At 47.2% G+C, this 238,075-nt stretch overlaps 12 protein-coding genes across 15 annotated transcripts; 5 read left to right on the top strand and 7 right to left on the bottom strand.

The window, feature by feature from the left end:
* Positions 1–287: 287 nt before the first annotated feature.
* Clpp (caseinolytic mitochondrial matrix peptidase proteolytic subunit) lies at positions 288–6,525 on the top strand. Its single transcript, XM_051177646.1, has 6 exons — positions 288–496; positions 594–665; positions 1,609–1,705; positions 2,893–3,080; positions 3,633–3,738; positions 6,166–6,525. Exons 1-6 carry the CDS (start codon positions 311–313, stop codon positions 6,333–6,335), a joined length of 819 nt encoding a protein of 272 aa, XP_051033603.1. The 5' UTR covers positions 288–310; the 3' UTR covers positions 6,336–6,525.
* A 1,181-nt stretch (positions 6,526–7,706) lies between these two features.
* Positions 7,707–9,464, top strand: Alkbh7 (alkB homolog 7). Its single transcript, XM_051177647.1, has 4 exons — positions 7,707–7,946; positions 8,690–8,863; positions 8,964–9,088; positions 9,256–9,464. Exons 1-4 carry the CDS (start codon positions 7,743–7,745, stop codon positions 9,416–9,418), a joined length of 666 nt encoding a protein of 221 aa, XP_051033604.1. The 5' UTR covers positions 7,707–7,742; the 3' UTR covers positions 9,419–9,464.
* A 173-nt stretch (positions 9,465–9,637) lies between these two features.
* Pspn (persephin) lies at positions 9,638–10,283 on the bottom strand. Its single transcript, XM_051177648.1, has 2 exons — positions 10,127–10,283; positions 9,638–10,036 (listed from the first exon to the last, which is right to left on the bottom strand). The coding sequence occupies exons 1-2, from the start codon at positions 10,281–10,283 to the stop codon at positions 9,720–9,722; spliced, it is 474 nt and encodes a 157-aa protein (XP_051033605.1). The 3' UTR covers positions 9,638–9,719.
* A 2,315-nt stretch (positions 10,284–12,598) lies between these two features.
* On the bottom strand, positions 12,599–20,167 carry Gtf2f1 (general transcription factor IIF subunit 1). 2 transcript variants are annotated; one of them, XM_051177650.1, is made up of 13 exons: positions 19,896–20,167; positions 19,758–19,804; positions 18,596–18,668; positions 16,735–16,928; positions 16,026–16,196; positions 14,738–14,922; positions 13,853–14,006; positions 13,706–13,764; positions 13,512–13,631; positions 13,335–13,408; positions 13,115–13,253; positions 12,921–13,011; positions 12,599–12,829 (listed from the first exon to the last, which is right to left on the bottom strand). In XM_051177650.1, exons 1-13 carry the CDS (start codon positions 19,905–19,907, stop codon positions 12,625–12,627), a joined length of 1,524 nt encoding a protein of 507 aa, XP_051033607.1. In that variant the 5' UTR covers positions 19,908–20,167; the 3' UTR covers positions 12,599–12,624. The 2 variants fall into 2 exon arrangements, with proteins under 2 accessions (XP_051033607.1, XP_051033606.1); XM_051177649.1 differs by having other exon boundaries at positions 13,706–13,767.
* A 173-nt stretch (positions 20,168–20,340) lies between these two features.
* Positions 20,341–27,692, top strand: LOC127216794 (adenylate kinase isoenzyme 1). Its single transcript, XM_051177651.1, has 5 exons — positions 20,341–20,607; positions 21,284–21,483; positions 22,746–22,859; positions 26,803–26,997; positions 27,519–27,692. Exons 1-5 carry the CDS (start codon positions 20,493–20,495, stop codon positions 27,585–27,587), a joined length of 693 nt encoding a protein of 230 aa, XP_051033608.1. The 5' UTR covers positions 20,341–20,492; the 3' UTR covers positions 27,588–27,692.
* Positions 27,693–28,393: 701 nt separating this feature from the next.
* Khsrp (KH-type splicing regulatory protein) lies at positions 28,394–38,816 on the bottom strand. Of its 2 annotated transcripts, XM_051177654.1 has the most exons (19): positions 38,416–38,816; positions 36,445–36,541; positions 35,902–35,940; positions 35,543–35,582; positions 34,378–34,427; positions 34,197–34,268; positions 33,194–33,251; positions 32,812–32,986; positions 32,631–32,729; positions 32,330–32,428; positions 32,138–32,240; positions 31,578–31,823; positions 31,342–31,502; positions 31,155–31,264; positions 30,808–30,896; positions 30,526–30,726; positions 30,377–30,454; positions 30,137–30,297; positions 28,394–29,144 (listed from the first exon to the last, which is right to left on the bottom strand). In XM_051177654.1, exons 1-19 carry the CDS (start codon positions 38,665–38,667, stop codon positions 29,109–29,111), a joined length of 2,166 nt encoding a protein of 721 aa, XP_051033611.1. In that variant the 5' UTR covers positions 38,668–38,816; the 3' UTR covers positions 28,394–29,108. The 2 variants fall into 2 exon arrangements, with proteins under 2 accessions (XP_051033611.1, XP_051033610.1); XM_051177653.1 differs by having other exon boundaries at positions 28,394–30,297; positions 38,416–38,815.
* A 1,159-nt stretch (positions 38,817–39,975) lies between these two features.
* Positions 39,976–46,609, bottom strand: Slc25a41 (solute carrier family 25 member 41). The gene is made up of 6 exons (XM_051177655.1): positions 46,437–46,609; positions 45,109–45,261; positions 44,890–44,997; positions 41,816–41,983; positions 41,014–41,161; positions 39,976–40,427 (listed from the first exon to the last, which is right to left on the bottom strand). The coding sequence occupies exons 1-6, from the start codon at positions 46,602–46,604 to the stop codon at positions 40,240–40,242; spliced, it is 933 nt and encodes a 310-aa protein (XP_051033612.1). The 5' UTR covers positions 46,605–46,609; the 3' UTR covers positions 39,976–40,239.
* A 3,043-nt stretch (positions 46,610–49,652) lies between these two features.
* Slc25a23 (solute carrier family 25 member 23) lies at positions 49,653–65,561 on the bottom strand. Its single transcript, XM_051177656.1, has 10 exons — positions 65,197–65,561; positions 63,770–63,896; positions 62,834–62,921; positions 60,967–61,078; positions 58,340–58,498; positions 58,102–58,254; positions 57,812–57,919; positions 57,226–57,393; positions 53,256–53,406; positions 49,653–51,604 (listed from the first exon to the last, which is right to left on the bottom strand). The coding sequence occupies exons 1-10, from the start codon at positions 65,347–65,349 to the stop codon at positions 51,420–51,422; spliced, it is 1,404 nt and encodes a 467-aa protein (XP_051033613.1). The 5' UTR covers positions 65,350–65,561; the 3' UTR covers positions 49,653–51,419.
* Positions 65,562–67,846: 2,285 nt separating this feature from the next.
* On the top strand, positions 67,847–71,611 carry Crb3 (crumbs cell polarity complex component 3). Its single transcript, XM_051177659.1, has 5 exons — positions 67,847–67,960; positions 68,171–68,352; positions 69,347–69,408; positions 70,785–70,928; positions 71,305–71,611. The coding sequence occupies exons 2-5, from the start codon at positions 68,277–68,279 to the stop codon at positions 71,377–71,379; spliced, it is 357 nt and encodes a 118-aa protein (XP_051033616.1). The 5' UTR covers positions 67,847–67,960; positions 68,171–68,276; the 3' UTR covers positions 71,380–71,611.
* Positions 71,612–71,791: 180 nt separating this feature from the next.
* Positions 71,792–85,087, bottom strand: Dennd1c (DENN domain containing 1C). Of its 2 annotated transcripts, none has more exons than XM_051177657.1 (23): positions 84,989–85,085; positions 83,730–83,794; positions 83,598–83,641; positions 83,428–83,477; positions 82,021–82,140; positions 80,969–81,038; positions 80,742–80,822; positions 80,592–80,657; positions 80,449–80,502; positions 80,242–80,352; positions 78,558–78,658; positions 78,219–78,264; positions 77,997–78,098; positions 77,790–77,915; positions 77,300–77,404; positions 76,731–76,824; positions 76,611–76,651; positions 76,320–76,391; positions 73,705–73,749; positions 73,509–73,616; positions 72,796–72,863; positions 72,474–72,681; positions 71,792–72,389 (listed from the first exon to the last, which is right to left on the bottom strand). In XM_051177657.1, the coding sequence occupies exons 1-23, from the start codon at positions 85,003–85,005 to the stop codon at positions 71,850–71,852; spliced, it is 2,334 nt and encodes a 777-aa protein (XP_051033614.1). In that variant the 5' UTR covers positions 85,006–85,085; the 3' UTR covers positions 71,792–71,849. The 2 variants fall into 2 exon arrangements, with proteins under 2 accessions (XP_051033614.1, XP_051033615.1); XM_051177658.1 differs by having other exon boundaries at positions 71,830–72,055; positions 84,989–85,087.
* Positions 85,088–87,876: 2,789 nt separating this feature from the next.
* On the bottom strand, positions 87,877–94,105 carry Tubb4a (tubulin beta 4A class IVa). Its single transcript, XM_051177660.1, has 4 exons — positions 93,887–94,105; positions 92,716–92,824; positions 92,477–92,587; positions 87,877–89,103 (listed from the first exon to the last, which is right to left on the bottom strand). Exons 1-4 carry the CDS (start codon positions 93,941–93,943, stop codon positions 88,046–88,048), a joined length of 1,335 nt encoding a protein of 444 aa, XP_051033617.1. The 5' UTR covers positions 93,944–94,105; the 3' UTR covers positions 87,877–88,045.
* Positions 94,106–110,065: 15,960 nt separating this feature from the next.
* Tnfsf9 (TNF superfamily member 9) lies at positions 110,066–112,314 on the top strand. Its single transcript, XM_051177683.1, has 3 exons — positions 110,066–110,513; positions 110,863–110,899; positions 111,536–112,314. The coding sequence occupies exons 1-3, from the start codon at positions 110,094–110,096 to the stop codon at positions 112,015–112,017; spliced, it is 939 nt and encodes a 312-aa protein (XP_051033640.1). The 5' UTR covers positions 110,066–110,093; the 3' UTR covers positions 112,018–112,314.
* The last annotated feature ends 125,761 nt before the right edge of the window (positions 112,315–238,075 follow it).

Here is a 238,075-nt window from a genome sequence, read left to right on the forward strand (position 1 = left end):
AAGATTGTTGCAGGAGCAATGGTGGCGGGCAGGTGCCTCACATTAGGCCTCGCCTCACCCCGCGGTGCGCTGCTTCCCGCATGGACACCGGGGAACAGCGAGGCCCGGTGCAGGAACCTGCATGCAAGGGAGAAGCGAGATTCCCCTATTCATTTGAACGCCTACTTCCGTCGAAGACCCCGCCTACAGACTTACCCACCCGCCTTCTGCGGCCCCGCCCACTCCGTTCCCGGAAGTGGACGAGCGAGCGACTTCCGCAAAGCACGCTGGGAGTTGTAGTTCCGGAAGCCAAGCCGGGGCGCGCGGCGACATGTGGCCCCGAGTGCTGCTGGGGGAGGCCCGGGTGGCTGCGGGCGGATACGGTTCTGTCTTGTCTCGCTTCGCCGTGCGTTCCTCCCCACTATGGACTTCTGGGAGCGGCTCACCCCTACGGAGGAGCCTGCATGGAACTGCTACGCGAGCTTTCCCGCTCATCCCCATCGTGGTGGAACAGACTGTACGGGGGCCTGGTGGGGACAAAGCGTGGAGGCTTGAGGGGAGAGGGCGGCGTGCGAGGATCGCTGACCTTTCACCTCTGTTTCTTTTCCCACCAGGGTCGAGGCGAGCGTGCTTATGACATATACTCGAGGCTCTTGAGGGAACGCATCGTGTGCGTCATGGGCCCGGTGAGCGAACCCGGTGCGCTCTGGGGACACCTAGCTGTCTCGCCAACATTTCTCCCCTTGTCAAACTATGTGCCCCACCCCCGTTTTCCTCATCCCTGACCTGAAACATTCTTTTTTATTTGAGCCAAACTCCTGTTATGTAGTCCAAGCTAGCTTCCACCTTGCTGTCCCCCTACCTCAGCTTCCCAAATATTGGGTGTCAGTGTGCATCACCACCATAATCTGTCTTGCCAGCTTTTGTTTTGTGGTCTTCTGAGACAGAGTCCCAGGCTGGCCTTGAAGTCCCCATGTAGCTGATGATGACATTTAGGGCTGGGATGAAGGTGTACCACCACACCAGGTTTGTAGTACTGGGTGGGGATAGAACTCAGAGCTAGCATTCTACCCAATGAACCCCAGCTCTGGTCAGGTGGTTCGTGTTTTTGAGACAGGGTCTTAAGTAGCTCAAGCTGGCTTTTTCTCTCTCTCTTCTTAAAATTTATTTTTATTTTATGTAATTGGTGTATTACCCTGCATGTATGTCTGTGTGATATTGGAGTTACAGATAGTTGTGAGATGTCATGTGGGTGCTGGGAATTGAACCCAGGTCCTCTGGAAGAGCAGTCAGTGCTCTTGACCACAGAGCCATCTCTCCAGCTCCCACCCCCACCTCAGGCTGGCTTTGAACCCATATCCTCTTGCCTCCAATTCCCAAGTGGTGGGATGACTGATATGTACCACCACACCAGGTTTAGGCAATGCTTGAAACCAGGACCTTGAGCATGCTAGGCAAGCACTCTACCCACTAAACTATATCCCAGCCATGTCCTCAGTTTATTGTCTTCCAGTGTTTGCGGCTCCCAGACCATCCCCTTCCTATACTCAAATTCCTGGTTCCTGGCTCCTTAAGCCTTCATCCAGCCCACCTTTAACCTGGGGACAACTCTGCCCTCCACACCTACAGATTGATGACAGTGTCGCCAGCCTGGTCATTGCCCAGCTGCTATTCTTACAGTCTGAAAGCAACAAGAAACCCATTCACATGTACATCAACAGCCCAGGTGAGCAGGGCCTGACCTGGTTGTAGGGTTGGGAATATCCCCTCTGGAGAATAGGTGTGAAGCAGCTTTCTGCAGAACCTAAAATTTAAAATCACTCCAAGCATGGCATGATGGCACATACCTTTAATTCCTGCACTTGGGAGGCAGAGACAGGTGGATCTCTGAGTTCTAGGACAGCCTGGGCTACACAAAAATTGAGGATTTTTAGCCAGGTATGGTGGTGCATGCCTTTAATCCCAGCATTCAGGAGACAGAGGCAGGCAGATCTCTAGAGGCCTGCCTAGTTTACAAAGTAAGTTCTAGGATAGTCAGGACTACACAGAGAAACCCTGTCTTGGAAAAAAAAAAAAAAAAAAAAACAAAAACAAAAACCTAATGAACTAATTAATTATTTAAAATCATTCCAAAAGGACTTGGAACTTCCCCAAGTATGCTAGTCTAGCTGGTCAGTAAGCCCCAAGGATACACCTGTCTACACCTCTCCAGCACTGGGATTACAGGGCAAGCATGTGCTACTCTGTCTGTTTTGTGGGTGCTTGGGATCTGAACTCATGTTCATATGCTTGTATAGCAAGAACTTTACCAGCTGATAAAGTTCCACTCTACCCAGATTCTCTGAAGTCCTTTCACTTTAACTAGGACGGCAGGTATGAACCACCACACTCTTCAGAAATAGTTGATTTTTAAGAAATATATTAGGATTACATTTGTTTATATGAGTGTGTGTTTATGGGTAGATGGATGCATGTATGTCACTGTGTGCATGTATAGAAGTCAGGAGGTCCCAGGAATTGAACTCAGGTTGTCAGGCTTGGTAGGGAGTGTCTTTACCCAAGAATGGGCAGTGTTGTTTGGGCCCTTGTCAGGCCAGGCACCTCTCACAGAATGTTCTAGATGGCACACTCATTTCTCTTCTCAATAAAGCTTCTGATCTGGGCAAGTGTGCCTTAGAGAGTGGGAGTGGCTGGCCCTTCCTGGTGACATATGGCCTGACCAGGGTTCATAGCTAAGAGGTGCCTGGCAGAGCCTTTTGACTTGTGCATATGTGCATGTGTGTTGTCCTATTGTACATGTCTAACCATACCTGATTCTGAAGGAAGGACTGTCCTTGTGACTTCTTGCTGGAACAGTACCTACCAGGGTAGAGGAGGATCCCACTGGGCCCTGACTTACTCCACTGCCTGCAGGTGGTGTGGTGACTGCGGGCCTGGCCATCTATGACACAATGCAGTATATTCTGAACCCCATCTGCACATGGTGTGTTGGACAGGCTGCCAGCATGGGCTCCCTGCTACTCGCCGCTGGCAGCCCAGGCATGCGCCACTCACTGCCTAATTCCAGAATCATGATCCACCAGCCCTCTGGAGGTGCCAGGGTGAGTGCAAGTTCTGCAGGGATGTGGGAGGAAATGTAGGCTACTGTTCTTTCTTTGTTGGAGACAGGGTCTCACCATGTAGCCTTAGCTGTGCTGGAGCTCACTCTGTAGACCAAGACTGCTTCTAACGCGCTGAGATCTGCCTGCCTCTGCCTCCTGACTGCCACTGTTTTAAGATAGGTGTTTCCATGGCTGGGAAGGTGCTCCTCGAAGGTAGAATGCTTGCTTAGCACAGGCAAGACTCTGGGTTCCATCTCTACCAGAGGAAAGGATAAAAAACAAAAACTGAGCCGGGAGTGATGGGCGAATGCCTTTAATCCCAGTACTTGGGTGGCAGAAGCAGGCGGATCTCTTGAGTTTGAGGCCAGCCTGGTCTACAGAGCAAGTTTCAGGAGAGCCAGAGCTATGTAGAGATATCCTGTCTCAAAACAAAAGTAAAATAAAGTAAAAATAGATCAACGTGCAATAGAAACTGCAGGACTCCCTCACTCTAGCGTCCCATGGGATGCTCTCGGCTTCATCTTCCTCCTCCATCTACTGCTCTTTCCTCAGGGCCAAGCCACAGACATTGCCATCCAGGCAGAGGAGATTATGAAGCTGAAGAAGCAGCTATACAACATCTACGCCAAACACACCAAGCAGAGCCTGCAGGTGATTGGTGAGTGCATCAGCATTGTCCCAAACCAGGGCTTCCCCACCTGGACGTTCAGAGCCACATTACTATAGTGGGGTCACCCTGGGCCTTTTGGGTGTTCAGTAGGATCATTAACCTACAAATGCTGTGCCTGTAGCCTGTAGCCCCTTTCAATGCTGATAACTAAGTGCCTCTAAAGGCTGGGGGTGTGGCTTAGTGGTGGAGCCCTGCCTAGAATCCCCCAGTGAGGGCTGGGAGTGTGCCTTAAGTATAGATTTCTTGCTAAGTGATAGTGGTACACACCTATAATCCCAGCAATTGGGAGGCAGAGGCAGGACAGTCTGATCTACAAACAAGTTCTAGGACAGCCAGAGCTACACAGAGAGGCTTGCTTTCAAAAAGCAAAACAAATATACATTTCTTTCCTTTTTAAAAAAATTCATTTAATTTTTATTATATGTATATGGATGGGGTTTTTTGTTTGTTTGTTTTTGAGACAGGGTTTCCATGTATAGCTTTGGAATTAGCTCTTGTAGACCAGGGTGGTCTAAAACTCACAGAGATTCACCTACCTCCCAAGTGCTCTGATTAAAGGTGTGTGCCACCACTGCCCGGTGTATATGGGTGTAAGTCTGTAAATTGCATATGTGCCTGGTGCCAGTGGAGGTCAGACGAGGGTGTCAGATCCCCTCAAACCAGAGTAATAAACAGTTGTGAGCCACCTTATGGGTGCTGAGGATTGAACCTGAGTCCTCTGCCAGAACAAGTTCTCAACCTCCAAGCCAGTTCTCCAGCCCCAGGAATGCATTTCTGGCTTGGCAAAGTTCCTAGCCTAATGGGCAGAATCCCTGCTGGTTAAAACCCCCTGCTCTGCCATTTAGATCAACTTTGCAAGCTGGATGTGGTGGCACCTACCTGTTATCCCAGGACTGGGAGGTGGAGGCAGGAGAATCAGGAGTTCTAGACTGACCTAGAGAATATTGCAAGATTCAGTCTCAGACTAAAATAAATATATCAGCCTTGAGAACTGGCTCAGCTGATCTGTGTATTTTTCCTAAAGGATATTTTGGGTGGGGGGAAGGTAACAAGGGTTATAGGTACCATTGGGTGCTGGTGGGTGCCAGCAGGGTTTCCCTGGTGTTTGACATTTTGGTTTTGTTTTGTTTTAAATAGTTGATTTGGGGAACATGTGCCTGCCACAGCAGATGTGCGGAGGTCAGAGGACAATTCATAGAAATTGGTTTTCTGACACCTTGAGCATTGTGGTGATTGAACTCCAGTTCATCAGAATTGGTGGCAAGCTCCTCTTTCTGCCAAGTCATCTTGCTGGCCCTCATGCTATTCTTTGATCTATCTTGTTGTTGGTCACATATGTTAAATCTAAGATTCACCACATAGCAGCACATGACCTGGGTGTATTTTATTGGTGTGATAGGCATGTGTGTACTCTGACATGTAGAGGTCAGAGGACAGTGTTCAGGAGGACCTGACTATATTTGAGTAGTCAGTAAAAATTAAACCAATGTGGCATGCTGTCGGACACCTATCTTCCCAGCACTTGGCAGGTGCAGACAGAAGAATCCCCTTGAGGCCAGCCTGCCTGATTTTTTTTTTTTTTTTTTTTTTTCAGGGTTTCTCTCTGAAACAGCCCTGGCTATCCTAGAACTCACTCTGTAGACCAGGCTTTATAGAGTTGGTCACTCTGTAGACCAACTCACAGAGATCCACTTGCCTCTGTCTCCCGAGTGCTGGGATTAAAGGTGTGTGCCACCACCATCAGGCAAGAAATGTATTTCTTACTGCTGGGGAAACTAAGACTCAGAAGTTCTGAGCCCCACAGGGAAGAATTATCAGAATGAGCGTGTGTCTTCTGTAACTCAGGGAGCTGGAACAAATCATGGGCTGAAAGCAAAAATTCAGGAATGTGTATTTGAGTCCTGGAAGCAGGAAGGTCAGAAATACCTGGTACCTGGAAGGTTGACCATTGACCTTCAGCTCCTGATCCTAATGGCTATACCTTTGCTTTGCCAGAATTACAGGTGGTTCTGGGATTTGAACCAAGGTTCGGTGCAGGCTAGACCAGTGCTTTACCAATTGATTCTCTGTAGCTTTGGAGCCTGTTCGGGAACTGGCTCAGTAGACCAGGCTGGGAGATCCCCCTGTCTCTGCCTCCTGAGTGCTGGGATTAAAGGTGTGTCCCACAGCTTGTTTTTATTTTGTTTTTAAAGATGTGATCTTGGTATGTAGCCCTGGTTGGCCTTTAACTTTAGATTCTCTGCTCTAGCATCAAATGGTTTTCTCTTTTAATAAGGGCACAGATCCCATGGTAGGGGTCCCATCCTCATAACTCCATAAACCATCCTGCTACTGAATTGACTTCAACCTAGAAATTGGGGGAAAGCATCCTAGGTCTCTGTTCTTACCTACATGTACTGCTTCACCTGCCTCCAGAGTCAGCCATGGAGAGGGACCGCTATATGAGCCCCATGGAGGCCCAAGAATTTGGCATCTTGGACAAGGTCCTGGTCCACCCACCTCAGGATGGAGAGGATGAACCAGAACTGGTACAGAAGGAGACTCCTGCAGCATCAGCCGATCCTCCTGTCCCAGCAAGCACCTAGGGTCTGACCTCATCTCCAGTGTGGAGACCCAGGACTGCACACACTTCCTCTGCTGAGCCCAGAGAGATACCCCTGGAGAGAATGCAGATTGAGGCTGCCCTCCTGCTAAGACTTTAAATTAAACCTTGTGGTTTTTGTCCCATGTCTGAGGCATCTTCGATTACATCTCCAAGATACCAGGCCCCTCCTACCTTGACTCCATGACAATTTTTGTTTTGTTTCTCAAGACAGGGTTTCTCTGTGTAGCCATAGTTGTCTTGGAACTTGCTCTGTAGAGTAGGCCGGCCACAAACTCAGATATCCCCCTGCCTCTGCCTCTGGAGTGCTAGGATTAAAGGTGTGTTCCACTATGTCTAGCTGTTAGCAAACTTTTAAGCCATATACTAGCCCACAGCTGGCAGATAGAACTATAGTTTTATACATTTACTTTTGATTATGTGAGGGTTTGTGCACATGAGTGCAGTACCCCTGGTGACCTGAAGAGGGTGTTGGGTCCCCTGGAGCTTCCCTGTGGGTGCCAGAACTGGCTGAGCCTGTTTTTGCCCCTGGAGGGTTAGGTAGTCTCATTGGCTGGAGGAGCCACCAGAAGCTTTGGATTGATCCTCATACCCATGAGACCTGGCATTTTGCTGCAGGGTCCAAAAGCAGACTGGCACCAGAAAGAATGGTAGGGGAAACTTTGGATTTTTTAAAATAAAAATGGAGAGGGTTGGGTGGATATATAGATGTAGCTAAAAAGGAAAATTGGACCAGTTTATTTGTGGGTGAGGTGGCAGGTGCCAGTGTCCCTGTGGAAGTCAGTAGATGACTTGCAAGAGTGGCTTCCCTGTTTCCACTGTGTCTGTGGGTTCTGGGGGATCAAACCAAAGTCACCAGGCTCGGTGGCAAGTACCCATATCTGTTGAGCCATCATCGTGGGTCCAGATGTTATTAGGGTAGTGTGGCAGTAAACAATTTTTTGGCTTTTTAATTCAGAACATTTGAGGTGTGGGTTGTATTAATGGGTCTTACTTGTTTGGATGTCATGGGGAGGCATGTAGTATCTCCTGTGGTTCAGGTTGTCCTCAAACTCATGTGTATAGCCAAGGATGACCTTGAAGTTGTCCCTCGCTCCACCAAGTGCTGGTTGACAGGCAACCAGCCTGTGCTATCACACTGGTTGAACCTCTAACCTTGACTTTGCTCGAACTATGGTTATCCCAGATTGAGCACCTCACTCCTGAACCTGACAGATCAAATCAGGGCCCAGAGGCGGGACCAACATTAGATGGACTTGGGGCACAGCTAATAGAGTGGGCGCGTGCTCGTGTCCAATGGTGTGCAGTAGGAGGCGGGCTCAGAGCTGGAGGGAGGGCCCCAGCCAATGGCTTGCGGAGGCGTGGCCTGACCTTAAGAGGTCGCCTGAAGATGGCAGGCGGCGGGAGCCTGGCGATGCGGGTGCTTTCTAGGTGCGGCTGGATTCGTGGCTCAGACTCCGCCGTGCTGAGTCGCCTGCGCGACGAGGCCGTAGTGCGGCCGGGCTTTCTGAGCCAGGCGGAGGAAGACACGCTAACACAAGAACTGGAGCCCCAGCTGCGACGCCGGCGTTATGAGTACGACCACTGGGACGCGGTAAGTGGGCGGGGCCTCGATGAGGCGGGGCGGAGAACTAGGAATAAGACCACTGGGAAGCGGTGAGGGGCGAGGCCGTGGAATAGAGAGCGAGCACTGGGGCCGGGTTCGGCCAGGCTGTGGGCGGTGTGTTTTGAGCCGAGATAGTCCGGTTCCGGTGGGACTGGGCACCCAGCTCCGATGGCAGCATGCGACCAGCTGCTGTGGTGTGGGACGTGGCGGGTGCTGGGCAGCTCGGGAGAGATGTCCCGAGAGCGGATCTTGGAACAAGGCTGATGATCTTGATGTCAGAGCTGAGTACGGGGGAAGGCCTGCCGCTGGGGGGGCTGTGGTTGAGACCTAGAGTAGGGAAGGGGCCAGAGCCTGGAAAGGTGAACGGGGAGGATTGAGCTCAAGGGACTAGAGCAGTGTAGTATTCACTCATAGGCTTGGGATCAGAAGGGAGGTCCTTGGTGGGCACCAAGGGATGGCTGCAAGGGCACGATCACTTTAGACATGAGATTCTGCAGCTGAGGGGCCTTGACAAGAATAGAAGGACGACTCGGGTGAGGGAGCGCCAGCAGTTGGGATCTCACTAGGATCTTGAGTGGGATTAAGTTGAGCCCGAAGACGGACACTGAATAATACTGTGGTGACCAGCACCAGGGACTGGAAATCAGAACCTGGAGACCACACGAACTACCCTCTTTGCCTCATTTCCCTGTCCTGGAAGTTCCCAGTCATGACCTGTGCTCTCTGTGTAGGCTATCCACGGCTTCAGGGAGACAGAGAAATCCCGATGGTCTGATGCAAGCCAAGCCATCCTGCAGCGGGTCCAGGCTGCTGCCTTTGGCCCTGACCAGACCCTGCTATCCTTGGTCCACGTGTTGGACCTGGAACCTAAGGGCTACATCAAGCCCCATGTTGACAGTGTCAAGGTAGGCAGAAGGCTGTCCCTCAGAACTCCAAGCCTGAGTGGGCAGGAGGGCAGATCTCAGCCTGACCCTCCCACACATACAGACACTACCTTTCTTCTAGTTCTGTGGATCCACTATCGCTGGCCTTTCCTTGTTGTCCCCAAGTGTTATGAAGCTGGTGCACACCCAGGAACCTGAGCAGTGGCTGGAACTGTTGCTGGAGCCAGGCTCCCTCTATATTTTAAGGTAATGCCTTGCCAAGAAGCCCCCAGATGAGGCCCAATGCTTCTGACACCTCTTCTTGGTGCTCTCACATTAGAGGAAGCTGCCACCATCGCTCAGGAAAAGTGAAGAGATGCTGAAGGAACAGGGTTTCTCTCCACCTACCACACTCAGCCTGTCTCTTTTTGCAGGGGTTCAGCCCGATATGACTTCTCCCATGAGATCCTTCGAGATGAAGAATCATTTTTTGGGGAGCACCGGGTCCCCCGGGGCCGACGTATCTCAGTGATTTGCCGCTCCCTCCCTGAGGGGATAGGGCCAGGAAGGCCAGGCAAGCCACCCCCAGCCTGCTGACCTCTACACCTATCCTCTGGACTTGTGAATAAAGTTGGAAAAAGAATGTTATGGGCATCTTCAAATTAATTACCACTGCCAGGTCAGAACCCACATAGCCTGGTGGCTGCCAGGGTGTACCCCATCACACACACACACTCCTAAGGCCATTAGAACATTTATTGCATTAATTGCCGATACCCATTCCCAGGTTCCCTTCCTTCTCAATCTATGTATGCAAGGTTCTAATAAATGTCACCTGAACCCTTCAAAGCCCAGGTTGCCTCATGCTTGTGATTCTGAGACACAAAGCTGGCCACCTTCAGCCACCACAGCCACAAGCAGCAGCTGAGAGCTGAGGCAGCTGCTGCCAACGGTGACGATCATCGAGGAAAGTCACATCAGTATAGCTGGTGGGCTGACAGCAGGGTTGACCATGGGCTCGACCCTGCCCTCGAAGCCGGGCCAGCACAAGGCTGTGCTGGGTGTGGGCCTCTCGGAGACAGCTGCCAGCACAGTATCGGAAGATGACCTTCTCCTCTGAGGCATAGCCCAGGCCCAGCTCAGCCACTGGCAGGGTCAGGCTCCACAGCTGGCATGGACCAACCAGGGCTCTTGGAAGGCGGACATGGCTGTTACCTAGTGCAGGGTAGAACATGAGTATGAGGTATGATGAGGGCTTTAAGAGAAGGAACTGGGGAGTGACAAGGCGCCCCCAGGAATTCTTACCCTGATAGGGCTTCCAGGGCCCTGCAGTCTCTGCCATCTCCTTAGATGAAATCTCATCTTTTGCCACTGGATCCCCTTGAGGATCTCGGTCCCAGCAGAGGCTCAGGTGTAAGGGCAGGAGCAGCAGAAACATGAGTGCTAGTCTTCCTGCAGCCATTGTGACAGGGAGGTCCCAGGATGCTGAGAGACCCTGGTGTCCTCAATTTATTCTCTGCCTGTCCTGGGGATTAAACTCACTGCCAGCATCATGGCCCAGGGAAGCCAGTGGAGTCCCACCCAGCTTGTCCCCACATCCTAACTCTTAAGAATTGATGGCTTACCCACCCAGACATTCCATAGACCCATTTCTGATGCCCCTGATTTATGAGTATCCTACTATCAGCCAGAAGCAAGCCCAGAGTTGGCCACCAATCTGTGTCCCCACCCCACCTGCCTTTGGTAGGAAGTTCAGGAGGGCTGGGAGGGGTCCTATTGTAGGTCTTGTACTAGATTATGGGCCATGTGGGGCCAATAGGAACTGGGAAGGACACCTGGCAGATGAAAGGGTCTGTGGGCATCCCTCCATCTTGGCTTTAGCCAGGATTAAAACATCGAACCCTTGTCTCCGGGCTTGGCTGAACCAGGATCAAAACAGGAAAAGGGAGTCTAGGTGATAGGCAAGGCTGGGACTCCCGTTCTTGGAAGGCCAACCTGAAAAGCCACAGCCATAGCCAATCTGGGTTTTGGAGCATTAGAGCCCTAGGGGAGACTGGAGCTTGCTGGATCTCATCATTCCCAAGAAGGATCATGTTCTGCCAACTTCTGAACCCATGAGACCCAGCAAGTGGATATGGGCAACAATAAACCAAGGACTTTGGAGGCAAAGGAATAAAACTGATGCCGGGTATGACACTGCATACTGCTCACTCTTGGTCAACCCTGTGTTCAGGAGACCAGGGCAGGATCGCTGCAGGTTGTGGTCAGCATAAGCTATAATGAGACCGGCTCAAAACAGTAAGTGATGGTGAGAGCTCAACAGGCTAAAGCCCTTGCCACCCCCACCTGACCTAACTGAGTTGCAGAATCCACATGATAGAAGAGAACTGACTGCAGAGTTATTCTCTGATCATCACATGCATGTGGTGGCATGTGCATGCCACACAGGTACACACACACACACACACACACACACACACATACACACAGACGGCTAGAGCTGCGCTGAGCATATACAAAACCCTAGGTTCCATCCATCCATCCAAAACACATGATGGTGTGTGCCTGTGATCTCAGCCGGCACTGGGGAGGCTAAGGCAGGAGGATCACTAGTTCAAGGCCAGCCTGGGCTATATGAGACTTTATTTCAAAAAGGGAAAGAAAGCAATGGCTTTCAAAACCAAAAGTCACTTCTATCATGCAGAATTGAGTTTGAAATAGGTTCCCTGAACACAAAGTTCTGCCCCTAACTACAAGGCCATGCCATGCATACTCTGCCTGCCCTAAGGTGGATATCGCCTTAGACCCAGGTTTCCAAAGGGCAAGCAGATAGTGGGACAGAGAGGTTCAGTGAGCAGGGCCATTCCTAGGGATTAACCCCTTTTTGCAACCATTCCCAAATCACCAGCAAAAAGTGGGAGTGGGTTTCCACTGGTATCCAGCTGCCAGTGAGAGGAAGCCCTCCCTGTACCCAGGCTGCTCAGGACCCAGCTTTCAAGGTAGCAGCTAAGGCCAAGGACCAATCAGCCATGTCACCACCCAAGAATGTAAAGCACTCTCCCGGAGCAACGCCCGGCTAGCCTGCATAAGATATATTGCTGGGCCTGTCAGGAGATAAGGGGGACCCCAGGAATGTCACTTGGAAATGGAAAACAGCATCTAGGTGCCAACACCAAGAATAGGTTTGGATTCCAGTAGCCATGAAAGGAAGCACCTGAGCCAAGAACTGCAAACTAAATGGCCTGGGCTGTATACAGGGAACATGGCTATCATCCTAGCATTGGGAAATTGAGTTCCCAGCTAGCCTGGGGCTACACAGCAAGACTCTTTCTCAAAAGACAAAGTAAAAGAGCCATGCCTGTTAGTGGTACGTGACTATGATCCCAGCATCCCAGAGGTGGAGGTGGGAAGATCAGGAGTTCTAGGCCAGCCTCAGCTACAACAGTTAAAGAGGACTGGCCATGTAGCTCACTGAAGAGTGCTAGGTAGCAAGTCTGAGTCCCACCACTTCATCACTGTGCTGCAGAAACAGCAGATCCCAAGCCTGCACTCCTAAAGGATGGCTGGAAGCTGAGCATTCCCAGACAAGGGCCACCATAAACCCTATACGACACAATGATACAAGGTAGGGGGTTGTGGGAGTGGTTAGGGAAGAGCTTCTACAAGTGAAATTGAACTCATGAAGATTGCACAGGGGTCAAGCTCAGTGGGCAGAAAGGCTGTGTCCCCCCTCCCCCCCAGGAGGGGGACTGGAGTAACAATGAGGACTTGCTCATACTCTGGGTCAGCTCTCTTTATTAGCATTATTCTTTGAGGGAGAAGTGCATCTTGTCACCAATCATCTTGCGCTCAGGGTTGAGGCGCTTGAGGATCTGCGCCAGCACATTCACAGTCTGCTCACTGCTCAGCCCTGTCTTCTTGGTCTGGAACTTTTTCAGCAGGTCCTTTGTGGTCATGGGCTTACGAGTCAGGTATCGGCGTACAGCATCCTCTGTCACCTGGACATCACTGTGGGAGATGGAGGGAGGGAGACACTGGTCACATAAGAGTCCCTTGTGGCCCACTCCAGACTGTGATCCCTACTTGGGTCTGAACCTACCCGCCACTGGGTGTGGACTTCCCAGACAGGCTCTGAGGGGCTGTGTCCATCCGTAGGCGCTTAGCTGCTGGAGTCTCACCTGTCCGCTTCCCTGGTGGAAAAGAGTAATGTTGGGGTGGGGGTGGGGGCAGATGGGGCACCCGGTGTACAGAGGATGTGTAGACTGCCATCGGCTCTCATTTCTGAGCACTCACCTTGCTCCAGCTTGCTGGCTGCAGCCTTCAGTGTGGAAGAGGTGCTTGCTGCTTCTGCACTCGGGGTCCCTGGCCGACTGGTACCCTTAGAACTACCCCCTGACGGCTTCCGCTCCCTCTTGGGGGGTGTCTTCTTCTTCTGCAGAAACTAGGGTGTAAGTCTGAAGGAGCAGACTGCCACTACCATCCCAGCCCCGCCCCGCCCCGGGATATGCCTTACCGCCATGAAGAGTGCAGAGGAAGTCTCACTGTCAATGTCGCTCTCCTCTGAGCTGTCTGACTCATCGCTGCTGTCTGCATGGGCCAAAGGAGGGTCATAAGCACAGCCCACCATCACACAGGTGAGAGGAGAGCAGGATACTGCAGCATCACTGAGCCTCCCGAGTACCCCACATACCTTTCCTGCGTTTCTTCTCCTGTGGGGTGGGGACCTTCTTCTCTTCTTCCTCCTCCTTGTCTTCCTCAGGGGGCTTCTCCTCCTCGCTCTCTTCACTGCTCTCACTTTGCTCATCCACGCCTGGGGACACACATATGAGCAGGAAGGCTGCCGAGCGAACTCCCACCCCCAGCTGTTCCCTAACTGACACCTACCCTTGGGGCCATCCTCTTGCTGTGGCACTTTGGGTTTGCCTTCTGACTCATCTGGGGAGCTGCTGTGAGGCAGAGAAGGGCAAACATGAAGATGGATGACCATAGGCCTGCCTTGTGCTACCTCGGGCCTGCCTCGAGCTGCCTCACCTGGAGCCATCTGACATGTAGTCCACCTCCTGGCCCTCAAAGTCCCCATCATCGCTGTCCTCAAAGGCCTCATCATCTGAGCCCTTCTTCTTTTTCTTCTTCCTGCCCGCTTTGGTCAATGGGGCCTTTTTTTTGGCCTTGGAGGCTCTGCTGCCTGTGAAGGGAAAGAAAATATAGGATGGGGATCAGACTGGAGATGAGCCCAGAACACTGCTCACAGTCAGGCAGGGGCTCCATCTCAGCCATGCCACCAGACCCCACCTTGTATCACTGTGTTGTGTGGGGTTTCAGGAAAGGGCTCTACCTCTAAAGCCATTCATCTAACACTTTTTTTAGTTTTTTGCTTTGTTTTGTTTTGCGGGGGATGGTGGTGAGGCAGGGTTTCTCTGTGTAGCCCTGGCTGTCCTGGGACTTGCTCTGTAGACTAGGCTGGCTTTGAACTACCTGCCTCTGCCTCCCAGGCTGGGATTAAAGGTGTGCCCTTTGTTTTTTAAGATGGAGTCCATATAGCCAGGCAGGACTGGTTGTGAACTCTGGATCCTCCTGCCTCAAGCCCGAGGTCTGGGATTGCAGCCAGCGCACCATCTGAGGTATGTCTTCATGTGTTATACCCTGACAAGGACACTGCATCCCAGGTTCGGCCAATGTGTAGAGAAAGCAGAAGGCTAGCTTAGGCACTTATCCCTCCTGTGCCCTCATACCACTCCACCAATACTGCCACTCAGTCACCCAGCCCTGTGACCCGCAGCACAGCACCCTTAAAACACTCAAACGGATCCCATGGAAATGCTGTTAAGCTGCCATTCATTTCTAGAGGGACCATGTGTCATGAGCTTCACTGGTGGCCCTGTCCTTGACCTAAAACCTCTGGGTACCTCCACTTACCCTCCTCGCCACTGGCATCACTGGCATCCGAGGACATTTCCAGGTCATCCTCCAGGTCATGGATGCGCAGCTCGCTAGGCTTCTTGCGGCTGCGCTTCTCTTTCTCCTCCTCATCTTCATCCTGGTCCTGGTCCTTGAGCCTCCGCTGCTGCATGATGCTGAAGTGGTTCAAGACCTTGTTCCTCCTGCACATGGGAACAGTGACTAAGCACTCTGGGGCGGGTGGTGGAGGCAGCAGGGGACAGCGAAGGAGCTGCTTGGGCAGGAAGGATGGTAGAAGACAGTGACCGGGCCACTCAAGTGGGCAAGACAGGAAGACCCCACAGGGTCATTAACATGAGCCTGCTCTAGGCAGCCCTGTGTCCCTGGCTGGCTAACCAACCAACCAATGACAACAACAAAAAAGAAAGGGACAGACCAGGCAACAAGGGCCATTTCAGAACCCCAAATCTTGAAACCATACAGGGTGAGCCCTGAGATGCCTCTGGCCCGTGTGCTCCGAGTGTCTAGGGAGCCCCACATCTTAGCTCCTCCAGGCTCAGGGTCCTTTCTAGGTAAATCCACCTGTCTACATTGGTTAGCTAATTAATACTCCTTTGTCCTTTTGTTTCGTTTTTTTGAGACAGGGTCTCTCTGTGTAGCCCTGGCTGTCTTGGAATTTGCTCTATAGACCAGGCTGGCCTTGAATGAACTGAGATCCTCCAGCCTCTGCCTTCGGAGCGCTGAGATTAAAGGTGTGTGTTACCACCATGCCTGGTAAGTTTTGGGTTGTTTTGAGACCACATCTCATATAACCCTGGCTGACCTCAAATTTAATACAGCAGAGGATGGACTTCAACTCCTGATAACTCTTACTTCTGCCTTTCCGGGTGCTAGGGTAACCAGTATGCATGTGTACTACCCAACACCACATCCCCAACAATTTATCTCATGGATTACTTAGAGCAGGGATCTCACTGTGAAAGAAGCTATTGAGGACACATGTATGCATGCCTGGAATAAGACTATGTTGTAGGGGAGGGGCTGCTTTAGACATTTTGAGAACTGGTCCAGGCTTCCAGGCAGGTACAAAACAACCACATCACATAAATGCCAGCAGCCTTCTCTGGAAACTTATGATGGGCCTCCCTAGTTCCCTATCCCAGCTTCCTTGCATACAACTTGACTCTACCTCCTAGGCAAGAACTGACGCAGTTGCCATCGGGAGACTGGGCTCCCAGGCCAACCAGCTATCTGTACCAGGTGGAGTTGCTCCAAAGCTGACTGCAGTGTGACCCCTGTGGCTCACCTCTCCCACTCCTCCTCGGCCTCCTCAGCAGTGAGTGTGCGATGCCGGGCCAGCGGTGTGAAATTGTACCAGTTCTGCACAGGGAAGGCCTCAAAGGCACCATCGGCACACTGAGTGAAGATGTAGTATGCTGTGTTCTCTGTCACTCCGCCTTTCTTTATGCCCTTGAACCTGTGGAGAGGCTACATCAGGTCACAACTCTACCCACAGGGCCTAGCCCCTCCTCAACACCCATCTGGGCTCTCCTAGGAATGCCTAGGACAGAAGGGCACAGGCCATCATCTCCTTAGCTCAGATCATCACTTGGTCACCATATGACCTATGGCCCCCATCCTCAAGGCTGCTGTTAGAATCTGGGCCATGCTGCATGCACTGTATGCCCTGCTCCCAGCCTATAACCCACCATGGCTACTGTGCACAGAACACTTGTCACTGGCTCCGTTAGACTCTACCTCCTTTGCTATGGATCACTCTCTCCCAAGGGGACATCCCAAGTGTTATGTATGAGCTCACCTCAAGGCATACTCAGGCTGCTGAGCCAGATCAACAACACCCAGTCCACCTTCAGATCAAACTTTCATAAGGGAGATGGCACTGGCACCCTCCCCCCCACACACTGTGCTGGGAACAGATTCAGAGAAGATGGCCCCCCAAAATGTGCATGGATGAGGGACACAGGCAGGCCCCTCCCACCATCAGCACCACTCACTTCCTGCCTGATTTGCCGTTGACCCGGAGCAGCCAGGGCTGGTCCTCAGGCCGGAACTCCTTCAGGACAATGCCATACTTCTTCCGTCTCGCCTCTTCCCGGAGCTTTCTGTTGAATTCACTGCCTGCTCCAGATTCTGGCATCTCCTCTTCCTGGTAGATCTTCTTGTTGCTCAGATCTCGCTCTAGCCGGGCCTGAGGAAGCAGCAGGCACAGCTTCTCAGGCCCCCACAGGAAAACCTTTCTATCTCCCTCTGCTGGATTCCATATGCTCCCAGTATGAGGAATGGAGTTTGGATCCCAAGTACCCATGAACAAAGCTGGGCAAGGTCACATGCATCTGAGACCCCAGCAGGGAGGGACAGACAGAAGGATTCCTGGAACTCACTAGTCAGCAAGCCCCAGGGTCAGTGAGATATCCTGACTCCAAAACTTATGCGGAAAGTTCTGTACAATGGTGCTGCCTGCCAAGCCTGAGACTTGAGTTCAAGACCCAGGCAGGTGAGAACTGACTACTGAAAGCTGTTCTATGATCTCCAATCTGTCACACACTCATCTGTGCCCCAACAGATGTCACTGAAATAATAATGTGGAAAGTAACTAAAGATGACACCCAGTGTCACCCCTCTGGCCTTGATATGAACACCATGCCCACAAGAGCATGTGCTTACACAAAAACATCACACAGAAAAGGCACCAAGAGACTAAAGGCAGACGTGTCCACCTGGGGATGGCTCAGATGAAACCCAGACAATATAGAGATAGCATTTTAACATGGCATCCAGAATAATGGACAGTTTAAAACTTTGCCCTTTAAAATTTCCTTATTTATGTTTTGGTTTTTGGAGACAGGGTTTCCCTGTTGCTCAGGCTGCCCTGGAACTCTGTAGACCAGGTTGTCCTCAAACTCACAGAGATCCACCTGCCTCTGTCTTCCGAGTTCTGGGATTAAAGGCATGAACTACTGCTGTCTGCCTATTATTAACCAGAGAATTCTGTTGTGCAGCCAGAATGACTTTACACTTATGATCTACCTGCCTCTATCTCCCTGGTACCAGGGTGATGACACCCATGGCTATGCCCATCTTCTGGTCCTGGTTTTATCCTTTTAAGACAGGGTCTCACCATATAGCCAGGCTCTCCTGAAATACACAGTGCAGATCAGGCTGGTACTGAACTTAGGGGGATCCTCCTGCCTCTGTTGCTCAAATGCTGGCATTAAAGGTAAAAGCTTTTTTTTTTTTGGTTTTTCAAGTAAGGGTTTCTCTGTGGATTTGGAGCCTTCCTGGAACTCACTCTGTAGACCAGGCTGGCTTCAAACTCAAGAGATTCCCCTGCCTCTGCCTTCCAAATGTGGGGATTAAAGGTGTGTGCCACCAATACCTGGCCATTAAAAGGCTTTTTAAACTATTTGTTTGGAGGTATTTGGAGGTACATGTCCTGGCCTTAGTTCTTTACTCACTAAGCCATCTTGCTAATTTATCTTTTTTTAAGGCATGGTCCAATCATAAGCTTCACTTCAGCTCACTATGTAGCCAAGTATGGTCTTCAATTTAAGATCCTATATCACATTCCAGTGCTGGGATGATTAGACATGTGCTACCAAGCCCAGCAAACATGGTAATGGTGGCCCTACTTGGACTACTATATGACAGCTGATGCTCTATCAATTTTTTTTTTTTTCTTGAGACAGGATTTATATAGCCAGGCCAGTCTAAAATACTGTCTTTCTGCCTCAGCCTCCAAACGGTTGGAGTCACACATCTGCTGAGTTGTAGGTGTAGCCACCATCTTTCAGTAATGACTTGTAACCACCAGCCCAGGTAGGCCTCTGTCCCAGACACCCATAATTATAGACTTACCTGGTTCCAGGTAGCAAAGTTGACTTTATCAGCTGCATTAAAAGCCATTATGTTGTACTTCTTGGTTGTGTTCCTAGAATGGGCAAGAGACAATTCAGTCTATTGGTCATTCATTCAACAAATCCACCATTACACCCTTGGTTGTAGGTACTCCTGGGAACTCATAAAAGCAGTGGTTCTCAACCTTCCTAAAGCTGTACCCTTTAAAAGTTCCTCATGTTGGGGTGACCTCAAACCATACAATTACTTTTGTTGCTACTTCCTAACTGTAATTTTGCTACTTTTATTAATCATAATGTAAATATCTATGTTTTCCAATGGTCCTAGGTGACGCCTGTGAAAGGGTCATTTGAATCTAAGGGATTGCTACCCACAGGGTAAGACCACTGCTCCAGAGTTTCCTGGTTTGTTTAAGAAGCTGGATCCCCTTCCCCCCCAAAAAAAAAAAATCTCTTCCAACCCTATTAGAAGTTAGCCAGACCCACAGGCACCAGACATGCTCTCAGTGCAGTGCACATCTATACATGCAGACAAAACATTCATACACATAAAGATAATAAAACTAAGAAAAAGTGGGCTGAGAGACAGTGGTGGCACACTCCTTTAATCCCCCCACTTGGAAGGCAGAGGCAGGCAGATCTCTGTGTGTTCTAGGCCAGCCTGGTCTACAGTGCAAGTTCCAGGACAGGCTCCAAAGCCACAGAGAGACCCTGTCTCAGGAAAAAGAGGAGAGCAAGCAGGCAAGAGTTGGAGGTGGGTGGGTCTTGGTAGGTTCAAGGCCAGCCTGGTCAAACCAGCTATACAGTAAGACCTGTCTTCAAAATAAAAGAGGGCTGGGTATGCCTTAAAGGTGGAGCACTTGCCTAGCATTCACCAAAGTTTGGGATTTTTTTTTCTTTTTCCCAGACAAAAGTTTCTCTGTTTAACCCTGGCTGATCTGGAGCTTACTCTGTAGACCAGGCTGGCTTCGAACTCTGAGATCCACCTGCCTCTGCCTCCCAAGTGCTGGGATTAAAGGCAGCCACCATGTCTGACCTAAGTCTCTGAAAATAGGACAAAGTCATCGACCCTGACATTAACTAAGTTGCTGTAACTTGCACGGGAAGCAGTCCAGCCGGGAAAGCACCACAGAGCAGAGGAGTGTGTGGTGTGGGTGACTTACTTGGGGACTCGGACGACATACTCGGTGACGTTCTGGCTGCCGGGTCCCTGCAGAGGGAGCACGGGTCTGTGAGGCGAGGAGAGGCCGCGGATCTGTCCTGCGACCCCCACCCTCCATCCTTGCCTCATTCATACTCACTAGAGCCGCCATGGCCGTTGCTCAAGCAGTTCCTGGTCAGCCTGACCCGGATGCTCTTCGTGGTATCCCTCGGTCCCGGGGAAGAAACCTTGGCCGGGTATCACGTTAGTATGATCCTGTGTTTTGGATCTCCAAACACTTAAGTCTCAAAAAACCTAACTCTCTGCGTGCGTCACAGTCTGACCCGGAACTAGAACTGCCACATCTGGATGGCAGCTACCTCAGTACCTAGCTTAGGTCGCCTCCAGTCTCTGAGGGAAAAGAAGCCGCCTTCTGCCAGCGTTCTCTTCTACAGCACGAATGATTTAATCACGGCGCGTGGGCACGCCCCTCAGGACGTCACGGCGCCGGCACCGCGGTGCATCCTGGGCAGGCTGGGAATGGAGCCTTCTGGCGGGTGCAGCCTCGGCACTCTTGCGCATGCGTTAACGTGCTCAAGAAGCGGGTGCGGAGGCTGGGTTGCCATAGCAACCGAGGCCGGGAAGACTCTCGGGGCTCCTCCGGATGGGCCTGGGATTCCGTTTTCTCTGTGTCCTGGTGCCTGGGGAATCCCGGGCATCTTGCAAAATGAGCCCCTTGTGACGTAGAGCGGAGCCGATGGGTCAGGGCAGGGTGGAGACTGGGCCTCTCGTACCCCAGCATGCGGACGAGATGGGTCTGTGCGAGTCCACGCTGCCCCAGATGGGCAGAGCTTTAAGGCCCCAGGAGAAGGGTAATGTCGTGGAGTGGTTGGCTTACAGGGTTAACGAACGGGGCGAGGGAGAAGGTATCCCCACTATGAGGGTGTGCACACACTAACACGGCAGGAACGCAGCTGCACATGCATTCTCCCCACCATTGGTTGTTGCCTGTCAGTCTCCGAAAATGGAAATTACAACTCTAGAGGAAGGACTCAGAGAAAGGGGGCCTAAGGGATGCATAGGAGTTGGTTAAGCAGAAGGCCAAGAGAGCAACAAACATCGAACCATGAACTACTGACTCCACAGTTAGGTCTCCTTCAAGGGCCATGCGCCCTGGGTTACAGAGGTTGGGTAGCAGGACCAAAGCTAATTGAAAGGAAGAAAGAACCATGGCTGACTATGGAAGACTTGGGGGTCTGAGGCAGGGAAAGGAAAGGGCTGGGATGCTTTACCCCAACGCGGGGGAGGTGTGACTAGAAATACAAGCAGGCAGGATAGACAGAACCACTGCATGCTGAACTAAGCAGGGTTAGTTTGAGAGCCTCTCCCTTTCATTTTCTGTAAAATGGGGTGATGGAGTTACTGGGGTGCTCCAAGACGGTCTGTGCAAAGGGCTCAAGAGAATCTTAGCACAGGGATCCTTCCATTCGAGATCAGGGCACCCTAAAGACACACACTAGTACCCACTATCTTCCCTGAACACCACAGATGCCCTGAAGTCCCCCCTGATCATCTTCGTAGTGGGCGGCCCCGGCTGCGGGAAAGGGACACAGTGCAGAAACATGGCCAGCAAGTACGGCTTCTGCCACGTGGGGCTGGGCCAGCTGCTGCGGGAGGAGGCTCAGAGGAGCACCCAGCGGGGCCGGCAGATCCGGGACATCATGCAGCAGGGACTCCTGGTGCCCACGGTGAGAGTTGAAGGGAAAGGGGGACAAAGCAGGACAGAAGGCTGTGACATGGGACCAGTTAAAGGCACCTGTGGCTCTGGCCCAGGACCACATGGTGGCTCCCAGTACCCACATGGTGGCTCATAACTTTCTGTAACTCATTCCAGGGGACCTGACATGCTCCTCTAGGTTCTGAGTGCCCTGCACACATGCACAGACATTCATGTAAGCAAACATTCATACAAATGAAACTATATATCTTTTTAAAAGCCACAATGAGGGCTGTGGGGGAGGTCTGGTGGTAGAGCACTCACCTAGTATACACCAAGTCCTGGGTCCCACCCAAGCACTCCAGAAAATGGGTAAACACTGGGCAACACATCAGAGATGGAGTCAGGATGATGAGGAGTTTGGTGGTACCCATGACTACATAGAGAGTTCATGCCAGGGGTCAGAGAGATGGCACTGTCATGGTTCAGCCAAGCTTGACAACCTAACTCAATGCCTGGGACCTTTGTGATGGAAGGAGAGAACCAATTGCTATAGGTTTTCTTCGGACACCCCCCACCACCACCACCTCATGCTGTGGCACACACACCACCCCTCTGCAACTAGATAAATAAAGAGCTCTAATAAACTTTTATTTGTTTGCTTGTTTTCTTGAGACAGGGTTTCTTTGTGTAGCCCTGGCTGTCTTGGAACTCAATCTATAGACTAGACTGGCTTTGAACTCACAAAGATTCACCTACCTTCTGCCTCCTGAGTGCTGGGAATAAAGACACCACCACTGCCCAAAAAAATGTAAGGATATTTATTTATTTATTTATTTATTTATTTATTTAAGACATTTGGTTTTGAAGTCTGTCCTGGAACTCAAAACTATAGACCAGGTTGGCCTCAAACAGAGATCTGCTTGCCTCTGCCTCCCGAGTGCAGGGATTAAAAGCTTGTGCCACCACCACCCAGCCAAAATCTAACAAACTTTTAAGAGGTGGTGGTGCACTCCTTTAATTCCAGTATTGGGAAGGGAGAGGCAGTCATATCTCTGTGAGTTGAAGGCCAGCCTGGTCTATGAGTTCTAAGACAGCCAAGGCTGCACAGAGAGACACTATCTCCTAAAAACAAAAATGAAAAGACTGCAAGCAGAAAGGAAGCCAGTGACTCAGACTCAGAGTTTTGTTTCTGTCTCACATAAAGTCCAAACTGAATGACCTTCATAGCACCTGGTCTCTCTGAGGTAGCAGGTCCTGGGCTGTCTTGAGTCCATGCCCTTTCATTCTCAGGGTTTCATTCTGGACATGGTCAATGACAACCTGTTGGCTCATCCAAAGAGCCGAGGCTTCCTCATCGATGGCTTCCCCAGAGAACTGGAACAGGCCAAAGAGTTTGAGCGGATTGTAAGTGCCCCAGCCCCACAGCATCCTTGGGTGTGTGTGCCTGCATGGGAGTTCTATGCTACCCTTCTTCCCCCTACCCTTAAAGCCCTAGTGGATGATGAGGGGGGCCCTGAAGCTGGGATGCCTTCCTTCAGCTCTTATAGCCTAGGCTGCTCTCAAACTCTTTTTGTGTTTTGTTTTCTTTTTTGTTTGTTTTGGTTTGGTTTTTGATACAGTGTTTCTCTGTGTAGCTTTGGAGCTCATCCTGGCACTCACTTTGTAGCCCAGGTTGGCCTCAAACTCAAACATCTGCCTACCTCTGCCTCCTGAGTGCTGGGATTAAAGGTGTGCACCACCACAGCCCGGTTTGGTCTCAAACTCTTAACTAGGACAGTCTTAACCTTCCTGCCTCTGTTTTTGGAGTGTCAGGATGGCAGGTCTGTGCTACCATACTTGGTTTATGTGCCAAGGATGGAACCCAGGGCTGCAAGATAGGTGAGCCTTCTGCCCCACCCCCTCAGCATGCTCACAGTAAGAGAAGGCTGCATAGAGGCACAGGCCTGTGACTTCAGCACTGGGAACCTATAAGGCAGGAAGATTATGATTTCCAGGCCAGCCTGAGCTATATGTAGAGTTCAGCTGTCTGAAAAACAAAAACAAACAAACAAACACAAAAACAGGGTTGGAAAGATGGCTCAGTGGTTAAGAGCACTGATTGCTCTTCCAGAGGTCCCAAGTTCAATTCCCAGTAACTAACTACATGGTGGCTCAAACCATTATAGGATCTGATGCCCTTTTCTGGCATGCAGATCACTCATACATAAAATATGAATAAAAATAACAGAAAAGCAAACAAACAATAAAAATTGAATGAAACAGACCTGCAGAGGGCTCAGCAGTTGAGAGCACTGACTGCTCATTAGTTCAGTTCCTAGCACCTACATGGTGGCTCACAACCACCTGTAACTCGTTTTAGGGGATCAGATGCCCTCTTCTGGCCCCTACAGACTTCTGTGTGTATATGGTACACATAAACTCACCCAGGCAAAAGTGTACATGCATAGATTTGTTTGTTTTGTTTTTCGAGACAGGATTTCTTTGTGTAACCCTGGCTGTCCTAGAACTTGCTTTGTAGACCAGGCTGGACTTGAACTTAGATATCCACCAGCCTCTGCTTCCTGAGTTCTGAGGTTAAAAGTGTGTACCACCACGGTCCAGCTCATACACATTAAAAAAAAAAATTAACCTTAAAGAAAACCCAAAAAACTAAGGTGGGGGAACAACGGTGGCAAGTACTATTGGCCTCTATACTCACAAATACATGTAGATGCTGATGATGCGAGCCAATGGAAGATTCATGCATTGTGTTGCCAAGGGGTTCAGGAAGCATTCCCACTGCTGTTGCCATGGGGACATGTAGGCCCAATGTTACTAAACCAGTGGTTTTATGAGAAGCTGGGAGCTTAGATGCAGAATTAGAACCCCTCCCACCTTGTTTAAATATCAGTCACAGATTATTATTTTTTTTTTTCCAGACAGGGTCTCTCTGTGACTTTGGAGTCTTCCTGGAACTCACTCTGTGGACAAGGCTGGCTTTGAACTCACAGAGATCCACCTGCCTCTTCTCCTGAGTGCTGGGATTAAAGATGTGTGCCACCAATGCCTGGTGTGTAACCCAAAGGGAACTGTGGGCTGGGAGTCAGGATGGAGCAGCCTCAGTCCTCAGAGTGTCTCATGTAGCCCAACTCTTTTAAGTACCTAAGGATGACCTCGATGTTGATGTCCATGCCTCCACTTCCACAGTACTAGGATGACAGTGACACAGCATTGTCTGGCTGGCTTGTATTTGTTTTTGCTGTTTCTAGAGACATTGTCTCTACAGCCAGGAATCCCCTGCAATCCTCTTCCCTAGGCCCACTCAACACTAGGACACAGGCATGCATCATCACAGCAAGCTGTTGGCTGGACAGGTAATTAGTTAATTCCTTTTTAAAAAGACATTTAAATTTATGCATATGAGTGTTTTGCTTGCACATATATATGTTCACTACAGATAAGCCTGGCTGGCCTGCTTTGAGGTCTAGGTATGAAGATAATGTCGGATCCCCTGGAACAGGACTTAGACTGGTTGTGAGTCAACGTGTGGATGCTGGGAATCAAACCAGGTCCTCTCCAAAACAAGTACTCTTCTTCCACTGAGCCCTAACTATGAATACACTCTATGATGCACACACAGAATAAATCTTTGTCTTAAAGACTTGAAGAATGAAGCCTGGTGGTGTTTTAACATCTGTAAAATCCCCAAGTGAGGGGTTGAGATATGACTAGGGTGGATCCCCTGCCTAGAACCCCCAGTGAGGAGCTGGGGGCATGGTCTGGGCAGCATGTGACCTCACTGCCTACAGGGACTGGGCAGAGAGAACCTTCACCCATTACATATTTGTCTTATACACTACACATGCAATGACCACCACTACAATTCAAGCCTTGGGTTGGTTGGGGCTGGGCTTGGAGGGCAGAGCATTGGCTTCCCATATCTGAAGCACTGGGCTCCATCCCCAGGCCCTATGTACTGTCAGCAAAAATGTGTGGACGATAAGAGGCTTTGGTGGTGTTCCTGTCGCCACAGAAAGAAACCAGGCATGGTGGTACACACGTGTCATCCCAGCCCTGGACTGAGGGGGTGGAAGCAGGACAATTGGGGTTCAGGGTTATCCTGGGCTACATAGGGAGTTAAAGGCCAACCAAGGCTTCATGAGACCCTGTCTATTCAAAGAAAATGGAAATAAACAAATAACAGGGCCAGGTGAGGTAGCACACAAGTTTAACCCCAGCAACTGGGAAACAGAGGCAGGTGGATCAGAATTTGAGGAAAGCCTGGTCTACAATCTACAATGTTAGTTCCAGGACTATATAGTTAGACCCTATCTAGAAAGAACAAAAAAAAAAAAAAAAAAAAAAAAAAAAAAAAAAAAAAAACAAAGCAAAACAAACAAAAACCGGCTTTGTGGTATCAGCACTCAGGGGGCAGATGCAAGAGGAATGTAAATTCAAGGCCAGCTTTGGGTATATATACATGACCTACATGACCTTGGGGATATCCATGACCCTGCTTCAAAATAAAAAAAAGTGAAAAAGAACATACCCAGCATGGCTGTTGATGCCTGTGATTTCATCACCTGGTGTTGGAGGCAGGAGTTCCATGTCAGCTATGTGACATGAAACCCTGTCTCCAAAAGCAAACCAAAGGGTATAGGATATGGCTCAGTCCTCAAAACGCTAGCCTTGCAAGTGTGTGGCCCTGAGTTGCATGCCCAGAGCCCACATAAAAACCGGGTGTGGTGTATATGCTTGATCTTAGCTCTTGAAAGGGTAGACAGGTGCACCCCTGGGGCTCACTGGCCAGCGAGAGACCATAGGCTGCAGAGATGGCTCAGCAGTCAAGAGTGCTTATTGAACCAGGCATGGCAGCATTTACCTTCAATCCTGGCCCTGGGGAGGCAGAGGCAGGCAGGTTTCTGGAAGTTCAAGGCCCTGTGTAAACCAGGTTGGCCTCCAACCCAGAGATCCACCTGCCTCTGCCTTCTGTGTGAGTGCTGGGATTAAAAGCGTGTGTCACTATGCTAGGCTCCAAAATGTTTAAGAGTATATTGCTGTTAGCAAAGGACTGGTGTTCAGTTTGTATCAGTCTTTAGCAACCCTATAGGCTACTCATTACCACTCCTACTCCAACCAATTCCAAGGGACCTGATGCTCTGACATCCAAAAGCACTGCATTTACAACACACACACACACACTCTCTCTCTGTGGCATCCAAAAGCACTGCATTTACAACACACACACTCTCTCTGTCTCTCCAAGTTGTCACTTTTCTCAGTAGCGTGGTGTCTACCCAGGCTCATGGCCTCTTGAGAATCTGTGCAAGACCCTTTCCTCATCCTGTTCTTTTGGCTTACTGCCTAGGTGGGCAGGGATCCCAGCATAGTTATGGTGTTTGACTGCTCCATGGAGACCATGGTGCGGAGAGTGTTGCAACGTGGACAGGTGGAACACCGAGCAGACGATTCAGAGGTGACCATCCACAAGCGCTTAGAGACACACTACACCCTGTGTGAGCCTGTCCTGACCTTCTACCAGCAAAAGAACCTCCTGCGAAATGTAGGTACCTAGAAAGGAGTCCCATTTAGCCAGCCTGGGCCTGCCACTTTCCCTTTGTATTGAGGGGATTCTATTTCGTTAGGGCAGCAGAGGCTGAAGCCTCATGTAGCCCAGGTTGGCCTAGAACTCAAATAATCCTTCCATAGCCTCCTGAGCACTGATAGATGTGAGCAACACTGGGTGTGCTTGCAGTTCCTGAAAGCTAGAGGGGCCCCTAATGCTGCCACTTGTATAGCCATGAGGCACTGGTGGCACTCACACATCTGGCTCAGCACATGCTGGGGTGGAGTTAGATAAGGGACTTTGGTGGTATCCTCATCCCTGGGAGAAACAAGCATGGGAAACTGCCTTCTCCTGCTCCCCGGACCCATGGGGTGGGGGAGGGGTCTCTATTTCCCAACACCCATTGCTGCCACCCAGGCTGCAAACATGCTCACATTAGGGCTTGCCTCAAAGGGGTTACAGGAATATAGCTCTTGCCATGGGATGCACCCTTGACTCCATGGCTTCCTTTCCCCTAGATCTTGGCTGAAGAAGCCCCTGAGATCATTTTTGCCAAGTGCTGCTTGGTCATTGAGAGTCTGCAGTGAGGCAGGGAGGGGCTGATGTCTGGCCTACCCCATTTTCCACAGTACACAGGACCAAGGCCTGTGAGGTGAGACCTTGGAACCCAATACAGCCAGAGGGTAATTTCATCTGAGGTGTTAGCTGTCACTGCATCATGTGGATCTTGCTCATTTTTGTAGAGTGCCATGATTTGCAGGTAGTCTGAGGGCAGCTTTGAGTGGGTTCTTTTGACCCTGATGCTGTGGTCCATAAGATCCCCCCTGCATCTGGTTGGGATTACTGAAGAGCCACTGCACCTGACTTTGGAACCAGCACTTTGACCTGCAATGCCACCTCCCTGGCCTTGACTAATTGACCCAGGCTTGACCTCTACTCCCCACTCAATGTTAGACAGACACACACACACAGACCTGTGCCCCAATGGGATGCTTCCACAAGGCAGCCTTAGTGACAAGTGTGGTCACATCCATGGGAACATGAGCCCCGGGGAGCCTCCTCAGTGCCTGGTTCCCCAGGTCCCAGAAGGAAAAGAGTGCAGATGGCTAGGCAGACTCCCCAAAAGGAAGGGGACTACATTGCACTCCATGTCCTCTTACCCTACTCACCCTGCTTCCTCTACATGCACAGCCAGTGCGTACTGAAAAGGGAAGTTAGGAAAACTCACACCTGCCAACTGTGTCCTAAAAACCAAGACAAAGCTCTCATAGCAGGATGCTGCTCACCTCCAGTCACCATCACCAGGGTTATGTTCACAACATCTACAAAGGTCATCTGCTTCAGAAGCCTACTTGAAGGGCGGGAGACAGACAGCAATCAGCAAAGACACGGGGAGGTTTTGTTACCATTTATTTGTGAAGTTAAAAACGAGCGATAAAAAGTAAAAACTGCCATACAATTTTTTTTGTTTTGTTCTCATTTTTTTCTCAGTTTATCTCATCTTCAACAGATGACAACGTACCAGGCCAGTCCTGGGGGTTGGGGTGGGTACAGGGTGGAACCAGGGAAGAGCAGGGGAGAGGGGAAGAAGGGGAGACAGATAGATGGGCAGGGCAGGAGGGGCCTGCCACACCCACACCTGGTCCAAGGAATGTTCCAACTCTAACTAAAAAAACGAAAAAGAGATAGCAAGAGTGACTGTTTCTTTCCTTTTAAAAAGTTTATTTAAAAACAAGAATAGGGCCCCGGGCAGTAGGGAGAAAGTGAACCGCTTCCCTCAGAGGGGTAGGCTCAGAGGCTGGGGGATAGAGATTTATATATTTCTATATATATATCATTTTATAGGTTTTGTTCTGCTCTTTGTGATTTAATTTTTAAACTTTTTTTGGCAGAGGTTAAATTCTCGCTATTTTCTAAGGCTGGCTCGACATGAAGGATCCCGATTTTGGAAGGAAAAAGATGTGAGACACACAGAATGAGAGAGGGAACGCCTCAGCATGAGGGGGAACCCTGCACCCCGGGCGGCCGTTGCTCTCTCACCAAACCAATCAAATATAGAAACCAATAAAAGCCCCCAATGGAACAAAAATGGAGGAAAAAAACATTTTTCACAGATGAAGTTCATATCCATTTGCTTCAATTGCCTGCGGAGAGGGAGAGAGGAATGGTCATGGCAGGAGGGCGGCTGGGCTGCAAGAGGCTGCGACTCCAGGCAGCAGGCCAGGAGGCCGGGGCCCAAGCCTGCACAGGCCAGGCAGGGGACTGTGACTGTCCATCTTGGGGACTCCACAGAAGTCAGACTGCTCCTTGGTGGAGGAGAAGCAGAAGGAAGAGGAGGAGGGGTCTGCAGCAGAAGAAGCCAGAGGCATGGAAGGAGCACAGGGGAGAAGTGCCAGGGTGGGGAGGGGAGAGGAGGGGCAGGAGGGAGGCGGCGGCTCGGCGTCACAACATTCAGATCATGGTGTCCCCACAACACCCCTGTGAGGTAGGTTGGAAGGTGGCAACGATCGTCATGCCCACTTCACAGACAAGACCGGGACACAGAGGCAAGTGCACAAGAGGTGGCCTTGCCAGGCAGGGAGGGCCCAGTCCCCTCAGTGGGCTCCTCTCCATCCCAGCAGAGCCAGGGCCGCCTGCAACATGTAGTTACTTGGACATGGGGGTAAAGATGGTGGTTTTAAAAAAATAAAACAATAAAAAAGAACAAAACCCAAATAGTGATGCTGAGAAGGGGGAAAAAAATACACATTTTCTTCCCAAGTGGCCAGATTTTGAGCGAGCAGGTTCAGCAACTGGCATGGCGCCCAGCACAGTCCCCACTTCCTGCCCCCACCCGGGACACCCCAGCAGTTCAGAGTTCCACCTTTTCGGCTGGTGCCCCCAGCGCCCGACAACGTTGCACCAACAGCGGCTGCCGGAGGAGCCTCTTCCGTGAGCCTCTGCACCCAGCAGGTGCTTCCCAGCGGCAGGGCTGCGGGGCTCCGGGAGACTCTGGCCACGCGCCCGAGGCTGGCTTGCATCAAGGGCACACCCCGCAGGGGAAAGGGTTTCCGGCGCTACCCACTAAGGCAGGATGGACGGTGGCCGGGGGTTGGAAGGAGAAAGGAGGAGGAGGAGGGTGGCAGTTCCCACTTGCCTGCTGCTGTCCCTGCTGGGTGGGAGGTGGCTGCGGGCCACCAGGGCCTGGGGTCTGTCCGTAGTAAGCGGCCTGCTGTCTGTAATACTCAGCCCAGGCAGCACTGTAGTCAGGCTGGGAGCCAGGGGGTGCTCCAGGACCGCCACCAGTGGCCACTTGCGCTGTGGGCAGAGAGGACAGTGAGTGGTTGGCAGAAGAACCCACCTGTAGCCCCACCCCTGACCCCACCCAGAAGTTCACCTTGCTTCTTGTAGTATTCCTCCCAGGCCTTGGTGTAGTCCTGCTGTGGGGGTGCTCCAGGCTGCTGGGGCTGCTGGCCTGAGGAACAGGGTATCAGGGCAGCTGGACAATTTGTGGGATACCCCACTGCTCCCTGGCATCAAACTTACCTATTTTCTTGTAATACTCTTCCCAGGCCTTGGTGTAGTCCGACTGGCCAGTGGGTGGAGGTTGGGGGGGCTCCCCCTGCGCAGGTGGAGCTGCGGGAGCTGGGGCAGGACCTGGCACAGGACCTGGGGGTTGCTGGTAGTAATGGGAGTAGTAGGCGGCCCAGGCAGCATTGGGGTCTGCAGCTGCTGCGGCAGCTTTGTCTGTAGGAAGACATGTCAATTAAGGAAGGCACAGATACTGGCTCGGTACCCCTCAAATTTCCTATGTGGTGCGACACTTACTTGGGTCATGAGGGGCAGGCGGTTGCCACTGGGGGTAGGTATTGCCCCATCCCTGAGGCGGGTACTGGTGAGGAGGGGGACCACCGGCACTGCAGGGGAGAGAGGTGGTCATGAGAGCTGGCTCAAGAGTATGAAAACAGGAGCCCCTCCCAACATCAAAATCTGGGGCTGATAAACACAGGATGGAGACCAAGGTCAAAGGCAGTAGAGTCTCTTACAGCACTTGTCACACAGGCTGAACAGATAGCCCCTCCTGTGCTTGAGGCGTAGGGCTGAGACAGGACCTGCCCCTCCTGTGCCAGGCCCCATAAACCCACACACAATCCAATAAGCCAAGGAATACTCACTGTGGGGGTGCTCCCGGAGGCCCCTGGTTGAAGGGTCCAGGGTTGAAAGGTCCCATGGGTCCAGTAGGGCCTGGTCCTCCAGGGCCTGGTCCAACTGGGCAGAGAGGACCCTGGGGGAAAAAGCGGCAGCTGTGGTGAGCTGACCAAGGGGGAGGGGGCACCTTCACCAGCACCCCATAGAACACACCTCAATCTTCTCCTCAATGAGCTGCTTTGCATGGTCAATCTGCTGGGGTGAGCCCCGGATGACGAACAACTTGAAGTTGGGGTCCCCATTGGGCGGCAGTTGCCGAGATATCTCCACAAAGGCGCCCGTCTGCTGATTAATGGCCTTCACGTTCTCACCACCTGTGGGATCACAGCTAGTGAAGGCCTGGCAAGTGCAGAACCAGGCAGGGGAAGGGCAGAGCCTCAGGGACTCACCTCGGCCAATGACCAGTCCACACTTGTGGGTCGGAATGGAGAAGGTCATCTCCCCTCCAGGAGGGCCCCAGTTCCCTTGGCCTCGGCCTCGGCCCCTGCCCCCAGGAGGCATGCCAGGGGCCCCTGGAGGACCTGGGGGTCCACTCCTAAGGCTCTGGAGGAGGTCATTGATGATCCGGGCTGCATGCTCACACCGATCTGGGGGCCCCATGATGTGAGCAATCTTCTCAGGGCCTGTCCCGTCATCTGACATTCACACCAAGAAATGGTTACTCACTTAAAGTCAAGCTCCCTGACTGAACCCCTGTTACAGACCAGTTCCCTTGACTTGCTGTTGCCATGCATCTGGGCTAGCAGGCAGCCCGTTTCCCAGAACATGCCCCCACAGCGTGAGTGTCCTCCCTTTGGGGTCGATAGAACTAGCTAAGCTTGGGCAAACAACGGGTTTCTGAAAAGCAACTGACAGGAACTGGACGTCAGCTTTCTGCAGGCCCTTGGTGCAACGGGGCAGTGGCAGGGGCAATGCCACTGCCTAGGCCAAGATGGTGCCCACCCCTGACCTTGTTTGAACTGGATGCGCACACCAGCGTCATTCTGGATTTTTTTGATCATCTCTCCACTCCGGCCAATGACCACACCAACCGAATGCCGGGGTACAGGAACCTGGGAGACCAGGAGACACAGGGTCACCCAGTGCACCTTTAGCTCTGCCCTGCACCTGCTGCCCACCTCTCTGTAGTGCCTACACTCACATCAATGCCTCCACCAACTCGAGATCCATACTCATTGCGGTCCCCAAAGCCGCCCTGGTCACGTTCTCGAAGGATGTCCATCACCATCTCACAGGCTTGCTGTTAACACACATTGGACAGTGGGCATAGGCCAAGTGTACTGCTCAGCACCCTCCTCCTAGAACCTACATCCCTTAGAAAACACCCCAGGAAAACAGGCCAAAGGGCTAAGGGAGAGGCTGCTGCTAACCGTAGTCAGGCAAGACCCCAGGGCAGGTCTGACACTGGAGCCTTCTGGAGACCATAATGTTAGGGCACTTACCTGTACTTTGTATGGATCTCCGATGATCCTCAGTGGCTTGTCCACATTTGTATTCTGAGAGCCGTCCTGAATTAAAATCATCTTCACCCCAGCACGTTCCTGCAGTGATAAGTGCCTGTTACAAGTAGGCTCTGGCAGGGGCCTGCTGGGGACTAGTACTTTGGCCTGTACTGCCCCGCACCTGTAGCTGCTTGATGGTCTCCCCGCCCTTGCCAATGACCAGGCCAGCCTTGCCAGCAGGGATCATGATCTCCTGCACCGTGCCATTTTGACCACCATTGGCGTTATCATGGAACTGTCCTGGGGGTCCCCCACGGCCCCGTGACACGATGTCATCCAGCATCATCTTCGCCTTTCTGGGGAAGAGAACAGGGTAACCACTCAGAGTATGCACCCAGTACACACTCAACTCAGGTGAGCTATCTGGTGAGTGCCAAGGACCTGGAGCTGTTTAGGACTGAGGGCGTGTCAACACATCCACACAGCTCTTGGGGCAGGTCAGGCGGGAGACACACATATGGTCACTAACTCCCGCAGAAGACGCAACCAGGGACTGGACTTACTGGACAGACTCAGGGGCTCCAGTCAGGGACACACTGCGCTCAGGGAGTCCACCACTATCTGCAGAGAAGAAGAGAGGCTCAGCGCCTAGACGGCTGCTGTGGGGAACAGCACACTTCCAGAACAATCTGCAACCCTCCCTGACAAATCATCTCACTCCCTACCAACAGATACCTGGAAGGCTGCTTTTAAAAAACTCAATGGGGGAAGATGAAACTCAGGGGGCAGACATGTAGAGCACATGCCCCATCATCATAGCACTGTAAAGGGCTCCCTAGCAGCATTCAGGATCCTGACTCAAGTCTGAAGGGAGAAGAATCCTGAGCAAGGCCCTATAGGAGAACTTCATAGGAACAGATCCAGGCAGCCTCAGAGCCAGGCTGACCCGGCCACTCTTTTTTTTTGTTGGTTTTTCGAGAGTTTCTCTGTATTGCTTTGGAACCTATCCTGGCCTTGAACTCATAGAGATCCACTTGCCTCTGCCTCTCCAGTGCTGGGATTAAAGGCTTGCGCCACCAATGCCTAGCTGCCACTCTACATTTTAAAACACTAATCTGTATCCCATGACACTTCAGGTGATAGCATAGAGCCTACCACCTGAAGAGAGGTGCCTCTATGCCTAAATCCTCATTCCCCTAGGTTCCCCACGTGTAAAGAGAAAAAGGGGGGGGGGGGGCGCAGAGACATGGCTCAGGGAGCAAAGATGCTTATTACCAACCCTCATGACCTGAGTTTAATCTCTAGAGCCCATCTGATGGAGGGAGCCAGACAGCAGCACAGGCCCACAGAGTCTGATCACCCTGGAAGCAGCTGACCTCTGATCTCTACCTGTGTGCTGTGGCAAGTGCACTCCTCACACACATAAAATAAATACAGTCAAAATAAAAAAAGTGGAGAAGGGCACCAGTTACTGTGACGCCTGTCATTGTTAGTGGCAGTGCTATGCACATGTGCAGGGAATCCCCACCCAACTGGTCCCAGGCAACTTTAGATGGAGAGCCATACCTGGTGAGATCTGAACTTTGCAGCCTGAGTCCTGCTGGATTTTGTTAATCTGCTCACCACCTCTGCCAATGACTGGGTGGGAAGAAAAGAACAAGCAGTGAAAGTCCAGTAAGGGCATTTCAAAGGCTCCCCACCAGTGGCCCCTTGAACCCCCACCCTCACAACGGGGACCCACACTCACTCAAGCCCACCATGCCGTCTGGGACCCTATACTCTTCTGTCATTGAGGTCCTGTGAGAAGAAACACTGAACATCAGCCTCCAGCTGAAAGAGACCCCAGCTCTCCTGGAGATAAAGAGAGGCCTGGCCCTTTGAAGCCGCAGCGCCTCTGTGCATGCCTGCCCACTACTAACAGCCCAAGGGCAATGGCTTTAGGGCCAGAGTGAAGATCGAGGACATCAGTCTACAGGCAGCATCAGTCATCCCATTTCATCAGGTAAGAACAAGCTCTTGAATTTTTTGTTTTTGAAGATAATGTTCCATGTGGCTCAGGCTAGCTTTGAACTAATCCCCTGCTTCTGTCTCCCAAGTGCCAGGATGAGAGGTGTTTGTCTCTTTGCCTGTGGTCTATTTGTTGTTTTTTGAGACAAGGTTTCTTTGTGTAGCTTTGGCTTAGAATTCAGAGATCCGCTTGCCTCTGTCTCCCAAGTACTAGAATAAAAAAGGTGTGCACCACCACTGCCAGGCCTAAACAATTCCCTCTTTCATTTTTCTTTTTATATGTTTTATGATTAGTGTTTTGCCATGGGTGTTGGATGCCCTGTAGAATTCCAGACAGTTGTGAGGTGCCACATGGGTGCTGGGAATTAACCCAGGTCCTCTGGAAGAAGTCAGTGCTCCTAACTGCTGAGCCATCTCTCCAACCCTGCTCTACTGGCTGAGTTCCCCACCTTGGACATTTTCATACCACACCAAACAGTCCAGTTATCAGTAAAAAAGGGACTCATCTCTCTCTCTCACACACACACACCACACTTCATTGCATTCTCCAGTCAATGTCTATTGTATTTAAAAAAAACTACAGGCTCATTCAAAGAAAATCAATGGCCTGTCCCAACAACCTGGTCAGATTCAGTCCAGGCAATCTGAGATAACCAGACAGTAGCAGAGATCCACAGCCTCTAACCATCCTGGGAACATCTAATTGGTCCTAGCCACTGCTTCCAAGTGCCCTGCCCTGGAAGGGGAGCAGGGAACCAGGCCATGGAGGGGAGGGCAGTGAGGAGTCACGTTGCTCCCATGGCCACAATACCTCTGCCCCCAGTCAGCCAGCACCCCCTGGCTCCACAGGTGCCTCCATGCCAGTCCCCAAACTAGAGACAGCCAAAGGCCAGGGAACAGCTTACCTGGGGGGAGGATGGATGGGTCCCAGTTGAGAACCAATTGCTGGGGAAAGAAATTCAAAGCAGAGCCTGGCTTAGTACCTATCTAGTCCCACAACCCCAACCTATGATGCCCGTTTATGTGGGGGGCAGGGAGGATGGTACCCACGACATGGCTCTGCGCTTGGATGGATCTTATCCCGAGGGCACTGTGGCCTCTTCCCCATGAAAGCCTGCCTTTAGGGCTTTTGTTTCCATTTCCATAGGCTTGAAGACCCTTAAACCTTCTGAGCCACTGCACACAGGTGCTCAGTCAGCACATAGGTGCTGGACATACAATGCTCCCTCCCAATGCTTCCCCCCACATACACCAGCGGACTTACAGTCTCCCTGGGAAGCCAGTTTCTTGCTGTCTGGCTGGTCTGTGGATGAGAGAGACTGTCAGATGCGACACCACCCACCCGCACCGCCTCAACCCCAAAGCTGGTGCGGCATGTTCTAGGCATAGTCACCACCATCCCGCATGGCAGCCAAGATGGAGGGTTAGAGGGTGCGGGTCCAGAAAGGAGCAACATGCCTAAGTCACTCATCAACCCAGTAACAAAGTTCACTTTTAACATGTGAACATTAGTAATATCACAGGGTCCTTCCAGATTAGAACTGGATCTACCCAGGAGACAAGTGCCCTTGGTGATGATGTGTCCTGTATCAATCTCCCACAGGGAAGGAGCAATCTTGAGAACCTACAGTTTTCCCTGGTCACAATCGACCTGCCCTTCTCTTAGCTACCTGATACCTAAGTGCGGCAGATGGAACAAAACTTGGGCAACTCCCCTGTCTTGGAGCCCCATTGGGACAAAGTATTCCTCTCAGCTCCAAGCTTCCCTCCAGGATGAAAGCCAGCCACCACTACCACCAGGAATTACCTCCATCTTCCAGCTGTCTCTTTTGGCCCCCAAAACTGAAATCGGGAGTGTTGTTATTCACGGTAGTAGCAGCATCCCCTCCGATTTTGGCTGCAATCTAGGGTGAGGTAGGAAGTACAGACCAGTTACCATACCAAGCAACCCTAAAGTTCTCCCCCAGCCTTAGCCTGGAGTGGCTCCCCTGATTTCAAGAGGAGTTTGTGTATAGACATGCCGGAAGCTTTTAGGAAAGTCTCCTAAGTTTTCTAAGGACTGCAGACTCCCTGTTCTTCCTGTGCTCACAGGCTATTCTAGGTGCAATGAAACAGCAACTCAGGAGGACAGGATTCCTGGGTCACCTTCCACAAGTGGTCTGGGCAGCAAACAGGACTTCAGTGTGGTCCTTCCAACTTTCCTCTAACCCTTGCCATCTTTTACAAAAACACCCTGAGACATCTCAGTCAACCTTCTGTCATTCCCATATGACCAAAACAAATACCCCTTTGGGACAGAGTTCCATGCGCATAGGAAGCATCTTCACATCACCCTCCAAAACAGCAAACATACACCCCAAACCCTGAATTCACAATCTGGACCACTCCACTATAAAAAACAAGTGTGCTTATCCTTGACAGGGACCCCCAACTGACAGCACCCACCCCAGAGGGTAAGCTGCATTTTAATCAAGGAATTGTGGGCAATGACCAAAAAGACATGCTAGAAGCCACCCCATCTTGGAGTGAGAAAAGCAAACACAAGGCAGCAACCAATGGTTCTTCCCACCTTTGGAGAAGCCAGTCCTTACTTAGCTCAAAGGCTGGGAGACAACCCCTGAGCACCACCATCTGTGAGCCTAGGCCACTTAACTTTTAGAACTGACCAGAGTGAGACTGTGAGCAAAGTTGAGCTGGGGGGGGGGTCACAACAACACACGATACTTCTACATGCTGTCATCAAAACAAGACATATTCCCAAAATGAGCCAGACAACTCTTTTGAACTAATTCAAACAGTAAAAAGCAGGTTCTCCAACCGATCCAGGAGGACTCTCACCAAATCCCTTCCAGGGAAGGGCCAGAAATGGGATGGTTTGGGGGATCTGTCCTGATTGGAAACGGGAGTAGAGGTGTGGAAAGCAAGAACCTCTACCTATAAAGGTAGGTGCTGAACTTCTGGAGGGAGCAAGACTGTGCTAAGATGGGTCCCCACCCTCTAAGTACATGTTCATTCTTAGGAAACCACCTCAAGATTCTGAGCCCTCATGTGTCAGAATAGTGGTCCCATAGCATCTCCAAATCCTAAGAGGGGTTCCAAGAGGGGTCTCTCAGCATCCCTGACTTCATCCTTTCTGAACTGAAGAATGGCTCTCACAGACCGGCCTCAGATTTCAAGCCATCATGAGCCCTAAGACCAGTTCCCTAACATGACTCCTTTAGAGGGATCCTCAACTGCACACCCAGGAGTGGTTCTTGGGGACATCCTCACACACCAAATCACAGGCCTTTACAAAACCAGAGGACCTCTTCAAATCACAAACCCTCCAGGATTCTGCAGAATACAAGTCCATTTCCTGAATGGAAATGCAGAGTGCAACAAACTCGGGGGTGGCTTTTGGGGACACTGTCCCAGACTGCAACCTTTGTGGGTCCTAGAGGAATCCTCCAGTGCACTCAGGAATGGTTTTTGGGAACTCCAAGGCAGCAACCCTCCTCTCCTAAGACACCCTCCTACTCTAAGAGTTCTGAAGTGGGTGTCGGGGACCCCCAAGTCTCCAAACCGTGGTATCATAACAGGGATTGTTCAGTGCAAAGTCTGGTTCTCAGAGAACCCCTTTTAGCGCACCCCTAACTCGAATCACGCAGAGGGTCACCCTCATACCAAGGCAGCCCCAGACTCCCCGCCCCTAGCCCGCCGCCCACGTGACCCTCCCGCGACCCCGCGCGCGCCGCCGCCCCCTCCCCCGCGCGCGCACGCGCCTTCGAGGCCTCCTCACCTGGCGGGCCCGCTGCACGGCGTCGGCGAAGGCGTCTTTGCGGATCCCCGGACCGCCGCCACCGGGAGGCTGCGAGGGGCCCCCGGACGCGCCTCCTCCACCCGGGCCGCCGCCGCCAGGGCCTCCGCCGCCTCGGTCTCCCGCGCCCGGCGGGCCCGGCGGAGGGCCTCCTCCCGCACCCGCGGCTCCTCCGCCGCCGCCAGCAGGAGGTGGCGGGCCGGGCGGGGGGCCTCCGGTGCTGTAGTCCGACATGGAGCGGCGCGGACGGGCCTGGCGCGGAGGCTTCAAGCTGAGGAGGCGGCGGCAGCGGCGGCTCAACGCGGGAACAAGGCCTCGCTCCACACGGCCGCGGAGCACGATGGGAACCAGCGGCTGGGAAGACGACGAGGGGGGAAGAGGGGCACCTCCTCCCGCCGCCGGCGTGACGGACGGCGCGGACCAGCCAGTTGAATGCGGCTGTCGTTTTGCGCCTACCAATTGTGGGTCGTGAATCCGGGCGACCAGTCAGAGTCTCGCAAGACTCAGGGGGCGGGAGGCGCGGAGTGACTGACGACCATAGGACTCAATAAACCGTAGGCTGCTGGAGCTGGGCGGGCAATTGGAAGTCACGCGAGAAGACAGGAGGCCCAATGAAGCGTGAGTTCCAGATTCGCGGGGCGGCTCCAGAATAAGAGTGATGGCTCTGACAAGTCACGTGGTATGGGGCGGGGCTTAGCGAAAGAGCTCCTGGATGAGCGGGCGGGCGCTCCGCGAGATAGTCGTGAACGCCAGCCAGAGAGTACGCGCATGAGGCGGTGCTTGTTAAGATTGGCAGTCATTTCACCCAGTCTTTGAAGCGTTTTGGGGTGATGTGCTTGGATTTGGACTTGACGGCTTTTCTCAGACTCTATGTTCCCTCGACTTCTAAGCCAATGGCTGGGCGACAGGGGCAAGCGTTGGATGATTGACGTCTCGCTGGACAAGTAGCAGCAACGGAAGTAATAGCGCTCTGTTTTGATGGGTGTGCACCTGTATTGGGGTGGAACCCGCTACCAGACGGCGAGAGCGGATTAGCGGAAGCCAGAGTGAATGGCAGCGGACGTGGGCGGTGGTGCCCAGCTGCCGGAACTACGGCCTGACCTCTAGGTCGCGCGCAAGTGGCCTAGCCCTGGGAGGCCTTGCACGTGGCCTGCTCGAAGCCTTGGGAACCTGAGTTTGTGGGGATGTGGGTGGCTCGAGTTTGGGTGAAGTACTCAGGGGTATCCTGAGTCTCCCCTCTCATCCCGAGGACCTAGAGCCCGTATTTCTTCCAGTACTCATGGCACCAACTCCTCAAACTTACTGCAAGCCTATTTCCAACCTGGATCCAGGTCCCCACAGAGGTCCAAGCTCCCAGCTTCCAACCCTGGACCTAGGAGTCCCAGGTTACAGAGGTCTAAAACCAGCTCCCACCCTGGATCCAAAAATCTCAGGTCCCTACAGGAATTTAAGCTCCTTGCTTCCCAGGTCTTCAGGGTGGGGATTGAATTTAGGGCCCTGCTGGGCATGCTTTCTACCACTGAGATACACCCCCATACTCAGATTCTCCATCCTGAACCAGCTAATCCCAGCCGGAGACAGACAAAACTATCTTTATTCTTTGTCCACATCTTCTGTTGGACGAGCCTGCAAAAACCAAGCTGGAATCTCAACTCAGACTGTATCCTGCAGGAGGGAATCCCAGCACTTCTAACCCTAGTCCTGGATGGTTTTTGCAAACCAAAATGGCTCTAAAGCCTGAGCCTTGGCGGGCTTTCTGAGACACAGGGACCCTGGGTCTTCCATTCTCTTCCTGTTGGGGGCATGTCATCTGCTCAGGACTTGTACACCCAGGGTTTTCTTCATGGCTTCATACACCAGATAGCTGATACCACCTGCTGGCAACACCTTCAGTAATGTGGGGGTCATGCCTCTGTATAGCCCAGGCCAGCCCTGTTGGCTCAGGATCCGCCTGAAGACTCCCAGCATAGTGGGGTTAGAGCCCTCCAGAGTGTCTGGGGATAGACAAAGGCAAGTTCAGCATTGGGTCTGATGTGAGATGTCACTGTGGTCAGTATGGAGAATCTGGGTCACATTTGGGGAAATTTTGTAGAGATCATTCAGTTATTGCCATATATGTATGTTCTTATGCAATGCTGGCTGGCATAGAATTCCATAGGTAGCTGGGGCTAGCTGTGGACTCCTGATCCTCTTGATTCTACCTCTTGTTGGAATTACAGCACTACCACACCCAGTTTATGTGTTAGTAGGGACTGAGCCCTGGCTTCATGCATAGGTATACATTACACACTGTACCAGGCTGAGCTATAGCCCCAGCCTCAAGGTAACTGAACCTGGCCTCAAACACAATATGTCACCAAAGATGGTCTTGAATTCTTGTTCTTCCTGCCTCTACCTCCCAAGTGATGGGGTGACTGTTAATTGAAGGGCTGGGATTAGACTGGGGAGTAAGCATAAATTTTGGTGGGTTCAGTACTCAGCAAAGGTGTGCAGATGGGTTTATGGAGGGGCTGGTAGTTAGAGGGGAAGGATGAGAATATTCAGAAAGCCAGAATGAGGTAGGGAAGGGGCCAGACTGACCTTGTGCCTGCATCCGTGTTCGCACCAAAGTCAGCGGGTAACTGGCCATCTGGCCACAGGTCGAAGACAATGTTACAGATGACAAGCTGACCAGGCCACTGGGGTCTGTCATGTCCCAGCCTGACTTCTGCCACAAACACCGGAGTAGCTGCAAAAGGAGGTAATAGTGTTATTAATAACAACTCAGAGTCAAGATGGGCACATAGTGCATACCTTTAATGCCAGCACTGGGAAGCAGAGGCAGGTGATCTCTGTAAATTCAGGGACAGCCAAGGCTACAACTAAAACTGTCTCCGAATCAAAACCAGCTGGGTATGATGGTGCATGCCCTTAATTCCAGCCCTGGGAGGTAGAGGCTGGAGGACCTGTTTAAATTGAGGCTAGCCTCATCTACATATTGAGTTCCAGGTCAGCTGAGGCTACATAGTGAGACCCTGCCTTTAAGAAAAACACACACACCTTTAATCCTAGCACTCAGGAGGCAGAGGCAGGCCGATCTCTGTGAGTTCAAGGCCAGTCTGGTCTACAAAGCTAGTTCAGGATAGCTAGGGCAGTTACACAGAAAAATCCTGTCTTGAAAAAAAAAAAACAAAAGAAAAAATAAAAACAAAACACAACAGAGGGCTAGAGAGATGGCTCAGCAGTAAAGGGCATTTGTTGTTCTTGCTCAAGACTCAAGTTCAGTTCCCAGCACCCAAATGCTGGCTTAAATATATCTAAAAAACAAAACTTGAGAGAAGGGGGCAGGGAGAAAGCCATAGGCTGACCTGAAGGCAATGCTCTCTCCTCTGGGGACACACACCTCATAGACAGCCAGGTCGGTACAAGCATAGGGAATGATGCCCAGCATGTTGGGCAGATAGCCTCGGTACAGGGCTCGAGTGCCATCCCTTTCTAAGATCTGCATGGCACAGTCCAGGAGTCCTTTATATTGACCGGTAAGGCGAAGGGTCAGCCGAGTCTTGAGTACCTGGAGAGGAGGAGGAGAAGGTCCATTTGGTTAAATACTTTCAGGCAGGCTTGTCACCCCAGCATGGCATTGGTAGGTAGAGATATTGTCAAGGGTTCCAGGGTTCAGGTGTGCATATGCAGCATTAGGTAGGCCACCTATATGGAAAGAGGGAGCCTGATTGTTCTCACTGTAATGTAATACCTGGGGCTGTTGAACTTTTTCAAGAAAAGAAGTGTAAAAGCAGATGTGGTTAACTTACCAGTTATCCCAGCACTAGGGAAGCTGAAGTAAGAGGATTACAAACTTCAGGCCAGCCTGGGCTACATAGCAAGACCCTTTCACACACACATACACGCACACAGGCTGAGGCTGTGGCTCACGTGGTAGAGGGTATGCCTAGTACAAAGCCTTGAGTTTCATCCTAGCACCCCCATAAACTGGGTGTGGTGGTGTGCACCTGACATCTTAGTGCTCAAAAGCAGAGGTGGAACAGGAACAGGAAGGGTTTTATTTTTGTTTTATTTTGTTTTTGAGACAGGCTTTCTTTGCCATCATTGCCCAATGGGACAAGAAATTTAAAGTTGTCCTGCTACACGTTGAGTTGTGGTCCAGCCTGGACTACAGTGAAACTCTGTCCCCCACACCTTTTGAGACAGGGTCTCACTATGTAGCCCTGGCTGGCCTCGAACTCACAGTTTCTCCTGTTCTGCCCCCAGAGTGCTGGGATTAAAGGCATGTGCCACCACCATGCCCAGCATGAAACCTTGTCTTAAAAAACAAGAACCCAAGACCCAGTCATGCCACTGCAAGACATCATTCAACCACTCTGTGTATTTGTTTGAGACTGGGTCTGAAGTAGCCCAGGTTAGCTTCTAGTTTGCTGCATAGCTGAGGAGGATGGAGAGTTCAAGGCCAGCCTGGGCTACATGAGACTTCATTTAAAAAATAGAAGAGTGGCCAACAGGATACTGAAATGTAGTAAGGTATTTGCTACTAATCTTGATCATGGAACCCACGTGGTAGTTCCAGCTCCTGGGATCCAATGTGCCTACCATGTGCAAAACCCTGAACTCAATCCTCACTGTTGCTCCTGGACTCCAAGAAGAAAGGCATCATACACACACACACACACACACACACGAACATACATACCAGGCATGCACATATACATCCGTACACACCTACACATACAACCAGAAACAAAAACTTAATTTCTGAAATACAGAAACATCTCCCAAGCTGGGCATTGGTGGCACATGCCTTTAATCCCAGCACTTGGGAGGCAAAGGCAGGCAGATCTCTGTGAGTTCAAGGCCACCCTGGTCTACAGAGGTAGTTCCAGGACAGGCGCCAAAGCAATACAGAGAAACCCTGTCTCAAAAAAACGAAAACAAAAACATCTTCCAAAATTTTTTTGCACTGGGTTTCATTCTGTAGGTCTGGCTGTCCTGGAACTCATTCTGTAGACGAGGCTGGCACTCAATTAACAGAGATCTGCCTGCCTCTGCCTGTGGAGTGCTGGGATTAAGGATGTGGCCACCATGCCCAGCCTAAAAGTCTATGGGGGACTGTAGAAGTGGGTGGTTTGGGCACTTGGAACCTTGAGAGTCAGTGAGACACATATGTCTTCATATATCTGTTACACTTGGGAGAAGGGACACGGCCACACTAAGCTGTGTCCTGCATTGGTAGTAAAGGCAGCCTCGGGAGGCTCCTGATAGAGTGTGTGGCCTGATGTCACACAGCAGAGTGATCCTGGCAGCGGTAGGGAGGGGCTGACTTGAACTTCTGGCTTGACTTCAGAAAAATCTTCAGCTTCTGTAAAAAGTAGATCTGCAGTACTCAGGAGGTGGAGGAGGGACAATCAGGAATTTAGGGTAATTTTGGCTACATGGCATGCCCAGGGCCAGCGTGGGCTACACTTTTAAAACAAAACAAATCAGATTGCATTCATCTGTCTATCTGTCAGAATTTGAAATCTATGAAAAAATTTGTAAATAAGCATGCAGAAAAGTACATGGCAAATCTCTGGGGTTGTTAGAGATAAGGGATGGGTCATCTGGAGAGACAGATCGATGAATGGCACTCAGTGAGGAAGAGAAGGTGCAGGGCTGGGGAGAGCTTACCCAGCCTGAGGGAAGCCCCAGGTTCCATCGCCAGCATCAGAGAAAGAAAGGAAGGAAGACAGGAAGGAAGGAAGGAAGAAAGACAGGAAGGAAGGAAGAAAGAAAGGGAAGGGGGGCTAGAGAGATGGCTCAGCAGTTAAGAGCACTGGCTGCTCTTCCAGAGGTCCTGAGTTCAATTCCCAGCAACCACATGGTGGCTCATAACCATCTATAGCGGGATCTGATGCCCTTTTCTGGCATGAAGATATATATGCAGATAGAGCAGTCATATATGTAAAATAAATAAATCCTTTAAAAAAAAGGAAGGAAGAAATGAAGGAGAAAGCTGGACCAAAGCAGGATGATGCCTGGTGTTCTAGGTTCTCTTTGGCTACAGTTTGGTTGTTTTGTTTTGCTTTTTGTTTGTAGACCAGGCTGGCCTCAAACTCAGAGATTTTCCTGCCTCTGCCTCCTGAGTGCTGGGACTAAAGGTGTGAGCCACCACTGCCCTGTGCTACAGTTTGAAAATGTGTGTCAAACAAACAAAAAAGTCAGACAGTGGTGGTACACACCTTTAAACCTAGTGCTCGGGAAGCAGAGGCAGAGGCAGGAGAATCTCTGTTAGTTCGAAGACAACCTGGTCTACAGAGAGAATTCTAGAAAACCTATCTCAAAAGCCAAAATAAACAAAACCAGAGAGAGAGAGAGGGGGAGAGGGAGAGGGAGAGGAAAGTGAGGAGGGTGAAGAGGGGAAGAGAGAGAGAAAAGGTAGTGGGTGCTCCAGAACCAGCTCTGACTATTGGGGTTCTCCGGCCTTACCTCCATGGGGTTGATGAAAGTCTGGGAGATGGCCACAGCCAGGGAGCCTGCTATCAGCCGTTCCTGGAAGGGCGGGTAGTCCTGCATACCGTAGAAGAAATTCTTACACTGCAAGGGGAGGGGTGTGTGAGAGAAACTGCCAGCACTGTGCACCTGGAGGGCAGAGGGCTGCCTTGCACTCTGGGGAACTTATCTGTGGTAAGTCCCCCCCAGGCTCACCTGCTCAAACACAGAGAACTTGATGGCATATTCTGGAGCGATCTTGAGCACGTTGATGCCATTGCCCCGCCAGAGCGAGCGGACACCTCCCTCCTGGACCAGGCTCTGTAGGCCACTCAGCAGGTGCCTGAAGTTACTCTTGGAGGAGTACACCTGGGGAGCGGGAGGGGAGTGCAGCCCTGAGACTGCACCGGGTATTCCCAGCCCCTCCCTAGGGGGATTCTAGGCAGGTGCTCCACCCCTGACCATGCCCCAGCCCCTCACTGGGGGATTCTAAGTGAGACTGGGCCACTGGACCACACCCCCACTCCTCACTGGGAGATTCTAGGCAGGGCTTCACCCTGACCATGTCTCCAGCCCTTCACTCTAGGCAGTGGCTCTATACATCAGCCATGTCCCTAGCCTCTTCTTACTTTATACTTTGACACAGGGTCGTATTACTAAAATTGCCTGAGCTGGCCTTGAAGTGGAGATCCTCCCACTTCAGCCTCCGGAATAGCTGGGATCATAGGCCTGTACCACTAGGTAGATTTACCTATTTAGTCTTCACATTTATCTAAAAACCCACTGGGGTCAGGTCTGGCAAGGCTGGTCTGTGATCCCAACTACTTAGGACCATAGAAACACTGTAGTTCAAGTCCTTTCTGGGCTACAGAGCGAGTTCAGGGCCAAACTGGACTACTTACTGAGAAGCCTGAAAATAAAGTGACAAGGCTCCGGGAGGGACAGTCCAGTGGTTAGAGCACTGGGCTGGAGAGATGGCTCAGGGGTCAAGAGCACCTGCTGCTTTTGCGGAGGAGACTGGTTTGGCTCCCAGCACCCGCGTGGAGGCTCACAACCACCTCTAAGTCCCAATGCCCCCTTCTGGCCTCCAGCAGCACTGCATGCCTGTGGTGCACAGACATGTATTCAAACTCTCAAACACATAAAGTAAAGATAAATCTGTTTTCAAAAAGAAAGAAAGGAGGGCTGGGAACATTGTTCAGCAGTGAGGACTTCTCTGGCATGTGTGAAGCCTTGGGGTCCATCCTCAGTTCCTCCCACCCCTTCCCATGTCCCCCTGCAAACACCTCAAAGACATCACCCACAACCTGCAGACCTCCAAACCTTTTACCTTGCTTTGTGTTGCTCTTTCTGCCTGGAGTTCTATAAATCCAACCCGGGGGACTCTACTTCCTGTCCCCATCACCCACAACTCCAGTCTCAGCACCAGCTTTAAGAGACCTCGATGTCTAGTCCCAGTCCATCCCAAGCTCCACCAACTCCATCTCCTCCACCTCTCTCCACCCATTCTGGCTCCCCCAAAAGCTCCAACTCTGTGGACAAACCTGCATGTATACCCTGGCTCTGTCCAGAGGGGCTGTCCCTGTGCGAGACACTGCCCCAGCCATGGCTCCTGAGAGCAGAAACTTCCACAAAGCCCCCTTGTTCTCCTCTTCCAAGACATCCACAGGGACTATCAGCTGCTCTCCTGTGTCCAGAACCTGCAAGAACATCCCCTGCTTGGCCACATTCAGCTCTGAAGGAGCTTGCTCCTTATGGAGCCCCCTCCCTGCTTTTCTTTGCTGCCTTGATGTGAACAATTCTTTGGAGGGGGTGGCTTGATGGTTTTCTTTGTTTCTTTCTTTCTTTGTTTTGTGACAGGGTCTCTGTGTAGCTTGGGCTGTCCTAGAACTCATTCTGTAGAACAGGTTGGCCTTGTACTCAGAGATCCACCTGCCTCTGCCTCCTGAGAACTGGGATTAGAGGTGTACACTGCCATGCTTGACTGATTTCTTTCTTGATGATTTACTTATTTTTATTTGTGTGTGATTTGTGTGTGAGCATGAGAGTGAATGAATGTGAGTGCATGTGCAATGGTATGTACATGTGTGTGAGTGTGAAAGTGAATGCATGTGAGTGCATGTATAGTGGTTGTATGTGTGTGTAGTGATGTGTGTGAGAGTGCATGCGTGTGAGTGTGTATGTGGTAGTATGTGTGGCTGTGTGTGTGCATGAGAATGTGTGTGCAGTGATGGGTGTGTATGAAAGTGTATAGGCCAGCGGTTGATGTCCAGTGTTTTCCTCCACCATTGTTATATGTTGAGGTGAGTCTCTCACAAACCTAGAGCTCCAGTTCATCTGGACTAGCCAGCAATTTGTCCCAGTCTCCATCTCCACCTCTGGGCTGTGGGGGTTACAGGTGGTCAGGCATGCCAAGAATTTACACAGGTTCTAGGGACCTTTGCTTGCATGAACTCCAAGCACTTCATCCACTGAGCTGTCTCCTCAGCACCCCACCTTTTATTTTTTATTTTATTTTTTTTTATTTTTGAGACAAGGTCTCATCTAGCCCAGACTGGCCTCTAACTCACTAAACAGCCAAGAATGACTTTGAACTTCTAGGGCTGGGATAATGGGTGTGAGCCAACTCATGATCCCACCCTCAAGTGCTGGGATAATAGGTGTGTACCACCTAATGCTCTAACTCCCACCCCTATAGTGCTGGGTGTGAACCACCTCATGTTCTCACCTCTGAGGAGTGCTGGGATAACGGGTGTGAACTACTTCATGGTCTCACCCGTGGTCTCAGTGTGGATTATTCTACTCTGCTTGGAAGGAAAAGAAACTCCATACCATATGGGCACCATAGTTGTGTTTCCCTTTGGTCCAGCCTGAGGCCATGCATCACCCAGCTTCCCAAACTTACCTGTTACAATGAAGGTTGTTCAGGGTTGTTTTCACCCACGTGTCCAAACACATACATATGTGTGCTCCCTGGGTTCCAGGATGCAGGTGGGTATTGGGGCCAGGATGGGTTGGGGGGACCAGGGGTGGAGCTTTTCTAAATAAGGCCCTGACCCTCTAGCAAGGCTCCTATGTTACCTCCGGATGGACTCCCATAGCCGCTGAAGAATTAGGGTCTCCGTCTCAGTGTCCCTGGGGCGTCTATCTGGCTCCCAGCTGAGAGTGGCTGATTACCTGGCTTGTGAATTTAGGGGCAAGGGAGGATGAGGTCACAAGAGTACTTGTGAGCTCATGGGCCTGATGGGTAGGCAGTGCAGTTGATCCTTGTCTTCCCACGGTGTTCACATCCTAATCCTGAGGCCCAGGAAGAGCTAGTGCAGTCCTCTAAATGGTGCCTAAACAATATTTACTATTCATTTGTTTTGAGACAGAGCAGCATGAAGCCTAGGCTTGTCTCAAACTCACCAAGTAGCTGAGGATGACTTTGAACTCCTGATCCTCTTGCCTCCGTTTCTCAAAGCAGGAAGCAGAATGCAGTTAGAGTTGAAGGGAGACAGCTTTGGTGTGGACAGGTGGAGAATTCTAGAGATGAATGGTGGGGATAGCTGTGCAGCCCAGTGAACAAGTTCTGTGTGCAGACAATAAATCTTTTTTTATAAGACAGTGTTCCTCTGTGTAGCCCTGACTATTCTGAAACTTGCTTTGTAGACCAGGCTAGCCGTGAACTCAGAGATCTGTCTGCCTCTGCCTCCCAAGTGCTGAGATTAAAGGTGTGCACCACCACCACTTGGAATATTAAAAAAGTTAAAAATTTTTTTTTTGATGTGGTGAACAGCAAGACAGTCTCATGTAGCCCAGGCTAACCTCAAACTTGCTATGTACCCAGCCAGCAATGACTCTGAACTGATCTTGTCTTCACCAGTCCAAGTGCTGAGATTACAGGTGTGTGCCACCTCACCCAGATTTAAAGCCCCTTCTCTCTACGAGTGTGTGTGTGTGCGTGTATTATGGTGCATGTGCAGAGGTCAGATGACAGCTTTGTAGATTCCACCCTTCCACTTGCATGTGAGTCCCAGAGGTAGGATTCAGGTGGTCAGGCTTGTATGGCAAGGGCCTCATGCAGTGTGTGCATGTGAGTGCAGTGTCCTCAGAGGCCAGAAGGGGGCGTCGGATCCTGGAGTTGAAGCTACTGGTGATTGTGAGTTGCCATGTGGGTGTTGAGACTACTCAGGTCCTCTGCAGAAGCAGTGTGAGCTCTTGATAGTGAGCCATTTCTCCAGCCTGCTTGCTGTTTATAAGTGGAGTAGAAACCGAGGCTCCAATCTTTTAGAGAAGAGGAAAAAGGAGGAGGGGACAGAAGAGGCAATGGAGGGTCAGAAGAATGGGGGAAGGAAGGAAAAGATGGGGAGGGGATAGAGGGGAAGCAAGAAAGTAGGGGAAAGAGGAGGGAGGGAGGCCAGAGGGAGGAAGTGGGAGATGAAGGCAGGTGGGAAGGGGGGTAAGGTAAAAAGAAAGAGGATAGAGGTAGGGGAGAGAGATAAATGAAGTAAGGAGAAAGAGAGAGAGAGAGACCTATGTCTCCTCTCCCTCCTTGGGAGTACATCAATGTTGTTCCACACACCCATTTCCATAATTCTTTAAAAGTCACAAAACTGCAGTGGGGTCAACAAAGGCACTTGCCCCCAAGCCTGACCACTGAGTTTGATTCCCAGGATCCACATGGTAAAAAAAGAGGGCAGACTCCCACAAATTCTCCTCTGACTTCCATCTGTCCCTCCCTCAAACAAACAAATTTAATTAAAAAAATAAAGCAACAATGAAAGAGCTTAGAAAATTTATTCTTGTTTCTTTTGAAATGACACACACAGGCAGGAGGTGGGACTTGGTTTGGGCTGGAGGGAGAGGTGGGAGCCATGGGTCCTCCTGCCCCTCAACATCCCAGTTCCTCTTTCACAGCCCTTTGGTGGGGTCCCCAAAGACTAGGGAGTCAAACAGGGCACCCCAATTATCCTAAGCTCAGACTCCAATGTTGAAGTGTGGAAGGTTTGGGAATGCGGTGGGGAACCAGGGGACTTTGTTCTGTCTGGTAGAAAAATAGAGCCCGAGTCAGTCTGGGGATGTTTAATTTTGCAGCTGGATGCTGGGTTTCAGGAAGGATGCTGTGTCTTGGTCCTTAATTTGACTTTCTGAGGCCCGAGTAGGGCTGGCAGTGCTGGGATGCAGAAGGTCCCCTTGGCTGTGTCCCCTGGCTTCACCTGGAAGTTGCCCGCCCATGACAAGCAGACCAGATCCTCCCAGAGGGACCTGGGCTCTGGAAGTTACTAGCCTGGAAGGTGGGCAGGGGTATGGAAGACATTGCTGAGTGGGGATGGGGAGGGAGGTGATTTGGGGGAGTGGTCCCCCCTGGGTAGGGTAGGTGTGTCTTAGCTAAGGGGGGGATCCAGCATTCATGTGGGGTGTGGTGTGGGACCTCTCATCCCTTACTGCCTGGTGGGGAGCCACTGGTCTGGGGTCTGGGCTTCCAGAAGGATCCCTGATGGTATGGTTTCATGCAGTAGGAAACGGCTCCAGAGTGTGTCTGGGATGCCTGTGGGATCTGAGAAGCTGCCACTGGGCTGTTGGGATCCAGACTTAGGGAGTGGTCTGAGAATTTGGGGTGCAGGAGCAAAGGGTTCGGAACCTGGCATTATCTGGGAGAATGGATGGTATCCAGAGAAGGGGTTGAAGAAATTTGGAATCTGGAAGTTAACAGTGGTGGCATCTGGGTCCCACCTTGGAGCTCACACACCTGTGGTTCCAGAAACCAGAATCCAGTGGTTTGGGACTTGGAACTCTGGGATCCAGTGGTGTGAGATTGAGGGTGGCATTTAAAATGTAGACCCAGCATCAAGGTGGAAGGGTATGGGACCCCAAGTCAAGGTAAATGAATTGTCTGTGGTGAGGGATTTGTGATCCAGTGATCCAGGGACAGAGTCCTAGGATCTTGGCATTGCTCTGTAAGGACCCTGTGGCTGAGAATTCTTGGCTTCTAGAATCCAGTGGCCGGACTATAAGGCAGGTTTGGGAATCTCAGGTCCAGTGTGATTGAGGGTCTGGTGCCCAGAGGTTCTGAGGTCTGGGCTATGGGGTTCATGGACGTGTGCCCCCATGCTTGGGGCATTGGGACCATCTGTCGCTACATAGGGAGGCCCAGCACACAGTGGTGGGCAGGCAAAAGCAGGGTCCAGCTCTGAGGTGTGGATGAGCAGGGTCAAGGGGCTTTAGGATAAGGGTTTGGGGCCAGGATGAGTGGATAGTTCTGCATTTCAAGTGTCAGACTGCTGATGTGTGAGGTACAGCATTTGGGGTCTGGGGGTCTGGTTGTGAAGTTGTGAAGTTGAGGATCCAGTGCTGGGATCCAGTGGCCAAATAGTGGTCAGGACACAAGGCCAAGGACCTGGAACTTGAGTACTGGAATCCAGCGGCTTGTGGTGGGGAATTAGGATCCACTGTTCAGGCCATTAGTCATCAGTGGTTGAGGACATCAGCATGGGGGACACCGTGGTGAAGATGAGGGAATCTTGGGGTGATATGTTCCCAGTCCCTCACCTTGATGTGACCCCCAGAGCCTGCTTCATGTTCTCGTAGACCACGTAGGAGATGCTCACGGCTGGAATGACCTTCATGAAGTTGGGGGCAATGCCCCGGTAGAGGCCCCATACACCCTCTTGGGATAAGATGTGTCGAAGCAGACCCACCATGGAGACCTGTGGGCCACCCTCAATGGAGGCTGGGTGGGGGGTGGAGGGAAAGCCAGGTAAGACCAGAGCTTCCCCCTCTCATTTCTCCCTCTGGCCCCACCTCCGGGGCATTCAAAAGGAGGCAAGAGGGTGACAGAGGAACAGTGGGCCCTGCCACAAGACTCTGGATGTCCGAGGACCTAGGAACTGTCAATCTTAGAGGCCACATTTGGGAATGGATTGAAACAGCAGGTGTGTGTAAATGTGAGAGTGTGTCTGTGTGTGACCGTGTGTATGTGCATCTCTGTGTGGGAGCATGTATGTACAGCTATGTGTCTAAGAGTGCCTATGAGTCTGTGACAAGAGGAAGGAAAAAAAAAAAAAACCTTTTCTTAACGTTCATTTTCTCCTTGTCTTTGGGGCTAACTTCTGCTCATTTCCCCCTCCTCCATTCCAAAGCTGGCTGTTTGGGGGCGCTGCCTGTGGTATCTCAGCCTAAGTTGGGTTCCTGTCTCTCCTCTTCTCAACCCCAAATCAACCCTTAATGGTGGAATGATTTGTTAACCTTATTCCTCCTCAGGGGATGAAGTTCATGCAACTAGACAGCATTTATCTCATTTGTTGATCATTTTTCCAGCAAAAATCAAGGAACACAAACAAATACCAAGGTTCACACAAACAGATCCAGGGAAAACAGGACAGGAAAATAGTGGGAGAAAAATATAGAGGAAAAACAACAACAGTGGGAAAGCTGAGGCAGGGGGCTGTCCTGAGTTCCAGCCCAGCCTGGGACATAGCGATCCTCTGTCTTAAACTAAATGCAAGGGCTGGATCAATGGCTCAGCAGAAAAGAGAGTTTCCTGCTCGTCCAGAGGACCAGAGTTCAGTTTCTGGCACCCATGCAAGTGACCTCCTAGCTCCAGGGAGTCTGATGGGTCCGTGTGGATCTCAGCCACCCATACACATGCATGGAAATAAAAAGAAATCCTTTTGTTTGTTTGTTTTTCAAGACAGGGTTTCTCTGTATTGCTTTGGAGCCTGTCCTGGACCTAGCTAGGTAAAGCAGGCTGGCCTCAAACTCATAGAGATTCACCTGCCTCTGCCTCCCAAGTGCAGGGACTAAAGGTGTGCGCCACCAATGCCCAGCATAAAAATAAATCTTAAAAAAATTAAAACACCTTGAAGTAAAAATGAAACACGCACAGTAACTAGGCTGTCCTTAAGGCTGGGTGTAGGGGTGCACACCTTTAGGAGGCAGAGGCCAGTAGCAGATTTCTGTGAGTTCCAGGCCAGTCAGGGGTACACAGTTAGACCCTGTCCCCTTAAATAAATAATAAGAAAGGAAGAAAGAAAGAATAATGACTCTGTCCTTCCTTGACTTTGGCTAATTCTGTGGCCAGCATCCCTGACTCCCTTGTTTTCGCCTAGCTTTGAATAACAGCTCAGGTTACTGGCAGGCCCAGAAATGCCACAATGTGTCTGCAGTACTTTCCTGAACTTGATGCCATTGAATTACCGGGTCAAAGAGTCCCTCTTCAGCATCACTAATGGGTAAACTGAAGCCCAGACAAGAAGAAAGACTAACAGGCCACCCAAACCCACAGGAACTGAGCCCAGACTCTACCTACACGAACTTAGGTGACAGCAGGTAGGACCCAAGTGGCAGACTTTCCTACCCCAGCTCCCGCCCAGGCCTCTCACCTTGGGCCTGCATTCGGGTCCGGACCAGTGCCAGGGGGTAACTGGCAATCTGGCCACAGGTGCTGGAGATGGTGCCGCAGGCCAGGAGCACAAGAATGCCTGGGTTTGCTGATTCGTGGCTGTATTGCTGAAGCCAGCGATTCTTCAGCGTCTAGAAGAGAAGGGGCAGGTGGGTTGAGGGTTGCAAACAGGAAGACCCTGGTGTCAAAGACCTTGTTTCCAGCTCTGTATTCCACGGTTGCCGGTACTAGATATGGTGATGTGGTTTGTCTTCCCTCTGTGTCAGTTGCCAGGCTCGGACTGGGGGACTCTAGGCTGGACTCCACCCCTGACCATGCCCCCAAACCCTCACTGGGGAACTCTAGGCAGGACTCCACCCCTGACCATGCCCCCAAACCCTCACTGGGGAACTCTAGGCAGGACTCCACCCCTGACCATGCCCCCAAACCCTCACTGGGGGACTCTAGGCAGGACTCCACCCATGACCACGCCCCCAGCCCCTCACTGGGGTATTCTAGGCAGGCCTCTGCCCCTGACCACGCCCTAGTCTCTCACTGGGGGATTCTTTTTTAATTATTTATTTTTATTTTATGTACACTGGTGTTTTGCCTGCATGAATGCCTGTATGAAGGTGTCGGATCCCCTGGAACAGGAGTTACAGACAGTTGTGAGCTGCCATGTGGATGCTGGGACTCGAACCCGGTCTTCTGGAAGAGAAGCAGTACTCTTAACCATTGCTGGGGGATTCTAATGATCACTACTTGAGCTACATCCTTTGCCCTTAAAGCTTTTTCATTTGGGACAGGGGCTTTGCCTGTAGTCCATACTGACTTTGAAGTTGTCATCTTCTCAGCCACCTCAGTCCTAGATGGCAGGTTTGTGTTACCCTGCCTGGCTTCTGTGGGCAATTTTCCTATATTCCTTCCTATTTGCCTCCTACACTGTGCACACCTCAATGCCTGGGACCTCATCACACTGACTGTCCAGTGGGAAGGACTGTGCATCCAGGATTAAGGATCGTTTTGGCTTTCTGGGTTTTTTGTTTTGTTTTGTTTTTCAGACAAGGTTTCTCTGTGTAACATTCCTGGCTGTCTTGGAACTCACTCAGTAGACCAGGCTGGCCTAGAATTTACAAAGATCTGCCTGTCTCTGCCTCTCGAGTGCTAGGGTTAAAGGCATGTGCCACCACCACCCAGCTTCATTTTGGGTTTTAAAATTTTTATTTTTATTTTATATGCATTGATGTTTTGCCTTTATGTATGTCTGGGTGAGGGCATTGGGTCCCCTGTGGAGACCAGAAGATGGCATCTGATCCCCAGGACTGGAGTTACAGGTGATTGAGAGCTATTATGTGGGTGCTGAGGATATATGGTTAATGAGTTATTAAGAGCTGTTACAGGCTGGTAAGATGGCTCAGTGGATAAAGGTGCTTGCAACCAAGCCTGATGACTAGGGTTTCATCACTGGAACCAACATGGTGGAAAGAGAGAACCAGATCCTATAAGGTACCCTCTGCCCCCCTCACACGTGCTGTGGACACACACAGATATAAACATGAAATAAAGAGCTGTTCTGGGCTAGGGAGATGACTCAGTTGGCAAACTTCTTGCCATGAAAGCATAGCAGCCTGAGTTTGATCCCTAGTACCCATGTCAAAGACCAGGCATAGTTGTGTATGCCTGTAACCATAGTGTTAGGGAAGCAGAGATATTTGGGCTCACTGATGAACCCTACTAGCCTCTTTGATGAGCCCCAGATCCCATGTCAAAAAAATTCGGTGAACAATACCTGAAAAATAACATCTGGGTTGTCTCCTGACCTTCATACATTTAAACACACACACACACACACACACACACACACACACACACACACACACACGATGTTCTGTTGCTGGGGATTGTGACTATACCTGTAATGTTAGTACTCAGGAGGCTGAGGCAGGGGGATTGCATAGTGAGCCCCATCTTTAAAAACAAAAGAGCTGCATTTCAGTTGGTAGAACATTTGCCTACCACACACAAAGCCCTGGATTCTACCCAGCATCACATTAATTTGGCCTGGTAGTATAGACCTGTCACCCTTGCACTCAGGAGTAGAGTCAGGAAGGTCAGAAGTTCAAGGTCATCCTCTGGGATCTAGCAAGTTTGAAGCCAACCAAGGCTGCATAAGACCCTGTCTTAAGGAAAAAGAAAGATAAAGTGGGGGAGGAGGGATTGGAGAGATATTTCAGTGCTTAAGAGCACTCACTGGGTATTCTTGCAGAGGATCCAGTTTTAATACCGAGCACACACATGGCAACTCACAACCATTTGTAACTCTAGTTACAGGTGATCTGGTGCCCTCTTCTGGCCTCCATAGGTACCGCATGTAGTGTGTAGGCAGACAAACACCCAAACACAATACAATTTGAAAATAACAAATAATTGAAAAATATAGGAAGGAAAGAAGGAAGGAAGGAATGGAGGGAGGAAGAGAATGTGCTATCCTGTAGGCCAGGCCAGAACTCACACATGCTTTGGGGATGATGGATATCTGAGGCTTGTTTTTGCACTGTGTTAATGCTCTTAAGATCTGGAGGGGCCCCAATTCCTACAAAGCTAAACGTTCCATAACTCCAAGAAGACAAATGTGAACCCCCAGGTTTCATCTTCAGCACCCTGGGGGGGATTGTTCTATTATTATTCTTGTTTTGAGACAGGGTCTCACTTTGTGACCCAGGCTGGCCTTGCACTCACAAAAATCCTCCTGTCTCTGACTCCCAAGGCTTGGGACTAAAGGTGTGCACTGCCATGCCTAGTTGTTGTGGTAATCCTCCTTCATTAGCCTTCTGAGTGTTGGATGGCAGGTACCAGCCTCTATGCCTGACTAAGAGTAGTCTTTCTAAATTTTTGAAAAGGTTTATTTTTTATTTATGTGTGCATGTGTGTGCCTATATAAGTGTATGTGCACCATGAGAGTATAGTGCTTCTGGAGGCCAGAAGAGGGTGTTGAATGCCCTGTATCTGGATTTATAGAGTACTGTTAGACCTGATGTTGGCATTGGGAACTAAACTCAGGTCCTTTGCCAAAGTGGCAAGCACTCTTTGTTTGTTTGTTTGTTTTGTAAGACAGGATTTCTCTGTGTAGCTTTGGAGCCTGTCCTGGAACTCACTCTGTAGGCCAGGCTGGCTTTGAACTTACAGAGATCTGCCTGCTTCTGCCTCAGCAAGCACTCTTAATGGCTGAGCCATCTCTTTGGCCTTGTTTTCCTATGTGGTTGTTGTTGGTTTGTTTTAATTCTTATTTTTATTTTTTCTCTTCTTTCTTTTTAAATAGTTTATTTATTTTTATTTTATGTGTATTGGTGTTTTGTTGGCATGTATGTCTTGGAGTTATAGACAGTTGTTAGCTGTCACATGAATGCTGTGAATTGAACCCAGGTCCTCTGGAAGAGGATTTGGTACTCTTAACCACTGAGCCATCACTCTATCCCCCTCTTTTTTTTCTTTTTTTCAAGAGAAGTTTTCTCTGTGTAGCCCTGGCTGTCCTGGAACTCACAGGCTGGCCTCAATCTCACAGAGACCCATCTGCCTCTTCCTCCCCAATGCTGGGATTAAAGGCGTGCACCACGAGGCCCAGCATAAATTTTGTTTTTCGAGACAGGGTCTTTTTACATAACTAGGCTGTCTTGAAACTGACTACCTAATGCAGGCCAGCCTTGAACTTCAGAACTTCCTACCTCAACCCCCTAAGTCCCAGGATGGCAAGTATTGGCCACTATGGAGAACTGGAAACAAGGTTTTCACATCCTTGAGTGATAGAAGAAGGAAGGTATGATGTCTGGAGGGACTCTCCAGGGTTCCAAGGACCACCACAATTTTCAAATCCATAATTGCCCTTCTTAGTCTACTAGGTTAGCAAGGAGTGTCCTAGGGCCAGATCCCAGAATGAGGAGGGAGAAAGGGAGGGCCAGTAGTTACCCACAGACCTCGTAGACGGCTAGGTCAATTCCAGCATAGGGGATGATGCCCAGCACATTAGGTAGGTAGCCACGGTAGAAGGCGCGGGGCCCTTCGCGCTCCAGGATCCGCCTTGCACAGTCCAGGAGCCCCTTGTACTGACCGGTTCTGCGCAGAGTCAGCCTTGTCTTCAGTACCTGGGCGAGAGCTCTGTCAACCCCTTGAAAAACTGCTTCCAAAAATCATCATGCCCAGGAGTGGCGGCACCTAAAAGAGGCCACTTCTGAAAGCAGATGTCCTGAGGACCCAGCTGGAGCTGAGTAGGTTGATTGCCCAGCTAGTGTACACAAAGTCCTAGTTTTTATCCCCAGCAATACAGAAATCAGGTGTGGTGGCTCATATCTGCCATCCTCGCACTTGGCAGGCCTATCCATAAATGGCCGGTTACTATGACTACCAAGTCTCCAGAAGTTACATCTCAGAAAATGGCTCCTGGCCCCAAGTCAGGCGGTTAGGGTTACAGTTAGCTCCACACACAGTGCAGAGTGGGGAATGAAGCAGAACCGCAGGCCCCACCCTCCCATGCTGGTTCTTCCTGGGTCCCCTCCTTCTCACCTCCATGGGGTATATGATGGTTTGAGCTGTGGCTCCAGCCAGGGAGCCAGCCACGAAGCGCTCCTGAACGTGCAGTGTCTCTTGCTGCCCCCGGATGGCCCGCTTGATCTGAGGGTGGAACATGGGGTGGTGTGGGGTGCATAGGAACCTTGGGAATTATTGAGCTGTCCATGCATTCCACTGTTCTCCAGCTGGCACCGAGTTGGCCAGTAGGGGGCGTGGTGCAAGCCAAACCCTTGAACTCTTGTGTTTAGTTTCTGCTTCCCAAGGCTGAATATACCTGGACCTACCTGTTCGTAAGCCATGAACTTGATGGCCGACTCAGGGGCGATCTTGAGCACATTGATCCCATTGCCCCGCCAGAGGGACAAGATTCCCCCTTCTTGAACCATGTTCCGCAGGCCCCCTAGGATGTTGAGCCGGTTGGATTTGGAGGCATGGACCTGAGTGGGCAGAGAAATTGGCCTTGTGATGCCCTCCTAGGTCTGGGACCTGGATGATGGGGTGAGTCCCTTCAGGTCCTCTCACCTGCATGAAGACCTTGAGACGGTCCAGAGGAGCTGTGCCTGTCCGCGACACAGCGCCTGCCACCGCTCCAGCCACCAGCTGCTTCCACCACATGCCTGTTAGTTTCTCCTGCCTGGAGAACTCATCGGGTACCGTCAGGCATTCGCCAATGTCCAGGACCTGAGGATGGGGGCTGAAGGTGTCATGTCCCAGTGGAGGTGGGGGGATGTACCTGGGTCCTAAGTGGGGGAGGCTACTCTATGAAATCGAGGATACCCCAGAGTCCACTAAAGGACTGATGCTGAACTTAGTGCGGACAACCGATAGGCATAGCGTACTACAGCCCAGAACTCCTGGACTCAAGCGATCCTCCTGTCTCAGCCTCCCAAGTAGCTGGGACTACAGGCATGTGTCTCTGCGCTTGTCTTTTTATTACTTAAACCCTGCCTTCAAAGGACCTTGCCTGGAGAGCCCAGCAGATCCCTTTTGGACCCCACCATGTGCTATTAAAACATCCAACCAGTAGTGCCTCTATGATACCCTAGAATTCCTCTGGGAGATCTACAGAGTTCCACTAAAACAGTGGTTCTTAACCTTCCTAAAGCTGCGACCTTTAATATAATTGCTCAAGTTGTAGTGACCCCAACTACAAAGTTATTCTTGTTGCTACTTCATAACTGTAATTTTGCTACTGTTATGAATTACAATGTAAATATCTGTATTTTCTGAATGGCCTTAGGACTGCTGTGAAAGGGGTTGAGGGATCCCAAAGGGCTGTGGCCCATGAGTTGAGAACCAGCACACTAAAGGATCCATTAAGTTACCCAAATAATAATTTAGTCCACTGAAGCCCCCAAAAGAGTCCACCAAGGGGCCTATGAGAGGGCTTATTAGATCAAGATATATGTGGCCAAATCTGAAGATTTGAGTTCAATATATGGGACCCTTAAGATTAAAGGAGAAAGCAGACCTCCCTAAATTGTCTTATCTCCACACAGGAGCCCCCTCACACAAAATAAGTAACTATTAAAAAAGAATCCACCGACTCAAGAAATGGGCCACTAGCCAGGCAATGGTGGCACATGCCTTTAATCCTGGCACTCAGGAGGCAGAAGCAGAGGCAGAGGCAGAGGCAGAGGCAGGTAGATGGATCTCTGTAAGTTCAAGCCAGCCTGGTCTACAGAGTGAGTCTCAGGACAGCCAGGGATACAAAGAAAAATTGTCTTGAAAAACAAAACAACAAAAAACAAAAAAGAAAAAGAAAGGGGGTCATACCAGGGGATCCCCTGATCTCACCAAAGGATCTATTGATTCTTACCAAAAGATCCAGTGAGTCCCACCAAAGAATCTACTGAATCCTACTGGTGAATCTACCTGATCCTACCATAGGATCCACTGATTCCACCAAAAAAAAATCCACAGGATCCTGTCAAAGGATCTGCTCTCTCAGCCCTCCCCTTCATGGGGAGGCCTCTCCTAGAAGTGTTCCCATAAGCCCTTCTTCCCTTGGGAGTCCTCCCCTAGAAGTCCTCCCTCAAGAGTCTTCCCCCAGGATTACTCCCCTAAGAGTCTTTACTGAAAAATTTCCCCTAGAAGTCCTTTCCCAGTAGTCCTCCCCAAGGGGTGCTCCCCCCTAAAGTCTAGCCATAGACTTCCCAACTGTGGATCTTTTTGGTGGTGGACATCTCTGGATCTCCCAAGAGGATTGTAGTGTGGCTTTTCTCTCAGCCTGACATCATTACCCGATTGCCATTTTAAGGCATCGATTACCTTGGCTTGGTAGCCATGGCAACAAACTGAGCAGAACAATCTGGTTCTGCTCATAGATTAACTGGATCTATGGCAATGGAGCTATTGCATCCCCCTAGCATGGAAGGGGCAGTCACAGGACCTCCCAGGAATTCCACTCACTGTCCCACCCCAGCTGCAAGGAATCCTGGGAAACACTAACTATAAAGGAGGCAGTAGGCTAACTGAAAGACTCCATCCATGAAGGGGTGGGACTCAGCAGTGGCGCAGCTGTTCGGGAGGTACCTAGCCCCTGTAAGTGACCCTTTACTGTGCTCTGCAATAGAGCTCAAAAACCCCACAGGCCTACCAAATCAGACTTTGACTGAATCCTTCCTTTGGTCTGTTGTCACCCTATCTGGGTGCTTGTCTACATCTCCCCAGGACAAGCAAACGTGATGAGGCTCTGGTTAGATCCCACAGGTGGATCTGACACCAGCAGATCCTTTGTGATCCCCATCTTGGTGCAAGAGCTGATCTCCTTCCCAACCCCCCAGGGGACTCCTCTGGACTCTCCAATACGGTGTCTGCCTGCTTACATCTTCCCCTCAGCTGCATGTGAGCTTCAGAGCAGGCGATGAGCACCAGCAGCTGGCAGTTGTGTGCATTGAGTGTGGAAACACTATTTGGTGTATTTTCTTCCCCCAAACCCTGATTCCTATCAACTGTCCCTGGAGTCTGAGGAAGACCAAAGGGCTTTGAGCTGATAATAGAGGTGTCCATTAGGGCTATCAGGCTCCTAAATCCCAGAGCTTCATTGAGTGAGCCCCGACATGCTGACAACACCTCTAGAGTCCTGGCCCAGTCCTTATGAGTTCAAGGGAACTAGCCTCCATCCCTGTAGTCAGCCCCCATCTTACCGTAGAATGTTTCCAAAAATACAGGACATCCTCCACATTCTCCAGAGAGTGCAGCAGAAAGTGGTCTCGCCATTCCTGCCAATCAATGGTCATGGTGCCATCTCGGTCCATACTGGAAGTGGGGTAGGCACAGGTTCAGGTCTGGGCTGGCCATCATGGGTGCTTCTAGCCTTCATGGATTTGGGGAGCATAGGGTACATTGCCTCTCTAAAACACGGCTTATTTGTTTGAGATGGGGTCTTACTCTATAGTCCAGGCTGGCTTGGAATTCACAACAATCCTCCTGCCTGAGTACCTGAGACTAGAACAATAACCCATGCTTACATTTTTTTTTTTTTTAAGACAGGGTCTTATCCTGGAGGCCAGGCTGGCTTCATAATCATGGAAATTCTCCTGCCTTAGCTTTTTGAGTGCTGATATGACAGCCATGTGCCACCTGGCCAAAAAGTTTTTTAAAACTTGTTTTGTTTGCTTTTTGTTTTTTGAGACAGGGTTTCTCTGTGTAGCTTTGTAGACCAGGCTGACCTCGAACTTACAGAGATCATCCTGTCTCTGCCTCCCAAATGCTGGGATTAAAGGTGTGTGCTGCTACCACCCAGCTAAGAGTTTTAAAACTTTTTAAAAAATTATTTATTTTAAATTGTGTGTGTGTGTGTGTGTGTGTTCTAAAGCATAGTTGCAGGTGGTTGTGAGTCACCTGACTTGGGTGCTGGGAATCCAACTCTGCTAGAATAATTCACACACTTGACTATTGAACCATCCATTTCTCCAGCCCTGTTTCATTGAGTCGGGCTTTTACTCAATAGACTAGGCTAGTTTGGATCTCATAGCAATTCTTCTGACTCAGCATCCTTAATGCTGGATGGTAGGGCTATGTTTTTGTGTCTGACTTAAAAAATTTATTATTATTTTTCCAATGTGCATTGGTGTTTTGCCTGCATGTATGTTTATGTGAGGGTATCCTGGAAATGGAACTACATGCAGCTGTGAACCACTGTGTAGGTGCTGGGAATTGATCCCTCTTCCTCTAGAAGAGCAGTAATTGCTTTTTTTTTTTTTTTGGTTTTTTCAAGACAGGGTTTCTCTGTGGTTTTGGAGGCTGTCCTGGAACTAGCTCTTGTAGGTCAAGCTGATCTTGAACTCACAGAGATCAGTCTGCCTCTGCCTCCCAAGTGCTGGGATTAAAGGCATGTACCACCACCCAGCTGAGCAGTCATTGATCTTAACCACTGAGCCATCTCTCCAGCCCCTCGTGTAACTTGGTAAAACACATTTATTGTGTGTGTGTGTGTGTGTGCATGTATACATGCACACGTGTGGTGTGTGTACTCACTTGTGCCATGGCTTGCATGTAGATGTCAGGGGCAACTTGCTGGGTTGATTCTCTCCTTCCCCCACGTGGGAAATGGGGATTCAACTGTTCCCATCAAGCTTGAGGGGCAAGAGCCCTTGCCTACTGAGCCATCTTGCCAACTTCACATGTGTGGCTTTTTGGAGTTATTTTTAAGGGAAGTCTCATTCTGAAGTCCAAACTGGCCTCAAACTCATGGCAACCCTCCTGCTTTGGCCTCTTAAGTGCTAGGAGGACAGGTTTAAGCCCCAGGTATGATCTAGTTGCAATGTCTGGCTAGCTTGCCTGTATAACTCCTTCAGACCAACCCTATGTGGGTAGCTGTAGTACCTACCAACACTTTTCAGGGCCAGACAGGGACTTCAGTCTACTGGCCTAAGATCTGTTTGACTCCAAAGTCTAACTTCTCATCTCTGCCCTGGAACCAGGTCTGGGGTTCAGAGGACAGAACTGTCTGGCAGGAGAGGGGTGGGGGTGGGGGTGGGTCTCCAAGGGCCTTAAACTCCAGTAACTCACCTGTGTAGGATTTTCTCTGCTTGTTCCAGCGAGATGGAGATGCCCAGTGCTCGGAAGCTCTGTTGAATCTCGGAGACATCGATGTGACCTGGGAAGGGGGTGCCCCAAAGACTGGACCAGGGGGATCCAGAAGCATGTGTGTGTGTGTGTGTGTGCGCGCGCGCGCGCCTGTGTGTGTGTGGTCATAAGTCAATGGTCGTGTCTTCCTCAGTCTCTCTTCATATTCCCTTTGAGACAAGATCTCTCACTAAATCTGGAGTTCATTGACTCAGCTAGGCCAGCTTGACAGAGTGAGTCCCAAGATCCTCCTGTCTCCACTTCACCAGTGCTGGGATCACAGGTGGCCACCACCCCACCCAGCTTAACTTGGGTGCTGAACTCAAGTTCCTATGTTTGCACAGTAGGCACTTCACTGACTGGGTCAGCTCTTCAGCCTTTGGGGAAGGATATGTATACAGGTTGTGTGTGTGGGTGCTCAGAGTTGGAACTGGGCAGTATTGGGGAGTCCTCCATGATCAGGAATGAATGAGTTCAGGGGTGATTGCAGAGGCTCTATGTTAGAAGAGGCTAAAGCAATATTTGCTTATTTATTCATTTTCCAGTTTCTCTCTCCCAGCATAGGTTCTAGGGATTGAACTCAGGACCTTGTGGTTACCCCCTGAGCTATCTCTCCAACCTTAAAGATACTGGGAGACACTTGGATAAGGGGCTGTCCCTAGATCCAAGAGTCCCTGAAGCTATGATACTGTCCAAAAAGAAATATCCGAGGGCAGAGACAGTGAACAGGAGGTGGGGTGGGCCGGTTTGGGCTCAGATCACCTAGCTGGGGCTGAGAACTCCCGAAATAGCCCATGAGTCAGAAGCAGCCCTCCCCTTCTCCCCAGCACTGCGGGTTCTAACCCATCTGCCCATCCCCCAATCTGGAGCTCATCTCACCATCCTGGTTCCGGTCAAGACTGTGAAACATGAGCAGAAGGCGCTGCTCCCGTTCCTGCAGGTAGCGAGTGAATTCCTCCAGGCTGAGGCCACCATCTGGATCAGGGTCCCTTTCAGAGGAGATGCCCTGGAAGAGAAAGGGTGAGATACAGGGAACTCAGCAGACTGCACCCTCCCAGAAAGAGAGAGAGAGAGAGAGAGCGCGCGAACGTGCTTGTGTTACAATATGCCTCATGCCTCAGGAACCCAAAGCCCCAGTACTTCAAGGAAAGGGGACAGGGACCATCATCCCTACCCCTCAACAGCCCACTTTTCAGCAAGATACCCCAAGCCACAATAAGTGTTTGGTTGCTGCCCAGTTGTCCTGGTAGGCAGACTGAGATGCTTCCAAGTCACAGAAGTGGTTCAAGGTCATAGAACTGCGAAGTGACAACCTTGGGCACATTTTTGTTTTTAGATGGTCTCACATATTTCAGGCTAGCCTCATTCTCTTTATATTGGAGAATGACACTGAACTCTGATTCTCCTGCATCACCTTGTCTCCCAAACCTGCCCACATAGCTTTTTCTTATAAAACCCTTCTCTGTGGCAGTCTCAGGGGTGGGGGTAGGGTGTCCCGTTAGAAACAGTTCTGATTTCTACAGAGCCCAACAGATCAAAGCCAATATCCATGGGCCTCTATATTCCCACTGGAAAAGTGGGACCTTAGAATCAAGGTCAACACAAATGCAACAGGTCTGTTGCAGGCACATCTAGGGGCTCAGGTGTGAGGGACACGTTCTTGCCTTTCTCTGTCTCTCCTCCACCTCCCGTACCGGGGATGGAACCCAGGACCTTTGCACATGCTAGCAAAGCGCTTTGCCACTGAGCTGCACCCAAGCTCGAATTCCTTCCTAGATAGGTCAGACCCCAGTGGAAGCACATGGACTGACTCTCTGGCTGGAATAACCAGGGGGCCATCAGCCAGTTCCCGAAAAGCACTGGCAGGGAATGTAAATAAGAGACTAGGGGAGCTGGCTGGGGGCTCAGTGAGTGCTCCAGCAGGGTGGGGAAGTGTGTTCGCTGAAGGTGGGAGCGGGTCACCCCTCGGGTCGTGCGGGAGAGCAGCGGAGGGTGTGTCTCCGGGCCCTGGACTGGGAAGCCTCCTGGCTCTACGGTCAATTCTCCAGCAGGCACCCCACAGCCTGGGCGCGGGGGTGGGAGGGGTCACTGGGTCCTGGCAGCCTCTGGCACTGCAGGCCCGGGGCCTTGGCAGTTTTGTCTCGCTATGGCCTTAGGTCAGATGCGTGTGTGCAGGGGGGGAGGGAGATGACAGGTGGTGGGTCTAGCCAGACAACAGGTAGCCTGCAGCTGCCGCAGCCGCCGCATTCGGGAGCATGGGTTACGGAGCGGGAGGGCCCTGCAGCGGTGATCGCTGCCCGTGGTACCTGCTGTGCACGGTCGGGATCGCCCCCTCCCAGCCTGGCCAGCCCCTGGCGCAACTCGTGCACGTCCACGCGGCCGTCCTTGTTGCTGTCCAGCTCCTCGAACAGGCGACCCCAGCGTTGCCGTCGCTCCGCGTCTCCGGAGCCCCCCCGCATGGCGCTTGCCCGGGGGGGAGGGGAGGCCCCGCAGCGATGGCCTCGGCGGGGGCTTTACGGCTCCCCCTCCCCCCCGGGGTCCCCTCAGGGCCAGCTCCCGCGACCACCCGCACCGTAGCCTCTGTGCTGCGGGGCCAAGCTCTGGCACTTGCTGGAAGTGATAAATGTTAGTCGTCCCCGCCCGCTCCAGAACTTGCGTCTCCTCCTCCGACCCGCATTACTGGGGGGAGGGGGCCGGGGGCGGAGCAGGGGGCGTGGGGAAGAATTCTAGGAGCTCTGGTATTGCGTATCTGACAGCGCCCGCATTCCTGGGACTGTAGGAAAAGCAACCGTGTCGTGTCGGTGATCTGCTTGCCTCAGTTTACCCCTATTCTTTAAATGGTTTTGGCAGAGAATTTTCAGAGATTGGATTTTGTAATCTCGTTCTTTTCGACCTCCTTCTCCTATGGACCCTCATCAAGATTTCAAGTTTTTGCTTCTCCTAGGCCTACGCAAAAACTCGGAACTAGCTTAAGCGCTTCTTTTGCCCGCCCGCTCTTGTCAGATTCCCCAATCAATAACAGAAACAGAAGATCAACAAAGGGGAGCGCTCCCTCCCCAACATTACATCCCGCCCGCGCGCCTCCTTTTCTCGGTGACACTCAAAAAGAGAAACGCAAGGTCAACCCGCGGCGCGGCTGCAAAATCAAATCCCTATTGGTCAGAGCCGCCTGAGCTGCACGGGGCAGCTCCACGTAGGCGGGGCTTCCCAGTTGACCCGCCGCGGCCTCCAATCCCGCAGCCCGCAGCCCGCTAAGCGTTCTTAAAGGTGCATTGCCCCATCCTGATTCAGAAGGCTGCTCTTGGCTGATCTGTCTAGGCTAGAGTCTCCGACGCCTCTGAGGATAAGGAGGCGGGGCCTCAGCTGGGGACAGTGGTTGCACCTGCTGATGTCCCTCCCACCAGTTTCGGGTGCAGTTTCTCGTCTCACCGTCAGGGGCAAGAGCGCCCGCTAAACCGCGAATAATAAATAATAGCTAACTTTAAGTGCGCTGCGCATGCCAGCCTTCCACTTTCTGCTCAGTACCGTTCCTGCCCAAACCCTGTGAGGTAGGTAGGTGGCACTAGTTTTTCCCACGCTACAGAGGAGGAAGCAAGAGGTTAAAATTCCCAGCAGGGATTTCCACTTACGGCTATAGCAAGCCTCTTTTATTTATTCTTAGGGGATTTTGTTTGTTTTGTTTTTGTTTTTATTTTCCAGACACGGTCTCGCTATGTAGCCCTGGAAGTCACTATGTAGACGAGGCTGATCTGAAAGTCACAGATATCCGCCTAGGATTTAAGGCACGAGCCTTTACAGTGGTTGTCGCAGGGTTTTGTTCGCACTAGAGGAGCACTCTAGCCAGTGAACCCCAGCTTCAGCTCTATGACCATTCGCTGACCATTCGCTGTTGTTTTGAGTAGGGTCTAGTTGGCCTGGAGCGTGCAGTACTTCTCCTGCTTCAAATTCCAAATTGCTGGGATGTAATCGTATCTAGTTTATGATAACCTTTTACCCAAAGATACATCCAGAGATTATGTGGTTCCTGCCCAGGCTGTGCCCATACATGTGTGGTGAGCAGGTGAGAGTCCCGCACAACCCTTCACCTCTACCATCTACCAGATGTTTCCATGCGCAGATAGTTCTTGGTACGTGTCAATGGGGACATAGGTACTTTCTTGGACACTTCCCTGACAAGTGGACCTCATACACGATAAACCAGTTTGTGGAGCCCCTCCTGCAGAGGTCTTTCAGTGTGGATGTAAGGCCTTCAAGAGCGAAATTCTGCACAGGTGCTCTTTGTCCAGATGTCAATTTACCGCACAGGCGTGACTCGAAGCAGATGTTTATACATTATACATACATTATTCATACAGGTCCACATGTGTATCTTTCTATAGAACTAGTCCATACAGGTTGGTTGGTTGGTTGATTGTGCGGCTAAAGATGGAACCCTCCTGCATGCTAGGGAGACATGCATGACTGAGCCAGGGGCCATCCTGTCACAGCACTATGGTTTTCTAGGTAGAGCTCTACCCATGAGCCATTAGGTGATTCCAGGCATGTGTTCTGGCCCTGAACCACGGCCCAGCCCCCTTTTACTTTTTTATCTTGAAATAAGAGTTTCACAGAGTTGCTCAGGCTGGCCTTGAACTTGGGATCCTACTGCCTCAGCCTCCAGAATGCCTAGGATACAGGTTAGCAACAACAGATGTTAATTTTTCAGTTAATTTTTCATCGGAGCCCTCCCTTTACAGGTGTGTATCTTTCTGGCGTGTCACCACCCCCTCTGCGGTCCTTACACCTGCTTGCTTCCGCCTTTCGTGTTGCTCCTGTCGCAATGGGGTTCCCGTTACAGGTGCTCTGGCTGCGCGGCCCCGCCTCCTCGGCCCCGCCCCTCTCAGCCAGGCTCAGGTGCACAAGCCGGAAGTGCGCTCCCTGCCTAGGTGGGTGACTAAACTTTCCGGGTCACGTGAGCGGGCGGGGCGGGTGGGATCCGGAGCGACGGGGTGAAGGACAGCGACTCGGGGTTCCAGTCGGGGACCTGAGATTGGGAACCTCCGCGAAGTCCCATTCAGACGTCTGGGCCAGGTAGGGAGGCAGGGCATTCAGCCTGGCCTGTCCCCACCTCCTCCTTCCCTTTCCCTGGCCCAGGAACGCCGCCCGAGAGTTAATCTTTAATCTCTGACCCTTGGCGCCAAGGGTGGGGAGAGCACTCCAAGCTCGGTCGCCTGTCGCTGGGGCCTGAGCCCAGCTGGGTCCAGCCCCCAGCCCCACACTGCGGCCTCTCCTTTGGTCTAGTGTCCAGGTCCCGAGTCGCAGGTGTCGTCTTCGACCCCAAGATGCGGTAGGAATTGAAGCCGCGGGGAAGTCCTGTCCTTGGCGCCACCAATCGTCGCCCAAGCTCATGGCGACCCCAGGCCTGAGGCGGTTGCTCTTGGCATTTGGTCTGCCGATGCTGCCCGCCAGTTGGAGCCAAACAAGTAGGTACCGTTCCGGGCAGCGCTGGGGTGAGAGTAGGTTTCCCGGGTAGAGCTCAGAAGGATCGGGCATTTGCGACCCAGAGAGGGTAAAAGATCTGAGGAATGGGCATAGAATGTGTTTGAGGACCCGGTCCAAAGCCTCAGGGCTTAAGTACAAGTTAGTCTAGCCCACCTCCGAACTTTCTTTTTTTTTTCTTTTCTTTTTCTTTTCTTTTTTTTTTTTTTTTTTTTTTTTTTTTTTTTTTTTTTTGCGTTGCTGGGGCTGGAACCCACATTCTCCTGGATGCTAGGCAAGCGCTCTACCATCAAGCAGACCCCGCACCCGCAGTCCAGGATTCCTGAGTCCTTAAGTCTTGTGGAATTTGGGAGCTGGGGGTTGTTGGGCAGAGCCCGAAGGTGGAGGAGGGGAGGAGAGCCAGGGCACCTGAGTCTGCATAGCTGAGAGTCTTAAGCAGCCAGGGGACCTGGAGGAGGTCAGAAGGCCCAGCTGACAGGGCTGGCCCTCTGTAGGTGTGGACTCAGCCAGACCTTCCCTCTGTCTCTCTGGTTCCAGTTTCGGGAGCCTGGGGGTGGGGGGGCATTGTGAGTCACACACTCCAGGGAAAGGTTGAGCCCCACCCAGGTCCTTAAGAGCTCTGGGCCAGAGTGTTGGTGGTGGTGGGGACACTGTTCTAATGGTCTGGCTAACAGTGGTAACCTTGGCCAGATTATTCCCTACTGGGCTGATGGTGGCCAGAGGAACCAATACCACACCTGAGGGTGGAGTAGTGGGTGGCTTGGCTGCTATACTTGCAGCCTCTATTCCGACTTGAAACTTGGAAAGGAGTTATACAAGGCTTGGCTGAGTGTGGTGTGGTGTGTGTGTGTGTGAATGCCTAGTGAAGAGAGCCTGACTTGCTCTTGCTGAGTGGTGTGTGTGTGTGTGTGTGTGTGTGTGTGTGTGATGTCTAGTGAAGAGCTGGCATAGATTTTTTTTTCTCTTTCTATTCCACAGCACTGGACCCTTTAACAAATAATGCGACTCTACCCCCAGACTCTGGTTTCAATGGGGGCCTGGTGAGTTGGGAGGGTGCCAAGCAGTAAGAGCACGTGTGTGAGAGACTAGAACACTGGCAATGTAGAGAGATACTATTATTTTGGTGTTTCAAGACAGGGTTTTTCTGTATTGTTTTGGAGCCTGCCCTGGAACTTCCTCTGTAGACCAGGCTGGCCTTGAACTCACAGAGACCCGCCTGCCTCTGCCTCCTGAGCGCTAGGACTAAAGGCGTGTGCCACCAACCCCCAGGGACATTATTATTAAGGATTGCACATTCTAGGCATTGCAACAAGCTTACACCATCCCTTGCCATGGATTTCTCTCTCTCTTCCTCCCTCTCTCTCCCTGCTCTCTCTAAATGGGTTCTGGTGTAGCTCAGACTGGCTTCCAATGTCCTCTGTAGCCAGATGACATTGACTTTCTTACCCTTTTGCTTTCACCTCACTGCTGAGTTGACATGTGTGTGCCATCATGCTTGGTCTATGGGGTTCTGGGAGTCAACCTACACATCACAGCTACGGGACCACTTAGAGTGCTGGGTGGTGGTGGTGTACATCTTTAATCTCAGAAGTCAGGAGGCAGTTGCAGGTGGATCTCTCTGAGTTCAAGGCCAGCCTGGTCTACAGAGCAAATTCCAGAGCTGTTACACAAAGAAATTCTGTCTTTAAAGTAAATAAAACAAACAAACAAAAAGAATCCCAGGGTGGACAAGAATATTGTGTCTTGTCTGGGTGTGGTGGTCCACACACTCTTTAGAGAGGGGCAGATGGAGCTCTGAGTTCAAGGCCAGCCTGGTCTACATAGTAAATTTCAAGCTAGCCAGGGCTACAGTGAGTTTCTGTCTTAGAAAAAAAAATACTGTGTCTTGCCTGGTAGGCTTGGTGATACACACTTGTCACCCTAGCCCTTAGGAGGCTGAGGCTGGAGGATTACCACAATTTAAGGCCAGCCTGGTGTATAGATGAGACCACATCAAGAGACCATAAAAAGGCTGGGTGTGGTGACTCAAGCCTGTTGTCCCAGTGCTGGCCTTGTGGAGGAGGGGGCAGGAAACTCAAGAGTTACTCTTAGCTATATAGTAAATTCAAAGCCAGCCTGGGTTACCTGAGACTCTGACCAAACAAACAAACAGAACACAAAAGAAAGGAAAAAGAAGGGAGGACAAGAGGATTGTATCTGGCCAGAGCCCCAAACACTCATATGTAGCCCAGAGTGGGCAGGTGTGAAGGGGCAGGGACAGAGGACACGTGTGAGAGGTGCTGAGGATGTGTTTCTAGGTATGAGGACAACTTTGAAACCCCAGAAAGCAGACAGGACCCTGTCAGGTGAGGTCGGTGGGGGTGAGAAGGGCTCACATGCAGTTGGCCACACCTGTCCCCTCTCTCGCTCCCTGCAGTCTTCAGAGGCCGTTGTAGCCATCGCTGTGGTCTTTTCCATCCTGGGAGTCATCCTCCTAGCAGTGGTGCTGTTCCTGCTGATTCGGAAACTTCGAGAAAAGCGCCAGACAGAGGGCACCTACCGGCCCAGCAGCGAGGAGCAGGTGGGTGCCCGAGCTCCACCACCCCCCAACCTCAAGCTGCCCCCGGAGGAACGGCTTATCTGAACGCTGGGGTGTCAGCCATAGGCCGCCGTCGCCACCATCACCACCACCCAGGACTGCCTTAGCATACCCTGGCCCACAGCAGCCACCTCGGAGCCATGCCAGCCTCTGATGGCTCACGAGGACTTGGGATGGGGAACCCTGGGGCACCCCGCTGGTGTGCTCTGCAGCATGCGGCTTCTGCTTGGTTCTGCATGAAGCTGGGGGAGCCGGGCCGGGCGCCTCACCTTCTTACCATTTACCTCATATGATCTTGCCTCTGCTGTGTCTTCTACCGTGACTACAGGCCCAACAAACCTCCTGTCCTTTCTTTCAGTTTTCCCATGCAGCAGCTGAGGCCCGGGCCCCCCAGGACTCCAAGGAGCCAGTGCGGGGCTGCCTGCCCATCTAGCTCCTCCCCCTACTTCCCTGTCATCCATCTTCCCTTCCTTGCTGTGTGACTTTGGGGGAAGGCAGCACCCTCTCTGGGCAATCAGACTCACCCAATGCTTAAGAGTAGAAGGGAAGAAAGTTCTTCAAAGACCTTGACTTTGAGAGCAAGGGAAGATGGGGGCTGCTCACTTTTTATATATTTATATGAAATTAATAGTAAGGTATAATAAAGTTTTTTTTTTTTTTTTTTTTTTTTTTAGATTGTGGGAACATCAGCTTAGATAAATTTGTTTTGAATTGTAAACATTTGGGGGATCCGTTTAACAGGCTGGAAATGGGTGGGGGGAAGGCCTTCAGATGAACCTTAAAGATAGCGCTTTTGTGGTGGGTGAAGTAGGTGTCTGAGCTGACAGAAGGCCCCCAGATAAACTTATCAAGGAAAAAAAATCAGCTTTATTGAGAGCTGGGGTCCCTTCCACATCCCTGTTCTTAGTTTTCAAAACACTTTTTGAGATCAGCAACTCGAGGCCGTCTGGCTGGGGACCCTTGCCGGTTGCTTATTCCCAGCTCCTTCGGTTGGACTCCAGCCTGATCCTGCAGGACCTGTGGAGGCTGGTTTCTGTGGTTCTCTGGAGAATTGGAGTGTGAGGGAGACCGAATGGATTGTAATGTCCCGACAGTGCCAGAGTTGAGCTCTGTGGGGGCAAGAAGTTGGGGACTCTCTGGGGGGCTGGGCTGAGTGGGCACTGTGAGGAGCCTGGGGCAAGGGCTTTGTGGGATTTTAGGATTCAGCTTGGTGGGAACAGAGGGCTCAGGGTCCCCTTGGCTGCTGAGGTCTGCCGAAGTGGCTGGAGATGCCGGCAAAGAGATGTCTGAGAGCGGCTGAGAACAGTCCTTGGAGTAGCATGCAACCTCTAAAGATGGGGTGTCCTGCAGAGACTGCAGGTCCCCCGGCAGGGACCAGGGCTGGGATTCCAGGGATCGTTCATCGTCTTCTAGTTGCCATGGTGACCTTGCTGGGATGTCAGGCTAGGCAGAGCAGGGGACAGGGGTGTGGTTGAGGTCAGGTGGGGAAGGGACTGACAAGTTGGGAGGGCGCAGTGAGGGTCTTACCAGGCTGAAGCAGCTCTCTGATGCCCCCTGTTGACAGCAGTCCAAGCTCTGGCTGGCCCTCAGCCGACCGCCACTCTTGGTTTCCATGCTCAGACTGTCCAGAATCTCGCTCAACAGATCCAGTTCTTCTCCGGACCCCAGAAAGCTGCCATCTAGTGTTTCCTCTGCCCAGGGACTCTGGGTGTCCTCGGGGCTCAAGGCAGGGCTCCTGGATTGAGGATGGACATCTTGGGCTTCGTTGGGCTGCTCCAGGGTCTGCAGGCATCCCTCCTCATCAGTCATGACCCTTGCACCTCCATCTTCGACCTGCTTCAATTCTTACCTCTCTCCGAAGGGTTCGGAAGGTCCCCCTTCCCGCCTGAGTCTCCTGCTAGGGCGGAGGGGCCTGTTCTGAGAAAGATAAAGGAGGAAGAATGGGGAGGGGCCCAGGAGCTGCAGAATCAGGGCCGGGGCTTTCCAGCTTGAGTTGGAAAGAAAGCTAGGCATGTTGCTGCGAGTCTTCCCTCTCAGCACTCTGCAGCCTGAGGCAGGAGGATCACTGCAAGTTTGAGCCCTGGCTGGCTACATAGTGAGACTCCTCTAAAAACAAAACAGCTGGGGTGAATCTCTGAATTTGAGACAGTTTGGTCTAAAAACAAACAATACCCCCAAACCCCAAATCTCCCAAGCCAAAGGAGCTGAGAAAATGGAACTCAGTTGGTAGAGGGCTTGCCTAACATGCACAGGGCCCTGGGTTTGATCTCTGGCACCATTTAAACGGTGTGGTGGACCAGGAGTTCAAAGTCATACTTGGCTATATGGTGAGTTTGAGGGTAGCCTGAGCTACATTGGGGCTTCAACAAAGTGAAATACTTTGGTGAACACTGGGAACAAGTGGAGGGTTTGGGGAGAATCCATGGGGAGAATATATGTGTGTGAACATGTGTGTTGTGTGATTCGTGCATGCATGGTGGTCTGTGGTGTGTGTGGGGGATGGGGAGGGAGGGCGTCCTCACTGTGTGTGGGAGTGAGGTGGTGGAAGGTGGGCATCCTCACCTGCCCAAAGTGTTGGCTGATAGGCAGGCGCTGTTGCAGGCGATCTGAGCGGCTGGTGAGGCTTGGGGTTCTCAGGGAGCCCCCTCTCTGCAGGCCAGGGTCTCCATCCTGTGGAAGGATGCACATGTGGGCTGGGGTACCATCCCCACTCCTTTGAATTACCCGTGGGTGGAGAACTCATCCTGGGTTGTCTTACCTTAATCATAAGCAGGCTCTGCACACCCTTCAAGCCACTCTTCGCCTAGGATGATGAGCCAGCACTGTCAGACCCAGGTTCCCAGGATGGCTTTTTTCTGCCACCCACCCCATCTCTGTCTTCCCAGCTATGTTTGTACCTTTGACTAGTGCACAATATTCCTGGAAGAAGTCACCTACCATAAGCCAAAGGTTTTACCATCATGTGTCAGGGTTAAAATCGAATGGACAGATCTGAACTGTAAAAGCTGGTCTGAGGGAAATTTTGAGCTTCAGACATGCTCCCTCCCCCAAAAGAAATCAAGAATGGAAGCTAAGTAACAAAGGTAGTCAAATGATCCTGGCTGTCAGTGTGTGTGTGTGTGTGTGTCTGTGTGTGTGTTTACTTTTATTTATGTGTTTTATTTGAGAGGGAGAATGAGTCATGACACAAGTATGGAGGACAAAGTACAACTTGGGGCTGTCAGTTTTTCTCCTATTATGTGGATTCTAGGGATCAAACATAGGTTGTCAAATTTGATAGTAAGAGCCATCTTGCCAGCCCTAAATTTTATCATTAAAAAATTTCTATTTAGATACAAGCTTTCTCTGTGCAGCCCTGACTGTCCTGGAACTCGCTTTGTAGATCAGGCTGGCCTCAAACTCAGAGATCCATCTGTCTCTGCTGGAATTAAAGGTGTGTGCCACCATCACCTGGCTGATTTTGAGACAGATTCTTACTATGTGGTCCTGGCTGTCCTGGAACTTGCTATATGGACCAGGCTAGCCTCCAACTTTTAGAGATCTACCTGCTTCTGCACCCCAAGTCCTGGGGCTAACGGCATGCACTATCATGCCCAGCTTTCTTCATTTTCTTTCTCATATAGCCCTGGCTTGTTTTCAAGCTCCCAAGTAACTGAGGTTGACCTTGACCACCCTAGTGCTTGGATGACAGGCAGGTACCACTGTGCCAAGTTCCCATGGTGTTGGTGGTGGAACCCAGGGCTTGTGTGTGCCAGTCAAATACTCTACCCAAAGAGCTATGTCTTTCAGACTAAGGGTTTGGTTTTTGAGGAAGGAGTCTTGTGTCTTGGGCTAGCCTCAAGCTTTCTCTCTGTGTTGTCAAGGTTGGTCTTGACTCTTGATCTTCCTGTCTTTCCTCCCACTGGTGGGAGCTGTGTGCTGACGAAGGCCTTGTCTGGCTGCCCAATAAAAGTGGGCAAGAAGTAATTCTAGCAGTCATGAACATGGCAGGCCTTGAGTGGTGGCCACACCTTTAATCCCAGTACTCTGGAGGTAGACATAGGCAGATCTCTGTGAGCTAAAAGCCACCCTCATCTACACATTGAGTTCCAGGGCAGCCAAGGCTACAAAACAAAACAAAACAAACAAACAAACAAAAAAAAACCCAACCAACAAACCAAAACACATCCCAATCTTAAGACAGTGGGACTTGAGAGATGGCTCATTACCTAAGAACACTTGCTGTTCTTGCAGAGACTCAGGTTCAACTCCCAGCACCCACATCAGGTGGCTCACATCTGCCTTAAACTGTTGGGTTTCCAAAGGGCACCCAACACTCTCTTCAGGCCTCCACAGGCACTGCATACACAGTGTATGTACAAACAGGCCAACAGGCACACCCATCCACATAAAACACACACACACAAACACACAAAGAAAAAAAAAAAAGCCAAATGAAAATAAGCCCCAGAGCTCAATCTAGAGACCAGACTGGCCTTGAACCCACAGAAATCCACTTCCCTCTACCTCCCCAGTGCACCACCACCCAGCTTAAGTGCATATTTAATGCCTGTTTTGATCAAAATGTCCAGTTGTCTGTGAGTACTTGGAACATCTCTGTTGGGCTGGAGAGCAGCCTCAGTTGGTTAAATTCTTTCCTTCCACAGAAAACGTTGGGTGTGGTGGTGTGTGCCTGTAATGCTCTGGCTGGGGAGAGAGAGGAAGATGCCTGGAGCACTGGGCAGCCTGGCTAAGCTAGTCAGCTCCGGGTTTCTGTTTCAGAAAACAAGGGGAGGGTGGCAAGAAGACGCAGCGGTGAAGGTGATTGGGCCAAACCTGACAACTTGAATTTGATTCCCATGTTTGGGACCCACATGGTGGAAGGACACAACCAACTGTTTTGTTTTGTTTTTTTGAGTCAGGGTTTCTCTGTGTAGCCCAGCCTGTCCTGGAACTCACTCTGTAGACCAGGCTGGCCTCAAACTCACAGAGATCAGTCTGCTTCTGCCTCCCCAGTGCTGGAGTTAAAGGTGTGTGCCACCCCTGCTGGGCTAACACAACTGACTTTTACATGTTGACCTCTGATCTCCACACTTGCACCATGGCACAAACAAATACCCCAAATAAATAAATGTACCCCCCCCCCCGAAAAAGAGCCCAAATTACTGGGTATGGTGGGGCAGGTGGATCGCTATAAGTTCAAAGCCAGCCAGGGCCACATAGAACCTCTCTCAAAAACAAGCCCCAAAGAGGGTAGTACGTGAGAATGCCAACCTCTGGCTTCTACACGCACAGGCACACATGTGCACACATACACATACAACACAGAGACCCCATCTGTCCCTCCCCGTGGCCACCCCAGCCAACATAAGCTGCCATCCAGCCCAGTCTCACCGATCGGTACATGTTCCTGACAGCTGGTCGGGTTTTGGCTTTCATTGAATGCAGGAGGGCATCGCCACCTTTCTGTAGGGAGGGGTGGGAGAGAAAACACCAAAGGGGTCCCTGAAGTCACCAGGGCTGGACCCCACACTCCACTTCCCACCTCAGGTTGTCTTCTGCTGATCAGATCCCATTCCCCTGGGCCTCCACCCAGGAGCTTAACCAACCAAGCCTCTTTCTGGGCACTGTAGTGAGCGATGAGGTGATAAAGTTGTGGACAAGAACAGGGATGGCTTTTATTACCTTAAGACTGTCTACCCAGAGCTGGTAGGACCGAAGGGCGCCTGGAGAAAGGGAGAAAATTATGATTAGTAAGGCAGGCCTAAGCTTGGGGAACTGATGGGTGCGAGCCCCGGGGCTCACCTGAGGAAGCCCCACAGCAGGCAATGATCTCTTGCTCGAATAGGTCTGAGAAGCCTTCCCCAGCATTGAGTTTCTCCAGTCGGGCTTCGATGAACTTGGGATAGGGAGAGAGGTTCAGATGCAAGCACCAGAAATCTCTTGTTCCTTGAAGATGTAGAAGGCAGCCAGCCCTGCAGGTCCCTCCCGAGGCCCCCAGGCATCAGGAAACCTAGAAACTAGGCATCCAACTTGGCCCCTGAAGTCAAGATCTGTCCCCAAGTCCCTTCTCTCCGTGTCCGTTAGGCCCCGCCTCTCCCCGCAAACCATCCTCATTCCTCACCTAAGGCTGGGCTCCTAGGGACCAGCAGCCCAACCTCGCTTTTCCCTCTAGGTCCCGCCTTCAGGGACCCACAGCCCATCCTTATGCTCACCTTAGGCCCCGCCCCCAGAACCAGTTACCTGTCCTCACCAGTCCCCTAGGCCCTATCCAGTACGCTCTCCCCCCAAGCCCCGCCCTCAGGGAGAAGCTGCGCATCTTTGCCCCTCCCCATAGGCCCTGCCTCACCTTGGGTCCCGCCTCTTGAGCTCACCTGCTTGAACAGCTGCAGGTGCACCGCCCTCTTGTGGAAGGTCTGCAGCGGCGACCCTGGCTTCTGAGCCAAGAAAGCTTCCTCACTGAAGGTCACCGGCTGACCCTGGAAGAAGGATTCCTTCCAGAGCTCCCTGTGGCTCTTATGCCTCACAACATCTCGTTTTCAACCTCATAATATACCTAGCAAGCACTGATTGGGCGCCTACTGTATACCTGACCCCGTGCATCTGTAATGTGGCTGGCTATCAGCAAGAGGATTGCTGCTGGGTTACATATTGAGCTCCAGGGCAGCCTGGGCTACAAGAGTCTCAAGAAAAAAAAAAAATCAGGAGGTTCAGGAGTTCGAGGTCAACCTGGGCTACACACTGAGTTTGAGGCCAGCCTATGCAACCTGAGGCAGTAAACCACTAGGTGTTCTTAACGTTGTGACTTTTCCGGGGTCCCTCAAGAGACCTGTCCCCTGGCATCTTCCCTCTCCACTTGCTCACCGGGATGCAGACAAGTGCGTCACGGTACCCTCCAAAGAGCAGGGCCTGGGCTTTGAGGAAGAGACGGGACACTCCTTCCCCGGGGGTCAGCGCCACCTTCCTTAACCGAAGCCTCAACAGGGATACCTGGCAACACAGGAGAGACCCTGAGATCAGCAGAGATGGAGGCTTCATCTTGAGTAGGGGGTGGGAGGCAGTGGCACTGACTATGTCTGGGGGCAGCGCTTGCACATCGTCAAAGGGCGTCTCCAGCGTGTTCGAGTCAGCGTTCAACACCACAACATCTTCCAGTGCTTTCTCTCGAACTCTCTGCAGGAGACAAATGCAGGCAGTCATTCAGAGCCCCACATAGAGCAGGGGCTCTGAGGAACTGTAGGGAGAAGAGGAATCCCTGCGTAGCTACCCAGCCTTGGGTGTTGGAGTGTTCACCTCAGCGAGACTGGCATGGACTCCGATGAGGTAGGGCATGGGTGCGCTGTGGAGAAGATGAGAGAAGGAGGTGCATGCCTTAAACCCCCAAGCCTTCCACCTATGCTTGCCTTATGTAGTCCAGGCTAGCCTGGGACTCTTTATTTTCCTCCTTCCTTCCTTCCTTCCTTCCTTTCTTTTTCTTTTTTTTTTTTTTTTAACTTTTTTGTGATAGGACCTCACTGTAGACCAGGCTGGCCTGGAACACAAAGAGATCCTCCTGCCTCTGCCTCCCAAGTGCTACCATTAAAGGTTGGCAATGCTCCAGACCCTTCTCATCCCTCACCATTCTTTTCTCACCAGCAGTAATCCAGCAGGTGCGGGGGCAGTGTGGGGATCAAGACATGCTCCCAGCGCATGGGGTAGAGCAAAGCACAGGAGGCATGAATGCAGGCTGTCAGCTGGGGGTGAGAAGGAAGGATGCAGGCTGTCAGCTGGGCGTGAGGAAGAAGGAGGTGGTGCAATCAGGCCTTAGACTCCCCACTTCAGGGACCTGAATCACTGAAATGGGCGCTGATGCCTCCCTGATCTGTCCTGTCTCCTCTATCCGTTGCTGGGGAGTTGGGTGGAACTCAGACCCTCTTATGAAGGAATTGGAGATTGAGATTTTTTTGCTCCATGTGCTCAGATAAAAAAAAATAACTTGAGTTTCATGCAGTGGCTCTTTAAGTTTGAGACCAGACTCAGCTATGGAGCGAGTTTCAGGTCACTGTTGATTGGATTGGGACTGTCTCAAAGGCAAAATAAAATAAACAAACAACCCCCTAACAAAACAGGGTGGGCATGATGGCTCAGAGAATAAAGCCTTCTGTGTCCAAGTCTGAGGACCTTCCTTTATTCCCAGGGCCCCATATGGTGGAAGGAAAGAACCAACTCCTACAAGTTGTCCTCCGACCTCCACACTCAGGCTGTGGAACACAGACCCCTCACAAGCAAAACTGGTAAGATATAATTATTTCACAAAGCCAACAACAAAACAAACAAGCCCTCAAAAAACAAACAAAATTTCATAAAAATCATAAAGCCCAAAGCCAGCTAGGCAGTGGTGGTGCACACTTTTAATCTCAGCACTCTGGAGGCAGAGGCAGGTGGATCTCTGTGAGTTCGAGGCTAGCTTGGTCTACAGAGACCATTCCAGGACAGTTAGGGCTGCACAGTGAGACCCTGCCTTGAAAAAACAAAGCAAAAACCAAAACAAAAAAGCCAAACACACAGAAACACACTTGAGGGGCAGGAGAGGTGGCTTAGTGCAGGTTAAAACACTGACTACCCTCACAGGGGGTTCTCTGCAACCACGAGGCTGTTCACACTGCCCGTTAACTTTAGCTCCAGGAGATCTCCTTCCCGCCTCTTCCAGTACCACAAGCAGACATATGCATTAAAAAAAATCTTTAAAAATAATGTTAAACATAAAAGCAGAACAGGAAATAAAAATAAAATTGTGTTTGTTTGTGAGTGATTGTGTATGTGTGTTGTGTGCACCACTCCTGTACATCAGAGGGCAACTTATATGAGTCGGATCCGGTCTATCTTTCCAGCATGTGTGCCCTGGATATTGTACTCGGGTCTTCAAGACTTACCTATCTACCTATTTATTGATACCTGGGTCTTAAGTATCAGGCTAGCCTCAAACTAGGTATTTCAGGGTGATCTTGAACTTCTGATCCTATTTCAGGCTCCCAGTGCTGGGATTACAGGTGCATTAATTCCATGCCTGCCAAGCCTGGGAATGGAAACCAGCTCCTCATCTTTGTTAGGCAGAGATCTCTACCACTGAGCTACGACCCCATCTTCGGAGTCGGAGTAGGGGATGGAGCTAGGTCAGGTCTGGTCCTCAGTGGATGTGCCTGTACTAGACCATGCTACCAACGAGGAGGAGCCATTGTGCATCCTCCTCAGAGTGTCCCCCCTCTGGGGTGGGGCTGAGTGAAGGGAGTTTAGGACTCAGCCCTAGGGTCCCATACGGGAGGAGGTCTCGCTTCACCGTGCTGAGCTTGCTGGCAGTGAGCAACACCCTCCTCTCAGCCAGCAGCGCTGCGAAGAGCCCCAAGATGTTCTCATCCGTCACAGCAACCACCAGCTCCGTGAGATTCCTCTGGGGGACAGAGAGGCACAGTGGCTGGGCGTTGGGCGAATAGCCAAGATTCGCTGCCCCACCTTTTGTCCTTCACACTCAGTCCTCCTTACTCACATTCTCAGGAATAGAGGGCAGGCCGGCAGAATCCGGGGCCACAAAACAAGAAAGCTGGGGGGGGGGGACGGGGAGAAAATTCATTCAGTATGCACTAGTGATGGCGGCCTCACCTCCGGGGTGGCGGGGAGGGCTCGACTCACCAGCTTGCTATTCCCTAGGGTAGGAGGCAGGACTCCATAGTCTCTCCACATGGCCAAGCTGCTGCCCTGTAGGAAGAAATAACTGTGGGGTGTCCCCAGCTTCCAGCCTCCAAGGCCAACAAGCCAGTGCCAAGGACCTGAGCTACTCACCATCTCTGGTTCCGCTGAAAACTCTGGTCCAGGTTGAGGGTGTTGCTGCAAGTTCTGTAGGAGTTCTTCAGCCTCTGAGACCTGAGGGATGCAGGAGGAGTTTGCCCTTAAGGGTCCATTTGGGATTCTGAGGGTGTCTGCTCAGGCTGTGGGACCCTGAGAACAGCCTCAGCAAGGGTGAGGTGTTGGGAGGGCCGGGGTGCGACTGAGGGGTGAGCTTCTCTCACTTGGTTCTGGGCTAGGAGGTCCCCCACAGTATTGAGGATCTTGTAGAACACTTCAAACCAGGGAAGGTGGCTGGAGAGAGAAGGTGGAGAGGGGTCAGGGTTTAGAAAGTGCTCCCAAGAGACTCCGCAATTTTACAAATTTATTGTTTGAGAATTTCATGTGTGTATACTATGTATCTTGATCGACTCCACCCTCCATACTCATGCCTTCCTTCGCTCCCCTCCCATTTTCCTCTTTCAATTTCAAGCGATGTTGTTTTTAAAAACCTATTGAATCCAGGACTGGAGAGATAGCTTAGAGGTTAATAAGAGCCCTGCTTGCTCTTCCAGAGGTCCTGAGTTCAATTCCCAGTAACCACATGGTGGCTCACAGCCATCTATAATGAGACCTGGTATCCTTTTCTGGGGCACAGACATACATGCAAGCAGAACATTGTATATATAATAAATAAATCTTAACTATTGAATCCACCAGCTCTCAGTCAGGTGGATCTCTGGGAGATGGAGACCAGTCTGCTCTACATAATGAGTTCCAGGCCAGCCAGGGTATAGAGTGAGACCCTATCTCAAACCCCCAGAGTCCCCCAGCAACACCCCCCCCACTGAATCCACTTAGTATTATCTCCACTTAGTATTATCGGTAAGTGCATGGGTGTAGGGCCATGGAGCCTACCAAGGAGCAAGCCTCCCAAGAGAACAAATGCTCCCTACCAAATGGCACCTTCATGAGCTGCCCCCGGTCATGCTGCATGCCATGTGTCTCTGTGCACTCATGAGCATGGGTTCTGTCATGTCCAGGGAACAGTTTCCCTCTTGTCCTTTTGGTCTTAGGCTCTTATGGTCTCTCCACCCCTGCTCCTTCTGAAATGGTCCCTTGGCCTTGTGTGGAGGGCGGTCCTTGTGTGGAGGGTGGTGATACACATGTCCTGTTTGGAGCTGGACACTCTGCAGTCCCTGCATTTTTACCAGTCATGGGTTTCTGTGTTTACCATGAGACCTGGTGTTGGTTCCCATCTGTCCCTACTTGGTTTCAGGTTCCCAGGGTCACCCACCTGAGGATACAGAGGCAACTCCATGCACCTGCTCGAAGGCGGCAGAAGCCGAATCTACGGTTGCCCACCAGGTCAGTGAGGGCGAAGGTGAAATGCTGGACAGCATGGCTGGGTGGCTCCCTAGAGGGGGAAAGCCGTTGGTAGAGACTGGGCATTTCTTGCCTGACTTCCCTGTCCCCTCTTCCTCTTCTTACACCCTACAGAGGGCCCATAAATGCATGGTTTCTTGTTCACTTGGTGTCTGAGCTCAGTATTTTGTGGGTCTCCTTGAGTCAGGGACTCTGAATCCTGGAGGCTGATCTCATAGCTCTGTCACTAAGCTGTGTGGTCTGTAAGATTGAGGACCAAATTTCTAGCTCCTATACCCATCCTTGAAAAGATAGAAAGTCTGGAGCCCAGGGAGGTGGCTTATCAAAAGAAGGTGCTTGCCATGCAAGCCTGATGGTGAGATTTTGCTCTCTAGAGACCCACATGGTGGAAGGAGAGACCCGATCCACAGAGTTATCCTCCGACCTTGGACTTCTGTGGCACAGGCACCCCATCCCCCCATGTGCCAGCAGTAATAATAAATAGAACAGAATAAAATTATATCTGGTATACTGGTGAACACTTATAATCCCAGAGCCAGGGAGGTGAAATCATGGAAACCCTGGCACCTGATGGCTAGCCCATAAAGCTTTTTTGAAGACTCCCAAGCCAGTGAGAGACCCTGTCTCAAAACTCAAGGTGAATGTGTACATAGGGACTGGAGAGATGGCACAGTGGTTAGAGCACTGGCCACTATCACAGTTTGGTATCCAGACCCACATGGTAGCTCACAATGTCTGTAATTCCAGTTCCAGGGGATCTGATGTCCTCTTTTGACCTCTCTAGGCACCCTGCTTACATGTGGTACACAGACATACATGTAGACCAAAACATCCATACACAGGAAAGAAATCTAAAACATAAAATCAAACCAAACCAATGTGAGGCCGGTGAGATGGAGCACATAAAAAAGAAAAAAGAGAGGAGTGGCCATGTGGTGGTGGCGTATGCCTTTAATCCCAGAGCCTGAGGCAGGCAGCCTGGCCTACATGGTGAGCTCCAGAATAGCCAGGGCTATGTAGAGAGACCCTGTCTCAAAATTCCAAAGATAAAAATAAATAAGTAAAAACTTAAAAGAAAGAAAGAAAAAGGTGGCTGGCTTCTGGAAAAAGACAAGAGAGCTGCCTCTGGCCTCCACATACTGGTGCTCGCCCATGGACACACACTCACAGACACTGAGTCCCCTTAGAGGGACCACCTGGTTCCCCAAGGCCTCCATTCTTGGGTTTCTGGGTCCTTGTGCCTATAATTCCTTAGTTGTCAGTGTCATTCTTGGGGTCCCCAAGGGCGCTGGAGTCCCCACCTCTGCCCCTTCCATACCTTTGTATGTCGAAAGGGAAACAAAACTTGGGCACCATCTGCATGGCCTCCTGAGGTGGGGGGAGAGGCATTAGTGCATAGCTTCTGTAAGCCTTACCCATTGATTCAGGAGTCAAGCCCCCCCCCTTTGCTGGGCCAATCCTGGGGTGACAAGGATGCTTTCTGAATACCTGTTCCCGGAAGTCTGGAGGGAACTGCCGCAGGATTGGGGGATCTGAGGGGAGAGCAGGCTGCTGAGCTGGCATCCTCCAGGCCCTCAGGTCCTCCCTCCCACCCTTCCAGCCCCAGCCCTCCCAGCTTACCCTCCTCCAGGGAGTGGGGGCGTCCTGCTTCGAAGAACCAGTCAAACACAGCAGGGGGTTGTCTTCTGTGGGCAGGAGGGGTCTTTAGCGGAGGGAGGGGTTCCCATTCTTGCACCTGTGCTTCTGTGTGTGTCTCTATTCTGCATGCCTGTGTGTAACTAGGTGTGCTGGTGTGGGTGCCCTGAGGGGTGGAGCTGGGTGTGAATGATGCTGAAGGGTGGGGAGTAGGTAGAGAAGATATGAAAAAAGAAAGGAAGCCAGCATGGTGGCCATACCTTTAACACCTGGCAGATCTCTGTGGGTTTAAGGCCTGCCTGGTTTACATATGAGTTCCAGGTCAATTGGGGCTATATACTGAGACCCTGTCTCCAAAGAGAGAAATAGAGAGAGAGAGGAGAGAACAGGGTGAGAGAAAGGAGAGAGAGAGGGACCGAGGATAACTGAGAGAGAGAGAGAGAGAGAGAGAGGGGGAGGGCAACAGAGATAGGGGAGGTACTCCTGTGCCTGTGATTATATGTCTGGGTGTAAAAAGTGTGTGTGTGTGTGTGTGTGTGTGTGTGTGTGTGTGTGTGTTGCATACTTTTAGTTCTGTGTGGTGTCTGTCCCTTAACCCTGTGGGGTAGAACTGCAGTGTCACAGGTGTGTACCCAGTGTCCTGTTTCTTCTCTTCCTGTGCCTTTGGGCAGCTTGAAGGCTTGTCCTTGTGTTTCTGAGGGAGATTTTGTGGGGTCCACACTCCACAGCAGAGAAAGGACAGCAAGATGCCCTAGTTCTGACTGCAAGCCCCACAGCATCCTCTTCCCTGCTGCCTGTGGCATCTAGAAGATGCTGGGGCCTCTGCTTTCAGAGGCCAATGCCCTTTCTCATCAGGTTACACCCTGACATGGGCACCTCCAGCATCTCATCTCAAGGCACCCATGAGCCCCTCACTAAGATTGACACACAGCCTCCCACCATCCCCTTGCATGCTCATCCCCTCCAGGAAATCACCCTCCTAAAATATACTGTCCTTACTGGGGCATCACACTCCTAAAATCTGTTTTTGTTACACAGATCTGGATCCAGGAAAATTGGAGAGGAACTGTGTATGGCCTGAGCAGGTCCCTGAGGGTCCACTCCTGTGGGTGGATGGCTGTGCCTCCTGGGCCCTCCCTTGCTGAAGTCCCAGCTACCATGTATTTTGCTTTTTGCACCCCCCCCACCCCCGATCTCAGGCCTGGCAATCTTGCAGCACAGGATGGAGATAAGAGAGCTCTTACTTCTCTGTGGATCCCATGGTCTCAGCAGGGCTGGCCCAGTTGGGCCTTTTACCCGGGGGGCTTCTGAGGCTGGGGGAGCCTGTTCTTGCTTTGGGCAGGGCCCCTGATCTGCTCAACTTCCTGTGTGGCTGAGAGAGGAAGTATAACAGGGTGACGTGCAGAAGAAGGAGGGCCCTGCCCCCCACCGCTGTAAGCAACTCAGTCGCCCTGGCTTCCTAACCTAGGTGGGGACAGGGTTTGTGAGAAGCAGGGCCAGGCTGGGAGATCCAGCTTCACCCTTGTGGTCTCCATGGTCACACCCAAGTCCTTTCTTTCTCAGTCCTCTGAGTATTGAATGTCTGTGAAGATCACTTAGATACTTTCCCGTTGTCGTTTCTCTGTTTCATTTACAGGGGCCACCTACACTGAAGGGACTGAAGGGCAAAAGAGGGTGACAAAGGGTGACTGTTGGGGTCATGTAGGAGTCCTGATGGAGATGCAGAGAGGCTCAGAACCCTGGTAAAATGGTACATGGGTATGTGCACAGACACACACACCTCATATACACTCCACACACACACACACACACACACACACAAACACACACACTTTATACACACACCCACATCTCATTTATATCCCCCATACACACCTCATACACACCACACACAGCTCATACATACCACACACACCTCATATACATCCCTCATGCACACCACACACCATACACACACATCTCATATATATACATCCCTCATACACACTCCTCACACACACATACTTCATATGCATACCCACATTTCATTTACATTCCCCATGCACTCCCGTCATACACCACACACACACACACACACACACACACACACACACACTCACTGAGAGAGGTCACAGAACTGACAGAAGACAGGCCTGGGTGTACTGAACTTAGAATCCCTGTCTATACCCCAGGAAGTTAAGTTTAGGATACAGTAGTTAAGAGCAGGACTGCTTTTTTTTTTTTTTTTTTTTTTTTTTTTTTGAGACAGGCTTTATCTGTGGTTTTAGAAGCTGTCCTGGAACTAGCTCTTGTAGACCGGGCTGGTCTTGAACTCACAGAGATCCACCTGCCTCTGCCTCCTGAATGCTGGGACTAAAGGCATGTGCCATCACTGCCCAGCAAGCAGATCTGCTCTTGCACAAGACATAAGCTCAGCTCTCTGCACCCACATGAGTGGTTCACAACTCTAGCTCCAGGGGATCTGATATGCCTCTGGCTTCCACATACCCGTACACATAATTATAAATAAAATCAACATCATATTTTAAAAATATAAAAAGTGATTGAAGAAAAGTCAAGTGTGTACCCATCCTTGAGAAGCCAATCGAAACATCCCAATTAGAGTTTGGGGGCAGCCCGGGTTACACAGTGAGTTACAGGACAGCCAGGGTTGCACAGTGAAAACCTGACTCAAGCACACACACACCACACATAAACACACACACACACACACACACCACGCACATACACACACAATACACCATAAACACCACACACACACCACAAACACCACACACACACCACACACGACACACACACACACACACACAGAAAGAAAGAAAAAGAAAAAAAAAAAGAAGAAAGAACATCTCAGAAAAATGAGATGTATTCAGTGTGGCCACATTGGGAAGAAAGACAAAGAAATCCAGGGACCCCCCCCCACCCACCCAGGTCCATCTTCCCAATGTGGGCCACACTGGTAGGCTTTAGTAACATTTTTAGTAACAAGGGTAGAGAGTAGGCACCATGTTAGTTAGGGTTAGGGTGATTAGGGTTAGGGTTACCTGGTGTGTAAATGATTTATCCTATACCTTAGAGCTGGTCTGGTCTAGCCTGGTCTGTTTGACTCTGCAATGCCCGTACCCCACCACCCCAAGAGCTGGTCTTTGTTAAGTTTCAAACCTAGGACAAATGGCCTAGGTGCCAAGTTAACATATCAAAGGGGACCTGGCCTCCAGGATTTCCCAGCACCCCTCAGTCCCTACCTGTTACAGAGTATGGCTGGCATACCCCACCCTCTGCCCTGAAATCTCCAGTCCAGGGGCTGGGCTGCCCTTCCCCAGAGGCTCTTCTGTATATAATCCAGACATGGTGGTCACACACCCTTCTTTTTGGACCTATGGCCTCCTGGCTGCTTCACCTGGTTCCCTCTCTCCTTCCTCTTTTCCCCTCCCCTTTCCTCACACAGCCCAGCTCAGCCTTGTCATGTCCACTCAGGACTGTTCCAGATGTTCCTGGCTCTGACTATGCTCTCCAAGCAACTACAATAAACTCTCTCCTCCATCACACCTAGGGGCAGTCATGTCCTTTCCTTTTTGTATCTCTTTTTCATTCGGTTGTCAGTGGCTCTCCTCCACACTGAAGGCCACTCCCCTCCCTGGCTGCCCTCAAAGAAGAAAATAAATTGAACAGAAGGCTGCATCAAAGCAATGACTCATTTATTGATGGGAGGGGGTCATCAGAGAGCAGGATGGGGTAGGCAGCGGGGAGGAGCTCTCACCCCAAGACACAGGCCTTTCTTTCCTCTCCCTCCAGCTCTTCCCTGATAAAGCCAAGTTGGTATCACTGAACTAAGGCACAGGGGCAGGAACACACAGGGACAGGGCAGGGAGCTGTGAGGTCAAAGGTAAGGCAAGGTGAGAGTTGGAGGGGGCTTGGGGTATGGATGAAATGTAAATCAAGATCTAGAGAGATATCTAAGGATGTCAGAGGTAGGGAATGGTGTAGGGTCAGAGTGCAGGGGAACGGCCCTAGGATAAAAGACATGGTGTTTCAGAACTAAGGAGATGATGTGTGTTTGGGGGTTGGGAGCCATGGGTATTAGGAGAGCACTTTCAGGCAGGGTTGGAGAGAAAGTGGGGTTCAGGGGTTAAAGGTGAAGCAAGTAGAAGCAACCGGGCTCTGGGCTTGGATGGTGCTAGTGGGGCCATAAGGAAGATGCTTATGGTGCCCGAGAGGATGGGGCAGCTTGGGGTAGAGGTGGGTTGCTCAGGGTCAAAGCTTTGCTGGTGTGCCCCAGGGACAGAGTGACGGCAGGAGACTTAGGCCACTTCCTCTTCGGCCTCCTCCTCGAACTCGCCCTCCTCAGCCGTGGCATCCTGGTACTGCTGGTACTCGGACACCAGGTCATTCATGTTGCTCTCTGCTTCTGTAAACTCCATCTCGTCCATGCCTTCGCCCGTGTACCAGTGCAGGAAGGCCTTGCGCCTGAACATGGCGGTGAATTGCTCCGAGATGCGCTTGAACAGCTCCTGGATGGCAGTGCTGTTGCCGATGAAGGTGGCTGCCATCTTGAGGCCTCGAGGAGGGATGTCACACACTGCTGTCTTGACATTGTTGGGGATCCACTCCACGAAGTAGCTGCTGTTTTTGCTCTGCACACTTAGCATCTGCTCATCCACCTCCTTCATGGACATCCGTCCCCGGAAGACAGCAGCTACGGTCAGGTAGCGGCCGTGTCTGGGGTCACACGCGGCCATCATGTTCTTAGCATCGAACATCTGCTGAGTTAGCTCAGGAACAGTGAGGGCCCTGTACTGCTGGCTGCCCCGGCTGGTCAAGGGTGCAAATCCTGGCATGAAGAAGTGGAGACGAGGGAAGGGTACCATGTTCACCGCCAGCTTTCGAAGATCCGCATTGAGCTGGCCTGGGAAGCGCAGGCAGGTGGTCACCCCACTCATGGTGGCTGACACCAGGTGGTTGAGGTCCCCGTAGGTGGGGGTGGTGAGCTTGAGCGTGCGGAAGCAGATGTCGTACAGGGCCTCGTTGTCGATGCAGTAGGTCTCGTCGGTGTTCTCCACCAGCTGGTGCACCGACAGCGTGGCGTTGTAGGGCTCCACCACCGTGTCAGACACTTTGGGCGATGGCACCACGCTGAACGTGTTCATGATCCTGTCTGGGAACTCCTCCCGGATCTTGCTGATTAGCAGGGTCCCCATGCCTGAGCCGGTGCCACCGCCCAGCGAGTGTGTCAGCTGGAAGCCCTGGAGGCAGTCGCAGCTTTCCGCCTCTTTTCTCACCACATCCAGGACTGCATCCACTAACTCCGCACCCTCGGTGTAGTGACCCTTGGCCCAGTTGTTGCCAGCTCCGGATTGACCTGGGGAAGAGACAGGCTTGGAATCGCAGGCGTGGGGAAGGGGGTACCCTCCAATCTGTTAGCGCTGCATCCTAGCGTCTGAATCATTAGGCCAGAAAATGACAAGAGTGCCCGGCCAGGCTAGGAGGGTAGAGCCCTGCTTTGCACTCATGACGTCCCAGGTTTCATCCTTGGCAGGGTGGAAGCCAGGTGTGCTGGTCTCACCTGTCATTCCAGGACAGGAGGTGGCAACAGGGGGATCAGGCATGCCTGGGCTATATGAAACCCTGTCTCAGTATTTAATAAACACCAATGAAAAGGTTGTAAGAAAAATGTTAGCATTGTTGTTATTTTAATTATTGAATTTACTTTTGGGGACTGTGGTGGTTAGTTTTATTTTACTTATTTATTTAAACAGTGTTGTTTTAGCTCCCTGTAGTGGTGTGCACCTTTAATCTCAGCACTGGGAAGGCAGAGCAGGTGGAGCTCTATGAGTTCAAGGCCAGCCTGGTCTACATATCAAGATCCAGGACAGCCAGAGCTACACAGAGAAACTTTTTTTTTTTTTTTAAAACAAACAAACAAAGCTCTATTCTTATGTATGTGCATGTGAATACATCTTTCCCTGCATGCCAGGAGCTGGAGATACAGGTGGTTGTGAGCTGCCACGTGGGTGCTGGGGATCCTCAGGTCTTCTGGAAGAGCAGCAAGTGCTCTTAACCACTGAGCCATCTCTCCAGCCCCTCAACTGTTTTTCTTAGGTGTTTTATTTTATTTATTTTTGGTTGTTTGATTCAGGGTTTCTCTGTGTAGCCTTGGCTGTTCCAGAACTCACTCTGTAGACCAGGCTGGCCTTGAACTCAGAGATCCACCTGGCTCTGCCTCCCGAGTGCTTGGACTAAAGGAGTGCACCACCACTGCCTAGCTATTTTATTTTTCATACAGGTTCTCACCCTGTAGCCCTAGCTGCTCATGAACTCTAGCTTTGTGCATGTGAGGTGAGTGTTCGCCGGGCCATTCCCTCCTGCTTCTGTCTCCACCTGTTCCCCTCATTCCTTCTGCCCGAGTCACACAGGCCTCCTGGTGCCTCCTCCATCACAGGCTCCAGGGTTACTTTTCAGCCAGGACATAAAAATAATACATATTTGTAGAGGGCTGCATTGTATTTTGATACAGGGCTATACTGTCCAGTGTTTGAATTAGAAGATAAAGACTTTCCTAAATGTACATCACTGTTTTATTTGTCCTAAAAGCATTTAAAACCTTTCCCCTCAGCTGCTTGAGATCCTGTGTACTGTTACTGTCTACAGTGTGTAATAATACAGCACAACCATTATTATTGACAACACTCAGTTAATACAATAATTGGCATAAATAGTAATTGATACTTTATTAATGAAAGATTATCATTATTAAAATGTCACCAATTTAATTATAATAGCTATTTCAAATTTTATTTTATTGTTTTATCCATTAATTTTCTTTTTCCAAGGCAGGGTCTCACTATGTAGCCCTGACTGTCCTGGAACTTACTCGGTAGACCAGGCTAGACTCAAACTCAGATCCTCCAGCCTCTGCCTACACAGTTCTGGGATTAAAGGCGTGAACCACCATTGCCCAGCCTCATTCATGTTTTTTTTTTTTTTTATATTTGTGAGTGTTTTGCCTGCGTGTTTGTCTGTGCACCATGAGTGCAGTGCCTTCAGAGGTCAGAGTTGAAGGACCATTAAGTCCTGGGAGTCAAACAGGAAACCCTGCTAGAACGGAGTACTGTTAACTGTTAAGCCATCTCTCCAACGCCAATTACTGTGTTATAAAAATTATTATAGTTAATAGTAAGTGTTTCAATTTTACCACACCTTCATCCAGAAGTTAGAAGGCTCCTACAAAAAGTTAAATAGAACCATACCCCAGAAGCTTGAAAATCTTTGCCTCCTCCCAGTGCCCTGACCAGGCTCCAGCTTCTCACGTCTGTGCTCCCTGAAGCTGCCAGAGGGCGCCCGTGAGCTGAGTCCGTCCCAGCTGTCCCTCCCTTATATCCCACCCCTCCCTCCCACCTCTTTCTCCCAGCCCACAAGCCCCGCTCGCCCTGCCCTGTTCCCTCCTGCCTAGTCGCTCATCTCTCCTCTTATCCCTCTGCTAGAGTCACGCGGCCCTCCTGGCAGTTCCTCCATCAGCTCTGGAACCTTTGCACCAGCCAGTGTGGCTGCCTGGAATTCCTTCTCCACCGGTATTCACACGGTCCCTCCCTCACCTCCAGCAGGCCTCTGTTCTATGTCACCTGTGTGAGTGTGTGCCTAAGCTCGCACATGGGTATGTGTGAGTGCGCGCGTGGGCGTGCCCGTGTATACATACATGTATGGAGGCCAATGTTTGGTGTCTTCCTCTATCTCTCTCCACTTATTTATTTATTGCTGAGCAGGATCTCTCACATAGCTAGGCTGGCTGGCCAGTGAGCTCCAGAGTTTCACCTGTCATTATTCTCTCCAGAGCTAGGGTTCCAGACATGAGTCCCTGTGCTTGTATTTAAATGGGTGCTTGGGATTTGTACTCACATCTTTATGATTGCTCACAGAGCACTTTACCAACAGAGTCAACTCCCTACCTCCTCTTAATCTTTTCTTTCTTTTCTCTCTGCCTTCCTTTCTTATCTCATCCTGTCTGACACACTCTTTGTGCACATGCTCTTTGGGTCACCTCGCTTTATTTTATCTTTCTCTCCTCAGCCATTTCCACCGGAGGACCTTGTGTGTGCCATACCTACACAGGCACACTGTTATCTTCCACAAACTTTGTATCCATCAGAAAGGGGGAACTTACTCACCCAAGGTCACTAGCTGGGCCTGCAGTAGGGAACAAGCAGAAGCCAGCTTGCTCCCCCTTTGACCTGCTACCATCCTGGTGAGGCTGGCATTCTCAGGATGGACTGTAGATGGATTGCCAAACACCTGCCTTGTGGTCATGGACTGACTCCTCTCCTAATCGGAAGATGAGCTCAGAGCCCTTCTAGAGAATAGTGTGATGTCTACACAGAGACTCTTTATATTTTTCCTACATCCAAAGGGCTGGGGCTTAGGGGCTACAGTGCTCCTCTGGCATTCACAGGGTCCTGGGCTCCACTCCTAGCATCACAGAAACCCACTTGCCATCCCAGAATTTGGAAGACAGTGCCAGGAGAATCAGGAATTCAGGGTCATCTTAAGCTGCATAAGTTAGTTCAAGGCCAACCTCAGCTATATGGAGAGTTGGAGGCTAGCCTAGGCTAGGCTGATGCCTCTAATCAAATGCCCAACTGCCCTGTACCCTCTGAGTCTGCAGCAATCACCATAGGCTCTTTGGTGCTAGTTAGAAATGAAAACAACAGGTTGTGTGTCCATACTGGAGAGGGACTTACCAAACACAAAGTTGTCTGGCCTGAAGATCTGGCCAAAAGGGCCGGAGCGGACGGAGTCCATGGTGCCAGGTTCCAGGTCAACCAGCACCGCTCTGGGAACATAATTTCCACCTGTGGGGATGGCAGATGGAGGATGGCTACGGTGAGCAGCAGGCCCAGCAGGCTCCTGGCACATCCTGTCCCTTTTTGCCAGCCTACACCCCCACACCAGAAGGTGTCCACCCGGCTGGCTGCCTTACCTGTGGCCTCGTTGTAGTAGACATTGATTCTTTCCAACTGGAGGTCACTATCCCCATGATAGGTCCCGGTGGGGTCGATGCCGTGTTCGTCACTGATAACTTCCCAGAACTAGACAGAGGTGTGTGATGGCAAAGTTGAATAGATTTTTTTTTTTTGGTGTTGTTATTGTTTAAAAAACAGTTTATTTTATGTGGGTGTGCATCACACCGCATGCTTGAGTGGAGGCCAGAGGACAACTTGCTAGAGGCAGCTATCTCCTTCCATCATATGTGTTCTGGCAATCAAACTTGGGTTGTTGGGCTTGCAACAACCGGAGGAGCCATGTTGCCTGCCCTATTGTTTGTTTGTTTGATGTTGGGGTGGGTGATGGAAAAGATTGAGTAGCTTTTTTTTTTTAATTGCTGTTTTAATTTTTTTTTAAAGGCAGGGTCTCTTATAGACCAGGCTAGCCTGAAATTCACTAGATAGCCTAGGGTAATACTGAACTACTGTCTCCATCTTCCTAGTGGCTGGGGTGACAGGTGTGTACCACAACACCTGGGCAAAAGCTCTAACCACTGACCCACACTGCCTGTATGTATGTATGTATGTATGCATGCATGTATGTATTGACACAGGGTTTCATATAGCCCAGGCTGGCCTCCAACTTACTTTGTATGGGAGGCTGTTTTGGGACTCTTGTCTCTACCTCCCAAGTGCTAAGACTGGGTCACAATGACAGTCAGGAAGGGCTAAGGGATGCTGTGTCTGAAACACCCTTCAAGCCACTTCTCCAGTTGCTGACTGTCCTTCGAGGTGACTGGAAAGCCCAGAGCCAAAGCTAAGCATGAGCCAGCAAGAAGCAAGAGAAGTGGGGGTAGGGACAGGCTGGGCCCCATCAGAGCCACTCGGTGCTAGCCCATCCCGTCCGCAGCCCTGGGAGGAGGGGCCGTGCCTATTTGTGCCAGGCAGCTGAGGGTGACAGTAGTCCAGCTGTGAGGCCAGCTGTGGCTAAGGGATACAGGGCCAAGCCCTGCCCCCATCACCAGCCTCTTTGTTCCCCGCCTGGCTCTGCCCTGGTTCCCCTCCCCCACCATCCTGGGATGCAGAATTCCTGGGTGAGTCCTAGCAGAACCAAAAACCTCTCTCAGCGACCCTCACGTCGCCACTCCCTCCCCAGTCCCCGCGCACCTTGGCCCCGATCTGGTTGCCGCATTGCCCGGCTTGCAGGTGCACGATCTCCCGCATGGTGTTGGGGTTGTTGGTAGCCGCTGATGGACCGGAGTTGACGGGCCTCTGTGGCTCTGGCTCTGGAGACTGGATGAAGTGGCTGCGGAGCTGTCTCTGCGCCCCCGGGCGCCTCTATATCAGCGGAGCCGTACTCGCGTCACCGCCGGGTCAACCGCGAGCTCCGCCTCCTGGGTTCGCCTGGGATGCTAGTTGCTAGTTGCTCGAAGTGAAGGATCGAGGGATGAAGGGAGGGTGGAAGGAGGGGCCTGGAGATGTAGGACTCTCCCCAGCAAGCACCTTTTCTGAGACTTCATGGTCCTTGTGCATCCCTACTTTAGCTTCCAGGTGCCATCAGTGACTCTCTTCCCTCTTCCCTCGGGTTTCATAGAAACTGCATAGAGAGGTGCCATGGGGTTTTGTAAACACCATCTAGGACAGTGCCCGCCAACCCCCCAACCCCTGCCTCAGTGTCTGTCTGCTTCTCCCCTCTCCAGTTCAGGCGAGACCCTCCCCCCCCCCCCCTTTACTCAGAACCTTTGTGTAGGCGCAGAAGGGTGGTGGTTCCGGAGATTTGGTTTCAGGGTGGCAGGTGTGTGGTCGGGGGCCCGTGTGTGTGTGTGTGTGTGTGTGTGTGTGTGTGTGTGTGTGTGTGTGTGTGTGAGAGAGAGAGAGAGAGAGAGAGAGAGAGAGAGAGAGAGAGAAAGAGAGAGAGAGAGAGAGAGAGAGAGACTTGGAATCTTCTACAGTTTTTCTTCCAGGTTTACACAGGCTGGGAACTGTTCTGAGGAGCTCTGGAAAGCCCTAGCACCCCCTTGGTTCTCTTGAAAGATAGTTATCACCCCTAGGAGGGCTGGGAAACTAACGCAAGAGGGCTAAGCCTCACAGCTGGACCCCACAAACAGCAGGGTGCTTCCCCTACACCAACATGTCTTTGTTTCAGTGTTGACAATTATTTCTTTAGTTAGAGGGTTTCAGGCTAGCATGGAACTCAGTAGGTTGCTCAGGCTGGCCTTGAACTCATGAACTTCCTGTCTTCATCCTCTGGAATGCTGAGATTACAGGTGATCAACAACATCCCTGGCCTCAAAATGACATCTAAACATCTTTTCGTGTTTGCCTGAGCACATTTGGAAGCCAGAGGGCAGCCATGCATGTTGGTATTTATCTTCCATCTTGTTTCAGGCAGGGTCTTTGTTCTTGCTGGTCACAGACTGCCAGACTCTAGGGGCTTCTTCTGCTTTCACCTCCCATCCTCCGTGGATCTCTAGGGTCACACATACTCCTTGCCTGTTCCTAGGTTTTATGTGGTTTTGAGAGATTTGAACTCAGGTCCTCATAAGCAGGTAATTTCACCCACCTAGCTATTTCCACAGCCCTACCCATCTGAGACAAGGTTTCATGTAGCCCAGGTTGGTCTCTCATTTGATAACTAGTAAAGGGTGACCTTGAACTCCTGATCCTTCTGCCTCTACTTCCCAAGTTCTAGAATGCCAGGTATGCACCATTTCCTGGGTTTATGTAGTATTTAGGGCCTCAGGCATACTGGTCCTGGCCCCATCATGCTGTCTCTTCCTCACTGCAGACACAATTGTGATATTGTCAGCTGGCTGAAGACTGAAGTGTCTTCTCTCCCTCTCTCCTCCCCCCTTCTTCTCTCCCTCTCTCCTTTCTTAGTCAATCAACTCCCACCTCCACAATCCTCCTAACTTCAAGTCATCCTGTTTTGTTACTTACTTATTTATTTATTTTTCTGTGTATGGATGTTTTGCCTGCATGTATATCTATACATTGCATGTATGTAACTATAGATTCCTTGGGACTGGAGTTATAGACAGCTGTGAGCTGCCATGTGGGTGCTGGCAATCGAACCTGGGTCCTTTGGCAGTTAGTGCTCTTAACCACTCCACAGCCACCACCTGGCCCAGATTTTTTAAATTAATTAACTTCCTTCTTTGACCATTTATCTATCACCCCATCCTCTCTTTTCTCTTTCCCACTCCTGTCAATCAAAACCTTCTTTTCTTATCCTACATTCACAGCTTTTTGTCTTGCTACCCAGTGAGATTAACCAGGGTTGTCTGTGTGGCCTTTAGATTTCACTATTGGATCCTGGTGTGCATCAATGGGTGTAACACTGGAGACAATGATTACCTGTCCTCAAATCAGAAGCCTGGCTGCCATGAGGGGCTGGGGCCCTGCCTAGTGAGGGGCTGGGGGTCATGGTCAGGATGGAGCCTCACCTAGAATTCCCCAGTGAGGGGCTGGGGTATGGCTCAGGGGTAGAGCCCTGCCTAGTTCCATTTACAGTACTGCATAAAAGAAGTAAGGTGTCAGCCCAGTACATGCCTTTAATCTCTGCATTCTGAGGCAGAGACAGGTGTATCTCTGAGTTTGAGGCTAGTTCTATTCAACAGAGAGAGAGGTCCAGGATAGCTAGGGCTACACAGAGAAGCCCTGTCTCAAAAACAAAAACAAACAAACAAACAAACAAAAAAAAAACAAAAAAAAAAACAAAAAACAAAAAAAAACCAACCAAAGGAGCAATTTACACTAAATTCAACAGCCACATTCTTTTTGAAGTGCACGTGGGTATCTGTTTAGATTTTAATGGAGTGATAGGAGGTGTTGGCACGTTCCAATTTTGGAGGCTCAAGTAGGGTGGGGTACCTTACTACAGTGTGGAGACACTGTTGGTGCTGGGAAAAGGCCATGAACCGGAAGATCCCAAGTACAGGTTCTTACCACTTCAAGACTCCAGCTACTTTGTTGCTTGGTTTTAGACAAAACAAAATAAGCTGGTGGCCAACTGGCTGGGTCTCTCAAGGATACAATTTTGCCAGGCTCCAAGATCATCTTAATCTTTAGCAGGCCTTCTGCCGGTACATGTCCTGTGTCTGACCCTTCACCCTAACTGGTGTGCTGGGTGCTGGCTGCATGCATGCTGTTGACTCAACCCTAGCTTTGTACTGTCTTTGTTAGGGGCCAGGATCTGTGCTCTAAGGGGGTGACTACACCACTGTGGCTTCCCACATTCCACTCATAGTCCCCTCCCCCCATCTTAGGCTAAGACATAGCTAGGTCTTGTTTCTCTGTGTTCTGGTGGCACCCAGTCTAGTATGTGGCCCTGGCTTGGCTTGAGTCCTCTGCAGCTGTGGGGATGGGAGATGGAGGGTTCTGGAAATGACTGTTGTGTGGGGTGTGGGGCAACTCAAGCCATGTGTGACACTGTGGAGTGGGTGCGTGTGTACAGGGGAGGTGTTAGCTTCAGCTACTCCCTTTTTGCTAAATTGTAACAATCCCCAGACATAGTAATTTGGTTTCCCAACTCAAGTGACTTGTTTTTAGATTTCTGCCCTTTTCACCCTCAGCTAATTTAGACATCCAGAAGGCCAACTCCAGCACGTACCATGGGCAGCATGCTATTCAGTCCTATGACTACGAATCTTCCCCTCCAACTTCTAAGGAGGGCTTGGACTGTGCCACATGTTCCTGGTCTCACCTCAGAGCCCGGCTGTACTGATGTCTCGTCTGTCTATGGAGTTAATAACTCTTAATGACTCTCTGACCCAGAAAGAACAACCCACCCTCAAACTCTGTTCAGGTTTTATGTCTGCTGCTGCAAGAAAAATACCCTGACAAAAACAACATATGGGAGAGAGGGGCTTATTTTGGCTCATGATTCCAGTTTATAGTTCAACAGTTGTGGAGAAGTCAAGATAAGAGTTGATCATGTGACACCTACAGTGGTGAGCAGAGAAAAGAATGCCTGCTTGTTAATTCTCCACTCTTACACAGGTCAGGACCCCTGCATAGGGAATGCTGCTGCCCACAGTGGGCTGGGTCTTCCTGCATCAGTTAATGTAATTGAGACAATCCCCCACAGGCAGCCCCCAACCCAAAATAGAGAGCACCTCATTGAGACGGTCTTCCCAGGTGATTTTAGGTTGTGTTGTCAAATTGACAATGAGTGCTGATCTTCACATACCCAGAACCAGACAGGACACTGTGCATTGTCTGGGCTGGCACAGGGGTGTGCAGAGTGGGACTCTCCAAGATGAGGAGGGAGTGGGTGCTGAGCTGTGCCTCCCTCCTCAGTCTCTTCCTGCAACCCCAGCAGGCTGGATGGAAAGTCTGTGGTTCTGCAGCTCTTGCCATTCAAGTAGGTGGGACACAAAAGTGGCTCCTGGCCAAGGAAGGACTGGTCATCTCAGTCAAGATGACGGTGCTGCTTATCAGACCAGGAGTCCACAGATCTTTATGATGGCCACAGCACATAGCTGCAGGCTTGGGAAGTGGAACACATCTTCTTTCTTGCTCCTCCCTTCATATGGAAAAGGAGTAGACTTTTCAGCCAGACTAAGCAGAAACCCTGGGCTCCATCCCCAACATCACATAAACTGAGGTGGAGACACACACCTGTCATCTCAGCACTCAGGGTGTGGAAGCAGGAGAACCAGGAGTTCAAGGTCATCCTCAGCTACATGGCAAGTTTAAGGCCAGTCTGGGCTACAGGCCTGATCCTTTAAAAAAAAAAGTTTGTTGGGCATGGTGGTGCATGACTTTAAACCCAGAATTTAGGAGGCAGAGGCAGGCAGATCTCTGAGTTCAAGGCCAGCTTGGTCTACTTAGAGATTTCCAGACTAGTCAAGGCTATATAGTGAGACCCTGTCTCACAGCCCCCAAAAGGTTATGCATATATGTTTATGGATAGTTCTGGTACATGCTTGGGGGGTCTGTGTCCAGTTGTTTGGCATTACTGTGAAAGTTGTATGTGAGCAGGGTGTGGGGTCTGTCACCTCCTGACATCACCAAACAAGTTCAGGGAGGGAGGTACCTGTTAGGGTGGCTCAGAGCAAAGGCCTCCCTAGGTCTCCCATTCCTCTCTGGAGCCAACTTGTCTGCTTCCTCCCTTCCTTCCCTTTCTCTCTTTTCTGCTTTCCTTTCTTACCTCCTTTCTTTCATATATCCCATGCTGGCCTTGAACTCCTGATCTGAGTTCTGGGATGACAGAGGGGCTACAGTCAGTTTGTACCATGCTGGGGATGGAACTTTGTGCTTCATACAAGATAGGCAAGCCCTCTGCCAGCTGAGCCATGTCCTCAGGCCCTTGAGCCTCAGTGTGCCACTTATTGAAGTTTGGTAGAGCATGAACTCAACATCCAGCATGAACTCAACATCCAGTCCTGACTCCCTTCCTGGCTTTGGGGATAAGGACACAGATAAAGATACTTTCCCAGTCTAGCTTGTGCTCCTCAAGAAGTGTGCTTTGGTCACCATAGTGTTCCCTGTGTACATATGGAGGAGATGGTGGGCTATGACCATTGTATTAGACACTTGTCTAGTAACTGGGACAAAACACTGGTCAGAAGCAATTTAAGGAGGGAGGGTTTATTTTGGTTCACAGTCTAGTGCATCTTGGTTTTTTTTTTTTTTTCTTGTGTAGTCCTGGATAACCTGGAACTCACCCTGTAGACCAGGCTGGCCTCCAACTCACAGAGATCTTCCTGCCTCTGCCTCCTGATCAAAGTCATGTGTCACTACTGCCTGGCTATGCTTTTCTTCCTATTCAGTCCTGGACCACACATGCCTGGGTGGACTTTTCAGTAAGGTAGCCAGATAGAGGGGACATCAGCCCACCAAAACAAAAACAGTGAAAACAAACAAAACAATCCTGGCCACGTGTGGTGACTCACGCCTTTGGGAGAGAGAGGTGAATCCTTGTAAGTCTGGGGCCAACCTGATCTACAAAGCAAGTTCCAGGACAGCCAGAGCTACATAGTGAGACTCGGTCACAAAACAATCAAAGGGCCTGGAGCTAAGAGCATTTGTTCTTGTAGAGGAGCAGGGTTCAGTCGCTGCTGTTATACCAGTTCCATGGGGTCTGTTGCCCTCTCCTGGGCTCCATGGACACTGCACACAAGTCATACACAGACATACAGGCAGGCAAACACATAAATAAATAAATAAATAAATAAATAAATAAATAAATATGATAGAGAGAGAGAGAGAGAGAGAAAGAGAGAGGTGTGTGTGAGAGAGAGGTGAGAGAGAGAGAAACAGAAACAATTATACTCAGGCTCAGTTTGGTGAATCAAAGAGCTTATTAGCCATTCTGGGTGTCCTAGTTAGGGTTTCTATTGCTAGGATGAAACACCATGATCAAAGCAAGTTTGGAGGAAAGGGTTTATTTGGGTTACACCTCCAGATCATACTCCATCATTGAAGGAAGTCAGGACAGGAACTCGCACAGAGCCTGAATCTGGAGGCAGGAGCTGAAGCAGAGGCTGGGGAGGATGCTGCTTACTGGCTTGTTCTCCATGACTTGCTCAGTAACAGCCCATGGATGGTCCCACCTACAATGGGCTGGACCCTCCCCATCAATCACTAATTAAGAAAATGCCTTGCAGGCTGGCCTGCAGCTAGATCTTATGAAGGCATTTTTCTCATTTGAGGCTCCCTCCTCTCATGACACTAGCTTGTATCAAGTTGACATACTTGGGTGAGGCATTTTCTTGATTGCCGATTGATATGGGAGGGTCCAGCCTTTCTGCATCCCTGGGCTGGTGGTCCTGGGCTTCATAAGAAGGCAGGCTGAGCTCTCAGGGCGAAGTGAGTGTTTTCATTTCCTCTGTGGTCTTTGCTTCAGTTTCTGCTTCCAGTTCATCCCTGAATGGTGGACCATGAACTGTAAGACAAGAGAGCTGCTTTCCTCCCCAAATTGCCTTTGGTCAAACAAGCTAGATCAAATATGCATGCCAACATGGTGGTCTGGAAAGCCACACCTGTGCAAAGCCCCTTTCTCTCCCATTGAGACAAACACTCCCATGGAGTACCACAGGGATGGACAGACACACAGTCCAAGTGCATACACTGGGGCAGGGAGTCTCCCCTATCCCCATCATCCCTTTAGATTTGGGGATCAGGGAGTGGGGCTCAAGGCTTGGACACATTCAGGTGTTGTCATCTTCTGAGCTGGGGGAGGGGCCTAAAAAGTGGCTCAGTGGCTAAGAGAGCTTGCTGATCTTGCAGAGTCCAGTTCCCAGCACTCAACTCCAACTCACAATCATCATTACCTCTAGCTCCATGTGACCTGACCTGCTCCTCTGGCCTTCCTGAATATCTACAGCATTCATTCACAGACAACGCAAACACATACATAGAAGCAAACTAAATCTTAAAGAGAATAAGATGGGGTGGGTGTGTCCAGCAGTTGAAGGGGGTGTGGAAGACTGCCTAGCGGTTTGTAGTGAGATATTCGCTTTGTCGTACCTGTGGCACAGACGACGCCCATTGGAGGCTCCAGGAGAGCTCTCTTGCTTGCAACACAGGGACAAGAGAACAACAGGAAGCATTCTTGGGACCAGGAACCTGCTGGTGTTCATCTGTCTATGTTGTAAGTTATTTCTCCCTGAATAAACATCTATTCGGCCTATTTGTTTCTCCTGATCTTTATTAAACCTCATTAGCGGTTAGCTGGGCCCCAGGTGGATTTAGGAGTGAGACTTCTCTGAGGAAAGGTGGGCAGCCAAACCGGCCTTTTTCACCTAGGTGGTTAGAATCCGGTGTTACCACGCACCAGGATGGACCTGGAACAAACGCAGGTGGAGTAGGGAGAATGATGGGGATGTAGGAAGGACGAGGGCCGGCGTGGGATGCTGAGAAGTTGGTGAAGCCTCAAGCCTGTGGGGAATGACCTGAAAAAACCTGCCTTTGGAGATTGGCAGGGAAGTGGGCGGGACAGGTGCGGTAGTTGAAAGGTTCTGCCTGGGAAGTAGGTGGGCTAGGAGGAGAAAGAATGAAGTGGGAATCCAAAACACCCAACATTAGGGAGCCTGGGGAAGTGGGCGGGGCGTAGAGAGAGTGACAGAGGCACTGGGAAAGACTAAGAAAGTGGTCAAACACGGCCACAAAGGATGATAGTGGAAAGTGAGTGGAGTTTATAGAGATTGACAGAAAAGTGGGAGGGGTCAGAGAACTGAGTGGAACATGGGAAGCCCACAGCTGGGCAGTGAACAGGGCCTAGAGAGAGTGACCACTGGGGAATGGGCGGGACTTAGGGAGAATGACAGAGCAGGTGGGAGTAACTAACAGGCAAAGCCTGGATGATAAAAGTAGTGGGAGGGGGCCTTAGGGAAACCCGTAGGGAAGTGGAAGGGGTCAAGGGAATGGTCAGGGACCGGGAGTTTGACATCTCGGAAGTGGGCGTGGCCATTGAGAATGGCGGGGAAGTGTCCAGGCTTGGAAACCAAAGTCTACTCTAAAGAGGCACCCATGGGCTCTGGCCACTCTTGTGGTGCAAAGCTGGCATTGAGGAAGCGACAGGGACCGGCTTCTCCCCTTACGATAACCTTACTGACCACATCCTGGAGTCATCCAGGCATCTCCGAGGTTCAGTCCTCAGACTGGGGTCCGAGTTTCAGTCCTCAGACTGGGGTTCTTCTGGCTTCCAGGTTCTGGTGTCACATCCTTCCAAGGTTCTCCATTCCCGTAAAGATGCTGAGTGGACAACGAGCATTCTTTACTTCTGCACCCAGTGTAACTCGGGGCTGAAGCTGCCTTCCACCAGGGGGCGCGCGTATCCCGCTCTGGGAGTCAAGGCTGAGCAGGGGGTCTTATTGGAATATTTGTTTGTTTTTATTTTTAAAAGGTAGGATCTCTCATTGGTCTGGGGCCTCAGCTATTTGTCTAGAATGGCTTGCCCGTGTGTTCCAGGAATCCTCCAGTGTGCACCTTCCCAGAGCTGAAATGACAAACATTTGCCTTTAAGTAGCAAAATGAAAACAAAAAGCAGGTGGGCTGGAGATCAAACTCAGGTCCTTATGATTATGTACCTGAGTTATATCCTCAGAATTTAAAACATTTTCAAATTTATTTGTGTGTGTGTGTATGTGTGTGTGCATGTGTGTCTGAGGGTGAGTGCAAGTGAGTGTATTTGTGTGTGTGTGTCTGAGGGTGAGTGTATTTGTGTGTGCGGGTGTGTCTGAGGGTGAGTGTATTTGTGTGTGTGTGTGTGTGTGTCTGAGGGTGAGTGTATTTGTGTGTGTGTGTGTGTCTGAGGGTGAGTGTATTTGTGTGTGTGTGTGTGTGTGTGTGTGTGTGTCTGAGGGTGAGTGTATTTGTGTGTGTGTATGTGTTTGAGGGTGAGTGTATTTGTGTGTGTGTGTGTCTGAAGGTGAGTGCTGTGCCTATGGAGACCAGAAAAGTGTGTCAGGTCCCCTTGGATCTGGAGTTAGGGGAGGTAGTGAGTCACCAAGTAGGAGATGGGGACTAACCGGGGTCTTCTGAGAGAGTAGGGAGTGGGTGTGCTCTTAGCCATTGAGCCATCAATAAAGGCCTCTTGTGAGACAGGTCTATCTCTGTAGCCGATGCTAGTCTGAAACCATGTAGCTTAGGCTGGCCTCAATCTTGGGCAATATCCTACCATAGTTTCCCAATCAAATGAGAGGAATGAGCCTCCACACCATCCTATTCTCAGTGTGTTTGACAATAATCTCTCTCTCTCTCTGTGTGTGTGTGTGTGTGTGTGTGTGTGTGTGTGTGTGAGACTCTGAGGTATTTGTGGTTGGTGTGAGTGTCTGTTCTATGTCCTGACCGTGGGTGTCATTTGTGTTCCTGTGTCTAACTGTGGCTGTCCAATGACTGTTTCCCTTGACAACACTGGAGAGTCCCTTCCAGGTGGTGGCCAGGCTGGGATTCCCTTCCTACCCAGCTTGGCTGATTTCCCATCACAGAGCTAGCTCCTGTCTCTCTTAGGGGTCCCCAGCCCGCCCAGCACCCACCCCCATCTTTCTCAGGGAAAAACCTATTGCTGACAATTGAATTTTCCCTTCTTCCAGACAGCTGTGGCCACTTTTTCTTTCTTAGTGGGTACCTAGTTGACCACAGGTTGTTAAAAGGAAGAGGAGGAGGAGAGGAAGGAAGGGGGAGGGGAGGAGGAGGCAGAACCCAAACAAAACTTTGTACACATGGAAATGCAAGCCCAGAGAATATGAAATGGCATTGCAGACTCCTCTCAAAATCAGTGTCCTGGGAAGCTTTTTGTTTGCTCAGCCCTGAGAGATCCGTGCCTTTGCCATCACATGCCTTTGCCATCATGTGACCACTGAACTCATCTCGCCAGCAGTAATTTGACCAATTCCTTCTGAAGGCTGGAGAGATCATTTCCATTCTGTGCACTTTTTGCTGCTTCTGAGCCCCCGCCTTGGTTGGTTGAGGGGTCTTCTGTTGCCCAGGCTTCTAATTGGACTTGTAACCAAGGATGACCTTGAACTCCTGATCTTCCTGCCTCTGCATCCAGAGTGCTGGCTGTGTGTAGTTCACTCCAAACACAGGTGTGTATTGGATTTCAATGGTCACATTCTACATGTAGACACACACACACACACACACACACACACACACGGCTGTCAGTGGCAAGGTTGTCTGCACTTTCTGAGTGCCTGCTGTATGACTGGCAACATTGGGTCTCCCTCACTGTGACCATCTTGCTTTTTGAGGTAGTCATGGCTGTTAATTTCACTTCACAGGTGGGGAAACCGAGGCTCCGAGAACGGAAGGAATTTGCTTAGGAGGTGGGGCTGGAATTTGAACCAATGTTATGTAGTCTCCATGTGTCCACTTTGGGAAGCTTGGCTGGTGGAGTGTGCCAGTAAGCTCAGCATACAGGAGGCTGAGGCAGCATTATGGAGCATCTGAGGCTGCCTTGGGTTGATAGTAATCCTTTGACTCAACAAGATAAAACACAACAGGAAGAAGTTGACTCTCACTGACCATGGTGGCAGCTGGTACCTGTTATCCTAGCCATTTGGGAAGCTGAAGCAGGGGGATGGCACGAACCTAGGACTTGGAAGCCAGCCTGAACAACTTTTGGAGACCCTGTATCAAAAAACAAAGCAAAATAAATAAAAAAGTTGATGCTAAGTTGGGTATGTTAATACATACTTATCCCAGGTTCTTAGGGGCTGAGACATGAAGACTGCAAAGTTTGGCAAAGATATGTCTAGAATCTGTCCAGAATCCCCCAGTGAGTGGCTGGGGTTGTGGTCAGGGGTGGAGCTTTTGCCTAGCATGTATGAGGTGACTCTGGGTGACAGTAGGAGAAAATGGGATCCTGCATTAAAAACCTTCCAATAGGAATCCTTTGTTTTTCTCCCTAGAAAATACCAAAGGGGGACTACTAGCCTATTCAGCAGACCTCAGAGGTGGGAGAGGGGCCTCTAGGCTGACACTATGGTGCAGGTCGGTCTAACTGCTTTCCTTCTTTGAGCTCTCCCAGGATGTGCAGTGCGAGGGGAGGGGGTGAGGGGAGCAAGGAAGGAAGGGCCTGCCCTCCCCCACAGGTGAGGACAGCAGAGGCACAGTGGGAATTCTGCCCAAGCACAGCGCTGCAGGCCTGGCTTTCCCCCTAGGATAGGCACATTGCCTGTTCTCCCAGGAGGGGAGGTCCAGAGCTCTGTGAAGACATGCAGCTCCAAACAGTTCCTGGGTCTGTTGGTCAACTTGCTTCTTATTTTAGAGTGGATTTCTGGACCTATATGGTGTGTGGGTTGATGCCTGCTTAGGTAGGAAGCAGGGAGTCATTTTCATTTAAGTTGATGGTGACCCAATCCTGTCATTCCAGCTGGAGGTAGAGGCAGGAGGAACAGGGAGGAGTTCAAGGTTATCCTTGGTTAGGAAGTGAGTTGGCCAGCCTGGGCTACATGAGACCCTGTCTCAAAAAATATTTGGGAAGAGTGATAGTGGGAGGGGGCGAGAGGAGATCATGGGGTGTGGGTAGAGAGATGGCTCCATGGTTGACAGTGCTTTTTACTTTTTGGAGGACCTGCATTCTGGTCCTTGCACCCACCCACATGGTGGTACACAAACATCCTTAACTGCAGTTCCAAGGGATGTGGCCCCATCTTTCCATGGGCAACAGGCCTGCCCATTGGTGCATGTACACACGTGCAGTCAAAACACTCATGCACTTAAAAATAAAAATACAGCTGGGGGTTGGTGGCACACACCTTCAATCCCAGCAGGCAGATCTCTGTGAGTTCAAGGCCAGCCTGGTCTACAAAGCGAGTTTCAGGACAGGCTCCAAAGCCTGTCTCAAAAAACCAATAAATAAATACATAAATAAATATACATGAGTATAAAAACATTGAAACAGAAACCATCAAATGAAAAATGTGAGAGGGTAATGGATGAATGTGAAATAAAAATAAATTATATACAGGAATGAAAATGTCCTAATGGGACCTATTGCTACAGATAGCTAATATGTATTCAGAAAATATGAAAAACAACCAGCAGCTCTCCTTTGCCAAGAATGTGTTCTGTGTTCAGCACCACACTCAGCAACTTCCTCAGCATCCTGAGAGATTTCCCATTATCTACCGTGTTCTTACGGTGCTGGGAAGGAATTCACAGGAGTCCTTGCCAGACGCTCAGGCCTTGTAATTGCATGTAGTACTTGAGGGTGCTGTGTTCTAGCAGACAGGCTCCACAGCATGTCTAGCATTGAAAGGCCCATGCTATTTGCTGAAGCAGGCTTTGGTGCTGCACCTGCTTCACCCACAGAGGCCTCCTCCATATACCTCCTTCTTTTCCTTTTATCCACCCACACACTTCCCTACACATCTATCCATCCATCCACCCACACATTCACTCCCCCTATGCCTTCCTTTTCTCTTTCCCATCTTTCTCTTATTCCTTCCTCCCTTAAATATTATGGAGACCCGCCTTGCTCCATATGCTGTGGGTACTTGAGAATACAATGGATGGAGATGCTGCTGAGGATTGCACACATCAGCAGGGTTGAGGGGCAGTGATAAGTAAGCAAAGTAATAAATAAACAGAGGCAGTCATGGTGAGTAGTAGAGATTGCCAGCATAAAGTTCCATGGAGCTGGGAGTGGCAAGACACACTTATCATCCTGCACACACACTTGGGAAGCTGAGGAAGAATGGTCAAGGCAACAGGGAAAGTCTGTGTCAAAAATAAAGGGCTCATTGGGTGGTTAACGTAGGTCTTCGAGGGTGGGGTTCTGTCATCTGCGTTATTGGAGATCTAGATGCTCCCTTCCCACTTCTGGACAACAGCTTAGGCAATACTTGGCTGTGGGCTGTGGTTTTAATTGTTAACAGATTATCCCAGAGCCTGGGAGCTTGGCAGATGCTCTTCAGGAGTTGTTGAGATGTTAAATCTTTCCTCTTTTAAGTCAGGTTCTCTGGAGCAGTTTTTTGGTATTTGAATCCTGCATGGTAGGGCTGAAAGCACTGTGTGTGTGTGTGTTTGTGTTTCAATATTCATGGGCAGGGGGTTAGCTCATTTGGTACTTGCCTAGCATCATGAGGCCCTAGGTTGCAGCCCCAGCACCTCACATGCTAGGCATGGTGACACAGACCTATGTGTCACTTGCACTCTGGAGGTGGAGATAGAGGGATCAGAAGGTTATCACTGACTACATAGGGAGTTTCAGGCTAGTCTTGTTTATATGAGAGAGCCTGTGTCAAAAAGCAAATTAATTTCAATATTGAAGTTTTATTTCCTTTTTTGGGGGGAGGGCTTCTCACTATAGAACTCTGGCTGGTCCTCCATCATTATGTAGTCCAGGCTGGCCTTGAACTAGCAGAGATCTATCTGCCTCTGCCTCCTGAGTACCATGACCCCCTCCCCACTTTTTGTTTTGTTTTTGAGACAATATCTCTTCAGGTAGCCCAGGCTGGTTTTGAACTTCCAACCTTCCAGCTTCAGCTTTCTGAAAGCTGGGCTCAGAGGTGCACACCACTAAACACAGCTTGTTATAAATTGTATGAATTTTTTCTCTCTCTCCCTTGTGTGTGTGTTCTGTGCAGAAACCCCACCAATTTTCCAATCTTCCTGGGAGAATATAGGCACTTTCCGGCTCTGCAGGAGAGAAAGGTGAGCTAGTGGAGTTAGTTTTAGCCGAATCAGGATAGTGATTCCAATTCCTTGGTGACGTGGTTGATGAGTCTGTGGGGTGGAAGTTTTCACACAGTGGTTTGGAAGACGTTATAGTCAGACAGGGAAAGCTTCCATCTGTCATTTTTACTCACTGCGATGACAACTGAGACATAAATGAGGATGAGACAATGTCTTCACTACGCAGTAGAGGTGGGAAGGGGGAGAATATTCCAGGCAGAGAGGGGTCCCTATGTTCAAGAGTCACGTAGTGTCCAGCCGACAGAGGTGGTAAGGTCATTGTGTGCGTTTGAGGGCCAGAGCTTCTACAGCTGAATCACTGTGGGTGTCCTGTAGTCATGGTCTATCCGTAGGGTGGAGCCTCCAATTTCTTGATCACACAAGTGTTTTGCATCTTGTTAATAGTCCTCCCTCCTGCTGAGGTTTTTTTTTTTTTTTTTTTTTTTTTTTTTTTGTTAATTCTGCAGTGAAGCTGATACAGGATCAAATGGAAGAAAGAAAGGAGTGGTTGGTGGTTCCAGGGAGGATTCTGTGGGCCTTATGCTTCTCCTATGCTGGGGCAGGGAACTCAGTGGATTCCCTCCTTAGTATGAAAAACAACTGAGCTAGGGCTGTATGGTTCAGTCGTCCTAGGCTGTCTAGTGAGTTTGAAGATGGCCTGTGATACACCAGACCTTATGTCAAAACAAAAACTCCCCATTTTATAGTTGTTTCTTGCAGGTTGGCGCTGAGCTAAACAGTCTGATCCCTGTTGATTTGGGCATATCAGCGATAAAAATTTTTTTAAATTACATTTTCTTTTTTCTTCCTTCTTTCTTTTTTTCCCCCCCCTTCAGACAGGGTTTTTCCTCTGTGTAGCTTTGGAGCCAGTCCTGGAGCTCTGTAAGGCTGGGCTGGAACTCACAGAGCTCTACCTGCCTCCTGAGTGCTGGAATTAAAGGCTTTTTTTTTTTTTTTTTTTTTTTTTTTTTTTGAGACTGGGTTTCTCTGTGCAGCTCTGGCTGTCCTGGAACACCTCTCTGTAGATCAGGCCGGGATTAAAGGCCTTGTGCCACTACCACCACCTCCTGGTATGCAGTGCTCAAAGGATGTTTGCAGGACAGTTGTAGGAGCCGCTTCTCTTTCCACCAAGTGGGTCCAGGGGACTGAACTCATGTCAACAGGCTAGGTGGTTACTTTACCAGATTAAGACTTTGAGGAGTTTGTCCCCAGGGCTTGCCCAGCACCAATCACCTCTCATTTCCTCTTTTGGGGGCCTTTTCTGCTGTTCCCGCCTCCCTCCGCCTCCACCTCAGGCAAGAGTAATGAAAGAATGGGAAATCGAAAACTTGTCCGTGGCCTAGGGGGGAATTTCTTGATCTGGACTCTCCAGCCTTCTGCTTCTGGGGTCCTAAGAGGTTCCTGACAGGAAGCCCCAAGAAGGTGGGTGGGGGCAGGCCAGGAAAGGCGGGGGTCCTGGGGAAGAAGGGGCTGGGTGGGGGTGCTCATCAGGGCTCCTCAGTTCCTCTGGGGTGGTGGGGAGATGTTGAGTTTTGGATGTTCTTAGAGTCCTCTGCAAAAGCTCAGAATTTAGGAGAACTCTGGGAGCATTCCAGGGATGGAGAGCTATGTGTTGGAAAGAGAGACAGGGAGAGACACACAGGTTTGAGCATCAGAGATTGAAAAACAGAACTGAAGAGACAAAGATGCAGAGAATGAAGAATCTTCAGGCAGGACAGTCCCGCCCTGCACCCAAACCTCATAACAGAGAAAAGGAGGAAAACAGACTATAGATTCAGCGGAGACCAGGGAGGGAATGGCTCCCGACATCACATGGTCCTCATATAAACAACTGTTTAATGTGTCAATATTAATAAAAAGGAAGCGCGCGCGCACACACACACACACACACACACACACACACCTAAAAGGAGGGAGGAGGAGGAAGAGAAGAAGGAAGAGGAGGAGGAAGAGGGAGAAGACGAAGAAGAAGAAGAAGAAGGAAAAGAAGAAGAAGAAGAAGAAGAAGAAGAAGAAGAAGAAGAAGAAGAAGAAGAAGAAGAAGAAGAAGAAGAAGAAGAAAACAGACACTGGGCCCGGACACTGGGGAGGGACTAGAGAGGAGGAAGGGAGAAAGTTCCCGGAGTCGTGGGGCGGAGCTAGGAGCCCGGGAACCCCACTGGCCATCCTCCACTCTCTTCTTCCTCCGCCTGCCCTGCCCTATAAAGCGCGGGCACAGGCGGGAGACAAGCAGTCCTTGACCATGGCCATGGACCAGAGCACACTGAATGCGGAGGACGCCACGGAAACCCGGCATGCCGCAGGTACTGTGCACCCCGCAGATGCTGCGCTCCCCGCAGTTGCTGCGTTCCCTTCAGAAACAGCGCGTCCAGAGTGTGCTGAGAACCCTGAGGATGTTGCATACCACCACAGGGTTAATGTTCGGGACCCCGAGGCCGCTTGGCTGCCCGCCCAGCACTCGTGTTCCCGCTGTCAGCTGCTCTACTGGGTAGGAGCCTTGGTGTTACTGCTTGGGGTTGTCTGTGTCCCGATCGCTTTCTTTACCCGCATCCCGACCCTGCCGACATTCACCACCTCGCCCACCCCGGGGACCTCAGAGAAGACTTCAAACTTGACTGCCACTCCTGTTCCTCTAAATGGCTACCCCCAGACTACAGGGCAGGTGAGGCATGTCCCATCCCTGGGAGACCCTTTCTTACCTTCTGAAAGTATCCCTCTGCACTGAAGTGCCCCCACCCCCACCCTGTGTGCGTCAACCAGGCTTGAAGCGCCCCTTCTCTATCTTGCACTTAGAGAAGACTCCTTTGCGTCTTAACCCCATGAACGTCCTAAGTAGATATCGGACCCCCGGAATGACCGACGACGGAAATGCACTGCATTTCCCTATAGTCCCTCTGGGGCTTTTCTCCATTCAAAGTTGAAGGGCACCCCAATGTGCCCAGGGCCCTATGAATCCCCACCTGCTCCTCTAGGATGTAGGGGAGCATTTACTTTTATTCTTTTTCTCTCAGGGCTCTTCCGTGTTCGCCAATCTACAGGCTAAAAACGGTAAGTGCGCCTGATGTCTTTCCCAGCGAGTCCTGCAGGGAGGTTGAAGAAGGGCCACCAACTGTCACCCTTGTGAACTCATCTGGGTTCTCAGATAATTGGGACTTCTCACCTCCAGCCTGGTTCTGGGAGATCTCCCTACCTCCCTCTCGTCTTCCCTCCCTCCCTTCCTTGCACGTAGCCCAGGCTTTCCTCAAAATCTTTTTGTAGTGAGGCTGGTCACCCGGATAAGTTCAGGGCTTCCAGCACTCTTCCTCTTGAGCCCCAACCCTAGCCACTAAGTTCTGGGTCTTCACTCTCCCCCTCCCCGCTTCCCAAAGTCTCTCCCAGTTTTGTTCATTCCTTACCCTCCTCCCTTGAGTTCTCACTTTCTCCTTTTGTCCTCTCACCCTCGTCACTCTCTCCCAACCCTCCCCTTCGCTATACTCTTCTCACTTCCTCAACCCCCCCCCCCACTCCTTACTCACCTCCTCCCTGGAGCTCGCCTGCATCTTCATCCTAGGCCCATCTTCCCCATCCCCTTTCTTATTCCACACCCACTGTCCTGGATTATATCCCTCCCTCCTTCAAAGTGCTCCCCCCATGGTCCCCCTCTCTATGCCCATTGCTCTCAGCAACTCACTGTTCTTTTTCTAGAAGCATCGCTGTTGCGCAATAGGACCCTGAGTTGGCATAGCCTAGAAGGGGCTGGGAACTCCAAACTGTACCGGGGTCTGAGGTACGATGAGGAAAAAGATGAGCTGGTGGTGGACAATGCTGGACTCTATTATGTGATTTTGCAGCTGAAGCTCAGCCCTGTGTCCAAAAACACAGACCACACGGTGTGGGGCCAGGTCTCTCTTGTTCTGCAACTGAATCCCCAGGTAGAAAACCTTGACAACTTGGCGCTGACTGTGGACCTGTTCCCTTGCTCCATGGAGGCCAACTTAGTGGAAGGTTCCTGGGGTCACCTGATACACCTGAAGGCTGGCCACCGCCTCAGCGTGAAGCTGAATGCCTATATGCATGGAGCTCAGGAAGCATACAATGACTGGCAGCTCTCTCAGACTACTATTACCAGCTTTGTACTCTTCCTTGTACAACCTGAGACCTCACAGGAATTGTCATCCACAGGATAATGGCACATGCTGCTGCCAGCCACCCTTCTTATGACTCCTGGTCACTGAGACCCCACGCTGCTATATCTCATGGGACCTGAGAACAGGGTCCTTCCTTTTCCAGTATCTCCCCACACCCTGTCCCTGACTGGACTCAGTATTTATTGTGAGCATAGCTCAGATAACACTTTATATAATTCATTAGGCAGCATTAGCAGACTGCTGGGCAGGTGCTATGGAGAAACCAGTCATCAAAGTTTCCTAAAGGAATCTCTTTATTTATATTAATATGTGAAAAATAAATGTATTTGTAAACAAGTCTTTTTCTATTATTTTTGTTTAATTTTTTAAGTGTTTGTGTCTATGGATGAGGTGCCATACCTGTGTATGTGTGGTGTGCATGCTCAGAGAGGACAGAGATGGACACGAGGGTTTTCCTCAGTCACTTTCTGCCTTTGAGACAGAGTCTCTCACTGAACCTGGAACTCACTATTTCTGCAAGGCAGTCTGGCAATCAAGCCCCTTCATCCCTGGGCATGGCCCTCCACTCTCTTGGGATTAGAGGTGCTTTTATGTGGGTGCTGAGCACCCAAAGTCAGGTTTGTAAAATAATTGGCTGAACTATCCCTTTTTTGAGACAAGAGTCTTGTGTAGTCCAAGCTGGCCTGAAAGTCCATATTTGCTGGGGATGGAACCAGTGTCTTGTGTCTGTGGGCCTGTGCTCTATCTCAGAACAGTCTATTTCTAGGACTCCAGATGTGAAAAAGCAAAAAATAAGAATAAAGCAAAAAACCTCCAATTATCCAGGTTTGGCAGAGCCAAAGGCATATACTATCTCTGGTGTGAAAGTGTATGATTTAGGATGTGATGGTGTTGGACTCTGTGTGCAAGCCCAACACCATCACATCATAGAGACAGAACCCGTTGTAGCAATATAATTATAGATTTGGACAATGAAGGAGAATTTGTTAAGGAAGTCATCCCCCTCCCCCCAGGCAAACTAACAAGTCCCTCAACTGCAGTCCCCACCCCCAACTCCAGGTAAAGGCAAGGGTGGGAACTCTGTGTTTGTGTCTGTAAATCAGATACCTGGGGGTGTGGAGCCACACTGAAGGCCTCCCAACGGAAGCCGAGGAGTGATGTAATTCAGGCTGGCAACAGCATATTTGTAAACTCAACTGATATGTTAAGCATTTCCTCACTCCCTGTGAGTCACCCGAACTTGACTTGAAACTGCAGCCACTCTGTGTCTCAACAGATTTTTAAAAAATTTCCGTTTCAGTATTTCCTAGCTGTGACTTCAGGTAACTTACCTTCCCAAGGGGGGAGGGTAGTGGAAATCCCTCAGTCACTCCCACCCAACCTGGATTCTGTGCTTAGAGACATCACAATTTGACCGGCTGTGCACTGGGTGTGATTTATTGCTTATTGGGGATTTAGCCAAAGGAAACAGTAGTGCTGAAGTTGGCTTTTGATCTGTTCTTCGAGGGTGACAAGGGTGACGAGGGGACAGTCTGGGAAACCTGTATTCAGCAAAGCAGTTTCTCATTGACGGGCAGCCCGTGTGCCGAGTGCCATGGGCTGTCCGTTGTTACACTCAGAGGCTGGGGCACACACAGGAGACCCTGGCTTTCATCATAGCACCACAGTATTACTGCAAAAATTGGCATATATCTGTACATATAAGCCTAGATTTGCATAAGTCAGGAACCAGAAAGCATATGTGGTCCATGCCTCCCCCACTTTCTTGATATATGTGGGTCAGAGGTCAATGTCAAGTGTCTTCCTTAATCCCCTCCATTTGGTTGTTTGAGTCAGGGTTTCTCTTCTTTCCTTTTTATTGAGCATAGATTTTTTTCCTCATGCATATATCCTGATTACAGTTTCTCCTCCCTCCCCTCTTCCCAGTCCCTCTCTTCCTCACCTTCCCTCCCTATCCACTTCTTTTCTGTCTCTCAGACACAAATAGGTTTCTTAGAGATGCCAACCAAACGTGACAAAATAAGTAAGACGAAGTAAAAGCTTCCATGCTGAAGTTGGACAAGGCCACCTAATTGGAGGAAAGGCATCCCAAGAGCAGGCAAGAGAGTCAGAGACCCACCCATTGTCACAGTCAGGAGTCCATTAAAGAAAGGGCTAACAGAGGAAGGACCTGGTGCAGACCCCTGTTGGCCCCCTGCCTGCTGCATCAGTCTCGATGAGCTCATATGTGCTTCCGTAGATGATTCAGAGGGCCTTGTTCTCCTGGTGTCCATCTCCTCTGTCTGTCTATCTGTCTGTCTGCCTCTCTCTCGGCTTTCTGAGACAGGATTTCTCTGTGTAGCTCTGACTCTCCTGGAACTCACTCTGTAGACCAGACTGGCTCCAAACTCAGAGACTCAGAGATTCACCTGCCTCTGCTTTCTGAATGCTGGGAAGTGCTCTCTCTCTCTCTCTCTCTCTCTCTCTCTCTCTCTCTCTCTCTCTCTCTCTCTCTCATACATTCAGAGTCTATTGGACTCTTTCTGCCTCTACTTTCACGGAATTCCATGAGCTCTGAGAGGAGGGGTTGATGGAGACCTCCCATTTACACTCTCTGCATAATGTCTGGCCTTGGGTCTCTGAGGCAGGTCTCTTGTTGAACGTGGAGCTGACTCTTGTCTCTGCCTCCATAGTGCCAGCTCCACACCACTGTCCCTGTTTCCATGGCCATGGAAGATTCAAACTCAGGTCCTTGTGCTGAGCCGTCTTCCTCAGCCCCACTAGTGCTGCTGTCTGTGGGTTTAATCTGCTCTTGATACTCCAGGAGCTTACAGTGAAGATGCCAGTGGTACAAAGTCTGCAGCTCTGCCCTTGACTGCATTTCTGTGGTTCACACCTTTCAAAGATGGGGGCAGAAGGGCAAAGCTGGGAGCCTTCCACTCTTCCTTGGGAGTGTGTGCTTGCTGGGCTGGGCAGTGTTGAAGGAGTAGAGATGAAACCTTCTTTCTACAGAGCACTGTAGAGCTGGACAGAGCTGAGTTCAAACTCTGCTTCAGCTAGTGCCAGCTAAGCTGTGCATGCTTGGCCAAGTGCCTTGGCTTCTCTGGGCCTGCTGTTTACAATAACGAACATGGAAGCTGAGTTCATCTCAGGGGCTCTTGGGGATATTAAATGAGATATTAGGCTTTTTTGACACAGTGTTTGACACAAAATGAAAACTTGGAGGTTGTTATTATACCAATCAGAGGGAGATGGTTTCAGAGGTTCTACTACCATGTGCCAAGGTCTAGAGGCAGAAGGGGTATGGGCCAGAAGATCAGGTAGCGATCCATACCAGTTTGTGGATGTTGGGACCCAAATCTTTTCATAAAAGCAATAGAAGACCTGGGGAGTGAGGTGAGTCAGTCAGTAAAGTATTGCATTCCTTGAAAGCACGAGGACCTGAGTTTGAAGCCCCAGAATCCATTTAAAAAGGCTGAAAATCGAACTGGAGAGATGGTCGGTGGATCAGGGCACCTACTGCAGTACCAGAGGACCCCAGTGCAGTTCCCAGCCCCCATTCTAGGTGGTCCACAAAGGCCTGTAACTCCAGCTCTGGGGGACCTGACATCCTCTTTCAGCCGGCCTTGCACACACGTGCACATACATATCCGCACTCCACACACACATAATTTAAAAGTATTTCTTAAAGAACACTGGGTGTGGAGGTGTACACATGTGACTGGCCTGTCTAAAGACACAGGGACTCTCCCTATCGGGCACCAGAGTGCTGAGAGAAGGGTACCCAGGAAACTTAGAATCTCCCCAGGAATCTCCAGGGGGTAGAGCTTGCCTCCTGGACAAAGATTAACACCTTGTTGGACTGCCTTGGCTGAGAGACTTGGAGCTGAGACAAAGATGGGCAGGAACACGTGGTGGCTGACTATTTCCTTAGCATTTTTCACTCTTTTAAAAATGTTTTTTTTTATTTTATTTTTTTTTTCTTATTTTTGGTCCAGACAGGGTTTCCCTGTATTGTTTTGGAGCCTGTCCTCGAACTCACCTCGAACTCACAGAGATCCACCTGCCTCTGCCTGCTGAGTGCTGGGATTAAAGGCCTTCGCCACCACTGCCCTGCTTGGTGCCACTATCATTTGGCTAATTTCGTTGTTTTAATAGACTTATTAAAGTGGTGGCTGAACCTGAGCTATTGGGGCACAGGTCGTGTGGTCCCTAAGACCAGTTTTAAATCAGCACTGGGGAGGCAGAGACAGGAGGGGCCCTCGAAGGCTAGTTAGCCTAACTAATGAGTTCTAGGCCTGTAGGAGACCCTGTCTCAGGAATGAAGGGGGATGGGACTAGAAATGGCACCTTCACAGGCACCTGTGCGTCTTCAAACATGCGTGCACACACAGAGGGATGGTGTATAAGCAGATCAAAAGTCTAGTTAGCTTGTTTGAGGGCTGCTCTCATTACAGGGCCAGCTTGGAAGGGGTGAACAGGAACAGAGACAGAGGCTCACAGAAGAGGAAAGTTATAGAAGAGTGACAGTCAGATGGATGGATGAATGGATGGATTGCCCAGTGATGATGGAGAGGCAATGAATGGATAACAAGTTAGTCTTTCTTCCTTCCTTCCTTCCTTCCCTTCCCTTCCCTTCCCCTCCCTCCCTCCCCTCCCTCCCTCCCTCCCTCCCTCCCTCCCTCCCTCCCTCCCTCCCTCCCTCCCTTCTTTCTTTCTTTCTTTCTTTCTTTCTTTCTTCTTCTTCTTCACCTGAGACAGGATTCTCTGTGTAGCCCCTGGTTGTTCTGGAATTTGCTCTGTAGACCAGGCTCAGAGATCTAGCCCAGCCAGGGCTATATAGGGAGACCTTATCTAAAAAACCCAATGGCAGAGAGCTTTCGTAGCTCTGAATTCTATCCCCTTTGCGGGCAAGGAGTCAGGACACCAGGGAATTTGTTTCGAGAAGAAAATGAGAAGTCGTGGGCTGGGGTGCCCGGTACAAGGAGAAACGAGAATGCCGACCAGATTTTGAATCACGAGGCCCCTGGTAGTTTCCTGAGAGTTCTCTCTGGCATGAATTGATGACTGATTGCATCACTGCAGCTCCAAATGCTAGTATCAAGTAAGGAACTTGAGAGGTCCTACACACAGCTTCTTGGTTTTATTTATCTTTTGTGGTGGTGAGGATTGGACCCAGGGCCTCCCACATGATAGATAAGTGCTGGAGTGCTGGCCACTGAATCATGCCCGCTCACTGGGGGATTCTAGGTGGGGGCTCCACCCTGACCACGCCCCTATCCCCCTCACTGGGAGACCCTAGGTGGGCACTGTACTGCTAATCCATGTCATGTCTTCTTTTAAATTTATTTTTATTTTGAGATAGTGTCTTACTAAGTTTCCTTGAACTTGTCATCCTCTGCTTTATCCTCCTGAATAGCTCACATGCACCACAAGACCTGGCTAGGACATGGCTCTTCTAAAGGTACCCTAAAAATTTGTGTTTTTTTTTTTTTTCCAGAGAGACCGTGTTCCTCATTGTTTCAGTGAGGACCAGTCCAGTTGCTGCTGGTGGGAGCAATAACACTAAGGACACAAAATGTGACTTCCTCCTTTGCCTGTTGACTCAAACCCATGAATTTGAACAGGCTCTGACTTCTGCCTTGTTGGAATCACTGTTTATGTTGTTTACATCTTCCCGCCTGTGACCTCAGAGGCCAACAGAGCACAAGAATACAGGCGTAGGAAGCAAAAGGTGCCTCCTGGGTCACAGGAACCCTTTGCTACTTGTGCTCCTTTCTCTATGAGTCATATTTTGGGCTTAATGTTATAGGGTCTACTGCCAGAGGAGAGGTCAGGAAGCAGCTCAGGGGGTAAAGGGCTGGCTGTACAGCATGAAGGCCTGCATGTGGATCCAGAATAAAAGCTGGGTGCAGTGCTGTGAGTTTGTAATCCCTGAGCTGGAGAGGTAGACACAGGAGAATCTGGGGCTCCATGGCTCTAGGCTAGAAAAAGTCTGGCTCCTGGTTCACTCAGGCGGGGTCTCAAAATAGAAAGCTGGGCAGGCTGCCAAGTCCTTAGTCCCAGCCCTTGGGAGGCAGAGGCAGGAGGATCTCTGTGAGTTTGACAGCAGCCTTGTTCAACAGAGTTCCAGGCCAGTCACGGCTGTATCAAAACAGTGAGACCTGTATCAAAAACAAAACAACAACAACAAACCAACACAAAACTAAGGTAGAGAGTGACAGAGGGAGACATGTGGGCCTATTATACACATACAGATATACACAGATACAGACAGAAAGACAGACAGATTGACAGACAGACACACACACACACATACATACACACACACTTTCAGTGGGGGGTTGGAACACAGGCCCTCATGCTTGCTGGGAAGCTCTCTTCTATGAGTCTTGTTCCCAGCCAAGACACTATGTTCTGAAAATATGTGTCTGAAAATATTTATTTTTCAGGCAGGATCTTGTGCCTCTCTCTTGCTGGCCTCTATCTTGCTACATTGTTGAGGATGACCTCGAACTCCTAACTCTCCTGCCTCCCTCCTCCAGAGCCCACCAAGCTGGTTTATTTGGGGTTGGGGCTGGGGCTGGGGCCAGAGCCCAGGGCCTCCTGCCTACAAGGCTGTATATAGCACCAGCCCTTTAAACAGCCATTTCAAAAAGAGACATCAAGCCAGGATCTAATTGAGCCTTCTCAGCTGGGCAGATGTAGTAGAGAAACCAGAGGCATGTGACTGAGACTTCATTCAGGCTTCCGGAACTCCATTAAGCCACAGTTGACAGGGACATTGGGCCACGCTATGAATCAAAAGCAGAGAAGTGCTGAGAGGCCATTGTACCCTCAGACTAGCCTCCTGACCCACAAACCCACAGGGCTGCTCCCTTCCGCAGTCTTAGGGCCCAGGCAGCCACATAGCTGCCAGAGTAGGGTTACCAGAGAGTGGCTGGAGGGCAGAGCATTGTTTCCCTAGAATCATGGGCTGGAAAGACAGCTCAGTGGGTGAAGTGCTTGCTTGTGCTTCTCAGAGGTGACACAGGAAATCTAGACATGGTGGCACAGGCTTGTAATCTCAGCCTTGGGGAATCAGAGACAAGAGGACCTGCCTATTAGAATCTGAGTTCCAGGTTCAGTGAGAGAGGCTCTGTCTCCAGAATCAAGCTGGATTAACAATGGCTGGGGTTGATCCCTAGCCTTCTCGCTCTGTCTCTCTGTCTCTGTCTCGCTCTGTCTCTCCCTCTCTCTCTCACACACACACAGAGGAAGGGGAGAGGGAGAGATTTAATGGAACATTCCAGTCCTGACACACATTGTCATCCTAGGACTCAAAAGGCTGAGGCAGTGTGTGTGTGTGTGTGTGTGTGTGTGTGTGTGTGTGTGTGTGTGTATGAGGAACGGTATGTGAAAGGGTTCAGCAGGTAAAGGCCCTACCAGCCAAGCCTGATGACCTGAGTTGGATTCCTTGGGCCCTACTTGGAACAAGAGATAACTGACCTCAGTGAGCTGCCCTCTGACCCCCACACGTGTACAGTGACAATAGTGCACGCATCATGCTTGCATGAACACATACAAGAGTCTGAGGTAGGAGGATAGGATAGATGTGAGTTTGGAGATAGCCTGGGATGCACAGTGAAACCTTGTTTCAGAAAAAACAAATAAGAATGATACAATGCAACAAAACAATAAAACTGAAACAATAATGTAAAAGACTTTATAAGATTTACCTTGACAAACTTTGGACTTGCTGGAACATGTGGTCTCATGTGATCAGTTCTCCTGGGGATGTTTAGAGACAGGGTCTCATGCAGCCAAGGCTGATCTGGAAGTAACTTCTGATTCTCCTGCCTCCATCTGGGATGACAAGGGTGCATCATCATGCCTGGTTTATGAGGTGTTGGGGATGAAACCCAGGCCCTCGAGCATGCTGGGTGAGTGTTCTGGCAACTGGCTGTCATGTAGGGCTCCAGTGGCATGCAATGGTAGCCCCTTCCCCTCTTCATGGTCAAATGATGTTTTATTGTACAGATGGACAATGTTTTATCTTCCCTTCCCCAGAGGATGGACATGGGTCTGTTCCCAGGTCTATCCTGTGAATAAATGCTGTAACCATCTCTCACAAGTGTCTCCCTAAACATGCTCATTTCTCCCAAGATAGGAAGTTTGGGGTTTATTTTTATTATTTTGGTTTTTTGAGACAAGGTTTCTCTGTGTAACAGCTCTGGCTGTCCCAGAACTCTCTTTGTAGACCAGGCTGGCCTTGAACTCATAGAGATCTGCCTGCCCCTGCCTCTAGAGAGCTGTGCCACCACTGCCTGGCTGGGATTTTGGTTTTTGATGTAGCTCAGGCTGGCCTCAAGCTTGAAGCAATCCTCCTGCCTTAGCCTCTTAAATATTGGGCAAGTGAAAGCCTTGGCTTAATAATGGTACACTTTTAATTTTTTAAGATTAAAACTATGATTTTTTTCCTTTTTGTTTCTACAACCTGCAATTTATTTTTTAAGGTTGCTTAAATTTGTTTTTTCTTACTTAATTAAAATACTTACTTACTGAATGAGAATTTTGTACATAAGTATACAATGTTTTGATAAAATCCATCTCCTAATCAGGCATAGTGGCACACACCGTTTTTAATCCCTGTATTCAGGAGGCAGAGGTGATTCTTGGTGAGTTTGAGGCCAGCCTGGTCTACAGAGTGAGTTCCAGAACAGCCAGGGATACTCAGAGACCCTATCTCAAAAAGTGAAAAAAGCAAAACCCATCTCCTAATAAGGACTAGATTTCTTTTCCTTCCTTCCTTCCTTCCTTTCTTCCTTTCTTCCTTCCTTCCTTCCTTCCTTCCTTCCTTCCTTCCTTCCTTCCTTCCTTTCTTTTTTGTTTTTTCCAGACAGTATTTCTCTGAATTGTTTTGGAGCCTATCCTGGAACTAGCCCTGTAGACCAGGCTGGCTGGCCTCAAACTCACAGAGGTAGTTTTATTTTTAAGAAGCCACTTAATCAAATAGGAAACAGAAACTTGGGACTGGAGAGATGGCTCATTGGTTAAGTCATTGGCTACTCTTACTGAGGACCCAAGTTTCAGTCCTAGCACCCATGCATTGGTTCACAGCAGCCTATAACTCAAGCTCCAGGTTACCCAGTGTCCTCTCTGGCCCCCATGGGAACTGCACCCACACATACACATATGCCACATAGATAAACATATACACATCAATAAAAGTAATATAAATCTTACAGAATTAATCAAAAGCTAAAGCACATGCACATAACATTTGTTAATCACATGGCATCCAATGTCACCATTTTTTTGCAATAATATGGCAAACCTGTATATTTTGTTATTAAAGTTTTTATTGTGATGAAATTCATTTACCATAACATTTCCCATGTTTTCTATTGTTGTTTAGGTTTTGTTTGTTTTCAATTTTGAGACCAGGTTTCATGTTTTCCATGCTGGTCTTGAACTGGCTATGGAGCCAAAGATGAGTTTGAACTCCTAATTCTCATGCCTCCACCTCCCCATTGCTGGAATGACAGGCACCTGCTGCTACTCCTGGCTTCAAAGTTTCCCATCACAGTCATATTTTTGAGTATTTGACACAGGGGCTCATGCATGCCAGGCTAGTCTCTAACACTCCATCTTTCTGCCTCAGGATCGTCAGTGCTACCTGAATCACTTACAGATTTTAAGTTATGTGTTTATTTATTGTGTATGTTCAGACATACTTCCATGGTGTTCATATGGAGGTCTGATGGGGGATGTCCTTCTGCATGGTGTGACTCTACATTTCTCTTATTGGTTAATGAATAAAGCTGTTTTGGCCAGTGGACAGGTGGAATTTGGTTACCAGGAAATTCTGAACAAAAAGGCAGGGAAAGGAAGAGAAAGGACAATCGCCATGTAGCAGCCGGGAGTCAAGAGACTGGGTATCACTGGTAACCAAGGCCATGTGGAGATAACACAGATGAATAGAAATGGGTTAATAATTAAGAGAGAGCTAGCCAGTGAGAAGCCTAAGCCATTGGCTAAACACTTGTAACTGATATTTAGTCTTAGAGTGGTTATTTCATCAAGCAGCTGAGGGACCCGGTGGGTGGAGAGAAAACTGTCCAGTAGGACCAAGATAGATGGAGAAAATCTCCTTCCACAGATGTCAGAGGACAACTGTTGCTTCTCTCCTACTACATGGGTCCCAGGGATCAAACTCAGGTTGTCAGCCTTGGCAGCAAGAGCCTTTCCCAGCTACTCCCTCTTGCTGGCCCTACATCAATACTTTTTATAGCATTCGGCTTCATTCAGTGACACAGTAGTCCTTCACTGCATCTACCACCACTACAACCCATCGTTAGAAACGTTTGATTGTGCTGTGTTTGGGCGTGCATGCCTGTTATTCCAACACCGGAGAGATGGAGGACAGAGGATCAGGAGTTCAAGGTAATCTTTGGCTCTGGAGTAAGTTTGAGGCCTGCCTGGACTATATGGGACCCAGCCTCAAAAGCCAAAACAATGAAACAGACTCCTATTCTATGCCATTCCAGTTGGCACTCACTCTTCTGAGATGTATTTTTGGAGAGCGTGTATTAGGGACTGAGAAGGTCTAAGACTGACTTCTGATGGAAAGTTCTTTTCCTTTCATGTCTTCTTGTTCTCTCCTTGCCCCAAATCCAAGCAACTAAAGAGGTCTTTGCAATCCCACTGTGTCAAGGAGGGCTCTGGTTGGTTATTGTTTTGTCCTGTGACATGGTCTGGAGAACTTCCTGCTCTGACATCACTGGAGGGGACCAATCTGAGGGGCAAGCACAAGGACCTTAGTTCAAATCCCCAGCACCCATCTAAAAATCTGGGTATTGCTGCAGCTCCTGCAACCCCAGCATTGAAGAGACCAACAGGGTGCTGAGAGGCCAGCAGAGCTGACTCAGCAGCAGCTCCTGGTTCTTACAGAGACCATGTTGGGGACAACATGACAAAGCAGAAGAGAAAGATGTCTGACTCCTATTCCCATTTGCATGTGAGGTTGCACGGGCACACCCACACCCACATGGATGCACACAGTCACATACACACACACTCATGTACACACACACTCATATACACACCATGTACACACTTATATACACATGAATGCACCACATAGACACACACATATATATGCTCACACAGACTCACATATACTCACATTCACATATAGACACTCATAAACACCCTCACATATACTCACACACATGAATGCACCATGTGTGCACACTCACATACACTTATGCACAGACTCACATAATACACTCACACATATACATACACACATGTATATACATGTACTCCCATATATACACACTCATATATATGCACCCATACGCATATATACACTCATACAATAATACACACAGACACACACACACACACACACACACACACACGAGCTCAGAAGTGAGCTGTCAAGAATTTTATCGAAAGCAGTGGCCTGGGATGATGGCTCAGTAGTTAACAGCAGCAGACTCCAGATCCAGCCACATGTAACAAGCTGGGCATCCTGCAAGCAACTGTAACACCAACTCCCAGGCTCCTGAGAAAACAAGAACTGAGCCCCAGGTGCAGAGACACTGCTGAAAGGTTTCTCCATCAATGCAATACATCAGATCAGGCCGAATTAATAAACCCAAATTTAATCTGAGCAAAGTATTCCCTGGTGGTCCAGGGGAAGAAGAGAAACCACAAGGGAGAACCACGAGGAAGCTTTTAAATGCCCTCGGGGGTGGAGCCGCTGATGGTGGGCTTTCTCAGGGGCGGGGTCTGGAATGGGAGGAACGGGCTGGGTGGAGCTTCCCAATACCTGCCTCAAAGGAATAAAGTGGAGAGGCTGCTCGAAACCCAATAGCTGCCCAGCCCCACCGTGGATTTCGATTGTTATCTTTACTTGCATAGAGGGCCCTTAGAAAACTGTCTGCAAGAAGTTCTGGAGAAGGCTGGAATGCGTGCTCAGCTTTCTGAGCTGAGAAATACGCCCAGGAAGGAAAAAGAGGAAGAAAGGGAAAGTTCAAAGATGTACACACCCAAGCCCTGTTGAACTTGTGGGTGTGAGTGCATGTGAAAGTGTGTGCTAGTCTGTGAATGCATGTCAGTCTGTGAGTGCACGTGTGAATGCATGTATGTGAGTACTTACATGTGTGAGTGTGTTTGTGTGTGTCTGAGTGTGTGAGAGCCAGTTTGTATGTGTGTGTGTGTGTGAGTTCATGTGAAAGTCTGTGTGTGAGTGCATGTGAGTTCGCATGTGTGAATTCATGTGTCTGCGTATGTGTAACACTTGAGTGCCTGTGAGTGAGTATCTCTGTGTGTGTATATATATACAGGTGTGTATCATTCTGTGGTGGTTAGGAGAGTTTCAGGTGACAACCCTCGCTTTTCACATTATTTGAGTCAGAGTCTCTATTTTTGTTGCGTACACCAGGCAGGTTGGCCCAGAGCATCCTGGGATTCTCTAGTTGCCACAGGAGGACTGAGATAAACTCTGGCTGTGTGTGCTTGCTGGGACTCTGAGCCATCTCCCAAGCTAGTGAATGCGCATTATTTATTTATTTATTTATTTATTTATTTATTTATTTATTTATTGCACTTGTCTGTGGATATGTGTCTTCAGCCTCTAAATGTGGGCTGGTTCCCCAGGTTCCTCATGAAGGCCTCTAGGCATCAGGTTCCAGACTGGGGCTGTGCCATCAATGTCCTGCTCATTGAGACTCCTCACTGTGTATTAGTGGTGCATGCCTTTAATCCCAGCACTCCAGAGGCAGAGGCAGGTGGATCTCTGTGAGTTCAAGGCCAGCCTGGTCTACAGAGTGAGCCAGCCAGGACTACACAGTGAGACCCTATCTGAAATAAATACATTGTGTACATGTATGAAATTCATGTATAAATAATAGAATAAAGCCATCCTGAAATTCAGACTTGGACATGAATTGTGGCAACTGCACATGCTCTTGCGCTGTTTCTCACGGAGCCAGAGAAAGAGAGGTACTTCAGTGAAGTGCTTGGAGGGTCACAAATAACTCACAGACCTGGTAGGGAGGAAGCTGGCTCAGGCTGGATGCCTAGACTGCAGTCGTGCAAACATCAGGTTCTAACTATGAGTCATGACAGAATTTCCTGCCCATGAGGAGACAGCCTGGAGCTCCCATTCTGCATTCTGAAGCTGGGTCATTGTGTAACTCACTTGCTCACTTGCTGTGACAGCAGACCTGACAAAAGCAGTGTAAGGAAGAAATAGTTTAATTAGAACATAGTGTGGCACTCTGGAGGCACAGGCAGCTGGATCTCTGTGAGTTCAAGGCCAGCCTGGTCTACAGAGTGAGTTTCAGGATAGCCAGGGCTACACAGAAAACCCTGACTCAGAAGACCAAAAACAACCAAAATAAAAAAGTTAAAACAAACAAACAAACAAAAAAACAAAACATAATTTGGCAAAAGGCCAGAGAGAGGGCTCAGTGGGTAAAGGAGCTTGCTGCCAAGCCAGACCACTCCAGATCCATCCCAGGGACCCCGTGGGTGAAGGAAGAGAACCAGCTCTGAGAGACAGTTCTTTAATTCCATATGAGTGCTGTGGGATGCACACATAGAACCACCGCTCCTGAGTAAATAATACAGGTAATGAAAAAGAGAGAAGTTTTAAAAGCTGGGTTTGGTGCCCTGTGTCTATAATCCCAGTATTGGGAGACAAAAGACCTAGCTTGTCAGCCTAGAAGAAACTGTGACCTCAGGGTTCAGAAAGACTGTCTTCAGACTGACTTCAGCTGGGACATAGTGCTTGCTTAGCATGTGTAGGGCCCTCAGTTCAGCCTGCTGCACTGAACACACAAAAAGAAATGAGAAATAAAAAATAAGCTGGAAAACCGATTGAGAAAAGACGCTGAATGTTAACTCTGGGGTCCACAAACAGGCACATACATGTGCATATCCATCTGTGCACACGCACACAAATTCTTAGGAAAGTGTATTTTCTCACCCTCTCTCTTCCAACCATAGTCTCATTAAGTAGAATAGGCTGGTCTCAAATTCATGGTCCTCCTCCCCTGCCTCAGTCTCCTGAGTGCTGAGACAGCAGCCAGGCTCTGCCACGCTTCAACAACCTCCACAGTCCCTATGCCTTGACCCCAACCTGAACTGCCCTGCCACTGTCAGCAGCCACACAAACAGGGCTCTAACTTTATTTATTTATTTATTCTCACCGTGAAGCCCTGGCTGGCCTGGAACCTTCTGTGTAAACCAGGCTGGCCTTGAACTCACAGAGATCCTCCTGCCTCAGCTTTTGAGTGCTGGGATTAAAGCTGGACACCATCATGACACTAGTATGAACTAGCTTTAATTTTTTTTTCTAATGGCAGATAAATGCAAAATACCCCTGAACTTGCAATATATTCCTTAGTGTTTTGTGGGAGTTTGAACATTGTCAAATCATATTTGAACATGTAGAGTCTTCTCAAAGGGACAAAAGCACCGGCTGGAGCTTTCCACCTCTAGATCAGTGGTTCTCAACCCATGGGTCATGACCCCAGGGATCAAATGACCATTTCACAGTGGTTGAACATCAGATATCCTGCGTATTAGATATTTACATTATTATTCATAACAGTAGCAAAATTACAATTATGAAGTAGCAATGAAAATAGTTTTATGGTTGGGGGGGGTCACCACAACATGAGGAACTGTATTAAAGGGTCTCAGGAGGGTTGAGAACCATTGCTCTGAGGTGTGCTCTTTCTCTGTCTCTCTCCCTCCCTCCTTTCCATCTGTTCCCCACTTGCCTGAAGTCCAATTTATATTTACATACTATTTATAACGAAATCTAGCAACTTGTAAGAACCCTGCAGAAAGCTGGCTGTGGTGGCACAGGCTTGTGACACCACTCAGGAAGCTAAGGCATAAGGATCATTAACTCAAGGCAAGCCTGGGCTCCATGTCAAAAGTAAAATCATGTAAGTAAGTTTTGTTTTTGTTTGTTTTCCCTATAGGGTTGAGTATCCATCACCATGATGACTTATGGAATGATTTCAAACATGACACAGTCAGGGTTTCTATTGCTGTGATGAAACATCATGACCAAAACAATGTGGGGAGGAAAGGGTTTCTTTGGTTTACTTCCACTGGAAGAAGTTGGGGCAAGAACTCATACATGGCAGGAACCTGGAGGAGCAGGGTGCTGCTTACTGGCTTGTTCACAATGGTTTTCTTAGCCTGCTTTCTTATAGAACCCAGGACCACTAGTCATGGGATGGTACCACCCACAATCACTAATTGAGAAAATGCCCTGCAGGTTTGTCTGCAGCCTGATTTTGTGGAAGCATTTTCTCAATTTAAGCTCTCTCCTCTTAGGTGATGGTAGCTTGTATCAGGTTGACATAAAAGTATCCAGTACAAAATTCTTGACTTCTTTCCCATTGTCTCCTGGTGACTATGAATCAGCTACAAGTCCCTAGAAGTTGCCTGCTCAGATACTTTTTATAAATGCTATGTGACCTGCTATCTTTACTGTCAGTTCTTGAATATAATGATGCATGTGGCATCAGGTGTTAGCATTTCTTGCCTAGATGGAGAATGCTGCCCATTAGGGGTACTGCCCCTGCCTAGAATTCCCCAGGGTAGGGCTGGGGCTGGGGCATGGTCAGGGTGAGGAACATTTGCCTAGAATGCAGGAAGCTCTGGGTTCTTTCTTCAGAAAAACAAAACAAAACAAAAAAGCCCAAAACCGAAATGACCCATAAATAAAAGTCAATAAACATTACAGGCAAAATTTCAAAATTTTTCTTTTATGTATAGTAAAGAGGCAGAGAGGGGCTGGTTGTAAGGAAGGGTCTGGCAGTGTGGTAGCTAGCCAGTATCAGGATATTCTATCTTGATGGCATATGTCAGTCTATTCCCATAGTGAGATGTTCCAGTAGGGTTCTGGGATAAGTTAATTCATGTACAGCATGGTTGGTAAGCTTTTGTGTGTGTGTGTGTGTGTGTGTGTGTGTGTGTGTGTGTGTGTATGTGTGTGAAATGCAGTTCATTTGTGTGTTTTGAGGCAAATATTAGGGAATTGGGAGATCTGGGTCAGACTTTGCACAGGGCAAACACGTCAACACCCTGGTTCTTGGGGAAGTTATGTGGGAGAGAACCATTTTTGAGAACACACATGGTGAAAGAATTACTTGAGGGCCGATTCTGCCTACTCACCATGATTCTGGATGTGAGAGAATTGCAGGAGCAGAGAGAAGGCCCTGCTCAGGGAGGAACAACTGAGTTCTTGATGTCAACAAATGAGACACATGGAAGAAAATCTTGTAAGAGTCTTTTTTTTTTTTTTGAGAGCAGAGATATGTTACAAGTACTTTCCCGCCAGCCTGGTCCCACAGCCACATCAGCCCCAAATAACATGCAGAGACACTGTATTAATTATGAAACTGTTGGCTGGTTACTAGCATTTCTTATTGGCTAGCTCTGTCTTAAATATTAACCCATTTCTATCAATCTAAGTATTTCCATGTGGTCTTATCTTACCCTGGACCTCTTCTCTCACATCCTACATCTTGACTCCTTTCCACTACATCTCCCAGAATTCTCTTTGTCTCCTAGTCTTGCCTATCTTGCCTTCCTACTTGCCAACAGTGCTTTATTCATTAACCAATAAGGGGAACATATTTACAAAATGACATCTCCCATCAGAGATAAAATGGAGGGTTTGGCTGGGGGATAAGACAGTGTTGCCAGTGCAGCTTTAAAATAAAAAAGTATGTATATGTGTAACTACAGCCATTCTGCGATTTGACAAAGATGCTAAAAAAAAAAAAAAAAAAAAAAAAAAAAAAAGACACATTGGAACAAAGAAGCATCTTCAACAAATTGTGCTGAGAAGGCTGCACCTGCACAAAGGAGAATGGAATTAGATCCATGTCCATTACCTTGCACAAAAAATTAACCCCAAGTGGATCAAAGACCCAAGCCTGAGACCTGAAGCACTGAAACTGAAGAAAACATAGGCAGCGCCTACAGTAGGAGAGGGATCCTGAACAAGTGAGACCTCATGAGGCTAAGTATCTGCACAGGTAAAAAAACAATCGACTGGGTGAGGAGCACCCACATAGAGTGGGAGACTCCTTACCAACTCCACATCTGACAGAAGATTTTATTTAAAATGTATTATCAGTACAAATTTATCAAAATTAAACAAAAAGTCAAATTAAGACAATTCTCACACAAAAAAGGCATTATTAGGAAGGCCATATTCTCTCCAATGTCATTTTCCCATCTAGGACAAGCTGGTAGATGTGAGGTGGACAGCCTGATCTTCAGTATTGTCTCTTAGTGAGATGGCTTAACTACAGTCTCATAAAAATAAGCATTCACAACACAAAACAGAAACTACCATTAAACTTGCATCTAAGGCTTCTGGCTACAGTCTGGTGTGAGGCAGGCAGCAGAGTGAACATTAAGGTACAGGGTAAAATGTGTGCAATGTACACGCATTAATGTGGGACTCCAAGCATAAACCGTACTTTACATTCCTGAGCTTCCTGGAAACTTCTGTCCCTAGATGCTCAGATGCGGGGAGAGAGAGAGAGAGAGAGAGAGAGAGAGAGAGAGAGAGAGAGAGAGAGAGAGAGAGAGAGAGAGAGGCGACCCAGTTGAAAAATGTCCTAAGGATTTAAACAGAAAATTCTCACAGAAGCAGTAAAAATGGCCAAGAAATACCCCCAAAAGTGTCCATTAGCAATGAGTTTGGGAAATGCAGATCAAAACAACCTGGAGACTTCTTACCTCGGTGAGAAAGGCAGAACAGCAGACAGCAAATGCTGGAGAGGATGCAGGGAAAGGGAACCCTCATCCATTGTTGGTGGGATTGTGACCTGGTGCAGCTGCTCTGGAAATCAGTGTGGCATGAGCTCAACGGACTTGACATCCTACTCCGTAGACACTTGCTCAGCCATGTGCATGGCTGCTGTATTCATCGATGGCTAGGCAATAGGAACAACCTAAGTGAATGACAAATGGGTATTGAAAATGGGATGTATACACACTAAGGAATACTGTTCAGTTGCAAAGAAAAATGACATCATGAAGGTTGCAGGGAAATGGATGGAACTAGAAAAGATTCACATTACACGAAGTAACCCAGACCCAGAAAGACAAGTGTTCAGTATTCTTTTTCATGTGCTGTTCCTAGACCTAAACCTTCAGATGTAATGTAATGGTCATCCCTCATCAAAGAAGCCTGTTTACACAATGAGTGGAGAATATCACAACTGGACTCAACACAGACATCAGATCATGGGGAACCCAGCCTGGAATAATCTACAGTGTAGCTCCTGTATCTATGGCTCAGGAACATGGCGGGAGAGTAGGCGGGAAGACACCAAGAGTGAGAGGACCAGAAAGTCTGGCTGTGACTTGTCTCCTAGAAACAGCTGCATAAACAGGACCTGAACAATGACAGTACTAATAGACAGGCTAACGCAGAACATGGGGACATGGAAAATCTCAAGGGGGTCCCACCCCTAGACAAACAGCTGCAGAGAAATATTGACAGCTGAGAGGAGAATTAGCCTTTCCCTAGGGGCAAGCCCCCTATCTGGTTACCCCATACCCAACTCTGAAGTTATGTACGTACACACAGACAGCACAAACAGAGCAGCTTGAATCTATAGACCCATGTAGCTACAATACATGTATGTAATGATAATGAAAGAAAAGAAGTTGTCAGCTTGAGAGGGAGAGGAGGGATGGAAACATGGAGGGGATGGAAGGAGCAAAGGGAAGGGGTGAATGATGTAATTATATTTTATCTCAAATTATATTAAAGTTTAAGAAGTATGGGTGTTGGGGACCATCCCCATCCTCACTACCTCAGGCCTCTGAGATAGAAAATTATTGCCTCTTAAGAAGTAAGCAGAATGTTTAACAGAGCATTCCTAGATAGAGGCTTGTGGTTTTACAACCAGTTAAAGAATAGCTCAGGATAGTTTTCCTGTTGTAGATTTACAACCACTTAAAGAATAGCTTAGGATATTCCTCCTGCTACAGTTTTACAGTCATTTAAAGATTAGTTCAGGACATTCCTTCTACTGACTCTTTCATCCTGCCTACATGCAAACCCTGCTCACATCCCCTGAGAAAATAAAATGTCAGCTTGATCAGAATATTGTCTTGCTGTACCTCTTCGGATTCCTTGTTCTCCCCCTCTCCCCCAGGTGTTCCCTGTCCTGGGCATATGGGCATGCACATGCAGTTCCCATGGAGGTCAGAAGAGGGCATGATCCTCTGGAGCTGGAGTTGTTAATGGTTGTGAGTCACCATGTGGGTTCTGGGAATCAAACTTGGATCTCTGTGAGAGCAGCCAGTGTTGCTAGCCATTGAGCCATCTCTCCATCCTCTCCTTAACCTCTCCTAATCTCATGCTTGTATTCAAAGTGCTGTCTGTGATATGTGCCCCTGCCAGTACCTTCTCTTACCCCCTCCCACTCATGTCTTCTTTCCATGTAGCCTCACTTCATGTCTTAAGTTTTTGTGTAGCTCAAAAGTGTGTGGGTATCTGAAGCTGCTGTGAGCTTTTGAGTGCAATCAATGGTTATGTCTACCCAAGAGACAGCGCTTCATAGGCCCTCACATCCTCCAGCCCTTACATTCTTTCTGTTTCCTCTTCTGTGATATCCCCTGGACCTTGGACCAGGATGCAGTCTAAGGCTGACCACCCACAATCCCTTCTTCTCAGCTCTTTTGGCCGGTTGTGAATTTCTGCATCAGCAGTTGCCCACTGTGAAAAAAAAAACATGTGTCAGGCAGAGAGCAACAGTAGTCTATGGGGATGAATATAAACACCTAGAAAGTATATACATGCCTGATGCATGCTCCTAATTAATCTTATCAATAAAAACCCAGAGTCAGATATCAATGTAAATACTGAAAGATCAGAGAAACAAAGGAGCAGCCACAGCCACTTACCTCTCTGAATCCTCAGACTGAAAGGGGTAGAGATCTTGTCTACACCCTGACTTATCACTTGCTCTCTTGGCTTCATGTTGTCACTTTCTGTCTCCTCTCTGTACAGAACTTCAGACCTCCATGGTTAACTAGTGGCTAGATCCATGCTCTGATCTCCAGGCAAGCTTTATTTGTAAGAATACAAACAAAATCTCACAACACTTTCCCCTTTTTGTCTAAATAAAAAGCGAAGGTTTTTAACTAATATAGAACAACTATAAAATATGTGCAATAACTACATACAAATATATATAGGCAATAATTACATTAGCAATGTCTAGTCCATTTGCATTTGGCAAATTCAGAGAAAATACTCCATTGTCTGTCTTATCTTGGTGAGTTCAAAGAGTTGTACCTAATTCACTTTCTATCCTAACTTGCATTACCAACCCAAAACTATCTTTTCATGTCTTTCAACCTTATACATGTTACACCTCTTTGGTGAGTTTCTTTTCTGAACTTATTAACAAGGAAAACTATAACTATCTAGTCTTCAACTCCATCAGAGACCCAAGAAGGAGATAATATTACCTGAGTAAACAGGAAGTACAAGCAATTGACTTTCAAAAATATGTGAGAAACTGTAGAAACAGCTGGCTGCCTAGACAGTTACTCAAGGCTCCTCTGTGATGTTGAGGAATCAATCCATCTTTGGCTTATAAGCCCAGAATATCTGACAGACTGTTCTGTGAAGCAGCATATTCTGAAAGTCTGTCCTATATGTCTTGGTAAAGTTCAGCAGTCATTTTCTTTTGTGTCCTGGTTGTCAAATTTGGAGAGTATACTGTCAGCTGTAAAGGCAAGGGCATTTTCTTGCTCAGTGGCTAACTTTTGCCACAAAGAAAGTAAACTCCATATGGAGTTTCTCTGATGCCTGTCATCTTCTCTGAAGCAGATTGATGCTGCCAGAAGCAGTCATGTCTCAATGTCATAAAAAAAGGAACTTTATGTTATTAAAACTTCTTAAGTGCCATATTCTGTAGACCTTTGAAATATTTGAAGACAATTTAAAATATATCTCTGTTTGACCTTGAAAACATACCTAACATGACAAGTTTGATTGTAATGGATTACTAACTACTAACCTGAATTTCTATATTATCCTAAATAGTTTGTAATGATAACTTTCAAGAACTAAAATTTTTCATTACATTATTAAATGGGCTGTACAGGTACAATACCTTAAACAAGATTACAAATGTATGTATAGTATGTTATAACAAAAATAACCTTAAGTTTGTATCAATATAAAAAATCCAAGCCAGTGTAAAATATTTAAAGCCAGTAGTTGCCTTTTGGTTTAAAAGTAAATTCAATAATCTACCCTGATGGGAGATGTCATTCTGTACGTATGTTTCTCTTATTGGTTAATGAATAAAGCCCTGTTGGCCAATAGGAAAGCAAGACAGGCAGGACTAGGAGACAAGGAGGATTGGGGGACAGGTAGGAGGAGATTCAACATGTAGGACCAAGAGAGCAGAACTCCGGACCCTCTCTCTGGTAAGATAAGACCACATGTAAATACTTAGATTAATAGAAATGGGTTAATATTTAAGACAGAGCTAGCCAATTAGAAATGCTAGTAATAGGCCAATAGCTTTATATCTTATATAGCCTCTCTGTGTGTTATTTGGGGCTGATGCGGCATTGGGACCAGGCTGGCGGGAAAACTACTATCCTACTTTTTTTTTTTTCTTCCTGAGACAGGGTTCTTCTGTGGCTTTAGAGGTTGTCTTGGAACTAGCATTTGTAGACCAAACTAGTCTCGAACTCATAGAGATCTGCCTGCCTTTGCCGCCTGAGTTCTGGGATTAAAGGAGTGTGCCACCACCGCCTGGTTCCTAGATCCTATTTCTATATCCCTCCTTTTTCTTTTTAGAAAGAAATCCCTTAATCTAATATCCTTTGTTCAGTTTTTTTTTTCAAATAATGATTTGTAACCAACCTCCCTAAATGATGGCAAATATCCATAACCCAATGAATGACCAAAAACCACCCACCCCACCTCCTGGGAATGTGGTGTCATGTTCTTAAAATTACTTTATGTTGTCTGGGGATGTCATCATCTTTTGGGGACTCTGAAAAATTGGGATAATTATCAAGTGCTGGGAGAGCCAGCTGTATCATTTGTTGTCCAGCCTCTGCATGATGGGAAGATCCAGGGCTTATCTCAAGTCCTGGCTAGAATAGTCTGTGAGGCTGGGTCATCTCAGATAGCCACCTGAGCAGTTTGTAATCCAAAGCTGATCTTTAAGTGGTAGTTTTCAGTTTAGTGTTGTTGTTATAGTCCTGGTGAAATCATCATTGAGGGGTCTCATCCTCCTTTAGGAGATTTCTCGGGTCACTGCTAAGCATAATTATAGTTCACTGAGGAAAACGTAAACAGTTTGAATATCATATGCAGCAGATCTGGAAGAGGTTAAAGAATCAATATTTATTATGTACATCTAGAGTTCAAAATGTAATTCTAGTTATCTGATAGACTGAAATCTGAAATCATGTACAGGAAGCTAGATGAAACCTTTTTTTTTTTTTTTTTTAGAAGTAGTTAGTATTCTATATGACCCTTAATATCATGACAAAGAGCTTAAAATACATAAACCTTATAAATTTTGAGATAATATTTGTACCTTAAGAAAAGCTTTAAAGAGGGTCTGGAGAGATTGCTTAGCAGTTAAGAGCATTGGCTGCTCTGCCAGAGGACCCGAGTTCAATTTCCAGCAACCACATGGTGGCTCACAACCATCTGAAATAGGATCTGATGCCTCTTCTGGCATGAAGGCATACATGCAGAGCATTCATTCATAAAATAAAAATAAATAAATAAATAAATAGAAAAGTTTTAAAGACTCAAAGTAAAACCAAATGATTACGAGATTAGTGACAACAGAATATTCCCTAATTTTGGTTTTCTTCTGTCCCATATCAGGTGTCTCTTTTGACATGAAACAGAGATTTTGGATTTTACTTTGCTAAGCTAAGGTAAGAAGGAGAGAGTCATGCTCGAACTCCAAAGCCAGCTTTAATTTTTAGTTGGACTGGGACTACAAAAGACCATTTGCACTGTATGCCAGTAGAGAAAAGTAGAAACAAACATTTGGAAAGATTTATGGAATTTTATCCTGTTGGAAGGTGATATACCAACAGGAGAATTTACTCTTTCTTGGGACATTTTTCTTTTCTGGACGATTTGTCCTTTTTCTTTAGATGTCTCATTTGTCCAGTAGTCTTCAGATTCCTTATCTAGATGCCTTCATTCTCCTGAAAAGACAAAAACAAAACCCTGCCCAAACCTAACTTTGGGGAGGTTCCCTTTTGCAATTTATAAAAGCATTTGTTAGTCATATAAGTTAGCTTAGATTGAATGGTCATGGTATTTGATGATCTATCACATCTTCCAATTAAGACATCACTCTTGTTTAAATCTGATCTTTATAATATTTGCTTTATGGTTTCTCCTAAAATCTTACCTCCTAAAGCTGTTCTATCAACCAGAGCAGTATACTTTTTGTTTTTGTTTTTGTTTTTTCAATAGGCATATGGTCTGGAGAGAGAAGTTTTGCTCACAGTGATAGGGAATGACTGAATCAAATTTGATATGGGGGTCTGCGAGAGGTCTCACAAGGCATTTCTTAATGGCAAAGGGTTATCTTGTCTGTTCCTTGTTGATCTACATTCATTGGTCAAATGTCAGCCTTTGCCACACCTTCTGTGTACTCCAGAAGGGAGGGGCATTGTTTGTATTAGTCTTAGAAAAAAAAAACATTGTTTCTAGGAACACCCTGCCTATAATCCTTTTTTTTTTTTTAACAGTTCTTAGTTTTTATTCATAATCATAAACTTAACTCTGCAATCCAGCTAGACTTGGAGGGGAATGAGGAAAATATGGAACCCAAACAATTTTACAATCTTTTTTTTAGGTGACTTTGTTTACAGCAATTAAAACACGTGACATTTTGATTTTTCTTCAAGCCTCTGGAAATCACATTTCCTATCCAAGCATCATTATGATCATGAGATTCAATATTGATTGTATCTCAGATCCATTCCTCTATGGGTGCTGATCTTGCTTTTAATGGCCTAATTACCCTTTTACATTGTGAATTAGCATTTTCTTTTTTTTTTCTTTCTTTTCTTTCTTTCTTTTCTTTTCTTTTTTTTTTTTTTTTTAAGGAATAAGGTAGTGAATTAGCATTTTCAAAAGCCAGAGATTCAATTATTATTTGTCTAGCTTCTAAATCTGCTATCATTCTATTTCTACTGAAATCAATCTTTATAAAAAATCAGTAAAGTTTTCTTTTGGACTCCGTATAACTTTAATAAATGACTCAGTTTTCTTTCTGACTTCTTCAGTTCTTTCCCAAGCATTCAAAGCCAAACCAACATGTGGTCACCATATATAGACTTTTGTACATCTGCATAATTGCCCTCTCCAAAAAGTTGGTCTTGGGAGATTTCAATACCTCTATCCCCACTTCATTGTTCGATGGTCCTAGCCTCATCTCTCCACCAGGCCTTCCACTGCAGTTGAGGACCAGGCTCCAAAACTGCTTTAACTAAGTCTCTCCAGTCTTGTGGGATAACCCTGTTACTAGTTGATCATGAATTTAACATCTGCTTCACAAAAGGTGAATGCGTATCATTTGAGACTATTGCTTCCTTACATCTCCTCAGATCTAACATTTCCACAAGAGTCCAGTCAGCTCTTGCATAGACTTGGGGATACCTGCCATTTGACAGTTCGTGTAAGATGACAGGATGAATTAAGTTGTCAGAAGCTGTCTTTGTAGGGCTGCAACTGCAACCAGCTAAGCAGCCCCGAGTTCGTACTTTGTGTGTGGATGAGGGAAAGGCTAGCTATAGACCATACAGAAAAGACGGAGACACAGAATAAACGTCAGGAGGGCAGATCAGTTAATACTGAAATGTCATGAGTTTATTTTTCACCACTCTTATATATCTTAATCAAAAGGGGGAATATGGTATCATGTAACTGGAACAAATAGACTTTACTTCCTCCTTACTCTATGGGTTCAGTAACCACACCTTAGCTTCCTCTTGTTCCCTGGCCTTGAGGATCAGGAGTAGCCACACCTCATATCAGATCTGTTGTTTTTTAGAATAAGACAGCCAAACACCCTACTGTGGCCACACCTTTGATCTTTAGATGTTATGTCTTGCTGAGGACAATTTTGAACTGTGTCCTTGTGCCAAGATGGAGTTCAGCCATCTTTATGGGCACCAACACCTCTCTAACCTTGTAATGCAATGCTGAGATTGGTTCTCCTTTAAATTCCTCTGTCTGGGTCTGAATATCTCTATGATCTGTTTTAATAAGTTTTTCTAAGGCTTGTATCTTGACATTCATATCAACCAACATTTTTAGGGATAAAATAAGAATTATCAAAATGATAATTAACATTATATCAATCCTAGTTAAGTTGATCATCCCTTTATTTAATTGTCCCATTTTTAAACCATCCATTGTGTGATCAGAGACCTAAACTCTCTCCAACATAATAGTGTTTCCCATTTTTTAATGTGGGGGAAAAAACCTCTCTTTTTAACTAATCCCCCCCCACCTTAAGAATTCCCAGTTGTCTCACGAATCTACTGCTGATGATGGTGAGGCTGATTGCTGATGTATAGAACAGTAGAAACCCAAGTGGGTGTCAAGGCAGCTACCTAGTATGGCAGCAGCCTGAGGAAGGGGTCCAGGGAAAGCCCACAACCCACCCAGTGAGGGAGCCTACTGTCTGAAAAACGCAGCAAGAGCTGCTTACAGACAGAACTGGCCAGTGGTGAGGGGCTAACTCCAGCAGCATTTGTAGCCCAAGTAACTGCGGAATATGCTGCAGAGAGGCTGCAATAGAAAAATCCCAGACTTGCTCAGAGTCTGGGGGAAAAATGGAAAACCTGGCTGGTGGGGGTAGTGACTCTGGCTGTGCACCGCTCCAGCCTGTGCCAGTGACTGCACACCCACAGGCAAGTGATTTCTTCATGAGTTCGTGCCCCAAGAGTTGGACGCCAGATTGAAGTGTGGTGCTAATTAATCGTATCAATAAAAACCTAGAGTCAGATATTGGGGTAAATACTGAAAGATCAGAGAAGCAAAGGAGCAGCCACAGTCACTTACCTTTCCTCATCCATCCTCAGACTCAAAGGGGTTGAGATCCTGTGTACGCCCTGCCTTACCACTTCCTGTCTACACCCCATGCTGTCACTTCCAGTCTCCTTTCTGCCCATACTTTCGGGCATTTATGGTTGACTAGTGGCTAGCTCCGCCTTCTGATATTTAGGCAAGCTTTATTTGTCAGAACACAAACAAAATATCACAACACATGACCTTTTTGTAAACTGAGGCTATAGTTTCTCTCTAGGGTCTGTGATTTCCATAGCCATAGGTTTTGGATGCATTCACAGTAACAGGTAGGAACTGTCTCCCAGGGAGCAGGCCTGAAATCCAATCAGAAAGCACTTGGTTGTCAGCAGCAGTCATGCTACTATTGCTCCACATGTCTGGCAGGTTGCTGTTGTACCCACAGCTGGGTAAGAGCATTGATGTGTTGTCCAAAATGTGAGCTGTCTTCAGCAATAAAGTCTAGCTATCTACCTCTTGTGGACAATGAGAGCACTGGCTTATATTATTTTGGGGGCCTCTGGGGCCTTGTTGGCCAACAACTCATAGGGAAATGTCCTGTTGTGGAACGTTATTTTAACGCTGTAAAATTGTCTTACCTTTTTTTTCCTGCTACGTTTGTTAATGATGCAGAGACATGTTACATTTGTTTGATTAAATAAAATTAACCTGGGGTCAGGAGGCTGAGTCAGCAACTAGCTGACAGGAAGTGGTCGGGAGGAACTAAATGTAGTGAGTGTTCTCATGTGGGTGCTGAGCAGAAGGACACCCCTGTCTTTTGGGAGACATGAGCAAGGAGAGAAGGTTAGCTACTTGCTACTCATCCTCTCTGAGCAAGCAGAATTCTACCTCTGCCTTTGAATCCTGAGTTCCTCAGAGATTGAGATAAAGCTTCCTTCAGCAGTCACAATAGAGCCTGTGCCTGAGGCTGTGGTCAGTCAGGCTGAATTGCTACTGCTACTGTAGTTACAGCTGTCCATTAGGACAGCAGTTGCTTAAGGGGATCCTTATTTAATGAAAAACAATACTGTCTGACAACTAGCACTGGGATTTTTATCTAAAAGCTTATGCTATCTGGAAGGCCCTGGGCTGAAATTCTCGGTTCTTAGCTGGTAAGAGTCAGTGAGGTGAACATCCCTTTATGTTCTGGCATCTGCCTCGCCAGTGCTGGGGTTACAGGCACCACATCAGCCAGAGCAGGAGTAGGTTGCTTTTATCTGCCAAGAATTAACAGATGCTGGGCAGTTTTGGTGCAGTTGGATCTTTGTGAATTCGAGGCCAGCCTGATCTACAATGTGAGTCCATGACAGCTAAGACTCTTACACAGAGAAATCCTGTCTTGAAAACCAAAACAAACAAAGCAAAACAAAACAAAACAAGAATTAAGGGGTGGGGGAGATTTACCGGACAAGAGAGAGCAGAGTATGACTCAAGCAAAGCCAGTCTTTATTCACAGTGAAAGTCACAAGCAGGATACAAAGTTGTTAGAGAGGACTGGGCGCTGGGGTGAGAGACAGAGGCAGAGAGGGTACACTTGAGGTGTGTGGCCTGATCTGGTCTCTCAGGGTGAGAGGTCATAAAAAGCAGGCCATGCTTTAACATCTCAATGTATGAGTGGATAACTGATCCAGCAGAAATAGGCACCAAGGATTCTTGTTACTGATAAGTCTGTTAAAACAATGAACCCCGTTAGATTTTGGATGGGTCCTCTTGAGGCCTCTTGAGCCGATTTCTGGGAATAAAGAGTTTATTAGCAGAACTATTAATGTGGAGACAGACTGAATGACAACAGCATGGCAGAACTTTGAGAAGAGTTCAGTCCCTCACACTGGAGACAGACAGACAGGCAGGGGTCACAACGGAGGAAGGTCATAGAGGGTAGTGGTGGGAAGCAGGATACAGGCCAGGCCAGTGAGGGATCCTGCCACCAAGGACTGGGGACCCCATTAGGAGTTAGTGGGACTCCTGAGAGGCTTCCAGCAGGTACTATCACATTACATTCCTATAGACCTGAGGAAATTTGAATTTCCCCCCAAAAAGCCTGGATGGACCAGGGAGCAGGAATGGGGTGGGTGTGGCTGTTGGGGGAGGGGAGTGGTGGAAGGGGGCTGGGCATAGGAGTGGAGTATGTGTCCTCTCTCTTTCTAGGAGAGGGGTTTACAGCTCTACAAAGACAGTGACTGGTCAGTGATGGTGGACCCCACCTTGACATGGATTGCTTGGATGTGCATCTCTCTACTCTTTATCTATTACCTTACCCTCACTTCAGGGACCCTTAGGTGAGCTTGGGGAGGGATTCCCCCGGATCTCTCCCTTTTCTGTGTGGCCCTGGCTGTTCTAGAACTCTGTAGGTCAGGCTGGCGCGAACTCAAAGATCTGCCTGCCTCTGCCTCCTGAATGCTGGGATCAAAGCTGTGGGTGGGCCGTCACTGCCTGGGTAGCCCTTTACTATTAATTTGGTTGTTTTAATTGGTGTTTTGAGAATGGGTGGTCAGGTCTGGAGATTCCCTAACAGGTTGGTGTACTTTCATTGTATCTGAGATTAGATGGCCCAGAGGCACCAAGGAAACACTTGGGGCCCAGTGAGACCCTGTCTGCCAGGGTTCATTTGCATAACGACAATAAATTCCGAGTGAGGCTTTCTGGAAGTGGGGGGAGGGAAAGCACCTTCTCCAGGACCTTTGCTGGGGACTCCTAACCTGCAGGTGTCAGTTGGCCCTGTCACTGAGTTGCAGGAAGGCCAGCTCAGTGGGTAGAGCACCGGCTGCTCTTGCTGAGGACCTGCTCAGGGTGGCTAACTCCAGCACCTACACTCACATTGCATGCACAGACAGACACATGATTAAAATAAAAAGAAAAAAAATATTTTTTAAACAAACAGCAGTCAAACCAGGATTAAAATGCTGGCCTCTGCCAGGCAAGGGGCAGGAACTGCTAGGTCACATGACAAAGTAAGCCGTGCTGTGTGGAACTGGGGGAGCCCTCCTCTCCTCTCCAGGTATGGTTCTCAGCCAACACACAGGAATCATAATGCCTTGGGGAGGAGGGGCAGAGTTTAAGACTTGAAGGCAGGCCTCCCACAGCTGGGAACCCCACCCCACTCCCAGGCTATGATGCCCAGGGTAATATGCCAATTAAAAACAGGGAGATTGACAGGAGACTGACAGAGGAAGATGTAGTAGTTGTTCCCCTGCCCTGTACTGGGATACAGCCCTGAAACAAGAGACTTGAGGGAGGAAAGTTTTGATATGGTTTTTTTTTTTTTTTTTTTTTGGTGGGGAAAGGGGTTTCCAAGACAGGATTTCTCTGTGTAGACCTGGCTAACCTGGAACTCCCTATGTAGATCAGGCTGGTCTCAAACTCACAGAGATCCACCTGTCACCACCTCCTGGCTAAGGAAAGATTTCTTTTGACTCAGTTTGAGGCTACAGCCTCCACAGAGGAAATCAAGTGAGACAGCTGTTTGTGCTGTCAGAGAGCAGGGGCTCAGCTCCCAGTCCCCATATTCCTTCAGGACTGCAGCCCAGGGAATAGTGCTGCCCCCATTCAGTGTCAACTGACACAGTCTAGACAGGCAGATGGACCCACAGCTTTGTATGGTAGACATCTGGTGGGGATGTAATGTAGGAGAAGAGTTGTTTTTTTTTTTTTTAAGTTGTATTGAGGAAGCAGAGACAGGAGGTTGAGGAGTTCAAGGTCATCATCAGCTACATAGTGAGTCTGAAGCCAGCCTGGGTTACACAAAACTCTGTCTTAGAAACCATCCCCCTCCCCAAGATACTATGATTCCTGTATGTGTTGGTGTGGGCATTTCACCTGGGAGCTTTTGCATGCTAAGCCTGTGTCCTGCTGCTGAGATTCACTCCTAATTCCCCTAATTTTTTATTTTTGAAGCAGGGTCTCCTTATAGCCCAGGCTGGCCTCAGATTCATTATGTAGCTGAGGATGACCCTAAACTCCTCAGCCTTCTGCCCCAGCCTCCCCAGTGCTGGGATGACAGGCACCTGCCATCACACCTGGTTTATGTGGTACTGAAGCTGGAACCCAAGACCTTATGCATGTCAGGCAAGCACTCTACCCATCTAGCCACATCCCCAGTTCCTAAGGCTGAAGGTGTAGCTCAGAGATACAGAGTTTGCTTGGTATGCACGAGGTGTTAGGCTCCAGACTCAGGTCCAAATGAATGAAGGCTTGCATGAATGAATGATGCACCGTGCTGGGAATGTTAAAATCATCACATCTGGTTTCCAACCATCGGAGTCCAAATCCTGGCATTGTTGTCTTTGAGCCGGTGACTGTGGGTTTCTTTATATGTAAACATTGAGGATATAACAGTGCTAGAGCCACTAGGTCAATGTTACCCTGAGCCAGGCACCTGAATCTAAATCCCACCTCTGCCTCCCTCCTTGCTGTGTGACCTCAGGGCAGGTTGCTGTACCTCTCTGCCCCAGTTTAGCTTACAGGACAGTGACAGTCGTTGTAGAATTGTGAAGATCAGAGCCGGTGGTGCCTACAGAGAGCAGGCACATGCAGTGTGATCAGAACTGGAAGGTGTGAGCAAAGGCAGAGTGTGGTGAGGCTAAAGATTCTCGGGAGGCTTTGGGAGAGGTTTTACTAAGAATTTCTGCTGGGCTTTTACTAAGTTCCCTGGGGAGGGTGGGCAGGCGATATCACACCTGCTCTGCTCATGGAATGGTCCCTGCCTACGTGCAGGGTGCTGTACTTTCTGCAGCCCTCAGCTCCTCTGTCCTTCCTCCTCCCACGTCCCTTCCCTTCTTCCCCCCTCTCCTGCCCAGACTTGTCTCTGTTCTTTCCTTTCCCCGTTTTACTCCACCGTCTAACTTACTACTCCAGGCAAGACTTCAGTTCACTATATAGCTGAATGTGGCTCCAACTCTGGACGGCCCCCACCTCAGCCTCCATGCTTCGGGTCCAGCCCTTAACTCTCTTTTACTGAATTGATTCTACTGGTGGAAGGGGAAAGGTTGTCCCTGAGTTCTTCATATGAATGATGCCCTTAAAAAAAAAGAAATCCAAAGCTAGTGCTCTGGGGGTGCTCCGTTGGTAAATCGGTGCCAAAACACCTTCCTAAAATCAGTGGGAAGGAGGGCTTTCTCTGATTCAGTTTGAGGATGCAGTCAATCATTTGTAAGGGTGTCACCATGGCAAGAGGATAGCATTTGAGAATTTATCCCCCCCCTCCCTGCTTCTCTGCCTCCCTCCCTCCTTTCCTTCCTTCCTTCCTTTTTGTCCTGGTACTAGCTCTGTAGGCCAGGGTGGCCTTGAACTCACAGAATCCGACTGCCTCCATCTTTTGAGTGCTGGAATTAAAGGTATACACCATCACATCCAAAGTAAAACCTGTTTTCAAAAAACAAAACCAAACAAAAAAGCCAAACTGGATCAGACATGTTACACAGCTGCCATTTGGGCACTTGGGAGGTGGAAGCTGGACCATCAGGAATTTAAGGTTCTTTTATGCTATAAAGTGAGTTGGAGGCCAGCCTGGGCTACATGAGACTCCAGACCCAACAAAACAGACTAAATAAAACTGTGCAAGTGAGAAATTGTAAATATAAATGAAACTTCAAAAATCCCGGCGCCTTCTTTCAGCTTCTGCAGGATTAGCCCTCATACAAGCACCACATGCATAAAAATACATGAAACATTAAAACCAAATCAAACAAACAAAACAAAACAAAAAAATCACAGCATTCCTACATGATACACTGTGGTATTCAGGACTTGGGGTCCTCAGATCCAGAGTCTCCCAGACTCTGGGAGTGGAGTGTGTGTGGGAAGACCAAACACCACAGAGAAATGCCCCGTGGTTGATGGTTTTTTTTTTTTTTTTTTTTTTTTTTTTTCTGAGAAGCACTGAGGATTGGTTCGGGTGCTCAGAGACTCAAGATGTATGTGGTGGTTTCTTGTGGGGAGCCTCAGACCCCTCCCACACCAGGGCTCCAACCCTAACTCCATCCAGGGCTGTGTGGTGGGAGGAAATGGCTCAGCCTCTGTGAACCTTCACCAAGGATGGGGAGCCATAGCAGCTTGCCATCTCACCCAGCTCAAACGTGAGAGAATGGTGACCTCTGTTTTGCAGTCTTAGAGGCAGGTTCCTGAGTAGCTATGGGTGTGCAGGAATCTCCCCTTTCTGTTTTTCTCTCTTGCTTCCTTTATTCTCCCCTCCCTGTCTGCCTTGCTCTGGCTTCCCTTCCCTTATGTCCTAGGTGGCTACTGTCAGAGTTATTTGAAGGGATCTCAGCAAAGGAGCTGCCTACATAGATCAGGTTGGCCATGGTCGTTCTGTGGGGATTGTCTCCATTGTTGCTTGATGCAGGAGGGAGGGAGGGCTCAGGCCATTGTGGGCAGCTCCACCCCCCAGGCAGGTGGCCTGAGTTGTATAAAAAAGCTAACTGAACTCAGGAGGTGAGGCAGATGGATCTCTGAGTTCAAGGCCAGCCTGGTCTACAGAGAGAGTTCCAGGAGAGCCTGGGATACACATAGAAACCCTGTCTCAAACAAAAACCCCTAACCCACAGTTGGCTTCACAGAGCCAGAGGTGAGGCACTTAGCAGCCCCTTTGTGTGATCCTGCTTTAGTTTCTACAGGGTTCCTGCCCTCAGTGGTGGACTATGTGGCTTGGGAATATAAACTAACAAAGTCCTTTCCTGCTTTGGTTGCTTTTTGTCATGGTGTTTATGGCAACAACAGAAAACAAGTGAGACTTCCTGTTAGTATTCAGGCATCTCTACAGGCCTGCTCTTGGGGTTCTGACAGGATGCACCCTCAGCTGCAGCCACTAAGAGCACCTCCTGTGCACATTTACTATGTTTGATTTTTCAAAAGGGCCCTGTTCCTTTCTATCTGCTTCTCTGCCTCTCTGTCTCTCTCCTCCTCCTCTCTCTCTCTGCCTCTATTCTTCTGCTGCTCCTGTCCCCAGAGGCTGATCTCCCCTATCCTTTTTCCTCTTCTTAACATCCCCTTTCCCCTAATTAAAACAAACAAACAAACAAACAAACAAACAAAAATCCCTCCATTTGAACTCTGTTATATGGTATGTGGTGTGTCTTTCTTGAGCTGTTTTTTTTTTTTTTTTTTAAATTACAACATCACCCCTCCCTTCCTAGAGGAGGTTTCTAGTGGCCTAGGTTGACCCTGTAAGACCCTGTGTAGCCCAGGTTGACCCTCTAAATTTCTATGTAGCCCAGACTGACCTTCTAAGTCCCTATGTAGCTCAGGATGACCCAGCAAGTCCCTATGTAACCCATGCTGACCCTTTAAAACCCTATGTAGCTCAGGATGAAGGTATAACTCCCTTGAACTTTTCCTGCCTCCACATCCAGTTAGATGCTGAGGGAGGGGCTAGGTACTGTTTTGGGGAAAAGCTGTTCAAGCCTTGTTTAGGGAGTTGCTCCACTTCAATCAGTGCCCAGCTTGACTGGAACTTCAGACTGGGGAAGTGAAGCAGCTAAAGTTGATGCTGCTGCTGATAGATTGGGAGGAAGAAGTTGGAAGTATATGACAGTCCAGCTTCTGCTGACAACGGCCTCTCCCCGCCCCTCTGCCCTTTTTCTCTCCCTCATATAACAAGCATCAATACATTTAAAGATTTTGATCACTTCCTTACCTCTTTCTTTTCCTAAAGCAGAGGGGAAAACAGAATCCTGTTCTTTACACATAAAAACCAGTTCAAGGCTGGTGAGGGGGCACAGAGGGAGAAGGTGCTTGCTGCCTGGCTTGTTGACCTGAGTTCGATTCCTGGGATCCACATGCTGGGAGAACTGTCCTACAAGCTGTCCTGAGAGTTAGCCATGACATGCAGCCAGAAGATGACTGAAGTTAAGGAGGTACTAGGACCCTCAGCTGAGGTCCTCTGCAAGAGCACTCCCCCTGTTGATGCTTGAGCTGTCTCCTCAGATTACCTCAGTACAGTAACATCTCTCTTCTAAGACTCTAAACAAAACAAACACAACAACAATAAACCAGAAATAAACTATTAGACTTCTCAGGTTCACTGAAGACGTTTGCTTGCCTGAGGGTTTTTATTTTTTTAAATTACAATTTTTTTTTTTTTTAAAAAATTACATTTCAGTTTAAAAGGGAAAACATATTTTTCCCCTCTTAAGGTCAAGGGGATTCCTGTTACTTGAGGAATTGTCTTTACACCCCTGGGGTGCAGGGATCTCTGCAACCTCCAAGTCTTGCCCAGTAACAATTCACAGAAGGCAAAAAGGCATCTTGGTTCAAAAAGACTAAGTAGCTGGTGTTGGTTCATGTACGGTCCCATCAGGTTCAAACTCTAGAAGTCTGCCCCCAAGTGGTTTATTTCAAGTATATTTAAGCACAGCACAATTTGGTGAAAACATTCCTGATGATAGTTAACTCAATCTCCTATGCACAATAAAACACAAAGTAAGTAAAGATCAGATGTGACTTTATTGAAATTCTTTGTAAAGTATATGTGACACCTTCCATAAAGATGGGTTCTGTAGAGTGACTGAGGAAAGCTCACAACAAGATTCTGCATGAGGACCAGAGATCTTGGTCACACAGAAGGTACAAAGGTTACCAGGCTATTAACCATGTCTGCTCCCAGCCTTCTGGGCAGAAAACAGGTTATGCAAGCCTTTCTTTGAAGGAGCAACCCTGTGTGTCAACAGCAGTACAAACTGTGATCACAGGACCTCCATGCCTCCTATGCTGGGGAATTGTGTTGCCTGCAGGATGAAGGGGGTAGATATAACAATCAAACAAACTGGAGCATTGGGAGTGTGCCTAGCAAATAGTCACTAAGAACGTTGAGGGGCTCTTGGGTAACTTTTTCTGGGAAAACTTCTGCCCACCCCATCTAAGGATCTGACCACAGACCAAAGCAATGATCCCATAGACTGAAGTCCAACTTGATGAACTAATTAGTTTATTGGGTTACTTATAGGACAATAAATGACTCAATGGCTGGAGCATTAGCAAGCCCACATCAGCAGCATGATAGCATGATGACTTTTATCCCTGGAACTCCCTACAGGACCTTTTGAAATTCTTGACCTCACTGCTTATATAACCCAGCATGGTGGTGGTGGTGTTATGAATGCTGTTAAATTTCAGGGACACCCTGAGACTTGTGAGTTGTTTATTGTTTACTTCCTTAGTAATTTTTTTTTTGGGGGGGGGACAGGGTATCCCTGTGTAGCCCTGGAGGTTCTGGAACTCACTCTGTAGACCAGGCTAGCCTAAAACTCTGCCTGCCTCTGCCTCTCGAGTGCTGGGATTAAAGGCATATACCACCACTGCCTGACTACTTCCCAAGTCTTAACAGCCTCCTTCCAGGGTGGAATGTTTCAATTCAGAAGAAATGTCTTCATAACAGCCAGAAGGTGAACTAGCTCCCTGGGTATCTCAGATTCAATGTAAGCCACTGTGGAATGTGAGGGTCTTTTAGTAAATTCCCAGCCTTCTCAATAGTGTGTCCCAGGCTGTGTGTGCCCATGCAGGCCCTATGCAGAGTCCTGAAGTCCATGTCAGATGTCTTCCTCTATTCCTCTCCTCATTGTTTCTCTGAGTCTGGGTCTCTTGAGTCTGAAGCTCACTGATCAACTATTTCCATTTTCATTCCTGGGATTGCAGATACACACTGCCCTGCTTAGCTTTTTGTGTGGGTTCTGGGGATTTGAACTCAGGGCTTCCTGCTTACATAGCAAGTATTCTTAGCCACTGAGCCATATCCCCAGCCCCTCATATATTAATCTTGATGTCTCATCCCCAATCCCTTTCTCTGGCTATACATGTATCTTCTGCATCCTGCCTGTCATTCTGTCTCTGGTTCATCTCTTCTGGAGTGGCTGTGTGTGTGGTTATCAGCACATCAAGGTAACATCTCTGAGGATTGGATAAAGAAGTCCAGTTTGATAGTTCTTCTCCTTTTGGCAGGTGAGGTCAACTTCCTCCTTTTGATGTAGTTGGTTCAGTGACTCATTTCTACAGCTGGGAACTGCATTAGCCACTTTCGAGATGAGACTACGACTCCTCCCCACCCACAGCCGTTTGTGCACACAAGTATGCACATGCACACACAGGAGGGGAGGCAGATCTAGACTCATTTTACTATCAACCCACCATATGGAGAGGCACCATGGTGAGTGCAGCTCCAGATCAGCCCCCTCTTCTTCGTTTCTTTCCTCTCCCATCCCTTCCTTCATTTCCTCCTCTGCCCTCCCCTTCTTCTCTGCTTCCCCCATTTCTCCTTTGTCTCCATCTTCTCTTCCCCATTCTCCCTCTCCTACTTTCCTCCTCCCTCTTCTTTCCCTCTTCCCTTTTTCCCTTTCCCTCTTCTTCTCTTGCCTCCTCCTTCCTCCATCTTCCCTTCCTCCTCCCTCCTCCCTCTCTTCTTCCCTCCTTCCTCTACTCCTTCTCTTCCCTCCTCTCCCTCTTCCTGTTTTTTTTGTCTCCCTCTCCTTTTCATCTTCTTCTTATCTCCCTCCTCCTCTACACCTTTTTTCCTCATCTTTAACCATTAAGCCATGCAGGGCTGGAGCTACTTCCTGCCTCAGAGCCTTTGCATCATGGTTCCCTCATCCTGTATCTTGGTTCTTGATGCAATGGACTCTTGGGTTTCATGAGAAAATATTACTTCTTCAAAAATCCTTTTCTGACAGCCATCCAACTAACTTGGATTGCCCAATATTATTTGTCATAGTGCTACTTGCTTCCTTAGGGGAACAGGCCTCCCCTCTCCCACCTCTCACTCCCTTTCAGTGTTCTCATGTGTGAGTTGCCATCAGGTGTCTTGTCACTCACTCTGAAGCTCACTTTGTTCAGCTGACTGCCCAGTTGAGCCCCCATCCTCCTGGCTCTGCCTGGCTGGAACTGTGGATGTGCATCTACACCAGGCTTTTTTGTGAGGCTGCTGGGGATGAATCTGAGCACTGTAGGAACCAAGCATATTCCCTGTTTTACCTGTCAGAGTGTCCTCACTGTTGCTTGTCTCCTCTGCATTCCACAGATGCAAACAAAACCCTTGTCTGTCTTGGGCACTGTCAATTCCTAGCATCTTGCAGATACACAAAGAGTACATTTTGTTGTTGTTTTTTTGTTTGTTTTTGTTTTTGTTTTTTTGTTTTGTGTTTTTTTTTTTTTTTTGAGACAGGGTTTTGCTATGTCACCCTGATTGTCCTAGAACACTCAGAGATCCACTGGCCTCTGCTAGGATTAGAGGTGTGTGCTGTTTTGGTGGAAGCTTCACCCCAGCCCCTGGCATCCATATACCCAGAGAGTCTAGGATGTTATGGTGGAGGTTCCACCTAAGCCCCCATCTCCCTCCAAACTCTGTTGCATCTCAGACAGCCTGCCAAATGATGACCCTTCCCCCAGAGATGCTCAAGACCACAGGGTATTTAAACAGACTGTGGTTTTTCAGGTCTCCCTTTCTTATCTTGTGTTTGGGGGGCTGGTAGGCCATCCATGAGAGCTGTATCCATTAAATGTGGGCTTTTCTAATTTGGTTTGATTTGGTGTGGTTTGGATTGCTGCACAGTGGAGAGGCTTATTCTGGTGTAGAAACTTTTCATGCAACACCAATGCTTGCCTTCAAATAATATTTTTGCATGGCTATGTATGAGCACATTTCTGTTCCCTGTGAGTCTGTGTGTTAGTTATTGTTCTGTTGCTGTGATAAAACATTGTGACCCAGGCAACATATAAGGTTTACTTGGCCTTATGGTTCTTTCGTGGTGAAGGCATAGAAGCAGGAGAAGGAAGTTGAGAGCTCAAAGCAGCGACAGGGAACCTGGAATTGTGCATGGCTTTGACACCAGAGCCTACCCCAGTGACATACTTCCTCTATCAAGGCTGCACCTCCTAAACCTACCCAAACAGTGCCACCAACTCAGGATCAAGTGTGCAAATGCCTGAGGCCTAGGGTGGGGGTGGGGTGGGGTGGGGTTGGGAGGCTTGGTGGGTGGCTGATGGCAGGCATTTTCATTCAAAACTCTACAGAGAGGAAGGCACTGTCTAAGATCACCTGACTGTGAAAGCTTGTGGCCTCAGGCATCTGGCTCCCAAGTCTTCCTTAATGAGAGCAAGGCGATTCTGCCTTGGCACTATGAGCAAAATTGGCAAACTGTTCCAAGCATGACTAGGCATAGTGGCACATGCCGTTAAGCCCAGCACCTAAGAGGCAGAGTCAGGTGGGTCTCTGTGAGTTCAAGGCCAGCCTGGTCTACAGAGTGGAAACCAACCAACCTGCCACCAACACCAAACCACCCAAAACTGCCACAGAAACAAAACAAAATACAAGGAATACCCTCATCAAGTAGGTGAGTGACTACTTTTCTCTTTGCTATGATAAAATACCTGATTTCAAGAAGAGCCAGTACTCCTGGGTGAGATGTTTTTAGCATTAGAAAACAATATTTATATTATTTATATCATTTATATTATTTCTTAGTGCCAAGGATGAGACATGCTGGGCAAGTACTCTCTCATGGTTCTGTCTATTAAGTTTTAGATCAGGGACAAATCAAGGGGACCTGGCCTCCAGGTTTGCCCAGCATCCCTCAGTTCCTACCTGCTACGGGGTATGGCTGGCGTAACCTGCCCTCTGCCCTGGACTTTCCAGTCCAGGAGCTGGGCTGTTCTTCCCCAGAGCCTCTTCCATATATGATCCAGACATTTGGTTATCTGTCCCTCTTTTGTGCTGTTGTACCTGGTTGAGCTCTCTTGCCCGCCCTCTCCCCCTCCCTTCTTCTGACATGGCTCAGGGGCATGTCTACTCTGCACTGGCCCTGAAGTCCGCGACTGCCTATGCTTCCTTTTTTTTTTTTTTGTATAATAAGCTTTCTTCTCCACACAGCTAAGAGCAGTCAGGTCCTTTCCTTTGTATTTCGGTTTTTCGTTATCATTTGCTGCTGCTGGCTTTTGCCACACACCAAATTTGATTCTAGAGTCCGCCATTCGGCTGCTGCTTCCCTCTACCTTAGGTAACCAACTGTCTCTCTTCCCATATTCAGTGAGTGCCCCCTCTTCCTGCCATGCCCCCTTTGGCTGCCCACCATGTCCCTCCTATGCCCTTTTTGGGCTTCCTGCAACATGGGCATCTCCCTGGTAAGCCTTTTGGGGCCCCACCACAGGAGTCACACCCTGTGGTGGGGGTAGGGGGCACCACTGGACAATTCTATTACTAAGTTGCTTGTATCTCTCTGTTTTCCCCTTCCTGTTCTAACCACCTGTGTTACAACAGAGCTCCCTGCTTTGTCACAGCAGTGTGCCAGGCAGCTCCCTCTCACCCTATGGAACCTGCATCGTGCGGAAAGGGTCGCCTTTCTGTGATTTGGGACATTTCTCTCTTACAAGTTTCTCAGTCAGTCCACTTGGGGATTCCCTGGATTGAAATTCTTGTCCACTCCCTCTGCTCCTCATAGCTCCTCTCAGCATCTACTAGCAACTTCCTCACCTCCTGCTAAGAGCTGCCTATGAGATCCAGGTTCTGTGGCCTCTCCTTGCCCCTTTCCCTGGAGCTACCTGCTCTTTCTCTGTGCCCTCCTGGCCCATACCTTTTCAGTTTCCTTACCTCCCCATAGGAGCTGCCTGCTAAGTCTCACAGCTTCTCTATACCCTGGTGGCTTCTGCTGTTGGAGCCCTCCTGGCCAGGAGGGTGTTGAGATGCCATTTGACAGGGTTCAAACAGAGGGGTTTTATTAGGGAAAGGGATCATAAAAAGGGGAAAGGGACGGTGTGTGTGTGTGGGGATACTAGCCTCCCTAGACAAGAGCAGCAGGGGAGAGGGGAGAGGAAAGAAGAGGTGAGAGAGAGGGGGACAGGGAGAAAGAGAGAGAGGGAAAGAGAGAGAATGGGAACACAGTGAATGTGCACAGGTGGTGCTCTTAGTGGCTGTAGCTGAGGTCAAGTTTAGTCAGATCCCAAAGAGCGGGCCAGTATAGATGCCTGAATGCTAACAGACAGGGATGGGGAGTGGGGGAGGTGTTTCTTGATTATTCCTTTTTGTCCTCTGTCACTTAGCTGCCTAAGTTTTTTTGTGACCCCTCCTTCTTTTCTGCTTGGACTCCATTCATTTCTCAGATTCAACAGATTTTTTTAAAGCCTTGCTGTCTTACTGAAAATGGCTTGGCCTCAGTATAGTTTGATGGCCAGCCACCCCTGGGCAAAACAGACAAAAAAGAACCTGTGTCTCCCCAAAGAATGAGCTCTGTAGCCAGGCATGTTGCATGCCTGTCATCACAGCATTCAGGAAGTGGAGGCAGGAGGATCAGGAGTTCAAGGTCATCCTTGGCTACACAGTGAATTTGAAGCCAGCTTAGGCTTCATGTGTCCCTATCTCAAAAAAATATTGTCCAATTCTTATAAACTGGGAGGAATTTGGGCTAATATCAAAGAAATGAGTGAACTCCTGAATCTCTTCCCTGTCATTAGATTTACTGACCCAGTATCATCCATAATTTATGGGTAAGTTGTTCCCACAGCATGTAAAAACTTGAAAAACCTGTTTGGACAAGCCCCAAAGACAAACCACAACGGAACTGTAAAATTTGAATCATCATCAGAGTCATTTGGTCCTCAGAACAAGTTGCCATAGTGATGAAAAAGGCTGCTAAGAAGGTTCAGTGGGTAAAAGTGCTTGCAGCCAAGTCCCCAATGACCTGAGTTCCAACCCAGTTGCCCACAAGTTGTCCTCTGAACACTACACTCACGTGTGCACATAAACCAATGTAATACAATGTTCAGAGAGGGGACTAGGGCAATGGTGCTGCAGAGAGTATTACTACCACCCAGCAGAGGCCATATTATTTTAAGGCTTATTTTACTTTTGTGTATGAGTATGTGAATGGGATTGCAGGGCCTGTCAGCTGGAGTTAGCCATGGTTTCCAGTCACCTGACATGGATGCTGGGAACCAAACTCAAGTCCTCTGCAAGAGCAGGGTTCACACTCTTTGCCTCTAGGCTATCTCTCCAGCTCCTCCAAAGCCACTTTAAAAGAAAGATTGGGAGCCAGGTGTGATGGCTCAGGCCTCTAATTCCAGCATTTAGAGGACTCAGATTGGAGGATCATGAATTCAAGACTGGCCTGGGTTTGATCCCCAGCACTCACATGGAGGGTCAGAGGATGCAATGCCCTCCTCTGGCCTCCATGGGCACCAGGTGCACAAATGCTCCACAGACAGACATGAGGGCAAACAAACCTGGCGATAAAGATATTAAAATGAAGTTTTTCAGCAGTTTCATTTAGGAAGCAGGAAGCATGTGTGCATTGGGAACCGAAAGGGAAAAAACCAAAAAAACATAAAACAAAAATACCTCTATATGTTGTGCCACAAATCCAGTGCCCCAGGCATAATTCTAGACCGTAAATAGGGCAAATTCCTAAAGGAAGAAGGTTGGGGCTGAGGTGGGGGTGGCTCTGTGGTTAGTGGCGGAGCTTAGTCCCAGCACCCACCTGCTGCTCACAGCTCTCAGCAAGTCCAACTCCAGGGCATCTGGTGCCCTTATCTGTTCTCTGTGGGTACTGCACTTATGTGTGATGTGAGCCTCCCCACCCTACATACAATTTAAAATGATACTGCCCAGGAGAGGCAGCCTCAACACTTTGCCTCCACTGGCTGCCTCGGAGTAGGACTGTGTCCTGGTAAGTGAGCGACAGTTGTGGACTGTCCCAGCTCTCCTGTTGCTCCAACAGAGCCGTGGACAAAAGCCCTGGCACCCCTGGGCTCTCCTCAGCCCACAAACAAAACTCAAAGGAGAGTAAGATGAACTGTTACCTTCTTTAGAGCATTTTACAAGAGGCTTTGGAGGAGGCCTGCTGATGTTCCCTCATAGGGGAGGGCCCAGAAGCACACAGGACACTCCAAGATGGCAGCCTGCCATTCCCGCTGCACCTCTAGCTATGTGTGATTCTGCCCTCACTGCATTCAGCCAGTGCTCTCAGGCGGGGACACAACACCTGGAGGGCACAGGCCTCATCTATGCAGCTGTGGGAGTCTTCATCCATGCTGGGCGAGTCATCACCCCTCACCCAGGAGCTGTAAGTAACACCCCCAAAATGTCCATGGTTTCCCAGGCTGGTCCTTGTGGAGTCATAGTTGGGTTTGTTAGAGGTCTGAACAGGGCTGGCAAAGGTCTGTGTACATCTGTGTAGGGAACAAGTTCCCTTAACAAGCATGCTCTGAAAATAATTAATATTTATTTCTAATTGATCTGAGGTCTCAGGAGTGAATGTAAACTCTAGCTCCATCTTGTAATTAGTTAATTTTCTTCCTGCTGACATAGCAACTTAACAGTGGAAGGGTTTATTCAGACTGAGAGCTGGAGGCTACAGTCTGTCATGATGAGGTGGGACACGGTGGCAGGCACTAGAGGCGGTAAGTAGCATCACATCTGTGGTCAGGAAATGGAGAGGGAGAGTTCTGGTGCTAGGTCCAGAACCCCAACCCAGGAAATGATGCCTAGACACACAGACATATAACTAGAAATTAAAATAATGTTTAAAAAGTCAGATTCTGAAGGGAAATGGAGGAGGAGAGGAAGGAGGAGAAACTGCAGTCAGGATGTATTGTATGAGAGAGGAATTTAAAACAAAAAGTCTTAGCTGGGTGTTGGTGGTGCACACCTCTAATCCCAGCACTTGGGAGGCAGATGAAGGTGGATATCTGAGTTCAAGGCCATCCTGGTCTACAGAGGGAATTAGTTCTAGGACGGTCAGGGTTACACAGAGAAAAACCTGTCTCAAAAAGCATCCCCCCCCAAAAAAAAAGTCAGATGTGTTTCCACAGTGACTCCATATCCAGTTGACAATGATTGTATGTCAATTTGATATTACTTTAAAAAATCAGATGACCTTGCTGAGTTGCAGGATCATCCTGTTTTTTTTTTTAATTAACTTATTTTTATTTTATGTATTTTAGTGTTTTGCCTGTGTGAGGATTCATGTCTATGTGAGGATGTTGGACCCCTGGAACTGCAGTTCCAGACAGTTGTGAGCTGTCATGTGGATGTTGGGAATTGAATCCAGGTCAGTGCTCTTAACTGCTGAACCATCTGCTCTGATACTTTCTGAAAAATTTAATATCTTTTGGTTTTCTGAGACAGGGTTTTTCTTTTCTTTTCTCTTCTTTCTTTTCTTTTCTTTTCTTTTCTTTCTTTCTTTCTTTCTTTCTTTCTTTTTTTTTTTTTGTGGAGCCAAGGCTGTCTTGGAACTCTATAGACCAGGGTAGACTCAAACTCTAAAAGATCTGCCTGCCTCTACCTTCCAACTGCTAGCATTAAAGGTGTGGGCCACTATACCTGGCCCTGCTATATTCTAGCAGGTTAACTATAACAAAGTATCTGGGAACAGGTGTCCCTCCCTTAGAACACTTGGGCACATGTATGGCTACCCTGTGACCTGTGTCCAGTTGAGACTGCCTAGGAGCAAGCTGTGCTCAGTTGAGACCCAGGAGAGGCCTTATACCAGACAGACACTGTGCTGGTACTTTACAGGGCTATCTGGAAGCAGACATGAGTCCAAGTACACATGTACAATAAGTGGGAGACAGGAAGGAGAAAGTGAAAGACACAAAGCCTTAAATGGGATTCAGAATGTTTTCCCCCAAATGGTTTCCTAGGTGTCCTGGCTGGATTTTAACATCAACTTGACACAGACTAGAGTCACTTGAGAAGAGACTTGATTGAGAGGCTGCCTCAACCAGATTGGCCTATAAAGCACTTTTTAAATTAGAGATTCAAGGAGGGAGGGCCCAGCCCATGATGGGTGGTGCCATCCCTGGGCTGCTGGTCCTGGGTTCTATAAGAAAGCAGGCTGAGCAAGCCATGGGGAGCAAGCCAGTAAGCAGCACCCTCCATGGCCTCTGCATCAGCTCCTGCCTCCAGGTTCCTGCCCTGTGTGAATTCCTGTCCTGACTCCCTGGATGATGGGCTGTAAGCTGTAAGCGGAAATAAACCATTTCCTCCCCAGGTTGCTTCTGGTCATGTTCATTTAGAACAGTAGAAACCCTGAGTTCTAGTTAGGATTGGAGTGAGCAGATGTGAGTGCCTGGGATTTTCCCTGAGATTTGGTATGTGGCATGGGCATATCTATACCGTCGTTGTAGAAGTATGTATGCAAGTGTGACCTATAGCTTGATGTCCTACACAGGCATGCTGTTAGTCTAGGCAGATGTTTAACACCCATTGCATGGCATTGAGGAACTGGGAAGAGGCTGATGGCTAAACCTCTCCATGATGACTCAAACTGGTTTCTGGTCTTAAACTTAGAGGTGTCAATGTATCTGTGGTGAGCTTTGGCCTTTCTCCCAATCCCCAAAGAAAAAATTCAATAGTAGATGAGGTGGCCTTTAACCCATTTGACTCCATGTAGTCAGTGTCCTATATCCCACAGGAGAAGGACTCTGTCCCTCAAGACTGGCCCCCATACTTCCCATGCCACCCCAAGTTCCTGGTTGGATTTCTTTGGAGATGTGGCACATGGGAGTCAGAAACACCAGTGTTTGTTGCTTGACTGGAAGATGTTACCGGATGAAGTGGTGGGGTGTGGTACTTTTCTCACTGGTGTGACCAGATGGTAGACTAAAGCAACTCAAGGAAGAATTGATGTTGGATCATGGTGTAAGGGGACAGGATCCATCATGGTGGGAAAGGCATGTGGTATACGGTCATGAATCACTCACAGTCTGGGAGCAGAGGTGCTCTCTCTCTCTCTCTCTCTCTCTCTCTCTCTCTCTCTCTCTCTCTCTCTGTGGATTTTTGAGACAGGGTTTCTCTGTAATGCTTTGGAGCCTGTCCTGGCCCTAGCTTGTTAGACCAGGCTGGCTTTGAACTCACAGAGATTCACCTGCCTCTGCCTCCCAAGTGCTGGGATTAAAAGCGTGCACCACCAACGCCTGGCTCATTTTCTCTTTTTCATTCATTCTGGAACCACAACCCATGTAATGGTGCCCAGAAGAGGATGAGAAGATAGAGGCGGAAGAGATGGGGGAAGTAATGGAGGAAGAGATGGAGGGGAAGGTGGAGGAAGAGATGAAGAGTGGAGAAGATAGGAAGGAGAAGATGGAGGAGATGGAGATGAAGGAGTGAATGTAGAAGGAGATGGAGGAAGAGATGAAGGAAATGGAAAGGATGAGGTGTCTGAGGAAGGGATGAGAGATGAGTGGAGAAGGAGGGATGGAAAGATAGGAGAAGGACATGCAGGAGGAAGAAAGTGGTCACTAGTGAATATGATCAGCTCGTTTCAATCCCACGAAGGAGAGCTATTCTCCTTCTAGCCATGGGATCTCCCCAAAAGTTACTGGAAAATCCTGGAGGGCTGTGTGCATGGGGAGGGGACAGTGTCAGGGTTGTTTGTTAACCATAAACAGAAGAAATGGATGAGGGGGTTGGAAGGAGAGAGGAAAGGAGAAAAACAAATCCATGCTGCACAGAGGTGGCTGTGGGGAGTTTGGGGGAAACTTTGAGGGTCTGGAGCTCTGAGGGGGTTTTAGACAGTGGATCGGAGGACCCTGTGAGGTCACTGGTGATACTGGTATCTTGGGAAGACCTTGGACTGTGAGGGCCAAAACAGGCAGAATTGGGAACAATTCTGAGTAGCAGGGATTTCTGCAGAAACTCCAGAGACAACAAGCGGTGAGAAATTCAAGAGTGGAAACAAACAGAAATGAAAGTAATCACACAACCTGGCTGTGGGGATCTCACCTGCACCCTAGCTCTCAGGAGCAGGATAAGAAGGTTACATTGGGCCAGACATTGAGTCAGAGGCCAGGCTGGAGTACAAGAGACCTTGTCTCAAAAATCAAACCACCAACCAACCAATAATCAGAAAATATAGGTGGAACCTGGAAGTTCACTTATGAAAGTAGGGTGGTTAGTGTGAGCCCTGGCTGGCTTACAGGGTAATGTCTGTCTATCCATCATCCATCCATCCATCCATCCATCCATCCATCCATCCATCCATTTATCTTTATCTCCGTCTGTCTGTTTATCTGTCATCCACCCATATATAATCTATTTTCTCTGTATCTCTCATCTATCTATCTATCTATCTATCTATCTATCTATCTATCTATCTATCTATCTATCTATCTCAAAGACACAGTAAACAGTGCAGCACGGGTATGCACTCAGATATATATATATATATATCTCAATGGAATGGATTTGAGACCTCAAGGGAAACACAGAGTGTATCATCAATTGACTTTCAACGGTGAGAAATGGTTCCACTTGCCGTCCAATGAGACAGATCTGATGGGAGATGTCATTCTGTAAATATTTTTCTCACTGGTTAATGGATAAAGCACTGTTGGCCAATAGGAAAGCAAAATGAGCTGGACTAGGAGACAAGGAGGATTCGAGGAAGTAGTAGGGAGGAGTCAGCATGTAGAGACCAGGGAGAGCATAATGCCAGCCACTCTCCCGTAAGATGAGACCACGTGGAAATACTTAGATTAACAGACATGGGTTAATACTTAAGACAGAGCTAGCCGATAAGAAACAAGTAACTGGCCAATAGCATTATATCAAATACAGAGTCTTGGTGTGTTAATTGGGGCTGGCACCGCAGTGGGTCTGGACAGGCAGGGAAAACCTACTTGTAACATTATGGCACCACAAAGTGGCTAATAAGAACTTCCATTTGAAACTTAACAGAAGCTTATAAAAGGGTTTTAGAAACCAAAAAACAGAGAAAAGCAAGGCTTCTTGTTAGTAGCATTTTTCTCAGTTGGACTCTGTTTTGCTAGATTCAAGCAGAGATTTGTGAGGATCCTTTAAGGGAAGTTTCCTGACTCAGCATTAGTGGCAAAAAACCGCACGGCTTTTAAAAAGCACTGCTAACAATTTATTGGTGTGTACAAGAGCTGGCAATGACAGTGATCACATCTCCAAGCCGGCAACATGCTGCTGGATGGCAGCGTAGACATAGACCAAGACAGTGAGCATAGCTCTCAGTGCTGGTGGTAAAATAGCCGCTGCCATCTTGGATAAGACCGCAGCTAACATAGCTATGACTTTCATTTTAGCAAATTGTTGTTTACCAAATAAAAGACTCATGGCCAGAAAAAAGATAAAGATTTACAGTAAAGACGGATTCACATTAAGAAAAAGTGCTAAAGGTTTATAGTGTGTTCTAAAATATATGTAGGCTTGGGAGAGAAAAGGAACAAAATGGTTTTAAAAATACAGCGAGGAGCTGGGTGTGGTGGCACACACCTTTAATCCCAGCTGTTGGGAGACAGAGGCAAGCAGATATCTGTGATTGCAAAGTAAACCTGGTATGCAGAATGAATTCCAGGACAGATAAAAGTTACACAGAGAAACCCTGTCTCAAAAAATGAAAAAATAAAAGTAAAAGAAATAGAGCAATAAAAAAGCCACATAAAGATGGAGAGAATCTGCAAACTGTACAGCATTATATTGTCTTTGTATCGTTTGACTGCTGAGGAAACAACTGTTAAAAGAAATGCTGCTGGATTAATTCAATTTATATATTTTAAAAATGCTTTGACTCCAAAATTTAAGTGTAAGGACAAGTTACTGGGGAAAAGGATTTCTAGTTTTGTTTCCACAGAAGATGAAAAGCTGTGGATTCCTTCCAGACTAATGTGGTTTGATCAAGCAAGACCCCCTGAAGCAATGTCCATGGGACAATGCAGCCTTGCAGACCACTACAGCCAGGATTTCTGCATCTTCTTAGGATCCCCCATAACAGCACCCCCTACCAGCAGGAAGCAGTTTGGAAAGAACGACGCCAAAATTCCCAAATATTATTTATAAATGTTTGTTTTCATTTAAATGGGGTTGGTTATAAATGGTTAATAACAACAACCAATCTCTTTAAAGGTAAAAAGGGAATTATGGTATAGATATGAATACTTTGTTTTGGAATGGATTTTCATTTATTGATACAATTTAAGGTCAATTTTATGATATGTATATTTCTCCTTTTGTTTAGGTATTGTGTTTATATAGCTCATTTAGAAATGTAATGTATAATTCAATACAGATTATAGATAGTACCTATGATAGTCAGATCTTATAGTTAAGTTAGTTAAGATTTCTAGATATATAGACATGTATTTGAGATGAATAGGCATTCTTCAAACCTTTCAAAGACCTACAGAATATGGCAGGACATAAATGCTCCTGGCAACACTACCTGCGTCAGAAAGGGAGATAGACATCGAAGAAACGGGTTATGAAGTTTGCTTTCAATATGGCAAGACTAGCCATTTGCGAAAGATACTGCTCTTGTCTGGACTGTTCAACTTTATGCCGTATAAACTGGGCAGACAGGATCCACAGAAAGGTTACTGATGATTCAAGATGGACATCGCTACAGGGTTCCTGCTTCATGGAAGAGTCTGCTAGACAGTCTACAGGATACAGAGAAAAGTGACTGACAAACTGCCAATACAGGTGGACAGTTTAAACTTTCCTGCTTTGCTGAAGAGCCTGCCAGAGACACTATGGCCTATGGGCTGAAGATGGAAGATCCTGTGGATATCAGACTTTTCCTAGAGCCCCTTTCCTTAGTCTGCTACTCTCAGCTCACATCCACATGAATTGGTTAAAATATACTGTATATACATTTCTAATATTGTTCAAGGTATTGTACCTTTATAGCTCATTTAATAATGAATGCAAATTTCTAGTTCTTGAAAGTTATTGTTATCAGCTATATAGGATAATAAGGAAATGAAGGTTAGTAATTAGTCAACTATTACAATGAAACCTGCAGTCATATTAGGGAAAGTATTCAAGGTCAGATAGACAGATTGTCTTCAGATACTTCAGAGATCTATAGAATATTGCATTTAAAATGTTTTAATAACATAGGTTCCTTTTTTTTTTTTTTTTTAATAATGACAATGAGACATGTCTGCTCCGGGCAGCACCAATCCATGTCAGAGAAGGTGATGGGCATTGAGGAAACTCCACATGGAGTTCTTTATGGAAAAGGTTAGCCACTGGGCAAGAAAGTGCCCTTGCCTCAACTACTGACAGTATACTGTCCAAATAGGACAAACAGGACACTAGAAAGAGTGACTGCAATACCTTGCCAAGATAAGGTGGGCAGTCCTTCATAATATCCTTGTTCACAGAAATGTCTGTCAGATAGGCTAGGCCTATAGGCCGAAGATGGACACCCCAACTTTTCAGAGGACCCTGAGTGACTGTCCGTCCAGGCAGCCAGCTTCTTTATCACTTCTCACATTGTTTTGGAAGTTATTTGCTCATACTTCCTGTTTCCTCAGTTAATATTATTTCCTTCTCAGGTCTCTGAGGGAGTTGAAGACTAGATAGTATAGTTATAGTTTCCATTGTTTACCAGACTCAGAAAAGAAACTCACCAAAGTTTTGTACAGTGTAAAAGGTTGAGAGACATTAAAAGATAATTCGATAATACAAATTAGAATAGAAAGTAAATTAGGTACAAGACTTTGGATTCACCAAGATAGGATAGATAATGGAGTATTTTTTCTGAATTTGTTAAATGCTAACAGACTAGACATTGTTAATGTAATTATTGCCTGTATATATTGTGTATAGTTATTGTACTTTTTGTATAAAGTTTTTCTTATGTTAGTTATAATTTTTTTATTTTTAGACAAAAGGGGGATATGTTGTGATATCTTGTTTGTACAAATAAAGTGTGTCTGAAGATCAGAGGAGCTTGCCACTAGCTAACCATAGAGGTCTGGAGGTCTGTATAGACAGACAGGAAGTGAGATGGCTGGGAAGAGAAAGGAATATAGGAGGGAGGAAACAGGAACTCTTTCTCTTTTCCCCTGGGAAGCTAGTGAAGTAAAGGTGGCCTCCTCCTTCTCTCTGATCTCTCAGCATTCCCCCCATACCTGACTCCAGGCTTTTATTATTAAGACCTATTAGAACTTGTGTTATGACCACCCATTGGACTCTGCAACCTATAAGGCTCACTCTGTCCCCCAAACCCACAGAACCCATTATCCGCCCCGGTCAACCACCCCCATGGCATTAGCAGCACTGACTGGAGGAAGAGATGGGTAGAGGGCAGTGTAAGAATACATTCAACAACAGCTGGCACATTCTGGCACCACCATAACCTAGTGGTTCTACAACAGCAATACCTGAACATCCCAGTGCAGATGAATTAGAAGAAAGCAACCTTAACAATAACTTTATGAAGATGATAGAGGACCTTAAAGAGGAAATGGAAAATTCCTTTAAAGAAATTGAGGAAAAGAAAAAGAAAAGATGAAAGAAATCAATAAACCCCTTAAAGAAAGCCAAGAAAGCCAAGAAAAAAACAATCAAAGAGGGGGAGGAAACATTTCAAGACTTGAAAATTTAAAATAAAGAAAACACAAACTGAGGGGATTCTGGAAATGGAAAATCTAGGTAAATGAACAGGAACTACAGATGCAAGCATAACCAGCAGAATGCAAGAGATGGAAGAGAGAATCTCAGGTATTGAAGATACAATAGAGGAAATGGATTCATTAGTCAAAGAAAGTGTTAAATTCTGCAAAGTCTTAATACAAAATATCCAGGAAATCTGAGACATCATGAAAAGACCAAACCCAAGAATAATAGGGATAGAAGAAGAAGAATACCAGCTCAAAGGCACAGAACATATATTCAACAAAATCATAGAAGAAAACTTTTCCAACCTAAAGAAAGACATGCCTACGAAGATACAAGAAGCTTACACACCACCAAATATACTGCCCCCGCAAAAGTCCCCTTGCCACATAATAATCAAAACACCAAACTTAAAGAATGAAAAAAGAATATTAAGAGCTGCAAAGGAAAAAGGACAAATAACATATAAAATCAGACCCATAAGAATAATACCTGACTTCCTAATGGAACCTCTGAAAATCAGAATATGCTAGACAGATGTGCAGACAATGAGACCACAAATGCCAGCCCAGACTACTATTCTTAGTAAAACTTTCAGTCACCACAGATGGAGAAAATAAGATACTCCATGTCAAAACCAGATGTAAGCAATACCTATCCACAAACCCAGCCCTATAGAAAGTACTAGAAGGAAAAGGCCAACCCAAGGAAGTTAGCTGCACCCACAAAAACAAAGGCAATAGATAATCCACACCAGCAAATCCCAAAGAAGGGAAACACACACACACACACACACACACACACACACACACAGAGAGAGAGAGAGAGAGAGAGAGAGAGAGAGAGAGAGAGAGGGTGAGAGAGAGAACACACACAACCACCACTATCACCCAAACCAAAAAAAAAAAAAATAACAGAAATTAACAATCACTGGTCATTAATATCCCTTAATATCATTGGTCACAGGCTAACAGAATGGATATGAAAACAGGAACTGTCCTGCTGCATACAAGAAACACACCTCAATTTCAAAGACAGTCTACTTCAGAGTAAAGTGTTGGGAAAATATTTTCTAGTCAAATGGACCTAAGAAGCAAGTTGGTATAGCTATCTTAATATCTAACAAAATAGACATCAAACCATACACATTAGTAGTGAGAGACTTCAACACCCCACTCTCACTAATGGACAGGTCTTCCAGAGAGAAACTTAACAGAGAAATGAAGAAACTAATGGATGTTATGTCTCAAATGGGCTTAACAGACATCTATAGAACATTCCACACAAAATCATATAGATTTTTATCAGCCCCTCATGGAACCTCTACATACTTGGTCACAAAGCAAATTTCAATAGATACAAAAAAATTGGAATAACCTCCTGTATCTTATTGGATCACCATGGCTTAAAGTTAGACTACAACAACAACACAAATTACAGAAAGCCTACAAACTCATGGAAACTGAATAACATTCAAGTGAATCACCACTGGGCCAAGGAAGAAATAAAGAAAGAAATTAAAGACTTCCTAGAATTCAATGAAAATGAATGCACAATACCCAGATTTATGGGATGCTATGACAGTAGCGATGGGAAGAAAGTTCATATCATTAAGTGCCTACATAAACAATTTGGAGGAACCTCACACTATTAACAACAACACATCTGAAAGCTCTAGAACAAAAATAAGCAAACTCACCCAGGAGGAGTAGACACCAGGAAATAATCAAATGAGGGCTAAAGTCAATAAAATAGAAACAAAGAGGACAATACAAAGAATCAATGAAACAAAGAGTTGGTTCTTTGAGAAAATCAACAAGATAGATAAACCCTTATGCAAACTAACCAAGAGAGAGAATACCCAAGTTAACATAATCAGAAATAAAAAGGGGACATAACAACAGACACTGAAGAAATACAGAGAATCATTAGGTCATACTTCTTATATATAACACCAATAGCACAGACACTGAGAGCAATGATTAGTGAATGGGACTTCTTGAAACTAAAAACCTTCTGTAAGGCAAAGGACACAGTAAATAAGAAAAAATGACAGCCTACAGAGTGAGAAAAGACCTTCACCAACTCCACATCAGACAGAGGGCTGATCTCCGATATATAAAGAACTCATGAAACTAGATATCAAAATACTAAATACTCCAATTGAAAGTGAGGTACAGATCTAAACAGAGAATTCTCAACAGAAGAATTTCAAATGTATGAAATATGTTTAAGGAAATGTTCAACATCCTTAGTCATCAGGGAAATAGACAACATCTTCTGGGTAAAATGGGGGCAGGGGGAAGAAGGGAGGGGATGGGTGATGAGAACCTAAGGGAATGGGATGTTTGAGTTGGGGGAGGATGGAAAGGGAGAGCAATGAAAGATATATCTTTATAGAGGTCATCATAGAACCTTCATTCAGCAATATATGGAAGCAGATACAGAGATCTACAGCTAAGCATCAGGCCAAGCTCTGGAAATCCAGTCGAAGAGAGAGAAGAGGGATTATATGAGTAAGATCAGGATGAGCAAATCCACAGAGACAGCTAACCAGAGCTCGTGAGAGCTCACAGACTCTGGACTGACAACTGGGGAACCTGCATGGGACCAAACTAGGTCCTTTGCTTGTGGTTGACAGTTGTGTGCCTTGGTCTCTTTGTGAGGTCCCTGGCAGGCCGTGGGGCTAGCATCTATAGCATCAGTAAGTTTTTGGAGCCCGTTCCATATGGTGGGATGCCTTGCTCAGCCTTGATTCAAGGGGAAGGGTCTTGGTCCTGCCTAAACTTGATTGCCAGACTTTGTTGACTTTCCATGGGACATCATTTGGATGGGGGTGGATTGGTGGAGAGGTGGGGAATAGTGGGAGGAGGGGATGATGTGAAAACTGTGTTGGTATACAAAATTAATAAAAGGGAACTATTTAGAAACAAACCAAGCTATCAGCTGACCTTTTATAATTAATAAGATGTCTCCATGTGGTTATTTGGGAGCTGGCTGCTGGAACAGAAAATTATGCCTACAAATGGTGCACAATGTGGGAAAAGTATATTCATGTAAGACCTTAAAAAGCTTTTAAAAAGTTCACAACACAGGGTCAAACACAGTTTCCTGGTGACCACACGCTTCAGTGTATACTAAGTGCTGGCAGCATACAGGGGTGTGGCTCTTTTAAGAGGCCCTGATACTGAGCACTTAAATGGGGTTTATGAGCGTTGATGCACTACTTGGTGGCATGAGTCTAGGTAGAAAACACAACAGTGTGGACCCAGAAACTTTCTTGAGCTGGGACAATAAACATGGCTACCACTCGTTACAAGTAAGGTTTTTCCTGCCGGCCTGGACCCACCGCTGTGCCAGCCCCAATTAACACACCAAGACTCTGTATTTGATATAATTCTGTTGGCCAGTTACTTGTTTCTTATCAGCTAGCTCTGTCTTAATTATTAACCCACTTCTATTAATCTAAGTACTTCCACGTGGTCTTATCTTATCGGAGAGTGGGCCCGGACCTCTATTCTCTCCAGTCTCTACGTGCTGACTCCTCCCTACTACTTCCTCGAATCCTCCTTGTCTCCTAGTCCCACCTATCTTGCTTTCCTATTGGCCAACAGTGCTTTATTCATTAACCAGTATGAGAAACATATTTACAGAATGACATCTCCCATCAACCACTAGTACCTCTACTATGAGTGTAGGCTTTCAGTAAACCAAAAGAGATGGAACCAGCTGCCAATACCATGTACTAAGCTGCCAACACCATGAGACAATCAGAGAACACTATAGATGCTCACTAAAGACAGATTCAGATGAAAAAAAGTGTAAGCAGGTTGCAGTATATTTAAAAATGTACATAAGCTTGAGAAGGAAAGCAGAAAGTGTGTAGACAGTTATAAAAGTGGTTTTAATATAATAGTAAACTCTTTAAAGAAAAAAATAATAAAAAGGATAATTCACATAGAGGTGGGAACTACCCAGGGAGTCTGGGTTCTATATGGTTTATTTACTTTAAACTTTTTGATTGCTGATGAACAAACAATAGTTGCTGAGATACATTGGATTATAGAAATTGCTAAATTAAATCACATTTTGTTGTACTGTATGTATGTTTCTACTTTTGTTTGGGGTATTGTACTTATGTAACTCATTTAAAAATGTAATGTATAATTAAGAATACAGGTTAGTAGTTAGTCATCTATAATAATCAAACTTGTAGTCATGTTAGGTATGTTTCCAAGTTTAAAAATATTTATATAGATAGATGGTCTTCAAATACTTTAAAGACCTACAGAATATGATATTTAAATTGTTTTAATAACATAAGGCTTTTCATGACAGTGAAATACATCTGCTCCTGACAGCCCCAATTCACTTCAAAAAAGGATGATGGGCATCGAAGAACCTCTATATGGAGTTTGCTTTCTTTATGGCAACTGCTAGATATTTGGACAAAAAACTACCATTGCCTCAAGAGTTGACAATACACTGTAGTGAGGTAGTCCTTCTGTAGCACTGACCACACTCATTGGGGAAGGTGGGGGAGGGGGGCGGCTTCTGCCGCCTGGGGGCAAAACCCAGGTAAATCCCGCTTCTGACACCAGATATTGCGGTAAATAAGGATCAGGATAAACAAATAGGCCGAATAGATGTTTATTCAGGGAGAAATAACTTACAACCTAGACAGATGAACACCAGGAAATTCAACCCGATCCTCTCCTGTCCCAGTCACGCCAGCAAGAGAGCGCCTTCCTGGCCCCCTCCGACCTCCTTCCTCAGGTCACCTCCGCCCATCGCTCCACCCCCCAATGGGCGTGGTCAGTGCTACAGAAGGACTACCTCACTACAATACACTGTCTAAATTGGATAAACAGGACACACAAAAAAAATGACTACTGATCTTTGTCCAGACCAGGTAGGACAGTCCTTCAAAAATTTCTGCTTCACAGAAAAGTCTGCCTGATACTATAGGCCTGTAGATGGATGCCCCAATATTACAGAGAAACTTTGGGTGACTGTCCAGGCAGTCAGATGTCCCTGTCATTAGCTATCATTTCACCCTTCTGAGTGTCTTTGATTGAGTTAAAGTCTAAGTAGTCAGACTTATAGTTTTCCTTAGTTGTGATACAAATTAAAGTAGGTATAAAACTTTAGACTCAGAAAGAAAAGATTGGTACATTTTCTCTAAATTTGTCAAATACAAATGAACTGAATCTTGTAGCTCTAATTCTTGCTTGATAATTGTTTTGTTGTATATAGGCAGAACATTGTGAACATGTGTTTCTCTCATTGGTTTAATAAAGAGCTAAATGGCAAATAGCTAGGCAGGAAGAGGTATAGGCAGGAAAGCCAGACAGGGAACTCTGGCAAGAAGAGGGGAGAGGAGGCACGACAAACCCAAGGACAGGTAAATGCCACGAAACAACATGTAGATCGATAAAATGGGTTCATTTCAGTTGTAGGAACTAATTAGTAACAAACTTAAGCTATTGGCTGAACTCTTATAGTTAATAAAATCTTTGCTTTGTGTGGTTACTTGGGAACTGGTGGAAGGACAGAAAATTATGCCTACATCTGTGGGCCATTCTAACACATTTTCTTGAAAATTTTGATGTGCTCTCTCTCTCTCTCTCTCTGTGTGTGTGTGTGTGTGTGTGTGTGTGTGTGCGTGTGTACTCCTCTGTGTGCTTGTGAGGAGACCAAAGGACGATGTCTGGTGTTATCCCTATTGCTCTCCACTTTATTGCATTGAGCCTGGAGCCTGCTGTTTTCAGTTAGGCTGGCTGGCCCCAGACCTCCAGAGATCCTCCTGTCTCTGGCTCCTCTTCATCATACCTGGCTTTTTACATATGTGCTGTGAATCCCATCTCAGTCCCTGTGCTTATAGGGCAAGGCAAATTACCACTGAGCCACCTCCCCAGCCTGACCTCCATGTTCTCCTTATGGTCCATCTGTTGCTGAGCACCTAGGCTGGCTTGAGCCCTGGCTACTGTATGGACCAGCACTGAGCACTCTGTGCAGGTTACATGCTGGGGTCACACCACAGTCCTAGCTTTGGGCTCTGGGGACCATGATCCCGGAGATGCTGCTTTGGCTTGTAGTCCCACTGGAGGCCCTAGTCCTTCCCTTGGTGAGTTCAGTCTTTCTTTCCCTCTCTCTCTCTCTCTCTCTCTCTCTCTCTCTCTCTCTCTCTCTCTCTCCCTCCCTTCCTCCTTTCTTCCTTCTCCCTCTTTCTGTTTTTTCCTTCCTTCTTTCCTTTCTTTTGATTTTTAGTTTTTGGTTTTTCAAGGCAGGGTTTCTCTGTGTAGCCCTGGTTGTCCTAGAACTTGTTTTGTAGACCAGGGTCATCAAACTCAGAGAATCCACCTGCCTCTGCCTCCCAAGAGCTGAGAATAAAGGTGTGCACCACCACTGCCCAGCTTCCATCTGCTTCTTAAGTGCCAGAGATGGGCAATGAGAAGGCAGAAGGAGTCCAACCTCAGCAATGGCAGATGCTTACCAAAATCACAAAGGACTTTCACCTCATACCTGTGAGGATGACCCTAAAAAAGGTCAAAGGAGGCTCAGGGGTTAGAGCACCTGATGCTCTTGCAGAGGACTTGAATTTGATCCCTGCACCCACACAGTGCTCCCAAGTGTCTATAACTCTAGTTACAGGGGCAGCCCTCACATACAGAAAACCACAGGGACACATACATAATTAAATCTTCAAAGAAGGAAATATTGTCTGGATACATATTGCACAAAATGAAACTGTCTTATTGAACTGTAAAGAATGCAGCAAGGCCAGCCTGGGCTACATGAGACTCTGTCTAAGAAAAGGTGTGGGGTGGGCATCAAGCTGGCCCCGTAGGTAAAGACCTGAGTTCTAGCCTTGGGACTACATGGTGGAAGGAGGGAACTGATTTTCTTATCTGTCCTCTGACTTCTATGTTCTGTTACAACCATACCAATAACACACGCCAATAACAAATGAATTACATGCTTTAAAAACTTTTTTAAGAGAACTAAATCATGTCATTTTCATGAAGACATATGGAAATGGAGGTGATTATGTTATGACAAGACAGTCAACGACATAGACTCAGACAAATGCCACCCTCCAGTGCGAAGCATCTGGATGGAGAAATATATGAATACATGACTTGTGGGCAGAAGGGCATTTTGTGGAAGAGGGCAGGGATCTGGAGGGAAGGGGAGGAGGAACAAAAGTGTATTGTGGGGGTGAATATGAACCAAGTTCAATGATCCCATGTAGGAACATGTCATAATAAGACCCTGCATTTTCAGCTCTGGTGAATCTGTTGACGGGGCATACAGACTTGATAGAGTATTAATCAGCATTGAAAGATGCACACTGCATATTGTTTCCTAGATGTGAAAACTAAGAAGGCTGGATTCCCAGGAACCCCATGGGTTGTGGGAGACTGCTCACAAGTTTCAGTTCTGTATCTGTGACTCAGTCAGAGGCCTCGACCGAGGCCATGGCAACTTTCATCAATAACAATGGTAATGATATTTCGACTGTTGATACCATTTCCACAGAAAGAGAAACATGCAGGCCGGCAAAACAGTCAGCTGAGGTGACAAAGTGAACAGAAGTGGCTATCTTGCCGAGTTTGTGTCCCAGACCATGAATTTCAGAAGCACATGTGTGTAACTATTCTGTTGTGTAAACGATGCCCAGTCAAACAAACAGTTGAGACTAACAGAGATGTGATGCTCACTGGCCCCTTTCCTGTCTCTCTTTCTCTCCTTCCCTCCACTCCTCTGTTCTTCCCCCCCCATGTCCCCCTTTTCCCCTCCCTTCTATCCCCACTTTGATTTTGAGATAAGACCACACTGTGTAGCCAAGACTGGCATCAGACTTGCAAACCTCCTGCCTCAGCTTCCTGGGAGTGTTGGGATGACAGATGTGTGCCATAATGCCCAACTTTATAGTCATGGATGTTCAGAAGCAGAATAGAGAGAGCTGGCATCAACATTAGGGAGATGCACCATTTTCCTGGCAGTCACACACCTAGGGCCCAGGAGTAGTTCAGTCAATAAAGTACAGAGACAGGGACCAGAGGTTCATTCTCAGAACCCACATAAAAAGCTGGGTGTTACTATCCCAGTGCTGGCAGGAGATGACTGAAGGGCCCTGGGGCTGCCTGGCCAGATGACTTTGCATTCTTAGAGGGTTTCAGGCCAGTGCAACCCTGCCTCAAAGAAACAAGTGTCAATGCCTGAAAAACGACACCCAGGATTACCCTCTGTGTTCCACATGAATGTGTACACACATAACACTGCAGGTAACTGTTGAGCGCTATCGCCTTGCCTACAAGAACGACACTCAACAACAGGATTCTTCTGCAGCTATGTTTATTGCGTGGCTCATTACAGCAAGTTGAGGGAAGACCCCGAGGAGGAAAAAGGGCTCTGCTTATATATGCTCAGAGGAGTCGTGTCCTTTACTGACAGGTGCAGCCCGCAACGCTCGCTCGTAACTGTCACCCCATGACATGGATTGCGCATCTGCGCCTTGCTGGCTTATGGACAGGAAACCAGCGCCATCTTCGGGAATGGCACCAGTGGCTCTCTACAGGTAACAATTTTGTTTTTCAAGACAGGGTTTCTCTGTGTAGCTTTGTAGATCACAATGGCCTTGAACTCACAGAAATCTGCTTGCCTCTGCTTCCTGAGTGATGGGATTAACGGTGTATGCCACCACCGCCCAGCTTCACGTCTCACAATTTAAAATTATTTATTGCATTTTTTAAGAATATTATTTTTTTATGTGTATGGGCATTTTCCCTGCAGAGATGTCTGTATACCATGTGTTATGGTGCCAGAGGTGACCAGCAGAGGGTGATGAATCTCCTAGAACTGCCGTTACAGACAGTTGAGCTGCCATGTGGGTGCTGGGTTTTGTTTCCATTTATTTGTTTACTTTTTATTGTTGAGACAGGATTTCTCTGTGTAGCTCTGACTGTCCTGGAACTTACTCTACAGATGACACTAGTTTCAAACTCACAGACATCTGCCTGCTTCTGCCGCTTAAGTGCTGGGATTAAAGGCCTTCTCCACCATTGCCCAGCTATAGCCGGCAATCATAGCACATTTTAATTTGTGTGCCTGTGTGTGTGTGGGGGGGGGGCGGTCAGAGAACAACTGCTGGAGTCAGTTCTCTCCTATCACCTTGTGGGTCCTGGGGATCAAACTGAGGCCTGGCAGCAGGCACTTTACCCAACGTGCCATCTTATTGGCCCAGTGAATTCCATTTTGCATGGCTCTAAGCATTCATTCACATTCACAAGAGGGAGATTGCTGTCAACACCATAGAAGCCAACATGCTAATAAGCGTCCAGTTAGCTATGTGAAAACTCCCAGATCCCACTAGTGAAACTTCTCCTAAAGAATAGGCACCAAAGGACATGGAAGTGAGTGCCCTCATCTGATGCTTTGTGGGCATAACCAACCAGCAGGAGGACTCAACTCCATCATCAAAGATGGCTGGACCACAAAAGGAACATGAGATGGTTTATTCTGGAGCCCAATATGAGTAACCACAGCCTGGCAACCCTAAATACCCTTTTCCAACATGGAAAGGGGTATGTGATGTTTCTATGGTTATAGAACTAAAGAAAACAATAAATCAAGCCCCCTTTAAACTATTCAGATTGGAACAGCCTGTAAGGTGGTGGGGGAATCTCTGCTGTAGCCCTCAGATTCTTTTGTCTGTCCACCTTTAGGTTGGGGGAAAGCTAGTGTATGTTAATTAAACATGCTGAAAGGTTTTGTTATTAGTCACAAGGATGTCAGGGCACACACTCAGGCAGGCAGTGAGGGGCTACTGAGGGAGGTAAGGGTAGCCCAAGATCATTTGGTGTAGAGCCTGCAACATCACAGCTCTCCCTAATGATTCAGTTCTGATGGGCAGGCAGGAAGCTGCATGCATTTTCCTCTGGCAATATCAGCTCAGAACAAGAGCCAGAGGACACAGCTGCACAGCCTCCTGGGTGATGCTGGAGCTTGGAGTTCTTCAGGATGAATCATTGGCAAAATCTCCTCTCAGCAAAGCAAGTGCTCAGAAAGTTCTCTGTTTAATCACATGTGGTTGGTTACACTGCAGATTAGGCTCAAGTTTATCGTTGAAACTGAATGTGGGGAGAGGGAAAAGGGAAAGAAGCAAAGAGTAGCCATTTGTGGTGGTGCATGCCTGCCATTCCAGCACTTGTAAAGCTGAGACAGGAGGATGGCTGAGAGTTTGAAGCCAACCTGAGCTTCATAGTGAGACCCTGTCTTAAAAAGAAAATTTAAAAAAAAAAAGGAAAGGAAAGGAAAAGAAAGCAAGAGATGAGAGAATGAAAGTAAGAGAAAGAAGAGAAGAAAATAAAAACAAAAGAAAGGGAGAGGGGAAGGGAGGGAGGAGGGGAAGGAGGAAATGAAAACTTTGAATGATATGGAAACTCAATAAGTAAAATGGAGGTGTGGGGCTGGGGTGTGGATGAGCTGTTGTAGCACTGGCCCCTGCATGGTAGAAAGCAGAAAGCAATACTCCAAACAGACAATATTTATGCAGGAGAAAACCAAAAAAATAAAACCCCACCCCTCAAAGACAGTTCTGCAGGCACTTACATGTAAATATAGTGTCTCCAGAAGGCACGAAAGCTATGACGTGCTGGCTCTTCAGCTGCCGAAAGGGTGTGGGACAAACTGCAGGCTGTGTTTTTCTTTTCTGTGATGAATCACACAGAGGGTCAGCTTCTGAAAAGCCTGGTTTAAAGGCTTAGCCATTTAGTTCCAGCATGGTGGCACACACCTTTAATATTAGCACTGAGGTGATAGAGGCAGGTGGGTCTCTGTGAGTTGGAGGCCAGCCTGGGCTACAGAGTGAGTTCCAGGACAGACAGAGCTACATAGAGAAACTGTTTCGACCTCCTCTCCCTAAAAATAAAATTAAAGAGGAGGAGAAGGTAAAGGAAAGAGGAGAAGGAGGAGAAAAGAAGAAATGGCTGCACTGGCATGGAGCCAGGATCTGTTGTCTCTCCCAGAGCTGTCACTACAGGCTAGAAGCCCCAGGCCTGGATGTTTGCATAGGTCCTACAGCTTGAGACCCAGCCCCCTCCTTTTTGATTTTATCAATCTATTTTTACTTTGATTAAATCCAGGTCACATAAAATAATACCATTGTAGCCAAAACATATAACCCAGTGGCCACATTTCTATAGACAGAGAGCCATTGACACCCCCCCCCATCTCCACTCACAAAGCACCCCAGTCCCGGGACCTTGACCTGCTTCTTATCTGTGTGAACCTGGACTCCTGTGAGAGGGCCTGCAGCCTGCATCCTTCTGAGTTTGGCTTGGAACCGGGTGTCTCTGAATGCCATTCCTCTTTAAGATTGAGTAATATTCCCAGGCTGTGTTGTTGGTCTGTTGGCTTCTACTTATCAGTATCATAAATCAAGCTCCTACACATTTGGGTCACCAAGGGGAAGTTTCAAGGCTGTACCTGTTGACATCATCTTGTGTGGAGTCTGGAGATTCCCCGCTAGAATCTTTGGCTTTATTAACCCCCAGTACTCAAACTTTGAAAGTCAGAGCCTTTTCCCGTCACAGTTTGTTTCCACTGAGGTCATTTTTATTTCACGTTAAAACACATCCTTTTACAGTTTAGACTAATTGGAACGCATCACAGAACGCAGGGTTTCCCTATTAACCTGCCCGCCCCCCTTTCCCGGCTGTGAATATTTGCCATGGTCTAAACCAACATGTTCTCTAAGAACTGGACAGCCTGCCGGATAGGCTCAAGAAGCAGAGGGTCTGGGCAGGCCTGGGTCTAGCAGACTTGTCAATTCGTGTGTGATGGCGCCTGGCCTGCCTGTAACCCATGTGAGGGGCAGGGTGCTGGAGACAGGAGGAACCCAGGAAGCTCATTGGCCAGTCTAGTTTAGCTGAATGGGTGAGCTTCCTGTTCCTGTTCGGTTCCAGTTCCGGGAGAGAACCTGCCTCAAAACAAAAACCAAGTCATCTTGCGAGCAGTGCTGAGCACAGAATTCAGCACACATCTGGTCTTGGGAAAAGATGGTGCCAGGGAGGGATGTCTTCCAGGTCTCTTTGACATTTACAATCCCCCCTCCCCAGGCCAGGCACGAAGCAAAATGAGTGAAGACTACACTGCTGGGTTTTCCTTGCTTTGGCTTCATGTCCCTCCCTATTCCATCTTTCCCTCTTGAGACTTGGATGGTTTATTCTCATGTCATTGGAAAAAGCTCTAGGCCCCCAGCTGGTGGCGCTGTTTTGGAACACTGTGGACTCTTTGGAGGCGGGGCCTAGCTGTGTCTAATCACAGTGGTGCTTTGCTCCCTTCCCACCCTGAAGCCAACAATGTCTGCGTTGTTCAGGGAGTTAGTAAGAAGAACAACAACAAAAATAAAGTTGAAAAAGACCATGAAGCTGGAAGGGAGACGGAGTAGAGATGTGATGGGGAGATGGAAGAAACTATCAGCAGACAGAAATGCATATTATACATTTATAAATATGTGAAACTTGCAACGAACAAAACTTACTATTAACAAAATCAGAAAACAATTTTAAAAAGCTCCACAAGCCATCCAGGAGTTGTGGTCAGGGGTGTACCCATTGAACGCCAAAGAAAGTCTCCTCAGCATTGCGGGAAGGCCGCAGAGGCAGGGTGAGGTTGGTGCACAAAACGTCCCCAAGGGCCAGATGAGTCAGGCGCTGGGATGCCACTGTGCAGCCCTGTCCAAAGGGCAGACGAAGCAGGCTGATGCTGTGGGCGGCGGGGGAGCAGATGCCCACGGCCACGGTGGCCCTGTGCTGCATGGTGCTGTATGTAGAAGAGCAGTTGGCCAGTGTCACTTGGATATGCAGCCTGTAGATGCCCTCACGATGGATATACAGCTGCCCCTTCTCCAGCCCTGGTCCATGAGTGAAGGATCTTCCCAAGGTTGGGCCGGCTGCCCAGCGCAGTGTGGGGTCTTTCCGAGGAACTGCGGGTGGGTGGAAGGTGAAGGGAATGAGAATGGAGGTTAGGCCGGTAGTGGGATTTTGAACAGGGGACTGATGTGGAGGGAGATGAGGGACCTAAAGGGAGGGAGGAGAAGAAAAAAGAAAGGAAGGTGGATGGGTAACCAGGATGCTGGGGGAGTCAGAGAGATGGAGAAAGGATAGAGATGAAGAGAGAATGAGAGATGCAGAAAGAGAGATGCAAAAAGTTGATGAAGATAGGGAGAGTAGACGCACATGTCAGAAAGGTACAACTGTACTTGTATGGAAAGACAGATGAACAGAAGAAGAGGGAGAGACAGAGAGACATGGTGCAGGCATTGCCTAGGGCTCTGTTGTGCCTCCCTCCCTTTGCTGCTCTGATGTCTGGGAGCTGACTCTATGTCGCACCAAATCTCAATCCCACCTGTTCCATCTCCAGCAATACCCTTGGCCCAGTTCAGAGGACCACAAGGGTTTGGGTCAGCATGGTCACGTTTCCTGGGTGAGAAGAAACTGGTCATGGACTGGACACATGCTACACCCTCTACCAGGATGCAGAAGAGACCTAGCAAAGTCTCTTGTTAACTATCCTGTGATGGCTCACTGGATAGCCACTGAGGCCTAGAGTCACAAGGGAAACAAATCAGTTATCTAGATGATGTTAACTGAGGTGGGAAGACATACCCTGGGGCATTGTGACATGGGGGGGGGGTGTCCTGAACTGAATACACAGAAGAAAGTAGTGAACAAGCTTGCCTCTCTACTTCCTGACAGGATGTGAAGTGACTGTTGGTCTCAGCCTTCCCTTCCATGATGGACTACAGTTCCAATCTTGAGTCTAGCAGCAGAAGCCCTTTCTCCCTTAAATTGCTTTTCTTTCTTTCTTTCTTCCTTCCTTTCTTTCTTTCTTTCTTCTTCTTCTTTTTTTTTTTTTTTTTTTGTTATTTGGTTTTGTTATTTTGCTCCAGCAATGAAAAAAAGCAATGACTGCTGCCCCAAAGATCTTGGTTGCCAATCAGAACAGCTAACTTGGGGACACACACAGACACACAGACACAACACACACACACACACACACACACACACACACACACAGGGACCCCTTTAATTAGTCATTAATTTTAAGATGGGATCTTGCTATAAAGGGTACCCTTAAATTCACAGTGTCCCTGCTTCAGGCCACAGAATACTAGAATGACGAGGGTGCCAGCATGCCCAGACAGGATGGATTTATTAAAGTTATGGCTAGTTGGTTATTAGTACTGAGGTCCAAGGTAGTTATCTAAGTACTAATGCTACTACTAGAAGTTTTTAAATTTTGAGACAAAGTCTTGCTTGTAGCCTGAGCTGGCCCAGAACTTGCAATGCCCTTGCCTCAGCCTCCCGAGTGACAAATGTGCACCACCATATTCCATAGGGCCTCACTTGGAAGGACAGATCTAATCCTAGCAAGCCACAAGGACCACTTTGGCTTAATTCTCTTTGCCTAGTTTTCAGCACTTGAGTTTTCCTTGGGTGGTTTTTAGAAGTGTCATGGAACCCAGAATCTCCCATATGCTTTAAAAGTGTTCTGCTACTAGGTGACATCCCCAGCCCCTCCCTGGGGGATTCTAGGCAGGGGCTCTATGCCTGAGGCACTCCTCCCCCACTCCTCATCGCCCTTATCACTCATGGACATGAACACCACATGTGGAGAAAACAAAGGGGTGTGAGTGGCTGGATCACCATAGCTGCTTGTGTCATGTCTGACACTTCCTCTCAATTTTCTTTCTCCCTTTCTTTCTCTCTGTTTTTGAGACAAAAATCTCTTTTAGTCCAGACTGTCCTTGAACTCAGTGACCTCGAAATCCTTGGTTTTCTGCTTGTACCTTCCTTGTGCTGGGATGACAGGTGTGTACCATCACACCTGGTTTATGTGGTACTGGGCTGGAACCCAGGGCCTTTTGAGTCAGGTAGCACTCTAACCACTGAGCAACGTATTGCTTTCTTCCTTTTTTTAAAATTTTTGTGAGATGACCCCATGTAACTCAGACTGGCTTCAAACTCCCGAAGTAGCAGAGGATGACTTTGAGCTCCTAACCCCCCCTTCTTGCCTCTGTTGTCTAAAAGCTGGGATGACAAGTATGGGCCAGCAGCTTGCTTCGTGTGTTGCTGAGGTTGGAACCCAGGGCCTCAAGTCGAGCCAGGGGCCACTCCCTTCCTATGTTTCTCCCTCCTTCCCTCTCTCCTTTCCTGTCACCACCGTCCATCCCTTTGGATTTTCAGCCTTACCTGTGAGATTCAGCTGTAATTCAGCTACATGCGCCTGGAAAAAATACCAGAAAATAGAGAAAGCACATGAGTGCCCAGGATTTGAGAGATCCCCTATGCCTGCTTGCTGCCATCCTGCATTCCCACCGGCGGCATAAATTGAGATTTTGTTTTCCCCTTTGTAAAGTCTTATCCAGGCCCATGCGAAGTTGCAGTAAAAAGATCGCTGAAAAAAAAAAAAAAAAAAAAATTACTGGTTTCTTTTCCTGGAACCAGGGTGGGGTGAGAGCTCAGGTCATCCTCTCCACCACTTGAGGGACCTTTCAGCCCCGGGGAAGCTCCGAACCCCGCTTCCCCCACTAACTTCGTGAGGACCCCAGCAGCGTATATACGTCAGTCCGGGGTGTGGTGGGGGCCCGCCCAAGTCATCTCCGCAGCTCAAGGCTGCATCTTCCCCAGCTCGGGATCCCCCCTATGCTCCCAGGCAGCTGGGACCGGCCTGGCTTCCCTGCTCTGCTTCTCCCGTCTTCTGTCTGTTTCATCTTCCTCTTCTCGGTGCATTTCGTTCTGATTTTGCCTCTTTTTCCGTGTCCTTTGCTTGCGCTCTTGCGCATCCTCCAAGTGCGCATTCTTCCTGAGCCCATCCGGTCTCCTCCAGAGCACCTGAGCATTTCCCTCCGCTCCTTCCCCTTGTCTGCTCTCACCTCAAGTGGCTTCAACTGCAACTGCTTCTGGCATAACTGGCCACAGTAGATCAAACAGCAAACCCCAATACTGAACAGCAACAGCTGGCTAAGGCGTAGGACCGTGGCCCAGCTCGGGCGTGGCAGCACCCAAGGGAAAGGGCGACCTTCCTCGGGCACCCCTGCCGGCAAGCGCTGCATCCTCTGATGGCGACGGCCAGAAGGCAGCCGGAAGCTACAGGCTCCTCGACTGAGCTTTTGTGGCTTCTGCCTTTCTTGACCTGCCCTTTGAACCCCGGGGATGTCCGACGCAGGGGAAGAACTGAGCCTCTTCACATCTGGTAGGGAAATCCCCTGGAACTTTGTGGCACCCACCCCCTGCCATCTTGCAGACCAGTGCATCCCAACCTGTCCCTCAGGCATAGAACATTCTGTACCCAGCCTCTGCTGCTTCTGCCTGGTGTTCATTCATTCATTCATTCATTCATTCATTCATCCATCCATCCATCCATCCATTCACCCATTCAACAAACCATTTATTGAGTATCTATTAGTGGTTCAGTACTGGGCTGGGTTGCTACAAATCAGCAATTGCTCCGGTCCAGGGATCCCGAGCGCTCCCCCAAATATTTGGACACGACTATAGGACCTTGCATATGGGCCGTTATAAACATCCCACGTTGGAACTCATTATATATAGCCCAGTTTGGTCTAGGACTTGTCACATTGCCCAGAGTGCCCTGTATCTCAAGTAACCCAGGCAGGTGTTGAACTTGTATCTCAGGCTGGCCTCTAACTCATCCTTATGATATCGGGTGTGAATCACCACACCCAACTTTGTCCTTATGGCTAGCATATTCAGTAGCTACTGTCCCCCCCTCCGTTCATGTCCCCTGGAAGCCGAGAACATGACCCTAATTGAAGGAGACAGAGCTCATTGCTGCTGTGGTTATTAGCACAAAATGGCCAAGCAAGGCTCATCATGGATGGGGGAGGGGCTGTGAGACCCCCCCCATTCTTCCTGTGGCCATTGCTTCAGGAAAACAGGGTCCTATCTATGACTCAGTACAGCACACACAGAGCAGCTGAGAGTTCACTTAGAGCCAGCAAAGAAGCATGAAACACTCCCTAGAGAGAGGGAGATGAGCTGGGTAGCAGCTGCCCCAACCTGGCAGGCTTGGGGCTTGTATGCCTCCTGTCCCTGATGTCCCTTCCTCTGGGCCTCCCTGGGGTGGGCACTCCAAGAGAGCCATGTGTTCTTCATGGAAACCCATTTAACCTGGAAACCCATTTAACCCGGGATTCATATAAGATGCTGGACACATCTATCAGCTCAAAATCCTCTGAAGTTGAGACTTTCACTAGAGGAAAGGACGTCAGTGAGAGGGTTGTCTCTGAAACAGGTCAGCTTAGAGCCACCACCAACCTCATATCCTGGTTTTTGGGGAACTTGTTGGCAAGTGGTCCCTGAATTTCATATATAGTCAGATTAACATGGGCCAGAGAGATGTCTTGGCGGTTAAGATGGAGTTCCTTCCAGAGGACTCAGTTCCCAGAACCCATGTCTGATGGGGGAAGTCATTCTGTATATGTGCTTCTCTTATTGGTTGATGGATAAAACACTGTTTGGCCAATGAGGCAGGAAGATAGGTGGGACTAGGTGATGAGGAGAATTCTGGGAAAGGTAGGTGGAGAGAGCCTGCCATGTAAGGATGGGAAGGAAAGGATGTACCAGGCGTTCTCTGTTAAGATAAAACCATGTGGAAATATATAGATTAATAGAATGGGTTAATAATTAAGACAGAGCTAGCCAATAAGAAGCCCTAGTCATTGGCCAACAGTTTAATTATTAATATAGCATTTGTGTGTTCATTTGAGGCTGAAGGGGCCATGGGACCTGGCAGAACAAAGAGAATCATCTGCAACACATGTAAACTGTTTTAGAAAGGTCTGTAATCCCAGTTCCAGGAAGATTTGGCATCTCTGGTTTCCATGGGCACTTGAACTCATATGTACATACCTTCCATATACACATAAATAACATAAAGCAAGCCTTTTAAAAAATATGAAGTGTGCTGAGGAGATGGCTCAGTGGGCAAGGGCCTTGTTAAGCAAGCATGAGAATCCTTGTTTGAACCCTGAAAATGGGATAGAGCAGTGCCTGCTGGTTATTATTGCAGCCTGAAGGGAGGCAGAGACCAGAGGACCCTCAGCAGCGCACCACCCAGCCTAGCTGAAATGGAGAGCTCTAGGCTCAGTGAGAGACCTGGGTAGAGGGTGGCAGAGGAAACACCTGGTGTCGACCTCCTGCTTCCACATGCAACTGCAAGAACGAGTGTACCCTCTCTCCCACACATGCACACTTGCACATGGAGTGACGAGACACCTGGGAAGTAGGGACTTGTGACTTGTGAAGAGCTAAGCAGAGTGCAGCCACCATCTGAGTGACTCTCTTCCAGCCTTCAGAGGGAATGTGGCTCCCCTGATACTTTGTTTCAGAGCCCTAACCTCCACATAGTTTTTTAAAAAAATCTTTAATTATGTGTATGGATGTGTGTGTGTGTGTGTGTGTGTGTGTGTGTGTGTGTGTGTATGTCTGAGCCCCAGGCCAGTCAGCAGGGGTGTGTGGGGGGGCTGTCTGAGTTCCAGGTGAGTCAGCAGGTATGGAGGGCTGTGTTTGAGCTTTGGGTGAGTCAGCAGGAGAGAGAGAGAGAGAGAGAGAGAGAGAGAGAGAATATGTGTTGTGACCAAATTCTGAACCCCCAAATCACCAAGAGACCCAATCCAACGCAAAAGCAGAGTCTTTTATTAACAAGTTAATTGTATTAACTTGGTTCTCTCATTACTAGGTCTTGCAAAGGGCCTGGAGTCCTTCAGGAAGATCTCAAATAAGAATCATCAGCTTTAATCAAAAGCCTAGGTGCTATCACTCCAGAATTCAAGTCAAGTGTAATGTGTCTGTGGAATCTCTCCCTATATCTCCCCATTCTGTTTAAGTTATAATTAATTATGTTGAAGACTATGTTGGCTGTACAGTAAATACAGCCTTTCTCCCCTATTGTTTTGTTTCATGATCTTAGGCAAATAAGGCCAAATACATTTTAAAGTCAATAAAGTTATTACTGCTAGAACAAGGATAACAATCACTAGAACAGGAAATCTATTAAAGTGATGTACAGGATTTAACAAGGCTAACATATCTGCAAGACTTTACACAATATCCATTTCTTGTCACATGAGGGAACCCTTTTGAAAAAGTTTCCTTAATTTCTTGCTGGAAATCATAAATAATTTAGGAAAAATTAGGGTGACCCATTGAATGCATTTTAACTTTCCCCAGTCATGCCTGCTGTTACTGAACCTTAAAGGTGTAATACAATAGGATATAACATTCCAATTACATGTTAATTTTATCTGTTCCTTCAATAGTTCTAACTGATCTCCCATTAAGATAACAGCTTGTCTCAAATTAGCTATTTCATTAACTATCTCACTATTTTATTTTGTCGAGTTCATAGGTCTATAGGGTGCTTATGCCAGTATCTGATGAACTCAGTGGTTTGAATTTTTTTATGAAGCACCATTCCAGCCACTGTAGCAGTAGCAGTCAATGCAGTAATGGCCAAAACTACAACAATAACCAGTGCAAGTATTCAATGTGTTACTCTTAATATTCTTTCAGCAAGCTTCTGCACTAGGATCATCACAGGAGAGTCTTGCCATGGTCTTGACATCTTCACTGGTATCTGAATGGACCAGACCCTCACCCAGCCCTCTGCTTCAGCACCTGTGACAGGCTGCAGAAAAGACCCAGCAAGATGTAAGCCTCTGACTCAGTACATGTTGCTGAGTTTCCAGCCTTCTGACCTTGCCTGACCTCCTAGTCACTAGGAGATCAGATACCTTCCATGTGGCAAGGAACCAGTCAGAAGTTAGCTGGTGGGCTCTGGATGTGTTTTTACCATAACAGTGGCATAATAGTGGCACACAGAGCATAGCAACCTATAGGCCATAGCAACCAGTTGACCAATCAACTCAGGACAGGTTGTCCAAGCCCAGAAGTTCACAAATCCTGAGACTGTTGTGTACCCCTAGACACTCCCCTTGTTCTACCCAATAAATTCTCTGCCTCATGGCCTACCATGTCAGAGGGACAGAAGAACCACGTTAATACAGTTAACTCATAAAATAATAATAATAAAAAAACTCTTTGCTTTTGCATCAGAATGGGTCTCTGTGATTTTGGGGGTTCAGAATTTGGGCACAACAGTATCCAGATTGCTGGCTTTGTTTTAAGATTGTATAAAGATTCAGAGATTTCATTTAAAGACATGCTTGAATAAATACAGCTATGAAGAGTACAGTACCACTAGTGATACTGTAATTGTTAGGGTGCCACTGTACAGGCTCTTTCAGTAACAAATAAGGTAATGATACACATGCAACAAAGTGGAAACTTCGATTCAGTCTAAAAGACAAAGTAAACTTGTCACCCTTAATGTTTAGCTTTCCCATGCTTCAAGAAGAAGTAAGGCACTTGGTAATTTCCACAAATTAGTCTGAACTGAATTGCCAAATTACAGGAGAGGACCTGACATTCCAACTCCATGTCATAGGTTCATTAATTTCTGCAGTTCCATTTGAACTATATCTGTGCCATTTTAATGCTGACTGAACATATTTTCCTCTAGGAGAGCCATAAGGGCTTCAGTTAATGATGTCTCCATGGAGATGTCATTGATCACTCCAGGGTTCTCATTCTCACATTGTTGTCAATGTACCCTGTCAGATTGCCTGTTGGTAGCCCACATTTCACAGGACAGTAGCTTTATGGAGCTAGTAGCATTAATTTCCTGTCCTCTAAAACCAGATTTGTGAATCATATAAAACTTATTATGATAATCCTAGGTAGTATTAACTACAGATAGCCACACTTTGAAAGGTTATATTTAGACGTTGAATTCTATTACCCATACAAATAGGAATTCCTTGTACTCCCAAAGTATAACTTATAATTTCCTAATCCTGCTCCATAGGCTGAACAGGTCCTCAGTTGTCATAAGGACCAGGTAGCCAAGAAGATTTATTGACCATCACAGGAATATGTTATGAGTAGTTTTCCCGGCCGCCGGTCTTGTCCCACCGACAAGCCAGCCCCAATTAACACACACAGACTCTGTATTTGATATTATGCTGTTGGCCTGTTACTAGTTTCTTATTGGCTAGCTCTGTCTTAAATATTAACCCATTTCTATTAATCTAAGTATTTCCACATGGTCTCATCTTACCAGAGAGTGGGCCTGGACCTCTGTTCTCTCCAGTCTCTCCATGTTGACTCCCCTCTACTACTTCCTCGAATCCTCCTTGTCTCCTAGTCCTGCCTATCTTGCTTCCCTATTGGCCAACAGTGCTTTATTCATTGACCAGTATGGGAAACATATTTACAGAATGACATCTCCCATCAGGAATATCCATATAGCCCCAACTTATTCCTATAATAATTGGAGGACTAGAAACATAGGCCTAATATGTGCAGTTGGCTCCTGTTACTAGTACAGTTACCACAGATAGCATATCAAGGAACAAAGTTGTAGCATTCAAAGTTTTCTGGCCCAATCAGACTAATATTCCCCCTTTGTCACACAAATTCTTAACCGTCCCTAGGTGGGAGGGTCAGCTGTCCACTTCAAAGGCTTTCTGTATCTCTTTTTTCCCCAAGACAAGTCACCCATGTCAGCAGCCAAAGCATCAAGACTTCTCTTGATATTATGTTTGTTGTTTTTGATACAAAGTTTCTCTGTAGCTGGAACTCACTCTGTAGACCAGGCTAGTCTCAAATTCACAGAGATCCACCTACGTCTGCCTCCCAAGTGGTAGATTAAAGGCAACTGCCACTACTGCCTGGCTGAGACTTCTCTTGATCATATCAAAAATTTTTTTAAATCAACTTTGATGGTATCCACAAATTTTTGTCTCCTGCAAAAACATACACATACCCTTAGCCCCATCACAATACTTTCCTTGATTTCCATTCTGTTGTTAAAACATCTTTATAATACATGGCTGACTCAAATCAGCATTTTTTTTTTTTTTACTACAGTCCATTGACTTTCAGAAGCTCTTGTCCCTGCTTCATTAACATTTAAAAAATTGAAATTAGTAAAGCATTATGCAATTTGTCCCTGGGAATTCTCATATCCCCCTTCTGATTTATAATCATCTCTTTTAGAGTATGATTAGATCTTTCAACAATTGCTTGTCCTGTATATTTATACAGTATCCCTGTATGTGTTTTATGTTATAATGTGCAAAACATTGTTTCATTTTACTGGTGATGGGGAATGTCCTTCTGTATATATGTTTCTCTTATTGGTTGATGAATAAAACACTGATTAGCCAGTAGCCAGGCAGGAAGTATAGGCAGGGCTACCAGACTAGAACAGGGAGAAGGAGGCAGAGGGAAGGCACTAGGAAGATGCCATGTAGCTACGGGGAAGATAGGATGCACCAGGTGTTCTCTGTTAAGATAAGGCTAGGTAAAAATACACATATTAACAGAAATGGGTTAATAATTAAGAGGGAGCTGGCCAATAAGAGGCCCGAGCCATCTGCCAAAGTTTATAATTAATATAATTGTCACTGTGTTTATTTGGAGTCAAACAGCCATGGGACCAGGCAGAACAGAAACTCTGTTTACAACTGGAAACGTAAGCAGGGTCATTATCAGTTTTAATTTGTATCAGTATGTCCATCATAACCATTGCCTCTAATAAATACGTAATTACAGAACCAGTCTTTTCAGAACTTAAAGCAGATAACCATTGAAATCCAGAATATGTATCAATGGTATGATAAATAAAATTTAATGTTTCAAATTCGGTTAAAAACACCCATTTGCTAAATTTCATGTCTTTGTATACTTTTAGGATTACTTGCACATAAAGGGACTTAATTATACAAAGAACAAGTAGAGTAGTTTTTAATAATTTCTTTAGCTTGTTGCCAGGTAATGGAAAATGTTTTCTTTAAGCCTTTACTATTAACATAAGTTTTTAATGAAATTCTGAAGCATCCAACACATTTAACATCACTAACTGATCAAGTTTTTAATTTCCTTTTGTTAATTGCTTAGGAAATCCAGTATGAAACTGAATATGAGTGGTATATAGAGGATAATTTCTATCCCAGATTGCTTGCTGCAGTTGGATGAGTAGCAAAGTTAATTCTGAATGATCAGGAATAAGTTCATCAGATTCTATATGTAACACAACTCCTTCATCATACTGAGAATCAGTAATTATATTAAGAGATGCATTAAAGTCTAATAAAACCATTAGAATAGCATATAACTCTGATTTTTGACTGAAGCATATGGATTTTGAATTACTTTACTTATGTTTCCTGCTTTATAACCAGTCATTCCTAATCTATTTGCATCAGTATAAAATGCAAAAGTCCCAGAAGTAGGTCCTCTTTTCACTCATCAGGAAAGAATCCATTCAGTTTTTTTTTTTTTTATAAACTTAAGCAGTTTACTTTTGGGACATTTGTTGTTGATTTCTCCTAAGAAATTGCTACAGGCTCGTTACCGGTCATGAATCACTCACAACTATGTGATTTAAGGACTGGTATAGGGCACTTCAATCTCAGCCGGATCTATTCCTGACAATTCTTCCCTTTATGATTAATTCAGAAATCTTCTCTATATAGGTTTTTAACTTTTTGCTCAGTTTCTGGGCTAAAACTGTTCATCCTAAAATATTATCTTCTCTGTGCATAATGAGTCCAGTAGGGGAATGAGTAGAAGGTAAAATAACCAAAATACACTCAATTGTGAGCTCTACATGGTCTACACAGGTATATTACAACTTCTGTTTTACTTGGGCCAACCACTTTTCTGCTTCAGCTGTTAGGCACTTTGGAATGTTTAAATCCCAGTCACCTTGCAAATTTTGAAAAAAAAAATTATTTTGATTAGTCAGTCCAATGGCAGGATGAAAGCAGTTAATATCACCCAATAATGTCTGAAATCATTAGGAGTTTGTAATTGGTCTCTTTCAATCTATTCCTTTTGTGGCTGGATTTTATGTTTCCTTAATTTAAATCTTAAATAATTAAGAGACTCTCCTTTTTGCATTTTTTTTCAGGAGCAATCGTAAACCCCAACAAGGTAAAATCCTTTGTATCTCATTAAGCATTCTGTTGTTGTTGTTGTTGTTGTTTTCAAAGACAGGGTTTTTCTGTTTAAGAGCCCTGGCTGTTCTGGAACTCACTCTGTAGATCAGGCTGGCCTCAAGCTCACAGAGGTCTGCCTGCCTCTGCCTCCCAAATACTGGTATTGCATGCTGGGATTAAATGCATGTGCCCCTGCTTGGCTTAAACATTCTTTCTAAGGCACCTGTATCAGAAGCAGCCAATAAAATATCATCCATATAAATGTAAATAATAGATTGAGAAAGTTGTTTATGAACCACTTTCAGTGGCTGATGCTCAAAATATTGACATGAAGGTGAACGTTTTAGCATTCCTTGAGGAAGGACTTTTCATTGATATCTCTTCACAGGATGGCCATTATTATAAGTGGGAACCGTGAAAGCAAATTTTGCTCAACCTGTTCTTATAAAGAGATAGTGAAGAAACAATCTTGCAAATCAATAACTATATTAGGACGGTCGTTAGGTAATAAAGAAGGTAAAGGAATTCCAGGCACCATTCCTGGATCAAGAAAGAAATAAAGAAAGAAATTAAAGACTTCCTAGAATTCATTGAGAAGGAAGACACACCATACCCAAACTTATGAGACACTTTGAAAGAAGTACTAAGAGGAAAGTTTATAGCACTAAGTGCCCACATGAAGAAGCTGGAGGATAGTCCTATTAGAGAATTAACAGCACAACTGAAAGCTCTAGAACATAAAGAAACAAACTCACCCCGCAGGAGTAGATGCCAGGAAAAAATAAAATCTGAGGGCTGAAACAATAAAGTAGAAACCAGGAAAACAATGCAGAGAATCAATGTAACAAAGAGTTGGTTCTTTGAGAAAATCAACAAGACAGATAAACTTTTATCCAAACGAACCAAAAAGGCACAGAGAATATGCAAATTAACAAAATCAGAAATGAAAAGAGGGACATAACAATGGACACCGAGGAAATCCAGGCAATTTTTAGGTCATACTTTGAAAACCTGTACTCCACAAAATCAAAAATTTAATGGAAATGGGCAATTTTTGGATAGATATCACTTACCAAAATTAAATCAAGAATAGATAAGCAATTTAAATAGGCCTATAACCCCCAATGAAATAGAAGCAGGCATCAAAAATCTCCCAACCAAAAAAAGCCCAGGACCAGATGGTTTCAGTGCAGAATTCTACAAGAAATTCAAAGAACAGATAATACCAACACTCCTCAAAGTTTTCCACACAATAGAAGCAGAAGGGTCATTGCCAAATTCTTTTTATGAGGCTACAATTACCTTGGTACCCAAGCCACACAAAGACACAACTAAGAAACAGAACTACAGACCAATATCCCTCATGAACACGGATGCAAAAATACTCAATAAAATACTGGCAAATTGAATACAAGAACACATCAGCGAAAACATCCACTATGGCCAAGTAAGCTTCATCCCAGGGTTGCAGGGATGGTCCAACATACAAAAATCCATCAATGTAATCCACCATATAAACAAACTGAAAAAGAAAACCCACATGATCATTTCACTAGATGCTGAAAAAGCCTTTGACAAAATCTAACACCAGTTCATGATTGAGATATTGGAGAGATCAGGGAAACAGGAACATACCTAAACATAATAAAAGCAATACACAGCAAACCAACAGCCAACATCAAACTAAATGGAGAGAAACTTAATGCAATTCCTCTAAAATTAGGAACAAGACAAGGCTGTCCACTCTTTCCATATCTCTTCAGTATTGTACTTGAAGTTCTAGCTAGAGCAATAAGAAAACAAAATGAGATCAAGGGGGATACAATTGGTAAGGAAGAAGTCAAACTTTCCCTTTTTGCAGTTGATATGATGGTTTACATAAGTGACCCAAAAAAACTCTACCAGGGAACTCCTACAGCTGATAAAAACCTTCAACAAAGTGGCAGGATACAAGAGTAACTTTAAAAAAAATAATCAGTATACTATATACAGATGATAATGGGGCTGAGAAGGAAATCAGAGAAACATCACCCTTTACAATAGCCACATGCAACGTAAAATATCTTGGGGCAACACAAACTAAACATGTGAATAATAAGAACTTTGTGCCTTTAAAGAAAGATATTAAAGAAGATACCAGAAAATGGAAAGATCACCCATGCCCTTGAATAGGTAGAATCAACATAGTAAAACTGGCAATCTTGCCAAAAGCAATCTTCAGATTCAATTCAGTTCCCATCAAAATCCCAGCACAATCCTTCACAGAAGGACAAAAGACCCAGGATAGCCAAAACAGCCCTGTACAATAAAGGGACTTCTGGAGGCATTACCATCCCTGACTTCAAGCTCTGTTATAGAGCCACAGTCCTGAAAACAGCACAAAAATAGACAGGTAGATTAATGGGATTAAAATGAAAACTCTGATATCAACTGATATACCTACGAACACCTGATTTTTGACAAAGAAGCTAAAATTATACAATGGGAGGAGGAAAGCATCTTTAACAAATGGATGCTGGTGTGTAGAAGACTGCAGATAGATCTATATCTATCGGCGTGCACAAAACTTAAGTCCAAATGGATCAAAGACCTCAACATAAATCCCAGCCACACCGAACCTCTTAGGAGAGAAAGTGGAAGGTACTATTGAACAAATTGGTACAGGAAACCACTTCCTGAACATAACCCCAGTAGCACAGACACTGAGATCAACAATTAATAAATGGGACCTCCTGAAACTGAGAAGCTTCTGTAAGCCAAAGGACACAGTTGACAAGACCAAACTGGAGCCCACAGAATGGGGAAAGATCTTCACAAACCCCACATCTGACAGAGGGGTAATTTCCAAAATATATAAAGAACTCAAGAAGCTAGTCACCAAAACACCAAATAACCCAATTAAAAAGTGGGGTACAGAACTGAATAGAGAATTCTCATTAGAGGAATTCAAAATGGCTGAAAGACACGTAAGAAAGTGCTCAACGTCCTTAGCCAACAGGGAAAGTCAAATCAGAGCTTGCTTTAAAAGGGACCCTTTGTGCATGCCTACAGAGTCTTATCCAACCACTCAATGCATGATGTAGGCATGTAGCACATGGTGTAGACATGCAGGGCATGACTAGTGACTGGCTGTAGGGCGTCCAGGCTGACTAAATATCTGAATGCTGGTGAAGGCATCCTGCCAGCTCACAGGGTGTAGGCCAGCATGATGCCTGAATGCCAACAGTGGCTTGCCCACAGGTCAATTTGGTGAGGGCATTTCTTCAATTGAGGTTCTCCTTCTACCTGTGTTAAGTTGATATAAAACTAGCCAGTTCACTGGGAAACTAAATTCACAGATAACTAAATTCAAAATCCGTTGGAGGACTTTGAACTTTTTCAACTGTCTGTGTACCAATGAGTTAAATGTTTTATTTATCTTTAGTTGTTATTATTATTATTATTATTATTATTATTATTATTATTATTATTTGCAGTGCTGAGGATGGAAGCAAGTGTTGCCCATTCATGATCCATCCCTGCCTAATGCCCCAACTGGGCTTGGGGCATGGCTCAGGAGTTAGAACCCCCTCACTCCTATCCTTCCACCCCCATCTAGAATCCCCCCAGTGAGTGGATGGGGCCTTGATCAGGGATTGAGGTTCTCCTGCCACCTAGAATGCCCCAGTGAAAGGGTGGGGGCATGGTCAGGGATGGAGCCCCTGCCTAAAATCCCTCAGTGAGGGGCTGGGGGTGTGGCCATGGGTGAAGCCCCTACCTAGACTCCCCCTGGGAGGGGCATAGTCAGAGATGGAGGCTTCCCTAACCCTAGCTATAATCCCCCAGTGAGGGACTGGGTCTCTACAGGAAAGGATATAAGGGTCTGTCTAAGCACTTACCTAACATGTGATACACGGTCATGACTTTCATCCCTAGCCCTGCTGGCTTTCTAGTTCTTGGGGAATCTTCTGTCTTGCTTCCCATCTGGGAGGTGAGCCTACAGCCCATTTTAGAGACCCTAGGTGATTGGTCTGTCACATCTTGGGCTGAACCCCCCTAAACTGAAAGAAAAAAATTCACCTTAGGAATTCCGCGGTAGTAGCAGGGAAGTCACGAGGTTGCTCGTGTAACCTTTATGGGACTTGTGCCAAGAGCAGGGCTTCCCCCTCCTGCCTGTGGGGCCTCTGAGCCACAGTAGGGTTCCCCTGCGGATCCTGAAAGACGGGGTGTGGGGTGGGGAGGGGCTGAGAGGGTTGGCTCAAGGGACCACTGGAACAGAAAGATCCTTTTCCTTCTGGAAGCCTAGGGTCAGCGGGCTTCAGCAGCCTTCTGCCTACTCCTCAGGATCACTGGAAACTTCACTCTCCCCTTAGGCATGTAGGCGGCAAGCAAATATTCAAAGTATTGATGAAGGTTCCTCTTGCTCAAACTTAGCCCTTTCCTCACCGTTCCCTCCTCGGGGGGAGTGACTTCAAGTTGCTTCTCCTTGCTTGTGCAATAATGTATTTTGGTCACATCAGGGTCTCTGTTGCTGGGATTAACATCATGACCAAAAGCGGGGGGGGGGGGGAGGGTGTGATATTGCCACTTATGACTTCCCAGTGTCAGGGCAGGAACCTGGAGGCAGGAGCTGATACAGAGGCCATGGGACATGCTGACAAAAAACCAACTACACCAGCCCCCACCACCCTGACCTCCTCCGCATTCCAACCCCTTTGGGTGACCCTAGTAAGTTTCAGGGGGATTGCTGTTTTGTGCTCACACACTGGCGATTGCTGTAATGTTGGGATACTGAACCATCGGATCATTTCTGTTTTGCTCTACCTGTTTTAATTCAGGCTTTTATTTTGGTGGACATTTATAGATAGTAGTTTATATTCTTGGATGGAACTCCGAATGGTCGAGGTGTTAGGGAACTGACACAGTGCCATTTACTCTCAGCTGCTGTCTGTCCTCTGTGCTGAGTAAACTCGGACTCGTGTTTCCACGTGAACTTCGAAACTAATGAACTCTCAGCCTATAACCTTTTTTTCCAGGGAGGAATTTTGTTTGTTTCTACACCAGCCATGTAAGGTGGGCCATGTTGATTATTTTCTATCACTCTGGTGAATTTTGTAATTTATTTTCTTTTAAAAAAAATTAATTACACGAATGTGAGTTGTATGCCCGTGTGCGGGTTTATGCATGTTTGTACAGTGTTTGAGGAGGCCTATAAGTGCATCCAACCTCTGGAGTTGGATATGGGTGGTAGTGATCTGAGCACTTAACCTGTGTCCTCTCCAGGACCAGTGAGGGCTCTTACCTACTGAGCCAGCTCTCCAGCCCCATGAGTCCCCTCATGCTCTCATGGATACATCATTGCTGAGTTGCTGCTGCAGCCATTGTCTACTGACCAAACCCAGAATTACATTTTCATATGCATTTGATCAGTGGTTGGGTATCCCTGCTTGTTCAAATTTTAAAAAGTAAATGAAATAAAAAACCGTGCTCCGCTGTGATGCTCCTCTATAGGTCCTGTAGCCCTCCATTAAGCTTGTGGAATATTCTTTTACAAAGTGTGAATATATGCAACTATGATTGGTTTAATGAAAAGATAAACATCCAATAGCTAGGCAGAATTTTCAAGACAGAGAGAATGATAGGAAGAAGAAGCCAGAGTCATGAGGAGATGCAGAGGAAGTATGACATGTAGGAGATAGGTATCAAGTCACAAGCCATGTGGCAGCATGTAAATTAATAGAAATTGGTTAATTTAAGTTATAAGAGCTAGTTAAAAACAAGCCTAAGCTATTGGCCAAGCTTTCATAATTAATAATGTCTCCATGTGGTTATTTGGGAGCTGGCAGGTGGGACACAGAAAGACTGACAAAGTAAATCTGTCCTCCATCCTTCCATTTCCATCAAATAAAAAATATAGAAGAGTCCTCACAATGTGATATTATACATGTCTCCCGTTGAATGCAAGAGGTGAACATGGGATTATGGTTGAAGGTGGTGATGGGGTGAGTGTGGTGATGGTGAGTGTGGTGATATTGAGTGTGGTGATGGGTGGATAAAGGGGGTGATAGATGGGTGTGGTGATGGTTCAAGTGTGCTAATGTTGAGTGTGGTGATTGGTGAGTGTGGTGATGGTGAGTGTGGTGATGGTGAGTGTGGTGATTGGTGAGTGGTGATGTTGAGTGTGGTGATTGGTGAGTGTGGTGATGGTGAGTGTGGTGATTGGTGAGTGTGGTGATGGTGAGTGTGGTGATGGTGAGTGTGGTGATTGGTGAGTGTGGTGATGGTGAGTGTGGTGATGGTGAGTGTGGTGATTGGTGAGTGTGGTGATGGTGAGTGTGGTGATGTTGAGTGTGGTGATGTTGAGTGTGGTGATTGGTGAGTGTGGTGATGTTGAGTGTGGTGATTGGTGAGTGTGGTGATGGTGAGTGTGGTGATGTTGAGTGTGGTGATTGGTGAGTGTGGTGATGGTGAGTGTGGTGATGGTGAGTGTGGTGATGGATGGGTGTGGTGATGTTGAGTGTGGTGATGTTGAGTGTGGTGATTGGTGAGTGTAGTGATGGTGAGTGTAGTGATGGTGAGTGTGGTGATGGATGGGTGTGGTGATGTTGAGTGTGGTGATGTTGAGTGTGGTGATTGGTGAGTGTAGTGATGGTGAGTGTGGTGATTGGTGAGTGTGGTGATGTTGAGTGTGGTGATGTTGAGTATGGTGATTGGTGAGTGTGGTGGTGGTGAGTGTGGTGATGGTGAGTGTGGTGATGGTGAGTGTGGTGATGGTGAGTGTGGTGATGGTGAGTGTGGTGATGGATGGGTGTGGTGATGTTGAGTGTGGTGATGTTGAGTGTGGTGATGTTGAGTGTGGTGATGGTGAGTGTGGTGATGGTGAGTGTGGTGATGGATGGGTGTGGTGATGTTGAGTGTGGTGATGTTGAGTGTGGTGATTGGTGAGTGTAGTGATGGTGAGTGTGGTGATTGGTGAGTGTGGTGATGTTGAGTGTGGTGATGTTGAGTGTGGTGATTGGTGAGTGTGGTGATGGTGAGTGTGGTGATGGATGGGTGTGGTGATGGTGAGTGTGGTGATGGTGAGTGTGGTGATGGTGAGTGTGGTGACTCTAGAGAACCCTGACTAATACAGATTTTTGGTATCAGAGTGGTTCTATAGAAACAGAAGTATAAGGATGAATCTTTTAAGTACCTGGATTAGGATTTATAAGTGGCCAGCACCTTCAGTTTCACCTTCAGCTACTGAACCGTTTCAGGTCACACTTTCTCCTGGGAGCTCAGAATGTACTGAAAGCCCATGGTGTAAACTATATTTCAAACTCATCAATACTGAGTGGCAATGCATTTAGTGACCTTGTATATGAAACATGACAGTTTTAGGGAAAATAAGGAACATGATGCTTGCTGGTTGATTGCTCTTAATATCTCTGAATAAATTGATAAGGATAGGCATGAGCTCCATGATAAAATTAACCAACATTAGAAAATGGTGAAGGACCTTCTACTTCAGTGGCATTCTTAGGAGTACAGTGCTGTGTGGCATGCAGAGATATTCCTTCTAGGGTGAAGAACAAGTTGTTGCACCCAGCCCTCCCCTCACCAAGAAAGAAGCACAGTATTTAGTGATCTGTTTGGATTCTGGAGACAGCACTTTCCTTATTGTATAAGTTTTATAACTCTAGAGAACCCTGACTAATACAGTGAGTGTGGTGATGGAGTGAGTATGGTTGTTGTGGGATATTTGTACATTGTGTGAAGGTGTATTGCTGTGATTGGTGTAATGAAAAGCTGAACAGTCAATAGCCAGGCAGGAGGTAAAGGTGGGGTTTCTGGGGAGAGAAAGGAAGAGGAGGAGAATCTAGGCACATAAGAAAAATCAGGAGACATGGAGAGGTGAGGTGCAAGATGGAAGAGAGGTAATATTACATGATAGAATGTAGATTAATAGAAAAAGGCTAATTTAAGTTAAAAGAGCTAGTTAGAAACAAGCCTAAACTATAGACTGAGTTTTCATAATTAATAAGAAGTCTCTGTATCATTATTTGGGAGCTGGTGGCTCAAATAAAAATCTGACTACATGTGGTGATGGGAGTGAGTGTTGTCATGGGGTGGGTGTTGTGATAGGGTGGGTGTGTGGAGGGGTGAGGGTGTACCAACAATTAATTATGCTTCAGCTGGTAGTCCAATTTTTAGTTCAGCAAAAGCTGAAATCAGCTGGGAAAAGCCTCAATCAGGATTCATCTGGTTTAAGTGGCCTTGGTTGTATCTGTGTGGATAGTCTTGATTGCCAATTAACTCAGAGGGTAGTGGCCCCCTTCCCTGGGTGTGTGTCCTGCCTATGTAGGAGCAGACACTGCTCACTGGCAGTAGACACTTATGCATTAATCCTCTGTACATGATTCCATAGAGATACATACATCTGTTTGAAGCTCCTGCTGTTGTATGATATGATCACATTCTGAAGCTCCCAAGACTGTCAATAACATTTGCTTTGAATCATAGGGCAGAGTTAGCTACTAGCTGAACAAAATTAACCATAGAGGTTTTGGAGGACGGAAGTCAGATAGAGACAGGAAGTAGGGTGGGGCTTAAGAGAGTCTCAGCCCTTTTGAGTGGAGGAATGAGAGAGATAGGAGGTCATTGTTCTCTTCTCTGCCACTTCTCTGATCATTTAGGTTCTTAACCCTGCTATCTGACTCCTGAGTTTTTATTGATAGGGAATAACTAGATAAATGCTTCACCCTGCCTCGACTTTCCCACTCACTTTTTGGTTGCTATGATAAAATACCATGACCAAGTGAAGCTCACAGAAGAAAGAGTTCATTCGGGTTCCTAATGTAGGGAAGCATGGCAGTAGGTGGCTGGGACAGGAAGCCCACAGGTCACACATACATGGGGGGGGGGCAGAGGGAGACTGAATCAGTCGTCAAAGCCCAACCCTGTGACACCTCCTAAAGGATTGTGGAAGTTTGAATGTGGAGAGCTCACAGGCTCACGTTTAAATCTTTGGTCCCCAGTTGGGTGATTAGGAGGGTGTGGCCTAGATGGAAGACTGTAGATTAGTTGCAAGCTAATAGCTGCTGCTATGTCACCATGCCTGTCTGTCTGCTGCCATGCTCTCCACTATGATGGTCACAGACTCATCCTTTGGAACCTTGAGCCCTAAATTAAACAGTTTCTTTTGTAAATTGCCTTGGAGATGGTGTGTTGTCATGGCAAAAGAAAAGTCACTACAACAAAATTCCATAGTCTTCCCAAACAGTGCCTCTGACTGTGGACCAAATGTTCAAACACCTGAGCCCATGGGCACATTCTCATCCAAACTACCATGGATGGCAATGTGGAATTGCGAGCTGAAATAAACCCTTTCTCCCCTATGCTGCATCTGGCAGGGTGATCCCACAGCAAGAGACCTGAAGGTAGGACAAGCACAGGGACCCTCGAATACCCATGCAGAGGTCACCTCAGAGCTACTGGGTGTGGGCTCTCACAGCCAGTGCTTCTTAAGAGGCCTTTGTCATCATGTCAACTGTCAACATTTGAAAAGTGCTGTTAGTAAAAAAGCAATCCTATTAGATAAAAGGGTCTTAATGCTGATAATATTGAGTCCTAATTGACTTTTAAATAGTAATGTGTGAGCACATTAGTGGGCACAGGCACGTCCCCCTCACATGGTGAGGATGCTTATATGTCAGATATGCTGCATGTTGGCAGGGAGGCAGCATCGTGAAATCTGTGACCAAGACTACATAACCAGGGCTCTGTACATTTGCTGTACATTAGAAATCAGATGACAATAAATAACAACAACAACAGCAACAATAATAATAACAACAATAATAGACATGAATATAGGAGGAAGCCTAACTGGGGACAGTGGATTGGACAGTCACAGAAGGGAGATAGGAGGGGGAAGAGGGGTAGATATGACCATAACACATTGAATAGAAGTATGGAATTGCCAAGAGTAATTCAATTAAAAATTAAATTAGAAAAATTAAATTGGGGGTTGGGGAGATGGCTCAATGGTTAAGCACAGTAATATTCTTGCAGAGGACTGGAATTCAATTCCCAGCACCCACTTCAGGCTCACCATTACCTGCAACTCCAACTCCAGGGTACCCAGTGGCCTCTTCTGGCCTCTTTAGCTACTGTATGCATGTATCACAACCTCCATCCACAGACACATACACATAATTAAATAATAAAATAAATCTCTAGAAAATAGAAATGTAAATGCAAAACCAATACCATACCATCAGTCATCAAATATTTCATATTTAGTATCAAATATTTCATATTTCATACAGGGAAAGTATACAAGATTGACGCTGAGTAGAGAAACACAGAAATGGAAATATGTGGCTGCTGGCATGGCTGTTATGGGGGTACCAGTTGCTTCCTAACTGCATTTGCACTTGCTCTGTAGGAGGAAACCCACACCTACTGCTCTAAAAACCCAGTCCCAAACCCCCTGCTGAAGAGGTCTTACATTCTCACTCTCTGGGAGCCAAAACTGCTGTTTGGTGGAACTGACATACTGTCAAACTACCTTCTAAATGTCTGTTTGTATCCACAAAGGTAAGAATCCCGTCTTTGCAGTGAATAGACGTGAATGCAGAGACTTATGATGAGCAAGATGCTGAGAATAAAGGATGGTTAAGTGCCCTGCCCTAAACAAGGCACTTGTTTATATCACCCCTCAGGGCTCAGGGAACATTGTAGAAGGGTGCGGAGCCTATGTATGAGCTAGATGATAGGGAGAAAGGCTGAGAAATGCCATCTGGGATGCACAAATTCATAGCAGCTTCAGCCTGTGAGACTGGATCTGTTGACAGGCATGGATGGAGGAGGGGCCCACAGGGCCTTGCCCCTCCCCAGTGAATGATTGGCTTCTGATGGATTGTGGGGGAAGGTCGAGCTCTGTCTTTGGTTGTGCACCACTATAGTGAGCCCACCAGGCTCACAAATGGACAGCTCCAGATAGATCATACAGATGGTCCTTGTTGTGCAATAATTAGTTAAAGATGTGCTACATTTTTTTTATGCTGTGGAATATTTGTTTAGTGATGCAAAGATGTGTTGCATTCTTTTATGTTGCATTTGTTCAACTCCGTGAAGCTGTGTTACTTTGCCTGTCTAAAACACCCGATTGGTCTAATAAAGAGCTGAGCAGCCAATAGCTAATTAGGAGAGGGATAGGCAGTGTTGCCAGGCAGAGAGAATAAATAGAAAGAGGAAAAGAGAGAAAGAAGAGGAACATGAACAAAGGAAGAGAGAGATGCCAGGGGCCAGTCACCTAGCCACCTAGTTACTCAGCCACTCAGCCAGCCAGGAACAGTAGAGAAAAGTAAAGCCCAGAGACGAAAGGTAGATGGGATGACTGAAGTTAAGAAAAGTTGGCTAGAAACAAACCAAGCTGAGGCCAGGCATTCTCAAGTGAGAATAAGACTCCATATATTTGTTTGGGATCTGGGTGGTAGGATCTCCAAAGATCAATGAGTAAAAACAAAAACAAAAATCTGCAACTCCATGTCTTGGCTAAGGTCACAAAACAAAACAAAATATCAGGAGTGTGGGGAAGGTATTTGCAGGGAGAGGGAGGGTGATGACCATAGTGGGCCAGAGCAGGAGAAGGTGGGGCTGAGAGTCAGAATTCATTGTGCATATGTGTGGAATTGTGGAAGAAACAATTTAATTAAGAAATAAACAGGAAGTGGGGGTGGGGTTGTGGGTGAGGTGGTTGGTGTGTGTGTAAGAGGTGCTTGGGGGATAAGATGGGTGTGTGTGTGGAAGGGGTGTGAGGTGGTGATGGAGTGAGCTGATGGGGGTGTGGTGAGATGGAGTGAGGTGGTGCTGATGGTGGTGGGGTGTATATAGTGTTGTGGGTGGTGGGGTATTGTGTGAGGTTTGGGTGATGGTATGTGGATATGGGTGGTGGGGTGGAGGTGTGACCTGGTGGGTGTGAGGTGGTAAGGTGTGAAGTGGTGAGTTGGGGTGTGAGGAGGCGAGGTGGTGAAGTGTGAGGTGGTAAGGTGTGAGGTGTTGGGGTGTGGTGTGAGGTGTTGGGGTATGCGTGTGAGGTGTATGAGTGTGTGGTGTGAGGTGTTGGGGTGTGGTGTGAGGTATTGGGGTGTGGATGTGAGGTGTTGGGGTGTGGTGTGAGGTGTATGGGTGTGTGGTGTGAGGTGTTGGGGTATGGGTGTGAGTTGTTGGGGTGTGGTGTGAGGTGTTGGGGTATGGGTGTGAGGTGTTGGGGTGTGGTGTGAGGTGTATGGGTGTGTGGTGTGAGGTGTTGGGTATGGGTGTGAGTTGTTGGGGTGTGGTGTGAGGTGTTGGGGTATGGGTGTGAGGTGTTGGGGTGTGGTGTGAGGTGTATGGGTGTGTGGTGTGAGGTGTTGGGGTGTGGTGTGAGGTGTTGGGGTATGGGTGTGAGTTGTTGGGGTGTGGTGTGAGGTGTTGGGGTGTGGATGTGAGGTGTTTGGGTGTTGGGGTGTGGTGTTGGGGTGTGGTGTGAGGTGTTGGGGTGGAGGGTGTGAGGTGTTAGGGTAGGGATGTGAGGTGTTGGGGTGTTATGTGAGGTGCTAGGGTGGGGTGTGAGGTGTTGGGTGTTATGTGAGGTGTTGGGTGTGGTGTGAGGTGTTGGGGTGTTGGGGTGTGGTGTTTGGGTGGGGTGTGAGGTATTGGGGTGTGGGTGTGAGGTGTATGAGTGTGTGGTGTGAGGTGTTGGGGTGTGGTGTGAGGTATTGGGGTGTGGTGTGAGGTGTTGGGGTATGGGTGTGAGTTGTTGGGGTGTGGTGTGAGGTATTGGGGTGTGGATGTGAGGTGTTTGGGTGTTGGGGTGTGGTGTTGGGGTGTGGTGTGAGGTGTTGGGGTGGAGGGTGTGAGGTGTTAGGGTAGGGATGTGAGGTGTTGGGGTGTTATGTGAGGTGCTGGGGTGGGGTGTGAGGTGTTGGGTGTTATGTGAGGTGTTGGGTGTGGTGTGAGGTGTTGGGGTGTGGTGTTTGGGTGGGGTGTGAGGTATTGGGGTGTGGGTGTGAGGTATTGGGGTGTGGTGTGAGGTGTTAGGGTGTGGTGTTGGGGTGTGGGTGTGAGGTGTTGGGGTGTGGTGTGAGGTGTTTGGGTGTGGTGTTGAAAGACCCCCACTATGCTTATTGCCTGTTTGAGCTGCTCTCATTAATTGCCAAGGTCAAGTTATGAGAAAAGTATAGGAGAGAACCAGGTGCTGCTCTCATCCAACGCCAACCAGATATCTGTGGTCTGCAGCTTGGACCAAAGCAAGGTCAGCAAGACGGTATCCGGGATGCTGAGAGAGTCACAACTGAATTCTTTGTATTCTTTGTGCCCTACCGGAATAACCAACTGTCCTTGGTTAACTACAACTGCTACATTTAGATGAAACAATGAAATCCCTGTAACCATGCTTCTGTTTCTGTTAGCCTGCTTCTTGCCACCCCAACCCTATATAAACTGCCTGAGTTTTAACCTCGGCACGCTCAGTCCCCCGAAAGACTGAAGCGTCCACAGGTACCTGTGTAAACAATAAATAACCTCTTGCACTTGCATCCAGTGGTCTGGTCTCATCTCTTGGGGGCAAGGGCCTTCCCCCATGACAGGCTCCCAACTCTTGGGGTCTCATAGGGGTCTTTCAGTGTGAGGTGTTAGGGTGTGGTGTGAGGTGTTTCTGTGTGGTGTGAGGTGTTGGGGTGTTATGTGAGGTGTTGGGGTGGAGGGTGTGTGGTGTTGGGGTGTGGTGTGAGGTGTTGGGGTGGGGTGTGAAGTGTTGGGGTGTTATGTGAGGTGTTAGGGTGTAGTGTGAGGTGTTTGGGTGTGGTGTGATGTGTTTGGGTGTGGTGTGAGGTGTTTCTGTGTGGTGTGAGGTGTTGGGGTGTTATGTGAGGTGCTGGGGTGGGGTGTGAGGTGTTGGGGTGTTATGTGAGGTGTTGGGGTGGAGGGTGTGTGGTGTTGGGGTGTGGTGTGAGGTGTTGGGGTGGGGTGTGAAGTGTTGGGGTGTTATGTGAGGTGTTTGGGTGTGGTGTGATGTGTTTGGGTGTGGTGTGAGGTGTTTCTGTGTGGTGTGAGGTGTTGGGGTGTTATGTGAGGTGCTGGGGTGGGGTGTGAGGTGTTGGGGTGTTATGTGAGGTATTTGGGTGTGGTGTGATGTGTTTGGGTGTGGTGTGAGGTGTTTGGGTGGGGTGTGAGGTGTTGGGGTGGGGGTGTGAGGTGTTTTGGTATGTGTGTGAGGTGTTGGGGTGGGTATGTGAGGTTGTGGGGTGGGGGTGTGATGTGGTGGTTGTTGGTATCTAACAGGTGGTCTCTGGATAGCCTTCATGGCTGCTATGGGGTGAGTTCTTGGATTCATCACTTATCCTTGTTGTTACAGCCCCCAAGGCAACCTGACCATTTGGCCCAGTAAGGACAGTAGCTACTGAAACCAAAATGGAAATGATAATTTTCTTCTTTTTATGTTTATCTCTTGTAGTTTGTTACAGCAATGGAAATCCTGTCTACACAATGGTGGAAGTGTAAATTCTTTTGATCATAACCACCTCATCAGATCTGTCAAAAATGCCATGCTGTGGGCTAGGGGACAGCTCAGTGGATAAGGAAGATGCTTATGGGACTGGATATGTACTGTTGGCATCTGTAGTCCTAGAGTTTCTGTGGAGACATGGCAGGTGGGGACAGAAGAAATTCTACAAATTCACATGGCTATATGTTACACATGAAATAATGAAATGTGTTTAAGAAAGTGTTTAGCAGGCATGATAGACCACACATTTTTTATTGTCGTCTCAACTCTTGGGAGGCTAAGGCAGGAAGATCATGAGTTTGGGGTCAACCTGGGCTACATAGAGATCTCAAAAAAAAATTGAGGTATAATATACATTTTATAAAATACACTAAACATTTAGGAAGTTTAGTGGGAAGCTAGACGGTGGTGACAACACCCTTAATCCCAGCACTTGGGAGGCAGAGACAGGTGAATCTCTGTGAGTTCGAGGCAACCTGGTCTACAGAGCGAGTTCCAGGACAGCCAGGGCTACATAGAGAAATCCTATCACAAACAAACAAACACGATTTTAATGTGACCCAAGAACTTCAAGGCTGTCCTGGTGAGCTCCAGTGATGGGCTGAGGCACTGAAGGCAGACACTCGGCAGCTGCTTCTTAGATTTTGCTACTAAGTTTTCTCTAGTCATGTGTCAGGAGGCCAAGTTGAATGACAAACCTTAAAGGTGGGGAGGTGGGAGGGTGGATTTCCTCACAGTTGTGCCTGGAGGCTGCCCTACTGTTGATAAGGTGACACTGTCCTGGCAGGGAGGTCCTGAGGCTGCAGTGCCTTGGTCTGTGCAGGAGAGCTGGAGCAAGGCGATCCCGCGGACATGGAGGCGAGCGCGGGCGGGAAGCAGCCTGAGAGCCTGGCGAGCTCCATTCCTGCCAAGGCTTCTGCAAAAGCGCCTCCCAGCAGTGCCACCTGCCGGCCACACTCCACACTGTCCCGTCCCGACTTCTCTACAGGCTTCCTTGAAAAATGTCTTAGGGTGGTCAAAAGAAGGTAGTCACAGGGGGTCATATAATCTTTTGAAACAAAAGTAGGGTTGTAGAATGGTTATAAACAACTTTTTGAAACAAAGAGACGGTTGTCATTCCTGGAATAGGGAGTACAGAGACATTTGTAATCATGGTTACAGGTGGGGAATCCTTGAGAAACAGATTTAGTCATAAATGAGAATGAACTTAGTTTGTTTTTACTGTAAGATGGTATCTAAGCCCAAGATAGAAGCAGGCTGGTTCTTCAGTGGTCCACCCTAGGAATGTGGGAAGAGAAGAGAATCTAGTGGTTTAGCCTTGCCGGTCAATCTTAGGAGTGAGGAAATGAATGAATTGGTCAAATCAGGGAGACAAAAGAAAGAATGAAGGACAAGGGACCTGTCAGTGCCATGTTTGCCATGTTTGAGACTGCTAGAGCCCTTCCCCACTCTCATACAGATACATGTGTGTGCGAGAGTGCGCGAGCATGCGTGTGCACGCGCACACACTCACACACACACACTCACACTCACACACAAATAGAGTCATGCTGCATACTTGGACCTGGCCTGGGAAAGCAGACTTCAAATACTGCCCCCATGAAATAATAGTAACAAGGCTAGAGGGACAGCCTGATACAGTGGCTGCTGCATAACATGAGGTCTTGAGTCCAGCCAGGTCCCCAGCATCCCTGTGAAAAGCTGGGCGCACAGCAGATGTCTATCTCTCCAGTACTGGGGAGGCAGAGATGGGAAGGTCCCCGGGGCTCGCTGGCTCAACAGCCTGGTCTAACGTATGAGCTCCAAGTTCAATGAGAGATTCTGCCTCAAAAAGGGGGGGGGTGTGGAGAACAGCAGATAGTGGCCACACCTTTAATCCCCGCACTCAGGAGGATAAGACAGATGGATCTCTGTAAGGTCCAGGATAGCCAGGTCTACAGAGTGAGACCCTGTCTCAAAAAATAAAAATCATTAAAAAATAGCGTGGGAGCAATGGAGGAATTCACATGACATCAACTTCTCACCCCACATATGTCTTCTCCCATGTGCACATACAGCATGTTAGCTGTGTGTATGAGAGACTTTCCTCACAGCTCTGAGCAAATACCTTGATGGGGAATGTTCTTATGTACATATGTTTCTCTTATTTGTTGATGAATAAAACATTGATTGGCCAGTAGAGCAGGAAGATAGGCAGGACTAGGAGCTGAGGAGAAAGCTAGGGAGAGAGGACAGGGAAGCAGGAGGAGATGCCATGTAGACTGGGAAGATGGGATGCACTGCACCAGGCATTCTCTGATAAGATAAGGCCATGAAGAAATACACAGATCAGTGGTTATGGGTTAATAATTAAGACAGAGCTAGCCAGTAAGAAGCCTGAGCCCTCAGCCAGCAGTTTATAAATTAATATAGCATCTGTGTATTTATTTGTGGCAAAGCGGCTGTGGACAAGGCAGGACAGAAACCTCCATCTTCAATACTTGACAGAAGGGGGAGGGTTTTCTCACCTTGGGGTTTCAGAGGACTTGGGTGCACAATGGTGGAAAGGTATAGCAGCTCTTGTTGGTGGTAGCCTGAGCCACCTCCCCAGCCCCTAAAACACTGCTCACATCACGGCATGAACACAGAAGGCATAGAGTTGATTAAAAGCAACAACATAGGTACATAGTGATGACATTAAAATATAATTTAAAAATAAGCAAGCTAGGGAGGCTGCATCAGGTTGCAATGCCACAAACAATGGATGAGGGTTACCTTTCCCCTAATCCTCTCCAGCATTTGCTGTCTGCTGTTCCTCTGTCTTTGCCTTTCTCACCGAGGTAAGATGAAATCTCACGATTGTTCTGATTTGCATTTCCTAAGGCTAGGGACAATAAACAACTTTGGGCTATTTCTTAACCAGTTTTCTTTTCTTCTTTTTTGAACTCTCTGTTCAGATCCATAGCCCATTCTTAAAGTGGGTCCATTTGTTTTCTTGACTCTCTTTGTTGAGTACTTTATATACCTATGATACTAATAATCCTTCATTAGATGTATAGATATATAGCTGGCGAAGAGTCTGTCCCACTCTGTAGACCCTTCTTTATTCTGTTGATTGAGACATGTATGTGCATGTCTGAGGCCATACAATGAAAGGATGGGGGAATACAGGAGGAGTTGGAAGAGAAGAAGGAGTGGGACTAGTCAGAATGTCTAAAGGTTGCATACTGAGAACTTGTGTCAGTCACAGTGGAAGAATCTGGAATGATTCCAGCCAGACAGTTACTGCCATAGTCACACAGGAACTCATTGCATACACACACACACACACACACACACACACACACAGAGTGTTTCATTCCTTTCCCTCCACTCCACCCCACTCTTGTTTCCTCTACTCACCCCTACACTGCTTCAATACCCTTCCCTCCATCCCACCCCCTTCCTATTCCAAAGGTATCCCTGACTTGCCCCAAGAAGGGTGAATTCATGACTCATGACACATGACTTCCAGGCAACAGAGAGACATAGGAAGGAAAGGACAAGAACCTCAAGGAGGAACCTCTGTGGCAGGAACTAACTCCTATGAAAGTACGGGCTTCTCAAGACCAGGCAGCCGGAGCAGTAAGCTCAGCATTACATGAGGGACTGGGGAGCCAAGAGAGTAGTAAGGAGGGCAGATCTTAAATTTGAAAAGCTGGTAAATAAGGATTATCTTACCAGGACCCTGAATTGGTACTTCAGAAAAAGAGAAGTCAAATTTGGAAAGCTGGTGAGCCAAACTTATTCTACCAGAAACCTAGTACTTCAGAGAAAGGAAAGTCAAGTTCCTCTGTTGTTTGGCAAATGAATTGTCAAATGCAGAGACTAATTGGAGGAATTAAAAAGATGTAAAGGTTGAGAACCCTTGAGGGCCCAGGCTGGCCTCTGGGTGGATAGAGCCACCTGAGCCGAATGGGATTAGGTAACGTGTGGATGTCTTCCTGGCAGCCTGTAATTATTGAAGGAGCAGTGTAACAGGGCCCTAGACATTAGCACAACTGACTCCATGATGGAAGTGTTATTCAGGCAGTCAGACTCAGCACACAGACAGCACCACCTGCCAAAACTAAAGCAAAGGACTAGTCCACCAAAGCTTATAGCTATAGGGAAGTCTCTGAATGTTCTAACCTTGCTTTTTGGCCTATGTAGCTCCACTTCTAGCTAAATGCTCTTGTTAATGAAGTATGCCAACCAGATCAAGGTTTCTGTGCTTAAAAGCCCACCCTGAGAAAGGCTCGGGGCTACAATGGGATCCCAAACACCCAGTGCAGTCTTGCTGGCCAAGACTTTCCATTGGTTTAAACTCACAGCTGAGCAGTCTTCTCTGGTGGGCACCCCACATTTCTGGAGGTTATACTGAGATCCCAGAGACCAGACCTTGAGACCCGGGGGGCCTCAGAGCTCCTGGGAGTAAGAAGAGTGTTGTGTCAGGGGACTCTTAGGGGCAGGAACACCTGCCAAGTCACATGCACCAATGTTATGATAAAGCTTGTGGGAAACCTTGGTGGATCCGATGGCAGTAGAGGATGATCGAGGCAGGATATAAACATGCCAGGCAACAGAGATTAAGTGAGAAGTTTTATTAGAAAGGGACTCAGAAGAAGGAAAGGGAAAAGAGGTAAAGAGACACAGCCCTAGCTGGCCTGGAACTCTCTCTGTAGACCAGACTGGCTTTGAACGCATAGAGATCCACCTGCCTCTGCCTCCTTATTCAACAGCCAGGGGATCTTCTTACTGATTTTCTCACATGTGCCAATGAGGCAGTGAAGCAGAGAGTAGACCCAGGCCCCACTAGGGAAATGTTGATCAAACAATTGGTTTGGCATGGGCTTAATGCCCCAATGTGCAATGCAGTTTGTAGCGGTCCGCAATGAGGACATTCAAAAGTGGGTACTGGCCGTGAGAGACCTTTACCCCAGTAACACAGTCCCATTGCTGCCCTCCCCACTTCCCTGGATGTCCTCCTTGCAGATGGGTATTGTGCCAACAACACCAAGGGTCCCCAGGGAGATAGATCTTGCTGTGGATGTGGCAAACCAGGCCATCTGCTGCATGATTGTCCCTGGGAAAAACCTAGGACCCAATGCCCCAGATGCAGTAAGGGATTTCATTGGGCAAAGAATTGCAGATCAGAGCCTGCCAAAACACCCATTCCTTTAAACTCCAGTTGAGTTGCTCCTTAGCCCTGCCAGTAAAAGGACAAGGGAAGGAGCTCAGCCTGGCCTACAAACATGGGCATCTCTGCCAAGGAAGCACTTCTACCCTTGGTGAGGTGGTGAGATTCTATCTCCTTCCAATGGCAGCCACCAGCATCCCTGCTAACCCATGGGCGAGGGTATGTTTGTGTTTTTCCTCAGACTGCCACGATGCCAGTATAGGTCCCAGTAAGAGATGTGCACCTGGCCATGGATCAGCCTGCTTCCACCCAGGACGGGTAATGTATGTCCTCCCTCTTCTTGCTCTCATTGCCTGCCCCCAAACACATTGACTTATTAAGGGCAGAGGTTGTGGCTTTTGGCTCTATTATTTTTAAAAGTTTGGCATAGTATAAAAATGCTATTTGATCCCTCTTGGATGCTCTCATATGCCTTAATTGGCAGAACGGTATTGTTAATCCTTATTCTTTTCCATTGTCTTTGGAAGCATATCCAACAGCAGCAGCAGCAGCAACTGAGGTGACTCTTCAAAGGTTATGCCTGCTTGATATCTGAAATTCAAAAGGCTACTGCCTAGTTCCACTCCCCCCCCCATCCTGGCAGCTCTCCAGGAATGGATGCTCTTCTAGGGCTGGTAGTCAATGATGGGTAAGAGCTTGTTTGGCAGGCCAACCTAAGAAAGGCACAGTCCAGTGGCTGAGCCTTCCTGAGGCAGAGTCAACAAGGCCTGAGCAAAGAACTCTTGCTCCCGCTGAGTGCCCATGTAATAAATTAAAAATAAAAAAGTGGATATTTACAAAGTTAAGACCTACAAGGCTGAGAGATGAGCCAGCCTGGAGTCTGCCTGGCACTGTCAGAGGTACTGGTCACGCCTAGCCAATGAAGGGTGATGATGTGAAGTCAATGGATTGGAACACCTGGGTGCTAGGAGGGTATATAAGGTTCCCCCATTGCTTAATGAGTCCGCTGTTTCCCTTTAACCCGATGTCTGCTGTTGATGTGGTCCCTTCTCATACCCTTCCCCAAGGGAGCTGTTAGGATGCAACCACAGAGAATTGCTGTCCTTCCTTCTAAGATTTTCTGGAAAAACAGTTTATAAAAGGGCTATTGAGGAACTGCTACTGTAGTTAGATAGCCACCCCACACGCACCTGTTGCATTGCTCATGCCCATTTGGGCGTGGTCACAGGTGTGGATGTGATGAGATAGGCTGCTCTGGGGTCCCAGACCCAAGCTCTTGGGTCGGGTCTGATTGGGTCATGGAGAGCAGCCTGGGTGTGGATCCTTGGAGCGGGAACTTGTGGGTCATTGGTTTCTAGTGTAAGTGACTTCTCCCATAAAATATATAAACCATAGTTTATCTTTGTCCCATGTATCTTTCTTCCTTTCTTTTTTTTTTTTTTTTTTTTTTTTTTTTTTTTTGGCTTTTCTAGACAGGGTTTCTTTGTATAACTTTGGATCCTGTCCTGGAACTCACTCTGTAGACCAGGCTGGACTTGAACTCACAGAGATCTGCCTGTCTCTGCCTTCTGAGTGCTGGAATTAAAGGTATGTATTTTAATCTGTGCATCATTAAGCTACAAGAGTTACGGACTTTGGGCTACAAAATGTTTGCTAAGAAAGCCCAATGTTGTAGAAGCTTACCTATCTTTGGCTACCCAGTTGAGGGGAGGCAAAAGGGGCCTGTCTCAGAGTAGGACTCCTGCCATCCTTCAGATCCAACACCAAAGACTAAGAAACAGGTTCAAGAGTTCCCAGGTGCAGCCAAATATTGCTGCCTCTGGGTACCGGAGTTTGTGGAAATGCCAAAGCCGATATTCACTGGCACAAAGGGGGGGGGCACTGAGACCCTAATCCAGACTGAGACTGAACAAAAGGCAGTTAAGGCTTTAAAAACAGCCATAGAATTTCCAAATGTCTCAAAACCTTTTCATTTGTTTGTCCACAAAACACAAAACAAAGAGGGTTTTAACCCAGACTTTGGGGCCATGGAAATGTCCTGTGATGTATGTGTTCAAATGACTGGACCCTGTAGCCACAAGTGGGCCCATCTGTCTAAAAGCAATGGAGGCTAATGCTAGTTTAATGCAAAAATACAAGTTATTTCTGGGTCAAGATCTTATACTCACAGCACACCATGACATGGTTGAGGCCCTTTTCTGAGGGGCACCAAAACCCTGGCTGTCTAATGCCTTATGGCCTAGTACCAGGCCCTACTCCTGGCCCACCCTTGAGCCAGCTACCATCTTGGGTGATGACACAGGTGCTCATCCATGATGATCAGGAGATGAAAGATGAAACCAGGTACCTTGGAGCTGCAGCAGTACCATTAACTGACCAATTAGAACACACACCTGCTACCACAGCCCAGAGAGCAGAACAAATCAATATCTCCCAGGCTCTCTGGTGAGGCAAAGTAAAGTTCTCCACCACACGCATGGACAGTCTCTATGCTTTTACAGTCAGACATGTCCACAGCATGATCTACAGAGAAAGAGGGCTTCTCAACACTGGGAAAAAGAACATTCAATAATCTTGGCCCTCCTAGAGACTAGGTAGCTTTCATTATGAATTGCTATCCTCCACTGTCAACAAAATAAAAAAGGAGATTCCTGCCAGGTAGGTAGAAGTCACTCAAAAGCCACCCTGGATCCTAAATGCCTAGACTGTCAGAAAGATATCCACAATATGCCCAGTGTAATGCTGCTCAGGTGGATGCTAGCCACCAACAGACCAGCATGGACTCTCAAGGCCTAATCTTCTGTGAAGACAACCACACCCCACCTGAAGCAAATCTTCTCGGTTGGGTGATAGTCATCCGCAGGCCAGGCTGGGTCTGCCTGGGTAGACATCCATGGCTTGTGTGATGCAATTAATCTCAGGTGGATGGAAGACACATACAGGCTATCCTGGGTCTTCAAGGCCCAGGCTGCAGGGATGGCATCCACAGGCTGCCTGATCTCATTTCACTCAGCCTGGGCCCTCAAGTCCTGGGCAGCCAGGAGGATTCCCACAGCCCACATGATGCAATGCTACTTAGTTGAAGAAGAGGTTATGTCTTTGTTTCCACAGGAAACAAAAAGCTATGGATTCCTCTAAAATTAATATAGGCAAGATTTGATGGGGTGAGATCTCTTAAAATTCTTGGCTACAGACATAAAGGCGCCAAGGAAAACTACAAGACAGGTGATGTATAAGCTGATCCCTCTACTATGGAACATCCCTAAGACTGGATAAGACATAATAAATCTTGTTAGCTACAGAGTCTTCATGATTTATTATTACATGACACACTTTCATATGGTATGAATAGAGATTTATATTACAGTTTGATCATGCAGTCAAAACAGACTTATAAAATTGACGAATGTGTTTTACCTGCTCAAACACAGAACAGAAAACCATCTTTAACGGACTTGTGCACAATGCACATTCCATGCTTCTGCTAATGTGTGTGTTTCCAGAAAAACAGGACCAGACATCAATGAAGACAAATTGCCCAGGTGATCCACTCTCTCAGAATGTCTCTGTTGCAGTTTCAACAATCTGTATCCAGAACTTCATAGTGGCTAGCTGAGATGGTCCAGTCTCAGTTAAGCTCTACACTTAACTAACATCTCGCACATCACACAGAGGCTAAACAATAAATAATCCAGCTAGTTCCCCCAGGACTTTACCATTAACTTTTTTTTCTGGGCCCCCTAAAGATGTCATCATCCCCCAGACAACAGGAAATAATTTTAAGAACATAATGCCTGTATTTTCCAAGAGCTGGGGTGGGTGGCTTTTGGTCATTCAATTGGCTATGGATGTTTATCATTATTTAGGGGTATAACACACACACACACACAAAATAAAAGACCCAGGGACTCATATTGGGATTGAAACTTCAAGCTGAAGTTCAGCAAAGCAGTGGCCCATAGCTCTTACCACTACCTCAGGCTGGATGGGCTGACTCTGCTGCCTCTCCTCAGCATGGCTGGAGACTGAATGCTTCCTATTCTTCAGTGTGGCTGGATACTGAATACTGAAGATTCTGGTTCTATATTTTATACCCCTCTAGTGCTGGGATTAAAGGTATGTGATCTGTTACTCTTTTAGACTGATTCAATCTTGTGTATCCCTGGGTGGCCTTGATCTCAGAGAGATCCATCTACCTCTTAATCCTGAGTCCTAGGATTAAAGGTTTGTATCACCACCTCCTAGCTTCTGGCTACTGGGATTAAAGGTGTATGCCTGGTTTCTACAGCTTATGGCTGACTTTGCTTTCTGAGTCCTTAGGCAAGCTTTAGTAAATCACAAATAATATATCACCACAAATCCCCTTCTTTGTCTAATACAAAATGAAAGCTATAACTAACATAAAACTATATACAATAAGAATATGTAATGTATAAGGCAATAAATTCATTAACAATGTCTAGTCCATTTGCATTTGACAAATTCAGAGAAAATATCAGGTTCATTTGCATTTGAAAAATTCAGAGAAAATAATTATCTATTCTATCTTCATGAGTTCAAAGTCTTGTGCTTAATTTATTTCTTATTCTAATTTGCATTATCAAAATTTCTTTTAATGTCTCTCAACCTTTTACATTTTACATATCTTTAGTGAATTTCTTTTCTGAATCTAGTAAACAATGAAAATTATAACTATCTAGTCTTCGACTCCCTCAGAGACCAGAGAAGGAAATAGTATTAACTGAGTAAACAGGAAATACAAGCAAGTGATCATAACAGCTGGCTGCCTGGACAGTCATCCAAGGTCCCTCTGCAACATTGAGGCATCCATCTTTGGCTTGTAGGCCTAGCATCTCTGACAGACTTTTCGGCAAAGTGATGTTTTGAAGGACTGTCCCACCTTGTCTTGGCAAGGTTTTACAGTCACTCTCTTTGGTGTCCTCCTTGTCCAGTTGGGATAGCAAACTCTCAGCAGTCAAGGTAAGGGCATGTTCTTGCCCAGTGGCTTCTTTTTCCACAAGAAAGTAAATTCCATGTGAGTTTTTTAAATTCCATGTGAGGTTTTTTTTTTTTTTTTTTTTTTTTTTTGATGCCTGTCATCTTCTGTGAAGTAGATTGGTGCTGCCAGGAGCAGACATATCTCATTGTCATTAAAAAATGCCTATGTATTAAAACATTTTAAATGCCAAATTCTGTATATTTCTGAATTGTTTGAAAATGACCTTCTTTCTAAATGTATCTGTTTGACTTTGAAACATCTAATATGACACAAGTTGGATTGTAATAACTGACTAATCACTAATGTACATTTCCTCGTTATCTTATACAGTTGGTAATAATAACTTTCAAGAACTAGAAATTTGCATTACATTGATAAATGAGCTGTATAAATATAATATCTTGAGCAAGATCAGAAATACATGTACAATATGTCTTAAATTATTCTCAAATTTGTATTAATATACAACATTTGTATACAATATACAAAAGTCCAATCCAATGTAAAATATTTAAAACTAATAATTACTTTTTAAAAGTAGATTCAATAATCTTTTTATCTTATCATATCTTATGCCTTTTTTCCAAAACAAAACCTTGAATCTAATCTCTTTTGTTGAACTTTCTTCCTGACCTTAACCAAGAACATTTTGTAACCAATCTCTCTAAACAATGACAAATTCCATAACTTATTGAATGACCAAAAACCACCCACCCCACCTTTTGAGAATGTGGGCATCCTGTTTCTTCTTACTGTCTGGGGGGCAATGGCATATTTAGGGGTCTTGAAAAGAAAAGTCTTTGATTAACTGTCAAGCTGTATCATTTTTGTCCAGTCTCTGAATAACAGGAAAGTGCAGGGCTTGTCTCAAGTCCTGGCTAGAGTAATCTGTAAGGCTGGATTATCTCAGCTGGCCTCCTTGAAATTGTTCTGAGCTGTTTGTAGTTCAAAGCCAATCTTTAGCTGTTATTGTTCATCTTAATAGTGTTATCATAGTTCTGGTGAAATTGTTGTGTGGGTTCCATCTTCTTCTTTGACAGGGGTTCTCTGTGTTACCAGTCCTGGCTATCCTGAAGTTCACTTTGTAGTTCAGGCTGGCCTCAAACTCACTGTGATCTACCTGTCTCCCAAGTGGTGGAATTAAAGGTGTGTGTGGCCTCCACTGACTTGGATTCAATCTTTATTTGGAGACTTCAGAGATCACATTAAGTCAGATTATTTCTTTTGTTGTTAATTTTTTTTCTGGGCAATTATCCCTCTTCCTTTGGATGCTTATTTGTCCAAAGGTCTTAAATTCCTCAAGATATTTATTTTATTTTCCTGGAAAGACAAAACCAAAACTTCCCAACCCTAACTTTGGGGAAGTTCCTAATCTAATCTTTATCAGTTTTGATCTATGGTTTTCCTGTTTTTTTTTTTTTTTGTTTTGTTTTGTTTTGTTTTGTTTTAGCTTCTGAAGCTCTTCTATCATCCAGAACAATGTGTTTTCTCTCAATAGACATAGGTTATTTGATTCTCCTGGGAAGGAGTTTCATCCACAGTGGCAGGAAACAAATGAGCTGATTTTAGCATAGGGGCTTTGAGAGTTCCCTCAAGGCATGTTCTGAAGGCAAACTATTACCTTGATAATCCCTTGTTGACTTTCGTTCCCTTGTCCAGTATCTGCCTTTGCCATACATTTTGCATAATCCAGAAGGTAAGGGTGTTCTGTTTAGATTGTGTTTATAAAAAGAATTGTTTTTAGAAATGTCCTGTTTACAATTCCTTTTTGAGTGACTTTGTCACAATTAAAACATTTGACATTTCGATTTTTCTTTAAACGTCTTGAATCACCTCTCCTATCCATGTATCATCATCATGGCCATAAGCTTCAATATTAATTGTATCTCAGATCAAATCCTCTAAAGGTGCTCATTTTGATTTTAAAGGCCTAATTATCCTTTTGCATTGGGCATTTGCATTTTTAAAAGCCAGTTTTTCAATTATTACTTTTCTAGCATCTGAGTCTGATAGCATTTGATTGACTGCTAATGACAGTCTTTGTAAGAAGTCTGTGAAGTTTTCATTTGGATCTTGTATAACTTGCAAATTATTCAATTTTCTTTTCTGCTTCTCCATGGATTAAACCCATGAGATGACCATCATATTGACATTGCCTTTCTAAAGTACCATAATCTCCTTCAAGAATTTGATCTGGGGAGCTATCTCAACCTCTATCTTTAGCCTTTTGTTCGATATTCTTAGCCTCTTCTCTGAATCAGGAAGTCCATTGTAAATGTGGTTCAGGCTCTAGGACAGCTTTAATCAAGTCTATCTACTCTACAGGGATAACCCTATTATAAACAGACCATGTGTCTATCATCTGCTTCATAAATGGTGACTGGATGCCATATGAGACTGCAGCTTCCTTGAATTTCCCCAAATCTAAGATTGTCACAAGCTTCCAAATAGCTCTTACTCTTATAGAATCTCCTTCTTTTGGCACTTTCTGTAAGATAACTGTGGTTCTCTTTGTTATGCCAAGTTCCTGAGACCCCAAAAAGACCACCAAGGAGCTGACTCACTGATGCAAATGCACAAGATTTATTGCTCCATCCTACTGTGGTAGGGACCCCGTCTAGTTCGATGACACAGCAGTTACCAGAGAGGGTGCATTCCCTCACCCCCCCCATCCATGTCTACTGCTGGGGTATTTGAAGGCAAAAACTGCATGGTTATGTCAGCGGATGGGGAGAGGTATGGGTCAGTTTCTGATTGGTTAACATTTGGGACCAATTAGGAGAATTTTTTAAAGTCATATTTTTGGCAGGGCAACTAGTCTGTCAATGCTTTTGATTGGTTGGCTACAGATGGGAACATTGTGTGGTTTCTGTGGTTTTGTCGGTTTCTGTGCAGGTGGCCTGTTGTACATAGATACCAATAGTTTCCAGGACCTAAGTATCCTGCAGATTCAGGAGGAAGATTTGGTCTCTTCTGGAGTTTCTTTGTGGTCAAACACAGTTTTCAAGAGCTAAACCTCCTGGAGACTAAGGGGAGGGTTGGTCTATCTTAGAGTTCCTTTGTGACATGTCCTGAGTCAGAGGCCTACTTGTCTTTTCTGCAGCCTGTCATGGCTGCTAAAGCAGGGGAATGGGTGAGGTTCTGGTCCCTTCACTCTTAAGACATGACTTTGTTTTTCTGTGTAATTCCTTAGTCTGTGTTTGAATATCTCTATAATCCGCTTTAATAAAATTTTCTAGGGCCCGCATCTTAGTACTCATATTAACCAACTTTTTTTTTAATAAATCAAGAATTATCAAAACAACAGCAAAGACTGTCAAAGTGACAATTAGCAGTATGTTAACCATGGTTAAGTTGTGTAAGACCCTAATTTCGGGGTCCTGATGGGCCAATGGGAGAGTCCCACCACACAAAAACCAAACCAGGAGATGTAACAAGCAAGAGGTGTTTATCGAACGAGTGCGCACTCAGGTGTCAGCAATCTGGTGGAAAGCTCTACACCCCTCAAAGGGTTCAGGCTCTTTTCATAGAGGAAAACCGCAAATCAGCATACGTGCATGGGGCACAAGGTGATTGATTGCAAAGTATGATCTCATGTTTGAGAGGTCACCCAGGTGTGACTTATTCTTCTTCAAAGGAAAAAGGAAAAACCTTAGAATGTACCTTAGAAAGTCTCCAGACTGTCCATTGGCTAGGTATGACCCAGAAAGGACCATTTATCTGGAATCATTTGTTCTAGGATTGGGGCCTATTTCCTTGTTGTGGGCCAAGACATATGAGAAAGTTCTTAACCCTTTTTTTCTTCGCAAACTAAAGTCTTTCATACTCTGGCTTTCTCTTGGCTGTACATTTAGAGCCTTCAGTTATTCCACAAAGGTTTGATGATTCAGTAACTAGTCCTATTTAGCAAGATCAGCCTAGCATATAACCATTAACCCCATCACCATAGTAACCTTTCTTGTTCTCATAATTCCTGATCTTTCCACCTATGTCAATGTCCATTCTTTGTGATTTTCTATATTCTGCTTGCAAGAACTATTCTCCTGCCCCTTTCCTACATCCTGGCTCTGCAAACTAAAGTCTTTCAGTTGATTATCCCTTCATATTCCATTTTTAAAGCATCCATTATATAATCATATGCACACATAATTTTCTCCATTTTAAAGTGTTTTCCAATTTTTAGTGTGGGAAAAAACTCTTTTAGCTTTATAAATGTACGTGGATGTGGTTTAAATGAAGTTGTGTGACTTGGAGTGCTAATGCTTCCTAAGAATCATAGACCATTTAACAAAATCCTCAGCACCAAGCATGATAAAAAATCATTTTGGAATAAAACTTTGAACTCACCAAGATAGGATAGATAATAGAGTAGTTTCTATGAATTTGTGAAATACAAATGGACTGGACATTGCAAATGGAATTCCTACTTGATAATTCTTCCTATTGTATAGTTTTATTGTGTTAGCACTAAACTCTTTCCTTCTAATTTAGACAAAAAGAGAGAAATGTTGTTGGCTATTTGTACACTGTGTGAGGATGTATTGCTGTGATGGGTTTAGTAGAAAGCTGAATGACCAATATCTAGGCAGGAGAGGTTAGGCTAGACTTCCAGGTGGAGAGAGGAACCCAGGGGGATGAAACTAGCTAGGCTCTTGAGAGATGCCAGCAAGACACGGAGCAAGTCAGATGTATAGAGGTAAAAAAGCCATGTGACAGAACATTGATTAATAGAAGCAGGTTAGGTTATAAGAGCTAGTTGGGGATAAACCGAAGCTAAAGGCCAAGCTTTCATAATTAATAAGTCATCTCCATGTAATTTATTTGGGGGCTTGTGGTCTCAAAAGAAAGACTGACAAAAAAGTTCAACTTCAGACATCCAAGGCCTGCCTGATGCCATTTGGCTCAGTCAGGTGTTAGCCACCCACAAGCCTCTTGGGCTCTCAAGGCCTGGGCTTCCTGCAAGACATTTATGACCCTCCTGAACTCATTCTGCTCAGGTGGGTGCTAGCCACCCACCGACCAGCCTGAGCCCTCAAGGCCCCAGCTGATGTGGTGCCTTGCGGCTCTGGCCAGGTGGGTCCCATTACGATGTGTGATGGAGAAATGGGGGAGAATGGCATTGGAATGGTTCGTGTGCTTTCAATATAGGTAGAACAGAAGTGGAGACAGTGAAGAGTCGCCTGCTGAGGAGGCCTGTTTGCCACCTGGGACCATGTTGATGTCTGGGCCTGGTCTGCTGCCAAAGGCCATTCTTGGTCCTACCACAGCCAGGGTCTTTGTGGCATTCATGGTTCATGTTGCCACCAAAGGCCACAAGGATGCCCAGTGTCTGTGCTGCCATCCATGGCTAAGGTGTCAGCCAGTCCTGAGCTGCTGCTGACAGCCTTGTCTGGGTCCATGGTCCTACTGCACCCAGGATCTGTATTGATGTCCATGGCTCCTGTTGTCATCAAAGGCGATGTGGATTCCCAGGGTCTGGGCCACCACCTGGGGCCATGTTGGTGTTCAAAGGGTCACACTGTCAATCTGGGTAGCCTGTGCTGTCACCTGGAGCTATAATATTGCCCAGGCCAAGCTTCTGCCAAAGGCCATGTCTGGGTCTGTGGTACTATTGTAGTTGAGGTCTGTGTTGATGTCTATGACCCCTGCTAAAACAGAGAACCATAGTGATGAAATCTGAGGGTCATGTTGATCTGGCCCCACCCTTTGCTGGGCTTGGGAAAGCTGTCCTTAGCCCTCACTGGACACTGCAGCAAGAGCTGGCCCCACCTTGCACCACAGATGAGGGAGAACTGGTATTGAGGGCAGTGCTTAAAACATTCCATTGTTTTCCTAACCCAAAGTTATCAAAGTCCAATTCCTCCAAACAAAAACAGAGTCAGGCCTATCATAGCCATACCCCACCCAGTCCCTAGTATCATTCTGTCTTAGTTAAGGTTTTCTGTTGCTATGAGGAGATACCATGTCCACAGCAACTCTTATCTAATTGTGGTGGCTTGCTTATAGGTCAAAGGTTCAGTCCATTTTCATCATGGCAGGGAGTTTGGCAGTGTATAGGTGAAAGACCCGCAGAGTATGGACCCTCACTCCCCAACTCAGGAAAGGCGCCCCCCCCCAATCACTCACAAGAAGCAGTCTTGATGTAAAAGCATGAGGTCTTTATATTCCAAGTGCACTGGGATCCACAGTAATGCACCATGCAGGGGTAGAGGACTGAGGACCACCAGTACAGAATTGAGACAGCTTTTATAGGGTTACAACAAAGCCCGCACGTGTAAGGAGTAAGGGTTTTCTGCCTGCCAGACTTGTCCCGCCGCCGCGCCAGCCCCAATTAACACACAGAGACTCTGTATTTGATATAATGCTGTTGGCCCATTACTACTTTCTTATTGGCTAGTTCTGTCTTTTTTTTTTTTTTTAAAGGACTTTGTAAATTTCAATGAGAATGAGGACACACATACCAAAATTTATGGAACCCTTAAAATCAGTGTTCTGTTAGGCCCATTGTTGTCCTAGGAGCTGCCCTGACCAGGATGTGGCCTGTGAATACTTCTCCATGTATGTGGGCTGCCTGAGGAAAGGAATTCGATCAGGTAGCATTGTGAATAATCTTCTTTGTAGTCAGCTCCATTATGGTTTTGGTACACAGGCATGACATTGATTAGGTCTTTTACAAGCTGTACAAGGGTGCATTACTGGGTTCCAATGAACATTAGGTGCTGGTGTGCCATAAACATCCACTTTTCTTCTAGATAAAATCATGGTTCTGTCATATGGGCAAGGTGAGCACAGGCGACAGATGATAATAAAGAACTGCAGAGATGTTCCAACTCAGGAGGATGCAGTCCCTGCCCTTCTGATTTGATCTGCCATTGAATTGGACATGGCCCCCATGCATTACCACCTTTCAGGATTATCAAGAAGCAGTCTTGATGCAAAAGCATGAGGTCTTTTATATTCTTGTGCACACAGCCATACTCCACGTGGGGTAGAGGACTGGGAACCGGCTAGTTCTGTCTTAAGTATTAATCCATTTCTATGTATTTCCACGTGGTCTTATCTTACTGGGGAGGTGGCATTCTGCTTTCTCCAGACTCTCCATCTTAACTCCTCCTTACTACTTCCTCTTTCCTCCTAGTCTCCTAGTCTTGCGTATCTTGCTTTCCTATTGGCCAACAGTGCTTTATTCATTAACCAGTATGAGAAACATATACAGAATGGCATCTCCCATCACCTGCGCATCATAAACCAATCATCTCATAGCAACCAAAGACCGCGTGGTGTGGACCAATTAATTTAAACTATTCAAGCCCACACTCTATAGACCAATCAGTTTTCTACAGCCCCGTGCGCGGGCTCCTAGGTGGGGTGACAAAGCTCATTTCCTGTACTCACGTACTCACAGGCCCTGTCGTAAACAACAAAGAATATGACCTTTTGCCTAGTTGTTGGCTGAGGGCAGGGTCTGGAATTTAAGGTTTAAACTTCTAGCTTCCTGGGGTCATTGGAGAGTTAGGCTGTATTTTTCCATCCTTACACAGGCAGACATGATGCTGGCTGCATCTTCATGAGTAAAGGAGACATCAATGCTCACCCCCAAAATGACATATTTCTTCCAACAAGGCCACACCTACTCCAACAAAGCCACACTACCTAATAGTGCCACTTCCTATGAACTTATGGGACCAATTACATTCAAACTACCATAGGTCCCAAGGCGCCCTGCTCCCTGTCCATCTATCTCCTCCTGAGTCTTACACTTGGTATGAGTACAAGGTCATGCTCCAGTGGGGACTGCCCTTAGGCCTGGCCCAGGGAACTAAGAACAACAGATACAGATAAAGCATTTCCTATAGTAACTACAGCCAGCAGTCCATATTCATTCTGACCTCTGCTTACTGATGTCCACTTTAAATGTGTGGTTGGATTAGAGAAAGGAAAGACATGGGGGTTTATCTTTCGAGATGGAGATACAGAGTTCACAATTATATGCATGTGCTGTGGCTGCACCGCCTGGTTTCAGGAACGAGGGAGTTTCCATTACAAAGACTGGGTTTGTGAAACTGACACTTCCTGGAAAACTTCAATAAAAAGATTCCGGCCTTTAGGAAACAGAAACTACTTGCAGAATCAGACCCTATGACACAGGAAGGACTTAATCACTGAAGATGGACTTACTCACTCCCAGCTAGACATAGGGCCAGGATTGCTGGTTATGTGTAGACACCTGGACCCTGTTGTACTACATAGGATTAGGAGCTAACCAGGCTGTCAGTCCCATTGACTGAAAGAACTCATTGCGATTGAGGACAGCCTGAATTACCTTTCGAGGATTTATCCTGAGACTACTTTGTGGGCAAGCACTAATGGGTTGACTAAATGTGCTTCTCCTGGAACCTTCCAACTTGAGAAATCCCTTTTATGAGTTTTTGTATGTGAGCTGCCCCATGTATACTTTTATGCTGGGAGAGAGGAAAAGTAAATGTTAATATGGAAACTGAGCTAAAAAAAGAAAAAAGAGCTACACCAATGCTCACCCCACTTCTTGTCAGCATAGGGATAGCTGGCTCCACAGACGTAGGCACATCAGCCTTTATCACGAGAAATAAAAGCTTCAAGGAACTAAATAGTCAGGTTGTTCACAACCTAGAGGCATTAAAAGTTTCTATTTCTGAATTATAAGAACAGTAAGACTCCCTGGAGAAATGTCCTATAAAAGTAAAGAGGCCTAGACTTCCTTCTCATGTGCTAAGTTGGACTATATATGGAATTGAGAAAAATCTGCTGTTCTAATTGTTCAGGAACAATTAGAGAAAAACCTTGCTGTGGTTGGGGAAAATCTCAAAAACAGAAAAACACAACTGAGATAATTAATCCAGTCTCTGTTCTTGTGGTTCCCCAGACTAACTACTCTGCTGTCATCCCTGGATAGGCTGTTACTTCTTGTTCTGATCAGAACAGCAGGGTTCTGTGTCTTAAACTATATGGCTAAGTATGTATCAGTTCAGTAAAATTCACAGTCCTTAGGATCACCTCTCAGAGCAGGATGAGTCCACAATTTGACTCATTCACTAAGACCAATGGAGAATGTTAGCAGAGCCCTCAGATCTTAGCATCATGGAAGTGACATTCAGACTATAAAATTCATCACATAGACAGCACCACCTTCCAAAACTAAAAACAAAGCCTAGTCCATCAATGTCTGTAGTTCTGGGAAAGTCTCTAAATGTACTAACCTTGATTTTTGGCTTTAGTAGTTCTGTTTCTGGTTACTGTTCTTGTTAACTGAAGTATGTCAACCCAGAACATGATTTTTGTTCTCAAAAATCTCACATTGGAAAAAACTCGATGCTACATTCAGATCCCAAACCCCAGTGTAGTCACAGGCCAGCTAATAATGACTTTGATTGGCTTAAACTCATGTCCCAGCAGTCTTCTCTGATGGATACCCTACAAAAGTAGCAGGAAAACCCTCTAGAACAAGAACATGAAATATAAAACTTAACAATTCTATATTTATCTAATAAATACTTATATAATAATTATATATCTATAACTCATTTCTGAATGTTCTCATAATATTTACATCAACACCCAACTGTGTGCTGGTGATGGATGTCTTACCCAAACCTTTCCCCAATGGCATCACCTAAAAAACTTAAACCCTTGTTCTATGACATCACCCAAATCTAAATCCCTTCTATAAAACTCCCCCAAATTAAGAGAGCATTTTTCCAAGCAATACCCTATCAAGGGAGGTGGCAAAACCAGCACTGACACTGTAAATAAATTACTGAAGGAAGAAATTTTATTGGTCAGTGTTCTCTAGAGTAACAAAACTTATAGAATAAATCTCTATATTAAAAGGGGGATTTATTAGAATGACTTACAAGCTGTGGTGCAGCTAATCCAACAATGTCTGTGAATAGAAACTCCAAGAATCCAGTAATTGCTCAGTCCATGAGGTTGGGTGTCTCAGCTGGTCTTCAGTATTACATTGGGATCCCAAGGAAGTAGGCTCTAATGCCGGTGAAGGAATGGACTTGCTAGCAAGAGGAGAGCAAGCATGCAAAGAGAGACCACTTCCTTCTTCCATGTCTTTATATATAGGTTCCAGCAGAAGGTGCAGTCCAGATTAGATCCAGATTAAAGATCTGGATTGAAGGCAGATCTTCCCACTTCAAATTAAGCAGAAGACCCTCACAGGTGCACCCTTTATTTTGGAGTTTTAGTTAATTCCAGATGCAGTAAAGTTGACAGCCAAGAACAGCCACCACAATATTGTTGAGCCCAAACAATCCTTCAACTTCAATTGTCCCATATGGCCAGTAAAGAATAGATTCACAGTAGACTAAAGGAACATTAATCAGCTTTCTCCACAAATGCCAGGAAATTTACCTGATGTAGAAGGTATACTCTTAAATATTAGGAATTACAACCCAAAATTCTCTGGTACCTTAGACTTATCAAACATGTTCTTTAGCATACTCTAGGGACTCTGAAATAATAAGCAATACAGATTCGAAAGAGTGCCTCAAGGCTATAAGAACAGCCTGATCACTGCCCATGTGATACTAAGGTGTGATACTAAGATTGCCTGCTTTTAAGGTACAAAGATAATATTTTGATTGCATGATACAAAAAGGACACTGTTTAAAACTATATGGAAACAGTATTTTATACCCTAATACATGATGGCAAAAAGACAACTCCAAAGGGCCAGATACCACAACAAAGTTTCTAGATGTGTTATGAACATCTGAAGGAACCATGATCCTATGTAGTTTATTGCACAAGATTTTAAATGCAACACTTAATTAGTATGTTCTTATACTAGAAGAAAAGCATACCATATTTACAGATTACTATGAAACCCCTCTATGGAGTTACTAAAAATGAAGCTGATTTCCACTGGAGACAGGAACAAAGAGAAGCTTTTGAGACAGCCTGTTAGTTCATCTCTGTGAATGCAAACCCAACCAATGTTGAAACAGATCCAAATTATGGACATCATATTTATTGGAAGATAAAGCAACTAGGGACTCTTTGTAAAGCAAACGGGAGTCCACCAACATTTGCCTGTTGGCTTCTATTGCAAACACTTCCCATGTGTGGAGAATAAATATTCTCTCTTTGATAAACACATATGGACAGACATGTTTTGAGGCAAGCAGAACCCCACATTCAGTCATTGCCAAACACCTTATAGTCAAGGGCACCCCTTACAATAATGGATTGGATCCACTCACAGGTAGAGTCCTTCACAGGCTTAACTATGGAAGGAAAGGTATTACAGAGGAAATGGAACCTATCTGAATTCCTTCATAATGAGGATGTGGTAGCAAAGGGGTCTGTGCCTTTATGCACTTAATAAATAGCTCAGTTGCCCATAATCTCCATCTGTAAACCACTTACCACCCCTCCCCAAAAGGGGCACCTGTTGGACTGTGGAAACCAACAGAATGGTCACAGCATTTAGCTAATGTGTGGTTCTCTGATTGCTAATCAACCTCTGATGGAACCAAAGCTGAATGGAAAGTGGCAGCTATAGGTTAAGGGATGGAACAGCTACTTACTGAGGAAGGAACCACAAAATCAGCTCAGCATACTGAAGCAATAGTAGCACTACTAGCTATAAGACCAACATCTAAGAAAGGCAAAGGGGAAATCTATATATTCTCCAATACATGGTCTATGTGCAATGGTATATCTACATGGTAATCATAATGGGAAAACACTAACTGGCAGATAAACGGCAAAGATACTTGGTCAAAAGAGGCATGGATGGAAATGGCAAAACTAAACAAAACCATTAAATATTTATATGGCCCATGTAGACACCCATATAAGCAAGACAGATAAGACATTTAAAAATAATGAAATAAAAGACAAATTGCCTTCATGTTTAATTAAGACTAGAATACTAAACTTTGCTAAGGAACAAACTCAGAACTGTTGCAGAATATTCTATCACATTGCTGTTTTACCTTGCCTGCCTAAGGCACCTGATTGGTTTAATAAGGAGCTGAATGGTCAATAGTTAGGCAGGAGAGAATAGGCAGGACTTCCAAGGAGAGAAAGGAACTTGAAGTTAGAATCTAGTGTAGCAGGAGATGCCAGTGAGATACAGAAGATGTCAAATATACTGAAAAGAGGCGAGATAAAAAGCCAAGTGACAGAACATGGATTAATAGAAACATGTTAATTTAAGTTATAAGAGCTAGTTGGGAACAAGCCTAGGCTGCAGGCCAAGCTTTCATAATTAAGTCTCTGTGCCATTATTTGGGGGCTGGTGATCAAAATAAAGTCCAACAACAAAGTGTAACCACACAGAACAAATCAGCAAGGGTGGTAGCTTATGCATTCAATAAACATGAAAGTTTGTCCCAACACTAAAAAATGAGGCAAAATGGGGAACTTAATTAAGTCGGGACAACCCTATGAGAGTAACTATTAAAAGGAGCCCAGACTGGAAAATTAAAAATCCTGAGAGTTTTGGCATAATCAGCAAGGAAGAAATCCTAAGGCTACATAACATATCAGGGATACATGCTTTCTTACAGTGTATTAATAAAAGGAGCCTCAAGGAACCCCAATAGGCCTGTAAGCAGGCCATTAGAGATAGCCCCCTTTGTCCAGCACTTAAACCCAGATTCAGACATCGAGAACCTACCTGAGTAGTCTCCAAACAATTTAATTATACACTAAAAATAATTTCATTGGGCCCTCGGATACTCACAGGGGCCTATGTGCCTGCACGCTTGTAAGCACAGGGATTGGATTAGCTAAGAAAATCATAGACCAGGTCAGTTAGTGACAGCATTAACACTCTTGTGTTGGATAGGCAGATATGACTGCCCAATAATTATTAAGTCAGACCAAGAAGCACACTGGACAAGTTCTAAAGTCCAGAGGTGGTCCTAGGCTATGGACATACAATAGGACTTCCATCTAGTCTATAACCCAACTGCAGCTGGCAATATAGAAAGATGGAATGGATGGCTTGAACCAAGTTATTACAACCCAAAGATTCCACCTTGAAAAGGGCAGTCACATGCTATGAATTAAATACGAAGATTGAATAGAGTTTCTCCCTTAGGAGATGCTATTAAATCAGACTTAGAGTCAGATATTTCCAGACCACTCAGAATAACTAACTCCCCATGAATGTGTTCACAGGGATAGAAATACTCGAGCCTTAAAGAAGGCAGAAGTTGTGGCAAGTAAACCAAGGGTAAAGATATTGGTGACTTACCTTACTACTTGGATGATTCTTATCAGAATACCGGGAGATGAACATTTCACTCTAAATACACAGATGCCAGGAGTGCATTCTGTGCTCAATATGCTCACTGTGAAGCTATTAGGAATGACTATACCTACTTTCCCACATGGACCATTTTTCTCTGGATAAAGGAAAGCGTTTGGCTTTTTGTACACATCATATTGGACCTTTGGGTATGCAAACGCCTTATGATCCTTGGGACTTGTTTAGCAAACTTCATTTCAGGAAGAGCTATGGCAGCAAGCACCAGAGACTATTATCTCACCAGAAGGAACACACCAGCCATGCATGATTCCAGCAGACACATCTGTCCAAACTATGAATGGTGAACTTTCTTCAGGAAATATTTCGTTCATCTCCTGGGTGACACCACAAGTCAGGAATATCTTGGTTCTAGTCCACCAAGAAAATGCCATTTCTGTATGAAGGGATGGTCTGTATCCATCGGTATCAGCCCCATCATGGATGCCTCCTAAGTCTCGCCAGACTTTCTTATGTTCTATATCTACCACCTGCTTTACCATCTTAACCTACATGAAACTGAGAAACATTTGCAGCTAATTATGGAGCTCAATGCACTCTTAGCTGCTCCTACTTGACACTGTTCAAGTGAGGGTGATATTCTACTGTGATTGACTCATTTGGGAGTCCTACAGCTCCAACCCTGCTATGCCTCCTTTAACTCTACAACATTTTTTGTTTGAAAGTGATTGCATTACCTTTTATTTCTGAATGTGTTTTTCATTTTTAGCATGTGCCAAATCTTAAGAAAATAAAAATTTGGGAATTTACATGTCTTAGTTAGGGTTGCTATTACTGTGATGAAACACCATAAGCAAAGCAACTTGGGGGGAGGAGGGTTTATTTGGCCTCCACATCACTGTTCCTCTTGTAGGAGGTCAGAACAAGGAGCTCACACAGGGCAGGAACATGGAAGCAGGAACCCATGCACACACCATGGAAGGTACTGCTTACTGGCTTGCTCAGCCTGCTTTTTATAGAACCACCAGTTCACGGATGACATCAGCCACTAATTAAGAAAATGTCCTGTAGGCTGGCCCACAGCCCTGTCTTATGGAGGACTCAAACAGGGTAGAAGCTTGGAGGTAGGAGCCGATACAGAGGCTATGAAGGGTTGATGCTTACTGACTTAGTACTTATTACTTGCTCAGCCTGCTTTCTTATATAACCCAGGACCACCAGCCCAGGGATGGCACCATCCATAGGGAACTGGGCCTTCCCTGCCAATCACTAATGAAGAAAATGTCCTATATGCTTGCCTACAGCCTAATCTTATTAAGGCATTTTCTCAACTGAGGCTCCCTCCTCTCAGATGACTCTAGCTTGTGTCACATTGACATGAAACTATCCACTCCCACCAAGGTCCCTCTGTGTTGTGGGATATTTGTGCACTGTGTGAAAACATGTTGGGTTAATAAAAAGCTGAATAGCCAATAGCCAATCAGGATGTATAGGTGGGACTTCCAGGCAGAAAAAGGAAGTAGGGGAGATAATTGAGGTGCAGAGAGGATGGCAATGAGACACACAGAGGGAGTGGGGCATACAGAATGGAAGAAAGGTAAAAAAAAACACATGGTAAAACATAAATTAGTAGAAATGGGTTAAGTTATAAGAGCTAGTTAGGAACAAGCCTTAGCTATAGGCCAAGCTTTCATAGTTAAGAATAAGTCTCCGTGTTATTATTTGGAAACTAACTGGCAGGACAGAGAAAGACTTGTTTCACCTTTATACTTTCCTAGGTCCTGTGCTTGTTCAGGTTTCATACTCAATATGAAGATTTAGATCCAGAAAGTGCACACGCACATGCGTGCGCGTGAGCGCGTGCACACACACACACACACACACACACACACAGTGGCTTTTGTCTTTCTGGGCCTGGGTTATTTCACTTAATATAATATTTTCCATTTCCACCCCATTTACGCACAAAGTTCATAATTTCATTTTTCTTTATAGCTGAATAGTTATTCCATAGTGACTATGTACCACATTTTCCTGATCCATTCATCGGATGAGGGACATTCAGGCTGTTTTTTAATTTCCTAGCTATTGTGAATAAAGCAGAAGTGTAAATGACTGAAAAAGTGTCTGGATTAGGAGGTTGAGTCCTTTGCCAAGGAGTGGGTCATATGGTAGGTTCATTTTTAGCATTTGGAGAATTTTCCACACTGATTTCCAGAGCGGCTGCACCAGGTCGCAATCCCACCAACAATGGATGAGGGTTCCCTTTCCCTGCATCCTCTCCAGCATTTGCTGTCTGCTGTTCCACTGTCTTTGCCTTTCTCACTGAGGTAAGATGAAATCTCACACTTGTTCTGATTTGCATTCCCAAAGGCTAGGGAATTTGAGCTATTTCTTAACCATTTTTTTTCTTCTTTTTTGAACTCTTTGTTCAAAAAAGCCATAGCCCATTTGCAAGTCTGGCCATTTGTTTTCTTGACTCTGTTTTCTGAGTTCTTTATAATATTCAGGTACTGTTTCCTTGGCTGTGAAGAAACTTTTAGTTCTGTAAGGTCCCACCTGACAGTTGTCAGCCTTGGTTCCTGAGTGAATGGAGTCCTGTTCAGAAAGCCTTTCCTACTGTGTTTTGCAGGACATTTCCTGTGTATATGTGATGAAGGCTGCTCTCACCTGTCCTCAGAGAAGCTTCTCTTTGCAGAAGATGGAGATCATTACAGAAAACCACAACTTTTAAAAATATAGAATTAAGTAGTAATGGGATGCCCTGTTCCAACTGATATGCCTACAATGCAACCCTGATAACAGAGGCTCAGGGAATATTGTAGAAGGGACGGGGGTGGGGAGGTGGTGGGGGGGTGGGTTTGTAAGAGTTGCAGGACCAGGAGGCCTCCTGCATCCATGACTCCATACTGTAGTCACTTAACAAGACCCCAACAGCGGCAACACCAGTTGACATGCTGGTGTGGATGTGGCACATTACATGCGACTCCGCCCTAATGAAGAGCTACAGGCAATTAATGGGTGCTGAGAGAAGGTAAATTGGTTTTCTCTAGGGATGAGCCCCATGATTGGCTATCCATTCCCATGTAGTCAGCCCTAAACACATGAGCAGAGCTAGATGGGCTCAACTGGTGTGTGTGTGTGTGTGTGTGAATATAAATGTGTGTGTAAATATATGTATGTGTGTGAATATATGTGAGTGTAAATATATGTATGGGTGAGTATATATGTGTGAATATATGTGTATGTTGTGAGAATGTATGTGTATGTATATGTGTGAATGAATTTAAGTATGTGTGTCTGAGGTCATGAATTTGAGAGGGAGTGGGGGATCAGGGAGGGGTTGGAGAGGAAAAGCACCTACAAATGAAGTTTTCAAAAAAAGTTAAAAATTAAAACAACAGAGTTCCATTGAGACCCAGAGTTCCGTCCTGCTTTTCTGTGAGGACTGCTACCACCACCAATGATAATTCAGATCTTCATGAAAACCTTAACTGGTAAGACCATCATCCTGGAGGCCGAGCCCAGGGACCATTGAGAATGCCAAGGCAAAAATCCAGACAAAGAGGGCATCCCCCCTGATCAGCAGAGGCTGATCTTTGCTGGCAAGCAGCTGGAAGATGGTCCTACCCTTTCCGACTGCAGCATCCAAAAGGAGTACACCCTGCACCTGGTCCTCCACCGCGGGTGGGATGCAGATCTTTGTGAGGACCCTGACAGGCAAGACCATCACTCTGGAGGTCGAGCCCAGTAACACCACCACGAATGTCAAACAGGAAGATGGACGTACCTTTCTCACTACAGCTTCTAGAAAGAGCACACCTTGTGCATGTTCTTGAGCTTGAGGGGAGGTGTCTTAATTTCCCCCATCTTTTACGCTGTTAACAAGTTTCATTGCACTTTGAATAAAGTTCTTGCACCACCCCAAATTAAAACAACAGCAACAACAAAATTTTAAAAAAAAGTGTAAGTAGGAAGGAAGAAAAAAAATAAATGAAAGTAAGGAAAGAAGAGAGGAAGAACAGATGAAAGGAAGAAGGGCTCAGCAGGAAGGAAGGAAGGAAGGAAAGAAAGAAAGAAAAAGAGGCCAAGTGCATCCATGCCTGGTGTCCGAATCCAGAACCTCGTATCCTACGGAGGGAGGAGGCATCAGGAGGGTGCAGGGAGCCAGGTGCATGGCGGATTACACCTAGTACACATGGGAACCGCTCCTGCTGGAAGAACAGCCTGTGACCGCCATGTGCAGAACGACCTGCAGGGGGCGAGAGAGGACGCTCGCAGTCTAGCGAGGTTTGGGGCTCACATGGAATAGCAACGATTCTGAGAGATTAAATACATAAATTACAATTAAAAATAGGATAAGACAGCGCCATTTCTGAACTATATAGAAGAAAAAATGGGCAGAGGGGCAGGAATCTAAACAAAGCAGGAGAGAAAGATCCAGGGAAGATCTCAGGACGGGCAGAGTTGGCTACATATGCGCAGAATCCTCAATTCCATCCTCAGCTCACACAGAGTCCTGGATTCAAGGTAGGACGGTCAGGGGTTCAAGGTCATCTTTGGCTGTGTGGGAAGTTCAGGCTAGACTGAGCTACTCAAGGTCCACATGCTGTAACATCGACCTATAGAGCCTCCATAATTATGCATGTGCACATGTGCACACACACCCCAGCGTAAAATCTGTTCTCCCTTTTAAAAAATAAAATATGATAACTTTAAAAACACTAAAATTTATTTTGCCGTTTTGTTTTATTTTAATTTTTGAATCTGGGTCTCACTATGCAGCCCTGACTGTCCTGGAACTTGCTTTATAGACCAGGCTGACCTCCAACCCATGGAGATCCGCCTGCCTCTGCCTCCTGAGTGCTGGGATTAAAGCTGTATGCCCCCCCCAGCTGTTTTATCACTTTAAATAAAAATAGTTTCTGGATGTGGTAGCACACGCCTTTAAACCTAGCACTTGGGAGGCAGAGACAGGGGGGCCTCTGCCAGTTGGAGGCCAGACTGGTCTACAGAGCAAGTTCTGGGACAGCCAGTGCTGCAGAGTAATCCTGTCTCAAAAACATGTGTTTTTACCATTTTAAAGTAAAACAAAAGTATCAACACTTCCATTATTATAACTTTTATTATAGCTATTCATTTTTAAAAATATAATACTTTTACTTTAAGAATTTTGCACATATGCACAATGTATTATTGTCACATTCCATCTCTATTTCTCCCCTATGAATCCTTCTGGAGTCTCCTATGTAGCCCCTGCTCAATCTCATGCTCTTTCTTTTGATAGCACACTGAGATCAATTAGTGCTGCCCATGGGTGTGCAGCTATGCTGGGGTCTGGGGCCTACAGGAAGTCCTTGAGGAAATCTGACAGTCTCTCTCGCCAGCCTTCAACTGGGGTAGGGGTGGAACAGGCAAGCTCCTCCCTCATCCATGCTGGTTGGTCTTGAGCAGTTGACAATTGTCACAAGACAAATGATACTAGACCACACAATAAAAGGTAATATGGGCTGATCCAATGGCTGAGTGTGTAAAGTGCATGTCATTCAAATGAGAGGAGGTGAGTTTGAGTCACCAGAACCATGTAAAGCTGAATGTAGGTAGAGGAGATGGAGGAGATGGAGGAGGGGATGGAGGAGATGGAGGAGGGGATGGAGGAGATGGAGGAGGAGATGGAGGAAATGGAGGAGGGGATGGAGGAAATGGAGGAGGGGATGGAGGAGATGGAGGGGATGGAGGAGGAGGAAATAGAGGGGGAGAACAGTCTCTTGCACATTTTGCTGACTAAAATGAGACAGTCATAACGGAAGAGTTGGGAAAGCTTCCAGCACAGGAGGTCTCTATCTTAGTTGCACTAGAATGCACATGCATACACAGATCACACAGATAGCATTTACAATGGGAAACTGAAGTCGATATGGATATAATATAAAATACACCAGTAATAAGCACCTATGAACGTTTAAAAGCCTGGCATGCTGGGTAATAAATCACACTGCTGAGTGGGTAATGATGTGGGAGACCAAGGAAGGAACCTAAGTGTCATGAGGAAGCCACCAGAGGCTGGCCATCAGCCTTCAGACTCCCCCACGGAGAAGGAAACTTCCAGGTGTGGTCGAGTCACTCAGTGGTTCTGCCAGGAGACTCTTGGTAACATCTGGGGTGTTTGTGGTTGGCAGGGGAGTGGGCGGAGAACCAGAGAGGTTTCTCTATACCCTGTGATGCACAGCCCACAGAGTGAGATCAGCCCAGTGCTGAGAGAACCTCTGACCCCACAAAAGTCTACATTTTAGTCATTAGTTGATGTTTCAGACATGGCTTCACCAGGTATCCCAGGCTGGTCACACATTCTCAGTCTGCTTGTTTCAGCCTCCTGCATGCTGAGGTGACAACTGCTCACCACCATATCTGGCTTGGATTTTACTATTTATCCATGATTCAGATACTACTGTTTAAAGGTTTCTCTAACAAATGGATTGTGCAAACCAAGCAAGCTGGGCAGAGTGGTTCACACTGGTCCTTCCAGCACTTCAGAGGCAGAGGCAGGAGGATTTCTATGAGTTCCAGGCCAATCTGGGTTACAGAATGATATTCTGTCTCAAAGATAAATACTCAATGGAAAGGAGAGAGGGAAGGTAACAGGAGGGAAGCGGGCAAAGGCTGTACCCACTGCGTCCCAACCTTAGTCTGCCTTTGATCACCTTTCTTTCTATTAACCAAATCCCCAACCCTGCTTGCACTGATTTTTTTTTTCTTTCTGCAGTTAAAACCACTAATCTTAGGTTTCCCAGACTCAAGGTCTCTAAAATCTTTGGGGACCTTGCCATGGTGCCAATTATCCTGTCATTATGTTGGTACAGGCTCTTGAACTTCTTGAGCTGTGGGATCAACAAACCTTTTTTATTTTGTAAAGTGTTCAGGCTCAGGTATTTTGTTACAGCATCCATCAGTAGACTACTTTTCCAGTCTTCCAGTTCTGAGAAGGGATCTCAGTTTTCCATGCCTGGCCTCTGACTGAACTGGGCCATTTTTCACTGAGTTGCCTTCCACTATCCATTCAGACTGGATTACTGCTGTCTACTGATGTCCTTATAGCTGAGACATCTCTTAAGGAAAGTTAACAGAAGACATTGGTAAATTGTCCCCCTTATCACTGTCAGTTTGACACAGCCTAGCTTCATCAGATAGGGGATCTTGACTCAGGAATTGCTAGATCAAATCAGCCTGAGGCCATGTATGTGAGAGGTTGTTTGGACTGATGATTGGTGAAGGAGGACCCGTGTAGTTGAAAGTTTTTTCTGTCTCATCCAGTTCCACTGGATCAGTTTTTCTCCCTCTCTGGGTCCCTGCAGCTACTTATGAAATAACACTCAGAGGCTTAATATTTAAAGTATAATTGTTTGGCCAATGGCTCAGGCTTTTTATAGGCTAGGTCTCTCTTATAAATTAACCCATTTCTATTAATCTGTGTATTGCTATGAGGCTGTGGCTTACTGGTGATGCTCTGGCATGTTACTCCTTTGGCAACTATATGATGTCTCCTTGACTCTGCCTTCCTTCTCTCTGCATCTTTTTTTTTTTTTTAGAGATTAACTGTGATCATCAACCATTTATAATTATCCATGTTTAAAAGAAAAGAAACATTTATAAACAATATTTAGGAATTTGGTCTGCCAGATACTATGGGCCTATAGGCTGAAGATGAATTCTCCAATGTTACAGAAGAACTTTGGGTGACTATCCAGGCAATGAGATATCTCTGTTAATTTTGGAAGTTGCTTACAATACACTTCCTGTTTACTTAGGTAACATTAAGTCCTTCCGGGGTCTCTGATGGAGTTAAAGATATATACTTATAATTATATTTTTCCTTAGTTGTGATAAAAGATAAATTAGTTTTAAAACTTTAGGCTCACAAAGACAAACTAGATGATAGAGCATTTTCTTCAATTTTGCCAAATACAAATAGACTACATATTGTAACTATAGTTCTTACTTGATAACTGTTTTGTTATATATATTTCTACTATGTTATAATTAAAACCTTTTTTTTAGACAGAAAAGGGGAGATGATGTGGGATGTCCTCCTATATGCTGCAAATATGCATTGTTTTTATTGGTTGATGAATAAAGCTGTTTTGGCCATTGGCCAGACAAAATATAGCTAGGCAGGGATTCCAAACAAAGATACAAAGAGAAGAAAGGCAGGGTCAGAGGGACACCATGTAGCCTCTGTGGAAGCAAGATGTGAGGTAACAAGCCACGAGCCTAATGGTAAACTATAGAATATTAGAAATGGGTTAATTTATAAGAGAGGGCTAGCCAGTAAGAAGCCTGAGCCATTGGCCAAACAATTATAATTGATATTAGGCCTCAGAGTGTTATTTCATAAACAGCTGTGTGGACCCAGAGCAAGAAAAAAAAAAAAAAGGTCCAAGGGGACTGGGTGGAATGCATAACAATTTCCAACTACAGCCCAGCTCCCTGTGGGCAGCACAAGCCCTAGGCAGGTGGGCCTGGGATGTATAATGAAGCTCACCAGGCATCATCAGGAGTGGGTGAGCCTTCCTCCATGGTTCCTGCCCTGACTCCTTCAGTGATGGATTGTGACCTGGGAGTAGAAGTAAAATCAGCCCTTTCCTCCCCATGTTACCTATGGTGAGAGCATTTATGACAGCAGCAGAAAGCAGAACAGAGCAAAAACATCAGGGTGAGGGAGTGCATGTCAGGCCTTTAGTGCAAGCATTTGGGGGTGCCACACAGGATGTAGTCTGTAACAGGGCTTTTTGGGGAGAGCCCTGGGAATATGAAAATCCTCTCAGAAGGTTTTAGGGAAACTCAAAGATGAAAATGTCTTGAATCTTGCTCCCATAAGTCATCTGTGCAGCTTCCCCCAGAGGAAATGACTCAGTGGCATCTCTGGGCATCCTCAAGCAAGGCTCAGTATTGACAGAGATTGCTCAGCTGGCAATTAGTGATAGGTGTTAGAGTGGAGATGGAGATAATTGACACTGGAGTGTGTGTGGCCAGTGCACCTAGACACATGCACCTGGATACCTGTACTTGGATACCTGCACCTGGATGCCTGTGCTTGAACACCTGTGCTTAGACACCTGCACCTGGACACCTGCACCTCTGAACCAGGCAGCTCTTTCTTCCACCCTTTATAGCCCAGGGCTTCCTAAACTGTCCAGAACTTTGACAGTCCAGGGAAACAAGCATGTTTGAAGTGATGGTTCCAAGCTGGGTATCTACCCCTAGCATCCTGGTTGTTTAGAAGACTTTTTCCTGAGAAGATCTGAACAGACACTTACTCATCCCACAAAGTGCAATGGCAGAATCAAGGAAGAGATGGCAGCCAACAACAGCTTGGCGAGCTACAGTATTTAACTGGGGTTGCTTACAAGAATGTATATAACTTAGAGGCAGCCACACCACCAAGGAAAAGAGCTGTCCCAGAAATTTTAACCAACTACCAATAGTCACAGAGGGGCAGGGCCCATTGCCCTTCCCCACATGACAGAAATGCCAAGAGTTTATGGGGGTGGTAGCCATGGTGTGCCCAGAGGACAGTCAGTGCTCTGTAGCATTGGTGCAGCCAGATCTTCAAATACAAATAGAGTTGGATTATTATTGAGAAAAGAACATGAAAATTTTCTGTATGCCTTGTATGCTACCTGCCAGCCTTAACTTTGGTTCCTCAGGGAGCAGCCACTGAGAAAAGGATTGATGTGGGAGGCTGTATCAGCTAGCTACTGCTCATGTGAGCTTTGATTGGCAATTGCTCTTTCATTTTAAAATTTTTTATTAATTTATTTTTTACATTCCAATGCAAGTTCCCCTTTCCTCTTCTCTTCCCACTTCCCCATCTCCCCTCCCACATCCCATCTGCTCCTCTGAGAAGGTAAGGCTCCCCTAGGAAGTCTATAAGTCTGTCCCATCATCTCGTTGTGACAGGAACAAGGCACCTCTCCATCTCCCATACCCCTGTGTCTAGGCTGGGCAAAGTATCTCTCCACATAGGATGAGCTCCACTAAGTCAGTCTGTGCATTAGAGTGAGATCTTGGACCCACTGCCAGTGGCATCATATATTGTTCCAGCCACAACACTGTCACCTAGTTCAGTCTTATGCAAGTTCCTCATTTGTCAGATAGGAGTCTGTGATCTCTCACTAGCTTGGGTCAGCTGATTCTGTGTATTTCCCCATCATTATCTTGACTCCTTTGTTCATAATATCACTTCTTCCTGACTTTGTACTCCAGGAACTTGGCCCAGTGGTTAGTTGTGGATTTCTGCTTCTGCTTCCATCTGTTTCTTGAGTAGGGTTCTAGCTTCTCTGGGGTTGTGAACTGTAGGCTGGGTAGCTCTTGCTTTATGTCTGGTATTCACTTATGAGTGAGTACATACTGTATTTGCCTTTATGGTTTTGGGTTACCTCGCTCAGGATGTTTTTCTTTTCTTTTTTCTATTTCTGTCCATTTACCTGAGAATTTTAAGATGTAATTGTTTCTTACTGCTGAGTAGTACCCCATTGTGTAAATATACCACATTTTCTTTATCCATTCTTCAGTTGAGGGGTATCTAGGTTGTTATGAATGAATAATGTTGCTATGAACATAGTTAAGCAAATGTTCTTGTGGTGTGAATGTGCCTACTTTGGGTATATGACTAACAGTGGTATTGCAGGGTCTTGAAGTAGACTGATCCCTAATTTTCTGAGAAATCACCATACTGATTTCTATGGCAGCTGTACAAGTTTGCACTCCCACCAGCAATGGAGGAGTGTTCACCTTTCTCCACATCCGCCCCAGCATAAGCTGTCATTGGTGGTTTTGATCTTAGCCCTTCTGATCAGTGTAAGATAAAATCTCAGAGTGGTTTTACTTTGCATTTCCCTGATGACTAAGGATGTTGAGCATTTCCTTAAGTGTCTTTCCACCATTTGAGATTGTTCTGTTGATAATTTTCTGTTTAGATATGTACCCCATTTTTTAATTGGACTATTTGGTAGTTTGATTTCTAGTTTCTTGGGTTCTTTGTATATTTTGGAAATCAGCCCTCTGTCAGATATGGGGTTGGTGAAAATCTTTTCCCAGTCTATAGGCTGCTGTTTGGTCTTGTCGACTATGTTCTATGCTTTACAGAAGATTCTAAGTTTCAGGAGGTCCCATTTATTAATTGTTGCTCTCAGTGTCTGTACTACTGGTGTTCTATTTAGGAAGTGGTCTCGTGCCTATGCATTCAAATATATTTCCCATTTTCTCTTCTATGAGAGTCAGTGTGGATGGATTTATGTTGAGGTCTTTGATCCATTTGGATTTGAGCTTTGTGCATGTTGATAGATTTGGATATATTTGCATTCTTCTAATTATTGACAGCCAGTTACACCAGCACCATTTGTTGACTATGCTTTCTTTTTTCCATTTTGTATTTTTAGATTATTTTTTGTCAAAAATTAGGTGTTCATAGATGTGTGGATTGATATCAATGTCTCTGATTCAATTCCATTGGTCCACCTATCTGTTTTTATGTCAATTCTATTACTATAGCTCTATAGTAGAGCTCGAAGTCAGGAATGGTGATGTTCCCAGATAATCCTTTATCATACAGGATTGTTTTGGCTATCCTGGGATATTTTTTTTTTGTTTTTCCATATGAAGTTGAGTATTGTTCTTTCAAGGTCAGTGAAGAATTGTGCTGAAATTTTGATGGGGATTGCATTGAATCTGTAGATTACTTTTGGTAGGATTGCTATATTTACTATGTTGATCCTACCTATCCAAGAGCATGGGAGATCTTTCCATTTTCTGATATCTTCTTTAATTTCTTTCTTTAAAGGCTTGAAGTTCTTGTCATACAGGTCGTTCACTTGTTTGGTTAGAGTTACCCCCAAGATATTTTATGTTATTTATGATTATTGTAAAGGGTAATGTTTCTCTGATTTCCTTCTCAGCCTGTTTGTTATCTGTATATAGGAGGGCTACTGATTATTTTTGAGTTACCCTTGTATCCTGCTACATTACTGAAGGTATTTATCAGGTGTAGGAGTTCTGTGGTAGAATTTTTGGGGTCACTGATATAAACTATCATATCATCAGCAAATAGTGAGAGTTTGACTTCTCTTCCAATTTGTATCCCTTTGATCTCCTTTTGTTATTGCTATTACTAGAAGTTCAAGTACTATGTTTGATAGATATGGAGAGAGTGGACAACCTTGTCTTGTTTCTCATTTCAATGGAATTGCTTTGAGTTTCTCTCCATTTAGTTTAATGTTGGCTGTTGTGTTACTGTATATTGCTTTATTATGTTTAGGTATGTTCCTTGTCTCCCTATTCTCTCCAAGACCTTTATCATGAAGGGGTGTTGAATTTTTTCGAAGATTTTTCAGTATTTAGTGAGATGATCATGTGGTTTTTTTTTTTTTCTTTCAATTTGTTTATATGGTGGATTGCATTGATGGATTTTGTATGAGAAACATTCCTGCATCTCTGGGATGAATCCTACTTAATCATGGTGGATGATATTTCTGATGTGTTCTTGGATTCGTTTTGCCAGTATTTTATCAAGTATTTTGCATCAATGTTCATGAGGGAGATTGGTCTTTAATTCTCTTTCTTAGTTGTGTCTTTGTGTGGCTTGGGTATTAGGGTAACTGTAGCCTCATAAAAAGAGTTTGGAAATCTTTCTTATGTTTCTATTATATGGAACAATTTGAGGAGTATTGGTACTAGCTCTTCTTTGAAATTCTGGTGGAATTCTGTGTTGAAACCATCTGGGCTTTTTTTTCATTGGGAGACTTTTGATGACTGCTTCTATTTCCTGAGGGGTTATAGGTCAATTTAACTTGTTTATCTGGTCATGATTTAATTTAATATGTGATAAATTTCCCATTTCCTTTAACGTTTTCAATTTTGTGGAGTACAGGTTTTCAAAGTATGACCTAATGATTCTCTGGGTTTTCTGTGTTCTTGTGAACATAGGTGATTTCCTTGGGTTGGTGTTTTCCTTCTAGTACTTTTTGTAGGGTTGGGTTTGTGGATAGGTATTGTTTAAATTTGGTTTTATCACGGAATATCTTGTTTTCTCCATTCATGGTTATTGAAAGTTTTGCTCGGGAAAGTAGTCTGGGCTGGCATCTGTGGTCCCTTAGTGTCTGCATAACATCTGACCAGGACCTTCTGGCTTTCGTTGTTTCCATTGAGAAGTCAGATGTAATTTTGATAGGTCTGTTACCTGGCCTTTCTCTTTTGCAGCTCTTAATATTCTTTCTTTATTCTGTATGCTTATTGTTTTGATTATTATGTGTACTTTTTTTTGGTCCAGTCTATTTGGTGTTCTGTAAACGTCTTGTACTTTCATAGGCATGTCCTTCTTTAGGTTGGGAAAGTTTTCTTCCATGATTTTGTTGAATATATTTTCTGTGCCTTTGAGTTGGATTTCTCCTTCTTCTATTCCTATTATTCTTAGGTTAAGTCTTTTCATAGTGTCCCAGATTTCCTGAATGTTTTGTGCTAAGGATTTGTTGGATTTTAATTTTTCTTTGACCAATGAATCTATTTATTCTATTGTATCTTCAATGCCTGAAATTCTTTCTTCCATCTCTTGTATTCTGTTGTTTATGCTTGCTT

Source organism: Phodopus roborovskii, unplaced genomic scaffold (genome assembly GCF_943737965.1).
Source record: "Phodopus roborovskii unplaced genomic scaffold, PHOROB, whole genome shotgun sequence".
Taxonomy (NCBI): domain Eukaryota; kingdom Metazoa; phylum Chordata; class Mammalia; order Rodentia; family Cricetidae; genus Phodopus; species Phodopus roborovskii.

Coding starts and splice junctions, on each gene's coding strand:
- Clpp (XM_051177646.1), top strand. CDS start 311: ATGTGGCCCCGAGTGCTGCTGGGGGAGGCCCGGGTGGCTGCGGGCGGA. Junction 666..1,608: donor TCGTGTGCGTCATGGGCCCG/GTGAGCGAACCC, acceptor CCACACCTACAG/ATTGATGACAGTGTCGCCAG. Junction 3,739..6,165: donor GCAGAGCCTGCAGGTGATTG/GTGAGTGCATCA, acceptor ACCTGCCTCCAG/AGTCAGCCATGGAGAGGGAC.
- Alkbh7 (XM_051177647.1), top strand. CDS start 7,743: ATGGCAGGCGGCGGGAGCCTGGCGATGCGGGTGCTTTCTAGGTGCGGC. Junction 7,947..8,689: donor AGTACGACCACTGGGACGCG/GTAAGTGGGCGG, acceptor CTCTCTGTGTAG/GCTATCCACGGCTTCAGGGA. Junction 8,864..8,963: donor CCCATGTTGACAGTGTCAAG/GTAGGCAGAAGG, acceptor CCTTTCTTCTAG/TTCTGTGGATCCACTATCGC.
- Pspn (XM_051177648.1), bottom strand. CDS start 10,283: ATGGCTGCAGGAAGACTAGCACTCATGTTTCTGCTGCTCCTGCCCTTA. Junction 10,037..10,126: donor GCCCTGGAAGCCCTATCAGG/GTAAGAATTCCT, acceptor ACCCTGCACTAG/GTAACAGCCATGTCCGCCTT.
- Gtf2f1 (XM_051177649.1), bottom strand. Junction 13,768..13,852: donor TACATGTCAGATGGCTCCAG/GTGAGGCAGCTC, acceptor TCTGCCTCACAG/CAGCTCCCCAGATGAGTCAG. Junction 13,632..13,705: donor GCAAGAGGATGGCCCCAAGG/GTAGGTGTCAGT, acceptor GTGTGTCCCCAG/GCGTGGATGAGCAAAGTGAG.
- LOC127216794 (XM_051177651.1), top strand. CDS start 20,493: ATGGGTCAGGGCAGGGTGGAGACTGGGCCTCTCGTACCCCAGCATGCG. Junction 21,484..22,745: donor AGGGACTCCTGGTGCCCACG/GTGAGAGTTGAA, acceptor TTTCATTCTCAG/GGTTTCATTCTGGACATGGT. Junction 26,998..27,518: donor AAAAGAACCTCCTGCGAAAT/GTAGGTACCTAG, acceptor CCTTTCCCCTAG/ATCTTGGCTGAAGAAGCCCC.
- Khsrp (XM_051177653.1), bottom strand. CDS start 38,667: ATGTCGGACTACAGCACCGGAGGCCCCCCGCCCGGCCCGCCACCTCCT. Junction 35,941..36,444: donor GAGACAGCTGGAAGATGGAG/GTAATTCCTGGT, acceptor TCTCATCCACAG/ACCAGCCAGACAGCAAGAAA. Junction 30,298..30,376: donor GGAATACTACAAGAAGCAAG/GTGAACTTCTGG, acceptor CTCTGCCCACAG/CGCAAGTGGCCACTGGTGGC.
- Slc25a41 (XM_051177655.1), bottom strand. CDS start 46,604: ATGTTCTTGCAGGTTCTGGACACAGGAGAGCAGCTGATAGTCCCTGTG. Junction 45,262..46,436: donor GAGCCAGGGTATACATGCAG/GTTTGTCCACAG, acceptor CCCGCTCCCCAG/GTGTACTCCTCCAAGAGTAA. Junction 40,428..41,013: donor AACACGGATGCAGGCACAAG/GTCAGTCTGGCC, acceptor GTCTATCCCCAG/ACACTCTGGAGGGCTCTAAC.
- Slc25a23 (XM_051177656.1), bottom strand. CDS start 65,349: ATGCGGGGGGGCTCCGGAGACGCGGAGCGACGGCAACGCTGGGGTCGC. Junction 61,079..62,833: donor GCAGAGAAAATCCTACACAG/GTGAGTTACTGG, acceptor CCCCACTTCCAG/TATGGACCGAGATGGCACCA. Junction 51,605..53,255: donor GACCCGAATGCAGGCCCAAG/GTGAGAGGCCTG, acceptor CCCCCCACCCAG/CCTCCATTGAGGGTGGCCCA.
- Crb3 (XM_051177659.1), top strand. CDS start 68,277: ATGGCGACCCCAGGCCTGAGGCGGTTGCTCTTGGCATTTGGTCTGCCG. Junction 69,409..70,784: donor CTGGTTTCAATGGGGGCCTG/GTGAGTTGGGAG, acceptor CGCTCCCTGCAG/TCTTCAGAGGCCGTTGTAGC. Junction 70,929..71,304: donor GGCCCAGCAGCGAGGAGCAG/GTGGGTGCCCGA, acceptor CCTTTCTTTCAG/TTTTCCCATGCAGCAGCTGA.
- Dennd1c (XM_051177657.1), bottom strand. Junction 83,478..83,597: donor CTCCAGACTTCCGGGAACAG/GTATTCAGAAAG, acceptor CCCCCACCTCAG/GAGGCCATGCAGATGGTGCC. Junction 72,390..72,473: donor CAGAGAGCTGCTTCAGCCTG/GTAAGACCCTCA, acceptor TGCTCTGCCTAG/CCTGACATCCCAGCAAGGTC.
- Tubb4a (XM_051177660.1), bottom strand. CDS start 93,943: ATGCGGGAGATCGTGCACCTGCAAGCCGGGCAATGCGGCAACCAGATC. Junction 92,825..93,886: donor GCAACCAGATCGGGGCCAAG/GTGCGCGGGGAC, acceptor ACCTCTGTCTAG/TTCTGGGAAGTTATCAGTGA. Junction 92,588..92,715: donor CTACTACAACGAGGCCACAG/GTAAGGCAGCCA, acceptor CCATCCCCACAG/GTGGAAATTATGTTCCCAGA.
- Tnfsf9 (XM_051177683.1), top strand. CDS start 110,094: ATGGCCATGGACCAGAGCACACTGAATGCGGAGGACGCCACGGAAACC. Junction 110,514..110,862: donor ACCCCCAGACTACAGGGCAG/GTGAGGCATGTC, acceptor TTTTTCTCTCAG/GGCTCTTCCGTGTTCGCCAA. Junction 110,900..111,535: donor CAATCTACAGGCTAAAAACG/GTAAGTGCGCCT, acceptor TTCTTTTTCTAG/AAGCATCGCTGTTGCGCAAT.